The sequence below is a fragment of the Schistocerca piceifrons genome, chromosome 5 (assembly GCF_021461385.2).
Source record: "Schistocerca piceifrons isolate TAMUIC-IGC-003096 chromosome 5, iqSchPice1.1, whole genome shotgun sequence".
In the NCBI taxonomy this organism is placed as follows: domain Eukaryota; kingdom Metazoa; phylum Arthropoda; class Insecta; order Orthoptera; family Acrididae; genus Schistocerca; species Schistocerca piceifrons.
The window spans coordinates 207283677-207549622 of record NC_060142.1 but is presented as its reverse complement, the minus strand read 5'-3'; the positions used below and the strand labels follow the sequence as shown (position 1 = coordinate 207549622).

Genomic DNA, 265946 nt, shown 5'->3' with positions numbered 1-265946 from the left:
ACTGCATGAAGAGTTTGACAGAACACTGAAAGACCTGAGTCGAAACAAGGCCCCCGGAGTAGACAACATTCCATTGGAACTACTGACGGCCTTGGGAGAGCCAGTCCTGGCAAAACTCTACCATCTGGTGAGCAAGATGTATGAAACAGGCGAAATACCCTCAAACTTCAAGAAGAATATAATAATCCCAATCCCAAAGAAAGCAGGTGTTGACAGATGTGAAAATTACCGAACTATCAGTTTAATACGTCACAGCTGCAAAATACTAACACGAATTCTTTACAGACGAATGGAAAAACTAGTAGAAGCCAACCTCGGGGAAGATCAGTTTGGATTCCGTAAAAACACTGGAACACGTGAGGCAATACTGACTCTACGACTTATCTTAGAAGAAAGATTAAGGAAAGGCAAACCTACGTTTCTAGCATTTGTAGACTTAGAGAAAGCTTTTGACAATGTTGACTGGAATACTCTCTTTCAAATTCTAAAGGTGGCAGGGGTAAAATACAGAGAGTGAAAGGCTATTTACAATTTGTACAGAAACCAGATGGCAGTTATAAGAGTCGAGGGACATGAAAGGGAAGCAGTGGTTGGGAAGGGAGTAAGACAGGGTTGTAGCCTCTCCCCAATGTTGTTCAATCTGTATATTGAGCAAGCAGTAAAGGAAACAAAAGAAAAATTCAGAGTAGGTATTAAAATTCATGGAGAAGAAATAAAAGCTATGAGGTTCGCCGATGACATTGTAATTCTGTGAGAGACAGCAAAGGACTTGGAAGAGCAGTTGAATGGAATGGATAGTGTCTTGAAAGGAGGATATAAGATGAACATCAACAAAAGCAAAACAAGGATAATGGAATGTAGTCTAATTAAGTTGGGTGATGCTGAGGGAATTAGATTAGGAAATGAGGCACTTAAAGTAATAAAGGAGTTTTGCTATTTGGGGAGCAAAATAACTGATGGTGGTCGAAGTAGAGAGGATATAAAATGTAGGCTGGCAATGGCAAGGAAAGCGTTTCTGAAGAAGAGAAATTTGTTAACATCCAGTATTGATTTAAGTGTCAGGAAGTCATTTCTGAAAGTATTCATATGGAGTGTAGCCATGTATGGAAGTGAAACATGGACGATAAATAGTTTGGACAAGAAGAGAATAGAAGCTTTCGAAATGTGGTGCTACAGAAGAATGCTGAAGATTAGGTGGGCAGATCACATAACTAATGAGGAAGGATTGAATAGGATTGGGGAGAAGAGAAGTTTGTGGCACGACTTGACCAGAAGAAGGGATCGGTTGGTAGGACATGTTCTGAGGCATCAAGGGATCACCAATTTAGTATTGGAGGGCAGCGTGGAGGGTAAAAATCGTAGAGGGAGACCAAGAGATGAATACACTAAGCAGATTCAGAAGGATGTAGGTTGCAGTAGGTACTGGGAGATGAAAAAGCTTGCACAGGATAGAGCAGCATGGAGAGCTGCATCAAACCAGTCTCAGGACTGAAGACCACAACAACAACAACAACAACAACATATTTATTAACGCCACATTATACTCAGCTTTCTTGAACTGTATTAATGTCAATATCATAACACTGATTGGTATGCTACACAAACTAGGAGGGGTTTCACAAAGTTCACAAGCGGCAATGACTGACTTAGAACCGCACATTGTGCTTTCTGAATGCAGACTTGATAATACTGTGCACACTCATTAAGGAAGTATAAATTTTGACTGCTGTCTGATAACAATTCTCAGCAACAATGGTGAGTGATATGTTACCTCACAAGATCATCACCAGAGAGTGACTGCCTGCTGCTTTTGTATGATACCAATTTACAGATGCACATATTACAGAATTACAGGAATGCTACATATGCTACATATGCTACATATGCTACATATGCTAAATATTTAAAATTATGAAAGATACAAAAATACAACAGGCAGTGAAGTAAATTCATTTAATGTATAATTAGAAAATGACAAAATGATAGGTACAGTACTATCTTATGAAGCAGAAGTTTTAATGTGCACAGGGACTTCCAAAGTGACAAGAATTTTCTCAAAAGTGAAAATTTCTAATTTTAATAATTAACAAGCTAACATTTTATTTTTATGAACGTATACAGTTTTGGAAACATAAAAATGAGGCATACAAAACTAACACTGGATTTTGGAAAGAATTAAATATTAAGATAAGAACATTCCAGAACACAATGTGTTTCATATGAACAACTTTTGAAATAACAAGTTTATGGAGAAAGTAAAATGTTTGTTTGGAAGTGGAAAATGAAGGCCATTGAACAAGCTATGTCAATCTTAAAACCAACAGTTTGTAGTGGGTTGAATTTTGACATGCACATGAATTACAGGTATTGCAAAATATGTGTATTTCTTGAAATAAAACGTTTTCATATGATGTAAATATAGTACTGTTATCAGCAGTTGATAAGCTATACTGTGAATAATGAAATTTAGTGAAATACTGCCTGAATAAGATTTTGGGTGATTTTGAATGGGCTAGGGTATATTCCTACAGTCATATTTAAAGCTGGCTGTTGAAACTTTGTAAGAAGGTTTTCTCAGGATAATTTATTTTCAACAGTCTACCATTTCAGTTCCTTCAATATCTCTATGAGACACTCCCACAGGTCAAACAAACCTGCGACCATTCGTGTTGCCTTTCTCTGTACACATTCAACATCCCCTGTTAGTTCTATTTGGTATGCATCCCACTTACTTGAGCAATATTCTAGAACGGGTCGTATGAGTGATTTGTTGTAAGCAATCTCCCTTGTAAACTGATTGCATTTCCCTAGCATTGTACCAATAAGCTGAAGTCTGCCACATGCTTTACCCATGACTGAATCTATTTGATCATTCCATTTCACATCCCTACAAAGTGTTACACCCAGGTACTTGTATGAGTTATCCAATTCCAACTGTGATTCATCGATTTATAGTAGTAAGATATTAAGTTTTCTTTTCATTTTGTGACATGTACAATTTTACACTTCTGAACACTGAGAGCAAGTTTTCAATTTTGAAGTCTTATTAAGATCTGACTGAACATTTATGCAGCTTCTTTCAGAGAGTACTTCAATATAGATAACTGTGTCATATGCAAAAAGTCTGAGGTTATAATTAATATTGTCCACAAGATTATTAACAGACAATATGTACAGCAAAGGTCACAACACAATTCCCTAAGGCACAACCAAAGTCACTTTTATATCTGACAATGTCTCTTAATCCAAGATAACATGTTGCCTCCTCACTACCAAAAAATCATTAATCCACTCACAAATTTCAGTAGATATCCCATATGATCACACTTTTGACAATAAGTGTAGATGTAGTAAGGAGTCAGATGCTTAATGCTTTTTGGAAATTAAGAAATACTGCAGCTACCTGAGTGCTTGATCCAAAGTGTTCAGTATGTCATGTGAGACAGTATAAGTTGGGTTTCACATGATCTATGTTTTCAGAATCCATGCTGGTGGGCATGGAGGAGATCCTTTTGTTCAAGATGCCTTATTATGTTTCAGCTCAGAATATGTCCAAAAATTCTTCTACAAATCAATGTTAAGGGTACCTGATGGTAATTCTGTGGATCACTTCTACTATTTTTCTACTAAATGGTTGTGTTCTGTGCTTTTTTCTAGCTACGGGGCATTGTTTTTGTTTGAGGGCTCTATGACAGGTTGTAGATAAAAGAGTGTCTAACTCAGCTGACAGTTCAGTATGTAACCTGATGGGGTTTCTGTTGGACCTTGGAGTCTTTGTCATCTTCAACTTCTTCATGACCTCCTTTGAAATAAATACCACTTGAGCTGACGCAGACTACAAAAATCTTCATAGTGATTATCTTGATTACCAAAATAGTTGTTTGACATCACTTTGTATACTGCACAGAGGAGAATTCATCATTGCAACCCCTGACTGTGGATGAAAGACAACAGTTTGAATGTCAAAACATACAATGGTTGTGGGAAAATAAAGTGATGTAGGTGAAGACTTTGCTCCCTGTTGGTTATAAATCCTGAAAGGTAAGTCAAGTCAGAAGTATTAAGTGTTGTGAGATCTTAAACTTTCTTGTCATGCGGATTCTACACGAAATTTTGGATGAACTGTCATGTGTTGGTAACTTAGTGGCAGCAAGTTACCAACATCTGGCTATTTGTCTAAAATTTCATGGAATCATTGGATTATTACCCTGAGAGTAAGATGGCGGCTAGTGTAAAAATTCGTTGTGCGTGTCCGAGAAAAAGTGTGAATTTTGCCGTGAAAAAGAAAAATTGTGACAGTTGTAAGGATGAAATTACAAAGCTCAGCGAACGGGTGTCTAGTTTACAATTTATTATCAGTTCCTTGAAGATGGATATCAAGAAACTTAAAGAAGAAAAAAGTGAACGGAACATGAAAAACTCGCGCCATGAAAGTACGAATATGTCGGAGAATTGGACGGAAGTGAAGTACAAAAGACGCAAACAGATAATACAAGATACAGAAAACGGCGAAAGAAACAGAAATATAGTGAACGAAAATTACTTTCAAGCTCTTTCGACTACGGATTGTGAAAGTGAAGTTAACAATGCGAGTGTACCATGTGGAAAATCAAACGACTTTGTGAATAAGGTAAAACATGGAATATTTCAGCAGCAGTTAAGTAAAAGATCATATGCGAAAGTGCTCACGAAAAATCTTCCACCGCTAAGCTGCTCTACTGAGACAATATCGACATGTGTTAGCAAGAAAGACATAATAAATAGTGCCAAACAAGACTTCGCTTACTGCAAAGATAGGCAGAAAACAGGCAATCTCGGAACAGCAAGTACCGGTAAAATTGAACTGTATGCCGACAGCCAAGGACGAAATACAGCCGCTGAATTTCGGCATACAAGTAGTCAGAATTTTAGTTTTAACTGTACAATAAAACCAGGAGCAAAATTCAGTGCTGCTACGTCAATGAGTCAAGAAAAAATTTCCTCATTGAGCAAAAAGGACTTTTCCATCTTCCTGGCGGGATCAAATGATATAGCTAGGAACGAAAAAAACGATCTCTTAATCTCGCTAAAAAGAAAACTGTATGAGCTGAGAGGAACAAATGTTATTGTTTTTTCAGTGCCACACCGTTACGACTTGATAGAATGGTCTTGTGTAAATAAAGAAATTGAAACTGCAAATAAAGAGATGCAAAATATTTGCAAGCGGTTTGAAAATGTGACATTTGTGAACATCAGCAACTTAGGAAAAAGATTTCACACAACACATGGTTCCCATCTAAATGTACTGGGAAAAAACGTAATAGTAACCAAAATTTTAGAACTTGTAAATAAAATCTCAAATGTGCAGTGTGATGATAGAAAAGTCATACCTCTCATGGACAGGAAGTGTGTGTATCCTGTAGAATCCAATGTGAAATCTGCTATCAGTGAAGCTACACCTCTCCAAGACAAATGTGAAATTATATTAATGCAAGTGAACACTCCAAATGTTAATAATTCACAGAAAGGCACAGTAGTTATGGAACAACAAACACCAGAAATAAGTGAAACAGCAGCAGCACCATCATTATCAGCAGAAGCAGCAGCAGTAACAGAACCAACAACGACTGGAGCAGCAACACAGCAATGCTTAAGGAGGAGCCAAAGGAAAAATACATCTGTGTCATTCAGTGATAATTTTTTATGGTTTCAAGCCAAGAAGAAAATAAAAATGTGAAAAACCAGCCTGCTAACTCACAGATAAGTCACAACAACATCCTATTTTTAAACATTCAGGGTCTTGAAAATAAAGTTGAAATTCTGGATGAGTCATTGCCACAGAATAAGTATTCTTTCTTATGTATATCAGAACATTGGCTTAAACCAGAACAAATACAATACTATGTACCAGAAGGTTATAAATATGGAAACAGTTTTTGCAGATCTCAGTACCGTAATGGTGGTACTGTTATCTATGTTTCAAATGAAATAGAGTGTAGAGAACTAGATCTTGGTTGGGCATGTGTAGAGAAACACTTTGAAATTACCGGGATCATATGTGATATAATGAAACTTATCATAGTATGTATCTACCATTCCCCTGACTCAGATGATAAAACTTTTTTAGATAATTTAGACAGTGTACTCTGCTACATAACGAAATGGAAACAGTATGTAACTGTAATTGGGGGAGACTTTAATTCAAGCTTTGATGTAACATGTAACAAACCCAGTGTAAATAAGTTACTGAATATGCTGAGGCAGCACAACTTCCATCATGTAAATTCAGAACCAACAAGACTACAAGCGTGCTTGGATAATGCTTTTGTCAACTGTGCTCGTGATATGTACTCCACCAAGGTAAAGGAGTTTGTTTTCTCAGACCACTCCATGTTAACAGTAAAGTTAAGACATTTTATAAAAGGAGATGAGAGCAAGGCTGGACAAAAGTTAACAAAATCTAATACCTTAATATTAACAAAACACAATCTCATAAAACTAACAAACCAGTTGAGCATAACAAACTGGGACAAATTATTTCAAAACTGTGATTCCAGTGCCCAAACAGTTTATGAAACATTCCACAATTACTTAACAGGTATTTTAAAAGCCCATCTTGTTCAAAAGAAATACCATAAAACAAGAAAAGGTAAATTTTGGTACACCAAAGAACTGGAGAATCTAAAAAATAAGCTACTGCTGTTGAAGCGCCTTGCCAAAGTAAACAATTCTAATGAAATTAAGGATCTTGAAAAATCACTAAGAAACTGTATAAGAAAGAGTTGCAATTAGCGAAACTAAGATACAACACAAATTTCATAAAAAATAGTAAAAACCAATGCAAAACAGCCTGGTCAGTAATTAATACTGTTAAAGGTGAAGTCAGAAACTTCGACAAGACAGTCCCAATACCAGCAGATACATTCAATAAATATTTTGTAAGCTGTGCTGATGATATCAAAAAGCTGATCAGTAAACCGAATGTAACATATATAGATTATCTGAAGAGAGCAAACCCAAATCATAATAGGGCCGGATCATCATTGAAACACTTCAGAGAGGTATGCCAACATGAAGTTCTTAAAATAGTCAAAGAAATGAAAAATTCATACAGTACAGATATTTTTAATATGTCAAACAATCTATTGAAAGAAATCATACATTACATTGCAGCACCATTAACGTATTCTATAAACCTGTGTCTCATAGAAGGGTTTTTTCCTGATCCTCTCAAACTATCCAAGGTAACTCCAGTCTTTAAGAAGGGTGTCAAATCAGATCCTGCAAACTACAGACCAATTTCACTAATTCCAGTACTAGGAAAAGTCTTTGAAGGCATAATATATAAGCAGATGTATGAGTACCTAGAACTAAATGGTATGTTAAGTGCATCACAGTTTGGTTACAGAAAAGGAAGGTCAGCTATACATGCCATAGAGCTCTTAGTCAGAGACATTCTAGCAGCATTTGAGGACCATGTGCACGCACAGGTAACCTTATGTGATCTCAGCAAAGCTTTTGACTGTGTTGACCACTCACTTCTGCTCTCTAAACTTGAGTACTATGGAATATGTGATAAAAGTTTAAAACTCATCAAATCATACCTCAATAAAAGGAACCACGTGGTGAGTTCAGGAAGTCATCTGTCAAACATACTCGAGGTTCAACATGGAGTGCCACAGGGATCTAAATTGGGACCACTTCTTTTCCTTGTACACATAAATGACTTACCAGGAAATATAGATGTAAAGACATATATGTATGCAGATGACACAACTTTTCTATCTGTAAACCATGTACTTGATAACCTTGTAAGTGATATGAAATTGGCAAAAGAAAATGCAACATCATGGTTTAATGCCAATGGTCTGCTATTAAATGAGGAAAAGACCCAGAATATGTGGTTCAGTCTATCAAAGTCTACAAAAATAGAAAAACAAAAGGCAAAGTTTTTAGGTATTGTACTTGACAACAGTCTAACATGGAACTCTCATGTAGATCACATAGTGGTTAGGTTGTCAAGAGTTATATATTTGTTGAAGAGACTGATGTGTTGTGTGACATTTGAGTATGTAAGGACAGCATACTTTGCCTTTTTTCAATCTGTTTTAAGGTATGGGTTAATACTCTGGGGAAACAGCAGAAAAATAAATGCAATTATGGTGATCCAGAAGAAAGCAATCAGAGTAATGGCTAAGGTAGATAATAGAACACATTGTAAACCATTGTTCACTAAATATAGAATTTTAACAGTAATTAATTTATATATTCTTGACAGTGTTAACTACATACTTGCTGAACTACCTAATTTAAGTGTAACAAATGAAAGACATGGCTACTATACAAGAACGTGTACTTCTCTGCTGTTGCCACAAAATAGATTAGCCAAAACTAACAATAGTCATAAGTATATGGCAATTAAAATATATAACAAATTGTCTAAAAATGGGTCAATCAAACCTGACAAATTATTTAAAGACAATGTTCATAACTTCTTGTTAACCAATCCATTCTATTCATTAGAAGAATTTTTAGAAATGCCTAATATCAACTTAAATGTGTAAAAAATTTTTTTTTTTTTGTAAAATTAATAAGTTAAGTGAACTGACGAAGTCTATTGCATGTAACAATGCTGAATGACTAATAAAGAATCTGAATCTGAATCTGAATCAGAATTATCAACAGTTTATCAGGAACTCTTATCAACTTGAGTAAATAGTTCAAAACAAACTGCTAGTAATTACCAAAAAAGTCACAAATGGCATTCTCTCAAGCATGTATATAAAGCCTTATCTTTTTCATGTTTAAGAAAGTAATAACTGGCAAATGCACAATAACTGCAGGGACACAAACGAAACATGTGATAAAAAACAAGAGAAAGACATGACAAAATGTAATGTGGAAGCATATTATATCTACCACATAATATGTTTATTGTATGTAAAAGAGGAAACATGTATTACAGGCCACTGACAATGCTTCCCAAATAAATGAAGCAAAATGTGTATGGCAACAAACAAACTGCATTCAATTGGTTGCATAGACGGACGGTACATACCTCCAAGAACTCCAAGAATATGATAAATTCTTAAGCCCTTCCAGTATTGTTTTGAGCTATGCTTCCCACTCAGAAAAAGGAAAATCATGAAGAAAAAAATATAAAAAGTAGTTGGATCAATCAAGATTTAAAAGAGTCACTGAATAAAAAATGATTTCTCTATTCCATAGCCAAGCGAACCACAACATCTCCAGAATTTGATGCTTATTTTAAATCATACCATCAGATCTCAAACAAAGTTACCAGAAGGTCAAAGAAACTAACAAATGACAACTGAATGGAAAAAACTGCAAATAGAATGAAAGCAATGTGGTCATCGTCAGGAGAGGAACCGGGAAAGCACTAGAAAAACTTTTAACATTGATCTGGTTGAAAATGGAGACAAAATTACAGACCCACAGAGAGTAGTTGATGTATTTAATGAATATTTCAGAAAAATAGCAAATAATTTGACAGGAAAAAAACAAAAAAAGAACTTCTGCAAACATACAGAAGCAAAAAATCTATTTAAATGAAAAAACAGTCTCTTTGTATCAAAGAGATGAAATGGAAATACTGAACATTTTCAAGGAATTAAAACCAAAATTTTCTTCACACATAAACAATGTTCCTTATTACAGTATTGACTAAGCCCCTAACTTATCTTCATTGAGTAGTGGTGTTTTTTCAGAAAAACTTAAAAAACTAAAAATGGCCCAGGTAAGGCCTCTATTCAAGAAGGAAGATAAGAAAAATTAAAAAAACTGCAGACCAATATCTTTGCTGTCTGGGTTTTCTAAAATACTGGAAAAAGTATTTTACAATGACTTATTTCATTCATAGAACAAAATAATTTTGCATCAGCCACCCAACATGGATTCAGAAAACTCAAGTTGACAGAAACTGCCATTTTTGATTTTGGTAATGAAGCCTTGGCTGCAATAGTCCAGAAAGAACATGTTATCGGCAATATTCTGGACCTCACAGGAGATTTTTATGTGATAGGTCACAACTTACTGCTTCAAAAATTGGGATACGTAAGACTTAGGGGCTTGGCACATGAATGAGTGAATCATACCTGAAAAGAATAGAGCAGATGGTAGAAATTGTGCATCAGGAAGAAAACATTGTATACATCAACCAATCTAAAAGAAAAGAAAGTAAGTATCGTGCACCCCAAGGTCCTATCTTGGGCCCAGTGCTGTTCTTGATATTTATCAATGACCTAAAGTCATCCAGTAACTCCCAAAAACATATAAAATTTGCAGATGACACAAATATATTGATAAAAGGCAAAACTGCTGCAGAGCTTCAATATGAGTCACAGAACTGTACCACACACATTGCAAAATGGTTCACCACTAACAATCTTGTTGTTGACACACAGAAACCTGTTGCAATGAACCTTCATATCCCACAAAATAAACTTCCTTTAACCACCACCATAAATCTATTTAATAAACAATTATATTATGAGAAGGAAAGTTTCTACTCACTATATTGCGCAGATGCTGAGTTGTAGATAGACACAACAAAAAGGCTCTCACAATTAAGGCTTTCAGCCATTGGCATTCATCAACAATAGACACACATACGCATACATACACAAACTCACTCAAATGCAACTCACACACATGACAGCAGTCTCAGGCAACTGCAACCACACGGGCAGTGTGGTTTCAGTTGCCTGAGACTGCAGTTGCGTGTGTGAGTTGCGTCTGTGTGAGTGCATCTCTGCTATATGGTGATTAGCAACTTTCCTTCTCATACTATTGTTACATTCCATCCTGGATTTTCCATTGTTTAATAAACAATTAGAAACTGTAAACTCAACAAAATTTCTCAGAATATGGATTCAGGACAACATGAAGTGCTACTACATCAGCAAGAAGCTCTGCATGATATGCTATGGCGTAAAAATACTTGCTAGGTGAAAACAAAAGAAACATAAAAAATGTGTATTATGCCCAAGTAGAATCACTACTGTGATATGGGATAATTTTTTGGCAAACTCACCAAGAAGCAAAAGCTGTTTTATAGCACAGAAGGGGATCATTAGGGTAACTGAAAGTACCACACATGGAAACTCTTGCAAACTCCTTTATAAAGCATTCCAGATGCTACCACTGCCATTCCCACAAATTCTTGACATAATTACCAACATAAAAAAAATTTCAGAGACTAAAAACAATGGAGTATGTACAAATCAAGCACTCCACACACATAACACCAGGCAAATTTGGAAATTTGTGGTAGTGTCTTATGGGACCAAACTGCTAAGGTCATTGGTCCCTAAGCCTACACACTACCTAATCTAGCTTAAACTAACTTACAATATGGACAACACACACACCCATGCCTCAGCGAGGACTCAAACCTCCGACGGGGGGGAGCCGCACGGGCCATGACAAGGCTCCTCAGACTGCGCAGCACATCAGGCAAGAATCGGACCTTCACACTGAGTATGCATGCACAACTCTCAGGCAAAATCGACCACAGTAAACTGACAAAACACCTTACAATAAATTTCCCCATCCAATCAAGATAATAAAAGAAATACAAAAATTCAAAGTGGCTCTAAAAACATATTTGCAAGACATGTGTTATCACACTGTAGATGAATTTAAACTATTTTTAATGTACCATGTTTCAATGATTTACTGTACTGTATTATGTGCTTAAACTTATTTGTGTTATTGATCAGTGTTACTTTTATGTAACATGTATTTACAACTGTGTACTAATGCACAAAGTAAGCTATATCCTACAATACTATGTACAGAAAGCTAACTAAAACCCAAAATTAACAGCAGTGAGATGTTTGGGCTAGGTCTAAGTGTATACCAGAAGTATAGGGTAATGAGAAGATGGACACATTTGTCAAAGGGTACAGGGATTTAAATTAAGGCTGTGTGTAAGATTATCTGGACAAGAAACAGTATCAAGGCTGGTCATAAACTTATAATTTTATCCTTTTATCAACCACTAGATTCACCTCAAGATGCAGTCAAAAAACATTAGAGGAAACCTCAGCTCGCTAACATATATTTTCCTCCAACCATACTGTCATCATTGGATGAGACATTAAATCATCCAACAATTGCTTGAGGTAGTTACAGTTTTGTAAGTGTAATGTGAAATAAAACTTCATGAAAAAATATATTAAACTCTTTCTCAGAGAACCACATGGAATAAATAGCATGTAGGCTAGTTCATGATGAAATATGATACATCCAATGGCAACAAACAGTTCAGACCTGTTTGGAGATGTCCATTTTGAAACTAGTATCAGTGACTAAGAGGTAGCATTAACAAGAACAACAGAAAACTAAAGCAAGCAGAAAGATTTGCACATTCATTAAGCTAGATAAAGAGGCATTCACATATTGGAGTTCTCATTTGTCCTGATTTTTCCAGGACGGTCATGATTTTTAACAAAATGTTCCTGTGTCTTCAAACCCTCTTTAGGGACAGCAAAATGTCACAGATATTTGTCTTGGATAACATGATATTTTCTTCTTTCTAAACTAATTACATGTCCTGATACAGTGCTTTGTATGCCTGAAGTTTTGGAATATTGGCATTATACTTTATTTCTACAAAAAAACTAAACTGTACTGGATTTCAAGTTCAAAATATAGTGATTCTTTATGAAACTCAACAGTACCACAATTTTGTAAACAACTGCATTTGTTCATTTGTAAATATGTAAAGGCCGTTGGTGGCATGAAAAATTAGTGTCTGGACTCTCTTAGATCAGACAGAAGCTGAAATTGATGGTAGCAAAGCAAAAGCAGAAATGTTTACTTCATTTTCAAATGTTTATTTAAAAAGCAAAATCCCAGAATATTGTCCAAATTTAATTCTCATGCCATTACAAATATGGGTGATATAAATATTTGTCTCAGTGCTGCTGAGAAACAGCTGAAATAAGTAAAACTGGAAAAAGCTCAAGGCCTAGTGGAGTCTCTGTCAGATGCTATACCAAATTTGTGGCCTGGTTAACACCTCTTTAAACCATAATCTACTGTAGATCTTCTGAACAAAAAAATTTCACATCCTTGATGTCCATTTGTTGTAGAATCTTAGAGTGCATTCTGAGTTCAATTGTAGTGAGGTGTCTCATACAGAATGACATCCTCCATGCCAACTAACATGGATTCTGAAAACATTGATCATGTGAAACCCAACTCACGCGTGCCTCAAATGGCATCCTAAAAGCCATGGATTAAGTCAGTCAGGTACATGCAGTATTTCTTGATTTGTGAAAAGCATTTACTCACTATCACACCTATGCTTTTTATGAAAGTATGATCATCTGGGGTATGAAGCAAAATTTGGGACTCAGTTGGGAGTCTCGTGTTATGGAGGATGCAGCATGTTATGTTGAATGGAGAGCCACAACAGACATAGAAGTAACATGGAGGTGTGTAGGGACTCCTGCTGTTCATAATGTATATTAATGACCTTGCAGACAATATTAATAGTAACCTCAGAATTTTTGCAGATGATGCAGTTATCTATAATGCATTACTGTCTGAAAATAATCAGCACAAACATTTAGTCAGTTCTTGATAATATTTCAAAGTGGTGCAAAGACCAGAAACTTAAATGTTCAGAAATATAAAACTGTGCACTTCTCAAAATGAAAAAACATCTAGGTAGGTGGCTTGTTGGGTTGAGTAGGACCAGGAGGAGAAGCTGTTGAATTTCTGGAGGAATGTGGATAGAGTGTCCTCAGCCTAGGCCCAGATCGTAAAGATGTCATCAATGAGTCTGAACCAGGTGAGGGGTTTAACATTCTGGGTGTTTAGGAATCGTTACTCTAGATGTCTATGAATAGGTTGGCATTGTATGGTGCCACGCAAGTGCCCACAGCATAACCCAGATTTGTTTGTAGGTAATGCCTTCAAAGGAGAAGTAAATGTGTGTGAAGATATAGCTGGTCACAGTAACTAGGAAGGAAATTGTTGTTTTGGAATCCATTGGGCTTGGGAAAGGTAGTGGTCACTAGCATTAAGGCCTTGGGCATTAGAGATGTTAGTGTAAAGGGAACTGGCACCAATAGCGACGAGCAGGGCACCGTGTGGTAAAGGGGCGGAACTGTGGAGAGTCAGTGGAGGAAATTACATTTAATTACATGAAAAGTATGTTTAATTTTCTTTTTTAATAAAAAGCAATTTACATTGAGAATGCAATTTTGCTTTAATATACTTTATGTAAAATATTTGCTCAATTGTAATGTAACATGAACAACTAAAATGCAAGAGAAAATGATTGGGATGATAGTTGAAATATGTGTACACCTACAAATGTAAGGTGTTCTATGGAACAGTGGATTCCGGGCAGTGGGAGCTATACCGAGAGCTTGTGGACAATGGTAGTTGGAACTTCTGAAGACAGGTATAGTGAGTGAAAAATAAATAAAGGATGCATTGTCTTTTCTCGTGACAGATAGGGACTGTATAATACTGGTTTAAATTTCTCAATGAAAGGCGTTTCAGGATCAAAAGTAAATCTCTCTTATTATTAAAATGGTTTAAAAATTTAAATTTCTTTCTACAACTAAATAACATGTATTTTTAATTACTTTTTAAGTTCTGTCTTGTAGAATGAAGATCAGCTTGACCCTGTATTATGTGTTAAAGTGTAATATGGGAAACAACTACTGGTTAGAATTCTAAATTGCTACACTATATGGTTCAAAATTGAATATCTTTTCCAAGAAACTTACAGATCATGTAAAGATTGTATGTTATGTAATTCTCACAGCTACAATTTTCAAAACAGCAACTTCCCTTCTAACTGATGTTAGATGCACAGTCTAGTCACATTAAAGTGGTCTGCTGTCAAAAGCCTGAATAATGACCTTTCGCAATGTGGAGAGGCAGGAAGAGAGCCAGTGAGGTTATGGAAAGCACCGACAGGAATGTGGGGCCATGCTGACTCCAGTGCCGTGGCCTGCTGTGCTAGGTTTCTTGGCTGAGATCCAAGGCATGAACAGCCTGATCGAGGTGGCCCCACAGATTCTCAGTTGGGTTTAAATTGAGGGAGTATAGAGGCCAAAGCAGTGCAGCAAACTCTTCAAACCATGCACATGCATTGTGAACTGTGTCACATATTGTATGGTACTGCAGGAAGATGCCACTATGCCAAGGAAAAACAGAATTCATATAGGCTAATATAACTGGCAACATGCAATATCCTGTTGCAGAGCACGCTCTACAATTGAGACTTCAGCACCTGTTTCACCACACGTGCCATCTGGATTCTTCCTACAGACACCAGTTTCTCAGCACTCTGCAGGTGGGAACTACCGTTACAGCATGTCCTCGGCTCTCGCCACCCACACGACCTTACTTTATATCTCAGCATTTCTTCACAGTAACTACTCTTTTCTTCACTCTGTTTTAGTTTTCTATACCTTTCATAGTCTTACCAAGCTATTTTTCACCGCCCCCCTCCCACCTCTGTTATGTATAATGCACTTAGCTTTTCACTCTTATTAACACATGCATGATAATCTCTGTCCTGAATGTTACCCTGTCTTCCACCTCCAAGCTCTCAGCTTTTCAAAGCTCATTCAATACAGTCCCCAACAATCAGTCTCGCCTTCTCATTCCATGTGGTAAGACCCCCGACCCGCAGTTCTGGGTGACTTTCCCGAAATCAGCCCCTTTTTCTAAACCTCTTCAGTACTTTTCCTTCACCCCTCTTCCTTCCCCTTCAACCCTTCTGCCTGAAGAAGCCACTGGCTCCGAAAGCTTGCCTAATTAGGAACATCTTTTATGTGTGTGTTCTGTCGTTGCTTGGTGAGTAGATTTTTCATCTATCCAATTAAAATAAACTACATGCAAGAGTGGACATGGTTGCCAAGGACAAATGCATCCTTGTGTTGATCCACTGTGCCTTCCAGAACGATGACAACACCCAGGAAATGTCACAAAAATAGTCCCCAGACCACAATGCTCCCTTGTCTGGTGTGGACACTTCCAACAGTTGATAGGGGGTGTGAAGGCCAACAGCCATCAGTCTGAGGGAGCATAAAATGTGATTCATCTCAAAAGGCTACATTTTGCCACTTGGTGCTTGTACAGTAGTGGTATTGGCATGCAAATAACAGCCTTCATCGTTGAACAACAGTCAACATGGGTGCATGAACCACGTGCCTGCTGTGGAGGTGCATATGCAGCAACGTCCACCGAACAATCACTGATGAGATAATGTTGGTAGCCCCTTGGTTCATTTGTGTGGTCAATTGCTCAACAGTTGCACATCTAATCACCTGTAAACCGCTCCATAGCTGTCATTAACCGCTGTCATCTATGGCCCATGGTGCACCACACTTGCCTTGACGCTGGTTTTGGATATCGTGATTTTGCCATGCACTGTATACTTTAACCATGGTCACACACAAACAGTTTACAAACTTAGTCATTTCAGAAATGCTTCCATCCTTAACCCAAAAGCCAGTGAAGATCTTTCGGACATCAGATAAATCACTCCATTTCTGCATTACAACAACTACTTCACTGTTTTCTGCACCCCTCCTGAATGCTTTATATATCCTCCATGTTAGTGCTGCCATGTGTGACTTGTTATTCCACATGTCCCCAGACCGTGCACTGTCTTTTTTTTTCCCACTAGTATATCCAGCTACCTACTGGTAATAGTTATCTGTGTAGTCCGAAGGAGGGTGATGAGATGTACCAAGGTGGGATGGCTCCATTTGCTACAATTCTACTCCTTAAAGATAATTTTCCTCTTTATTTCTATTATGTATGTAATACATACTGTATACTAAGAGTCATGTAAAATGACTAGTTTCTTATTCAAGCAAGTATTCATAAAATTATTATTATTCACAGGGTAATTTCCTGATTTACGACAACAGTCTAGATTGCTTGAAAACAATTTTCATAAAAAAAAATTTCATACTTCAAGGTTCATCAAGAACACATGGAAGTGAAACATGCACAGAGCTATTACGTATTTGTGTCTATGAGGATGGTTTGAAAAGTTCTCGGAATCACCATGAGAGATCAGCGCTAGCGCAATGAGTTGTTCATATGATATTCATTGGACTGTTGCCTGTAAACATGTGTTACATCAGAGCTCTTGAAAGAGAGCTGTAGCGGTGACATGTCTCTGTTGTTGTTCCTGTGTAGTGATTTGCAAAGATGGAAAAAAAAAAAATTGAGATTCGAGCAGTGATTAATTACTTTGTAAAGAAAGGTATGAAATCAAAGGCCATTCATGCTAATTTCCAGAATACACTGGGGGACTCTGCTCCTTCATATTCAACTGTTGCCCAGTGCACAAATGAATTTAAATTTGGTCAAGCTTATCATTGCAAAAGTGCACAAAATGGTCATGGAGGATCACCAACTGAAAGTGCATGAAATTGCTCATGCTTGCCAGATGTCATCTGAAAGGGTATATCACATTTTAATTGAAGAACTAGAAATGAAAAAAATTATCTGCAAGATGGGTGCCACGACTCTTGGCACTGGATCAGTAACGCATGAGAATGGACATATTGGGACAATGTTTGGCCCATTTTAGGAGAAATGAACAAGATTTATTGTGCCGGTTTGTGACCACAGATGAAACTTGGGTGTAATGTACGAAGAAAGACCAGGTTTAGCAAGAAAGAAAGTCATTTTCCATCAAGACAATGTGTGCCTGCACACAAGTGCCATCCCCATGGCAAAATTACATGAACTTAGGTATGAATTGTTGCCACACCCACCTTAATCACCTGATATGGCTCCGTCAGACTTCCATCTCTTCCCAAAACTGAAAATTTTCCTTGGTGGACGAAGATTCACTTCAAATGAAGAATTGATAGTCGGAGTTGACAACTATTTTGCAGGGCTGGAGGAAACTAATTTTTGAGGTGGGATCAAGGCACTGGAACATCGTTGGACCAAGTGCCGTAAGTAAGTGATGTAAGTACTTTTTTTTTCTATTCCATTCCGAGAACTTTTCAAACCACCCTCATAAATCAAAACTGTTTGTTTAAAAGTCCTCATTCTCCTCTTCTCCATAAGAATCTTATCTTTTTCCAATAACTTCCTGTTAAAAAATTATTTGTAATCAAAGTTCTTATATTCGAGAATGTTCTGGTCTTAACTTGTCATTGTTCCCAAAATTCAATCCATTAGTTTTCTAATCCTGATTTTTTTCTGGTACCAAAAATACCCACTTCTAAGAGAAGAATCTGTTAGTTTCCTAATCATTCAATTTGAAAAATTTCAATTTTTAACAAGTTTTGGTGGACTATGTGAAACCCCAGTGAAGTAGAAATTGGTTTCACAAGATACTTCCTATAGTTTTGTCAATTTTCTTGTTATCCAGCTCATACTTATAACATAGCTTTCTCTTTTGTCCATTATAATTTTTGTACTCTTGATTATGGTATCCTTTGTGTTAATAATTAAAATATAATGACAAATGTTATGTAAATACATAAAACTGCAACCAGTCATTTTTTTTTAAATAGTTGTTTATTCCACGAACCAGTTTTCAGACCTTTTCAAGCTCATCTTCAGATAGTGCATGGGTAGTTACATAGCTGTTTCAAATCGTGATTCTGGGAGCTGGCTTTGAGGCAAGAAGATGAAACAAGGAGATGGAACATGTTCCATCTTCTTGTCACAGAGTCAGCACCCAGCATTACACTCTGAAATAGCTAAGCGACATCCTGCACACCGTTGAAGATGATCCCGAAAAGGTTCAACAACTGGTTCACGAAATAAATAACTATTTCAAAAAAGTAACTTGTTGTAGTTTTATGTATTTATCTTGAATAAAGAGTCACGGGTTAATAAACATCCGTAATGGGCAAGCTTAACAAATTTTATTGTATATTCTTACATGTTTACAAAGGTGTGTGATGCACAATCCCAAAAGCAGTCCTTGGTCAGTTGTCAAAAAGTACATGTTATAAGTTTGCAGTAGCCATTAATAAAATTAATATTTGCTTGTTGTTATCAGGCAGTCAGCTGGTCATCCAAAAAGTGAACATCTCTGTGTCATTTATTTCATTTACATTATATAATCAGTCCATAACACAAATTTAAAAAATTACTATACACAGTGACTATGTAAACAAAATCAACATCGTGTTATTTGTCAGGTAAAACTCAATAGCGAAAGTGTAATGCAAATATGTTGCCACTCTGTCAAATCACAGTATAAAAGATATGCTGATCTGTGACCTATAAACTACATAAATCCATGAATACAATCTGATCATAATAATATTATTAGTGACAATAAATGTGAACAGGTATCCAGCTGACTAATATTGTATTGTATTCATTATATAAACAGTTGTGACTTGATCATTTTATAGCAAGCAGCCAGACACTGTGTGCATCACTGCATAGTTTACGGTTAAAATTCCAAGAATGTATGTTCTTAGAAGAGTCAACTAACATCCTTCTTCCTCCTATATAATTTTGGAAAAAGACCATGTAGGCAAGATTGGAGGGGAGTCAAATTCACTCAAAGACTTACCGACAATTGTTATTCGTTGAACTATTCATGACTGGAACACGAAAGGGAGAAGTGATTGTGGTACACACGTACTCTCCAGCACACACCTAAATCAACTTGCAGAGTGTAGCAATAAATGCCTACTATATAAAATGTGAGAAAAAATTTGATTTGGTAAAAAATTAATGCTAATGACTTTAGATATTCCTGAAATTTACTGACATCCTTGTTCTCTCATTTCAGTGAGACAATATCTCACTCTTTTATGTCTGCTTGAAAAGGGATACACTATGCCCAATACTACTTTGAATCTGTTTTGAGAATTATGTTCCCTATTGGCATACATAATTATCTTTCTTCATCTAAGAATATTTTGTACAGTCTTACAGTATTGTCTGTAATGAGAAACTTTGGGCAGCTCTTTACTGAAGCACAATCTTTGATATTCAAAATGCGTCCTCTCAAACCTGCAAATGAAGACTCCAGGATACATTGCTTTGTGAACATTCTGCAAGAACAGTTTGCAGGCAGATAAAATTACTGTCAGAAAATCAAAACAATGCATGTGGATAATTTGTTTCACAAATCACATCTCAGCTGGGAGGTAGATATATTTTGCTTCAAGATAAGGACACTAGTAGCTTGACTGTTCTGTGGCTGCAACTGTTATCCTGACGAAACAAGATCCCATACACACCTAACTTCAATCAATTTCCTTTAGTTTTTTTAAGAATTTTATGGAAGCCTGTACCAATTTGTGATAACCACTCTTCCTTCTTCATGTGCAATTACTCACTTGTAATTAAGAGGAAAAACATCTTTCTTTGGACCATTAATTCTTCTCTTCACCTCTGATGAAGGTGCAACAGTGAGAAAGACCAAATCCTAAGATTTCTAATTAGTCTCCCAGTCGAATTAGTAGGACCATGCTTTGCCAGCAGTTTCAGTTCCAAATGTCAATTTTAAACAGCAAACATCAAACTCGATGGCTGATTTTGGCGACTCTGCAGGAATGAGCATTAACAAACTTACAAGGCCAATGTGTATATGGGTAGGTGCATGTGCATCATTGTTATCTATCTGCCTTCCCTTCTACTCACTAGGTGTTCCTTAGTGATTCAACACAGACTGGAGAGGAGGCAGGGGCTGAAATTTTGCTGTTTTTCCTCTTCTGTGGGATGCTCTTGGAGGCCTCCACTCTCCTAACTAATCTCTTGGTAGTTCTGGATGAAATATCAGTTATATAAAAGTCAACACATCTTGCATATGTTCTGTGTGGCCCACCATTGTGAATTGTAACATACCACAATCAGTTGGTGTGTTTCTCTGTGGCATGGATACATGAAAAATTGGCTTCACAAGGAGGATAAGGGACTGGGGAGATGGGCAGGGGTGTACGACTGCGAAGAGCTTGGTCTTACATCACCACTTTACCCACCTAACTGTGTCTTCACTTACTGCTGCCAACTCCTCATCTGCTTTACTTCTTTCCTCAATAGCGACTTTTTCACCCATTACACCACTTGCATCCTCCTCACTCTAACACCTGGCTATGAGTGTACTGAGATACATTATCTTCTCTCTTTGCTGAAGTGCTTCTTCACTAACATACATACAAGCATGGATCTAGGGTTTGTTACTATCTCACTGTCTCTGCACTCCCCTGCTCCCCCTCCCCCCCCCCTCCCCTCCCCTCCTCCTCCTGAAATATAGCTAGGCATCTTCTAATTTTAATGTGTCACATCTGTGATGAAACATTTAAAAAATAATAAGTCAAAAATGTAAAAAATTAATATAATAATAATAAATTTTACACTGTAATATACAAGATGTTGTAATATAATTTGTACATTGCTTTAGCATGACTTAAAATGAAATGCATTTCAGAGAAATACACCATTTGAAAAGTATTTGTCCAATAATTTGAACACAGATATGCATACTACAGCTATGCAATTGTGTGAATTAGGGGAATGCTGCATCATACAGCCTACTTCTACAGTAACAGAACAGCAGTGGTCAAGCAAGCACTGTTTCAATTTCACATTAAACATGTGTAACTTTGGCATCTCTTTCAAGTACAATGTGTTGTTACAATTCATGAGGCCAGTATGATATAAAACAAAGCAGGGGAAATATACTGAGACTTTTAAATATTAATCCACGTTAGTCTCTATACTTAAGCTTAATAGTTTCCAGAAAAAAAAGGATTTGTTGATCAGCTTTTTTCCTGCTTCTATAATTCAAAAACTCATGCAAAATATGATAAGAAAACCAGAAGGTAAAGTGCTATTGGAAGACGAAGCAAAACGTTTAAAATTAAATTATCCACATCAGCTAAACTCACTAACACAGTGAGCTTCACATAATATTTAATAACTACAGTATTTAATTATTACAAACTATCTTTATCCAATATTTATTTACTGTTTCTACATGTATTGTGGTTAAAAGTCAATTCTCCAATATTATATTCAAGTTTTAGTGGTACATCAGCTTCAATTTGTTATCTTTGAGAAGGGAGTTTTGCTTCGTCAGTTGTGATTTGATATAAAATTAACTTCGTTACAGGAGGCAGTCATCGCCATCAGTGTCTAGTGTGTGCCGTCGTGTTTAGTGTTCAGTGTTCCCCGTCACACTCCCTCGTTCACCAGTGCCATCGTCATCTTCAGTGTTTGTGCGTCGTCTCATCAGTTAGCAGTGTGGATTATCGACGAGTGTGAACGGCTCCGTGTTTGTCTCTGTGTGTCTCCTGTTTTATTGCCCACATTCTGTAACTTATGTGTCTTCTCCTGTTTTTTTCTGCTTGTATATTCTATGGCTGAAGAGCAGCGTAGTGTGCTGCTGACAGCCTGCCTGTTGTACAGGCTTTAAAATAACAATAAAGTAAAAAAAAAAAAAAAAAAAAAGGGAGGCAGTATGTTACTGGCTAGGGTATGGTATCGGCCGCCTCCTTGAAATCTTAGTTACAGTGGCAGACTGATATGTGCTGTAGCACGAGGTCTGGGTTAATACACCTACAACATGCGCTTCACAATGGTCTGCTGAGTGTAGAATGTGGATGCAGATGTATATGGTGATAGTCTTGGTGTGAGTTGAAAAAACAAACAAATGTGAATGACAAATTAATGTTGTGGTAAACGATTGACCAGTAGCGCTGCCTATGTTTACGTTCATTCTTCATAAAAAGTAAAATTGCAACGGAAATTCTACACAAACATCTTGGAAAGTACTTTGATGAATATTATTTACATATATCGTACACAAAACAGCGGTTCGAAAAAAAATCAGAGGGGTAAACTATGCAACTGTCATCCTATGTTACGACTTCGGTGTCATTATTCCCTATCTTAACCTAAAAATTACTAACGTTACACCGTTGTAATAATTAATAACATCCCTAATTGAAATACAGTAATAATCATTATGATCACGATTTTACTTGGAAGTAGTGTTTTCTAGAAGCAAATGCGTCCGTTTTACTTTATATGAATCCATGCCGATTTACGTCTGCTATCAATAACATATTATGCAAATTGCAAACTAATCGGCTGGTCGAGTGTGGGGGTGAGGCACGAGACACAATAAGCAACAAGCATGCACATAAAATCGTTTTTTCTTTGCTTAGTAGATACCAAAAAACCACCTGTTAATTAAAAACCAACTCTCTTTTTAATTTTTGTTATCTCAAAGCGTAAACAAGACACTCTCGCGCGCACGATTGGTATTTCTCCCTCCACTAGACCTTTGACGTAGTAGTTGCAACGTCGGCTGCACGTCTGCTTCTCGTGGTTGTGCTTGTGTAGACCCCTTCAACACGGGGCTAACAAATGTCGTGTGAAGGAATTATTCAGTCTCAGAAAGACAGCGGGCAAATTGAAGACGTCAATGCAAAGACAGAAGACAGTGAAGCATACTTTCAAATAAACTTGAATTACAAGTGTGCAGATATTTGCCAGGACGTTGATTTTAATAACCAAGATGTCTCGTCTCCACTCATCAATATACAGAATGTGCGTTTAATTCCGACAAATTCGCCTGAGCAGGAAAATTCTGATTGTAAAACCGCCGAATTACTGGTTCAGGATACCGGTAGTTGTTCTGGCGATGTATGGTTGAAATCGAACGTGGCGAATGATATTGACTGTCTTCTGAGGAGTGAATCTACAAAAACCGCCTGTAGATTAAGCGCAGAGAGTAATAATGCTGTTCATGCAGACCTTACTCGTAAAAAGTATGTTGTCACGACCTCATCAGATGGACTTTTGTCATTCGACCTGCTTGCAGATTTACCAGAAAATACAGAAACTCCTAGCAATAGTCAAAACAACAGTGATAGAATTTTGACTTCACCTGAAGATGATGCAGGCTCGGTTACGACATTATTGGAAAGAGGCGATGACTTGGAGCAGGGAAGACTGACAGTACCGGACAGAAAAAAGCGTAGAAGCGACTTAGATAATTCATCTGTGCAGATTGTTGCCCTTTCATTATCCGACACAGGAAGCGAATGTTCAGAGGAATCTTATGCGAAAGAGAAAAGCATAGTTAAAGACTTGACTTGTAAAATTGCCTTCCAGGACGTGTTGAAGGACAAACTCGAATGCCAAAATGGCCCTGTTTGCAGGAAATACGGAACAGAATTTGATACTTCTAAAGATATAGAAGATTTGTCGGAATTTAATTTGTTTACGTTTCCTGTCGATTCAGTATTTCAGATTGATGCTAATGATGACGTTAACAATTTGCACGTTTCATCTGATCACGAGGAAGATGAAAACATAACATTAGAGAAAGTCGAAACAGAAGTAACTAAAACGTGTGAGGCACAACCGATTACAATACTCACATCCTCATTGTCAAGTAATGAAATTTCCAATACGCGGGAAAAGCATGCGAAGAATTCGGACACCGTCGAAGGTGAAGAGAACTTTGTTGCCTTTAGTACGACAGGTCAAGCGTCTCGGGAGCGAAAATCGCATAAGCAAGCCACTATTTCATCACAGAGAATGCTATCAGAAAATGTACGTTTTCCCAGGAAGAAGACAGTAGTTACAATTTCTACAGATAACACCAAAAATACTGCAGACATTCCGGTAGTTATTGACACTTCTTGTGAGGGACAAGTTTTTACAGGAAAATCAGCGAAGTTATTAGACGTTGTCTCACTGTGGAATACCGAAAAAGCAAATAGTTCTGTACCGTTCAAAGGAAGTAATACAGGACACGCTCCAAATGACGAATATCCTGTACAGCTTCCCACAGAAGTAGAAAGTAGTAGTAGAAGTGGTGTGTTGAAGACCTACAGCAAATCTGCACATAGTGAAGATTCAAAACCTGGTAAGTCTTAAAAACTTATTTTTCATTGTTATGGGACAGCAGCTGACACTACAGAAACACTTTGTACGGAAATATTATTCCAAAGGTATACTACCTTTGAAGTTCCAATGGGAAAGCTGAATTAAGAGGAATAGGTGGGATTTGGGAGGGGAGGGGGCTGATTGTCACTACAGTGTCCTGCAGGGTTGTGTCAACAAAGGAACCATTTTAAACTGAAATGGTTAGAAGATCATTGATAAACTTTCTTTAGTAGATATTATTATGTTAGTTAATTTAGAATTAATTTTGAAAAAAAATCAAGTATGGGAGACCAGGGCCAACGTTTTATGATCGATTACAAAAAATAGACAGTGTAATACTTCACAGTGGTTTTTCTGTACAGATTTAAAAATTTTTACTTAACTAAAATGTCTCTTTTAAAAAAAGTCGCCCATTTCCTTGCATGTAGCCCTAGGTTCAAGGTGGATTGTACCAAGGGCCTTACATATTTGTACCTAAGGCCACAACCCTGTACCTAGAACCATAGTTCAATTTTTGCTTTAATTATTATTTTTATACGTTTAGGCAAAGGCAAAATGTAATTAAGTTACTACTCAAACAAACTTTATTTATAACAAAAATTTTAAAGATCACTTGTTAGTGCAGCTTCTGAAAGTTATCTTAGCACAATTGAACCACAAAAAAAGAAAAGAACTGAGACATCATTAATTCTGTGTTATACCTTATGGGTATAAATTTAAAATCTGCACCTCGTACTGTAGTGAAGTTGATTCGGTGAAGTCCAGTAATCAATTTTACATTATATTTAATATTAAAATTTGATAGATTTACTCCAAATGTTAAGCATAAACACTGGAAAATATATTTATATCATGTATGTTTGCAGGTGGGGACATTCAGGTGCCAAATAATTGTTAAAATTCGAGGTGAACATTCAGCTTTGCTACTAGTTTTGGTCAAATGACCATTATCAAGCATATGCTGGCATAAACAGTTGGGAATGATGCAGGCTTCGCTCTCATACACAGTAATTATTGTAAAAAACTTTTTACTGCTGTGATAGGCTCAAAAGAGCAGATTACTCTTTGTTGTTGTTGTGGTCTTCAGTCCTGAGACTGGTTTGATGCCGCTCTCCATGCTACTCTATCCTGTGCAAGCTTTTTCATCTCCCAGTACCTACTGCAACCTACATCCTTCTGAATCTGCTTAGTGTATTCATCTCTTGGTCTCCCTCTACGATTTTTACCCTCCACGCTGCCCTCCAATACTAAATTGGTGATCCCTTGATGCCTCAGAACATGTCCTACCAACCGATCCCTTCTTCTGGTCAAGTTGTGCCACAAACTTCTCTTCTCCCCAATCCTATTCAATACTTCCTCATTAGTTATGTGATCTACCCATCTAATCTTCTGCATTCTTCTGTAGCACCACATTTCGAAAGCTTCTATTCTCTTCTTGTCCAAACTATTTATCGTCCATGTTTCACTTCCATACATGGCTACACTCCATACGAATACTTTCAGAAATGACTTCCTAACACTTAAATCAATACTGGATGTTAACAAATTTCTCTTCTTCAGAAACGCTTTCCTTGCCATTGCCAGCCTACATTTTATATCCTCTCTACTTCGACCATCATCAGTTATTTTGCTCCCCAAATAGCAAAACTCCTTTACTACTTTAAGTGCCTCATTTCCTAATCTAATTCCCTCAGCATCACCTGACTTAATTAGACTACATTCCATTATCCTTGTTTTGCTTTTGTTGATGTTCATCTTATATCCTCCTTTCAAGACACTGTCCATTCCTTTCAACTGCTCTTCCAAGTCCTTTGCTGTCTCTCACAGAATTACAATGTCATCGGCGAACCTCAAAGTTTTTATTTCTTCTCCATGAATTTTAATACCTACTCTTTCTTTTGTTTCCTTTACTGCTTGCTCAATATACAGATTGAACAACATTGGGGAGAGGCTACAATCCTGTCTTACTCCCTTCCCAACCACTGCTTCCCTTTCATGTTCCTCGACTCTTATAACTGCTATCTGGTTTCTGTACAAATTGTAAATAGCCTTTCGCTCCCTGTATTTTACCCCTGCCACCTTTAGAATTTGAAAGAGAGTATTCCAGTCAACATTGTCAAAAGCTTTCTCTAAGTCTACAAATGCTAGAAACGTAGGTTTGCCTTTTCTTAATCTTTCTTCTAAGATAAGTCGTAGAGTCAGTATTGCCTCACGTGTTCCAGTGTTTCTACGGAATCCAAACTGATCTTCCCCGAGGTTGGCTTCTACTAGTTTTTCGATTCGTCTGTAAAGAATTCGTGTTAGTATTTTGCAGCTGTGACTTATTAAACTGATAGTTCGGTAATTTTCACATCTGTCAACACCTGCTTTCTTTGGGATTGGAATTATTATATTCTTCTTGAAGTCTGAGGGTATTTCGCCTGTTTCATACATCTTGCTCACCAGATGGTAGAGTTTTGTCAGGACTGGCTCTCCCACGGCCGTCAGTAGTTCCAATGGAATATTGTCTACTCCGGGGGCCTTGTTTCGACTCAGGTCTTTCAGTGCTCTGTCAAACTCTTCACGCAGTATCGTATCTCCCATTTCATCTTCATCTACATCCTCTTCCATTTCCATAATATTGTCCTCAAGTACATCGCCCTTGTATAGACCCTCTATATACTCCTTCCACCTTTCTGCTTTCCCTTCTTTGCTTAGAACTGGGTTGCCATCTGAGCTCTTGATATTCATACAAGTCGTTCTCTTATCTCCAAAGGTCTCTTTAATTTTCCTGTAGGCAGTACCTATCTTACCCCTAGTGAGATAGGCCTCTACATCCTTACATTTGTCCTCTAGCCATCCCTGCTTAGCCATTTTGCACTTCCTGTCGATCTCATTTTTGAGACGTTTGTATTCCTTTTTGCCTGTTTCACTTACTGCATTTTTATATTTTCTCCTTTCATCAATTAAATTCAATATTTCTTCTGTTACCCAAGGATTTCTACTAGCCCTCGTCTTTTTACCTACTTGATCCTCTGCTGCCTTCACTACTTCATCCCTCAAAGCTACCCATTCTTCTTCTACTGTATTTATTTCCCCCATTCCAGTCAATTGCTCCCTTATGCTCTCCCTGAATCTCTGTACAACCTCTGGTTCTTTTAGATTATCCAGGTCCCATCTCCTTAAATTCCCACCTTTTTGCAGTTTCTTCAGTTTTAATCTGCAGTTCATAACCAATAGATTGTGGTCAGAGTCCACATCTGCCCCTGGAAATGTCTTACAATTTAAAACCTGGTTCCTAAATCTCTGTCTTACAATTATATAATCTATCTGATACCTTTTAGTATCTCCAGGGTTCTTCCATGTATACAACCTTCTTTCATGATTCTTAAACCAAGTGTTAGTTATGATTATATTGTGCTCTGTGCAAAATTCTACCAGGCGGCTTCCTCTTTCATTTCTGTCCCCCAATCCATATTCACCTACTATGTTTCCTTCTCTTCCTTTTCCTACACTCGAATTCCAGTCACCCATGACTATTAAATTTTCGTCTCCCTTCACAATCTGAATAATTTCTTTTATTTCATCATACATTTCTTCAATTTCTTCGTCATCTGCAGAGCCAGTTGGCATATAAACTTGTACTACTGTAGTAGGTGTGGGCTTCGTATCTATCTTGGCCACAATAATGCGTTCACTATGCTGTTTGTAGTTGCTTACCCGCATTCCTATTTTCCTATTCATTATTAAACCTACTCCTGCATTACCCCTATTTGATTTTGTGTTTATAACCCTGTAGTCACCTGACCAGAAATCTTGTTCTTCCTGCCACCGAACTTCACTAATTCCCACTATATCCAACTTCAACCTATCCATTTCCCTTTTTAAATTTTCTAACCTACCTGCCCGATTAAGGGATCTGACATTCCACGCTCCGATCCGTAGAACGCCAGTTTTCTTTCTCCTGATAACGACATCCTCTTGAGTAGTCCCCGCCCGGAGATCCGAATGGGGGACTATTTTACCTCCGGAATATTTTACCCAAGAGGACGCCATCATCATGTAATCATACAGTAAAGCTGCATGCCCTCGGGAAAAATTACGGCTGTAGTTTCCCCTTGCTTTCAGCCGTTCGCAGTACCAGCACAGCAAGGCCGTTTTGGTTATTGTTACAAGGCCAGATCAATCAATCATCCAGACTGTTGCCCTTGCAACTACTGAAAAGGCTGCTGCCCCTCTTCAGGAACCACACGTTTGTCTGGCCTCTCAACAGATACCCCTCCGTTATGGTTGCACCTACGGTACGGCTATCTGTATCGCTGAGGCACGCAAGCCTCCCCACCTACGGCAAGGTCCATGGTTCATGGTATAACTTTCCAGCTGTTTATATCAGCTTATGCTTGATAATGGTCATTTGAAAGAAACTAGAAGTGAGGAGAATTGTGCAAAATAAAGGAGAGCGGAAGGTTCACCATAAAATTTAACGATATATCATCAATTGGCCAGATGCTGGTTGATTTATTGATTCAATAAATCTTTCCAGAATGTGGGATACAGAACATACATACACATACACACAGATACATGAAGGTTTTTGCAGTAGCCGCACTGTCTTGTTTCAAGTCTTTTGTATCTTAAATGATCTAGAAATTCTGCTACTGAATAGAAGGAATGATCCAATAAGAATCTCTCTAGGTTTTCAAAAGAGTAAGAATGATGATATGTCTTTTACGTTTTACGGAAGACTGGTAAATTTGTATAGCGCTGTTTACTGTGGAGGTTTTATAGGTTGATTTCCTTATTGACTGGATGTGAAACTTTTCCTTTTGTCTTGTATCATTTTCATGGACATTAAAATTTTCATTTACTGCTTTTAAATTCTTTTTAATATGTTTACAGATTTCTAGTATATACATACAGGGAAGAGGGAGAATTGATGACTTTTGAAAGAGGGGTTTGCAAGAATCTGTTTGTCAAGCATGTTGCATTGCTGTTACAGTTCTTTTTTGAGTTAAGATGATGACTGAACTAGGTGGTGTATTACCCCAGAATATAATTCTGTACAGTAGGATGCTGTGGAATTGGGCACAGTAGGCAGTTCGGACAGAGCTATAACTTGCTTTTACAGAGTGTAAACACAGACTGTAACACATTTTATTTAGTGTTCGTTTAATTTTGTTCATATGTATGTGCATTTTGAAGCATTAAGCCTAAAAACTTTGTTTCTAGAAAAGATGAAATTTTATCGGAGTTTCTTGTCAAACTGGTGCAGCATGCATCACCTTTTAAAAGAAATTTAGAAATGTTGTTTTTTGGCTGTTTATCATAAGTTTATTCTCTTCAAACCATCGATTTAGCTGTTCTGTAGTCTTATTAACAGCTGTTTGAAGCTGACTTGAGGTATTTCCTGTCATTAGGATGCTTATCTCATCTGCAAAAAATAATGTTTGTTTGTGACTCAATGTTCAGGTCTAGATCATTTATATACAGGGGAAAGAGGATTGGCCCAAGAATGGATCCCGGAAGGACTCCTTTATTTAGAACTTCTGCATCTGAGACTCATATCCTGGTGTTTTCCTTTAGATCATGTTTTATTTGTATTTTTTGTTTCCTGTTCGTCAAGTATGAAGTGAACCATTTTAGTGCAGTGCCTCTAACGCCATATACTTGGAGATTCTCCAACAGTATGTTGTTGTCCAGTATGTCAAAGGCTTTACTTGAGTCTAAAAAAATGCCAGTGGCTCTTTATTTTTTATCTATTGCTTGCAGGGCATTTTCTACAAAATCATAGATTGCAGTCGTTGTTGATTTATTTTTCCTGAATCCATGCTGAGAATCAGCAAGAATTTTGTCTTTCTGTAAGAATTTCATTAACCTATTATACATTATTTTTTCTATGATTTTACTAAAGCCTGATAATAATGAAACTGGTCTATAGTTTTCTATATTTGTTTCGTCTCCTTTCTTACGGATGGGGACCACTTTAGCAATTTTTAAACTGTCTGGAAATGTGGCTGTCAGAAAAGATGAATTTACTATGTCTGTAAGAGGAAGTGAAATGTTTTTAATACATTGCTTTATGATGTAATCAGGAATACCATCAATCCCTGATGACATTTTCGCATGAGCTGATGCCACACTGATGATTTCATCTGGGGTTGTTCCATCAATGTAGATTGAAGAGGAACATAAGTGCACTTTGTTTTTCTGTTTCTTTCTAGTATCTTTTATCAATGACTATTAAATTATTTGTGATCTCTGCAAAGCAACATTTAAAAAGATTGGTGATGTGTTGGGAATCAGTTATATGCTTGTTCTCATGGTTGAGAGTGAAATTTGCCATTTTATGGGACACTTTATTTGCTTCTGTCTTTATGACTGTCCATACTGCTTGGCTTTTATTTGCTGATTCTGTTATGAACTTATCATTGGCCATTTTTTGCCTGTTGTATCACTCTTCGGAAATACAGAAGCGTCCGATCTTACCCATCGGCTTTGACCCATGACGTCACAAATATGGCGGAAACGACCATAAACAACAATTCCAATATGGCGGATATAAAAACATCGCATACGTATCATAAACACTGAAATACACAGGTTTCACAAAAAGCCTAATGACTCTAACGGGACAAGCGTGGGAAATTGGGGGTTTTTGGGTGGGGAGAAACTAAATATACACAAATGTAGCCACCGACCGCCATACAAAACCACGCAAAACGACGAAAAAAATCAACATCACGAAACTGACCAAATACCAAAAAACACATTCTTATCCAGAATCAGACACTTCCCTTGACCTACATAGATCTACAGTAACTCCCGATCCCATAAATTAGGATCGAACACTTCCCTTGACCTATATAGCTCAACAGAACCTCCCGATCACATCCCCCGATACAAAACTCAAAAAACACTTCCCTTAAACCTACATACATCTACAACAGCTCCCGATCCCATAAATTAGGATCGAACACTTCCCTTGACCTATATAGCTCAACAGAATCTCCCGATCCCATCCACCAATACAAAAATCAAACCGAATACACTCAATAACAAACTCACCCGACGTACAGCAATTACCATTGCATTAACCATCACACAAAACCGTTAACTCACTAATACAAATTCCGCTTCAAAACCACGAACACAGCACTCACCACTGAGCAACAGCAAACTGACCCCAACAAACCAAACAAACGTAAACCATGAACACACCACCAGAGGGCACGACAAACACCCCCACGACATCTACAAACACGCCACAATCACAAACCAAACTCCGCGCCGTAATGACGTCACACACCACAACACGCTTACATCACGGGTCAAAGCCGACGAGTAAGATCGGAGGTTTCTGTTGACCCCACTCTTCTGTAGATTTGGATGTACTCCTGTATGTAACTGTTTAGAAGAGGGGGTATGTTAGTGTTTTTCCTGTATTTGAGTAATTCTCTTTTCCTCACGCTTGATATTTTGATCCCTGTTGTTATCCATAACTTTGCTTTTTTAGTTGTGCCTCTCATTTCTTGTGTTTTGAGAGGGAATGCAATTTCAATGTAATCAATGAAGATGGTAGAGAATTTCTCAAACTTTTTGTTGGTGTCATCTATTTGCAAAACATCTTCCCACCTTTCTTCTGATAACAGGGAGTTGAATGTTTCTTATTGTTTGTACAAAACTGTCTTGCTGTTATAGTTCTTTTATAATTCTGGTTGGGGTTGACAGAAGCGTCCGATCCCACGCGTCTGCTTTGACCCGTGACATAAGGGTGTTGTCGTGTGTGACGTCATGACGGCGCGGAGTTGGGTTTGTGAGTGTGGCGTGTTTGTAGATGTCGTCGTGTTGTGGTTTGTTGTGCTCTGGTGGTATGTTCAGGGTTTTCGTTTGTGTGGTGTAATGGGCTCAGTTTGCTTTTGCTCATTATCCAGAATTGTTCGAGTGTCGGCTGTGTTTGTAGTGTAATTCATTTCAGTGAGTTAACGACTTTGTGTGAAGGTTAATTTAGTGTTGTTCGCTGTACATTGTGTGGTAATTTTAGTGAAATTAATCTGTTGTTGTTTACGTTCACGAATGGATATGACGGATAAAATTAACAGTGTGCAGGTCAAGGGAAGTGTTCGATCCCAATGTGTGGCTGTGTATGTTGATATTGGTATCGAGAGATGCTTTTGAGATATATAGGCCAAGGGAAGTGTTTGATCCTAACTTATGGGATCGGGAGCTGCTGTTGAGCTATATAGGTCAAGGGAAGTGTCTGATTCCAGATGATAATGTGTTTAGTGGTATTTGTGGAGTTTTGTGATGATGGTGTTTTTGTCATTTTGTGTGGTTTGTATGGGGATGGGTGTCTAAATTTGTTTATATTTAGTTTGCCCCCCACCCAAAACCACCCCATTTCCTGCGCTTGTCCCATTAGTGTCATTAGGCTTTTTGTGGAAAGTGTGTGTGTTTGTTTTTCGATGTATTTTTGTTCTCATAATGTGTACGTACCGTCTTTATATGCGCCATATTGGGATCGTGGTTTATGGTCGTTTCCGCAATATTTGTGACGTCATGGGTCAAAGCAGACGGGCGGGATCGGACGCTTCCATATTTCCTTCTGGTTGGGAAGTACGTGACTTTGGATGGTGATAACTTGAGCTTCGTAATCACTAAGGCTTGTATTACATGTGAAAACAAAGTTGACACTTGGCACTGTGGCTGCTGGGAGCGACTGTAAAGGCATTTCCCATTTACAGTCGCAGCCATCGGCCACTGCGCCGAGTGTCAACTTTGTTTGCATGAGTAATACTTATACATTTTGCAGTACAATTTGTATTCACAAATATGTGATCCAAGGCAGTAGCAGTAGTTATTTTATTCTTGTTGGGATTGTTATAGTCTGTTTTAAGTTGGAAGTGTCTGTGAGGTTGAGTAATAGTTCTTTCCTTTTGCTGGTTCCAAGAAAATCAATGTTGAAGCCCCCACAAAGCACTATTGACTTTTTATCTAGATGAAACCTGTTTAGCACATATTCAAGCTTATTTAGAAATGAGTCAAAATTTCCATTTGGGGAGCCATAAATACATGCTACAACTGTATTTGCCTCACTGACTTCAGTGAGTGCCAGGTCAAAGTCTCTTTCTGCACTGAGATGTTAAAACTTATTGATTGATTTATATTTTAACTCATGCTTGATGAAAATTGTGGTACCTCCATTTTTATAGCTGTTTCTACAGAAATAATTTTCTAGCGTGTATCCTGGTATAGCAAAAGAGTCAATTTGGTCATTATTTAGCCAGTATTCTGTAATGCACAGAGCATTAATACAGTTAAGTTCTGTATTTAGTAAGCTCTCTATATCTAAAACTTTGTTTGTTATTGACTGAATATTTTGATGGCAAACAGAAAGATGTTTGTTGCTGTAATTTATTTGATTACCAGTTCTGGGATTTACATTAATATAATTGAGATTCGTAAGGGCATTTTTACTATATCACTGACCTCATTCTTACTTGGTAAGGATCTGTCTATAAAAATTATCTGTGTGGGAGCCTGGAGTCTTCTTCTACATTGATGGAGTCTGCTTCTTTTCTTCGAATGTGCTGTGCACCACTTCTGCATAACAGAGAAATGATTGCTGTTTTGGCACACGGAGAAGATGTGATGATGTATCCGTTTTCTTTGATACTGTATGTCTTATCTCCGATTTCTTGACAACACATATGTTTATTTTTCCCACAACAAGCTGCTTCCCTAGCTCATTTAGGTGTAGTCCATGTCTAGTGTAGAATCTACACCCTATACCACTCAGATCAATGGCTTCTGTGTTTTCATATCGTGTGCATATTTTCAAGAGTAACAAGCTTGCAACACTTATCTCCCTGTTTGCACATGACCACGGCGGTAGGTTGTATCGGTATAGAATAGTCATTAACATGACATTTGTATGAGTAAAGTGTCCTAAACACTTCTTTAATTCATCAGTAGCTGTTGGAGTTTCATTTTTAAATACATCACTTGCTCCTCCAAACAACACAATAAAAACGTTAATTTGCCGACTTCAGACTGGTGGACGAGATTTCATATTTCAGACATGGGAGCACAGTCTCTGTGGAGATGCCTGGTATGGAAATAACTGCAGGCCACCTCACGATCAACTGCTATGAGTAAAGAGAGGTGACTGTCCGAGTAGGGTAATGACCCGACAATGTCAACATGTACATGTGAAAATCTTGTTGTGGGTGCTGGGAATTTTACCATTGGAGGGAAAGCATGTCGGCTGACTGTGCTGTGCTGACATTCCAGACAAGAGCATGCCACTGTTTACAGTCCTTCTGTGTTCATGGCTACACCAGCTTGTTTGCTACTAATTTGGCCATTGCCCTGACACTTGCATGAGCCAGGATTATGTAACACTTGAAATACTAAATGTTGATATTCTCAGAGTATGTGCGGGTATTGCTTGTTATGTGCTGTTGCATGTCAACCAACCATCATACAGTATGACACTGGAAGCTGATTCATTTGCAAAGCTGTGTGTTCACACCTGAGCTGGTCTTGTAGTGTTGTGTTCTCCTGTTGTTTTGCTGCTAGTCATTGCATGGCACTCACTGCCTGTGGACTGGCACAATTTCACAAGAAGCCCTCTGTGACAACATTATAACTGCCTTGTAAATTGTGCTTGTCTTCACTGATGCAGTGATCCATGATCTGTTTTACATTGGAAGAAACTAGTAAAAGATTTGCGATCGGTATTGACTGTAAAATGTCTGCCTTCCACTGATGACCAAAAATGCTTGACTGTTTCTTAAATCACCAGCAACTCTCGATCAGTAGCACTCAAGTTTCATTTTAGTGGCATAAGATTTTGTGAATAAAACAAGATTGTTGCCGATGACCATCTACCTTCTGTCTCAATGCTGCTCCAATTGTGGATTGGTCTGCTCTCACCACTGAGAGATAGTGGTGCATTAATTTGTGGATGAGCCAACCATGCCGCTTGGGCTAAACCTTGTTTGACTTTGTGAAACACCTCTTCACTAGTCAGGATACAAGTCACTTTCTTTGCCTGGAAGCAGTACCATAAGCAGTAGTCTAGGAATGTATCACCAGTAGTAACTGCAATAATATCTATACCATACTCTTATAGGTGCTGAAAAGGTTGCCTTCAGTGTGAGACATGTTCTTCCACAATAAAGGAAATAGGAGTGTGGTTATCTACATAAGAAAACAGAAATGTCAAACTGTGCTCCACATGCACTGTTTGTTATGTGACCGTAAAGCGGGAACAACCACAGCTACAATAAGACCAGGCAGACCACATGTTGTATTCAAAAAGGCCAAAAGTTGTTATTACCTTGGTTTCCTGTGCACCTTCTGGCGCTACTGGAAATTGTAATTAAGGCTTTTTACAGACAACTGCACTAAATACCTGAGCTCGAGCAATGATGTAGTTAAAATCTGTCAAGAGAAGTATGGGGTAGTAATCAGCAATTGTAAGGGCATTAAGTGTCCTGTAATCTCTGCAAAATTGCCAAGATCCTTATTTTTTGCACACCATGTGGATTGGAGGTGCCCATGAACTATTAGATCTGTTTACAATACCTGCATTCAGCATCTCATTGAAAGCTGCTTGTGTTGCCTGGAGCTCATATGGCAGAAGCCTCCTTGGCTGAGCAACCATGGGTTGTCCCAGTGTAGTGTGAATGTGGTGCACTGTCATGTGGTAGCTCTTCTTGTCAATGGTGGCCTGATGGGTAAATGAAGGAAACTCTCATAGCTGCCAATCGAAGAAATGCTATACCAAATTGCTGTGACTGTTTCTGTTGACTGGAAGATGTTCTTGTCACACCAACTTTGGCAGTATTAAATGTCCATGACATTTCGTGAGTAAGTCCTAGATCCATTGTCATTGTTTTTTGTCACCATAAGTGTCAATGTGGCTCCTACCCCGCCTGAGTGTAAACCCAATTGACAGCTTTCTAAGGCCAACTGGAGGCTTAACTCCTCCCTGGTAACCTTAGACAAACAACGTTTCCCCAGTTGTGATGACCAGGTGGAGTACCTTACAAACATTATCCTTGCCACCATGAAATGTTCCATACCTTGCACTTCATCTTTACCACTTCGTGTCCTTGTCCACTGGTGGACTGAGGCATGCCATAATGTGACTGAGACGTGGAGATGCTATCTGCATTTTTAACTGTCATCTTATGATGGGGGACTATATTTGTTATAAACAGTTGCATGCACAGTGTCGTCACATTCTTCGGGATAGCAGAAAAGCTATCTGGATTTCATTTATTAGTTCTTTTAACAATTTCACTCCCTCTTCTGTTGTGTGAGGCAGCCTCCGTTTGCTCTCTGGGATCAAGATCAATTCCCCAATTTCCAGCCTGACTGTAACAGATGATGTCATTGTGGACACTATTTCTATCTCCAACACTTGTGCTACTATTTTCTGAGATTTTGAGCTCCACCCTCTATCACCCTACCTCCCTCCTTAGGAAAGGAGTGGAGACAGCCCAGGGGATATCCCCCTCCTTTCAGAATCGTGAATATAACAATGTCACCTTCCTCATTTCGCCTTTTTGTTTCTAATGTCTACACCCCTGCATCATTCACGGTCACCAGAACAGGCTTACTTGATCATGCTCTCTCTTCATCCTGATTTCTGTCCCATGGTCAGACGATGCTCACATTCAGATGTTGCAGCACCTTTCTCTTGTGGGCAAGCACTTTCTCCATTATATGCAGAGTTGCATATTTCCTATATGTTCCCATATGTTGGTGTGAAGTCCCAGTCACATCCATACCTAAGCCCGGTAAGCACAAACATCTTCCTTCTAGCTACTGCCCCATTTCTCTCACCACTGTGTTTGCAATGTGATGGAACTTACTGTGTTTGCAAGATGATGAAACTTTTGATTCATGGCCAGCTGGTATGCTGGCTTGAGTCTTGTAGACTACAAACCACTGCACAATGTGAATTTGGAGCACACCATTCAGCAGTTGACCATTTCGTCACTTTGTCAAACCATTTTATGAATGATACCAATATTTGGAGAAAGCCAGGACACCTAATGGAGGACTGGTATCCTCCGTACTCTGTACGTATGGGACTTCTGGCTGCCCCATTTCCTTCAGGAATTTTTAAAAAACAAGAGTTTTCAAGCCTTGTTGGACACCTTTATCCTTGAGAACAGCATTTCAAGCCTCTGTCCTGGTCGTCATTCTCTTTCCTATAGCCATTAACACTATTATGGACTGTTTCCCACCAGGTATCTCTGGCTCCCTTTCCATAGATGGCTTTGAAATATGTTGCAGTTCTCGGAGGACTTGTGTCTTTGAGTGGTGTCCTCAACAATGTCTTGATTGCCTTAACTCGTGGAACATTGATAATGGCTTTCACTTTTCCATTGACAAAACTTTGCATGAATTTCTGGCAGCACAATGGCTTTCTTCCACTGTCTTTACATCTTGGGTCTTTTGCTCTCCTGTTCACTGAAACTATGAAATTCCTGGGGATCATGCTTGTTAGGAAACTTTCTTGGTCCTCCCATGTGTGCTGCACGCTGTACCCGGTCCGTTAATTTTCTACGTGTCCTAAGTGGTACATCCGGGGGAGTGGATCGGACCACCCTCCTCTCTTGTCCCTTCAAAATTGGACTGTGTGTGTTTCATATATTCCTCTGAACGTCCGTCCACCTTACACAATCTACCATTGTGGAATACATTTGGCTGCTGGTGCCTTTTACACTAGCCCCATTGAGAGTCTCTCTGCAGAAGCTGCTGAACTGCTGCTGTATACCAGGATGATGTCCTCCTCAGCGGATACACATGCCATTTGTCTGCCATGCCTGGCCACTCGTGCTATGCCCTCTTTTTCGATGACTCCCTTGACCGCTGGTATGGAGCAAGACTTTCTTCTCTGCTAACTCCCAGAGTTTGCATTCGGCTACTGCTCCAGTGGATGAAGTTCATGCTACTTGCCACTTTCCCAATGTGTGTAAATCCTTCACCACCTTGGCTTTGTGTGGTGGCCCGTTTTCATCTTGGACTTCATTTGTTCCATAGGGCACTACTCCGGATTTGATCTATCACAGTAAGTTTCTCGTACTCAGCACACAACTTAGTGATAGCATTTTCATGTACACTGATGGCCCTAAGACTGACCGTGATGTTGGGTGTGCTTTTGTCATTGGAACTGACTATTTTTGGTATTGGTTTCCAGCACAATGATCAGTTTTTACAGCAGAGCTGTCTGCCCTCTGTCAGGCCACCCAGTAAATCTGATGGCACAGGCTTTGTAATTGTGTCATATGCTCCGATTCTATCATTGCCCCTTCAGAACCTCTGTGTGCTGTGCATAGTCCATCCCTTAGTGCAACAGGTCCACTTGCTCGCTGTTGAGGGAGCAACCTTGATGTTTTTGTGGGTTCCTTATCAAATCGGTCTGATGGGAAATGAGGCTACTGACACTGTTGCCAAGGCTGCAGCCATCCTACCTAAGCCTGCTAGCTCTTCCATTCTTTCAGATGATCTCCATGTTGCCGCCTGTCAGCCTCTGGTGTCTTCTTGGCATCACCACTGGTCTTTTCTTCGTGGGAACAAACTCTGGGGAATTAAACCTTTCCCAGTAGCCTATTTGACCTCCTCTCAGCCCTCTCATAATGAGGAGATCATTCAGTTTGGTTACGTATTGGACACTGTCTTTCTAACCATTGCCATTTTTTAAGTGGTCATCCCCCACGACTTTATGCTCATTGTCATCAGCCTTTGATAGTTCACCTTTTCCTGACCAGATGCCCTTTTTTAGCCACTTACATTCCAATGTGTTTGCCATCTGAATTATCGACTGTTTTAGTGAATGACGCGTAGGCTGTCAACCACATTTTACTTTTTGTCCATTGTAGAAATATGGCAAAGGGCATTTAATCATTGGTTTGGGACCTCTGCTGTCTCCATGATGTATTTTGTGGTCGTTTCTCCAAGGGGAAGTCCTTGTCGTTATGTCTCTTTCCTTCTGTCGATTGGGCTAAACGTTTAGTTGGCTTTTAACTTCTTCTATTTATTAATGTTGCAAGGTTATGACATAGTCAATTGTGACCTTAGCCGTTTTTGCACACACACACCTCCCTCCCAAATAAATAAATAATGGTCTGATACTGCAATGTATATAACTTGTAGATTCACTATATTGTGTATTATGTTTGAAAATGTTTGTAATAATATTATCAACCAACGACTTGGAAATGTTCCTGAATCTTGTAGAGCTGTTTACCTTTTTGTATTAAGTTGAGGCTGCTGAATTGGATCACACATTGCATTGTATAAGAATTTTCCTTTAAAACGTTAATGTCACATACCACTATAATGTATGGAATATCTCTCATGACATTTGTGACAAATACAGGGTGTATCAAAAAGAATCGTCTGGTGTGGCACATTTGTATCTGAAACTAATAAATGTATAAAATTAATTTTGTTTTTTGATGAATGGGAAACTCAAGAAGTTTTTTTGATACCTTTTCATAGGTGTTCAGTATGCCCCCATTGAGATGCACAGCATATGTCAATGCTGTGCGCCACTGTGTGACGCAGCAGTGGAATGTTGTGTGTTTCAGAGAATGGGAGCCTTGGTTTCACCACCTGAACTGTGAGAAAGCTACACACCTCCATAAAAACCTCAACCTCAAGGTGTGCCATGTGCTGATGAGATGAATGGCAGTTGAGGTAAAACAGTTTCTAGTGGGCAACCTCTGGGGCACCTGCCACCCCAAATTGTATGAGGCTTGCTCAGGTATGCAGAGCTCTGCCTGCATTGATAGTTGTTTCCCTAGCGTCTCGTGGGATCCCTATGGAACGGTCAGGTAGTACCTGCACCCACTCATCAAACAGAGCTTGGTTGGTTTAATCCTCCCAAAAAGGAGTCTCAGGATCATAGGAACAGGGCATTAGTGTGCCATAATACTTTCATTGTAATCGAGAGAACATGAGGGACTTTTGATAAGGTCCCCCTTTCTGTATTCACAAGGCATAGGAAGGTACTGCTGGGTTCCTAAAAAGGATCAAATGACTTTGTAATGGAACACTTCTAGTTGAAACTGCTAATTCAAACCAAGTATCCAAGCTTCTGTGATGTAAGGCACTAGGTGACTACCCCGTCGAGACTGAGTTGCCTAACACCATTATCTTTAGTAAGGGCTTGATTACCTGCCACGATGTAATGGAGGTGGATCCCATGGATTTACGTGACGAGTGGAAAAATATGGATGTCACGTAAGTGCAGAACTATATGAGGAGAGTCAATGGCAAATTGGAAAAATCTGCAACATTTCTTCTAACATTTAGTTCTCCGGAATTACCTGAACATATCCTTGCAGACTATATCCATCTTAAGTTTTGCCTGTTTGTTCATAACCCAATGCAAAGCTTCAAATGTCAAAGATTTGGCCATAACACTATGCGCTGTAATGGGAGGGCTACATGTGGCAATTGTGTAGGCTAAGCTCACGAATCGGGAGATTCTTGTACACTTCCTCCGAAATGTGTAAACTGCTCTGGGAATCACTCAGTGTGGAGCAGAAAGCATGAGGTTTACAACAAGGAAAGGAAAATTCAGAAGTTGGAAGTCAAGAGATGCATACCCTACGGTGAAGCTAAAAAAGATTTCAAAGCTATGCAACCTCCTGTTTTTGCTACTTCTTTTGCATCAGCCAATCGCCAAGTGTGATGCCTCTGCACAAACCCAGACCACAGGTTCAAGTATGAGCACATGCACTTGTAAGTTTACCTGTGGGGAAAATCTACACTAGAAACAGAATCATTCGGAAGTTGTTGGTGCTGGCCTTCCCACCTAAGCCACATACCACTGTCCACCATCAAAAGCCGTTCCCTCAACCCAAGCAACCAAATCTTCACATAAGTAAGGAAAAACATCCTTCAAAAAGTAGTTCCAAGTCAAAGAAAGTGGCAGTTAAACCTTTGGATCAACAAGCTGTCTCCCTCTCAGATGGGGACTATGCTCTTCAGGATATGGACTTCCATTCGGAGGAACCTCAGAGCCAGGAATTGCCTAACGTTTCCTCTGACCCCCCTGGTAAATCACTGCCTCCGAGAGAGAAAGAAAAGACCAACCATAGCTACACAATGGCTCCCACAGGGACTTCTGTGTTCCAGTGGAATGTAAATGGATACCGCTCACATTTGAAAGAATTACAGCTCCTGGTCTAAGAAAAACCATTCTGCATCTGCTTACAAGAAACTAATCTTAGTCATCAACACAGCTGCATTATGGGGTTACCACCTCTACAGGTACAGGAAGGACAATATTACCAGAGACAGTGCTAAAGGTGAAGCGGCTATTTTCATTGATGACAGATGCCACTCTTCTCCTGTCCCTCTTACCATGACCAGACGAGCAATTGCTGTGAAAGTTCTAGCACCCTTTAACATCACAGTGTGTTCTTTCTTTCTTCTGCCTAATGGTGCTTGGATGCAGATGCATGACAGAACCCTTATGGGCACTCCCACACCAATTCCTCTGTGTGGGGGACTTCAGTGCCCACAATGTGCTGTGGGGCTTGGCTGCCACTTGCTCCAGGATTTGGATGATCAAGCGACTCGTCCATTCTGAGAATATCTGCCTTTTAAACTCAGGTCAGATGACACACTTATCCACAGCTATAGGGTCTTTTATTGGTCGCTCACCTTTGATTTTGTTCTGCAGCTGTACAGAGGGAAGTGGCTACAGATTTGCATTCTAGTTACCACCTCCCTGTATGGATCCATCTGGATTGGATGGTGGCTGACAGGAGGCCATGAAGATGGGTGATACAATGGGCAAATTGGTTGCTGCAGTGCAGTTGAAAGGCTGTTTTTGACAGAAGAATTGTGCACAGGAGACAGTGGTCCATATTACTTGTGAGATCCAATGGGCTGCCACAGAGTCCATCCCCTGGTCTAGTAACCACCTCAGATGATGGTGTGTACCTCGGTGGAATGATGATTGTTGATTGGTAATCAGGCCCAGACGAACAGCTTGCACAACCTGAAACACCATTCGACTACAGAAAACCTCCATGCCTTCAGGTCTGCGAGAAAACGTGTGAGATTTGTGAGGAAAGAATGGAAGAGGGCTTCCAGGAATTCAAGACTTCCATTAATTGGTCCATTTCCACTGTGCAAGTTTGGGACTCAATAAGGCAGATATTAGGCAAGGGCAGCAACATCCTCTTATGACCTTGTCAAGTAATGGGGTCTTGGTGGACATGGCTCAGGTTTTATTTGAACAGTTTTTTTACTGTCACTACATCATCCAGACAAGCTCCTGCATTTCACTTTTTCCATAAGACTGTGGAGATGAGGAAGCTCCATTTCTTCTCACATGATAAGGAAGCCTACAACTTTCCGTTCTTCATGTGGAACTGGAATCAGCTCCGTCTGTGGCCAGAGACACTGCTCCAGGACCTGATGAGATCCATTATGCTATGCTTCATTACCTGTACCCAGAAGCAAAAATACAGCTCCTCTCTTATTTCAGTCAGATCTGGTTTGATGGACAGTACTCCACAACTTGGAAGGAGGCAATATTAATTCCATTCTAAAAACCAGGTAAGGACCGTAGTGCCCCAGCAGATCTCTGAGTGTAGCTCTTACCAGTTGTGTGGGTAAGACTCTTGAATGCATTGTCATCCATCGCCTCGTCTGGCTGCTTGAATCCTGAGGTCAGCTGAGCCGCTCCCAGTGCGATTTCAGGTGCTACTATTCCACCCTTGACAACTTAATTGTACTGGAGATGACGATCCAGGAGCCCCTCTTATGCCAAAACCATTTGGTTTTTGTGTTTTCTGACCTCGGAGACACTATTTGGAGGTACAACACCCTTTGCGAACTTCATGAAGTGGGGACTATATGGACAGCTGCCACTTCTTATCCACCCTTTCTTGAGGACTGGCATTTTCAATATCACATTGGTGATGCCTTGTCTGACTGCTATGTTCAAGAGAATGGGGTCCCCAAGATAGCGTACTGAGTGTCACATTGTTTGCCATCGCTATCAATGGCATTCCCTCTGTAGTCAGGAGTCCTATCGAACGCTCTGTGTTTGTGGATGACTTTGCAATCTTCTACTCTTCCTCTGACGATGCAACTACAGCTGGCCATTAGGAGGCTGGAAACCTGGGCCAGGACAACTGGTTTTCAGTTCTCACTGGAGAAGACTGCATGTGTAAGTTTTAACCTTGCTCGTTGAAGTTTTAACCAACCAGTGCTCACAAGGGGAAAATATTTTACGTTTCCAAGAAACTGTGCATTTTGTGAAATTATTGTTTGGCTCAAAATTAACTTGGCTCCCACACCTGAAAGACCTACGAACAAAGGACTTCCCAGTCATTCAATATTTTGAAATTTTTTAGCAGAAAAACATGGGGACCTACAGGTTCCGCATTCTGCAGTTTTATAGGGCATCTATCTGTTCAATCAGTTTAGATTATGGCAACATGGTCTATGGATCAGCCTGTACTTCCTACCTCGAGATGTTAGAAGCTGTCCACCACGAGGACATTCGGATATCGACTGGAGCTTTTAGCATCAGTCCAGTTCAGAGACTGGTGAACCACAACTCTGGATTTGGTGCTGTATCCTGTTGGCTCCAGGCACTGAATATCTCAGCGTCACCTCAGTCATTGGCATTTAGTGCAGTGGTCTGCCCCACCTTTGAATGGATGTTCACGAATAGGCCCCATGTGACCAAGCCATTTGGGGTACATGCTACTGACTGTCTCAAAGATCTGTATGTATTGGATCTCCAAATACACAGCCAGGGACTGAACGCATTGCCGCATTGGTGTCTTCAGAGACCCAAAGTGATTTTAAGCTTGACACAGTACAAGAAAATGTGTACTTCCAATTATGTTTTTGCAACTTTGTTTTTGTCCATTTTAAGTATATTCCACAGTTTTATAGTTGTTTATACAGATGGACCCCAGCAGGAGAATTCCCTTGGTTGTTTTGCTGTTTTCTTTTTGCACTGGAGAGGATTCAGACATCATCATACAAGGTTTCTTGTCTGTTCTGACTGACTTAGTGCACTACAAGCACTTGACCAAATGTATCCAGTAGACCATTTGACTCAGCTCATCCATAACTACTGGTATTTACTATCAAAAACAGTCTTGATCACAATTTATTTATTACGGTGACCAGTTTCGACCACTACTGTGGTCATCTTCAGACCTACAAGTCGTATACAAAGCTTTATTAGAGGGCTACATACATTGAAGAAAATACATAAAGTTATCAAGCTATAAAACGGTGAATTACCAACGAGTAAGAACCTCCTCCTGCTGGAGAATCACTACTGGAAAAACCAGTGCACGTCTTACTATATAGTAATGGAGGCTCCACCTACTTCTGACTGAATGATGTTATTACTGACGAATAGGTTATAGGTCATATAACAATGTAAAATTTCTTAGATAACAGAAGATTGTCAAGAAAGGAAAATAAACACACACTAAACTTAGCTTATTTAACAGCTCTTGTCAATTAACAGGTGTTAAAAATATTTGAACATGTAGGATAAATGAACTTCATTTTAACAGTACATGGGTTGCCCTCTCAAGGCCTGTTAGTGAACCATTTGGAACCACTGGTTGCCACGGCGAAGTTGGACGCCGTTCCAAAGATGCAGCAGGCTTCTTTCCACTGAAGTTGTTGTAAAGTCGATAGACAAACTAGTGGTTGCCATGGTGAGGATAAACACCAGTGCAAAGATGTGACAGCAGGCTTCTTTCTAACGAAGTTGTTGCAAAAGTGGAATGGCAAAGACTGTCACATCAGACAATATAATGTTGAGCAGCAACATGTCTTTTATTGAAACGATTTTCAATGAGTGGGCTGCAATAATCATTAACTGACATGTATAGTACATGCTGCACAGATACAGGAATGGAAAACATAATATTTCTATCATCAACTGACGTAATAATAAATGCTACATCATGCCATCCATTAAGATACAAAATGGCATTTCTTAAAACAATGATACATAGGATATTGAAATTACCTCTTCAACCTGATGCAATCCAGAAGGAAATTGATACCTTAAAACAGATAGCAGTTGCTAACCATTATAATTCCCTTCAGGTTGATCTGTTATATCAAAAATTACAAGAAACAAATGATGCTGATATAAATTCCAAGAAGAGATTTACAAAAATGGCATGCGTGGGACCTATTTCTGATAAAATAAATAAATTTTTTAAGAATACAAGTGTGACAATAGCATTCAAAACCAATAACCCACTACAGATGAAACTGAAACCCACAGTTGGGGAATCAAATATATACCAAATTCAGGCGTTTACAAAATACTGCGTAATGACTGTGAGAAACAGTATATTGGCCAAACTGGCTGTAACTTTCTAACACGGTTTAAGGAACATACTACTGGTACTGCATGTACCAAATCAATATTTGGTCAACATCTTGATGGATACAATCATTTTGAGAGTTGCATTTCTAACAATTTGAAAATATTACATACTGCTCCAAAAGGACTACTGCTAAATACTTTAGAAGAAATTCAAATTTATTCACTTCACAAAAGTAATCCATTATCTGCTTTAAACGAACGATTTGAATTCAAAGACAAACATTTCTTTGAGCTTTTCGACGATCTGCTTTAGAATGTTCACTCTTCTGTCCTTCGTTTTTAAAGTTATTAAGACCTTTTGGAAATATTTTATCTTTACTTTGAAATTTTATTTCGCCAAACATTTTTTATGACTATCTGTTTTTAGAATGTTCGCTTATATGCTTTAAGACTGCATATTGCTAATTCACGTCCCTTTATTTTTGACTCTACGGCTCATAGTATTATAATTTTAAATTCCTTCCAGTTTTATTATTTTTATTTGTTTATAAGACTGGCATGCAACATAAGACATAGCAATGCCTTTTGAATTTGTCACATATAAAAAAAATATAAGAAAAAAATGGAATCTACATATGAACTTCATAGACAATATTTCATTAATATGCACAACTACTGTGCCCTCTTGATTTTTTTTTTCTCTTAGTATTGATCTATAAGAATTATGTAATCTATGTAAATGGAAATCTCTTATTACACCAGTAAATCGTATCTGTACAGCATATATTATACATGTCAGTTAACGATTATTGCAGCCTACTCATTGAAAATCGTTTCAATAAAGACATGTTGCTGCTCAATAGTATATTGTTTGACGGAGAGTATTTGCCATTCCACTTTTGCGACAACTTCGTTAGAAAGAAGTCTGCTACCACATCTTTGCACTGGCGTTTATCCTCACCATGGCAACCACTAGTTTGCCTATCGACTTTACAACAACTTCAGTGGAAAGACGTCTGCTGCATCTTTGGAACAGTGTCCAACTTCACCATGGCAACCAGTGGCTCCAAATGGTTCACTAACAGTCCTTGAGAGTGCAACCCATGTACTGCTAAAACGAAGTTAATTTATCCTACATGTTTAAATATTTTTAACACTTGTTAATTGACAATAGCTGTTAAAGAAGCTAAGTTTAGTGTGTGTTTATTTTCCTTTCTTGACAATGTTCTTTTAACTAAGAAATTTTACATTTTTATCCGACCTATAACCTATTGGTTAGTAATGACATCATTCTGTCAGAAGTAAGTGGAGCCTCCATTATATATAGTAAGACGTGCACTGGTTTCTCCATCAGGAGGAGGTTCTTACTCGTTGGTAATTCATTGTTTTATAGCTTTATAACGTTATGTATTTTCTTTAATGTATGTAGCCCTCTAATTAAAGCTTTGTATACGACTTGTAGGTCTGAAGTTGACCACAGTAGTGGTCGAAACCGGTCACCGTAATAAATAAATTGTGATCAAGACTGTTTTTGATAGCAAATATTTGTAACACATTGATCACTGTTCACTCCTACAATGTATTCAAAAGTAATTCATCCATAAGTCCTTTCAGCAGCTCAAACACCATGGTGAGGAGGTGATCTTTTGCTGGGTTCCTGGCCACACCGGAATATAGGGAAACAACATGACCGACAAAGCTGCCAAGGAAACATGTTGGGATGGTGCTGTCTGTCAATGTCCCATCTGTTGCATGCCATCATTTCATTTTCTGATAGATGCATCACGCATCAGTCGGAGACTGAAAGGTTGCAGGTTACAGAAAACAAACTGCAGTTGCTGAAGTCGACCACAGAGGCGCAGTGGACTTCATGTCAGCCTCAGTACTGGAAGGAGTTTGTGCTTACCAGACTGTGTATTGGACGTAGCCCACTAAACACATGGCTTCCTCCTCCGGTGGTAGGATCCACCACTCTGTGAAGTTTGTAGTGTGCCATTTTCAGTTCAGCACATTTTGGCAATGTGTGTCCTATATACTGATATTAGGGAAGCTCTCAGTCTCGATGGAGATCAGCCCACCATTGTTGCCGATACTGCTTCCAGTGTTAAGAGTGGTGAAACTTTGTGAACTATTAGGCCTTATCCCTAAATAGGTGGCAAAGGGAGGCAGACTTGAAAACGTTATAAACTGCTTCGCGTGTAGGGACAGCCTTTGTTCCCACCCATGAGATTGGCATGCTGACTTTTTGTCAGGATGCTGATGACCACGAAGTTGAGCACTCCTCACCTCAAATCATCATCAAATTAATTTGCAATATGAATGTAAAATGACTTGTTCCACATCATTATGATTTATCATGCAAAATGACCTATGAACATGAACCTAACTAATTAAACACGAAAGAAATAAAAATATTGACTTAAATGAAACTGTGCCCCCAGAAAATGTCTGACAGGAATAGGGACATTTTTAAATTATTGGCCACCAAAGTCAATGATTATTTATGCACAGTGACAGAAAACATTGCTTGCATCACCAGCAGACATTAGTTTCTAAAATACAACTCCTAAGGAGCTTACAAAATTCCTCAGGTCACTAAAAAGTAATACGTCTGCTGGTTATGATAGTTTCTAGCAGAATATTAAAATCTTGTACTGACTTTATAGCATTACCCCTATGCTATCTTTGTGATAAATCAATAACTAATATATACCCGGGCAGCTGCAAATATGCTGCGATAACACCCATTTATGGAACTGAAGATAAGCAAACCACTTCTAATTACAGACCCATTCACTCCTTCTCATAATTATTTGCAAGGGGGACTATATACTGTTTATTCATTAATAACTTCTCAAGCATTTTTACCAGTGATTATTTGTGATTCTTTGAAACTGCAGATCTACAATTGCCAAGTACAACAGAAAATACTGTGGCTTTAGCAGTTACTACCTAACTGGAATTTGCTTGGTTGTCATGCTGTCGAAGAGACATTATACCGTTTCAGTGATGTGCCAATAGTTTCACTGCTTTCCTGCAATTGAGATGAATCTGAACCTTTATAAAATAGAACTGAAGTAGTCAGTCAGTCCTCATACAGCCCTTATTAAGGTACAGAAAAGGACCAGCCCAACACCCTGGCATGCAGGTCATGGTGAAAATTCCCAACATAGTATAAATCAGACAATGGAACATCCAGGATGAAATGCAACAATATTACGAAAAGGCCTCAACCTTTATTAGTTGCTGTCCTCATCCACCCAGCCCCTTCCCTGCTCCCATTCCAGCACTGCACAGGCATCATTCCACCACCACACCCAGTCCCTTTTTTTATTTTTTATTTATTATTTTTCTCTATTTCTCTCTATGTTTCTCCTTTTCCACTACTCCCCCCCCCCCTGCCGCCACCTCTCCACTGTCCGCCATCCCCACCATACTATCCCTCCCCCTCCCCACCCCAGCCGCCTCCTTTTCCCCATCCAGTCACCACTCCCATCATGCACTGGTGCTGCTGCTCGCAGTGTGGTTTTGGTTGCTAGGACTGCAGTCGTGTGTGTGTGTGTGTGTGTGTGTGTGTGTGTGTGTGTGTGTGTGTGTGTGTGTGTGTCTATTGTTGACAAATGTCACTGGCCGAAAGCTTTAAGTGCAAAAATAGTTTTGTTGTGCCTATCTGTGACTCATCATTTCTGCTATATGGTGAGTAGCAACTTTCCTTCTCATAATATTGCAACATGGTATAAGCATGGCTGCAGTGTACCTATCCTATATCTGTCTCCAGTTCCCACAAGGTGACATCTTCCTCTTGGTGCACAACTTAGTCACAACTTTAATAGACTGTTGAACACAGTCTTAAAGTGCTATATATGTGCTCATCGGTACATCTGTGGAACCATATGCATCTGTCAAGAAGAGGAGAAAAAAGTAAAAATGTGAAATTTCAAGATAAAAAAAGTCCTCTCCATGAATTGGAGAGTTTCCAAGACTTTGGTGAGCAACATAGGGCAACATAAAGTCACAGAGTTATGAATTCAGCAGTTCAGTTGGCATGGTTGCCCTATACTGTGTTGATCTGATAGACCAGGATTGCCTCGGTTCAATAATAAACTGTTTAGAGTCTATTCCACCAGCCAGTTTCCAGGTAGTTTTGGGAAATTTGACTTGCTTGTACTGTTGAATGCTAGTCCTGGGTTACGGTTTACCTAAACAACACAAAATGTGTAGATTTGCAGACAGATTTTAGTAATCTAATTACGCTAGTCATCAATACATATTGGGTTAGTGCACATGTTCATAATGTTTTTCCATAAGTTTAATAAACAAAACAGTTACATGTAACAGAGACTTTTAGCCATCAATAACATATTCTCCTTCGCTATTTACAACAGTCTGCCAACACTGAGGTAACCTTTTGATTCTATGACTGTAGAAATAAAGTGGTTTTGAGGCAAAGAATTCACTGAGCCATGTTCAGGTTCATATGGAAAGAAGTTCCTTGAAGATTGTTTGATAGAGGGTGGCAAAGGTGGAAATATGAGGGTGCAAGTTCAGTTGAAGGAGGTGGGTGCGGGATGACTTCCCAAATAAACTACTGTGTAGTATTTTTTGTCACTCTAGCAGAATGTGAGTGGGTGTTATCGTGGAGTAGCAGTACTTCACACAGTCTTTCTGGTTTGCTGTTCTTGGATGGTGTCTCCAAGACATCTTAATCGTTGACAATAAATGTCAACAGCGATAATTACACCTTGGGGAACCAATTCATAGTACACCGCATTGTTGCTGTTCCAACAGGTAGATAACATTATCTCTTGTGGATGCTTGCAGGTCTTTATATGGGAAGTTGCTACTTTGTTTGGGCTCAACCATTCAGAAGTTTCACAATGATGGAATGATCACAGTTCATGACACCTGCAGTACACTGATATGGATCATTGTGGCTTAATGCGTTTAAATAATCTACATCAACCCCCAAGGTTGCTCTGAATGTGGAGAGTCATTAATGTCTCATTAAAATGAGAAAAACATTTTCTTGCTGTGCTCTGTCCAATGGCACTATCCCCATATAGGGTACAAATGTTTCTCGCTCTCTCCACTTCTGCAACTCCTCTGTCAAATTCAAACAGAAGAATATGTCAGAAATGTTCCAATTCCTCCACTTGGCACTCCATTTTCTAGCATCCACAGCTCCACTCACTGCCTCCAAATGACAAAGTGACATTATGTAAACTCAAATAGCAGCAGGGAGCTACAAATAAAATATGACAGTTGATAAATATACCCACAGCAATCAGAATACCAACATAAACATACAAAACAAAAATGCCACAAACTTGTGCACCAACCCAATAACATGAGGTCATTGCAATAATGCAAAAAGTCCTTTAACTTGGTCAAATATGAAGTTTTGTCAGAAAATTGCTTTAGATGGTGCCACAGTTGAATGAAGTTTATATGGGAATGCAGCCTTTCTCAACAAATTTCATTGATGAAATTCCCTCAGGCTATCAACTAAGTCATGGCGTTACATTGTCATAACATTTCAACAAGTTTCACTGTTGATGGGACGTCAAATTCTAATCTTCCTTCCTTCCTTTCTTCTTCCTTTGATGAGTTTCCTACATGTCATCTTCAGGCAAAGTGCTAGGTTCATGTCCAATTCATTCCTTATAATTCCTGGACCACAGACTCCTCTGTGGGGCCCAATGGGTGAATCAGACATATGTTTGTGTATGTCACAGACACTATTGAGGGCAGTGGCATGGAAGGGGTCTGGACATTGAGTCCTGGTGCTGCCTGTCTATTCCACCTGCTATTGTCCCACTTTCACATCAGAATGTTCCTGGCGTATCTGTACTAATTCCATATTCTATGCAGAAGTCAGTTGGAAACTGCTGTCCCAGTTGACAGGACTGTCATGTATTCCTGAAAATACATGAGAGGAAATTCTGTTATGTCTGACAGTGTACATTGTAAATTGTGGGTCACTGTCCACACCATACCAACAAGTCGACAGAGTTTGTGAAAGTGTGTCAAGAGATACATCTGGGTGAGGGTAGTCTCATAGTCAACTTCAACATCACATCTCTCTTCACACAGGTACTACTAAAAGATTCCATGTTATTACTAGAGAGCCACTTCGACAGCAACCTGGTGAAACTGTTTAGATGTGTGCTCCCCACCATCTACTTCCACTTTTGTGGGAAGTCCTATGAACAGATAGTGCGTTGCCATGGGTTCCAGTCTAATGCCAGGCATTACTAACCTGTATAAGGAACACTTCGAGGAGGCAGATCTCAAAACTGTGTGCACAAACCAAAGACATTGTACAGACATGTGGACAACATACTTGTGGTTTGGCCACATGGTCAAGAAACCCTTAACAGCATACCCAACAATGGCAGGTTCATCATGGAGGTGAAAGAAAACAGATGCCTACTATTTGTAGACATCCTGGTAGAGAAGAACCCTAATGCAATGCTGGAACATTGTGTGTACAGAAAAAAGACACACAAATGTATCTAAATACCAATACCTGCCACTATTTAATGCAATGCAAATCTGTGGTTGCCATCCTGGTACACAGACAGCAAGCCACATGCAACAAGGAAAGTCTGCTACTGAGTTACATCATCTGTGCAAAACCTTTTGCAAGAACTGCTACTCAGAGAGACAAATAAAATGGCTCTGCAGTGAAAAAAGAAGAAGAAAGAAAATAATTTATAAGAAGAACCCAAGAGTCTGGCATTCCTTCCTTATGCACGGCCACCAACAACCAAGATTCATAATGGAGAAGCATTTTTGGCTCAGTGGTTAAAATTAAGAATATGCTTGGATCAGTCAAAGACCAACTAGAGTTTTGGCATCTGACACCTACAGCATCAGTTGCAAGTGTGGCAGACAGTACATTGGCCAGATGCAATGATGTATCTAGCAGCTCTGTCCTGAACATGTGAGGAGCATTGCCCTTGGTCAAAATGACAAGTCTGCAGTGGCTGACCACAGCATCATTGAAGGACTCATTTGTTTTTTGAATAGATGAAGATGATGTCTCGTGCCAATGGTTTCTGGTACTAGGTGATCTAAGAGGCAGTGGAAACAGGGTACATGATGATACTGTCAACTGGGAAAGTGGTTTCAGCTCAGCTCTGCGTGGGATGTGGCGTTATCAAAACTATGTCAGGAAGTTCTGATGTGAAAGCAGTGGAGGCAGAGGGCAGAATAGGCAGTCTAACACTCTGGACAACTTAAAGTGGTGAAGTATGTGTGTAAACTCCCACTTCTTCAACAATACGACTTACTCAAGATTGTTAGCTGACTTTCCTTGCTGGTTAGCTTGCTGCTGCAACCTCCTTTTCTCTTCTTCTCCGAAGTATATTTGCTAGGAACAGGAATTTCTCAAGGCTCTTTCTACTTATAAAATTAAGCAGACATACGCAATTTCTTTTGCTTCACTTCACGGTGTATATTTGAACATCAAACTTTTAAAAATATCATTCTTCACATAAACAAATACTATCAAGTAAGTCTCTTCGCATGTCCAAAGGTTAGAAATGGAGTTCATTTACACAGAAGAAAAGGTTGGCTTAAAACCCAAGTCCATTCCCATTCTGAATCTGAACACACGTCTTATCCTCTCCAAGTCCAAAGCGAACATTAATTAAAAGGCTTTTTCCAACTCCGTTGTTCTTTTGTCACTACAATTGTCAAAGTTACAGAACAGCACTGAACTCATAAACATTTCTTGTTCTTCCACTATGGCGTCCATGACACGATCAGCAAACACTTGTCGGTGTCATTCGACCACCATGTCTACAGTTTTCTCACAATAAACTTCAAACCTGCACACACAGACAGGTGATGCACAGTAAATAGGCTCTCTCACACTTATATTTAAAATATCATGTGTTCAATACGGTAGAAGGCTGAGTGATTCTAGAATTTATGCAGAAATTCTTGAAACACTACATATCCCCTCCTCAGATCGAACATGCGGTATTTTATATATAATCATTATGTACGTTAATATCATACACAATAACAATTCACATTTTAAAAGTACTCATTTATCACATAGATTTATATACTTTTTTTTTCACCCATAAATCTTTGTACTCTATAGAGCAAGCTTCCGCTTGTTGTCTTTCTACTGATTCCTTACTCTACCTTGTTTTTTAGGACATAAGCATTTATTTGTGATTTAATTCCACATTAATATTACTTAGGAATTGCGAGGAGTCTTTCTTTAAATCCATTGGAAAACTTGAGATGTTCATGACACTTGAGTTCTTTATTCTAAATCTTTATACTACTTCTTTAGTGTGTAATAGTCTCATAATTTATAGACTGTAGTTTGGAGGAACTCTAGGCAAAATGAAAGTGTTCCTTTTGACACTTTTAAACTTAACTAAAACATGAAAATGTTAGTGTTACATAGAATTCAAACTTACCAGAATAATTCTATAAAACATGTGATTTCTGTCACAATATTGTCCCCTCCTGCTAGGCTCAGTACCTATACCTTACTTGTGGGTTGACCATATGAGTGCACTTCCTCTTTCCATTCTGGTAAGTACACCCCTTTATAAAACATCCCTATTTTTCAGGCCACAGGTCGTCCTATCTCCATATAGATACGCCTGCCCTATATATGTAGCAAATGCTGGGTACGCCCCCTTATTCTTTCTGAGTAGGCCTCATGGTTCTTTACCCCCAGTACACATTCCTGTGTATACTATAATTAAATATTTTCTGGTAAAAATAGAAAATCTATTCTACACTTTGTATTTATTTCTTAATACTTCATCTAATACCTGGAGTCCTCCTCTACTTTTCAGCTTCTGTACTCTTAATAGTTTCCATGTCTATATACTATTCAGTAGATAACATGCTTACTTAGGCTACACAAGTCCCACTATCCTACAATTCTCTGGCTTATGTTCTCTTTCATTACTCATGCCTCTTTCTTATGTACGCTCTATGTAGAATCATCATAGTTCTTATATGTTTATATGTATGTGATAGTCTTTATATAAATAGGTGATGTAGATCCGTCATAATAAAAAAAATGATGTGGTAGTCTTTATATGTTGACAAGAAGAAGGGACCGGTTGGTAGGACATGTTCTGAGGCATCAAGGGATCACAAATTTAGCATTGGAGGGCAGTGTGGAGGGTAAAAATCATAGAGGGAGACCAAGAGATGAATACACTAAGCAGATTCAGGACGACGTAGGTTGCAGTAAGTACTGGGAGATGAAGCAGCTTGCACAGGATAGAGTAGCATGGAGAGCTGCATCAAACCACTCTCAGGACTGAAGACCACAACAACAAACAGTCTTTATATAAATAGGTGAAGTAGAACCATAATAATAAAAAAACGATGTGTGCATATTTCACGATGTACACATATCTTTCCCCCTACAACACTTGGTGGTTGTCACGTCTTTCTAATCTGTTACCTCACTGTTTGTGTATCCGTCTTTCCGTGCGTATATGCGGATGTGTGTTCGTGTAGTCTGATTCTTCGGCCTTCTTATCTGAAGATAAGTTGTAAGTTATTGGAAACCACGGAACTAGGAAGGACTTCTGTGATAGAAGTAGATGAATATGGAAAGAGGGAAAAAGTAGATAGGTGCTCAAATGAGAAATGAGAAAGGAAATAAATAGAAATGGTTGCTAATATCAAAGAAGGGAAAGAAGATAGCCCCAAAGACAGGAAACCCTTCCCACCCCCCCTTCCCCAGGATCCCTACCTCGCAGGTTCTTGTGCGAGAAACCGAAGGAGGTTTGGTGTTAAAGCATCTCCTACAGAATGGACATTCCCAGCTTCACCCTTGAGGTCCCTGAAGGAAATATTAACAACCCTATGGAAATGGCAAGTGATGAAGAATCAGTCACACTTGTTCATGTGGGTTGTTTGAAAGGTATGATGTTGTGTCCATTTTGTGTTACTCATGATTATCTGTTGGTGTAAATTGTGCTTTTATCTAAAATACCCACCCCTTTCAAAACTGATACAAACCCTCCCATCTACATCGCATCTCATAAAAGATACAAAGTAGAAAATTATTTGCTATAGTATCATCATTATTTAATTAGTCAGCCAATATTATGTGTTCTGCTAACATAATATTCACTTCCGTTCATTAAGACAAATATGAATTAGCAAATATAAATTTGAACTCTGGCCCGACTATGATGGTACATCTGTCAAAGAATAACACATTTGTCCTAAGGCCAGCTAAGCGAGGACGTAAACCTTGTGAAGAGCAAAAAATGCAAAAGCTGGCTTGACTGCATTACACTCAGTCTGAGAATAGTATTCGCAAGACTCACGGAGATAAGAACTGACCAGGCACCTAATATTCCCTGTCCCAAGGCTGTGCCAAATGGCTGAGATCAGAGACAACATGTGTACAAATTTCCGCCTCGTGCTGCAGCCGAGCAAAATCGGGACACCTAACTGACTAGAACAAGAAATTCTCTTACCAGGAGCAATTTTGGATGATGTAATCACAAATTCTCACTGGTATAGTTTTTCCAGTACCTCTAAGTGTGGGATGATTGAATAGTTTGAGTTTGGGGGAATTCGTTGCAGGAAAATTATTACAGAAGAAACACCGAAAACAATTCGGGACCCGATGGTCATCACTCTGCCCGTTAACTAAGAATGTTAACATCCCTGGGGGATATATGACTCCGCCCGGATCCCATGGATCTGATATTAACTTCACTTGAGCAAGTGCAGACCAATACTTCTCTTTCCATTTCTTTGGACATTTTTCCCATTGCAAAACAATCACCACTTCACTAGGTAACACCACATTAGGTAAAATTATTCTATGTTCTACTCTATCCTGGGTAAGTTTGAATCCTTTCCACAAGTTGCTGTAACCTTGCTAGTAGCACTAAGTTTGGAAGAAGCCATAGTCGAAACATTTCCGGAGGTTATACTCTCGGTAATTTTCGATCTATAATTTGTTCACATGGTTCCGCCAAACTACACACATTTATAGTATCAAAGCTGGATATATTCTCTTTGAAATTCTGTCCTACATTATCTACTCATGGAGTGACAACTCAAGTACTAGTGCCTGTAATTTGCGATTGGATTATTGGCATTAACTTATCTTCCTTGTCGACACACTCTTTTAAAGTATGCAACCCCTGCTTTACAGCATCAAACTTAACATTACATACATTTTCAAATGAGCCTAACTTTACATTAATTTCAGATTCAACCATATTACATTTTTCCTTAATATCAAATTCTAATTTCTTTATCAAACCCTGAATTTGATCATTCTGTTTCTAACTAAAGTCGGTCAACAGTTGATTTACTTGGAGGTTTAAATAGTTAGTTACTTTATTCTTTAATTCTAATTTCAAATCCTCTACTTTGATATTTAAATCATCAAATTCAGCCTTTAAAGCCTCCATGCTTTCGCATAAACAACTAAATTCTTTTCTTTGTGATTCTACTTTGGCATTTAGCAAATTTAATCGAGAATTTACTGAGCGTAGCTCTTTCTTCAGAGTTTCATTCTGTGCATTAGAAGCTTCATTTAGTTCCTTTCTTAAAGCCGCTGACTCTGCACTCTGTGCATCTAATTTAACATTTTGAGCTTTGATTAGGTTTACTAACTCGGACCAGTCTGGCATTTCTCTACTGACTCTCATGCCTTAGCTAGTTATTGAGTTTTTTCGCATTTGTCCTAAGTTATCCATATTCTTATTAACTTTAGACCTAGTAATCATTAAAAAAATTCAACTCTTGATTATAATAACTACATTCAAGTGCTGATACCACGTTGTATTAATACAATAAAGTTCTGTTTTACGCTCACCCGGCATAGAATTTTTGTTGTGTCGATGAGCGGACGTGTAATCAGCACCAGTGAACAGCAACTGGTGCCGGTGTCATCGGTTGTTGGTTTTCACGTAGGCATCGGTGAGTGAGTGAATTAGATCAGTACCAGTGAACAGCAACTGGTGCCAGCAGCATCGGATGCTGGTTTCTGTGTCTGCATACCCACAATGTGTGAGAGCTGTATACTCCCCAGACCAGATCTTCTTAGTCGAATTGTTCTTGGATGATTTCTTCTTAGTCTACTACGTCAAGATCTTCTCTCCATCCCTTTAATGTTATGACTTTCTTATGTCTTCCCTTTTGTTGCATTTACTAATTATGTCCATCAGGTATTAGAGGCAGAATCCAATTCCATGTAATGGTTCTTTTGTCTTTTTATGCTCGGTTGCTGTGGCAACACACACTATCTTCTTATCCCATTTCCATCTCAAAATTCCTGTTTTCTTCCATCCTTTCACACAGGTCGCCATGTTCTAACGCTTTGCGACATGGGAGGCAAAAAAATATTTTCTTATTTCCGTAATCTGATTATGCATACAAAAACTATACTGTCAACTTCCTTGCCGATTAACGATGTAGTTGATCTGAATTCTTCATGTTCACTTAAATATATAACTTCCAGAGACCAATTAAATAACATTTATGAGAGAGTTAGTTTAATAATCATTCCTCTTCTCACTTTGAATCTGAACTCATATCTTATCCTCTCCAAGTCCAAAGCGAACATTAATAAAAAGTCTTTTTCCAACTCCATTGTTCTTTTGTCACTACAATCATCAAAGTTACAGAATAGCACTGAATACATAAACATTCCTTGTTCTTTCACTAAGGCTTCCATGACGCGAACGGCAAACACTTGTCGGTGCCATTCAACTGCCAAGTTTTCTCACGATAAACTCTAAACCTGCACACACAGAAAGGTGATGTGCAGTAAACAGGCTCTCTTATATTTAAAATATCGTGTTTGAGATGGTAGAAGGCTGAGTGGTTCTAGAATTTACGTGGGAATTCTCGAAACACTACAGCAGGCAGTGCCAGGACTTGGCACTCAGACCCCTCTCCATCCCAGGAGGGTCTGCACCATCACAAGGCACATCATCTCTTGTGGAGGCTTTTGATTGGACCATCCATTGGGCCCTCAGCAGAGGAGACTGTGATCCAGCAGCTATGTCTGCAGCTCGTGGTCTAGTGGCTATCGTTGCTGCCTCTGGATCACGGGGTCCCGGGTTCGATTCCCGGCCGGGTTGGGGATTTTCTCAGCCTGAGGACTGGGTGTTTGTGTTGTCCTCATGTTATCATCATCATCATCATTCATGATAGTGGCTAGATTTGAATGTGAAAAAAAATTGGGCTGTGTAAAAATTGGAATTTGTATGGGTGCTGATAACCACGCAGTTGAGTGCCCCACAAACCAATCATCATCATCCAGCAGCTATAAAGGAATGAGCAGGACATGAATCTGACACTTCCCCTGAAGATGATTAGGAAACATGTCAAAACATTGTATCACCATCACCTCAACTCAGCTGATAACCCAAGAAGATTTCATCAGTGAATAACGTTTGTATCCTGTTTGTACAATTTGAGGAGGATAAATGTACGACTTTTTTTTCCTGGTTACATTTGTTGCTGTGTTGCAGGATTTTCTTAACATTCCAGTTTGTTTCTGTATTAGATTTTAATTTTAAGTGTAAACCCCAATGTTATTGGTTTCAGATTAAAAATAATTTTTGTAAATAACGAATTGGAATACCTTAGATTTTATCATCAGAATGTTTTCTCAGTTCATCAGCTAAAAAAGGTGGCATTCCTATAAATATTAATCATATAGAAATATGAACTTAGTATATAATAAACATGCTTGCCATTTAGGTACCAAAGTAATTCTCCTGTAAGGAAATATTTATTATATGCATATTAATCATTTGAGATACAAGAAGTGAAATTTATGTCAAATTTAATTCTTGAGATCAAATCATACTCATTGAATCAGTTACTGTCTTATAATTTTGACCCATATCTTGTTGGTTACATTTCTACAGCTACATATACATGGATACTTTGCAAATCAGGCTTAAGTGACTGGCAGAGTGTTCATTGAACCACCTTCAAAATAATTCTGTTATTCCATTCTCGAACAGCGTGTGGAAAAAATAAACACCTATGTCTTTCTGTGTGAGCTCTGATTCCCTTATTTTATTGTGTTCATCGTTTCTCCCTGTGTAGGTTGGTATCAACAAAAAATATTTGCATTTATAGGAGAAAGTTGGCGATTGAAAGTCAGAGACTGAAATTTCATGAGAAGATCCCACTGCAATGAGAAATGCCTTTGTTTTAATGATGTCCACCCCAAATCATGTATCATATCCATGACACACTCTCCACTGTTTCTTGATAATGCAAAACATGCTGCATTTCTTTGAACTGTCTTGAAGTACTCTGTTAATCCTATCTGGTAAGGATCCCACACCGTACTGCAGTAAATCAAAAGATGACAGACAAGCATGGTGTAGGCAGTAGATCTGTTACAGCTTCTAAATGTTCTGTCAATAAAACACAGTTGTTGTTTCACCTTCCCCACAATGTTTCCAATTTAAGTTGTTTTTAATTGTAATTCATAGGTATTTAGTTGAATTTATGGCATTTAGATTTGATTGATTTATCATGTAACTGAAGTTTAATGGATTTCCTTTAGCACGCATGTGGATGACCTCATACTTTTCATTGTTTAGGGTCAATTGCCAGTTTTCACACCATTTGGATAGCTTTTCTAAATATTTTTGCAATTTGTTTTGATCTTCTGATGACTTTACTGGACAGTAAATGACAGTATCATCTGCAAACAACCTAAGATCAATGCTCAGACTGTCTCCTAAACCATTAATATAGATCGGGATCAGCAGAGGGCCTATAACTCTACCTTGGGGAACACCAGAAATCACTTCTGTTTTATTCCACAACTTTGTCAGTTACTACAAACGGCAACCTCTCTGACAGAAAATCACAAATCCAGTCACATAACGTAGAGAATATTCCATAAGCATGAAATTTGTTCAAGCTGCTTGTGAGATATAGTGTCAAAAGCCATCTGTAAATCAAGAAATACGGAATCAATTTGAAATCCCTTGTTGATAGCACTCAACTCTGTGTGTGAGTAAAGAGCTAGTTGTATTTCACAAGAATGATGTTTTCCAAATCTGTGTTGACTGTGTGTCAAGAGACCATTCTCTTTTTGGAAATTCATGTTCCAAAATACTGCTGCATATCAACATTCATGATATGGACCTTTCATTTAGTGAATTACTCCTATTGCCGTTCTTGAATGCTGGTGTGACCTGTGCAATCTTCCAGTCTTTGGGTATGGATCTCTTGTTGAGCCAGTGGTTGTATACAGTTATTAAGTATGGAGCTATTGCACCAGCATACTCTGAAAGGAACCATTTGGTATACAGTATCTGGACTGGAACACTTGCCTTTATTAAGTGATTTAAACTGTTTAACTACTACAAAGATATCTTCTTCTAAGTTACTCATGTTGGCAGCTGTTCTTGATTCAAAGTCTGGAGTATTTACTTAGCCTTCTTTGGTGCACAGGCTTCCATCCAGTCTTTCCAAAAGATACTGAGAAACTGGCCTGTTATGGAATGCTGACTTACTTAAAAGTGTTTGTTAACTGCCTCTCAGTTTGGCTTTTGTAAAGGACTATTGAGAGAAAGTAATACAAGAACTGACATATAAAGTTGTGGGAGGCTCAACAAGAAAATGTATCATTTTGGTATATTTTTTGATGTTGCCAAATCCTATGATTTGTGTGGATTATAAAATTCCAATCAGGAAACTAAAGTGCTGCAGCATTAGTGTCATCCCTCTTGCATGGATGGAATCTTACCTTCATAAAGAAATAAGTGTGTGTCACAAGCATGAAATTAATCTCAGAGTGGGGAAACATAAGGTGTAGTTTACCATAACATCTGGTATGGGTTCAACTGTTGTTCTTAACCAGGCCTAGCATTGTTCAGAGCTAGTAGTGTTTTGAATCACAAAGACTCATATTACACTGAGGTGACAAAAGTCATGGGATACTTCATAATAGTGTGTCGGACCTCCTTTTGCTCTGTGTACTGCAGCAATTGAAGTAACATGTACTCAATAAGTTGCTGGAAGTCCTGTGCAAAAATTTTGAACCATGTTGACTGTATAACCATCTATAATTGTGAAAGTGGTGCAGGATTTTGTGTATGAAATGATTTCTTGATGATGTCCCATATAAATGTTTGATGAGATTCATGTCGGGCTATCTGGATGGCCAGATCATTCGCTTGCATATAAATGTTTGATGAGATTCATGTCGGGCGATCTGGATGGCCAGATCATTCGCTTCAACTATCCAGAATGTTCTTCAAACCAGTTGTGAACAATTGTGGCCTGGTGACAATTCCCTCATTGTTTTTATGGGAACATGAAGTCCATGAATGGCTGTAGATGGTCTTTTCAAGTAGCCAAACATGACCATTTCCAATCAGTGATTGGTTCAGTTAGCCCAGAGAACCCAGCCCATTCCGTGTAAACACAGCCCACGCCATTATGGAGCCACCACCAACTTGCACAGTGTCTTGTTCACAACTTGGGTCCCTGGCTTCATGTAATCTGTGCCACATTCAAATGCCACATTCAAATGCCACATTCAAACCCTGCCATCAGCTCTTGCCAACTGAAATCAGGACTCATGTGACCAGGATATCGTTTTTCAGTCATCAGGGGTCTACTGATACAGCCACGAATCCAGGACAGGTGCTGCAGGTGATATGCTGTTAACAAAGACACTTGCATTGGCTATCTGCTGCCACATTCCAGTAACACCAGATTTCGCCGCACTGTCTTAATGTATATGTTTGTCCTACTTCCCACATTCATTTCTGCACCTACGTCATGCAGTGTTGCATGTCTGTCAGCACTGACAACTCTATGCTAATGCCACTACTCTCGGTCGTTGAATGAAGGCCGTCAGCTACTGCATTGTCCATGGTGAGAGGTAATGCCTGAAATCTGGTATTTTTGACACACTCTTGACACTTTAGGCCTCTGAATATTGAATTCCCTAATGATTGCCAAAATGGGGTGTCCCATGTGTCTAGTAGCAACTACTATTCCGCATCCAAAGTCTGTTAATTCCCAGTGTGCAGCCATAATCTCATTGGAAACTGTTTCACAAGAACCATCCGAGTACAAATGACAGTTCCAGCGATGCACTGTTCTTTTATACCTTGTGAAAGCCATACTATTGCCATCCGGATATGTACATATCGCTGTCCCATGACTTTTGCCACCTCAGATTTCAAACAAAAATTAATGACTTTTTAGCATGACAAGTGGACATTTAAATGATCCTACACTAAATGAAACACCCTTTGTAAAATTCCAAGCGGGTTCAGATGGATAATAAAGTGCTGACCTAAAGACAAGTGTGTCAGCTTGTTTAGGATATGTTTTGCTCCTTGTTGTCTTACATTATTATCTTCCAGGGAAGTGCACCCAAAATAAATAAACTGTTTATTGAACAAAAATATGCAATAAGCATACTGTATGAAGTAGATAACCATGTATCTTGCAGAAGCCTTTTTAAAGATCACTTCCCAATACAGGAGCACCTTCATGATTTCTATTGTTGACAATAAAATTCAGTTTCAGACAAACAGTTATTTATAGTCACAATACAGGATAGAAAAATAATTTTCATGTAGTTTTTGCTGCCACCTCTATGGTTCTGAGTAGATTTATTTACACCAACAGACATTCAACAAGCTCCTTACTAATATAAAGCAAGAAATTGGAACTCCATACATATTCAAAACTCATTCTTTCTGCAAATTAAATAAATATCTAGAACGACTTTGTTTCCGTTAAGCTTGTTACTTGGAATTAGCACTATTAGCTAGTCACGAGTGTGTGCTCATCCTAAAGTGTGCAATAGAAGTGAATACACAAGCCCCCTAAGTAGTATAAAGCCTGTATCACATGGCATGCACATAACTACCAATGCTAAATAAAGTTGTAACTAAAAATGATGATGATCTTAAAAATTCTCATTGCTTTGGTGCCCATCCAAAAGGAATCGTGTAGATTTAAGAATGGAAAACTGCTGTCAGCTATATGGCAAGTAACAGTATTCATTGGGAAGTTGCATGACTAATAGTAATATACTGTAAACAGGAACCATGATTAACAATTTTTTCTTTAAAAACTGACAGTGTTATCAAGTAAATATTCAACTTTCAATAGCAGATAAACAGCAGCTATTTAGTATTACTAAACAGACAACAGCTTTTCTCAAAGTAGCAGCTTTCTTTCTAAATTACCTCATTAGATATAGACAAAAGTATATCGTGAAAAGGATAGATTGCTACTCACCTTACTGTGTAGTGGAGTTGTTGAGTCACAGACGGGCACAACAAAAGAACCACTGAACAAGTAAGCTTCAAAAGGCTTTCTTCTGAATTACACACACACACACACACACACACACACACACACACACACACAGTCTCTGGCTGCCTAGGCCAGACTGGCATGATAAGAGAAGCGGTTTGGATGGGGTGGGGGCTGTGGCAGAGGGGGAGGGATAGCATGGTAGGGGTGAGGGATGATAAAGTGCTGCTTGTGGAAGCATACGGGGATGAGCTGGGGAGAGGGTAGGACAACTAGGTGCAGTTGTGAAGTTAGACTGTTCTGTGTTCTACATGGGCATGAAACCAACAAACACTCTCTCCACAGGAATGATCTCTGACAAACTGTAGCCAAGAAACAGCTGGACCACCTAGTTGCTGAGCCCACTGCCCAAAACGTTCTTCATTTCAGTGAGTTCTTCACAGCATGTGCCATCTGGATCCTTCCTGAAACACCAGTTTTCTTTACTGCATGGGTGAGAACTCTCCCCGCAGTATATCCTACATTCTTGTAACCCTCTTGGCCTCAACCTTCATTAGTCACCGTCCTCCGTTCACCTGCCCCCTTCCCTGTTCCTACTCAATCACTACAGAGCCTTCTGTTTCACCAACACACCTACGGTCTTTTTACTCCTCTCCTTTTCTGCCCCTCCCCCCATCATCTAACCTCACGAATGCAGCTAGCTGCCCTACTCTCTTTTCACCTCGTCCCTGTATGCTCCCGAAAGCAGCACTGTACTGTCCCCCACCCCTATCCTGCTATCACTTCCCGTCCCTGCCCCAGCTTCCTCCTTACCCCAACCACCCAGATTGCTTTTCCCATCATATGCTGCTGCTCGCAGTATGGTCTTGGCAGGCAGCGACAGTAGTCGTGTGTATGAGTTGTGTTTGCATGAGTGTGTTTTTGTTTGTTTGTGTTTGTGTGGTTGGTGGGAAGGGGGGCGGGGGCGGCAGGTCTAATTCAGAAGACCACCTTTTGTCCGAATGCATACTTGCTTAGTAGTCTTTTTGTTGTGCCTGTCTGCAGCTCAACATCTTCACTATGTTGTGAGTAGCAATCTGTCCTTTTCATAGTCCTTATTCCATCCTGGATTTTCCATTGTCTTATTAAATTGAGCTAACATAAGCATAACTGGACCATCTACCATTAACCATGGACCTTACCATCAAGGGGGGGGGGGGGGGGGGGATGGCTTGCATGCCTCAGTGATACAGGTAGCCGTATTGTAGGTGCAACTACCGTGGAGGGTCATCTGTCGAGAGGCCAGACAAACTTGTGGTTCCTGAAGAGGAGCAGCAGCCTTTTTATTAGTTTCAGGGGCAATAGTCGTGACTGATCTGGCCTTGTAACATCAACCAGAATGGCCTTGCTGTGCTGGTACTGCGAACAGCAGAAATTAGGTGGAAACTGAAAACATATTTTTTCCCTGAGGGCATGTGCTCTACTGTATGGCCAAATGACGTTGGATTGCCATTGGGTAAAATATTTAGGATGTAAAATAGCCCTTCCATTCAGATCTCTGGGTGGGGACTACTCAGAGGGGTGTCATCAGGAGAAACAAAACTGGCTTTCACCAGATCAGAGTGTAAAATGCTAGACCCATTAATTAGGCTGTTAGGTTATAAAATTTAAAAAGCAAAATGAATGGGCTGAAGTTAGATATAATGGGAATTAGTGAAGTTTGGTGGCAGGAGCAGCAGGACTTCTGGTTGCGTGATTACAGGGTTATCAATGCAAAGTAGAATAGGGATGTAGGGGTGGGTTTAAAAAATGAATAAGAAAGTAGGAATGCTTAGGGAACACGTTATCATAGCCAAGATACACAAAGCCCATGCCTACCACAATAGTAAAAGTTTATATGCCAACTAGCTCCACAGATGGGAAGAGATTGACGAAATGCCTGAGATGAAGGAAATCATTCAGATAGTTAAAGGAGATGGGAATTTAATTGTCATAGGGAACTGGAATTCAGCAGTAGGAAAAGGAAAAGAAGGGAAAATAATAAGTGAATGTGAACTGGGGCAAACGGATGAAAGAGGAAGCCACCTGGTACAATTTTGCACAAAGCACAATTTAATCCTTGCTAACACTTGATTTAAGAATTGTAAAAGAAGGCTACATATGTGGAGGAGACCATTAGATACCGGAAGGTTTCAGATTGATTAAATAATGGTTAGACAGAGATATAGGAACCAGATTTTAATTTTGAAGACATTTTCAAGGGTAGATGTGGATTCTGAACTTCAGGGGTAGATGTGGATTCTGAACACAAGTTATTGGGTATGAACTGTAGATTAAAACTGAAGAAACTGCAAAAAGCTAGGGAATTAAGGATAGGGGACCTGGATAAGTTGAAAGAGCCAAAGGTTGTTGAGAGTTTTAGAGGGAGCATAAGGCAACGACTGACTAAAACAGGGGAAAGGAGTACAGTAGATGATGATTGGGTAGCTTAAAGAGATGAAATAGTGAATGCAGCAGAGGATCAAATAGGTAAAAAGACAAGGCCTAGTAGAAATCCTTGGATAAGACAAGAGATATTGAATTTAACTGGTGAAAGCAGAAAATTTAAAACCACAGTAAATGAAGCAGGTGAAAGGGAATACAAATGTCAAAAAATGAGATTGACAGGAAGTGCAAAATGGCTAAGGAGGAATAGCTAGAGGACAAATGTAAGGATTTAGAAGCATATTTCTGTTGGAGAAAGATACACCACCTACAGGAAGATTAAAAGAGGCCCCTGGGGAGAAGAGAAACAAGCTGTATGAATATCAAGAGCTCAAATGAAAAGCAGTCCTATGCAAAGAAGGGAAAGCTGAAAGGTGGAAGGAGTGTGTGAAGAGCCTACACAAGGGAGATAAACTTGAAGACAGGATTATAGAAAAGGAAGAGGACGTAGATGAAGATGAGATGGGAGGAATGATACTGCAAAAAGAATTTGACAGAGCCCTGAAAGATCTAAGCCACAACAAGGCCCCAGGAGTAGATGACATTCTGTCAGAACTACTAATAGTCTTGGGAGAGCCAGCCATGACAAAACTCTTCCATCTGGTGTGCAAGATGTACGAGTCAGGCGAAATGCCCTCAGACTTCAAGCTGAATGTAGCAATTCCAATTCCAAAGAAAGTAGTTGTTGATAGATGTGAAAATTACTGAACTGTCAGTTTAATAAGTCATGGCTGCAAAATACTAACAAGAATTCTTTACAGAAGAATGGAAAAACTGGTAGAAGCTGACCTCGGGGAAGACCAGCTTGGATTTATGAGAAATGTAGGAACATGCGAAGCAATACTGACCCTATGACTTACTCTGGAGGATAGGTTAAAGAAAGGCAAACCTGTGTTTAAAGCATTTGTAGACTTAAAGAAAGATTTTTTCAATGGTGACTGGAATATTCTCTTTGAAATTGTGAAGCCAGCAGAGGTAAAATATAGGGAGCAAAAGGCTATTTACAACTTGTACAGAAACCAGACACAGTTAGGAGTCAAGGGGCATAAAGGGAGGCTGTGGTTGAAAATGGAGTGAGAGGTTTTTCAATTTGTACACTGAACAAGCAGTAAAGGAAACCAAAGAAAAATTTGGAGTAGGAATTAAAGTTAAGGGAAAAGAAATAAAAACCAAAGAAAAATTTGGAGTAGGAATTAAAGTTAAGGGAAAAGAAATAAAAACCTTGAGGTTTGCCAGTCACATTGTAACTCTGTCACACAGCAAAGGACTTGGAAGAGCAGTTGAATGGAGGACATAAGATGAACATCAAGAAGAGCAAAACAAGGATAATGAAATGTAGTCTAATTAAATCACATAATGTTAAGAGAATTAGACCAGGGAACAAGACACTTAAAGTAATAGATGAGTTTTGCTATTTGGGTAGTAAAATGACTGAGTATGGTTGAAGTAGAGATGATATAAAATGTACTGGTAATGGCAAGAAAAGTATCTCTGAAGAGGAGAAATTTGTTAATATCAAATATAGATTGAAATGTTTTGAAGTCTTTTGTGAAGGTATTTGTCTGTAGTGTAACTATGCATGAAAATGAAATGTAGTGTAGTGTATGGAAATGAAATGTGGATGGTAAACAGTTTACACAAAAAGAGAATACAAGCTTCTGAAATGTGGTGCTACAGAAGATTAGAAGGGTCAGTCATGTGACTAATGAGGAGGTACTGAAAACAATTGGGGAGACAAGAAATTTGTGGCACAACTTGACCAAAAGAAGGACTCTGTTGGTAGGACATATTCTGAGACATAAAGGGATCACCAATGTAATATTGGAGGGAAGTGTGGGGGGTAAAAATCATAGAGGGAGACCAAGAGATAAATACAGTTAGCAGCTTCAGAAGGATGTAAGTTGCATTAGTTATTCATGGATGAAGAGGCTTGCACAGGATAGTCATGGAGAGCTGAGTGAAACGAGTTTTTGGACTGAAGACAACAAGAAGCATAACAACCCTAAGTGGTACAGCAATACTCCATTATTTCATGAAAAAAACAGTTTAGTTTGACCAAGTGCCACATTTATGGTAGTTACTGTTAACACAGAATATAGATTAAGATTTTGCAGCATGTTTGTCCTTTGTTAATGTATACTTTGGCTCATTTCACATCTCTGATAGTTCTCCTTCTTGATGGCATTCATAGAACACAGCAAATTAATTAATTAATGTAAGTTAATTCTTACAAAGAATTAACCTACATTAATTGTACGCACCATGTCAATTTTAGACAAAATAGAATTAATTAATTAATTAATGTTAAATTACCTGTAGAATTGTTAATATTCATCAAGAAGCTTTGTTTGACTATTGTAACCCTTATTTAGGGTCAAGAAACATTAAATTGTCCATTAGTCAACAAAAACCAATAATAGTTCCTGATTTAAATTAATGTAAGTCCAAGCACAACTGCACACAGTTTAAAATTAGTCTTATGATATTGGAAATCTCACACTCATCAAATAGAAGCACTGTATGCAAATTTTACATCAGCCCTTGTAATACAGATGATAGACCTGTCTCTCTAGTCAGTCAGTCAGTCAGTCAGTCAGTCAAAAAGCACGGCAGCCACTATCCAAACACAAGTTTAGTCCTGATTAACAACAACAGTGGCTGCAGTTCGCTTCTTAGAGGCAGAGTTGGATAACAGCAGCTAGCGGAGGAAAACTGGGAGCAACCCAACCGCTGGATGGCCTTGTATTGGGCCACTATGGAATTTCAGCAACCAGCTTGTGATATAGGTGGCTTCCCTACTGGAGGCAGCCTCACTGGATTTGCGTGGTACGACTGTATCTTCCATTTGCATATCCGATGGGGCTACAGAACTGACATAAAGAGTGCTTTAAATTCTAAATTACAGGGGTTGGAAAAACTATTGAAACACTGTGGGGAAACACATGTTTGAACATAAATGCAGATGCTAAACAAACATGTGGGTTGCGCTATTGTATTTAACCACAAAGGCCACCCACACAGTGTCCTTAACACATTGCAGGTGTCAATCTTGGTGAGAACAGAGTTCTTCGTAACTGAAAGTGCATTATGTCAGAGCTAAGTGAATTCAAACATGGGTAAGGTGTTGGTGGTTATATGGTGGATGCTTCCATAACCAAGGGATCCAAACTATTTGGTGTTTCAAGAGGCACTATATCAAAGATTTATAGCACATACAGGGAAAGTGGAAAAACATTGTCACTAAGTCAAACAGGGACAAAAGTGTGGGTTGAGTGATTGTCACAGACTGTCATTGAATAGTATTGCGACAGAAAATAAGACGACAGTAGCTGCAAAAGTACCTGCAGATCTGAACGCTGCATTTCAATCCCTGTGAACACCAATACAACACACAGGGAGTTCCATAAGCAGGGAACCACAGAGTGAACTGGAATTTTGAAGCCATTCATCAGTGATACAAATGTCCATAACAGGAAAAGATGCATCTGAAGGTATAGACCTGGACTGTGGAGCAGTAGAAGAAAGTCATTTGGTCAGATGAGTATTGCGTTACACTGTTCCCAAGTTCTGGCCGTGTTGCATCCTGAGAGTGAAACACGGTGTGGGTTCGGTGATGATATGGGCAGTCATATCATGATATTCCAGAGGCCGCTATGGTAGTCTGCAAGGTCACATTATTGCCAAGGATTATGTGACCATTTTGTCTGATGAGATCCATCCCATGGTACAGTGTTTGCTCCCTGGTCGTCATTTTGTGTTGTCTGATGAGATCCATCCCATGGTATAGTGTTTGCTCCCTGATGGTCATTATGTGTTCCAAGATGACAGGGCTATTCACATAGCTCACATAATCCATAATGGGTTTTGTCAGCACAAGGATGAGTTGTCACCTCTCTCTTGGCCACCACAGTCACCAGATCTCAATATTAGCCTTCAGATCTTTATTTATCCTTACTGGTATGACTGGAAGCTGCTTTTAATGTCAGCATGTTTTGTACACCATATTAGCCATGGTAGTGCGTTATGCTTTTGCTGTTTCCATATTTTTCCCAGATCATGTATGTCTGATACATGTTACTGAAATAATTTATCTTTACATTACTTATCTAAAAGAAATTTCTGAATTTTGCTTGAATTAGTTACGCTTTTATTCGTGATTCATGTAACACAGTATTGACAGTTAATCTGTACTTAAAAGTTAGAGAACATTGAGTTTTTGTGCTCTTTCAGGCGACCATGTAGTTGAGCAAGCTTTGGCAGAAATTGGGATTTCAGCAGAGGATTTGTCTCCTATCACTACGGAGAACGATCAAAAGTTATGGGTATGTCCTGTCAAATCATGCAACAAGATATTTCCCAGATTGTGTATGCTCCGCATCCACATACTCTGCCATTATGGAATAAGGCCATACAAGGTAAAATCCATCTGAATAAGGCAGATAGCACTGCTGATTCAATCAAATTATTTTGTCCACTGTTATTGCCACTATTATTTATGAAACATTATTTTTCAGTGTGACTATCAGGGGTGTGAATGGTCATTTTACACTTATTTCAAATTAAAGAGACATAAAGAAACTCACTTAAAGAAAAAGGACTACATGGTAAGTTACAATGAATAAAATCTGCATATTTAAAAGAAAATCCAGCTTTCCCGTTTGACATTTATTAGATGTAATATATAACATAAATTGCTTATTGGAGTTCTTAAATTTAGCTACTTGTCTGAGTACTGAAGAAACTCTTGTGAAGATTTACCTCACTGGTAAAATAATCTACCTTAAGGTAGCAGAATTCATAGTTTGAGCATTAAAAAGCTGTCAGACCCTGAGTTTTGGAGCTGGAAGTTGTTTCTTCCAACAGAACTGGAAACAATAATATGAATCTCTTGTTTTGTTAATAAGCCAGCTTTAATCTTCATACAATAAGAACAAAATGGTATAGAAATAATTGTGTTAATGTGACCACTAGGTTATGGGGACAAAGGTCTGATCATAAAAGTGAATACATTACAACAGCAAAAAGGCTCAGTTTACTGAAGTGCTATGGATAATTTATTTTACGTGCAAGTTTTCAGGACTTGTTCCACAGTCTTTTGAAATTTCCTGAAGACAACATTATTTCTATGGTTTCTGTACAGATCCAGTTAATAAAGTACTCAGCCAATTAGTTGCCATAAATTTATTTATTTTTAGACTTCCCTCAGATTTTGATACTGCTGAGAGTACCTTCTAAAGAACAACAATGATTTACCTAAAAAATGTTTGACAACAGGAACTGGTATCTGGCTACCAGTTATGAATATAAAGCAAGTAAAATTCCTAATCTGTAAATAAATCTGTTACTTACTTGAGTTACATTACGTAAAACATTGCATAATACATATTACACCCACTAAGAGCTGAGGTCACAGGCAGACAATGTGAATGAAATGCCCATAAAAATGTAAAATTAAAATGTGTATAGCTACTGAACAGGCAAATGTCAGACTAGCTGCAGGGCTTATGTAGACTAGCATACGGCACACCACACATTGCGGGCTGATTCCAGAAACATATACTCAGCTATATAATATTTAACTTTTCCTGCAGTGACATGCCATTGTAACATATAAATTAGTAATCTAAGTTGCTACCAATACGAAATAGTATAATAGCAACTGAGTAAAAACAGATAAAATTACAAGGAATAAAAAAGTACTACATAATCTCAGATTGGACTAACTACTACATTTTTCCACAGTGTAAACGCAGAAAAAACTGTATTAACATGGAGACATAAGTAGCACATTTCTATAGTGAAAAATGCAGAAGAAAATTTTTAAGCTTTGAGAACTATGTTGCAGGAAGTGTCCCCTTATAATAAACTAGCTCATCAGAGAAACAATGCCATTTCGTGAAACTAAAGGAAAGCATCATGAGATGTATGTGAGGGGAAAAAATGCTTGTGAATAGGAGGTGATGTTGATAAACAAGGTACCATAGCAATGGCTTGAAACGATTAAAGAAGACTGTCACTGTGGGTAATGCTGCGGCTGACTGGCTTCACTTAATGACTGAGAACAGCAGTGTTTGCTTAGAGTTTCAGTGCTAACAGACAAGCAACACTGTTTAAAATGACCACAGAAATCAGTGGGGGATGTGTGACAGATGTATCCATCAGAATAGTGCAGTGAAATTTGGTGTTAATGGGCTATGGCAGCAGACAGCCAATGTGAGCACTTTTGCTAACAGTATGACATCGCCTGCTCCTCTCCTCTCCTGGCCTCATGACCCTATTGGTTTGGCCCTACATAGCTGGAAAACCATGGCATGGTCATATGAGTCCTGATTCTAGTTGGTAAGAGCTGACAGTAAGGGTTGGAGTGTGTTGCAGACTCCTTGGACGAATGGACCCAAGTTATTGATAAGGCACTGTGCCAGCTGGTAGTGGCTCCATAATAGTATGGGCTTTGTTTACACAGAATAGAGTGGATCCTCTGGTCCAACTGAACTGATCATTGACTGGAAATGGTTTTGTTCGGCTACTTGAAGACCATTTGCAGTCAGTCATGGACTTCATGTTCCCAAAATATGATGGAATTTTTATGGATGTCAATGTACCATGTCACCGGCCAAAGTTGTTTGCAATTGGTTTGAAAAACATTCTGGAGAATTTGAGTAAATAATTTTGCCGCCAAGATTGCCTGACATGAATCCCATCGAACATTTATGGGATGTAATCGAGATGTCAGTTCATGCAAAAGAGCTCTACACTGGCAACACTTTCACAATTATGGATGACTATAGGGGGCAGTATGGCTCCATGTTTGTGCAGAGAATTTCCAACAATTTATGGAGTCCCCTACATAGAGTTGCTGCAAACCAATTAGTACAGAATAGATTATACCTTCTGACTCAACACACCCTCAATCACATAAGATGGCCTTTTTCACTCAGACATAAGCCATGCAATAGTAAACAGAGAAGAAATAGAGAAAGAGTTGAATTTAATTAAAACTGTAGCTTATGATAATAGATATGATCCATCTGTAGTACACAAAATTTTTGAGAAAGAAGCAAGAAATAGAATTATTACCTTAGGTGACTGTAAAAATGAGAAAAGTGAAAATAAAAGGTATATTTCAGTTTCTTTCATAGGCAATATGTCGTACAGTGTTATCTGTTTGTTGACTTAAAAAATAAGGTTGCAAAGTAGCTTTCTCCACTGATAACAACCTACAGAAAAATTTTAATCCATAATATTAAAACTGCTAATGAACCCTTATGCAGTTCAAGTGTCTACAAGATGACATGTGATTCATGTCCAGTATTTTCTATTGGACAAACAGCATGTTTTTAATGTTAGATACAAAGAATAATATTTAGGTAAAAAAGATTCCAAGTCCATAGTGCTGTGTTCACAGAACACTTCTTAACATTGGGCCACAATCTGAAAAAGAGTAGAAGAAATTGAGATTGTGCATAAACAAAAGAAAGGGTGGAGGTTGGATATGTTGAAAGAATTAGAATTTCTTAGACGCGCAATAAGGAAAGATGGCCTTCTTTTAAATGATCAGTTGCAATCAAGAAACAGAGGCTTCTACAATAGTTTCAAGCTATTGCTTGTAACCAAGTAATATCCTGCTGCAGTACATTGTTTATCAACATCACCAGCTCTTCAGAAACATTTTTTCTCTCACATCCTTCTCGTGATACTTTCCTTTAGTTTCACGAGATGGCATTGCTCCTCTGATGAGCTACTTTATCATGAAAGGGCACTTCTTTAACATTGTTCTCAAAGTTTAAAAATTTTCTTCTACATTTTTCACTTGAGAAATATGCTACTTCTGTCTTCAAGTTAGTTCAGTTTTCTTACTGTCTTTATATTGAGGAAAATGTAGTAGTTAGTCCAGTTTGAGATTATTTCTTTTAATTTTATCCATTTTTACTCACCTGTTCTTACAGTACTTCATATTGGTAGCAATGTACAGGGAGAGGTCCCCAGTGATGGGACTGACTTTTTGAAATTGTGTATACTGTGATGTAGATTAATATCCCCCCTATCACACTATGCAGCCATTCATCCTGGTAAGTGATCATAGGTGAGTTACTGATGGAAAAAAAATTGGGAATTTTCCATGACAGTCAATATCATTAATTTAGTACCTTCATATTGGCTGGTTGCTTGGAGTAATGGATAGGATAAAGCCCTGACATGGTCAAGGTCATGGGTTCAAATCTTGTCAGATGCTTTAATTTTTTATTTTTAAAGTTTTATCAATATTACTTTGATCATTATTTTTATTCAATTAATTGGTTTAAATTATGGTACTTTTGTTTGTGTTCCTTTATCACATCGTTTTCATCATCATTTCAGCTTCTTAATTTCTCTCAATTTTTTCCTATCATTCTTTTTCCACTTGAATCTTTGTTCACGTAATTTTAATTAATTTTATGTATTAATTTTGATTTAATTTCTTTCATCGTCCTATTTTTCATTCATGTTATTGCAGTCATTATATCTGTTCCTCAATTTTCATTTAAATCTTCATCTCCATTATTTTCTTCATAGTGCCATAGGAATTTAGGCTATGTGTTTTAAATGTTTGTACAATGATTACCATCCAAAAAAGTAATCTTGTAATGAAAAATACATTTTTGACATTATTTCACAGTCAAAATAACTAGATTATTTTGTATTTTGTTTTTTAACTGATATATTGGCATTCACAAATATTTAAATAGTATAACAGATAAATATAATTAAATTCAAATTCACAAAAATTCCAAGTGGAAAAAGAATGATGTAAAGAAAAAATGAGAACAAGTGAAAAAATTTAATACTGTAATTTGTATGTGACAAAGGAATACAAATAAAAAATTACAATTAAATCATTTAATTGGATAAAATTGATGATCAAAATCATTTTGGTAAAGACTTAAATATAAAAAAATTAAAACATTTGATGAAATTCGAGCCCATGACCTTCAGCATGTGAAGGTCTTAGTGTAACCATTACACCATATAACCAGTCTACATAAATATTCTCTTTTAAAGCTATTAAGTTTACATAAAACTCCAATTTTTTACTCATCAATTACTTGCAAATGAGGGCTCACCAGAGAGAGTAGCTGGAATCTTGACCTACATCTCTATATAGATGGTTTCAAAATGTTAAGTCAGTCATAGTGCACTCATGTTGTAGAACAACATTAGGTTTTCATTGTAGATCAGGTAATTCTGCCGCTGAACTTGCTATTTACTGCAATTTCTTCTGTAAACAGTCACTTCTCTAGCTACTAAAATCAACTTTCTCTCACAATTTTCTTAACCTGTCTTCTGTTGATATTCGTAAACTTTCCATTTGCATGTTACATTCACTTTTTTCTTGTTATTATTACAGTACAAGCAAACAATTGGAAATTGGAAATTTTATACTTGACTTATATAGAGACAGTGTTCAAAGAACTAATAGGCCAGACAGATTTCCATGGTGGTTGACAGCAAATCTTATGGATGCAGTTCAGTGATAACCAAACTATAGCTTGTCATTGTTTTTTACCTTGCAACCAGCGCCTTCTCCAAATTACATATCAGTGCCATCCACTATCAAGAACCCTCTGGAAAAAAACTTAGTAGTATTGGATACCAACTGTCACAAACAACATACAGGTTGTTCGGAAATTCCCATTACAAACTTCTAGGACTTGTAGTGGAAGTGAGTACATAACATTTTGAACAGAGATCCATGTCAGGGAACATGCTGTTTTTGTGCTACAGCTGTTTGAAAACATGTTTGCTAGGTAGGTATGCAACAGGGTAGTCGTGGTGTGGGTGGCCACATTGGATTGGCTGATGTCGTTTGACACCTATCGCACCTCTCTGACATGGTTGGAGCCTCGTCTGAGTGTGTGTGTGTGGGGGGGGGGGGGGGGGGGGGGCAACGTGATTGGGTACACATTTGCAGGGTACACCAACATGACCTTTGTGAATGGTGAAGCTCACAGTAATGGAAGAGCTGCTCATTGCCTTTATCAAGATTGTTCTGCACAACATACGACTCCATCGCATAACATTTTTGCCACAATTACGCAACTGCTTCAAGAAAGGGTACCTTCACCATCAGCAGGCAAGACTGTGGTGCTCCAAGGAGACGCTGCACACCTGAATTGAAAGAGGCATTACTGCATCACATTGAAGAGAACCTGTTAACGAGTACAAGAGTAATGAGTGAAATTGTAAGAGATGTTATGTACTGGGTCATGCCTAATCAGTTATGCATTTATAACGTGTTTTAAATGCTTGTAGCACAGAAATGGTACATTTCCAAACATGAGTTCCAATTCATTTATCTACTCACTCTCCTCGAGAAGTCCTAGAAGTTTGTAACTGGAATTTCCAAACGCCCTGTATACACACCTATAATGACACATTTGCCCTCATGTAGGAAGAGTCTTCACTCAATTATGCTCACTTGCAGAAGTTGTTAGTGCATTTGTGACAAAATTTTAATATGCAAATTTTTGTACTGTTTCCACAAAGTGGGCAGGACATGTAGCCTTACTCCTTTGCTGCTGGTATTGTAATAGATAGATGATATTAGAAAATGTGGAAAAGTATCACGTGTGCATATATCTGAAGGCTGAATGAAAGGTAAAGTGTAGATGAGGTCTTTATCCAGAAGCGAATGTTAAATGGCTTAAGATGATAAATGTTTTGGTTATAATTTTGTGTAATCTGTAGACTCCTACATAATATGTCACTCTTTGAAAAAAAATGTATGGTTCATGGAGGTTTGTTTGTCCTTTATTATGTTTAAAGCTTCTCTTGAAATTTATTGGAATATATTTTACAGATTAAAAAAAAAATTGCTTTTGTATGATAAATATAACCTTTAGGGAAAAAAACAGCAAACACGAAATTATAACCATAAAGTCAATGTAACTATATCTTAAACATCAAAATACTATCCATGTATATTTATTGAAGAGGATACTATTTATTATTAATTTCCACCACTTCACTCTGAAAACGTGGCATTCCACATTCTATTGCAAAATTACATTCTGTCCATGTCACATTAGTTTTTGATACAGTATAACTACTTATATATTTGATGTACTGAAGATCTGATGCAAAATATATATTGGAACATGATTGTGTTAAATTCTTTTCAGTGTCCAGTGGATGGTTGTGGACGATGTTTTACTACTATTTACAACTTGAATACACATGTAAAATTACATGAGCGTCCCGCAGTAATGGTTTGTCCTGTTGAATCCTGTGGTGCAAGATTTCAAACAAAAAGAAGCATGGAAGTTCATATGAGAACTCATGATAGTCTTCATGCTCCATACAAGTAAGTGCCCAGAGTAATAACACTGAAATTGCATGATGAGAGTTATGTAGGTAGATTACCTTCATGTCTGTGAATTCAAGGGCACAATGCACTCTGACACTTCACTGTTAGCAATGAAGAATGCCTTTATTAAAGTCATTGGACGAGAACAACAGGTAAAATGGACATATGTCCACAAAAGAAAATCAGAGCCACTGCTTGATGACAGGTCACCATGTGAGTGAGAGCAGGAAAAATAGTGGTGCCACCTGAGGTGAATTTGGTGCCTCAGTGCTTTGCAGAGATTCCTGTAAACCCGATGCTAAATGTCAGCAGTATATATATATATATATATATATATATATATATATATTATATATATATATATATATATATATATATATATATATATATATATATATACACACACATATATATATATATATATATATATATATATATATATATGCAAACGCAACTTGCACACACGTCTGCAGTCTCAGAGAGCTGAAACTACACTGCGAGCCGCAGCACCAAAGCATATGATGGGAGTGGTGACTAGGTGGGGGTTAGGAGGAAGCTGGGGTGGGGAGGGGGCGGGGGGGGGGGGGGGGGGGGATAGTATGATGGGAGTGGCGGACAGTAAAGTGTTGCAGTTTAGACGGAGGGCAGGAGAGAAGGTGCGGAGGGGGGACGGGGGTAAGTAACGGAAAGGAGAGAAATAAAAATAAAAAGAACCTACACAATATACTTGTCAATCCTTACACAACCTCTGCTCCCAATCCCTTACCTCATGGCGCATACACCTGTAATAGACCTAGATGCAAGACCTGTCCCATACATCCTCCTACCACCACCTACTCCAGTCCAGTCACTAACATCACCTATCCCATCCAAGGCAGGGCTACCTGTGAAACCAGTCATTTGATTTACAAGCTAAGCTGCAACCACTGTGCTGCATTCTATGTAGGCATGACAACCAACAAGCTGTCTGCATGAATGGCCACCGACAAACCGTGGCCAAAAAACAAGTGGACCACCCTGTTGCTGCCAAAGATGATATCCCTCATCTCAATGACAGCTCCACAACCTGTGCCATATGGATCCTTTCCACCAACACCAGCTTTTCTGAATTGCGCAGGTGGGAACTTTCCCTGCAATATATCCTACATTCCTGTAACCCTCCTGGCCTCAACCTTCGTTAGTCACTGTCCCCACCCTCCAGCCCCCTCCCTGTTCACATTCCAGAACTACACAGCCGTCATTCCACCGCCACACCCAGTCTTTTAATTTCTTTTTATTTCTATCCCCCCTCCGCACCTTCTCTCCTGCCCTCCGTCTAAACTGTAACACTTCATTGTCCAACACTCCCACCATACTATCCCTCCCCCTCTCTGCCCCAGCCTCCTCCTTACCCCCACCAAGTCGCCACTCCCATCATGCACTGGTGCTGCTGCTCGCAGTGTGGTTTTAGCTCTCTAAGACTGCAGACGTGTGTGTGTGTGTGTGTGTGTGTGTGTGTGTGTGTGTGTGTGTGTGTGTGTTTGTGTCTACTGCTGACAAAGGCCTTAATGACCGAAAGCTATAATTGTGTGAATCTTTTTGTTGTGCCTATCGCGACTCAGCATCTCTGCTATATGGCGAGTAGCATCCTGGATTTTCCATTGTTCAATTTTTGTCTGTTGCTAAATGTGTTTGTTTATCAGCAGTGGACGCTATGTGGAGTCTTCCACTGCTCAGTTGTTTATTAGTGGCAGTTGCTTTGTGACAAGAATGTTGCCGTCAATCTAATTGTATAATGATACAGCCAAGTTTCCAGGAACATACTGCATATAGATACAGTACGTCTCCCCTCTTTAGGAAGAGATGGTGGAGCCGTCTAAAGATTTTGAACATTGGGGGTGAGGGGCGCACCCCAAAGGCAAGGTCTATGACATGACTCTGATGCAGATAAGATGATGAGCCATAAGTGGCATTGGTGCCTGATGAGAGATGCCGCTCAACCAGTGGCGGCTGTCCAGACACGATGTTTCTGATAGCCCATTGAAGTGTGATGGGCCATGCAAATAATAGCTGCAGGGTCCCCCTGAGAGGGCAACTATGTAGAAGTGTTGCTGGATGGAGATAAGTGGATGGTGGTCTGCATCATATGAAGTCCTCTCCCTGAAAACACTTCCTGTAAATGAGACATGAGATGTAAATGCTTGGCCAACACTGCACTCCCTACAGGAGACAGAGGTGTGAGGATGGAAAGCTGGGACCCCAGGAAATGGCCCAGATAGTGTTTGGTGAGAGCCCAACATGACCTACAGACAACAGTGCCTGCAGGGTGTTGGGCATCAGCAGCTGATGAGAACAGGGCTCAACCAATGTCGGCTGCTGGTGGGTCAATGTGAGGTGCCTAGCAAGCCGAACAATGATGGTGTAACTGCGAGGTTGATGATGCCTGTGGGGTGATGGGGGTAAGCAATTGATGAGAGCAAGTCCAGCAAATTAGGCAGCTGGAACAAATCTGCCAATGGAAGCTCTGAGAATTGAGCCACAGGAATGGCCAGCATAAGCCTTGAACTGAATGGTAAACACAGTGAGCTATGAGTGTGTTCACGAGGCCAAAGGACTGACATAGAGGTTGGGAATTTCAGCAGTAATAAAGGACAAAGTAGAGGAATGCTGAGAAAAGTATGAAAAAGACAAGAGTCAGAAAAGCGGGGCTGTGACTTGGGAAGTGGCCAGGACGGGGGCGGGAGGTTGCCAGGTCGGAGGCTGGGGTGGCCGGGCCAGCTGTGGGAGTTGGTCATTGGTGAGTGGAGACAGTGGACTGACAGGTTCGGCCAGCTTAATTCCAGCAGCTCTTCCAAAACAAGCAAAAAGACCATGTTGTCAGGACTCCCAACACCATCAACACCACCACCAACAACAACAACAACCACCCTCATTCTTCTGGCCCCATCCTATCTGCAAGAATCCTAATGCCACATGTAAATAGTGCTGTTACATACTGGGAAGTCAAATGAAAATGAGACAGGTGGGAAAAAAAGAAGAAAAGTAAGTTAACTGTTGATTACTATTAGTACATTGATAACTATTAATACATTTATCCCATGGAGAGAAAAAACAGATAGTCACTGCCATCATGTAAAGATGTTTGCAGTTGCTTGTGTAACCATGATTATACCCATCTTTGCTTAATCTGAAGCAAATCGACGGCCACAAATGTCTTTGTTCAGGGCTCCAAAACTCTGGAAATAGCTTGAGGAGAAATCAGGACTGTGGAGGACGTATAAGGGCTTCCCAGTGAAACTTCTTCAGCATATCTAAACAACCTACTGTGCTATTTGTTAGGCATGCTCGATGCAAGGACAGTGAGTTGTATTTGTGTGTTACTTTTTACTATGGAAACTAGAAAAGAGGAACAGCAAGATGTAATGCGTTTTTTGACTCTGGAAGGATGTCAGGAAGTGAAATTCATGTAGGAGTGTCTGCTGTGTATGGTGAACATACTATGTCATCGGCATGTATGTTTATGTGCGAGAAATGATTTCTAGAATGTCAGATGTCATTGAAAGACAGAAGTTGGCCAGGACAGATTCATTATGTCATTACCCCTTCTGTCATTGCTGCAGTGAATGCTGCCATCAGAAATTACCGACAATAGATGTTGGAAACATTCACCTCATGTTGGGCGTCACACCATCATGACAGAGCAGCTGGAGCTCTTGAAAATCTATGTACATTTGATTCCGAAAGCCTGATGGAGCAGCAGAAGTTGAACATAATGCAAACATCACTGCAGCACCTGGAACGGTATTGAAATGAAGAATATTGTTTCCTGTCCCATAGAGGGAGATGAAACTAGGAGTCATCATTTTGAGCTGAAGAGCAAGTATCACAGTCGGCGGTGGGCTTCACCTCCAACCAAAGAAGTCCAAAGCCGAGGATGTGCCAGCTCTGGGAAAGTCATGACGACCTCCTCCTCCTCCTCCTCCTCCTCCTCCTCCTCCTCCTCCTCCCCCCCCCCTTTTTTTTTACACTGCACGTCCCCGCTGCTCATTGATTTCCTGGAACACAGTGCCACAATTAACGTACAGCAGAACATGGACACTTTGCAAAAGTTGGAGTGTGTCATCAAATCCAAACACCCAGGAATGTTAACAGATTTCATCATTCTGTTGGAGGATAATGCCAGCCCACATGTTACCAAGAATGTTTTCACTATGCTGCAGAAATTTCGCTGGGAAGCCCTTACACATGCTCCCTACAGTCACAGTCTCTCCCTATGCAATATCCAGATTTGTGAAGTTGTGATGAAAGACATTCATGGCCACCGATTTGTTTCAGATAAGAGGTGCATGCCTGGGTACAATTATGATTCTGTAGACAACTGCAAACTTTTTTCCATCAAGGCATTGACTTGACTTTCTTGTCTCACAATGGGCTAACTGTATTAACAGTTACTGTTATTACTTTCAAAATAATAAATAGTTTATTTACTTTTTTCCATCCGTCTCGTTTTCATGCAACTACCCCTTATAAAACCTTGTGGACATACTCAGCATGTACAATTTGATGCCACATGGATGCCTTTTATTTTGTGTATATTGTCTAAACAGCATCCACCTCCTCCCTCCCAGATAATTGATACATATAATGATACATCTCTTCACACATACCACAGTGGATATAATCTATTCTGCTGTTGAAATAATTTATCATAGGTCATTTCTTGTATAACTCATCATCTGATTTCACATATCTGGGTGTGGTTTATTAGCAAAATTTAACAAGTGTAAGATGATCACATATTTGTCTCTGGTCATGTATCTTTATTTCCAAACAACAACAAGGTTGTCTTGTTGTTAGAAGATTTTATATTGCTCACATGTAATGAAATTCGTAAGAAGACAAGTTTTCCAGTCACAAATCATAGATGTGTCCATCACATTTTCACTCAGATATGTACCCCTGCATTGACATTCATTTCATCAACTGCAAACTGTAGTATGTCATTGGTAAGCTGTAGCCTAAGAAAATCCATTTGCCTACATCTACATACATACTCCACAAGCCATTGTATGGCATATGACGGTGGATACCATGTACCACCACTAGGCATTTCCTTTCCTGTTCCACTCATAAGGGGAAAAAAGATTGTCTATAAGCCTCAGTAATAGCCCTAATTCCTCTCATCTTATCTTTCTCGTCTTTACATAAAATATATTTTGGTGACAGTAGTATCATTCTGCAGTAGCCTGAAATGCTGATTCTCTAAATTTCCTCCGTAGTGTCTCATGAAAAGAATATTGTCTTGCCTCTAGGGATTCCTATTTGACTTCACAAAGCATCTCCATAATACCTTCGTGCTACTCAAACCTACCGGTAGTAAATCTAGCAACCTGCCTCTAAATTTCTTTGATGTCTTCCTTTAATATGGCCTACGGGGGATGCCAGACACTAGAACAGTACTCAAGAATGGGTCACGCTACTGTTCTATGCAGCATCTCATTCATAAATGAGCTACACTTTTCCAGAATCATTCCAATAATATAGAGTCGACCATTCGCCTTCCCTTCTACCAACCAGATGTGCTCATTCCATTTCGTATACAGTGTCAACTTTGTAACATTATGCCTAGATGTTTAGTTGATATGACTGTGTGAAGCAGCATGCTACTAATGGTGTATTCAAACATTACAGGATTGTTTTTCCTACTCATCCATATTAACTTACATTTTTCTACATTTAGAGAAAGCTGAAGCTGCCACTCATTGCACCAAACAAATTCTCTCTGTCATCCTGTATCCTCGTACAGTCAGTCAAGGATGACAGCTTCCCTTACACCATAGTGTCATCAGCAAACAGGTGCAAATTGCTGCTCATTCTGTCCATAAGATCATTTATTTATAAGGGGGATAAAGTACCCAGTTGTGAGATGGTGCACACAGAAAATGAACTGCTCAGGTAGCACTGAGCCATTGAAATTTATTTCTATAAAAAGAAAAAATATTGAAAAACAGATTCTCAGTGAAATGAGTGTAAGAGATTTTCCTGATCAATTAAAGAAATGTCACTCATTGAATATAGTTTTACAAAGGTGCAAAAGAAATCACACAATCTGTCACCTGGGTTATCCTGCAAATTGGAATCGATCACGGTAATAATTGGTGGTTGCACTGGTGTTGTCTGGCCCTATAGTGCTGTATTGGAGACTTACTGTTTTACTTGGAATCAGACTCAGCATCAGACTGCCTGCCTGCCGTCTTTCACCTCTCAGAGTGCAAGGAGTCACCAGAAACAATGCATGGTTCAGATTCAATGTTAACATTAAGTCCCCTTTCACCAGTTGGATAACTGGGATAGGTTAAGGACATACAAGCTGTCAAAGTGAAGATGGTGCACCAGGCCATTGAACCACATGAAAAAAATGATGATGGTGATGGTGGTGATGGTGATGGTGATGAGGAGGAGGAGGAGGAGCTGCTATATGCGTATCACAACAACGTAAGTCCTACTCGCACTTTTGTTAAATCCCTGATTAGCCTACTAAATTAAGCACGTCTTCTTTGTTTTTTCACTCTTGGCATTTAGTTTTTTGCAATTCTCATCTTATTGGTTCTTTTGTTGTAAATCCTTTCTTGGACAGTTCCTTTCATCGTGAAATGTAGTAATAATTAACACTTTGATAATTATGTTACTGTTTCATTTAACAATGCTTTCATGTAAGATAGAAGATTTATACAATAAGTGTGCAGTAGTAAATGAATGTGTGTGCTTCCCACTAAAAGCTGTGTGTCAGAAACGTAAGTTACTGTGAGCTCTATTAGTTGTATTTATGACTTGTTGTATACTGTGAAAAGTGACACACATTTTTAATGCAGTTCTGTTTATCTTATTCTGTGCTTAGTGTCTCCATTTACAATTTCTGATATTCAACTGAGATTGACTTTCACATTTTAGGTGCCCATTTGAAGGTTGTGGCAAGCTATATTATTCATCAAATTGCCTTCACTCTCATTCTCGTGTTCATCTGCATAAAGAAGAAGAACTGCGCTGCCCATGGGAAGGTTGTGGAAAGCTATTTGATCAACCTTGTAGACTAAAAGCTCACATGAGGATACACACTGGTGTCAAGCCATATAAATGCACATTTAAGGTAACCAGTTCCACAGAATCTTTTGTATCTTACCATACCTCCCTACTGGTCCTGCAATGTTATCACTGGTATGTCACAATTTGCTACTTGTGTGAATTAAATTTTGATTTCTTCTATGAACTATATAGTTCAGTGTGAGTGATACTGAGAGAAAAGTCTGTGCAAAGCAAAAACCTTCTGTGATTCTGGGGCATTACAGTCACCTGTATGTTTTATCACATTTATTTCAGTATGTAGGGTGATAGTTGTAGTGATCTTGGTTTGTAAGAGTTGCAAATATAATGTTTCTGGACAATGTGGATTAGTCACACTCCTCTTCAGGTAAACTGTCAAAAAAAGTTTCCTAGCTGATGCAAGGTGACCCCTTGTGGCATGCTGTGCCAGAGTGTCTCAAAAATAAATCATACTCCCACACTACAAGAAACAATAATGATGTTATATGTTATCAAAATAGATTTTATCATGCTCTTAGCAGTTTCCTCTGTCTAAGTTTGCACAAGGTCCAACAGAATATGTTCTTCAGTGACAACTTTTCTTGCTATACAGGTCATAAAGTCACAGCTTTCACACTATTTAATGTAATTAGATAGATAAAAAATCTGCTTACCAAATGGTGGCAGGAGAACACACGTATAGAGAAGCTGTTATGTGTGCATGCTTTCAGAGCCACTGGTTCAGAGAGCTTGCACATGTAAAATCTTTTTCATATACATAGCTTAAGTAATGCAAACGAGTTGCACAATTCTCGTATTAACCTAACATTTTTTTCTTCAAAGTAATTCATGGGAATGTGGCTGTTCAAAACTCAAGACAACCACCAATATTTTGACCGGCATGAATGATGCAAGAGATTGCAGCTAAATCTTCTGACAAACTTTCAGAATATGGAATGACATGGGCCATGTGAACTAAGGTCAAAGTATCACTTCACACTGAGCTGGTTGGTGACAACTGTCAGCCTAAGATACAAATCAGTACGAGTTGCTTCCCATAAATAGCACATCCAAACAAACCACAATACTTCCTCCTGACCAATACATCAAGGAAGGGGGAGGCAGCCATCCTTTTCCACCTCCATAGTGAAACAAATATTTTCTAAAAAAAAACTGTGCAAATTCTCTCTTCCATGAAGCCAAATAACAATAGTGTCATCTACGTATGTAAAAAAGAATGGAAGTTTCAGTGCTGATGACTCCAGGGCACATACATGAAATCTTATCTCAAAAAATTGGCAAAATAGTTAATAAAGTACCCCCTGACACACTCCCATCCATCTGCCCATAGAACTGTCACTCAGTAGAAAACAGAAAGAAACATAAGTGATATCTGGCATTCCCCAAAGAAGTGTTGCATGCCCTCTGCTGTTCCTAATCTATATACATTATTTAGGTAACAATCTGAGCAGCCCTCTTAGATTGTTTGCAGGTGAGACTATCGTCAAAATCAACTGCAAAATGATTCAAACAAAATGCCTGTATGGTGTGAAAAATGGCAATTGACCCTAAATAATGAAAAGTGTGAGGTCATCCACATGAGTACTAAAAGGAATCAGTTAAATTTCGGTTACACAGTAAATCACACAAATCTAATGGGTGTCAATTCAACTAAATACCTCGGGATAACAATTATGAGCAACTTAAATGTAACAGTCACATAGATAATACTGTGGGGAAGCCAAATAGAGATGGTGTTCTATTCACAGTTAGAAGATGCAATAAATCTGCTAAAGAGATTGTCTAGCCTACGCTTGTCTGTCCTCTGCTAGAGTATTGCTGTATGGTATGAAATCCTTACCAAATAGGATTGTTGGAGGACATCGAAAAAGTTCAAAAGAGGACAGTTCTTTTTGTATTATCGCAAAATAGGTGAGAGATTGTCACAGATGACATGAGTCGGAGGCATTCTTCATTGTGGCAAGATCTTTTCACAAAACTTTAACTTTCTTCTTCAAATGCGAAAATATTTTGTTGATGCCCACATACATAGGGAGAAAGATTATTGTAATAAAATAAGAGAAATCAGAGCCCACCAGGAAAGATTTAAGTGTTAATTTTTCCTATGCTCTGTCTGAGAGTGAAACGTTAGAGAAATAGTGTGAAAATGGTTCAGTGAACCCTCTGCCATGCACTGAACTGTGAATTATGGAGTGGTCATGTAGATGTAGGTGTAGCAGGGGAAGTCAAACATGTGTCAAAACAGGTTGGTTATCTAACATGAAATCTAGCCTTAATGAATTAAACAGAAGAACACAAGTTAGGAGAGAGACAATATTAAAACTTACTAAAATACCAGTCATTCAGATACAAACTGTCTAATTGATGTGTGAAATGTGCCAAATTCCTAACATGACATATTCAACAGAATAGCTAAGTGTTTAGCTATACATTACATTGGAGGACCTGTGTTATTGAGAATAGGCCATAGATGAATCCCTTCCTTCTTTGTAAGACTGTGTAATGTAGGGGTGACAGCACTGTCAGAGTGAAGTCATTTGAAGGTATCTTGCATCAAGGAAATTTACTCACAAACCTTTTTGTTGGGTCAGTACTAAATCTGCTATAAATAGGATCAGATAGTAAAAGTAAAATCAAATAGTAAAAGTAAAAGGTAGTTTAAAAACATCCTGTTTGACAGATGTATAAACTCATCATCAGAATCATGGAGACCAGAGTATAAAGCATAAGCATCACGCAGACTTGTAACAGCCGTGCAATAATGGGTCAGCGTTTGTGATACTTACTCATCAATTGTTGATTAATATTTCACCGTCGCTAATATTTGGCATTGGTCACCTTTGTTTGTGTGGTGACACTACTTGTTTATGGTCTCCTTTTAGTTTACTGGTTAGTGTGCCCTTGCCGACCAAAGGTTTAAAGTGCCATGTTCAGGATTCTTTCATTTCATTTATGCCGTGAGAATGATGGGCTGTTCACTTGCCAAAAATAGATGCAGTTGTTGCCTGACCACATTCCCACAAGTTATTTGAATATTCTATACTGTAAGAAGCACAACTTACATACAATAATTTTTTTATCAAAAGGAGAATGCACTGGAGAAAACTCTAAAATTATACGAGTCAAAATGCCTGGCCAATACTTACCTTGAGATGATACAGTCAGTACCCACATTTAAAAGTAGAAAAAACTATTCTTAGCCTTCTTCTCCTTTCTTTCTCACATCAGGTAGGCTTCTGTCAGCCTGGGGTTTGACTGCCTATCCCTCATTTCCAGCCTTCTAAAACCTATATATCTTTCATCCTTGAAGAAGTAACTCACAGTTCTTGAAAGCAAGGAATAGTTTTCTTTACCTTTAATCTGCCCATTGTCAGTACTCTAATTTCACTTCCTGAAAAGTTATTTTTGTACTGTTGTATAAACTTGTGTGTAAACAATTAGATTGTGACCATATTTAAATACAAATCCCATTAGGGCAGTCTCGTCTCAAATCGTACAGAACATGTCAATTCATGATCTCTGAAAAAAATACACATTTTACCTGTACATCATGTGTGTTAGGAAATAAAATATTTTAATTTCATCTTCATTTTTATAACTGGAACAATGCATATTTTGAAAACAACTATTTATTACTGAAAATTTAAAAAAAAACACATTTTTATGAATTTTTATGAATTATTTACTCAAAAATCCCCTCACAAAATTTATGGAAATGGACAATATATTGTTTGATCAATGTATTAGTAGTTACTGCAATCAAATTGTGCAATATTTTTCTGTGTAAAGTATGAGAAATTGTCCAACATTCTGCATATTTTGCATCATTGAATTTCTAGTGTAAAATGTGCATGTTGGCAACTCTATTTCCTGTTGACAACTCTGTTTCCAGCTCTCTTCTGTTTTTGAGAAACAAGTGAGAACTTGCGCATGAATCATCCTACATAGAGTTTTGTGTTTGATCTCAACTTTTAGTTAGATACAATGTTTGTGAGGAAATACAGACTATGGAAACAACACGAGATGGCGAGGTTTAAGAAATGTGAAGTCAGGAGGTTAGACATTGGGTATAGGGGGAGGGGGTAGTGGAAAAGGATAGAGGTTAAAAGACTGTGGGTGAATTGGTCGAATAGAGGGATGTCTAGTTTGAAATTAGAACAGGAAAGGGGCTAGGTGGGTAAGGACAATGACTAATTAAGACTGAGGCCAGTAGGGTTATGGGAATGTAGGATACATTGCAGGGGGAGTTCCCACCTGTGCAGTTGAGAAAAGCTGGTGTTCATGTGAAGGATCCAGGTGGCATAGGTTGTGAAGCAGTTATTGGAATGATGAATGCCATGTTGGGTAGTGTGCTCAGCAACTGAGTGGTCAGCTGTTTCTTGACCACAGTTTGTCAGTGGCCATTCATGTAGACAGACAGCTTGTTGGTTGATACCACAAAGAATGCAGCAGAGTGGTTGCAGCTTAGCTTGTAGATCACATGACTGGTTTCACAGGTAGTCCTAACTTTGGTTGGTTAGGTGATGCTTGTGACTGGACTGGAGTAGGTGGTGATGGGAGAATGTATGGGACAGGTCCTGCATCTAGGACTATTACAGGGATAGGAGTCATGAGGCAAGGAATGGGAGCAGGGGCTGTGTAGGCATGGACAAGGATATTATGTGGGTTCAGTGGGCAGCAGAATACCACTTGGGAGGGATGGGACTATGAGAGGTAGTCGAAACACTGACACAGAACATGATTCAGTTGCTCCAGTCAGTGGTACTGAATCACAAGGGGAATGCTCCTCTGTGGCCAGATGGTGGGACTTTGGGAGGTGGTGGGTGACTGGAGACATATGGCACAGGACATCTGTTTTTGTACAGGCTTGGGAGGGTAATTACAGTCTGTGAAGGCCTCAGTGAGACCCTAGGTATATTTCAAGAGGGACTCCTCATCACTACAGATGCAATGGCCATCGGTGGCTAGGTTGTATGGAAGGGATTTCTTTGTATGCAGTAGGTGGCAGCTGTTGAAGTCCAGGTATTACTGGAGGTTGGTTGGTTTGGTATGGATGGTGGTACTGATGTAACCATCTTTGAGGTGGAGGTCACTATCGAGGAAAGTGCCTTGTTGAGCTGAGAAGGATCTTTCCTCACCGTGATCCAGATCATGAAGATATCATCAATGAATTTGAATCAGGTGAGGAATTTGGAATTCTGGGTATTTGGAAGGATTCCTGTACATAACCCATGAATAGGTTGGCACAGGTTGGTGCCATGCTGGTGTCCATAGCCGTAACTCGGATTGGTTTGTAGGTGATGCCTTCAAAGGAGAAGTAATTTTCAGTGAGGATATAGTTGGTCATGGTGACCAAGAAGGAGCTTGTGGGTTTGGAGGTCATTGAGCATTTGGAAAGGTAGTGTTCAATAGCAGTAAAGCCATGGGAATTAGGAATGTCTGTGTAAGGAAAGGGAGGTAGCATCAATAGTGGTGGCAGGGCACCATATGGTAAAGGAAAAGAAACTGTGGAAAGTTGGTGGAGGAAATGATTAGTATCTTTTATACAGGAGATAAGGTTGTGGATAATAGGCTGAAGGTGTTGGTGTACGAGAGCAGAGTGTCTTTCAGTGGGGGCACAGTAACCAGCCACAATGAGGTGTCCCAGGTGGGTGGATTTATGGACTTCAGGAAGCATGTGAAGGGTAGGAGTGAGGGGAATGGTAGGGGTGAGGAAAGAGATGGACTCTGGGGAGAGGTTCTGGGATGGGCCTAATGGTCTAAAGATTCATATGGCTATAGTTGGCACCAACTTACGCCAACATATTCATGGGCTATCTAGAGCAATCCTTCCAAACACCCAGAATCCCAAATTCAGATTCATTGATGACATCTTTGTGATCTGGATTGACGGTAAGGACACCCTATCAACATTCCTCCAGAATCTCAGCACCTTTTCCCCAATATGCTTCACTGGTCCTCCTCAACCCAACAAGCCAACTTCCTCAGTGTTGACCTCCACCTTACAGATGGCTACATCAGTACCTACCAACCACCAGTAATACCTCCACTTTGACAGCTGCCACCCATTCAATACCAAGAAGTCCGTTCCATACAGTGTCACCGTCGCACCTGTCACCGTCGCATCTGTAGTGACAAGCAGTCCCTCTTGAAAAATACCAAGGGTCTCACTGAACCCTTCACATACTGTAATTACCCTCATAACCGTGTACAAAAACAGATCTCCTGTGGCTTATGTCTCCAGTCACCCACAACTTCCCAAAGACCCACTGTCTGGCCACAGAGGAGCATTTCCCTCATGACTCAGTAGCTCCCAGGGCTGGAGCAAGTGAATCACACTCTCCATCATGCCCTGAAATGAGGAATGTCCTACCTACTAACCCATCAACCCCTCCACATTGGTACTCCGCCACCCACCAAATCAACACAATTTCTTCGTCCATCCCTACACAACCCTGCTCCCAACCCCTTTTCTCATGACTCATATACCTGTAATAGACCTTGATGGAAGACCTGTCCCTTACATCCTCCCACCACCACCTACTTCAGTCCAGTCACAAGTGTAACCTATCCAATCAAAGGAAGGCTACCTGTGAAACCAACCATGTAATCTACAAGCTACTAAGCTGCAACCACTCTGCTGCATTCTTTGTGGTGGCAACCAACAAGCTGTCTGTCCTTATGAATGGCCACTGACAAATTGCGGCCAGGCAACAGCTGACCAACCAGTTGCTGAGCATGCTGCCCAACAACGCATTATTCATTTCAATGAGTGCTTCACAGCCTGTGCCATCTGGATCCTTTCCACTAACACTGGATTTTCTCAATTGCACAGGTGGGAACTCTCCCTGCAGTATATCCTACATTCACATACCCTTAATGGACTCAACCTTCGTTAGTTTTTGTCCTTACCCACCTAGCCCTTTCCTGTTCCCATTTCAGACTAGACAGCCCTCTCTTAAATCAACACACCCATAATCTTTCTTCTTCTCTCCTGTTCTGCTGGCCCCTCCCCCCCTCTGCCCTAACTTAACCTCTATTACATCAACACACCCACAGTATTTCTTCTTCTCTCCTTTTCTGCTGCCCCCCCCCCTCCCCCCTGTCCTGATCTAACCTCCCCACTGCACCCAGCTGCCCTATGCTTTCCCCAACTTATCCCTATATGCTCCCACAACAATACTTCATCTCCAATCTCTACCCTGCCATCCCTCCCTATCCTTGCCCCAGCTTCCCCTCCCTCCCCCCCCTCCCTCCCCCCTCGCTCCCCCCTCGCTCCCCCCTCGCTCCCCCTCCCTCGCCCCTCCCCCCTCCCCCCCCTCCCGCTCGGTGAAGATTAGTTTGGATTCCGTAGAAACACTGGAACACGTGAGGCAATACTGACTCTACGACTTATCTTAGAAGAAAGATTAAGGAAAGGCAAACCTACGTTTCTAGCATTTGTAGACTTAGAGAAAGCTTTTGACAATGTTGACTGGAATACTCTCTTTCAAATTCTAAAGGTGGCAGGGGTAAAATACAGGGAGCGAAAGGCTATTTACAATTTGTACAGAAACCAGATGGCAGTTATAAGAGTCGAGGGACATGAAAGGGAAGCAGTGGTTGGGAAGGGAGTAAGACAGGGTTGTAGCCTCTCCCCAATGTTGTTCAATCTGTATATTGAGCAAGCAGTAAAGGAAACAAAAGAAAAATTCGGAGTAGGTATTAAAATTCATGGAGAAGAAATAAAAACTTTGAGGTTCGCCGATGACATTGTAATTCTGTCAGAGACAGCAAAGGACTTGGAAGAGCAGTTGAACGGAATGGATAGTGTCTTGAAAGGAGGATATAAGATGAACATCAACAAAAGCAAAACGAGCATAATGGAATGTAGTCGAATTAAGTCGGGTGATGCTGAGGGAATTAGATTAGGAAATGAGGCACTTAAAGTAGTAAAGGAGTTTTGCTATTTGGGGAGCAAAATAACTGATGATGGTCGAAGTAGAGAGGATATAAAATGTAGGCTGGCAATAGCAAGGAAAGCGTTTCTGAAGAAGAGAAATTTGTTAACATCTAGTATTGATATAAGTGTCAGGAAGTCATTTCTGAAAGTATTCGTATGGAGTGTAGCCATGTATGGAAGTGAAACATGGACGATAAATAGTTTGGACAAGAAGAGAATAGAAGCTTTCGAAATGTGGTGCTACAGAAGAATGCTGAAGATTAGATGGGTAGATCACATAACTAATGAGGAAGTATTGAATAGGATTGGGGAGAAGAGAAGTTTGTGGCACAACTTGACCAGAAGAAGGGATCGGTTGGTAGGACATGTTCTGAGGCATCAAGGGATCACCAATTTAGTATTGGAGGGCAGCGTGGAGGGTAAAAATCGTAGAGGGAGACAAAGAGATGAATACACTAAGCAGATTCAGAAGGATGTAGGTTGCAGTAGGTACTGGGAGATGAAAAAGCTTGCACAGGATAGAGTAGCATGGAGAGCTGCATCAAACCAGTCTCAGGACTGAAGACCACAACAACAACATGTAACTTTTTACAAAATATTTGAACAAAATGAACGGTTGTTTCCCCACTCATTTAAATAGTTTTGAGTGAGATATGCTAGTTTTGCATTACATTTACTCGAGTTCAGCACTCAGTTTAAATTTTTAAGTGTCTAGATTTTTTTTTATCTTGAGAGTAGCTAGCTCTAAAATAAAAATTTTGCACTGTAAAATATTGCCTGCCCTCATTGTACATTCCATAAGTACAATGAACAACTAACATACATGCAATTTTTAGAATATTCAGAGTGGGTATTTTAGATAGAAGAATTTATAAAGATTCAAAAAATTTCAGATTCTCTTGTCTTTATGTTGAAATATTTTCATAGTTTAAGAATTTCAGGCATTAATGTCATAGCTGATAGTTAGCAGTCTTTCCACTTTATCATTTCTCAAGGCAGTTAACATCTTGTGTCTGTTAGTATTTTCAAAACATAATTTTGAAGTTTGCTACAAGTTACAAGTTTTCATAGTGTATTTTTCCAAATTAAAACTGAAAAAAGCTCAGAAGTATGTATGTGTTAATCATGTCTAATAGTATTGTGAACAAGATTTGTATTAAAAATAATTTCAGATATCTATCACTTGTAGTTTTTATTTGCAATTTTTTGTCTTTTTTCTTTCATTACGACATTTTCACAGATACTCTCATTTAAAGAGGTTTATAATGTTTAACCAAATCATCAGAAAATCAAAATATTTTAGTTTTTGACAGGTGTCTTGTCGAACTTCAACCTTTATTTCTTTCAGAAAACTTTGAAATAGTGATGTGACACATTCAGTCTTGACCTGTATGATTTGAAATGAAATCACCCATTAAACAGTATGTAAAAACTTGTTCTGTATCATTAGAGTGACCAAGGCTTTAGCCAGGATTTTGTCATCAAAAAGGGGGGGGGGGGGGGGGGGTCCGATATGTTAAAGAGGACCTAAAAAGGCTCATGTTTTTCGTGTATTATGAAACATTTATATAAATACCCAAAAGCACAATTAAATATTTCTATATTTGGCAATATGATAAATTCACTCTCCTGCCAAATGAATTGTAGTACAATGTATTGGCCCTTTGCTAACAAAACACAGATCTATCTTCTAATTTAAGGTTCACTCCTGCAGAGCAAAAGAATCTTAATGTTGGGTTGAATAACTTATAAAGTTAAATGGACTCAAATCTATTTTGACAATAGCTATTTTCTCCTACTAGAATATTGTAGTTAGATCTGAAACTAAACTTATCTGAAGCCAGGTTCGGACTCCTTCAGCATATCAAAGCATCCCAAGTTCCTAAATTCAGTTTCGGAATTTTTTTTTAAATCTTTAATTTACAGAATGAAATTTTCACTCCGTAGCAGAGTGTGTGCTGATATGAAGCTTCCTGGCAGATTATAACTGTGTGCCAGACCGAGACTAGAACTCGGGATCTTTGCCATTTGGTCTGGCACACAGTTTTAATCTTCTAGGAAGTTTCATAACTTTAATGTACTCAAAATGCTTCAATTTCCTGAAGTGATGAAGAACTTTCTCAAAATTACTATTTCAACAGTCAGCTTGAAACTATAGCAGCCAGATTTATTTGAAAACAAAACGGAACACAAAAATACAATGAGCTAAAATTTTGTGATCTTAACACTGATTCACACATTGATTTCAACTAGACTTTTAACATACGTGACCTCATATATGAGTTTGTATTTATCCATAATAATATGATTATAAAGTCTTTGATGCTAATAAGCTCTACTGTGATGTACAACATACTTTGTTGTTAATATGATGTTTATTTACAAATACATTAGAGTTGTGATGGTTGGACTTAGTGTTCTAAGGATATTACGAATAAGGTATTTCGCAGTAGAATATCATTCTTCTAGTAAAACTTAAAGACATGGCATATCGCCATTCCAGAAGTGAACCATCTTTATGCACAGGCACATAGTACAAAAAGACAATTAATAGCTGCCTCCCAATGTAAATATTGCAGAAATATGCATATTGTTGAAGTGTTACATAAACCACCATTAAAATTAAATACTGTCTGCCAGAGAAATAAGTTAGTATTCTCCAAATCGAGATAAGTATTGTTACAAAAATAATGAAAAAAATATTTTTTGCATCATTTTTCCTACAACTTGTAAACATTACAGTCTGAAGGTAATGACAGAACATCTGAAAAAATAAAAACTACAAAACAAAAGAATGTGAGTAAAAACAATTAATTTGAATAAATCGATTAAAGCAATATTTAATCCATAGTTCAATCACACAAATCATTACGTGAATTTTTTGTGTATGAACTATTTTTAGATGACAGCAACAGCCAAGTTATAATCTGAGTTAACCATTTTGACTAAAAATATTTTAATGTAGTACAACAAAATGAAAGTGTTGTTTCCTTACACTATCCATGCTATATAAAGTCAGAATCTTGATTGAAGGTTAGATAGGTCTGTCAAATAAAAAAAAATTGTTTTATGTTAATGATATACTTCTTAGACACTTAATTATTTAAAAATATGTTCAATGTAGTTGAAATTTGTTACAAATTTTCTTAAGTTACATTAAATTTGTTTATATGCTCTTAGAAGTACCACAGAACTGGACTTGATAACTATAGTAAAAATCTTTGTTTCCTTTCTCTTGCCATGACATTTAAAACATCACAAGCTGTAAAAGTAAGAGACTGCTGTATTGAAATTAAGACTACTCAGCTCAAATAAGGCCCTCAATGTACAGTACTTCATCTTGGCTAAAATATGGATGTGTAGCAGCTGATAATGCTGTCGATATAGCAATAGTTTGAATCTATCTATGGCCTTGTTGACTGTTGGTAGTATGTATCTCTTTTTGCCATATTATTGAAAATCAAAATATCTTTCAGTTTCACTATATGGCAGCTAGGTCACACATAACTTCACACTGGACTCGCATTCGGAAGGACGACGGTTCAATCCCGCGTCCGGCCATCCTGATTTAGGTTTTCCGTGATTTCCCTATATCACCTCAGGCAAATGCCGGGATGGTTCCTTTGAAAGGGCACGGCCGATTTTCTTCCCCATCCTTCCCTAACCCGAGCTTATGCTCCGTCTCTAATGACCTCGTTGTCAATGGGACGTTAATCTCCTCCTCCTCCTCAGGACCCACTCATAGGCTATGTCCTTGCAGTAACCAGTCAAAAACACAATTAAATTAACTAAACTAAACTACATTAGATTTGTTTTTACCCAATGTTCTCTCTTCCCACCAGGACTGCACCTGGGCATTTGAAAGTGCAAGCAAACTGAAGCGCCATCAATATAAGCATACTAATGAAAGGAAATACCACTGTATGATGGATGGATGTGGCAAGTCTTTCTTACGATCAGAACACTTAAAGGAACACACACTAACACACATGCCAGAAAGAACTTTCAAATGCCCTGTTGAAAGTAAGTATTTCACAAAGACAAATAAGTGTTATTAGATGAGACATCTCACGGACATAGCTTTAAAAAAACTACTCACGGTATTTATAGTGGCAGAGAAGTAGCAAATTACTTGTCACCAAATGAGAAGTAACTAGAGTAGAGCTGACATATATTTCTAAAATACAGTACTTTCACCCTTTCGGATTTTTTTAAAATTCCTCCATAGCATAGAGGTACCTAGCAAAAATAGAAAGAGTGCTGCAGATGTTTTCAAAATGATGAGGCATTCCAAACTCTGAATTTAGGAGACAAGCAGCAAAATACTTAAAAGTAAAAGTGTACAAATACTCATGCTGTACAGTACTGTAGTAAGCTGTACTAGTCAGTAAAACATGAAAACAGTTGCCAAAGTTTACTTGAGGACACTGTCCCTCAGTGAGCTTCCAGTCTTGTCCAAAGACTTTACCTGCTAAAATACTCTTCTGTTCAATTGTTTTGACTTTGTTAATAATATTTGGTTTTGAAAATTATATGTTAATATAAATTTTTTCATACACGTACACAATATGAACCAAAATAGGGTACACAATTGTGTTATGAACAATTTTATCCACCATCGAAGTGTGAGTCTCGGAACTATACTGTGACAAACTTCGGTAGCTCCACATGTGCCAGTCCTTTCTTTCTCAGCTTCTATCCTAATTTGAATTCAAGTTTTGCTGAAAGCTGGGCTACAAAAAAGAAATATAGTTCCACCAAAAAGCTGCATTGTGACTTAATGTATTCAATGACTAGATTTGACAGCATTTTCATCCTTTGGACAAGCCCACTAACTCAGCTACTTGATCGAAAAAGTGTACCAAAATCATGCATTTGACAATATTTAAAGGCACATAGAAATTAGATAGTAGAATTTACAGTCAGTCATATTAGGTGGCTAGGACAAGCTGCTGTTGTCAAATGCCCTGAAGCATTAAGCATTGAAGAAGTGTTTATAAATGTTCCTACATACATAAACAATGCAGCTTAATAATGTAGCATATGAAAGACATCTTTATATTAGTACATGAAATGTATAAATAATACCATGTGCTCCACATTTTCTTTTGTTATTTACATAGACCACTGATAACATGAAGTTTATGAAATCCACAATAAGAAAGTTCTTCATTAAAAGATGAAGATAGATTTTTATAAACACACATACAACTGCCATATGGTGCAAAGTGAATGTTGTTCAACCTGCCAACATGGCAGAGGCCAAAGAACATGGTAAAAACCATCGGTGGATGTGTAAATGATTAAGCCTTCCAATTCCCTGAAAACAGTAAAATTGCCACCATAGTGTGTTAGAGTTGATCATCTTTAGTGTTGTTACCAGGCCTGGTAGGGTGTATAGGGAGCATGAATAGTATCAAATGTTGAGTGATCACTTTGAAGGACGTAGTGATGCTGCTACGTATGCGTTTGAAGTGGCATTATCAGCATCTGACAATTTGAAAGGGGCCTATCCATTTGGCTGGATGGTCAAATTGTGCAGTGTTCAGATCTGTGGCGTGCTTATGTGACACTGGACTGACAATGGACTGCATGGGAAGGGCAAGCGTACTCATGGTCAAGCTTCCATTTAAGACTGACCACTACAAGGCAGGCTCACCATATTGTGCATCAAGCACACCGTAAACCTTCCAGTCTGCACCTTCCATCTGAGAATGTAAAAGATTGCAACATTCAGCATCATCCCACACCATTGCTCACTGGCTAGCACCAGCTAGACTAGGGAATTATCATCCTACATGTAGGCTGCTGTTAATACCGCAACACAAACTGCTGTGTTTGGAGTGGTGCCAAGACTGGGAAACACGGACTGCTGATGACTGGCATTATGTGTTCAGCTGTGAATTGTGGTTATGCACTACCATGGATGACCATTATGGGTGAGTATGGCTGTAACCTGAGGAGATATACTATTATTCCAATGTTTTTCTGGCGTCATGGTGTGGGAAGCCAATGAGTATGACTTCAGATCACGGCTGGTAGGGATTGAGGGAACTGTAATCGCACAACAATATGTCACAGCTATCCTGTGTCCTCATGAGTTACCTATCATGTCATGTATTCTTCAACAGAACAGTGCTCATCCACACACATAGTTTGTGTGTCTATGAACATGTGGCTTTGAAGTACTCCCAAGAGTAGCAAGAACCTCACACCTCTCCTTGATAGAACATGTGGGATCAGCTTGGATGTCAGCTCCATTTCACATCCAGTATATCAAGGACCAGTTACAACATACATGGGAAAACTTGCCTTGGGATAGGATACAAGGACCTTATGACAACCTTCCCAACCAGTCAGGGCACGCATCCATGCCAGAGAGGGGGGGGGGGGGGGGGGGTGCAAAATCATATCATACTGACAAGTGGGCTTATAATGCCAGTTCTTTTGTAAATTTAACTGAATTTTGTGATAACTGAAATAAATTATGTACCCTCTCAACCTACCCAAAAAATTTAATTTCGTTTCCTCCTCCACTTCTGTATTGTATGCCTCACTGTCTTTGTCATTCACAGAGGGGGGAGCAGTGACAGTGCTTCTTTTGTTTGTGTGTGTGTGTGTGTGTGTGTGTGTGTGTGTGATTTCCGAAAAGTTGTATATACAGGGTGATTCAAAAAGAATACCACAACTTTAGGAATTTAAAACTCTGCAACGACAAAAGGCAGAGCTAAGCACTATGTGTCGGCGAATTAAGGGAGCTATAAAGTTTCATTTAGTATGAACGTGACTCGCCTAAGGCGAACGTTTTCTGTGCCATTTCAGCCAATAAAGTTTTTGGTCCCTTTTTCTTCGAAGGTGCTACTGTAACTGGACTACAGTATCTGGAGATGTTAGAGAATTGGCTGTTCCCTCAGCTCGAACAAGAAGCACAACAATTCATATTTCAACAGGATGGAGCGCCACCACATTGGCACTTATCTGTCCGTAACTACCTGAACGTCAACTACCCGAGGCGATGGATCGGCCGCCAGGCAGCCCGTGACAGAGCACTTCATCACTGGCCTCCAAGAAGCCCTGATCTTACCCCCTGCGATTTTTTCTTATGGGGGTATGTTAAGGATATGGTGTTTCGGCCACCTCTCCCAGCCACCATTGATGATTTGAAACGAGAAATAACAGCAGCTATCCAAACTGTTACGCCTGATATGCTACAGAGAGTGTGGAACGAGTTGGAGTATCGGGTTGATATTGCTCGAGTGTCTGGAGGGGGCCATATTGAACATCTCTGAACTTGTTTTTGAGTGAAAAAAAAACCTTTTTAAATACTCTTTGTAATGATGTATAACAGAAGGTTATATTATGTTTCTTTCATTAAATACGCATTTTTAAAGTTGTGGTATTCTTTTTGAATCACCCTGTATATCGTTTCTATTATAACTGAACAAAATGTCAAAAGGTAAAAGGGAATATTTGCTGAATAAATTACCCTGAGTAGCAATATTTCTACACTGTCACTTGACATTGGTCATATACAGCAAAAGATTTAAATGTAATCTAAGGACAAATGAAGATATAATCCAATGCTGCATTTGTATATATACTCTCAGTACATAATGAGGCACATGTTGAGGAACAAAATAGGAGGAGGAGGAGGAGGAGGGAGAAGGGGAGTTTGATGTGGGGTCAAGAAGGAATGGCAATGAGTGTTGAATGGGGGCACGAGACTTGTTGCAAAGAGTAATTGGAGGACATGTGGAAGAAGGAATGAAGATTTAGGAGAGAGGAGGTAAAAACACAATACAAAGACATCTACCCAGTTGTTAAATATATTGTCCTCTACACTTGTGACCAAGAAAAACAGATATCAGTTGTATCATCAGTGAATCTTTTCTTGGGTCTTTATCCCACAATGGTGCAGGGTCAGCATGGTTAATTTAAGGGGTGGCTGGATGCCCTTCCTGTTGCCACTATGTTACCACCCAGACAGAATGTGTGTACCCCAACTGTCTGCATGTCGTGTTATTCATGTGAAAGTGAGTGAAGGTTTTCTAAATGTTTGCCAATATTGTAACTGAGGCAGTACTTTGGTACCACCCCAGTATTCACCTAGTTGGATGTGGAAACTGCCTAAAAAACACATTCAGGCTGGCCAGCGTGTCGACTCTCACCATTAATCCACTGGACAGATTCAATCTGGGGCCTGCACACTACCCTAACTCGGAAGCAGTGTTGTAACATGCATGGCCATCCGGATCAGTGTGTAGCATTAGTGACTTAATAAACTATGTTTACATAAATATTTTAAGAGTGAAGGCACAGTATATTGTTATAGATACATAGTAAACTATTCTCAAAAAAGGAGAATTTCTCATGAAAAATATCAGAAATGGAAGCTAGACTGTATGTTAATGATGATATACTTAACTGGGTACATGTCATCCAACAGTATAACTTTGTTAATAATATCCATATTGTTTTTTGTAAGGATGGGAAGTGCACTCAGAGATAATTGTTGTTTTAGCACAGGTTTACCATACATATAATCCACCTCCGGTAGCTGAGTGGTCAGCACGACAGACTGTCAATCCTAAGGGCCCGGGTTCGATTCCTGGCTGGGTTGGAGATTTTCTCTGCTCAGGGACTGGGTGTTGTGTTGTCCTAATCATCATCATTTCATCCTCATCGATGCGCAAATCACCGAAGTGGCGTCAAATCAAAAGACTTGCACCCGGCAAACAGTCTACCTCACGGGAGGTCCTCGGCACATGACATTATATTATTACCATACATATATATTTCCAGTACTATATATATCTAAGAAGAATGTTTGCAGAATTATTCTTTCTGTTTCAGTGCAGCTCTTGATCATACATGTAGATAATATATCGTATATTACTGGTTACTCATGTAATTGAGTTTTTCCTCCTCCTCGTCCCCTCTTCTCAATCCTTATTGTATTAGTTTCTGTTAGTTAAGTGATCCATTCATAGACCCATTTTATTACAGTAACATTAATTTCACCTACTCCTCCTCCTCCTCAGCTCAGCAGGCCACTTTCCTTGATGTCAGTGTCTCCTCAAGGTTTGACTGTAACAATATTACAAAAGAGGATAGTTGCTACTCACCATATAGCAGAGATGCTGAGTCATAGGCACAACAAAAAGACTGTCGGAAAGTGAGCTTTCAGCCAACAAGAACATGACCTTCGACACACACACACACACACACACACACACACACACACACACACACACACACAAATGCAGCTCACACACACATGACAATTGTCTCTGGCAGCTGAAGCCAGTCTTTTTGTTGTTCCTGTCTACTACTCAGCATCTCCGCTATACGGTGATACACTACTGTCATTTTCATAATACTGCTACATTCCATCCTGGATTTTCCATTGTTTGATTTCCTCCCAAGGTTGGGTACATCGGTACCTTCATACCCTTCAAACCTACCACCCACTGTTAATACCTCGACTTCAACAGCTGGCATCCATTCCACACCCAGACATCCCTTCATTATAGCATAGTGATCTGTGGTCATCACGTTGATAACAGCGAGCAGAGTAGACCCATCTCCAAATATACCAAGGGTCTCATTGAATCTATCACAGACCAAAATTATCCTTCCTACACGATTTATATGCCCTGGGACAACTGGGAGGTATGAGAAAATTTGGGAATTTTTTCATCTGGAAAAAACAGGAATTTTTTTAGAACACCTTGACTTTTTCATTGTTTTAGTTTTCAGTTAAATTTTTGCAATTTGGCTGGTAAGAGCTGATACTCTAACAAAGAATATTACTTAGCCCGCTACTGCAGAAAAAAAAGATAACAAGAGAATAACACCAAAATAAAACTTGACTTGCAAAGAAAATGTGCCTTTTACAACAACAAAACATAGCACACACAAGCGTCTACTGACAGCGTTAGGATGAAGATTATGCAATACAACAAACTGCTTTCGATGACATTACAACTGTCTACATTTCTAAGAGGTCAAAGGGAAATATTGTGAACGGTGGTTTGAGAAGTGTTACTTTCAAAGTAAATTTCCTTTTATGCAAAATGAACTATGTTAAATGTGAGAATGTGCGATAAATTTCTTAAATCGCATAGCATTTGACTCTCATTCAAAATTAACACTTTTAGGACCACCCACTTTGAGTCCAGAAGAACATACATACATGCCATTATTTAAAATTTTACTTTTATATTTGTGTTTGATACATGTTAAACGGTAACACAAACTAAAACAGACCAATATTATACATGAAAGCTTAGCTTTTCTTGTAGCTACACTGTATGTATATCAATTTAAACCATTAACTTTTCCTGTTCATGTGTTTGCACTACTTGACCCATGTTACTGTTAGCTGACTATATCACATGTTCTGTGTTATGAATATCTTGTGCTCCGAGTACCTACTGTCATTGGCTGGTGAGACCACGTAAGATGAGCTATGACTGGCTGACAAAAGCACATCGCAATTTCAATGTGAGTAATTTGGAAGCTACCATGCTGTATATGATGGAATTTGTATTTATACTTTCATAAAATATGCAGTGTACATGTTTACATGTTGCATTGCATGAAAGACTGTTCTAAAAACACTTTTTTTTTTGGCCGAGTTTTGTTTCCTGAAGTGATAGGAAGCTCTATGCTATTGTGTAAAACCTTCAAAATTCAAGGAACTGATAAGTTTTACAGGTCCAAGGAAATTTCTAATTTATTTTGACTATTACTGGTTAGTATCTTTTGTTATAGGGTGAAATTAGTAATTAAATTCTATTGTTGACATGTAAACAAATATAAATTCTGTACTAATTATAAACGTTCGGAGAAACAACTAATAGTTATCTTAAAGGATGTATTTGGCTCTATTAGAAAACATGTTAGCAATGCCAGCCCTTAATTAATTCCAAAGTAATTAACAGTTTTGTCTAAAGTATTGTTTGCCTACTTATATTTGTTAATTTCATGATTTAAACAAATAATACGGCTTAACCCTCGTAATAGAAGAAACTGTTAAAAAGATGCAATTTTTTGATGTATTCAGTGAATTTAATGAGTTAAGTTTTAACTGTAATTTCTGTAAATTTAACTTCGAAAAATGTTTAGTTTCAGCACCTATTTTGTGATGGTACATAAGGGCCCAATTTTTGGTCACGAGTTTGACAAGTAACCTGTGCTGGTTAGAACAACAACAATGCTTCAAATTAACTGTGGAATAACACCAATAGGCCGCCGTGTGTTAAAACACTGACAGTGTCTGCTCCATACATACCTTTTTATTCTTCAAGAATTGTGAACTTTGTGGTTAGGCTTTTTCTGCTCGTAGATGTCCAACAGTAAACTATTGTAGCAGTGTGTGAATGTTCGCCTGCAAACTATTAATGAGGCTTATGGAAAGTTTAAACAATAGTGCACTGGCCATACACATATAACTGTGTATTAGTGGAGTGTTGTGAAAAAGTGAAATTAAAGTACTGTGAAACGCAACTGTGCATCTGTCGGCTACATTATTTGCTGAAGTCAGTGTCCAAATTACAAACCCCATTTTTCAGCCAGTGTAGCAACGCAGTACATCGACACCAAGGACAACAAACAAAGAGATAAATAAAACACGTGGAATCGCTATGCACCAACTGTTAACTATCCAGAATTTCTTAACCTTGAACCTTGCCACCCCATAATTTCCCACATCCCTCAACATGTAAACTAATTTTACATCTGCAGAAAGAACTGCAGTCCACCGTCCATAAACTTATCCTGACCTTATAATCCTACCTCTGGACAAAGGCTCCACCACAGTTTTGAACTGCAAGGGCACCACACAATGCCCTCTTCATCATTATTGATGCCACCTCCCTGTACACTTAACATTCCTAATGCCCATGGCCTTACTGCTATTTCCCGACACCCGAAGGATTCCAAACCAACAACCTCCTTCCTAGTCGCCATGACCAAGTATATCCTCACCCACAATTACTTCTCATTTGAAGGCATTACCTACAAACAAATTCGTGGTATGGCCATGGGCACCCATATGACACCATCATATGCCAACCCATTCATGGGCCATCTAGAGGAATCCTTCTAAAAACCCTGAATCCTAAACCACTCACCTGGTTCAGATTCATTGGTGACATCTTTGCTATCTGGAACGAAGGTGAGGATATCCTATCCACATTCCTCCAGACCCTCAACTTCTCTCTCATTTTCTCCACCTGGTCCTACTCACCCCAACAAGCCACCTTCCTAGGTGTTAACCTCCACTTCAAAGATGGCTACATCAGTACCTCTGTCATATCAAACCTACTAACTACCAGCAATACCTCCACTTCGACAGCTGCCATCCGTTGCATACCAAGAAGTCCCCTCTGTACAGCCTAGCCACCCGTAATCGTCATATCTACAGTGACGAGCAGTCCCTCTTGAAATATACCAAGGGTCTCACTGAAGCCTTCACTGACTGTAATTATCATCCCAACCTTGTACAGAAACAAATCTCCCATGCCTTATCTTTCTAGTCTCCCACCACCTTCCAAAGTACCACCGTCTGGCAACAGATGAGCATTACCCTCATAACTTGGTACCACCCAGGACTGGAGCAACTGAATTACATTCTCAGCCAGGGTGTCGATTACCTCTCGTAGTGCCCTGAAATGAGAAATGTTCTGCCCACTATTCTTACCACTCCTCCCACAGTGGTAATCCGCCATCCACTGAACCCACACAATATACTTGTCCATCCTTACACAACCCCTGCTCCCAATCCTTTGCCTAATTGCTCATACCTCTGTAATAGACAAAGACGCAAGACCTGCCCCATACATCCTCCCACCACCAGCTACTCCATTCCAGTTACTAACATCACCTATCCCATCAAAGGCAGGACTGCCTGTGAAACAAGTCATGTCATCTACAAGCTAAGCTGCATCCACTGTGCTGCATTCTACGTAGACTTGACAACCAACAAGCTGTCTATTCGCTTGCATGGCCACCGACAAACTATGACCAAGAAACAAGTGGACCACCCTGTTGCTGAACACCCTGCCAAACATGATATCCTTCATTTCAATGACTGCTTCACAACCTGTGCTATATAGATCCTTCCTAGCAACACCAGCTTTTCTGATTTGCGCAGGTGGGAACTTTCACTGCAATACATCCTACTCTTCCCGTCTTCTCTGTTCCCATTCTAGCAATACACAGCCATCATCCACCATCACACCCAGTCTTTTTATTTATCTCCTTTTCCACTACTTCTACCCCCCCCCCCCTTCCCTGCAGCTATTCACTGTCTGCCATCCCCACCATACTATCCCTCGTCCTCCCTGCCCCAGCCTCCTCCTTACCCCAAACCAGTCGCCATTCCCATCATGCAGTGGTGCTGCTGCTTGCGGTGTGGTTTCAGTTGCCTGAGACTGCACAGGTGTGTGTGTGTGTGTGTGCGTGTGAGTATCCATTGTTGACGAGGGCCTTAACGGTCAAAAACTTTAATTGTGAGAATCTTTTTGTTGTGCCTGTCTGTGACTAGAGATAGGATGTTCTTATTCATTAGTATGTTCTGCAGAAATGATTAACTTTTGAACCATTTCTGTTTGTGTGTTCAGGACCAATATCGATGTTGTGGCGCAACACCATGTACCGGTAATATGTGCCTGCGACTCTCTTTGTCGCCATAAACTTAAGGTAACAGATCAGTGTGACTTGAACAGACGTGCAAGACGCCTCACATAGATATGCGACAACCATACCATCAGATCAGTTAGTTTTAAAGAGGGCACATTATTGGCATGAGAGAATGTAATGCTTCTGTCCAGGAAATTGCTGATTGTGTGGGACAAATTGTTTTGACAGGTCAATGAGTGTGTGCAGAATGGTTCGTGGATGGCCATAGAACATGAGAAAATGGGTCAGGTTACACCACCCCACCTATGTGAATGACATTGTAGGACAGATCTGCATCATCCTCAGCTCTGGTGCAACAGTGGAATACATCCTATACTATCAGGCGTGACAGTCCATTGCCTTTTATTGAGGCATGGGTTATGTGCGCGTGATCCTCTTCTCTGCCTACCTCTTCAATGGTGTATCGAATGACTTCTCTACAGATAGGAATGGCATCAGATAGTGTGTTTGGACATATCAAGGTACTGTTTGTTTGAAAATGATGGCCGACTGCATTCGCACAAGACATACATACCAACTCAAGGAGTACAGGCAGGCACAATTTCTCTAATAGTGGTAATAGTGGTTCGTTATCATGAACAACAAGATCCTCAATACAGTTTGTTAATTAAAGTTCCTGAAGTATTTTAACAGATCAAAGAACAGCTCTCAGAATCAATTTACAACACATAAAACTCAAAATCCCTTTTTAAGCAGAGGAAAAAAATACAAATTGCGTAATGCAAGGTTAAATAAAGATTCTAACGCAACATGGCAATACCAAAATATACGTAGATATGGCCTGTGACCTCTAAAGGCAATAAAATATTGATCACAAAATTTTTAATTCAAACAACTTAAATGAAATAAAATCTGATTACTATCAACGTACTCTCAAACTCCGTAGCCTCTAAGATGTGCACCGTACCACAAAATACACTACTGGCCATTAAAATTGCTATATCAAGAAGAAATGCAGATGGTAAAGGGGTATTCATTGGACAAATATATTATACTAGAACTGACATGTGATTACATTTTCACTCTATTTGGGTGCATAGATCCTGAGAAATCAGTACCCAGAACAACCACCTCTGGCCGTAATAACAGCCTTGATACGCCTAGGCATTGAGTCAAACAGAGCTTGGATGGCGTGTACAGGTACAGCTGCCCATGCAGCTTCGACACGATACCACAGTTCATAAAGAGTAGTGACTGGCATATTGTGACAAGCCAGTTGCTTGGCCACCATTGACCAGACGTTTTCAATTGGTGAGAGATCTGGAGAATGGGCTGGCCAGGGCAGCAGTCGAATATTTTCTGTATCCAGAAAGGCCCGTATAGGACCTGCAACATGCGGTCGTGCATTGTCCTGCTGAAATGTAGGGTTTCACAGGGATCGAATGAAGGGTAGAGCCACAGGTTGTAACACATCTGAAATGTAACGTCCACTGTTCAAAGTGCTGTCAATGCGAACGAGATGTGACCAAGATGTGTAACCAATGGCACCCCATACCATCATGCCTGGTGATACGTCAGTATGGCGATGACGAATACACGCTTCCATTGTGTGTTCACCACAATGTCGCCAAACACGGATGCGACCATCATGACGCTGTAAACCGAACCTAGATTCATCCGAAAAAATGACGTTTTGCCATTCATGCACCCAGGTTCGTGGCTGAGTACACCATCACAGGCGCTCCTGTCTGTGATGCGGCATCAAGGGTAACCACAGCCATGGTCTCAGAGCTGATAGTCCATGCTGCTGCAAACATCGTCAAACTGTTCATGCAAATGGTTGTTGTCTTGCAAACGTCCCCATCTGTTGACTCAGGGATTGAGACGTGGCTACACGATCCATTACAGCCATGCGGATAAGAAGCCTTTCATCTCGACTACTAGTGATACGAGGCCATTGGGATCCAGCACGGCATTCTGTATTACCCTCCTGCCCTCACCGATTCCATATTCTGCTAACAGTCATTGGATCTCGACCAACGCGAGCAGCATTGTTGCGATACAATAAACCGCAATCACGATAGGCTACAACCTTTATCAAAGTCGGAAACAAGATGGTACGCATTTCTCCTTACTCGAGGCATCACAACAATGTTTCACCAGGTAACACCGGTCAACTGCTGTTTGTGTATGAGAAATTGGTTGGAAGCTTTCCTCATGTCAGCACGTTGTAGGTGTTGCCACCGGCGCCAACCTTGTGTGAATACTCTTAAAAGCTAATCATTTGCGTATCACAGCATCTTCTTCTTGTCGATTTAATTTCGCATCTGAAGCATGTCATCTTCGTGGTGTAGTGATTTTAGTGGCCAGTAGTATATTTTCCTTCCTTTTAAACACTTTACCTCATAAACATCCTTACATGTGATGCATACCACTGCCAACTAATTATGACAAATAACAAATGTTATAATTACCCAGGCATGGAAAACTGTTCCTTTCAAAATCAGAAAACACAAATCATCTCTTAAGTTCAGTGGTTACATCCGTTAAAAAAATATACAATACATATCTTTTCATTTCATCGTGGTCATGCACTGTTGTGCGCTGTGCTGTCCTTTAGAATCACATGCGGCACGGGAAAGATTTTCCATGATGGATAAAATGTAAACAGGGCACAACCAAATTGCACAACTTGCATACTAAGATTATATGTTGATGCGGATGCAGCTCGCAAATCTTAAAACGGGCGAGGGAGTAGATGCGGTACTACTGAACATTCCGACTATACCGCATCACACCAAACAGCAGTACGGTGGGGTAGACAAGAGACAAATGAACAACTGTTGCAAAACAACCGCAGAAAAGTCAGTAAGAAAATATTTGGGGCTTTAAACTCTAGGGAGGGCCACACCAAACCACAGAATGATGTCCCAAGCTAAGTTATGAAAATACTATCAGTGATTTCACCATGACAAGTAGAACCGTAAAATACCACAAGAAGTGAACTGTAATTAACATGATTCACAAGCATCTGACTGAAAAGCTCCACAGTCAACCTTTCCCTTACTACAAACAGGTAACATTAACTCCAAGGTTCACTTGTGGACACTATGAGAGTGTCAAATTACTTGTTATAACTGTATATAACAGTTGAACTTACTGGGGCTGACTTAGGGTTCTTAATAAGACAAGCAATAATTCGGTGCCTCACTTGGATCCACCTTCGATCCACAACACTCATTTACTTTAAAGCAGCTAAATAGATGACAATGCTGATATCAATGCTCTCCTCCCAAGCAGTGCTCTACCTGGAGACGGTAGTACCAAAGTAAAGCTTACACTATTCGCAAGTCTGGTATACGCATCACCAACATGCACCTTTTTAGAATTCTTGTGTTCACCTCATGCACCAAACTTGCCGTAATTCTTCGTCGGAATCCAAGGACAGAACCAAGAAGTCACTTCTCAGCTCGTAAATGACCATACAATGATCATCCTTGGGACAATACCGGCCCTACACACTAGGATCTTCGAGCGCACCAACTACTTCTGCAGGGCCCACCGACCAAGTGGACTTGACCTCCGACACCGACATTGCTCCTCACCCACAGTCCAGCACTAATTCCCAACAAGCCCCTTCTTCCTCATTTTGTCTGCCTCACAGTGCACGGAAAGCCAACTCGCCAAAGCTATGCGGTGACCAGACTCCAATCCGATCTCGATATTGACATCGCGGCGAGTACTGAGAAGACGGGTGGCTTTGAAAGACAAAAAAAATTTTAATAGCGAGCCGTACCAGCTCAATTCCCTCATAACAACAAAAATTATCAATGTTTGACAATATGTAGTAATTGGATAGATAAAAAAAATCTACTCACCAAGCAGCAGCAGGAGAACATACACGTGAAAGAAGGTTTTACTTTGCAAGCCTTCAGAGTCAGTGGCTCGTTCTTCTGGCAGAAGGGTTCCTCCTTCCCAATCAACCCTTCTGCCGGAAGGAGGAGTCACTGGCCCCAAAACCTTCCAAAGTAAAACCTTTGTGTGTGTGTGTGTGTGTGTGTGTGTGTGTGTGTGTGTGTGTGTGTGTGTGTGTGTGTGTGTGTGTGTGTGTGTCTGTCTGTGTGTGTGTCTGTGTGTTCTCCTGACACCACTTGGTGAGCAGATCTTTTTATCTATCCAGTTACATTAGAATGACCTAGTCTGAAAAATGATAATACCTATCAGTTGTTCTCCAACACGCCTGGCTTCCAATCTTTACTGCCTCTATGTGATAAGGAGGAGTGGACCAATTTCATACTGTCCAGCACACATTTTCATTGCTATATTTTCTGTCAACATATTTGAGTTTTGCTTTGCTTTCTTAATGACCAGAATTAGTTTCTTTGTTGTTTTTTTTTCTTTATTATTCTCGTAAATGTGATTATATTTGTTTCCTGAATTGGGTCCCAGATACTATTTTTACTTCAATTTTACTGTTTTTTTGGAGCTCTTTTATTATTTTCAAAGGTTTTATTGTTTTGGGGAAATGGGGATACTTGTTCCTAGATGTCGTTTGTTTTTAGATGCCTGTGAAATTGGGCTTTTGAGACGTACAGCTTCAATGGTGAATTCATTGTTAAAACTGTTGTTATGGTCTAGAACAGTCAAAGGCTGGAAATTTTCTTTGGTGAATATGTGATGATATGTTGGATAAAAGTCCTGCCGCAAGAACTCCTTGCCAACCTTGCGTACAGTATGGGAGCACATTGCAGAGCATGCAGTGTGAAGTCATCACACATCCTATTACAAACCAATGTTCCCTTTTGTTGTGTTGAAGGAACCATCAGGAATCATGGTGAGTTAAGTGCAATTATTGTCTTTGAATAAAAGTGTCCTTTCTGTACATCCTTTTGTATTTCTTTCTGTTACCTTCTGTATTATACTGTAGTAGATCTGCGTAGGTGTGTCCAAGTATAGGGAGGTGAGCTACTTGGCAGTGACACATCACACAAAAGTTACTTTTGTTCTCAAGTGTAGTTATTAAATAAATAACATCATATTGCAGCTTTTTGATAGGCATGTTTATCTTTTTCAAATACTTAGAAACTGTAGAGCACCAAGGGCACAAAATTTGTTGTCTCGGACCGTTTGTGCACAGAAAAGTGTTCACTCCATTATTACCCTGTCATCTGACAGAAGCCACACCAGTGCTGAATTGTAATGAGAATGGCACAGAAAGCCTGTGCAACTATATTGAGGTATCAAATAAAAAAAAAAAAGCCCTCGCAATCCTATTCCAGCAATCCATATCAAATTCATAGCCCTTCTAAACCAGTTACAGTTATCACTAGATGACTTTCCTGACTTCATTTAACCTAGGCATCATACTCTACTTTCTGCTTACTCATTTCTTTTATCCCCAGCCCTTGTTCCAGCAGCTTAACTTCATGCTACTTGCCACTTTCCCGGTGGGTGTGAACCCTTCACCACCTTGGCTTTGTGCAGCAACCCATGTTCACTTTGGTCTTCATTCGCTTCCTAAGGGCGCTATTCTAACCTCGCTCTATCACTGTAAGTTTCATGACCTTCGTGATAGTACCTTTGTGTACACTGATGGCTCTCAGGCTGGCCGTGGTGTTGGGTGTGCCTTCATCATCGGCTTCCGGAACACTACTCAGTATTTACAGCAGAGCTCTTTGCCCCTGTATCAGGCCACGCAGTACATCCAGAGACACATGCTTTTCCATTGCATCATCTGCTCTGACTCTCTCAGTGCCCTTCAGAGCTTCTGTGTACTGTACGCCATCCCTCCCTTAGTGCAACGGGTCCATGAAAATTGTCACTTGCTCACTCTTAATGGAGTCACTGTGATGTTTATGTGGGTTCCTGCTTGTGTCGATCGGGAAACGAGACAGCTGCTGCTGCTGCCAAGGCTGCAATCCCTGTATCTCAGCCCACTAGTTCCACCATTCCCTCTGATGATCTTTGTGTTGCTGTTTGTCAGCAGGTGATGCCACTTTGGCATCACCACTGGTTCTCCCTTCATAGGAACAAGCTCCAGGAAACTAAACCTCTCCCAGCAGCCTGAACGACCTCCTCTCAGCCCTCTCGCCATGAGGAGATCATTATAGCTAGGTTGTGTTTTGGGCACTGTCTTTTTAGCCATTGCCATTTGTTAAGTGGTGCTCCCCACCACTTTGTAGTCATTGCACACAACCTTTGATGGTTGACCACACACACACACACACACACACACACACACACACACACACACACACACACACAACTAATTGGAGAGATTCTCCTACCTCCACCTCCAAGTGGTGGTAGGAGAACACACATATAAAAAGTTATTACAGTTTGCAAGCTTTTGGAGTCAATTGCTCCTTCTTCTGGCAGAGGGGATGAAGTGGAAGGAAGAAGGGTGAAGGAAAAGGACTGGTGAGCCCAGGTATTTAATTTTGTTTGATTTAGTTTGTAAGCACACTCCTTTCCACATTTTTTCTGTTTGTTTATTTTTATGATACTTTTTGCCCCTATATACATATTAAACTCCCTTCGACTAAGTACTTTATTTTGGATTGCACTTTGTTATCTTAATATTTATTGGAGCTCACTGTAATATTCTCTTTATCCAGATAATTGGCTTTGTATATGCACAAGAAAAAGCGAGAAAGAATTGCTATGAAAATTGGCCAGATGCGAGTAGGACTTGCACCCTGAAGGTTCCGTACAAACTTAATTATGTATTTAGATAGTTCATTCATTCTGGGAATCAATCATGATGATTTTTACCTGTTATGAACATTGATACCGTCAAGTCGTCAGTCCCACAGATTCCAAGACTTTCAAGAATGTTTTAATTTTAAGTTTGAAGTGCAATAATACATGAAAAAAGAAATATTTTTTTCATGTGATAAAATTAACTATTTTCTGACTTTTCCTTTACTTGTGCTGTGAAACCTTTCTTCTTGCCAAATTTCATGATTCTATGTCAAGGGGAAATATCTCATACATTTTAATGAGTGAGTTTGCAGGTATCAAAATACGTGACATATATGATAGTATGTTTTGATTGCACTTACTTAGAAGCTTCACATTTTTACACCACCAAAGGACTAGAGACCTCAGTATGTGACATGAATTTCAACTTGATGTGTCTACCTGTTCCTGAGAAAAAGGAGACTTAACAGATTAACAGATGGACTGACAGACAATATCCGCTAACAATTTTTTTTCTGTGTGTTATAATTATAAATTAACACTTTCATGGTTTCTTTCCTTTGGTTGCAGTATGAAACCTCACTTATTGCCAAATTTTATGATATTAGGTCAACAAGAAGTACCCTGTAGGTTTTGATGAGTTTGCAAGTATCAAAATATGTGATATAAATAGCTGTGTCTTTTGATTGCATTGACTTAGATGCTTCACTTTTTTGCATTGACAAGAAACCGTACTCGTTAATATTTGACATAAATTTCAACTGGACACATCCCCCATTCCTGGGATACAGGGTTTCAGACAGTCGGACAACAGAGTAATCCTATATGTGTGCTGATTTTACCAATTGAGGTACATAACCCTCAAAACACTACTTCTTCATTTCACTTCCACTGTTATGGTACTGTTAATATATTACTGTTTATATATGGCTCTCTCATAGGAGAGATTTGCAGACCCAGAATCCAAATATTTAGGTAACTGATAGGAGCAGCAGTCAGACTGTATGCCTTTAATTTGGTTAAAGTTTTTTTTGGAGCAGGTTTGGCCACAGCATGCAAAGCTGCACACGTGCATGATGTGCTGCAAGCATGTGATCTGATGCTAAGACTTTCTTGGCACTATTTGGTACATTTTGGCTTTGCTCGGTCCTTCTTGGAAGTACTTGGTGCAACACGACGTTTCATTTAGCAGTGCAGTGCAGCATTTTTCAGTGGGCACGACTTTCTTAAGTTCTGCAGAATCATTGTGTTAGTGCTGTTTATCCTTCATTATTTGTTAATGGTACAAAGGAAGGTCATAGATCCAGTGGCTATTTGCACAGAAAGAGGCAACTCACAATCTATCGCCACAAGTCTTTAAAAATGAATGGGAATGACATACGAGAAGGGTGAGAAGTCTACAGGATGGTGATTCTTCTGGAAAACCTGGAACTCTCAGAGAATTACATTTTACCTGAAAAAATCAGAGAAATCTCAGGGAATTTCAGGAATTTCATAAAATTTCAGTGAAGTCTGCACTTTTAACCTAGCATTGTAATTGAATTTTATTGAGTTTTATAAATCACAAATTTTAAAATACTTAGTATTTCAAAGGGTGTTAATTATACAAATATTGTTGCAGAAGAAGCTGAGTAGCGCCTTGGTATAGTGGTTATGATACTTAACTGTTGCATGGAGGGTCATGAGCTCAAAACTCACCTGGACTCTACAATTTTAATTTCTTTATTTGGGTTGAGTACATTCCAGAAGTATCCACAAATGTCAAGAATCATTGTACTGGAATGTTCTGTAGCTGTATATATACTGTATGTGTTCTGGCTGGAGGCAGTTCACTCTGCGCTCTTGTATGTGCAATTGCTGAATAAACCTTCATTAAGTGAAGTTAGTGTTCGTCATTCATCTACTCACACCTTCTTCTACACGACAGTATTATACCATCATTGTGACACAATCTTCCTCCTCACACCTGGAATTCTCAGGGAATTTTTTTCCAACTTTGAGTAGGCACCCTGATTCTTGACCTATTACACAGTTGCACAGTCAAAGGGTACCACAAATCTGCTGTGAAGCAACATTACAACACCATGGAGAAAGAATCTGAAGATTAAGTTAATGATGAAAGAATAAAAAATTACAACTTTCAACAAAGGATTTATATGGGATTCATTGTTTTATACACCAAGAAGCATTTTGTGCTAAATTCCCAGGCTTGGAGCACGTGATGAATTTGGTGGTACAAATAGTGAATTTGCTGAAGTCACATGTAGTATTACATTATCAGTTGCAACTGTTTTCAATAGAATTGAGCAAAGAGTGTGGAGAATTTATATATTACTGCAAAGTACATTGGTTAAGTCACCATGCACTGTACTTTCACTGTGTTGAGGAGTCTTACTACTTTTTGAGCTTTCATCACACCCAGTCTTTCTCTTTGACTGTGTGAAACAAGTATATGTGGCATAAAAGAACTCCAGTTGCACTGAGGGTGGCGGTGCGAATGGAATAACAAGATTTCCAATGTGAAGAAACAGCACACCAGTTGCATGTTGCAGGAATGATTTTTCGATTTAAAACTTGCTATTTTTGAATTGTTGTTGTTGTTGTTGTTGTTGTTGTTGTTGTTGTGGTCTTCAGTCCTGAGACTGGTTTGATGCAGCTCTCCATGCTACTCTATCCTGTGCAAGCTTCTTCATCTCCCAGTACGTACTGCAACCTACATCCTTCTGAATCTGCTTAGTGTATTGATCTCTTGGTCTCCCTCTACGATTTTTACCCTCCACGCTGCCCTCCAATACTAAATTGGTGATCCCTTGATGCCTCAAAACATGTCCTACCAACCGACCCCTTCTTCTAGTCAAGTTGTGCCACAAACTTCTCTTCTCCCCAATCCTATTCAATACCTCCTCATTAGTTACGTGATCTACCCACCTTATCTTCAGCATTCTTCTGTAGCACCACATTTCGAAAGCTTCTATTCTCTTCTTGTCCAAACTGGTTATCGTCCATGTTTCACTTCCATACATGGCTACACTCCATACAAATACTTTCAGAAACGACTTCCTGACACTTAAATCTATACTCGATGTTAACAAATTTTTCTTCTTCAGAAATGCTTTCCTTGCCATTGCCAGTCTACATTTGATATCCTCTCTACTTCGACCATCATCAGTTATTTTACTCCCTAAATAGCAAAACTCCTTTACTACTTTAAGTGTCTCATTTCCTAATCTAATCCCCTCAGCATCACCCGATTTAATTTGACTACATTCCATTATCCTCGTTTTGCTTTTGTTGTTCATCTTATATCCTCCTTTCAAGACACTGTCCATTCTGTTCAACTGCTCTTCCAAGTCCTTTGCTGTCTCTGACAGAATTACAATGTCATCGGCGAACCTTAGAGTTTTTATTTCTACTCCATGGATTTTAATACCTACACCGAATCTTTCTTTTGTTTCCTTTACTGCTTGCTCAATATACAGATTGAATAACATCGGGGAGAGGCTACAACCCTGTCTCACTCCTTTCCCAACCACTGCTTCCCTTTCATGCCCCTCGACTCTTATAACTGCCATCTGGTTTCTGTACAAGTTGCAAATAGCCTTTCGCTCCTTGTATTTTATCCCTGCCACCTTCAGAATTTGAAAGAGAGTATTCCAGTTAACGTTATCAAAAGCTTTCTCTAAGTCTACAAATGCTAGAAATGTAGGTTTGCCTTTTCTTAACCTTTCTTCTAAGATAAGTCATAAGGTTAGTACTGCCTCACGTGTTCCAACATTTCTACGGAATCCAAACTGATCTTCCCCGAGGTCCGCTTCTACCAGTTTTTCCATTCGTCTGTAAAGAATTCACGTTAGTATTTTGCAGCTGTGACTTATTAAACTGATAGTTCGGCAATTTTCACATCTGTCAACACCTGCTTTCTTTGGGATTGGAATTATTATATTCTTCTTGAAGTCTGTGGGTATTTCGCCTGTCTCATACATCTTGCTCACCAGATAGTAGAGTTTTGTCATGACTGGCTCTCCCAAGGCCATCAGTAGTTCTAATGGAATGTTGTCTACTCCCGGGGCCTTGTTTCGACTCAGGTCTTTCAGTGCTCTGTCAAACTCTTCACGCAGTATCTTATCTCCCATTTCATCTTCATCTACATCCTCTTCCATTTCCAGAATATTGTCCTCAAGTACATCGCCCTTGTATTTTTGAATTACTGAACAAAAAAAGGAAAGCAGAAATGAAAATTAGAACATCCAGAATGGCTTGCAGACATTAAATTTTATGTGGACTAGATGGCACACTGCCCGTAGTAATACAGTGCAAGGTGAGAAAGAACTTATTTCTGATTTGATGGGGATGCATTTCAAAGGGAAATTGCACTGTGGAAAGGACAAATTTTGCCAAAAAACGCTCTCCACTTCCCAAAGCTCAGTGGAATTAGAGAAAATGTAAGTTTTGAGAAATTCATTGTGGTTTTCATAGAATGTCAAGGTTAGTTTTCTTAATGTCTTGAGAACTCTGGCAATCTTACGTTTGTTTTTGGGACTGTTTGCCATTGCAGTTGACAGCATCTCTGTCTGGATGGAACTGTTCTATCTGCAGTGTAATTCTCCTTTAACAGACAAATTCTTTAATGTTAAAACCATCCAGAAGTTCTAAGTTGTTTTCCTCAGGAAGAGTTTACATTTCTCCATAATGCGATTGAAAATATGATACGATATTTGAATTGACATGTATCAGGAAAAAATGCAAAAAAAAAAAATTTGTTTTGTTTGTGAGATATATATATATATATATATATATATATATATATATATATATATATATATATATATATATATATATATATATATATATATATATATATATACTTTTATTTATTTATTTATTTATTTTTTTTTTTTCATCCCGGTATATCGATATCAAAACAGCTATGTCGAGTGCCAATATTTTTATTTTATATTATATTTTTTTCGTAATTTTCAGAAAATATTTGAAGTTATTGTTTTGAAAATGTAGTAGGATTTAATTCATCACATCCAGTCTTTCTCTTTGACTGTGTGAAGCAAGTATATGTGGCATAAAAGAACAACTCCAGTTGCACTGAGGGTGGCGGTGCGTATGGAATAACAAGATTTCCAATGTGAAGAAACAGCACACCAGTTGCATGTAAAAAAAAAAAAAAAAATTTAACATACCTAGTGCACCATTTCTTCACATCGGCATTCTTCAAAAACATTTGTTGAAAGTGCTGAAGAAAAATGTAAATGACAAGATTGGTCGTTGCAGTAGGCAGAGACATGTGAGGGACAATTCTGACGTAATTGGCACTCGGTGCTACCAACAGAAACTGTAACGCTTAGTTACACCATGCAATTTTGACTCTACAGCTGCTAGATCGCTGACGTTTGCAGAAATAAAACCACAGAGAAATCGATATGTAGTGTTCCAGACAAATCCGAAATGTGACGAAACTGAATGACGGACCCATAAGACGCCTTTTATTGTGCTACTTTCCTGCAGTTAACATTGTTAGCAAAGTGGTTATTGCCAAGTGTGAATGCACACATCATTTTCATTTCAATTCTTGCTCTAAGGTGGACAGGCAGGCTGCTAGCTTGTTGATTTGCAGAAATCAATATTTAAATGTACAGCTCTGAAACCAGCAGTAAAATTTATTGATATTTTTTTTTGGATATATCGAGAGCCAATAATTATATTTTTTTTAAATATCAATGTATCGGATTGCCGATATTTTTAAAAATATTAACAGTCTTATTGTTGAGACATGTAAAATATGACACCAGTTGTTCATTGTTTCCTGTGTGACTGCAATGGGCAGAAAACATACAGCAGATAAAATAATGAAATTGCTCCATATGCTAAAGCATCCCAAAGAATTTATTTAACAATTGTCAGCAAACCTCGAAATGTAAACTATTTATAGCATGAAGAATATCGAGTCTGTATTCAGTTTCTTGCCATGTTATTTGTAAAATGTCATCTGTCACTGTTGCAATCACATCAGTGATATGATGTCTTGAGAAAGGAATATCATACACTTTGGTCGCATACATGTGATCCTTCACGAACCCGCACAAGAAGAAATCGAGCAAGGTAATATTGGGGAAAGGTGGTGACCAGGTAGTATGTCCTCCATGCCCAATGTGCTGACCCATTCACTGTGTTTTCTGCAAAGGATGGTCCAAGAATCCTGTCATGCATTGCCCACACCAAACATTCAGTTAGACTTATCATGAACATGTTCATTGATAGCAAGCGGATATTGCAAGGCCCAAATCTGAACATTATGCTGATTAACAATTTCTGGTACGTAAAAGGTTGCCTCACCTGAAAATAAACATCTTTCCAGGAAGCTGGCTGCAGCATATCCATAGCAAATTTTTGCCAGCACAGTTTGTTCTTCAGCATCAGGTGTTGCAGAAACTGCACTTTGTAAGCATACAAATAAAGATGCTGGTATACTACATGATGCAGTGTTGCTCATGGTACATTAAGTTGCCTAGATGCCTGCAGAATTGAGTTACACAGGCTTCTGAGAAACACTTGTATTGTGTCGTCCACTGTCTCTTCCGAAACACTAAGACATGCACCGCCAGAATGTTCCAGAACACTTCCAATTGCCAGAAACTTAACAATAGCATTCCTTAATCATTTTCACATCAGACGAATCACATCCTTACTACCTACATATGGCAATTTCTTTGTACAGCAGTTGGCGATTTTGTGTCAGCTAACTACACCAACCATACCACTGCTTGTGCACACTGCTGTGGAATTGCCATTTTCACGTGTGCTGCATTTTGGGAGCAACAGTTGGCATGCCTGGCATTCGAGTATAGATTCTTTGAAATGATCTAGTAAATGGTGCGATTTCATCATATCTACTACTTTTTTTTTCCTGTGGGCCTTCAAAATGTGGGAGGTCTGAAAGGGTCAGCCTATATTTTAGTAATATTTGTTATCTCATTGGGCAATTTATTTTACAGTCATCTTCCCTGATAGAAAAAGTTTTGAGATTTTTGTTTTTTGTTTTTCCTTGGTAAATGTAAATCAAAACTGGCTCTTCTTCCTCGATTACATTTAGAACTAGTAGTGAAATACTTAGTAGTTACTTGTCCGGCATTTGGAACATCTTGGTGACAGTTCCACAACTGTGGTAACTGTTTTGGAGAAAATTTTGCCACCAGTTGCACTTTCATTTTTAATTAAAGCCATGACTGATTTCTGTGGTATCAGCAATGCCTACACCATGGTGCAAGCTGCCTCACGACCACAGGTCACAGGTCACATCATACAATCCAAGTCCATCTGTTCGTAGTGCAGGTGCAGTACTGGCCACTTGCACAGGCGGGCACAGCCCATACACATAGCTGTCTCCACAGTAACATAGCAGTTCCTGGCTATTGTACCTACATGAAATAGCTGTAAGAGTGTACTGCACCTATCACGCTGTACTGTGCTGCAGTCAACTCCTCGACGTCACATATTTCCCTATGTTACCTGGGGCATCGTAAGTGTATGCAGCATCTCACTCCAGTAGTCTCACATTGGACTGCAATACTGCTAATAAAGCAATGCTACACCATTTGGCACTCTGGTACCGTACTATTCAGGGATTCTGCTTTACAGCACTCCAGCTTGGTGTCATACACGGATTCTGCCGACTTGTCATACACGGACTGTGCCGACTGCAATCCCAAGGGTTGCTCTAGCTCAGTCTTTGTAGTATTGTATTATTCAGCTTTCAGCTTTTCCCTTGTTGCGGAATAAACTTGTTGTCAACTAATGCCTGCTGTTATTTGTTGTTCCCCATTCGCAGACACAATTTTGGCCCACAACACCATTATCTAGTGGCATACTTCAGGCATCCTGACATATGTATGTCTACATCTAGATAATGGTCTTTAAACTACAAAGAAAAGTACAAGTGGTGCAGTCTTATTTTTACAACAAAAAAAACTTAATTAGGTTTTCCATGAAGGAACCAAAGATTGGTAGATGAACTCACTTGGTGCAGCACTGATGCCAGTTTTTTAAAGAGTTCTTCACAGTGAACCTGATTACTACTACTAGTTATTATTCTTACAGCCCATTACTCCAGTTTAAAAACTGTCCATGTTTTGTGCCTTCGATCCCCAGAAATGAATCCCATAGTTAAGAACTGATTGTACGTAGGAATAGAATGCCAACACAAGACATTCACTGTTATAAACTGATGATAAAACCCGAGACTACCGTATTTACTCGAATCTAAGCCGCACTTTTTTTCCGGTTTTTGTAATCCAAAAAACCGCCTGCGGCTTAGAATCGAGTGCAAAACAAGCGGAAGTTCTGAAAAATGTTGGTAGGTGCCACCACAACTAACTTCTGCCGTTGAATATATGTAGCGCTACACAGGCATGCTTTTTAGGCACAAAGATAAATACTGGCGCCAAAACCAATGCGTCAGTAAATAAATTAAAAAAAAAAAGATGGAAGCCGAGCCTTTTTTTCTCCGCCCCGAGTTTCGACCACTGCATTTTCATACATTATCCAATGAAGTAAATACAAATTCCGAATTGTTCATCTTCGAATGTAGCAGAATTTCAATGTACTATGAAAATCTGACTGGCAAGACTGTTTGAGATGTTTGTCAATATGGCCAACTCTAAGTTCTGAATTTTTTCCTACCTGTGAGAAGAGATGGTTGCTAATAGGAACCTGATGAAATGTGAATCACATGCAGTATTCTCTTCACCATAAGAGTAATACGAATATAAACATTTTACCATGTATTCTTTCGTGTTTCCTGCTATCTCATTTAAATCCTGTCTGCCTAATTAACTACGAAATTACAGACAACAGCAAACGCGGAAGAATATACGTATCGTGTCATATTTATATATTATTCTTATGCCTAATAGTGATACAGTCAGAAATGAAGCACGGCAACTGACTAGATTTTTAAATCTAAGACGACTAATTTCTGTGCAGAATTTGACGTACTAAAGAAGCGGCCGCAAAGATTTTCAAACGGGGAAAAATTTTCGCCCAACTCTCGTTCTGAACATGTTCTATCATACGCAGTCTATTATTTGGTTCTTGTTGATCATTATCAAAGAAAGCAGCAATGTAAGTAACAACAAATAGCAGTCTCTTGCCATTGTTTCGCTAATGAGACGATTCTTCTCTCTTGTTTTTTAATTGTAAGCGGCAGTAGCGCGCACAAAAGCAAGCCATGCCGCGAGCGGCGACAGGCTGTAAACGCTCACTATCAGAATGCGACAAACAATGTATGACACAGCACAGTAACGCATTTTCAGCTTAGAGTGACGTAAACACCTATAACAAAGAAAACGGCACTTATCAGATCAAAGCAAAATAAGCAATCGATCCAAACCAGACGAAGCACGTGAAAAAGGAAGGGTACCCGTATAAATACGGACGGAGCGCCTGATGCATAGCAATGGCTACGTGGTAAAGTTTAACTGCTAAGCTTACAACTCGAACCAAACTACTGTAGCTGTATCGTCATTCATTATACCTAAATTGTGTCTCATATTGGAATGGACCAACTTTGTTTCGATTTGGAGGTGCGGCCTAAAACTTTTCTCTCCTCTTGAATTTCGAGTCTCAGATTTCAGGTGCGGCTTAGATTCGGGAAATTTTTTTTTCCTTTATTTCGAGTCTCATTTTTCAGGTGCGGCTTAGATTCGAGTAAATACGGTACCCATAACATGCTTTTCCCCAATGTCTTTGTGCGATCATTCCATGTTAATTGACAATCATTACCTCCCATTAAAACTTCATGTTTGTTACACAGTCTGAAGATGTGTTATCTATGCTTAATGTAACAGAATTGTTTTCACTCTTTATCCTAAAGTGCATACTAGTTGGTTACTTTTTCTTCATTGATTATTTACTGTATAGTGTCCATTCATAAAGATGCTTGAGGATTTCATTTGCTTTCTCTAATAGGAGCTCTGCTGTCTTATCAGTGACTGAAGTTTCTGTTGTCAGCAAAGTAAACTTTTTCTACATATCTTACACTGCCTGGAAAGTCATTGGCATACTTAGAGAACAGAACTGGAACAAATACACTACCCTGAATAACACCTGTGTTTGTTTCTTGTCTGAAGCTTGTCTTTCTAAACATTTATCATTAGCAGTCAAGCCATATGCAAATTATTTTTGCATATCTTTTATTATAACCATTTGTATCACATGTATTTTAAAGTGGATGTTTATTTTTTTTACCATACACAGCATTACAATATCTCCATTTCACCAGAGGATTATCCATAAAAGGACGCAACATACGGAAAATGTGCTATCATTTTTGTCCAAGGGTCAAAAGGATTAATGGGATAAAATGGTCCATTTAATCCATTCCCGTCTGGTATGTCTCTTATAATTTGGGGGCATTTACAGTATCAGAAAGCCTTAGCAGTCTCCTATACTCCAGTTTTTTCCTCCCTTTTGTCAGAAGCAGGAATGCCAAACAATTTTCCTTCTACCTTGATAGATTTTCTCTATCCATATTATAAATACACTACTGGCCATTAAAATTGCTACACCATGACGATGACATGCTACAGATGCAAAATTTAACTGACAGGAAGAAGATGCTGTGATATGCAAATGATTAGCTTTTCAGAGCATTCACACAAGGTTGGCACCGGTTCACACAAGGTTGGCGCCGGTGGCGACACCTACAACGTGCTGACATGAGGAAAGCTTCCAACTGATTCCTCATACACAAACAGCAGAACAGCAGTTGACCGATGTTGCCTGGTAAAACGTTGTTGTGATGCCTCGTGTATGGAGGAGAAATGCGTACCATCACGTTTCCGACTTTGATAAAGGTCGGATTGTAGCCTATCACGATTGCGGTTTATCGTAATGCAACATTGCTGCTCCCTTTGGTCGAGATCCAATGACTGTTAGCAGAATATGGAATCGGTGGGGGCAGGAGGGTAATACAGAATGCCGTGCTGGATCCCAAATGCCTTGTATCACTAGCAGTCGAGATGACAGGCTTCTTATCCGCATGGCTTTAACGGATCGTGCAGCCACGTATCGATCCCTGAGTCAACTGATGAGGATGTTTGCAAGACAACAACCATCTGCACGAAGAGTTTGATGACTTTTGCAGCAGCATGGACTATCAGCTCGGAGACCATGGCTGCAGTTACCCTTGAAGCTACATCACAGATAGGAGTGCCTGCGATGGTGTACTCAACGACGAACCTGGGTGCACGAATGGCAAAATGTCATTTTTTTGGATGAATCCAGGTTCTGTTTACAGCATCATGATGCTTGCATCCATGTTTGGTGACATCGCAGTGAACGCACGTTGGAAACATATATTTGTCATCGCCATATCCGTGGCTCTAACCTTCATTCGATCCCTGCAAAACCCTACATTTCAGCAGGACAATGCACGACCGCATGTTGCAGGTGCTGTACGGGGCTTTCTGGATACAGAAAATGTTCAACTGCTGCCCTGGCCAGCACATTCTCAGATCTCTCACCAATTGAAAACGTCTGGTCAATGGTGGCCGAGCAACTGGCTCGTCACAATACGCCAGTCACTACTCTTGATGAACTGTGATATCGTGTTGAAGCTGCATGGGCAGCTGTACCTGTACACGCCATCCAAGCTCTGTTTGACTCAATGCCCAGGTGTATCAAGGCCCTTATTACGGCCAGAGGTGGTTGTTCTGGGTACTGAATTCTCAGGATCTATGCACCCAAATTGCGCGAAAATGTAATCGCACGTCAGTTCTTGTATAATATATTTGTCCAATGAATACCCGTTTATCATCTGCATTTCTTCTTGGTGTAGCAATTTTAATGGCCAGTAGTGTATTAATATTAGTTTGACAGTATTATGAAAAGGATAGATTGTTACTCACCATGTAGCGAATATGTCGAATTGCCAATAGGCACAACAGAAAGACTGTCAAACAACTAAGCTTTTAGCCAGATATCCTTCTTCCAAGTTAGGCAACATAAACACACACACATATAACCACTATCTTCTGGCCGCCGAAACCAGACCCTGTTGTTGTGCCTATTTGCGACTCGACATTTCCACTATATGTTGAGTAGCAATCTATCCTTTTCATAATATTATCATTATTCCATTCTGGATTCTCCATTATTAGTTTAGAATAGGCTAGAACACAGTTTTGTAAAATTAAGACTAACACTGCTGGTAATGAACCAATTGTAAGTTATTGTATGACAGAAATAAAAATCTTGTCCCATGCACCAACCAAATGCAGTCCTGTCGTCATACAAGCCAGTGAGCTCACTTTGTTCGACAGTAACTGAAACAGCAGAGCAGTTATAACCTTGGTGGTGCATGAGGATGGATTTTAACATTAACAAACAACAGAAATTTGTTCCTAGTGAATTAACTGGTAAATTTATTTACAAATTTAATGCATTTTTTATCATGCATTTTAATACATTGCTTTTTAGTAAAAGCTGACCTCTGCAATTAAATGTCAACATTACACAACATCATGATGCATATACATTTTTTTTAAAAAAAACTTTGTGATTTATGCAGTTCATTTATTCATGTACAGAATTTACTGCTTCCAGATTGTGGCCAGAAATTTTCAGCAAAGAGTAGTTTGTATGTTCATGCTAAAAAACATAATGCTTCAAAAGGTGACCAGCAAGCAAAAGCAACTTTTTGTTGCCCCATTGAAAAGTGTAATCGCAGTTATTCAATGAAATCTAGTTTAAGGCAACATATGCTGAAAATCCATACACCAGTTTTAGGTAAGTATATATGGCTATTATTAAGTAATTTTAACTGCATGTTCAGTATGAACATAACTGAAAGTATCATTTTTTCATGTATATGACAGCAGAAGATACCACCCAGCTAGAGTACATAACGTTATTAACATCAAATGATGACAGTGGCTCATTAGAAGGTCTCGAAATGCTCTCTGAAGATGGACAGCTTACGTCACCTGGTAATTTAATTAAATTACTTTTTATTTATGTTATTTATAAGGTACTGGACAGGACACTTGTTACAGCTGTGGGAGTGATTAATCATCTTATAAATGAAATGATTAATACATAAAATATACATGGTAGAACGTGTTTTTTTCAAAAACTGTGTTCCTTAACCATGGAGAAATATGTGGAGGATTCAGCATTAACATGAACCAAGTCTATGTTTATTTTTATTTATTTTTTATTTACATGTCTGCTTCCTTAGGATCAAATTGAGGAGCAAATCTCAAAGGTCATAGAACATGTCAGTGCATGAATTGCAACATAAAAGTAATAACCAATAAAAAATAAAATGTTTATGAACCCAAAAAAAGTCAAATCATAAGTTTAAGTAAACACAATCAACAGTATAACATAAGAATCAGATTGATTTTTCAAGGAACTCCTCAACAGAATAGAATGAGTGACCCGTGAGCAAATTCTTCAGTTTAGATTTGAAAGCGCTTGGCTTACTGCCAAGATTTTTGAATTCTTCTGGTAGCTTATTGAAAATGGAAGCAGCAGTATACTGCACATCTCTCAGCACAGAAGTTAAGGAAGTGCAATCCAAATGCAGATTGGATTTCTGCTGTGTATTAACTGAGTGAAAGCTGCTAATTCTTGGGAATAAGCTAATATTGTTAACAAGAAACGACAGTAAAGAATACATATATTGAGAGGCCAATGTCAAAATAGTGAGACTAGTCAAAAGGGGTCGACAAGAGGTTCGTGAACTTACACAACTTATTGCCCGAACTGCCCATTCCTGAGCCAGAAATGTCCTTTTAGAATGGGCAAAGTTACCCCAAAATATAATACTGTATGACATAAGTGAATGAAAATAAGCAAAGTAGACTAATTTTCATGTCGAACGATCACTTACTTCAGATACCGTTCGAATACTAAAAATGGCAACATTAAGTCTTTGAACAAGCTGAACTGTTCAGTTTCACTAATCATTCTGTGAAATTAACATCGGGTTCTGTTGAATTGTGTGTTGTTGTTGTTGTTGTCTTCAGTCCTGAGATTGGTTTGATGCAGCTCTCCATGCTACTCTATCCTGTGCAAACTTCTTCATCTCCCAGTACCTACTGCAGCCTACATCCTTCTGAATCTGCTCAGTGTATTCATCTCTTGGTCTCCCTCTACGATTTTTACCCTCCACGCTGCCCTCCAATACTAAATTGGTGATCCCTTGATGCCTCAGAACATGTCCTACCAACCAATCCCTTCTTCTAGTCAAGTTGTGCCACAAGCTCCTCTTCTCCCCAAGTCTATTCAATACCTCCTCATTAGTTATGTGATCAACCCATCTAATCTTCAGCATTCTTCTGTAGCACCACATTTCAAAAGCTTCTTGTCTAAGCTATTTATCGTCCATGTTTCACTTCCATACATGGCCACACTCCATACAAATACTTTCAGAAACGACTTCGTGACATTTAAATCTATACTCGATGTTAACAAATTTTTCTTCTTCAGAAACACTTTCCTTGCCATTGCCAGTCTACATTTTATATCGTCTCTACTTCGACCATCATCAGTTATTTTGCTCCCCAAATAGCAAAACTCCTTTACTACTTTAAGTGTGTCATTTCCTAATCTAATTCCCTGAGCATCACCCGACTTAATTCGACTAAATTCCATTGTGTGTTAGAAACTGTAAAAACTGAATCTTACTGAGATTTAGCGTTAGTTTATTTTCTACAGCCCATGAACTTTTGTCATGAACTGCAGTATTTGAAATCGAGCCAATGTCGCACGCAACGTCCTTTACTACCAAGCTAGTGTCATCAGCAAACAGAAATAGTTTACAATTACATGTAATAGTAGAGGGCATATCATTCATATAGATAAGAAACAGGAGTGGCCCCACCAGGCCCCACCACCAATCCCTGGGCACCCCCAATTGACAGTACCCCACTCAGACCCCACATCACAGCCATTCTCAACACTGAGAATAATGACCTTTTGCTGTCTGTTGTTGAAGTAGGAGGTGATTTGGGCTGCTCCCCATATTTTGTAATTCTTCAACTTCTGGAGCATTATATCATGATCAACACAATCAAAGCCCTTAGTTAAATAAAAAAATATGCCTAGCATTTGAAACCTTTTGTTTAATCCATCCAGTACCTCACAAAGAAAAGAGAATATAGTATTTTCAGTTGTTAAATGACTTCTAAAGCCGAACTGTACATTCAGTAGCAAATTATGTGATATAAAATGATCAGTTATCCTTGCACACACAGCCTTTTCAATAACTTTAGCAAACACTGATGGCATAGAAATAGTTCTAAAATTGTCTACTTTATCCCTTTCTCCCTTTTTTTTAAAGCAGCTTCACAACTGAGTACTTTAATCGTTCAGGAAACTGACCATCCTAAAGGAAAAATTACAAATATACGAGGGCGGTTCAGAAAGTAACCTCCGATTGGTCACAGTGCGGGTTGTGGGGGGGAGTAGCGGCGCCATCTGTGCGTTCACGCACTCAACAGGTCAGTCGACATCAAGCCGTGGTCGAGTGAACGTCGTACCTGCGCTAGTTTAGTTTTTGTGGCAGTTTCAAATGTGTGCTGCAATAGAAAACCCCGCCAAATGTGAAGTGCGTGCTGTCATAAGGTTTTTTACAGCCAAAGGATATTCTGCAGCAGCTATTCATCGTGAGCTTTGTGCCGTGTACGGACCAAGAGTTATGAGTGAAGGAGTTGTCCGTGAATGGGTACGTTTATTTAAAAGTGGACGAGAAAACGTTCATGATGAAGAGAGGAGTGGTAGACCATCATTGGTGACTGACGAACTCGTTCAGACAGTTGATGCAAAAGTTCGTGAAAATCGACGTTTCTCAATGTCTGAGTTGTCTACTGGTTTTCCACAGATTTCTAAGACACTCTTGTACGAGATAGTGACAGCAAGATTGGGTTACCGTAAGTTCTGTGCACGATGGGTGCCCAAAATTCTTACCGACCACCACAAAACTCAAAGAATGGCCTCTGCATTAGACTTTCTGTCACGTTATGAGGACGAAGGAGAACCATTGTTAAACAGAATCGTGACCGGTGACGAAACCTGGATTAAGTACGTGAACCCTGAGACAAAAGAACAATCAAAGATGTGGGCACATTCAAATTCGCCTACCAAACCAAGAAAAGCCTCGCAAGATTTTTCTGCCAGAAAACTGATGGCAACGGTGTTTTGGGACGCCAAAGGGGTGTTGTTGGTTGAATTCATGGAACGTGGTACGACCATTAATCAAGACGTGTACTGTGAAACAATAAAAAAGTTACGACGGGCTATACAGAACAAACGCCGTGGTATGCTGACTTCCGGTATCGTTTTTTTGCACGATAACGCCCGTCCTCACTCTGCTCGCAGAACAACGGCCCTTCTTGAGTCCTTCAAGTGGGACGTTATCAACCATCCACCTTACAGCCCAGACCTGGCGCCAAGTGATTATCACCTCTTCATGCATTTGAAGAAATGGCTCGGATCACAGCGGTTTGATGATGACGAAGAGCTCAAAGATGCGGTCACAGGCTGGCTCCAGGCACAAGCGGGTGATTTTTATGCAGAAGGAATTTCAAAGCTTGTGAAGAGATACGATAAGTGCCTCAATCGCTATGGAGACTATGTAGAAAAATAGTGCAAAGATGTAGTTGTAAGATGTATATATTAAAATATTTTTATTTAACTTGGTGTATTTTTTTAAATCAACCGGAGGTTATTTTCTGAACGGCCCTCGTAGCTAAATACAGGGCTAACATGTGCAGCACAGTACTTCAATAATCTGCTAGGCACTCCATCATATCCATGAGAGTCCTGTCTTCAGTGATTTAATTATTGACTCAGTGTCCCCCTTGTCAGAATCACAGACAAGTATTTCGGACATCAATCTCGGAATGGCATTTGCCAAGAGAGTTATTTGATTCCTTGTAGAAACTAATTTTTTATTTAATTCACCAGCAGTGCTCAGAAAATGATTGTTAAATACTTTACATATATCTGACTTATCAGTAACAGAAATATTTTTACTGAAAACTGACTTAATATCGTCGACCTTGTGCTGCTGACCAGACACTTCCCTCACAACTGACCATACGGTTTTAATTTTATCCTGTGAATTAGCTATTCTACTTGCATACCACATACTCTTTGCTTTCCTAATAAAATTTTTAAGCACCTTATAGTAATGTTTGTAATGGGCTACTGTAGCTCAATTGTGACTAGCCTACTTCTAATATTTTGATATAATTCCCGCTTTGTTCTACATGATATCCTTATCCCACTAGTCAGCGACCCAGGCTGTGTTTTACTGCTAGTACCCCATTTAGAATGTTCTAATGGAAAGCAACCCTCAAAGAGCATGAGAAATATGTCAAGGAAAGCATTATATTTGTCATCTATGTTATCGGCACTATAAACGTCCTGCCACTCTTGTTCCTTAATAAAGTTCAAAAAACTCTCTATTGCTGTTGGATTAGCTTTCCTACATAGCCTGTAATTATATGTGACATTTGTTTCAGTACAAAAGCCTTTTAGTGTTAAAATTTGTGCATCATGGACTGAAAGGCCATTCACCCTTTTACTATCAGAATGCCCATCTAGTAATGAAGAAAGAATAAAAATATTGTTTATGGCTGTGCTACTGTTCCCCTGCACCATAGTTGGAAAAAACAGTCTGCATCAGATCACAAGAGTTTAGGAGATCTACCAACATCCTTTTTCGTGCACAATCATATAAAAAATTAATATTGAAGTCACCACATGTAACTAATTTTTGAAAGTTCCTATAATGTGAACCAAGACCCCTCTCTAGCTTGAGCAGAAATGCTCTGAAGTCACAGTTGGGGGATCTAGAAACAACAACAATTAGAAGTTTAGTTTCCATAAATTCAACTGCCCCTGCATAACATTCAAATATCTGTTCAGTGCTGTGCCGTGATACATCTCAAATGGAGTACTGTTTTTTACATACATAGCCACTCCCCCACCCCACAAGGAACTCCTTGAAAAACAGCCTGCTAATCTGTATCCTGGTAAAGGAAACCTCTTTATTGTCAAATTATTTAAGTGGTGCTCCGATATACCAATAATTTCAGAGTCAACATCTGTAAGCAATTCACTAAATTTATCTGTAGTACCTCTTATATTTGGATGAAATCTGCTGATTCCTTCTCTACTTGGGAACCTGACATCCACTTAAGGTGATTCCTTAGTTAGTTATACATATCAGCTGACTTCAATCTAAAAAAGGTGCAGCTCTAACACCAACTACTACAGGAATTTTTCCATGAGTGATCCCACCACCACCCACTACACTGTCACCTATAAGCTTTGCCAGCCTCCCCTTCCTATACCTATTGAGGTGCAGGCCATGCCTAGTGAAACCCAGTCAACTGATAGTCTCAACTGACACCACTGCAATGTGACCCATGCCTCTGCCATCAGTGTCTTCTCCAGTCCCATGTTAACAAGCCTAACAGCTGCATTAAGATGAGGCTGATCATGACACTGAAACAGTTTAGTCGCACCAGTTTGAGTTGCTATCTTTACCACATCATCGCCAACATCATATTCCCAGTCCCTATCAAGACTATTCCCCACTCCACCCACAGCCACTACCTGATCCTCTGTTGTAAAATTCCTACATAACTCCCCTATTCTGTCAGTCACCTGCAATAGGCTTCACAATGCTGATGACCTGGTACTCACTCTCCAACACTTCCTCCAACTGCTGGCTCTACCGTGCGAACTACCTAGCAGCAGAGCCTTCTTCTTTCTGTTAGACTTTGCAACTGACTTAGACCTCCTAACTGCTGAGGACTGCTGCATGTTTCCTACACCTACATCTACACCTACTACTTCAAGAGGCTCCTCTCCACTCATCTCTGACAGTTGGCCAAACCTATTGCATAAATGCAAAATACAACTGTCTGAATACCACCACTTCCACGTCCTCCTCCTAACTGCGTTCTTGCCAACTGCCAGTTCCCATTACCCAGCACCCTTCAGTTTCCTCAACCTACCTAGTCCCTCCTTTGCGTATTGTAACTGCACCTGAAGAGGCACAGATCTTACACTCCTGCTCCTCTTTCAGTTTAATTCTACTTCAGATTCTGCATTCCCAGGAGAGAATCTCACTAGAATGCCAACTAGCTTTCCCACTGCATTTCCCCCAATGAAAATACTTTGAACAAATCCCAAACCATAACCCACTACTCACAAACCTACGACAAAGCCCACACTTCTCACTTGTGATAAAATTTTACAGTTACTAAAAAAAAAAAACTAAACATCTACATTACTTAAGTTAAATTACACCAGTAGAACTATTTACAGAACTAACAATAGTGATCTTGAAATTCTCTGTCTAATAAGAAAGCAACAACTTTTATCAATACTAATAAACAACTACTAATACCAAACCAACAAAACTTCACGAAATTTATTAGCTAAAACCAAAAATTCAAGTGGCCACTGGAACACTCAACTAACTTAAAACAGCGAATGAAAATTTTACTGAAATATTTCACTAGAAACAATTAAGAAATGTCAGCTGAAAACTATTGCACAAAATTTACTAAATAACTTTGATGCACAGAAAACTCTTGTAAAAACACTGCTAATATTTGGATGAACAATTGAAAACTACTAAGTTTAATTTTCTAATACAGTGCACAAACAACTTTGACAGTACTTAGCTTTATAACCGCTACAGATGCAACCGCATGCCACGAAATTTAAACACACTACTGAGGTGTGACACTTGGATGAGCTATGTAAGCACACCCGTGAATAACAGACCACTAGAGTTAATAACACAGAAGCAAAGCCTGAGATGAACGAAAACTCACTAATAAGTTACTTTTACAGCAAATATTAACACAAATAAACCTTAAAATAAGAAACTGAAGACTAAAACTTTATACAATGATGAGCAGTTTCAACAGCAGTGCAGCATGTCTGGCTTTTTCTCAATAGAACCTACCTACATCTGCATCTATACTCTGCAAGCCAACATAGGGTGTTTGGCAGGGAGTATTTATCATTTTCCTTCTTCCAGTCACAAATGGTCAGTGGGAAGAGCGACTGCTGGGAAGCCTTCAAGTGGGTTTTAATCTCTGATTTTGCCTTCATGGTTATTTCACAAGATGTACGTAGAAGAAAGCAATAAATTGTTTGCCTCTTCTAAGAACGTATGCTCTCAGAATTTTAAAAGTAAAGTAGACCTTGATGCAGAAGCCTCTCTTGAAGCATCTGCCACTAGAGTCGCTGAGTATCTTCATGATGCTTTTGTGTGTACTAAGTGAGTAAGCGCTTAAATCAACTGTTATGCAATATTACATCCTCTGCCTCGTTACAGTTAGTGTTTCAGAGGATGAAATTTAACTATGTACTGAACTTAGTTCACTTCTACTAGGAAGCTGTAAAGAAAGTGTGTCTCATAAGATTTATTATCAATATTGGTTTTATATCACAAAATTTACAAATGTGTTTCTTATAATGTTAACACACAGAACTTCCTCTTTCATTTTTCATAGAAGTGATACAAATTGTCACAATTGCATATTAAAATATTCTTAACATTCTAGTCATAAACAACAGCACTGTGAGAAAGCTGTAAAAGTAATTAGAGCATTATGTTGTGTGTCGTAGGGCACCCTAGAATATTGCTCAACATCTATAGAGCACTTGTAAGAAACAAAAATCTACTATGGCTCTTTTATATCTAACAATGTAAAACAAATTGTGAAAGCAAGCTCACAAGTAGTTGTCCACCTGTGCTAAATGTCCTTCCTTCACAACTAGTTGAGCAGATGCATAATGTGGGCTGTATGTGGAACAAACAGAGAAAAATAATTCACCTTTCCCAAAAAAGCTTGCAGCTCCTGAGAGTTTTTGGGATAGGGTAGAGTGTCAATGGCAGGAAGTTGTGGTCAGTGGACTGGCCCCCTTGTTTATTGACCAAGTGTCCACTTGCTCCTGGAAAAACTGCCGTGTGTGCGTGCGACACTTGAGGCCTGCATCATGTAATGTAGTAAAGAGGGTAGAAAGATTGCCCACATGGTTGTGACACATAGTGCCTTGACAATTAAGTCACTGAGATAGTACAAGCAGAGATGGACATGGTTAACTGTTCCAGATATGTCTGGAAGATTACCGGCGTGGAAGAGATCAATGGGGCAAGTGCTTGTATTTGTATAAGCCAAAGCGACAGCTGATGACCATAATACATAGCGATTCCTCATCTAGTGAGATCAGCGAATATACATCAGCAAGATCTATCTTGAGAAAGACAGTCACTTCCACAAAGCTTTGTGAAGAGGAACTCTTTCTATGGTAAGGGGCAGGCTTCCAAGTGTGTGTGGTCACTGATTGTGCTCTTTAAAGCCAGAAGCAAAATAGCTCCACAGTCAGTTGTGATGTCTCTGTGTTATTGTATGGCTTGGTTCTGAATTTGCTATGTCTTGGATTTTTGGTCTGGACTTAAGGACTTGTTATTCTGCAATGCTCTTTCTGTTTATCTTCTGTTCATTGGAGTTGATGTCATTGCTTCTAGCATATTCTGATGTATCTTGTAATCTCCCCCCTCCTCCCTTCTTCCATCTATTGTCCACATTAAACAATGCCCAGCCCAAGTAATTAATAACCAAAATATTTTATGAAGATTTGAGAGGAGTGGAGATTACAATAAACTTTCAAGTTTACTTAGCTTGTCATGTTGAGACATCTCCAGTTCTTCTTGGTTAAGGATCTGATTCTTAAAGCTGAAAATCTAACATAAGGTCCTCATGGGTGGTTTGTATTACATAAATTGGAAGATTGTTGTTGCAGAAGTTTTTTATGTGAATGTATTTTCCACTGATTTTCTCCCATTTCAGTATATCACACAGTATTTCAATTTTTTACATTAACAAATCCGAAATTACGTTGTTCACACCTACTACACAAAAATACATCCAATAACATCAGAGGCAAGCTTACAACTCCCTCATTCTGTGGAAGTAACAGTATGCCCAAGGGTTTACAATTTTTCTTAACAAATGAATTCCTACAAGTTTTTGGCACATTATCAATTTCAATTATTATTTCATAAATGGATACAGAAATAAACATAGTAAAGAGTACAGGATTGCGTAATTAATAATAGAAATTTTGACGCTCGAGCGAGTGTGCCTGTGTACAAAGTATGCCAACCAAAAATAAAATGATTTTGTGTGGTTCCATTTTTGTTTCACAAATGCAAGCCTATACCTGTTCCTTCAGTATTTCTTCAGGTAACACAGCGATAAATTGTGTTGTCATATGACCAAGTGAGCAGCAGTAATATAAAACACAAAGCGTGCTTGGCGAGAAAAAATTTACCATCAGTTCAAAAAAATGACTCTAGTTATGAACTAGGAACATAATCCCACATCGAGGCAGTTATCTATGAGATAATTAGTGACTGAATAAGCAGATGACAGAGATCTGATGCAACTTCATTGCTTAATGCTTTGAATGCGTCAGTACTGTCCATGGCAACATAGAGTTATAGTGAAAATTTATTATGTTATTTTTTAATAAAACAGTAGTTTAGCTCATATTATGGAAGTTTATTTTCTCCTTGTTTAAATAAACTAAGATTAAACTGTGATTTTGATCATACTTGACTTACCTTGGTAACATAAGAAAACCTATTCTTTTAATGTGTACAAAGTGTGCTGCACGCCCGCTCATGTTATGAAAAATGGCGCACGGCATGCCTGCTCGATTGTTAAGTGTGCAAATAATTCATAATTTCAAATGTTTAAAAAAAAAAAAAAAACTGTACATTCAGAACAAGTATTTATCGATTATAACATCGAAAGTAAAATATTTTATAAAGTAATTCCTTTTCATAAATTTTTGGTTGAAATATAACATAATGTGTATAAAATTATATGAAGGTTTTCAAAAAAGCAACTGAGATGATATTGACCTGTCCTAAATTCGGAAAATAATAATAATAATAATAAAAATAATATTGATATCGTCAACTACTGTTGAGGTAAAGTAATGCTAGAGGAGGATGTCCCATTACAATTTGTACTGCAGTTTATATGAGCTGCCTTATCATCTTGATGTATTCTTTCTTCTTAGGGCTGTACATTTCTCAGTCTCCTTGGCTACTTACTACATTTTTATGAAAAGCATAGTTGCTACGCACCCTATAGTGGAGATGCTCAGCCACAGAGAGGCACAACAAAAAGACTGTCAGAAAGTGAGCTTTCCACTTGTGGGGGTGAGGAGGAGGGTGGGGTGGGGAGGGGGAGAGATAGTAGGGTGGGGGTGGGGGATGGTAAAGTGCTGCTTCTGGAAGCATACAGGGATGAGGTGGAGAGAGGATAGAGCAGCTAGGTGCAGTCGGGAGGTTAGGTGGAGAGAAAGGGGGAGGGGAGGTAGTGGAAGAAAAGAGAAGTAGAAAGACTGTGGGTGCATTGATGGAACAGAGGGCTGTGTAGTGCTGGAATGGGACCAGGGAAGGAGCTAGACAGGTAGGCAATGACTAACGAGGGTTGAGGTCAGGAGGATTATGGGAAGGTAGAATATATTGCAGGAAGAGTTCCCACCTTGTTGGTTATCAAGCCCATGTAGAATGCAGTAAAGTGGTTGCAGATTAGCTTGTACATCACATGACTGGTTTCACATGTAGACTTGTCCTTGACAAGATAGGTGATGCTTTTAACCAGAATGGAATAGGTGGTGGTGGAAGGATGTATGGGATTGGTCTTGCTGAATCTAGGTGTATTAAAGGGATACGAGCCAAGAAGCAAGGGGTTGGGAGCAGTGGTTGTGCAAGAATTGATGAGGATATTGTGTAAGTTCAGTGGGCAGTGGGAGGAATGTCCTACCCACTATCCTTCCCACCCCTCACACAGTGGTATTCTGACATCCACCAAACTTTCGCAATATCCTCATCCATCCCTATACAACCTCTGCTGCAAACCCCTTTTTTCAAGACTCATGACCTGTAATAGACCTAGATGCAAGACCTGTCCATTACGTCCTCCCACCACCACCACCACCACCACCTTCTTCAGTCCAGTCACCAGCATCACCTATACCATCAAAGCCAGGGCTGCCTGTGAAACTGGGCATGTGATCTACAGGCTAAGCTGCAACCACTGTGCTACATTCTATGTGGGCATGACAAACAACAAGATATCTGTCTGCATGAATGGCCCCTGACAAACTGTGGCCAAGAAACAGCTGGACCACCCCATTGCTGACCATGCCATCCAATATGACATTCTTCATTTCAGTGACTGCTTGATAGCCTGTGCCATCTGGATCCATCCCACCAACACCAGCTTTTCTGAATTGTGCAGGTGGGAACTCTCTCTGCAACTCTCCCTACATTCTCGTAACCCTCCTGACCTCACCCTTTGTTAGTGAGTGTATTGTTACATTCCATCCTGGGTTTTCCATTGTTTGATTTTGGCTGTTTCCTATACCTTTCATGTGAATCTTTTAGATTTGCTCTAGCATTCATGATATATCCTGTGATCCATTTCCGTATGATCTGAGTAACATTTCCAATATTTTAAGATTTCCAGCACTTGTCAGCCAACACTCTAGAACTACTTTTACAGGTTCAGTATTCTTATTCTGTAGCTCAATCAATTGCCCCCTCCCTTATATACTGTGTTTTAACTGCTTCCGGTGATTGTTCTGCAATCCTGATTTTCTTCAAAAATAGGTCTTTCTTTCTTTCTTCTTCTTCTTCTTCTTCTTCTTCTTCTTCTTTTTCTTTCGAATAACCCTTTTGGCAGGTACGATGAATCAACTTTGGCTGCTCTTCATTGTATTAGATTTCCTTAGTTTCTGAATTTCCTTCATCCTTTTAGAGTGGTGTCCCCTTTCTTCTTGAGTCCACTTTTGTCTAATTGTTTTCTTTCTCTCCTGAAATTCTGCATTTTGAACTGCCTTTCTGAAATGTGTTCTGTTTTCTATTGTGTCTATTTTAATTCCAGCGTTTTCCATGTCGTTTTCATCCTCTGTGAACCATGCTGGCTTGGATTTGTAGCTATTGAGTAATGTGAGTATCTGTTTGGTTAGTCTGTTGTTATCCATTCTGAATATATGTCCAAAAAGCTGCAGTCTTCTCTTCCTCATTACATCAGTTAGTTTTTCAGTTTACAAGTATAGCTCTCTGTTTGGTCTTATCCTGTATTCAGCATTATCGTTTCTCAAGCTCCCAGTATTTTCCTTAAAATTCTTCTTTTGACCTTCTCTAGTCTCTCAAGATCTCCATTTCTTGTTAGTTTAAGTGTTTCTGCCGCATACAGAGCTTCAGGTCTGGCCACTGTTTGATAGTGTCTTAATTTCGTGTTCCAGGACAAGGATTTTTTGTTATAAACATTTTTGGTCATATGAAACACTCTTTCAATTTTGTGCACTCTAGTTTATATAGCTGTCTTTTCTTTTGCATTGTATGTAATCCACTCTCCTAGGTATTTATAGGAATATGTTTTGTGTATTGTATTGTTGTCAACTGAAATATTTTGAGGAGAATCACTGATGTTTGTCATGAACTTTTTTTTTTCTTCAAAGGATATTTGTAGTCCTACTTTGGCTGCTTGTTTTTGCAGTTCTCTTATTTGTTCTTGGGCAATATCTAGCAAATCTGTAATCAATGCCATGTCACCTGCAAAGGCTAAGCAGTCGACAGTGATCTTGTTTAGATTTCTTTCTAGTTGAATCCCTTTAGTATTGATAGCCTTCCTCAATTCTCGAACTACCTTCTCTAACACACAATTGAAAAGTGGAGATGACAAACCATCTCCCTGTCAGACACCTGACTTTATGTCAAACGATTTTGAGAGCTTTCCCTTAAATTTTACTTTCAGTTCTGTATGTGTCAAAGTTGCTTTAATTATTTCAGTTGCTTTGGTATCGAGTCCCAATTCTTGTAAGATATCAAGCAGTGTATTTCTGTCAATTGAATCTTGGGCTTTTTCAAAATCCACAAAAGTAATTACATATTTTAAGTTCCTGATATTCCTCATTTCTATTATGTTCATTAAGTTTAATATTTGTTCTGCACATGACCTTCCCTTCATAAATCCAGCCTGATACTCTCCTAGTTGCTTGTCAAGTATTTCTACTGCTCTTTTCTAAAAGCTCCTTTCTATTTACTTGTGTGCAGTACCTCTTACCTTTCTCTCAAAATTTCCTTTGATGGAACGGGTTCACTTCAAATCTGAACACTGTATACATATATCTTATTTTGCTATTTGAATTTGGTTTGAGGAATGCAGAAATTGAACTATAGAGCTACTTTGTTTAATTTGTGAATAAACTTATGCAAAAACAGAGTTAATGAACAGTTCTAAATTACCTAGGGTGTAAGTAATGTGCCAGTCATTTCTAACCTTCCAAACTCTCCTCTCCACCCTGAGGATGAGGCTATTTGGAATGCTAGGATAGACTTTTTCCTTTCTACTTCTATGTGTGTGTACTATTAGTACTTGGAATTTCAACTCCTGAATGTAAGTACTATTCAATATTTCTTTTTCCATGTTTGTCATTCTTTTCAATTTCGGTTTTATTGTAATTCGCATTCATATGGAACTTCACTTGCAGGTGGAAACACATCAGCAAAAGGAATGAACATTTTACCACCTCCATCATCCCTTATAACTGCTGAAGGACGGTCGGACATAAATGATCTCATGAACAAAGGTAGAAATTTTACTTTGTAAAAAATAGGTTGCATGTAAATAAAATGATAAAATAGTCTGGGACTGTAGTGATTGTAGTAAAACAATTTCTAAGTTCGTAAAACTATTTACTTTTCAAACAACAATGGAAATTCCAGGATGGAATAATACATAAAATGAAGGAAAGGCAGTCATTCACCTATAACTGACTTATGTGTGGCACTTAGAAACATTCAACAGAATACATTATTTTCACTAGCTTTTGAGCTCTTGCTCTTTCTCTAGCAAAAGTTTTGTGTCACCTCATTGTCACTGTAGGCTTGCACCATGAGAAGCAAGGAGAGGATGTTGTTGATGGCCAGTATCCTCTTTCTATAACACAACTGCATTCTTATATTAACAGGGTTCTTTATTAACCAGAACAAGAAGTTACTTACCTTAAGATAGTCCAAGTGTGCTGGTACAAGCTCACCTGTAGTAGTCCACGTTAGCCTCACTGCTGGTGAAGTAAAAGTCCCGCTAAGTACCGTACATACTCAAATAATCCACTCCCTCGAATAATCCGCGCACCCCAATTTTGAGGAAGGGGAAAAAATTATTTTTTAAAATTTGTTTTATTTACAAAAATAAATTGTTTCAATGTTATGATGTGTTCAAAAGTATGTATAATAACTACTGGTTTGAAGCATCGCGGCTGTACATGTTGATACATCATTAAAACGCAGTCGATTCAGCGGCATGCAGCTGGCCAGCTGGAAGGCGGTTGGCCAGCGGCATGCAGCTGGCCAGCTGGCCCATTAGACAGGCAGGCGGCTGGGGAATATTATCACTGCCAGCTGGGACTCTACGCGTACCTACAATAGCAAAACAAGAAATGTGAATTATCTTGTTCAAGAATTTGTTAATACGGTATGTGCAATAAAATATTTTAGTCAATACTGGTACGTTTCCTCTCTTACCGCTCTATTCATCACTTTTGTCGTCATCACTAGCGGGAGAATCATTGTCGTCTTCACCATCTTCCCATAGAGCGTCATCCTCAGTTCCATCCAGTGAATTTGTGGGATTCCACATTTTTTAAAGGATTTCTCCACCAGTGGTTGCGGAATGGAGTTCCATGAACTTTTCACCCGTTCACAAATCTGGGACAAATCCAGCCATTTGATTTTTCCACTAGGTGTGAACTTATAGTTTTCATCAGCCATCCATTGCATATATCGCTGTTTAAGTGCAGCTTTGAATGGCTGATTTATACACACATCTAGTGGTTGTAGGATGGATGTTAGGTCTCCAGGGATAGTGACCAAGTCAGTTTTCCCTTTTTGTAGTTTGTCTTTCACTCCCTTAGTTGTATGTCCACAGAAGCTGTCCAGGGCCAGCATGTTGCGTAAATTCAGTAATGCACCAAGACGACGTTCCAAACATGTGTCACCCAGTCAATTATAAGTTCATTGTCCATCCACCCTTTCGGATTCACTCTCATTAATACCGGTATGCCTTGTAATGATATTTTCGGAATAGCTTTCCTGTTCAATATCACGTAAGGTGGTAGCTTTTGTCCATTGCCAGTTACACACAACATTACTGTACATCTTTGTTTCTCACTGCCACCAGTCCGTATCATGATGCTGGATTCTCCTTTCCTGTTCATTGTGTTGTTGAGCGGCGTCTCAAAATGACTCGTTTTTATCCGCATTACCAATTGGCGATAATATATACGACTGTTTATGGCACAGATTTATCACATAATGATGAAAATTCACTATTTTTTCCTCGTAATTGCCTGGAAGCCACTAAGCGATAATAGTTTTCCTCTGGAATCCTAAACCATTTCAGTTGAAAAATCTTGATAGTTAGCCCCAGCTAGCTTTGAAACTGGTAATGCCTATTTCTTTGGCTGAAGACAATGCTTTAAGTTGGCACATTTCACTCGTCACTGCGCATCCGTATTGTCGCTTCTCATCTACATAATCACAGAGCCTTTTCTCGAGGTCCGGATGCTTCATTTTTTGGCCGCGAAATGCCTGACAGTTACTATTAGTTTCTTGAAGCTGCGTTTTATTTTTTCACCAGTCGCGAATACAACTCTCACTCACGTCGTACTTTCTTCCTGCTGCACGGTTTCCAATATTCTCGGCTTCTTCAATAATTTTCACTTTTTCTTTAGCAGTGTACAAGCGATAACGAGAACTTATAGCCATAATTAACAAGTCTGAAGATGTTAATACTTCACTCCTAACGTGCTACTGATGCGTTGCAGACTGAGACCGCAACAATGCAATAGTATAATGGGATGTATTGTTTGAGACAGAGCAGTACCAACAATATTTCGAATAATCTGTGCACCAAAGTTTTTCGTCCTAAAATTCGGGAATAAACATGCGCGGATTATTCGAGTATATACGATATACTGTTCTGGTCACTAGTGACTGACTGACTCTCTCTGCGACCGATGCCTAGACTTGGTGACTCACCGGATGACTGACTGGGTGTAACTAGACTGAGGCTTCCAGTAAGTGGCGGACTGACAGTCGAGAGGATGTTTGTGGCATGTTGCCTGCGACTCTGTATTTTGTCCTCGCTCCTGATAGGTGCATTGTTTGTGCCTGCTATCGATTTTCTCGCAACGTCTCTGCCACCTGCTGTGCTGGCGACAGCTTACACCAGCATATTCTCCCCCCCCCCCCCCCACCCCCACCCCCTCCCACCCCAAAATGCCACACTGTTGTTGTGTAGTGAGGCTGCGAAGGACAATGGGAAGGGAGCCACATGACGTTGGGCGTAGCTGTGGAGGACGGTGTACTCCTGACCCTACCCCGCCATCTGGCTTGTGAGGCAAGAGGAATACACTGCCATTTGACTGTGCATTTCTGAAAATTTCCTGTGTGCAATCTAGATTTCAGCTTTCACAGTATTATCGAGTACAATGATCTTAGACCATTAATGTTGGGGGTTGGGTTGTTTTTGGGGGACAAGACCAGACAGCGAGGTCATAGGTCTCATCAGATTAGGGAAGGATGGGGAAGGAACCATTGCGGTATTTACCTGGAGCGATTTAGGGAAATCATAGAAAACCTAAACAGGATGGCCAGACACGGGACTGAACCGTCATCCTCCTGAATGTGAGTCCAGTGTGCTAACCAGTGCGCCACCTTGCTCGCTAATTAATGTATTTTGCTTTGTACTGTGCTAGATGGCATATTATTACATGCTATTATTGAATACAATGTTCTTGTACACAGGTAACATACAGTCAGATACAACTGTATTCTTTCAGAAAATTATAAGAATAATTTTTAGTATCAGTTTTAGTAAGTACTTTACAATAACTTTTAAAAAGGTATTTAGGAATCTTTTGTTGACATGTAACAGGGATGGTGCTCTAAGTAAAATGCATAAATAATTTTAATTAAGAAGTACATGATATACTAGTGACACTTTATCAGTGCTAGCTGTCAATTTTCCTGCCAGTCTACCGGTGCCATGACTACAATGAATTACACGGTAGTGTGTGGTATTAGACATGAGCATTTGGTGAATTATTCTATAAATTTTGCTTTTGACCGTGATTTGCTGCATCGTTCATCTTGTCCCTTACACACCTGGCAAAGAGCACTTGCACAGCTGGTATAGGAGACATGCAATAACCTTTTTGCTGTTAAAATGCACCTCCTATTTTTATGTCTGCATTTTATGACTGCATATTTTCATGTTGTATGAATGTACTCACAGATCTGAAGGTGGTAATCATGCTTACTGAAATCGATAATCGATCATAAAGATTATTTACAGGCAATCTTGGCTAAGGAGATCACCTTCTCTCAAGTAATTATTACAGGTCTTCCCTTACAACTCACGATGAGTTAACTAATAAGTTTATTGTGATCTCGGAGTAATAATCCCAACATTATTAAATAGTACCTACCTTAAATTTGTGAATTAAAACCACAGAACAGAACACATTATTTTGTTGTGTCTATATTGTATTTTGAAATGTATTTTGTGCTGACAGACTGATCTGTAGCATATCCGGAGATATAGTTTAGACTCAAAGGCGACAGTTTGGATGAGAGTTAGCAAAGCCAACAAATGTAAATACAAAATCTTAGCATAGCCAGAGGTCTAAGTTATGTTGAAAGTTGACATTTTAATTGTAGGTTAATGAAGTAAGATTGAATAAATCTTTGTACATAAAACTGCCAGACATCCACCAAACCACTAAAATGTGAATCTTGTAAAACTTCAGGATTTTTATAAATGAATCATACTGTAAAATATGCAATATAGTGTAGCTGTAGGGAACAAAACTGTGCTTATAAAAGTAATTACAGAATAGCTGATGTCAGCTGCACTGTAAGGTTACATGGAATCAGCGGCGACAAGTAAAAATGGGTACCAGATTGGGATTTGAACCTGGAATGTCTGGCAGGTGCATTAATCACTGCGCCATACAGGACACAGCATTAGCGCATCCACGTGAACTAGCTTGGCATGCCTCATGGCATTCCCATGACATTCCCAAAAAGTGTCATCTATCCGCACACCGTGTCCATTTCCTCCACTGTTGCTACTCTGAGATTCCTGCAGAAGGGCGAACATATTTGAGCACCTGCACTGAAGAAGATGGTTCCATTGCCGATCTAGGTGAATCAGTTATATGAATGTGCAGTGTCTGTTCAGCAGATCCTGGGTTCAAATCCCAGCCCAGTACACATTTTCACTCGTCGCCACTGATTCCGCATAACATCCTGATGCAGCTGACATCAGTAATCCCTTTCCTTTCTTTTCTTTTCCTTTTCTTTCTCTTCCTTTCTCCCTTCTCCAACTTCAATTTACATATAATGTATCAAAGCTGCGGATCCTGCTTGGTGGCCATTCTTACGGACATGTCTGAAAGAACAGACATCACGCTTTCATATAATTGACAAATTATTTGCAAGAGAGATTATCTTCAATCTACTCTCTGGTTTATGATGTGACTTAACTTTTGACACTACTTCCAAAAATCAATGCTTTAAATGCCCTAGTACATATATGTAATTGCTGGGTATAATTCTTTTTTGCTCCTGATTCACTGGTGTGAATGTTTACCAACCCTAATTCATTGTATGCTTAGAAACTCATAATAAATTGGGCAGGTGTAGTCATTACTATTCCCAAAGAGTAGATGGTGACATGTATTTTATTATTATACTGGAAATAACCTTTCATTACTTCAATGGTTAATTGTTGAGAGCAAACAATGATAGAAAGTATGTTTGTGCTGCAATCTCTCATCATTTTGGGAGACATTACATGACTGCTGGCCAGTATTGCCTGACCTCCGCTAATACTTACAAACAGACGTGAGAACACAACTGAAATATTTGCAGGTGTGTTAGGTCTGTCAGACCATCAGTGACAAAACAACTAGTATAGCTGGATGGATATAAAACAAGTGTAATATTATGAACCTGTTGAAAGAAAAGGGGAAACGTTTGTATGTACAAAAAATTATAGTACCAAGCCATAGAGATTAATAAGTATTGAGTTGAAAATGCATTTCATTTTAGTACCATAATAGAGCAATTGGGAAAATGAGACCTAGCTTTATATATGCAAACACGTCTCCTTTGCTATTTTTAGGGTTAGTGTGGGGAATGGTGAATGGTGGAAGCTGCAAGAGCACAAGGAAATGGCTGCAGTGCGAGATAGTAAGCGGGGATAGTGCGAGGCATGGTGAAAGGTGGAAGCTGCAAGAGCACAAGGAAATGGCTGCAGTGCGAGATAGTAGGCTCATTCTCGCTTCTGTAATGTTGGCTGCCCAAGACAGAAACAGTACCCAATTTTTTATGCTTCATACGATATACGTATTATCTGACATGGACAATTGTTGTCCAAGCCAGAATGGCAGTACCATATGCTTAGCCCCAAGAAACAGTTACTAATTGAGATATGATAATTTTCTGATGCCTTCTGACCTTTGCTTACTGAGCGTAAGAAGTGAAACCAAAAGAAATAAGGTATGTAGTGTACTTACATTTTACAGATCACCAGTTAACAGTTTTTTTTAACAAGAATTTAGAATGAATGAAGAATTAACTGTAGACTCAATGCTTGTGAAGACACACACCATGAACACATCGTAACCATCAATTATTTGTGAAGAGGAGTAATACAAAATCAGAACTGGAAGTTACTGAATCTCAAGCTGTGAAACTATGGAGTTATTTTCTTGGAAACAAAACTCTATTTAAAGGAAGACAAAGAGGAGGGAAAAGTCACTTAAAACTCATAGCCACCCCCCCCCCCCTCCCCCACCCCACAGTAGGTCAATGTTCAATAAGTTTTGCATTTGCATTTCTGGCATGCTTCAGCTGCCAAATTTGAATTGGTTTTGTGGTGTCACCGCCAGATACCACACTTGCTAGGTGGTAGCCTTTAAATCGGCCGCGGTCCATTAGTATACGTCGGACCCCCGTGCCGCCACTATCAGTGATTGCAGACCGAGCGCTGCCACACGGCAGGTCTAGTCTAGAGAGACTCCCTAGCACTCGCTCCAGTTGTACAGCCGACTTTGCTAGCGATGGTTCACTGTCTACATACGCTCTCATTTGCCGAGACGACAGTTTAGCATAGCCTTCAGCTATGTCATTTGCTATTACCTAACAAGGCGCCATATTCAATTACTATAATCTGAACAGATAATATTGTGAATCATGTACCGTCAAGAGCAACATTCATCATTAATGGATTAAAGGTAAGTATGAAACTAATTACGTCCGCTTTCTGAATACTCATTCCTTGTCATGTTCCAGACCTCACGTCAGTATAGTTCATCCCTCCTCACGCCAGCCAGTGTGAGCTAAAACGCGTGCATTTCAGCCTCCTCTAGTAACACAGTGTTGGCTCTTCTGCCAACACAACAGGTTTCCAACTTACTTTCTTAATTTTAGTTTTTATCCACAGTTCTTTAATATGCTGATGACATTTTTTTCTTATTTCAATATAGATTTTGGGTCCAAAGCAGGGGAAACCATGACACAATTTTTACTGGCACCAACAGAAACGGAGGCAAGTATGACTTTTCATTTAGAATAGGCTGAATATGTTTTACAATGGCAGAACTAATTTTACAATAAAATATTAAACTGAATTCACTTTCCATCCATTTCGTACGATTTGAATACTGAAATCATTCTTTAAGTTACTCTGATAACAATTTTAATGAAGTTGGAAGCCCCAAACACCTTCATTTCTGGTGAAGGGGCATAAAAATCAATTCTGGTGATGTTCAGTCTGTGACCCCTTTCCTTGTTTTATACTGCTACCTACTTTTTCCCTCCTCAGACAATGTGGGTTAAGAGTGGCTTCTGTGTGACTTATCTTTCCTGTTACACCCCAATATTTCATCTATTTTACCTTGAAAAAGGAAGCTAGAATTCTGAAAGCTAGAAATAGACAGTATTTGAATTTCTATCTGTGGTTCTGAGATTTTCACCTCCTGGCAGTATGTTTGCACTGGCCAAATGCGACAGTTGTGCTGTGTGGATTGTGGCACAGAAAATCCTTTAACGATGATTGTTTAGGCGTCAGTAACACTGAAGCCCATGTTGTGATGTATTAAAGAGAGAATTAAGTTTCATTGTAAAGCCTGTGAGAAGAGATTAGTCGTTGAACGTTTTGGAGAAAAAGGAAGACAGGAACCTAAAACATTAGGAAATGGTGTTAACAAGTGGGCCAACTTATTGCAGTTCGTTCACTTGTTAATTCGACAAGATTTCGTACTATCAAACGATAACTCAATAAATGCAAAGCTAGTCACAATTTTCAATTCAAATGCAAGATTAGAAAAATATTTATCGTGATCATCTAAGTACTTTGAAAAATGAAGTTAAGAAACCCCTGAAAACAGCATGCGGTGTGTGGGTAGTGATTCTAGTGTGGTATGATTCCACGCAAGATAATGACATGAACTCTTGTAGAACCAAAGTGTAAACAGTAAATATATAAAGTGTTGTGCATCAGGTCAGAGCTCTCAAGATTTCAACAAACTGCAGAAAACAGTTTGTTATGTATTGCATATGATTTCCCCAAACATTTAGCTGAGAGCCAGCAATGCAACACTACAGAAGGATGTGGTTCACATGTAAGTAGAAAACAATCCAACAAAATTAATAAACAAAAGCACGCTGTTAAGTCACACACACTCCAAATGTAAAAAGAAAACAATCAAATGAAACTGAAACAAATCAGTTTTATGATCTAAATAGTCCCAACAATCTTACAAATTCCACAGACAGAAATTCTGCAAAAATGAAGATGCACGTTTCCAGGAAGTACACAGGAAAAAGAGAAGAAATGTATATTTTGACAATGAATGCAGCAAAAATCTTTGTGGGTACTGAAGGGAAAAAGTGTGTTGAGACTGTGACTGAAGAACACAATCATTCATACAAAAATGCACTATCAAGCACCAAACAAAATGTGGACTCACTACCCCAGAATTCCTTTGCATCTAAAAATGATGAATCTAAACCAGTATCAAGACAACAGTTGGCACGGGAGATGAACAAGAAATGCTGTATGGTGAGAAAAAGAGCATGGCTACACCTGAGCCGTGTCAAAAGAGGTACAACTCCTGAAAATATCATTAGCTTCCTGCAAAAGACTGTTCTTAAAAGCTTTAAAACAAAAGGGCTTAATAACAGTTTCAAAGTTAATGTTGACTTTGAGCTCAGAGAGAAAGTAATAGATAACACTATATGGCTCAGAAATATTGTGATAAAGTGTTTTTTGTTCCAGACCCTTCTTTGACAAAGTCACCAAGGGCATTTAAGTTTAAAGGGAGTGAGCTGCACTACTGAAAGACCAGGAATTCTGATATCCACAGTTAAAACAAAACAAAATAGAACATAGAAAAGAAATTTAAACTAATTATTCACTATGAATATTCCATCAAAATGTTCAATGTGCTATTAAAAAAGCAGAGAAGGTACAAGTTCTGCTTGTTGCAGAGGTACCAAATATCTTCATAACAGTTGAGCATGGACTGACTTAAAATGAAATAAAAATGTACCATTTACAGGGTTATAAATAGTGTGTCATCCTTTGGCAGTAGCATTGTATGTGCAGAGGAGTATGAGCAAATGTGTTCCATGGCCAGTTACAAACTGTAGGAATGTGTTTTGAAGCAGCTGCAATTCAAACAAATTTTCACGGCGACAAATGTCTAATATTAGATATAATTTGTTCTCCAAACTCAATGATAAAATATTTCCTAATAGAACTTGAAGTACTACTTGGCAGTGCTACTAAAGAATTCCCATACTTAATAGTAACTGGTGACCTAAATATAAGTACATTGAAACAGAACAGCTGTATAAAATCTTTTCATGATGTTGTAAGTACATATAATATGAATCTGCATGTAAATAGCCCAACAAGGAGCACTAAATCATCAGAAATAATAATAGATCATGCTTTTATAAATGCACCTTTAAATAAACTGAAATTACGAGGGAAGATTGGAAAGTAACACACATAGCAGCAGCACAACATTTCCTGGGATGCAGTGTACGATACTGTCCATAACACGCTGAAATTTAACAAAATTAATGCTCGCTGCTGGGTGCCCAAAAACTTGACAGACAACCACAAGGGTCAGTGAATAAGGACAAGTTTGGATCACTTAATGCACTACGCTTCAAAAGAGCATGATTTTCTGAAAGAAATCATTACTGGTGATGAGTTGTGGGCAATGCAATCTTCATTCTGTATGCAAGGAAATATTATGTTGCAGGTTTCACATTCAGAAATCACATTTGTATTTTGGTTGTTTGTGAAGAAATTGTTAAGCTTTGAGTAACATATATCTGAATTCAACAGCAGCAGGACTGTGGACTATGAAGATAATGGTCAATCATTATGCAATATTGCCGCTCTCATTGATTGTGATTCCACAACTGTTAGTGAATGTGGAATCGATGGGTTCCTATTGAATATGGAAGCAATTGGTTCACGAACAACATATTTAATCTCATGCAGGACCTCAGAGGCCTCACACGACTAGCACCGAAGAGGACAGACTGTTCGCTTGGTCTTGTGGAACTGTTATAGCCACTACATGTATCTTGAGCCTCTGAGGAGAACCAACATTGCCAGATTGCATTCATCATCATCGTGGCCCAACACCTCACTTGGTGTTAAGGGATGGTACTGTGGGAAGATTTCTCTAGTAGTTTACTAAACTGAATACAAAGTAGTGAAACGAGCCATGATAGAACATGTATAAAGAACAGTGTCTAAACATGATTAGAAGAAATTAATACTTTTCTAGATGCTGAACTGATACAAGGAACATGAATTAGTCTCAAAGATTCTTGTAGAGGGGCACTTGCTAATTTTTACAGTGCTAAGCAGCTGTCAGAGGAAGGCTGAGGGCTAACAATGTCCATGTGAATGTGATTGAAGCAATGCTGGATGTCTGGGAATGCAGTGACAGGAGCATTTACCAACCTTGGTGCGCTGACAGGCAAGACATGTGCAGACCAAGATCCTGAAGTCCCTCTGAACACCCAGCCACAGGAAATGCTGCATCATCAGAGCAGTAGACATACCCGTACTGGTGTGTGCCATGTTGGGCAACCAGCCGAGAGTGGCCTTCCAGAAGGCAGTAAGCAGGAATGAGCATATATCAAATACTGCTTTTTGAGTCGAGATCTGACGTATGTTGAAGGCAGAGTCTGGAAGCAGCATCCAGGTGTGGCTGGGAGAGTTCTGTGTCATCCTTCTGCATGGTCCTAAGTGACTGACAATCCAGGGAAGAGGCAACAGTGCAGATGTGGCTGAGGCAATCAGCAATGACGTCAGTTTCAGTGGCTTGATGTATGTCAGTAGTAAATTCGGAGATGAAGGACAGCTGCCGGAATTGATGGGGAACACTGGTCAAATCAATTTTGCAAAGATGTTACAAGCATGTGATTGGTGAAGACCGTGATGTGATTACGTGCTGAGCCTCCACCAATGGCTGAAAGTATTTGATTACCTTGTAGATGATATGGAGCTCTCTGTCATATGTGCTCCAGTGCCAGTGAGTGCTGAGAGCTTGCTAGTGAAGAAAGAAGTTGCTGCCAGGTGTTTCTAGTATGCTGCTACAGGGCAGCACCAATGGCTGTCTCACTGGTGTCAACCCCAATGGCAAGCTGGGGTGGTAGGATGAAGGTTGGCAAGCAGGGTAGCAGCCAAGTCATGCTTTGTGGCAGAGAAGTTGTCTTTTATTTTTGGCATCCACAGTACCGGCTTGTTGCCCTTTGTTTTCAGGGCCATGAATGTACATTATGAATGGCTTCTGTTTAGCAGTGGTTCCTCAGATAGTGATGGAAGAAGTTTAACATGCTGAGGGAGCTGCAGAGGTCCTTGAATGTCTCTGGGGACAGGAATTCGAAGACAGCCTCCACCTTGTTGGGCAGGGTACATGAACGAGCAGCAGAGATGATGTGACCCAGGATCCATCTCACTGGCACCAAGAATGCACTTTGCCATATTGATGATGATGCCGGCATCATGGAGGCATTAAAAAATACTGTATAGGTGCTCACGGAGGCATTAAAAAATACTGCATAAGCACTCACGGTGTTCCTTGGGCATCATGGAAGAAAGAGCATGTTGTCCAAGTAGGCAAAACAGCAGGGCAAGTCTCGCAAGATGCCGTCCAAGGATCACTGCCACATTTGGGCATCATTACGGAGGCCAAATGTAGTGAAGGAACTCTTGTGGAGCCCATATGGGGTGATGATGGCAATCTTTTGGATATTCTTGGGTGTGACCGGAGTCTGGGTGAAAGCTTTGATGCAGTCGATTGTGCTGAAAATTGTAGCTTCAACCAACACATAGCTCTGTGTGAGCAACACCAAGTACTGTTCCAGGAAGGTATGTGCTTTCAGCTTCTGGTAATTTCCACTTGGGCACCAGAAGCCATCCTTCTTCTTGGCAGCTGGAAGGGTGGATGCCAACAGGCTCTTTGAAGGATGTAGCATGCTGACAACGAACAGCTCATCAAACTTGCCCTTGGCAATCTTGAGTTTGTGTGGTCATAGGGGCTGTGGCTAGCAGACCACCTGAAGTGCACTCAGTGGATGTGTGAGAGCAAGATTTTTGGTCACGAGGTTGGTATATGGGCCGAAATGTGCCACCTGCTTTAAATCAAAGAAAACAGTGAAACAAGTTGTGCACTTCATTGATTTTCCAGTACTGATATCAATGAGGTGCTGGTTGGCAACTTCAGGAAACAGGTGGTAATAGCCGACAAAGTCTGCTCTGATAATGAGGTCAGTAACATCAGCGATGGTGAATGTTCGGGAATGGTCCATTGCAGGCTGAGGTCAAGGACACGATAATGTATGCCATAGCTAGTGATGGTAGACTTATTCACTGCCATCAGGATCATGGCTGAGGTGATGCAAGGGTCTCCTACAAGATGCCTTGGAAAGATACACAACTCGTAGCCATGTTGCTCAGGAAAGGTGTGGCGGAGTGAGCATGTCAGACGAACAGGTGCTGCGAGACTGATGAGCAGCTGGGTGTGTCTAATCCTGCTAGTTGTTTGTGTTTGGGTGACAAGAGCATAGCTGCTTGAAGTTCGACGTGTCCAGGCTGAGAGACAGTTAGAGCTGCGGCGGGAAAGGTGGCAACTGGAATCACGGCGGCCCACAGTTGCCTGCAGCATTGCCGTGTTGGCTAGGCCAGAGGATGGGGTAGTGGCTGGTGATGTCATTAGCAGCAAACTGAGCAGTGAGGCGAATGAGTTCATGGCAGGGAGGGTGGCATGATGGTCAGCTGAATGCACCAGGGGGGGGGGGGGGGTTAGCCCATGGCAATGATTCAGATGGTTCAAATGGCTCTGTGCACTATGGGACTTAACGTCTGAGGTCATCAGTCCCCAAGAACTTAGAACTACTTAAACCTAGCTAACCTAAGGACATCACACACACCCATGCCCGAGACAGGATTAGAACCTGTTACTGTAGCAGTCGCGCGGTTCCAGACTGAAGCGCGTAGTACCGCTCGTCCACAGCAGCCAGCATGGCAATGGTGGTGGCAGCCAGGGAGACCAGCACCTGTCAGTGAGGCTGGCAGTGTCAGTGAGGGAGAGGTTGGTGTGAAGCCACATCTGTCTGTATCGGGACCGAGAGGTGAGCCAGCAAGATGCTGTACAGGGGACCATTAGAAACCACATGTGGCTCCATCTGACTTTCAAGGTAATGCAGGAATTACAAGAGTTGCCAGTCTCCACACCGCTCAGTGGAAAGGAGGACCCAGACATGCTGCATCTACAACCATGTGAGTTGTAATAGGTGGTGACGCTGGAGTCTCTCATAGCAGTCGGTGGCAGGGTGTGATAAGTTGATGTTGCCGATCTCCATTACATACGTTGGCTCAATCACCATAGCAAACTTGGTGGCATCTTAGGTGATTCCACAGCCGGCAAAGATGGTGTCCACAGAGAGAAACCACAGTCACAGGTCTTGGGGATTGAAGAGTGGTGTGCAGGCTGCTGCACTAGCAGATGGAGTGGCACCAGCAGGCAGGGGATTGGACATCAACGCGTCGGGGCCAATAGGAACAGTGGTGGCGGCGGCAGATGCTGAGGCTGGCACCAGGATTTGGGCTGCTGGTGGACATGTCACCACAAGATCTGCATGCAGCTCAGTGTTGCAGCATTCCAGCTCTGCAAGGTGCATGGTCAGGTTGATGATGATATTGTGAGACGATGGAGCGGGAGCATGCTAACAGAAGTTGTTGGTGTGGTTTACAAGTTGGTGGGAGTGGGTCTGCATGCCTAATGAGGCGAGCCAACAACATACCAAATTTGAAAATTAAGTCGTCAAATTTTATCATCAGGTCACCAGTGTGGGAAGTTTTCCATACCTAATTTGCTATATTGAATACAAGGTAGTGAAATGGGACTTGATGGATGATGTATAAAGAACAGTATCTACACATGGTTAGAAGGGGGCATGAGTTAGTCTCAAAGATCAACAGTTTCTTGGGGGATTAATTGTCTCTTGCAGGAAATATTGATGGGGCAGATCAGGAGTGAAGGTTACATGGCATGATGGGCAGACTCAGATGGTATGCATGTGGGTGCAGAACACAGGCTGGTCGGAATGTTTATGGCACAAACTTTTAATTACTCACTGGTCTCCATAGTTGGTGTGGTGCAGGCATATCTTTAAATTCAACAGTGAGGTTTCGACACCAAACTTGTCACCAAATGGTGTGTCGATCATGCTGCGAGCATGGAGCTGAACATATGGTGATACCACAAGGAGAAGAGCCAGACTGGGAGCAAAGCCGGGTTGGTGGAAGCATTGCTAGTAGCCTGAGCTACCTTCTTTGAACTGACAACCAGCGACTATAGTATCCTGGTATCCAGTCGTCCAAAGGAAAAAATGCTGCCTATCTTAGCAGATGGCCGTCGTGATCTAGGAATGTGTGGGTCTGCTAGACTCAGAAACATTCACTTGTGTTTTGCACAGCCAGTAATTTGGACAGCCGATTTTACATTTACGGGTTGTTGAGGTTGGCAGCTGTGCCATATATTCAAGATTCTTGTGGCATTCTCTTACAACAACATAATGCAAGGCTGCATGTTGCCTTTGCTGTTCTGACCTACTTTGATAAAAAGGGTGTTTGCCTTGCCCTAGCCAGCACATTCGTCAGATCTATCACCCATTGATAACATCTAGACATGGGTTGCCAAGGGACTGGCACACCACCACTAGCTGGCACTGTGACTCATTAACTGTGATGTAGACTTGAAAAGAAGGAAGGAAGTAGGTTATTGTTTAATGTCACATCAACTACCAGATCATTAGAGATGGAGCACAAGCTCAGATTGTTTCAAGGATGGAGAAGGAAATCAGCAATGCCTTTTCACAAGAACCATCCCAGCAGTTGCCTGGAGTGATTTAGGGAAATCACAGAAAACAACATAAATCAGGATATAGGATATTTGGATGCAGATTTCAACTGTCATATTCCTGAATGCAAGTCCAGTGTGCTGGCCGCTGTGCCACCTCACTTGCTGCCACAGATTGAAAGCAGCTCGGAATCATTTAAATATATCTGTCACCGTGATACCCAGCCAAGTTAAAACCAATATTGCTGCCAGAGCTGGCAGCACTCTGTACTAAATTTCACACCCTATACATCCACAAATCACCTGAAAATTTAATCGTCTATTCTTCCTAGTTTGCTGCACATGTACAATAATTACACTTCTGTTATTTGCTATCCTTGCTTAGTTTTAATGCCAGCAGCACCCTCTGAAAAGAATATGTATCTATATTAATCAGTGCAATATAAAAACCTCACTGAAGCCTTAGTACCATCTTTAACGTGTTTTTGCTCCAACAGATAACAGCTACCAATATTCAGGGTGTGCAAGATGATTCCGGAACAGAGGTCATATCAGATACTTGCTTTATAGTAACAGCAGCCAGCATGCCTGTGCCACTGACAGAGGAAACAGTAGTAACATCAGAATTCCATGAGGAAGAATCCTGCAAAGGATCTGCACGAACTGATTTTACATATGAAGATATATGTACATGGAAGAAGCAGAGCATGAATCTAGAGGAAGATGCAGCTTCCAGCTCCAATGACAGTCCACTGAAGCAGGCACTAAACCCAGAGGTGTGTGCCTCTGATCCAGAACTGTCTCAAATTGTTCTTCAGGTAATTGCTAACAAATGGACCTATGTTAGCTTAATTTTATTTAAATATGGGTTAAGAAATATGTTTCACTAAAAGTCAAAATTGAGTAAATGATAATATACTGGAAAATCCATCTCCATGAATTGTTCAGCAGGAATAACAGCCAGCACCAAATTGTGAGATTGACCATACAGTGGAAACACGTGCAGCTGAACAAAATGTGCGTGACACCAATGGCTGCTGCACTCTTGCTATCTGTATCCTGACATGCAGCAGTAACTTGAATGAAATAGATTGGAATTCTTCTTACTGAACATCATTTGGTCAAGCATCTCTGTGGCCTCAATCTTTGCTAGCTCTCCTCTTTCTCACCTCAATCAGCTCTGAAGCTCTGCTAGCACACCTCTCCCCACCTCCAGCTCTGTCCTCATGCCTCCTACTTCACTTAATCTATTGACAACTACGGTACACACTCTACAGTCTCTGCCTTCCACCCCACTCCCCTCCTTCTCCTTCTCACCCAAATCGCTCCACCACTTCATTGTGTGATTCATGTAGCTTCCCTTGCTCTCACCAGGCTGGGTTCCTAGGTGCCATATCCCATTCCTTTGCTCCCTCTCCCTCTCAACTATCAGTCTTTCCTTCCCTCAACACACCCCTCCCTCCCTTCCCTCTTCATCACATTCATTACACCTTACACACCCAATCACTCCAGTTGGGCTACAGTGCTAGGATGAAGTAGTCAGCTAAAACTGTGTACATGTACATGTGTTTTTGTTAATTAACTTTAAAAGGGAACATTGTCTAAAAGCTGAGCAATGATTTCAGTTTTGTTAATGTGACTCTCAACTGGCTTTGTATTCTTTTCATTATTTGTATTTAATTCCATCACCTGAGAGCCCTAACTGGTAACGTCTCCAACTATGTGCTGTTCATGTTGTAGCACTCAGCTAAGTTGTAAAAAATCATATACCACTCATTTATCATTCAGAAAAGATATCATTCTAGTTTTTTAATTAGTGGGCACAAAAGCAAACTCATTGTGATGTTTTGGTTATAACCAAAGAGCTAAAAAGAAAACTAAAATATCTTCTTTATTAGTCAGGATGTAAGTAGAGAATTCTCGCAAAAATTAAAACAGCAAATGACACATTTTGTATAATTACCCACAACAGAAACATAGCTCCAAGTACCACTTTGGGTACATTACTTTTACAGGGTGTGGCAGAAAACTAGGCCAATTTTGATACAGCAAAACAAGCTGAGGTAACATTTTCAATCACAATGACAAAACCCATACACATTGCCATTTCATGCACTGTTCATGTTATGAAAACAATATCCTGTAGATGGCCATCATTCTTACATTGAGACTCAAAGGCAATATGCAGTTTACATCGTTCACAGCACATTCAATCATCTGTATAGGAATGCTTCTGATTTATGAATCAATTGTGTCTTTCAGTGTCACAATTTCTGTAGACACCCCCAAGGGAAGTAATCACAGACTGATAAATTTTGAGATCTGGGGAGGTCATAAAATGCCCCATTCCTTGAAATGATGTGGATACCAAACACACTGTGCACTGTTGCCACTGAAATTTGAGTACAATGAGATTGTACCACCATCTTGCATAAATCAATACTCATTTGCAGGAAACTGTTAAATTGAGATGTGAGGAAAGTATCAACCATGGCTGTATATTGCTTAGATGTGACTGTGGTCTCTTGACCATGTTCATCCCCAAAGAAAGAAAGGACCGATTATGCCCACTGAAGAGAAAATGCATCACACTGTGATTTTCTGTCTGCGTAAGACACATTGATGGACTTCGTGAGGATTTTCCTCACCCTGTTGATGGTAGTTTTGTTTGCTGACATAACCACTGTGATGAAAATGTGCCTTGTCACTCATCCATAGCAATGTTAAGAGCCTTCACTGTTCTTAATTTTAGTCAACAATCATTTGGTTTTCATAATCACATACTTCATTTAACTGTTGCAAAATTTGTGTCTTGTACAGTTGCGACTTTAAATCAGTCCATAAAACTTTGTGCACACTACGACTGGACAGTCCCAGTACAGCTGCAATTTGTCTCACAGAATGCTTCTGATGGTTGGTTATAACATTTTGCACCTCCTCTTTTTGTTTCTGTGAGCAACTTGTGGGCCTTCATGGTGATTTCAGCTTAAGTGCACGTCCTGTTTCTCACCCATAATATGACTGCATGTGCCGATAGTATAGAACCATTTTGTCTAAGGGTAAATGGCAATGGGATTCCTGTTCAGCAACACAGTCACTATTTTTGTAAAAGGTTTTGTACAATGCTTACAACTTTCCTCCATCCTCTTAAATTTTCTATTTTCAAAGCTTTGTATGCAGATTTGCTGAACTGTATTGTGTGCAAATGCAGATCCAAACAACTTTTCCATATTTTGTAATAGAGAGATTAGTGTTAAATGTTTTGTAATTGAAGTATTAGAATGTTGTTACCATATCTGATATGTTCTTCATTCTGAATTATACTTACAAGTTTGTTTTTACCATTTTTCATGCAGTTAATAATCTGTATATAAAAAACAACAAGGGCCGATTGTATAAACATTTGACTGTACATTAACACAGAAAATGGCTTCAAACCAAACTTAACTCAGAAGTCTGTATTGTATAAATGTTATCCTAGATTATATCAGTGTGAAGTACAACAAACTTTGACGCGAAAATTCGATGATCAAATTTGGGTTCAAATGTAACTGTCAGTTCAAAATGTAGTGACATAACAGAACAATACTTTTGTTTTGTGCAGATACAAATTGCAAGAATAAAAGAGTTGTTATTAACATGTAAATGTATGACTATGCCACTCCCATACTGCAGCTCAAAACATCACTGAACCTTCTTCAGTGAATCCAAGTTTAGAGTTGTACAGTAGAGTCCTGAATAGAGTTCAATTTCTGCACTACAGTCAAAACTGACTTCCAGTCAGTGATGTTTATACAATCAGTCCTATGTGTTGCTGTCCCTCAGTAAGAAAAACATTTCCAAATATATAATTACAGTTTTCTATTTTATGCAGGATGAAACACTGAATATCCAAGTTGACACACAAGAAGATAATCTAATGACAATAAGTGATACATACGGTGAATATCAAGTACTAATTCTTGAGCAACAAAGAAATGTGAAACAATTTTCAGAATCAACAATTAATTTGAGAGATCTTCAATAATTAATAGTAATTAAGAAACTACAGCTGCAAAGAAGTTTAAGAAGAAATCAATTCGTACTGAATACAACCAAAAAGGGACCAATGTGTTTACCAAAACAAACACAATGTGTTACTAGTTTCCTAACATATTCACATGATAATGGACATTCTCTTTAATTAAACACAATTTCCACTGAATACTCATGTGTTTATTCTATGTATTAGTGATATTGAAATGATTGATTGTTTTTCCACCTTTGTATACATGCATGTGAAGCGACTGTTCTATGTACTTTGACAACTACAATGTTTGCAAAATGGGCTTAAAATATAATTATAAAATAAATATCAATTGAAGAGTTTTTCAACATTGCTTACAAAGTCTATTAGACACTATGAAGTCCTTTATGTAGTTGGACAACACTTCCATATCAGCGCGATCAGTGAACTTCAATCCAAGGAATAATGAAGCCAAGTTTTCACACCTGAAAATTATGACAGAGAAAAAGAGTCACGTTACATTTTTTAAATGATGACGTTACCCCATGCATCATAAACTTTTATGGCATGGTAGAGAAAAATAGGAAGAAAAGTGAGGCATCATTGTAAATGGATGTCATATTCTTACAAGCTACAATTGTGTTACCTGTAGGAAAGAAGTACAGCCTGCATAGAATGACATGATTGAAAAATAATGAATAGCAGTAAATGAAGTAAGAATGAAAGTATTTGTACTCAGGGCATACCATGGGTTACCAATATCTATAGAGTAAGCATTCAGATGTACAGAACAAATTATTTGTTGCCAACACTCATTGCCTCCGAAGTCCCATGACCTTGGCATCGTGTAACGGTTTGCCCAAAAGCACTCAGCAAATTCTGAATGTCATAACACTGCTATTATAGACAGATCCTGATCAAGAGCGCCATGGATTTTGCATTCATGTTTGATAGTCACCTTAACAAATAGCATTTTATACCTGGAATTAAATTGGTTTAAAGCTTTGAAGAGATAAATGCAAGGGCATTTCACTTGTTTACAACAAGTATCACAGCACATGTCACTATTTTTTTTCTTATGGGAATAGAAGAGAAGAGCCGCCTGTTATCTTTAGGTTTAGTACTGCAATTGCTCATATTGTAGAGTCTCTCTCTTAATAAATTATGCAGTGTGGCATTATGAAACGGTTTCCTATGAAGCTAAAGTAAGTGTCCTGAAAAACACACTGAATTTGGATTAACAATTTACATCAGTCCATTGTCCTTTATTGACTTTCCTTTGTATATTTTTCTCTTTACAACAAGCAAGCTTTAAAAAAAAGCATTTGACCATATTTCTTTAGCACTTTGTATTTATGAGTATCCACTATGCTATGGAATTAATTTTATGCAAAAAAAGAAAACTAAAGTATTATTTATACATAATCATTCTCCACACCATATTAGTATCTTAGATTCTGATTCTGATTATGATTACATTAAAATAAGTACATTGATTTGGAAACCTATATAATACAGAAGTAATTACTCAGACAGTTCTACATAAATCTTCGTTCCATATGATCGTTTTCTTGGTTACATAGTACACACTAATGAATTTATGTAATGCTTGTCTTGCAAATATGTGTCGAGGCATTCACACAAATTACCCGTTATGGTATTAATTCTTGATTTTCAACATATAAAGTGCCTTTTACTTGCACAGTAACTTTAATTATGTCTTTGTAGAACTTTCCAATGAAAAGTGACATATCCTCCTTTGATTTTTCATCCATAGCATCAACAATTATACAGCACTGCAGTTACAAATAAATAAATGTATAAAAACTGAGTAAATATGTCTCATATTAAAGCGATAGAGGGGCTGGCCAGTACTTACCTCAGCTCAGTGCAGCCGATAGATACACAAAACAGAACAGAACATTTATGTTCCTAGCTTTCGGAACTTCACTTTGTTCCTTCGTCAGGGAGGGGAGGGGGGGGGGGGGGGGGGGCAAGAAGGGAAAGTGGATTCAGTTACTCACAACCCAGGTTATAAAGCAACACGGAAAGGTAAACAGGGATGGTAGCAAGGATGGAGGCATGGTTGTCAGAGGGAAGACAAAGATATTCTACTGTAAGTACTGTGCCAGCTTCAAACCAAAGAGGATGCATACAGAAGTAAAGAGGTATCTAGTATAAAGATAAACACAACTATGTAGGATGAAAAGATGCGTGAACGGCTAAAGAGCAAAGGGAAGGAGGAGAAGACTGAGTAAATGGGAGTGAGGTTGGTTAACGTAGGTTCAGTCCAGGGGGATGGCGAGATGAAAGGATGTGTCGGAGTGCAAGTTCCCATCTCCACAGTTCCGAGGGACTGGTGTTGGGTGGGAGAAGCCAAATGGCACGTATGGTGTAGCAGGTTCCTAGGTCCCTAGAATTATGCTGGAGGGCATGCTCTGCTACTGGGTATTGGACATATCCTAGGCGGACAGTTCGTCTGCATCCGTTCATGCGCCTCAGTCAGTTTAGTTGTCATCATACCGATGTAAAAGGCTGTGCAGTGCAGGCATGTCAGCTGATAAATGACATGTGTTGTTTTCACATGTGGCCCTGCCTTGAATTGTGTATGTTTTACCAGTAGCGGGGCTGGAGTAGGTGGTTGTGGGGGGGATGCATGGTGCAAGGTTTTGCATCAGGGTCGGTTACAGGGTAGGAACCACTGGGTAGAGAAGGTAGTCTGGGAATATTGTAGGATTTGACAAGGGTGTTACGGAGGTTAGGGGGGTGACTAGATACTGTGGCAGAGAAAGATAGCCAGTGGCACAAAAAGATCGCCAGCAACACAGAATCGATGGAAATGTATTGATACCGGTAGGTGCGGAAAAGATTGTTGGTAGTGATTGTTGGCTGGAAAACAGCTGATAACAAACGTTAAAACTATGGAATGTTAAAATAAATAAATCAATAAATAAATAAAGAGAAGTGGACTATAAACGGAAGAAGATAATAGGAGGGAAATGAAACTAGCACAATTGGTGACTAGATACTGTGGCAGAGAAAGATAGCCAATGGCACAAAAAGATCACCAGCAACACGGAATCGACGGAAATGGATGATACTGGTAGGTGCGGAAAAGATTGTTGGTAGTGATTGTTGGCAACACAGAATCAATGCTAACAACACATGTCATTTATCAGCTGACATGCCTGCACTGCACAGCCTTTTATATCGGTATGACAACTAAACTGGCTGAGCGCATGAACGGATGCAGACGAACTGTCCGCCTAGGATATGTCCAATACCCATAGCAGGGCATGCTCTCCAGCATAATTCTAGGGACCCAGGAACCTGCTACACCGTACATGCCATTTGGCTTCTCCCACCCAACACCAGTCCCTCGGAACTGTGGAGATGAGAACTTGCACTCCGACACATCCTTTCATCCCGCCATCCCCCTGGACTGAACCTACGTTAACCAACCTCACTCCCATTTACTCAGTCTTCTCCTCCTTCCCTTTGCTCTTTAGCCTTTCACACATCTTTTCATCCTACATAGTTGCGTTTATCTTTATACTGTATACCTCTTTACTTCTGTATGCATCCTCTTTGGTTTGAAGCTGGCACAGTACTTACAGTAGAATATCTTTGTCTTCCCTCTGATAACAATGCCTCCATCCTTGCTACCCCTCCCTCTTTACCTTTCCGTGTTGCTTCATAACCTGGGTTGTGAGTAACTGAATCCACTTTCCCTTCTTCCCCCCCCCCCCCCCCCCCCCCCCCTCCCTGACGAAGGAACAAAGTAAAGTTCTGAAAGCTAGGAACGTAAATTTTCTGTTCTGTTTTGTGTATCTATCGGCTGTACTGAGCTGAGGTAAGTACTGGCCAGCCCCTCTATCTCTTTGTTAGTATTTGTTTCACATCTTTATATGAGATTTTCCATTAATCATTTAGATCTCAGATTAAAGCTTCAGTCTTACAAGGAGAGGTCCCCAGCATTAGAATTGACTTTCTGAAACCATTTATATAGTGATGTAGGTTAACGTCACAGGTATCACACTCATCCCAGTGGGCCCTTGTTTGATAGTAAAAAACACGGAATCACGGAATTTCATGTGATGCTCTACAGCTTTAAAAAAGGAATTTCAAACAGACTTGTTGCATAGTGTAATGGTTGAGACACAGTCCTCACATGCAAAGGATTGTCATTTCAAATCTTGTCAATTGCTTTAACAATTTTTATTTTTAAATCTTAATAAAATGATGGTGATCACTATTTTTATTCAATTAAAAGGTCTAAATGTAATTTTATTTCTACTGCTTTCAAAAATCATTTTAATCATCATTTTAACTTTTTTAATTGATCTGATTTTTTTCTTGCTGACATTCATTCTTCATTTGGAATGTGAATTAATTATTTTTATTTATCTATCATAATATTTAAACATCTGCAAATGGTCTATCCATTAAAAAACAAAAGATGAAATAATCTATTGGGGCAATGGTATAGAAAATGTATTTTTCATTACAATACGTAAATTTTTGGATGGTGATCATCGTAGACACATTTAAAATGTAAATTCTTAATGCGCTACGGACAAAATGATGCAGATCAAGAGCTTAACAAAAGAAGGGGCTATAAGTAAAACAAAATTCAAGCTAAATGTAAAACAGAAATGCAATAACATGGACAAAAATATAGGATGATAAAATGGAAGAAACTAAATCAACATAAATAGATGAAAATAATTAAATTCACATGAACAAAAATTCCAAGTGAAAAAATAATAATAGGAAGAAAAATGAAAGCAAATGAAAAAGTTGCTTTGATGATTAAAATAAGATGTCAAAGGAATAGAAATAAAAAAGTTACATTCAAACTAATTACCTGAATAAAAATAATGACATTGTCATGTAGAGGAGGGTGTAAGTATATGAATGACGAACACTAACTTCACTTAACGAAGCTTTATTCAGCACTTGCACATACAAGAGCCAGGAGCAAACTTCCTCCAGCCAGATCACATACAGTATATATACAGCTACAGAACATTCCAGTAAAATGCTTCTTGACATTTGTGGATACTTCTTGAATGTACTCAAACTGAATAAAGAAATTAAAATTGTACAGTCCAGGTGCGTTTTGAACTCATGGCCCTCAATGCAACAGTTTAGTATCATACCCACTACACCATGGTGCCACTCAGATTTTTCTGCAACATTGCTCCCTCCTTAAGTGAACAGCGTCTCAGTGTTACATCGTCCTAGTCCGAGAACGAGTCATTGGTCCTGCATACTCCCGACTCCCAATGACTGATGTTCGCCCTGGCGGTGATCGTCTTAGAACTTGGAACTTCCTTTGCTGCTAAGCTCTTTGTTACCTTTCCGCTTGTTGCCTGTCGCTGGAGCTTCAAATTTACCCTGGGTTGCAGGATCCTTATAGGGCTTCATTCGAGGGACATGGACCGTATCTCTGATCTTTTGTTGTCTTGTGTCACGGCCGAAATCTTCAACTTCATAAGTAACATCAGACAACTGTTTTACAACATCATAAGGTCCAGAGTAGTGCCTGAGGAGCTTCTCAGAGAGACCAACCTTCCGAACAGGAGTGAAGATCCAGACAAGGTCACCAGGCTGGTAGACAACGGGTGGTGGCTCGCATCATACCTTTGGCGATCATTTTCCTGAGTCTGCAGCGTGGGGAGTCAAGTTAACTGCCGAGCTTCCTCAGCTCTGGTTAACACCTGGCCGATGAAGTCGTCGTCCACATCATCAGGATGTAAACACAGTGTCCATCGTCGTAGCTGCCTCACGCTCATGCACCAGGAAAAATAGCGTAAATCCTGTGGTGTCTTGTTTCGCAGTGTTTCAGGCAAACATCACAAAAGGTAGCACCTCATCCCCGTTGCTCTGCTCAACATTGATGAACATTGATAGCGTGTTGGCCAAGGCCTTATTACGGTGTTCAGTAAGCCCGTTAGCTTGCGGATGGCAGGCAGTCGTCATGTAATGAGTAATGTTGCACCAACGGTTTATCTCTGTCATAAGATTTGATTGAAAAACTTTCCCTCGATCTGTAATTAACGACCTTGGGGCACCGTGTTTTAATACAATGTCTTATATGATGAATTTGGCTATCTTGAATGCTTCCTCTGTTTTCACGGCTTTTGTAATGACATAGCGTGTCAGATAATCAGTGCAAACAATAATCCATCTATTGCCACTAGCAGACATTGGAAATCATCCAAGGAGGTCAATCCCAACATACCCGAAAGGTGTTTCGGCTGGTGGAATTGGTATGAGTCGGCCAGGTGGTTTCTGAGGAACCGCCTTTCTCCTCTGGCACTCTCGACAGTGCAGCACGTAGCGATGGACACTCCTAAATAAACGTGGCCAGAAAAATCTCTTGCAGATCCTATCGTATGTCTTAATAAATCCTAAATGTCCGGCCTCAGGTGTGTCATGGAATTTCTGTAGACCATCTAAGCGCAAGTGTTTAGGGATCACTGATAGCCACCTCTTTCCAAATGGATTAAAGTTTTTCTTTCAAAATAATCCATTGACTACCTTAATTGTCCTTTCACATCCTCTGACCGATTTAAGGCAAGCATAATTCGAGATATCTTGGCACTCTTCTTCTGCTCAGCATAGAGATACTGGAGTGCAGCGAGATAGTCACTATCTTCATCAAAGTCTTGATGGTCTTGCACAGGATTTCTTGAGAGACAGTTGGCATCTTGGTGTTTTGTTCCACTTTTGTACACTATGGTAATGTCATTTTCTTGAAGACGTAGTGCCCAACTTGCGAGTTGTCCTGTTGGATCCTTAAGACCTGTCAACCAACAAAGTGAATGATGATGGTCTGTAACAACTGTGAATGGCCTTCCATAGAGATACTGCCAAAATTTGCACATGGCTCAGATCACAGCAAGACATTCTCTTTCTGTAGTTGAGTAGTTTCTCTCAGTTTCTGTAAGTGTCCTAGAAGCATAGGCTATAACTTTCTCTTTTCCATCCGAAATCCGCACCAGAACAGCACCGATCCCATACCCACTGGCATCTGTGTGTAGTTCTGTAGGTGCTCCCTCATAATACAGACAAAGTACAGGGTCAGTCATCAGAGCTTTTCGCAGCACATCGAAAGAATCTTGTTGAGCACCACCCCAGATAAATTCTAGCATCAGCTTTTAACAACTCTTCGTTTGGCCTGGCTTTGATACAAAAGTCTTCGATAAAACGAAGGTAATAAGAACATAATCCGAGGAAGCTTCTCACATCTCTAATACTTTTAGGAATAGGAAATTCCGTTATAGATCTCACCTTTTCTGGGTCTGACCGCACACCTTCATTTGACACAAGGTGTCCAAAGATACACTTTCTTGTATTAAGTTTCAGTCCGGCTTGTTGGAGACACTTAAGAACGGCCCCCAGTCTTTTTTACGTGTTCATCAAATGCCTCTGAGAACAATATAATGTCATCTAAATAACAGTCCGCCCCGGTAGCTGAGTGGTCAGCGTGACAGACTGTCAATCCTAAGGGCCCGGGTTCGATTCCCGGCTGGGTCGGAAATTTTCTCCGCTCAGGGACTGGGTGTTGTGTTGTCCTAATCATTATCATTTCATCCCCATCGACGCGCAGGTCGCCGAAGTGGCGTCAAATCGAAAGACCTGCACCAGGCGAACGGTCTACCCGACGGGAGGCCCTAGCCACACGACATTTCCATTTTTTATCTAAATAACAAAGACACATTGTCCACTTCAGGTGACTTAGAAGATTATCCATCATCCATTCAAAAGTTGCTGGTTTACACAAACCAAATGGCATTGCCTTAAACTCATACAGGCCCTCAGGGGTGATGAATGCAGTTTTCTCACAATCAGCCTCATCTACTTCAATTTGCCAGTATCCCGAGTACATGTCTATGGTTAAGAGAAACTTAGCCCCCTTCAGACAATCTAGTGTATTGTCAATTCGTGGAAGAGGGTAAACGTCCTTCTAGTTATCTTATTAAGCTTCCTGTAATCAACACAAAAACACCAACTGCCACCCTTCTTCCTGACAAGAACCACTGGTGACGACCGTGGGCTCTGCGAAGGGTGAATGATGTCATTCTTCATCATTTTCTCTACATCGTCGCAAATTATTCGACATTCTGTTGCTGACACACAGTATGCTCTCTGGCTTATAGGGTGATGGTCTCCAGAGCTAATCCTGTGCTTCACTGTTTATTTGTATAATTTGCTCTTCACCTGTGGATTGAAACATTCAGAAAAATCTTGAAGAATGGCAAGAAGCTTCTTCTGTTGATCCTTAGTGAGGTCTGGTGATAGTCGAGCTAGAAGATCTCATAGTGGTAGCGCTAATTTCGTCCACAGACTCGGCATGGGAGGTTTCTATGATGCTCAGCTGTTCTGCAATTAACGGCTCAGCGTTTGCTATGCACATGCGTCTTGGAAGGATCTACGGTTCTCGGTGACAGTTAACTATCCACAATTCACTGAATCCATTCTTAAACGGGATGACAGAGACTGGGATGACAAAAGTTATTCTTCAGTGGTATGCTTCTCTGACATTCCACTACAAGATCCATGGGTTAACGCATGGCATTGGGCTGGGCCATCCATGAGGATATCAACGTAGTTTCCTATCATTTTTGTAGTGATCGACGGCGGAGGGTTTTTCTCTTCGGCAGCCTCACCCCAAGGAAGGTCACACCCTTTAGTTTTCCAGGTTGTGGCGACTAGGTGATCAGCTGAACCTTCTAAACAGTGATGGAGACGTTGATCAGTGTGTTGGGGAGCGTCCTCTCCAGCAGCTAGCTTGCGGCGATGGTGACCTACGTCATTCTGCACCCACATCTTCTTGTTCATCTTCGTCATCCCAGAGCTGGCATTGGCTAAGATCGGTCTGCTGTCTTCTGGCACGGGCGTCATCAAATATCCGCTGCCTCTCTCGACAACAGTGCACCACATGTCCCGGTCAACTGCAATGGAAACATACTGGTTGGTTATCCTGGGTTCTCCAGACGTCAATCTTCCTTGGTGCCCGACCAGGTTCCTCATGCGGCATTGTAGGAACGTCACTTCGCCTGGGTCTCGACTTTATCGTTTTAAAGGGAAATGAAGGACGAGAGATTGAGTTCAATGTCTGTTCCACTTCCTCCCTTATGACCCCTTGAATTGTGTCGGTTTTTTGCTGGTGCAATCCAAGTGCCTTCTGAACTTCTTCTCACTATCTGACGAAGAACACTTGTGAAATCAGTTTCTTCCTCCATCACAGACATTGATACGTTTGGAAGCTGTTCAAACTTCTTGCATGTAATTATTTTGTGATGCAGTGTCTCAATATACAGGCACCATTTTATTTGCTGTCAAAATCTCCTTCAGGAGTAGGGCTTGAGACATGTCCTCTGCAACACCCTTCATGAGATGTGCAACCTTATCTTCCTCCTTCATTCTAGGATCCACTATTTTACACAGCTCCAAGACATCTTGATTGTAAGATGCTGCCGTTTCTCTTGGACTCTGTGCCCTGCACTTTAATTTATCTTCAGCCTTGCACTTCTGTTGTTGTGTGTCGCCGAAATACTTTCGCAGTTCCGCCTGGAATACTTGCCAGCTTGTGAACTTCTCCTCATTGTTCTCATACCATGGCCTGGCAGTGCCCTCCTAGTAGAAAAATACGTTAGCCAAACATACAGTGTCATCCCATTTGTTAAATTTGGCCATACGCTCATATACCTTCAGCCACTTGTTTGGATCTTGGCCATCCTCACCAGAGAACCCGGAAGGATGTCTTACGTGGTGGCACACAGTTGCTGTCATCATGACATCCTCTTCTTCTTCTTCTGTCTCCGATAGACTGCGATCTGTTGAATATGGCTCAAACTCAGGTTTCTCGTCACATAAACGGCGGCTCTGTCATGGCCTGATGGAAGCCACTGTGTTCTCAATAATGTGCGGTATCACAAGTGCCAATACCCAGCGCCTCCACCAGCATAATGTAACATAGAAGAAGGTGTAAGTAGATGAGTGACGAACACTAACTTCACTTAACGAAGGTTTATTCAGCACTTGCACATACAAGAGCGCGGAGCGAACTGCCTCCGGCCAGAACACATACAGTATATATACAGCTACAGAACACATACAGTATATATACAGCTACAGAACATTCCAGTACAATGCTTCTTGACATTTGTGGATACTTCTAGAATGTACTCGAACTGAATATAGAAATTAAAATTGTACAGTCCAGGTGAACTTTGAACTCACAACCCTCCATGTAACAGTTTAGTATCATACCCACTACACCATGATGCTACTCAGATTCTTCTGCGACAATACAAGTCATTTTGATAAAGATCAAAAATAAAAAACTTCAAAGCACCTGATGATATTTGAACCAACAACCCTTTTTATGTGAGGGATGTACCATGACCATTATGCTATCCAACCAGTCTGCACAACATTCACTGTTTAAAGCTGTAGAGCATCATGAGAAATTACTAAATTTTGCATTATCGATTACTTGCAAATGAGGGCCTACCAAGGTGAATGGTTGCAGCGTGTGATACCTAGAACCTTGATGCACCACCATATGGATGGTATGAAGAAGTCAAACCCACTGCTGGGAACTTCTCCTTGTTAGTGCAAAATATTATACCACAGTCATGTGACAATCCCAAATTTGATATAGGCGACATGCACAGGATACTAACCTCACTCTATAAGTATGCAGATAGTTGAACATACCAGTGAAGTCTATATGGCAATGCCACAAAGCTACAGTTCTAACTTCATTATACAGGATAGACATGGATGCCTTGAAACGGGGCAGCCACTGATTGACTGTGCCACAAGTATCATTTCAAGGCTTTGGTGATTGTTACGGGACACAGGGAGCTGGATGGTGGAAGCTGGAAGAGGTAAGGTTGGCAACACTGCGCCAACGCGGACTCTTCGAGTATTTGCTGCACTAAATAATTATAAAAAGCGTTGTTATTAAGCTATTTTTAAACATGTACAGGTGTTATAAATATAATACAAGTGTTGTAGAATTAGTGGAAGTGTTAGTGAAGTTTAAAATAAGATTAAACGGGGTAAGAAGCGTATTTTTCTTCTCGCGCCTGTAGCACGAATCCTAGGCCTAATTTCACGCGCGCGGATCGTAAGTAAGCAGTGAATCAAACGTATAGATAAACGTTTCCAGTTGGTATAAATATAATATAGGTGTTGTTACATTAGTGGAAGTGTTAGTGAAGTGTTAAAGAAGATTAAACGGGGTAGAAGTTTATTTTCCTTCTCGCGCCTATAGCACGGATTTTAGGCTTAATTTCACGCGTGCGTATCGTAAGTAAACAGTGAGTTATATGTAATCACCAGTTTTTTTTTATTCAGTACTCTTTCAATTTATTTATATCTGCCTGAATAGTTTCTAGGGTCCTTTGTTTACGTTTTAGTCACTATTTAAATCAGCTTATACGATTTCTGTTTTTACCATGAGTGAGAAGTGTGTGACATACCGTAGGATCGTTAGTTCCGGGGTATGGTGTGATGGGTGCTGTAGTTTCTTTCATTGGGACGAATGTAGTGGCGTGGGAAATGGGGACATAAATGAGGCTCACCAGTGGTATTGTAGGATCTGCAGTAGAGATAGGAAAATACTGGAACAGGAAGGGAAAATTGCAGCTCTTCAAGCTGACCTAGACAAGGCAATGGAGGATCTGGACAGGCTAAAGAGGGAGAAGGGTGAACAGAGGTGGGAAGTGGCAACAGGTAATAGGGGGAACAGGCAAAGGAGAGCATCAGACAGCTTTGTCATAAATCTTGAAAATAGATTTGACTTGTTGCCTCAGTCAGAATAGAATGAGCCTCATGTAGCTGAAGCTGTAGAAAGGGCACAACAAGCTTTCAAGGACTTGAAAAAGGTAGGGAAATTTGTAAAGAGAAAGAAAGTTCTGTTGTTAGGTAGTTCCCATGGTAGAGGTGTTGGCCAACTACTGCAGGAAAATCTAGGTCCAGAGTACCAGGTCACAAACTTTTTCAAGCCTAGTGCAGATCTGTGTCAGGTAACAGAGGATGTAGGTGCTTTATGCAAGGATTTCACAAAGGAGGATGCCGTGGTTATAGTGGGTGGTCCGGGAAATAACATTGACAGAGACTCTGAATATTCCATAGAGAGTGACCTGGTGAAGATAGCATCAGCAACGAAGCATACGAGTGTGGGATTTGTGTCTGTGTTGAGACGCCATGATCAGCCTCATTTGAACTCTTCTGTAGGGAGGGTGAACTTGGAGTTGGAGTGGCTGCTTAGGACGGATATAGGGTCCCATATTAGTTTGATTCCTGTGGATGCTATCGTAGGTGGGACTACACTAGGCATGGCCTTCACCTCAATAGGAAAGGGAAGGGAAAACTGTCTGGGTTGATTGCAGAAAACTTAAGGGGGGACACTGTCACAAGAGGTAAAATACCAGTGGTCACAGGTGTCAGAGGGATGCCTTTTTTAGGATAGGGAAGGGGGAAAGAAAACGAGTTTTAAGAGAGATTGGCAGACACACTCAGTTTGAGAAAACAGATGAACAGGAGTCAGATTTTATGATACAGTCTCCATTTAAACAGTGTTTAACAGAAAGTAATCAGAAACCGCCAGTTCATCTTCGCCAAAGCAGTTACAATCCCATTAGTACCGTATTTACTCGAATCTAAGCCGCACCTGAAAAATGAGACTCGAAATCAAGGAAAAAAAATTTTCCCGAATCTAAGCCGCACTTGAAATTTGAGACTCGAAATTCAAGGGGAGAGAAAAGTTTTAGGTCGCATCTCCAAATCGAAGCAAAGTTCGTCTAGTTGTAATATGAGACACAATTTAGGTCGAATGAATGACGATACAGCTGCAGTAGTTTGGTTCGAGTCGTAAGCTTAGCAGTTAAGCTTTACCAGGTAGCCATTGCTACGCGTCACGCGCTCCGTCCGTATTTATACGGATATCCTTCCTTTTCCACGTGCTTTGTCTGGTTTGAATTGATTGCTTATTTTTCTTTGATCTCATAAGTGCCGTTCTCTTTGTTATAGGTGTTTACGTCACTCCAAGCTGAAAATGCATTACTGCACTGTGTCATGCATTGTTTGTCGCATTCTGATAGTGCGTGTTTACGGCCTGTCGCCGCTCGCGGCGTGGCTTGCTTTTGTGCGCGCTACCGCCGCTTACAAATCAAAATTAGAGAGGAGTTGTCTTACTAGCGAAACATTTGTTGTTACTTACACTACTGCTTTCTTTGATAATGATCAACAAGAATCAAATAACAGACTGCATATGATAGATGATGTTCTGAACGAAATTTTAGCGAAAATTTTTCTCCGTTCCAAAATCTTTGCAGGCGCCTCTTTAGTTCATTACATTCTGCACAGAAATTAGAGCCATCTTAGATTTAAAAATCTAGTCAGTTGCCGTGCTTCATTTCTGACTGTATCACTATCAGGCATAAGAATAATACGAATATAAACATGACATGATATGTATATTCTTCCCCGTTTGCTGTTGTCTCACTCTAGTTTCGTAGTTTATTAGGCAGACAGGATTTAAATGAGATAGTAGCAAACACGAAACAATACATGGCAAAATGTTTATATTCATATTAATCTTATGGCGAAGAGAATACTACATGTGATTCACAATTCATAAAAGCTCCTATTAGCAACCATCTCTTCTCACAGGTAGGAAAAAATTCAGAACGTAGAGTTGGCCATATTGACAAACATCCCAAACAGTCTTGCCAGTCGGATTTTCGTAGTACATTGAAATGCTGCTACATTCGAAGATCAACAATACAGAATTTGTATTTACTTCGTTGGATAATGTACCAAAATGCAGTGGTCGAAACTCTGGGCGGAGGAAAAAGGCTCGTCTTCCACTTTTTTTTTAAATTTATTTACTGACGCAGAGATTTTGGTGCCAGTATGTATCTTTGTGCCTACAAAGCATGCCTGTGTGGCGCTACATATATTCGACGGCAGAAGTTGTGGCGGCACCCACCAACATTTTTCAGAACTCCCGCTTGCTTTGCACTCGATTCTAAGCCGCAGGCGGTTTTTAGGATTACAAAAACCGGAAAAAAAGTGCGGCTTAGATTCGAGTAAATACGGTATACAGTATTAGTTATCTTTATTACACCAGAACATTCCGGGACTTAGAAATAAAGTTGATGAACTACTCATTTGTATCAATGAACTGAATTCATCTAACCAAATTGACATAATCTGCCTCTCTGAACATCACGTGACCACTGATATAGATATGTTAGACATTTCAGGATTTAAGCTACCTTTCTACTTCTGCAGTGTAGATATGGATGGAGGAGGAGTTGCCACATTTATCAAAAACTACCATAAATTCAAGAACATTGACATTAATAAATTCTATTTAGAGCAGCATCTAGAACCATGTGCAACAGAAGTAGAGTTCCATAACAGATCCTATATAATAATAACTATTTACCGAGCACCTGCAGGAAATTATAATCTATTCTTAGATCATCTAGAAGCTCTTTTGGGTTATTTAACAGGAAGAAACAAAGAAATTTTGATTGCTGGTGACTTGAATACAGATTTTCTAATGCAATCTTCCAGTAAACATTCACTGCAGTTAGTAATGTTGTCTTTCAATCCAACTCACACTGTAAACTTTCCAACTAGGATCACTAAATCCTCAAGGGCAGCCATTGATAACATTTTTATAGACAAATCAAAGGAACAAAATCATATCATAAAACCTGTTATAAATGGACTATCAGATCATGACATGCAGCTCCTTGTTTTAGATGTAAATTCTAAGCAGATTATCAAGACTGCTAAATCTGAGTACAGGAGAGTAGTCAATCAACCAAAAATTGAGTGTTTCAGAAAACTGCTCAAAGATATGAACTGGAAAGATGTTTATAGTGCTCATGACATGAATGAAAAATATAGCACATTCATGAACAATGTCAGTACCATGTTTGAAAACTGTTTTCCTCTAAAAGTTACTCAAATTAAACAGAAGTCTATAATAAAACCATGGATTACACAAGGAATAAAGATTTCCTGTAAGACAAAAAGGAAAATTATCTGTCGACCAAGAATAGCTCCAATGCTGATGATTTAGCTAAATACAAGGAATACTGTAAAACATTAAAAAAAGTAATTCAGACATCTAAACAAATGCACTACAAGAAGAAGATAGCAATATCAGGGAACAAAATAAAAACAATATGGGATATAGTGAAAGAGCAGACTGGTAGAACCAGAAAGGAACAGGAGCAAATAGCACTAAGGGTAGATGACACATTAGTAACTGATGAGCATAGTGTGGCAAATCTATTTAACAAGTACTTTATATCCGTTACTGATAGAATGGGACTTTCAGGATCAGTAAATAATGCCCTTGAATATCTGAAACTAGCCTTCACATATAGCTTCAAGTACGTGAATATATCACTCACTTCACCAAAAGAAATAACTTCCATAATAAAATCTTTAAAAACAAAGCATTCGAGTGGGTACGATGAAATATCAACAATGTTAATTAAGGCATGTTCTTGTGAGTTTAGTACAATTCTAAGTTACTTGTGTAACCAGTCAATTATAACTGGGCCATTTCCTGACTGGCTAAAATATGCAGATGTTAAGCCTCTATTCAAGATAGGGGGTAAAGAGATACCATCAAACTACAGACCGATTTCACTTTTGCCAGCATTCTCAAAAATTTTAGAAAAAGTAATGTACAGGAAGCTGCTCAACCATCTGACCACAAATAACATATTATCAAGAACACAGTTTGGATTTCTGAAGGGTTCTGATATCGAGAAGGCTATTTACACCTACAGTGAAAATGTACTTAATTCATTAAATAACAAATTACAAGCGGCAGGTATTTTCTGTGATTTGTCAAAGGCATTTGATTGTGTGAACCACGACATCCTTTTAAGTAAATTAGAATTCTATGGTGTCACGGGCAGTGCTGCAAAATGGTTCAAGTCATACCTCACTAACAGGAAGCAAAGGGTGTCAGTGCAAGGGACTAGTGAATTAAGTCATCAGTCATCATCAGAATGGGAAGAAATTACATGTGGTGTCCCACAAGGATCCATCTTAGGGCCATTGGTTTTTCTTGTGTACATTAATAATCTCTCATCAGTTACACTGCCAGAAGCAGAGTTCGTTTTGTTTGCAGATGACACAAGTATTGCAATAAATAGTATGTCAAGTGTAGTTCTAGAAAGATCTGCTAATGATATTTCCATGGATATTAATAAATGGTTTAAAGCCAACTCACTGACATTAAACTTCAAAAAGACTCACTATATGCAATTCAGAACCTGTAAGAGGTTTGCACCCAGCATATGCATAAAATACGAAGAAGAGCAGATAGAAGAGGTTGACAGTCTTAAATTCCTGGGATTACAACTTGATAATAAATTCAGTTGGGAAGAGCACACCACAGAACTGCAGAAACGCCTTAACAAATCTGTATTTGCAATTCGAGTGTTAGCCGACATAGGCGACATAAAAATGAAAAAGCTTGCATACTTTGCCTACTTTCATTCCATAATGTCATATGGTATAATATTTTGGGGTAACTCTTCAAGTCAAACAAAAGTTTTCAGAGTCCAAAAGCATGTAATACGTATTATTTGTGGAGTAAATTCACGGACGTCCTGTAGAAACCTCTTCAAAGAACTGGGTATACTAACTACTGCCTCTCAGTATATTTACTCATTAATGAAATTTGTCCTAAATAATATATCTCTTTTTCCAACAAACAGCTCAGTTCATACATACAATTCCAGGAACAAAAATGATCTGCACAAGGACTTAAAAGCACTTACTTTAGTTCAAAAAGGGGTCCACTACTCAGGAACACACATCTTCAATAATTTGCCAGTAAACATAAAAAATTTAGTTACAAATAAAGATAAGTTTAAAAGGAGCCTGAAAGACTTGCTAGTGGCCAACTCCTTCTACTCCACTGACGAATTTTTTAATAGAAACAAATGATGTATTGTATATATTCATATTATTAGTATTGTTATTTCAGCTTAAAAAATAAATAAATAAATTGACATGTTCCACATCCACGAGGATCTCCTCGGCACGGATCTATGGAATGAAAAACTAATCTAATCTATGTTACAGACCTAAAGTAACCAAGTAATCACTCCACACTTGAGCTATGCCCTTAAGTAAATAACAGAACCAAACAATGTTTTCAAAGCAGTTTTTAGCACAGCTTATAGTAATATCAGGAGTTGAAGATCATTTGTACATGATATGTCAACAGAGAGAGAGAGAGAGAGAGAGAGAGAGAGAGAGTGTGTGTGTGTGTGTGTGTGTGTGTGTGTGTGTGTGTGTGTGTGTGGAGGTACACTACATAGACTAGCTGAATTCCCAGATATGGATGTGACAGATTATACACTCCTGGAAATTGAAATAAGAACACCGTGAATTCATTGTCCCAGGAAGGGGAAACTTTATTGACACATTCCTGGGGTCAGATACATCACATGATCACACTGACAGAACCACAGGCACATAGACACAGGCAACAGAGCATGCACAATGTCGGCACTAGTACAGTGTATATCCACCTTTCGCAGCAATGCAGGCTGCTATTCTCCCATGGAGACGATCGTAGAGATGCTGGATGTAGTCCTGTGGAACGGCTTGCCATGCCATTTCCACCTGGCGCCTCAGTTGGACCAGCGTTCGTGCTGGACGTGCAGACCGCGTGAGACGACGCTTCATCCAGTCCCAAACATGCTCAATGGGGGACAGATCCGGAGATCTTGCTGGCCAGGGTAGTTGACTTACACCTTCTAGAACACATTGGGTGGCACGGGATACATGCGGACGTGCATTGTCCTGTTGGAACAGCAAGTTCCCTTGCCGGTCTAGGAATGGTAGAACGATGGGTTCGATGACGGTTTGGATGTACCGTGCACTATTCAGTGTCCCCTCGACGATCACCAGTGGTGTACGGCCAGTGTAGGAGATCGCTCCCCACACCATGATGCCGGGTGTTGGCCCTGTGTGCCTCGGTCGTATGCAGTCCTGATTGTGGTGCTCACCTGCACGGCGCCAAACACGCATACGACCATCATTGGCACCAAGGCAGAAGCGACTCTCATCGCTGAAGACGACACGTCTCCATTCGTCCCTCCATTCACGCCTGTCGCGACACCACTGGAGGCGGGCTGCACGATTTTGGGGCGTGAGCGGAAGACGGCCTAACGGTGTGCGGGACCGTAGCCCAGCTTCATGGAGACGGTTGCGAATGGTCCTCGCCGATACCCCAGGAGCAACAGTGTCCCTAATTTGCTGGGAAGTGGCGGTGCGGTCCCCTACGGCACTGCGTAGGATCCTACGGTCTTAGCGTGCATCCGTGCGTCGCTGCGGTCCGGTCCCAGGTCGACGGGCACGTGCACCTTCCGCTGACCACTGGCGACAACATCGATGTACTGTGGAGACCTCACGCCCCACGTGTTGAGCAATTCGGCGGTACGTCCACCCGGCCTCCCGCATGCCCACTATACGCCCTTGCTCAAAGTCCGTCAGCTGCACATACGGTTCATGTCCACGCTGTCGCGGCATGCTACCAGTGTTAAAGACTGCGATGGAGCTCCGTATGCCACGGCAAACTGGCTGACACTGACGGCGGCGGTGCACAAATGCTGCGCAGCTAGCGCCATTCGACGGTCAACACCGCGGTTCCTGGTGTGTCCGCTGTGCCGTGCGTGTGATCATTGCTTGTACAGCCCTCTCGCAGTGTCCAGAGCAAGTATGGTGGGTCTGACACACTGGTGTCAATGTGTTCTTTTTTCCATTTCCAGGAGTGTATATTGAGTGTGTAGAGAGATGAATTTCAACCAGTCAGTTACCATCAAAGACTGTAACAAACCTCAACACAATTGCTTTTGAGAAATGGAGTTAATAGCTGTTTCTGAATGACAACTCCTTCTACTCAGTAGATGAATTCTTAGATAAGAAGTTAAAAAAAGAAATGTTAAAGTGACACATTCCACGTCATTACGAAATGTCGTATTCATGATCTTTGGAGCAAGGATTAATGTATGTATGTAATCACCTTACAGATTGCACTGTGTGTCACTGTTAACAATCTGTGGCAACTATTTTAGCTACTTCTATTAAATGTTTTGTTATTGTGAAAAGAATGTTCTTGATTTGCTTCTTTTATAAATATGTGTCTTTGGTTTAAGACCTTTTTTAATTACATATTTTTGGACACTCCTGTATGTCAAAATTCTTGTGATTATGGTTCATCCCAACAACTTCCAACCATTTTCAGTAAATATGTTGGAAAACAAACATTTTGTTCGACTAGCTTTCAGGGTACTAGTCTGTCTTCAGGTATTTGAAAACCGGTTTGTAATAAACAAATACAGGGTGTACATAAGGTCCGGGAACATTTTCAATTATTTATTGCACAAGAACCAAACATTGTACAGATAGCATACATATATCATTTTGAAGAGAAACCCTGAAAGCTTTTTTTTCATGTATACCGCCACAGTGTTTCGTAATTTGCCGATAGTCAGCGCTAGTCGCAAACATGGCGAGTCCAGGTGCGGAGCAAGCTTTCTGTGTGTTGGAGTTTGACAAAAACAAGTGTGTTATAGCTGTTCAGCGGATGTTTAGTACCAAGTACGGTACAAAGCCACCAACAAGGAAGGTTGGTTACCACTGGCACAACAAATCCATTAAGATGGACTGCTTGTGCCCAGCAAAGAGAAGCGGATGTCCCTGTGTGAGTGAAGTGAATGTGGAGCATGTACAAGAGACATGGTAAGAATCTAATTACCGTATTGACGTCTGCCAGGTTATTCAAAACTTGCATATCGAAGATACATGCAATATGTATGACATCTGTACAATGATTAGTTCTTGTGCAATAAATAATTGTAAGTGTTCCCAGACTTTATGTACACCCTGTAATGGAATGGATATGAAGCCCCATGCATCTTGACACAGCGTAGGGGAACGTTGCGGGAGACCTGCACCACCATCCTAGGCAAGGCCCTAATGAGGTGGTTTGCCATTGCCTTCCTTCGACCGTAATGAGGATGAATGATGATGGCACAACAACACCCAGTCATCTCGGGGCAGGTGAAACTCCCTGATCCCACCAGGAATTGAACCCGAGACCCCATGCTCGGGAATTGAAAATGCTACCGCAAGACCACAAGCGGCAGGCACATCCTGTATTAGTGCGACAAAATTCAGAAGAAGAAATGATGGGAGGCATGTCCCTGATTGTGCTTCGCTTTGGATTTTTCACGAATGTCTCTTGTAGCTGTCTACGAAAATAATAGGTACGTTTATACTCTAAGACAAGAAAAATGATGCACCACAAAGGAGTTATGCAAACAAATCACAAATTGATATCCATACATGTATCAATGGAAAATTCGAGATTGTGAACTTTGGCAGCTTAATATTTGACACTGTAGTGCAATTTCACCTGGTAGCTGGCAAGGGTAGTAAACAGGGGACATGTCGATACCACAGCATAAAGTATTAGCGAATTTCATTCTGTTTGCTCAGTTGGACAGTAACTATCAGAAATGAGCTCTATATACTTGCTTTAAACTCGCCAGTGAGTCACGATCATGATTTTGGCTTTATAGCTATTCTCAAGCGCAAGTTGAAACATTACAAAATGTCCAACCAGCCTAAGTGACTGAATCAGTATCTGTACCAATATAATGACTGATCAGTTAGCAGTGAATATTGTCCTGTTTAAACATACATTTAAAAAGATAAAAAAAATTCAAAGGCTACTGTAAATTTATTTTGATATTTAATGTGTTTATCAGAGAATGTCTAACAATTACACTAATATGTACACTCTTAGGCACCTAGTGCTTAATGACAGTACCGGAAAACATGACATGAGGGTGAAGTGCATTCTCTAAACGGTGATCAATTATTAAAAAAATAAATTTGAGAAATGAATGATAAGCTACACAACTCACTGTTAGCCCATAAACACAAGTTGCCATGACCAAATGAAAGCAGACATAGCACACTTTTTTGTCTCAGGGATATAAAAGAGACATAGCTCTGTGTCCAGATTTTATTTGACGCAGCACATAAGTTTTCTTTTGGTGGAGAGGGAATAAACAAAAATACAACCGTTTGGTACTCATTGGATGAAATTTATATGTTTTGTGTCTGAAGTAAGGATTATAGCACGCAACTTACTCCAGATATCATTTGTCCTCTAAGGGAACACACAATTGTGAACTTTCATGAGTTAATTTTCATCTTACCACCTGTACAGTCTCACAAAAAATCAGCTCCATTAAAGGCTATCTGAACAAGAAAATCGGTCATTTCTCACTGCCAGTGTTATTTTACAGAGGCGAGATCGTACTCATTTTCCATGCTAACAGTAAGTCATAACTCCTGCACAATTCAGTAAGAGAGAATGAGTCGATGAGTACGAAGCAATTGCAGTGCCACAGTTCTCACACTTACCACATTTGCGGAACTACAGTGGGAATGAGGGAAGCACATTCGCATTGTAACAGCAGTGTCTTGATTTGTAAAGTGTACAACCCGAACATTAGACTCATACTCACTCTGCTTCTGATCTATAGTAACTATGCCTTGCAGACAGGTGCGTGAACAATATATGCAGATGATGGGCTTTAAAGAAGCTGATTGGAGTAATTGGCATATCACTTGACATTTGAATAAGAGTGACACCACTATTCGACAATGTTGGCAGTGGAGTGGGTTAGAGTTTAGTGACTCTAGATATTTTTTTTTTTTTTTTTTTTCCGGGGATAGCGGGAAGGAAGCATCACTTTGTGGACGGTGGAGTGGGCTCTTTCCTTGGCTCAGTGGGTGAGTTGTGAGTGAAACATTGGTGGTTCCACTAACAGTCATTTATTGAGACATAATACCCTTTAAACAAGCGGTCTTATACCTTGTGTTTTATCTTGCTCAATTCCTCATGGCGATAAAGTCATAGCATGCAGATTCCAATGACAGCTGATGCGGCGGTGGCTCATGTTGCAGCAGCATGCCTGCCTGTACCTCACTGTGGCAGCGGCCGGCCTTCTCCTTGTGGATTCGCTCGTTGCGGGGTGCAGTGGAGTGCTCCATCCCGGAATTGAACCAGCAGCCCTCAGGCTTGGTGTCTTCTGGCAGAGTTCATCAGCCCCTAAGTTCACAGGTGACCAATTTGGTGAGGCCCCAGTCCCTTCATCCTCACCAGCCACCTAGGAAAGTACCACACAAACTTCTTTCTGGTAACATCTGGGACGGCATCTTCTGTGTTGACCTACTGGCGCGGTACCACATCATCTTCTATCCAGCAGCGTAGCAGCTAATTCACTGTAGCAAAGTATGATGTTTGCTGACTAACCATCAGTCCATCCGAGGTTTCTTCATGCCTTCTTTCTCCCCTTGAAGGACCTCTTCAAAGGTCCACCTCGTGCCCCTTTGTTGGTGGTTTTTTCTTATGCCAATGTTGCAAAGTTTCTATGGGGGGGGGGGGGGGCTGTGACTGACTCTTCAGTCATTGATATATGCTTTTCACATTAGGCAGAAACATGACCAATGTCAACACTGCCGACTTCCCTTGTTTGACTGCTGCCGCTTCCCAATATTGTGGCGTAACATGTCAAAGTCTCTAAAATGATCACTTAATCTATAATAAGTCTTTCTGCTCTGAACAACCATAATAACATAATTATTATACATCCTACATTCTCCCCCATTCTGAAAAATTTGTCCTCGTATTTTCTCTTTTGTCCACCTACAAATGACTAACAAACAAGAAACAAAAACACAGTGGTGACCTTAGTCTGTCAGGAAAATTATTTACACTCCTTCTGTAATAACTTGAAATACACCAGGATTAAGAAAACTTTTGAAAGTAATGTTAGAAATATGGTAGAATGATGATCAGTAACAATACAATGAAGTAGCAAGCAACAATTATCTCTACATATATTTTAGCAGTACATGTACATGCTCAGGATTTTTGTAGCCATTCAGCTGGAATTTGATGTAGTTATTTGTTATTCTTTGTCTTGGGTTTTCATCTGATACACAGGAAAGCAGTACAAAGTATAATTATGAACAAGAAGGTTTCAGAGATACCTGTGCCCAATATCATTTCACATTTTATGTTGACCTTTCAATTGTACAATGTGCTGCAAAATACTGTTGGCATCAATCTTGCCTTCTTGTACAGTGATAAGACCATCTAATGACTGCAGTCTGGGAGAAGCTAGGGAGTTGTTTAAGTAAGACAAATTTTGAGGAGCCAATTGATGCATAGGTGTTTCTGGCCAGTAAATTAGTGGGTAAGTGAAATTTCATGCCTGAGAAAGAACATAACGTGCCTGTAATATGAAAAGTAGTATTGCTAAGCACATCTTCCACAATTGTGACTTTATGGTGAACAAAAAATGATTTTGCACTTTGTATGACATAGATGCCCTTATCAGTACATTCTACTGAAGGACTCATACTTATTTAAGCACATTGTGTCTAATCACATGTCGGTACTTCCTATTATTTAGAATTCAGAATTCCCCTTATATATTTTGCTAATTCCCTTTTCTGTACCTGATTCCCTGTTAGTACATTATCACTAGAATCTGTAGTGTACAAAGCTTATTTACATTTGCTTTATAATGGTAGATTTTGTGTTGTGGATAGGTAATTGACTGCGCATGGCCGAAGGTTATATGGAGCCGAGTGCATGTTCTGCATTGGAGGATCAGTGGTCTTCTGTTTTCACGGTTCAGCATGCTTCGGAACAGTATTTGCTACCATCAGTGATATCACATCTGTTACTCCCTTAAAAGGTTTCAACTGGCATGCATGAACAACAGTTGTTTTTGTGGGTGCATGAAATAGTTGTTTTTGTGGGTAACTGTAACTTGACGTTAACTGGTGACGTGATTCCGACAACTTGGTAAGGACCCTGGTAATTTGTGACAAATTTTTTCGTCTTTTCTATAGCAACATAGGGAGTGGATAAGAAAATACATTATCCAATTTTGAATTCCAGATACCTAGTGTGTGTGATGTCTAATTTCTTTTGCCACTCTAATGATCTGGTATTTGCTTTCTGTATCTTTTTCAACACATCCTTAATGATTTGAGCAAATTCCCTAACTGCTTCTCCATTATTTCTTTCTTTAGGCTTAATAAAATCAAATGTCAATGGCATCTTTCTTCCATAAATAACTTCATAAGGCAACATGCCCATTCCTTTCTGTGTTGGTGTTGTATGCGCTTACACAGTATGGAATGACGATATCCCGATTGTTGTGTTGGCCACTGAAAAAATATCTAAACGTTTTCCCAATAGTGCAGTGGACCTTTTCTGTCTGCCCATTTGCCTGTGGGTGTAATGGGGTGGTGGGTAATTTACATACTTTCAGCAAACGGCAAAGTTGTTTCATGAGGTCAGACACAAAGTTACTACCTTGGTTGATTATAAGTGCTTCTGGTGCTGAATTTTAAAATCTAGTGATTGACCATAGGCTGTGCAATGGTATTTGCTTGTTGATCAGGGAGACTTACCATGGTCAGATATCTTGAAAAATGATCTATAATCGTTAGTACGTAGCTATTCCCAGCCAGTGTTTTATTAAAAGGACCATATATGTCCATTCCTGCAACTTGAAATGGACGTGATGCTTCCAAGAGTCTTTGTAACGGTATGTGTTGATGACAATAGTGTGCTCGCTGGGTGCACGATATGCAATTTTGCACGTATTGTGCTACATCGTGCTTTCTTACCTCCCATCAGAAATGCTCAGCAATGTGTCTTTCAGTAGTTCTTTGACCACTGTGACCTGAAAGAATGTGGTTATTGGCCTTTAGCATGACTCTCAGTCCGAGTCTAGTTGTTTGACAAAAGACCTCATCCTGTAGGCAAAACTGCCATTGTGTCCAATATCTTTTGCAATCTGCATCTGAAGCCTGTGTCTTTTGCCATTCTTCTGCATCGTGACCTACTGCTTCTAATACTGCTACCTTTCTACTAAGACAATCTGTGTTGGCATGTTTCTTCCCCAGTTGAGTAATTCTTTTCTGCCATATTTAACTGTTTGGATGTGTAGGTGAGTGGAAGTTCTGCACCATTAATTTTTTGATCCAAAACTGCTCCGATAGTATGTTCAGACACATCACAGGACAGGATGAATTCTTTTCTGTAATCTGGATAGGTTAATACATGACTATGTGTTAATTTGTATTTCAGTGTTTCAAATGCTGTGTCGCATTCTGTTGTCCAGTGAAATTTAATACCTTTTTTCAGTAACTTAGTGAGAGGTCATGTTATTTCTGCATGGTCTTTTAAAAACTTTCGATAATAATTTGAGAGACCTAGAAATCGCTGCACTTCTTTGGTAGAGTGTGGTATTGGAAAGTCTGTAACTGTGGTTATTAGCTGTGGATCGGTTTTGATTCTGTATTCATGATAACGTGGTCTAAATATGTTGCTTCCTTTAATCCAAAGTGACAGTTTTTCAAATTTAATGTTAATTTAGCATCCCTGAGACGCTTGAAAACTTCTTGTAAGCAAATCACACGCTGATTGATGTTTACTCAGGAAATCTAAGCCTAGGATAGCATCATATTCATCTCTTACCCTTGATACGACTTCCACTTCCAGTCTTACAGATCAGTGACGTACAGCCACCCTACTGAACGTATGTCACCTCTGCTTATACCACTTAACTTGAGGGGGGGGGGGGGGGGGGGGGTCATACCTCCTGACCTCAGTACACTGTCTACTCATGACTGACACATGAGCCCCAGTGTTGACTAATAATTTATGTGTTTTACCATTAATAGGGCCTGGTAACCAGCACTCTGCCTTTGCATGTATTCTAATAGCATGGAATTTTAATGGGAATGCCTGGCGGCGATTCCGGTGTTCCCGTTCCTGTTTAATGGACCCCTGTTAGCAAATTTCCCAGTACTGCTACACTCAAGATATGTATGGCCCACCCTTTGACAATTTGTACACTGTGGTTGGTTACAGTTTTTCGCTATGTGTCCCTGCCAATCGCATCTGAAGCAACGAACCTGTGTGGAAATTACATTTTTTCTTTCTTTGCACCTCATCACAGCGTCTATTTGCTCAAATGCTGTAGCAAGGTTCGCTGCATCAATTACATTCTTTGGAAATTCTGCCCTAATACGGCATGATGTTTCGGGTGCCAGTCCTCGCGAAAAGCCATCTAAGGCCCTATTCTCAGCTTCTTGTAGAATGTACTTACTGGCTCCAACACTGGCTGACAATTGGTAAGTGCTGCTATTAACTTTCCGTATTCTGTCCACAAAATTTTCTAATGTTTCGTTGTGCCTTTGAAACATGGTGTCCAATTGCTCCCTATAGAAATGACAACTGTTCTGCTTTTTAAACCTTTCGAGCAAACCTTGTTTCAATTCTTCAAAAGTTAGTGCATTTTGTAACTCCTCATGATATAGTACGTGGGCCTTAGCTTCCCCGATTAACTGTAACTTTGTTACTTGCAACATCTGTTCAACTCACCAAAAACCAAGTTTAGCAGATGCTAACAAATCGGCAAAAAATGCTTCTATATCCTCCCTTAGCTTGCCAGAGAAGGGAGTCACAAGGGTGGCTGCTGATGAAGCTAGTATGTGAGGGGTTGCACCAGATGTCAGCCTACACTTGGATAATCAATTCATTACCGTCGGTCCTCGGTTGGGCTACCTGAATAACTAGGCTCTGAATTACCTTGAGGGGGGAAACTCCTTGTGTGTTGCTGTCTGTCATTGCAATGCTTTCCTCTTTAACAAATAGTTATTCCCACAAATATACTTCCTATGACCACAAGAACATAGAATCAGCTGTATAACAAGTAACATTTGAAACCTGATTACAATTTTGAAAGGATAAGAGCCTTACATGGTTTGTTTTTACACTGCAAAAGCGTTACTTGAAAAGGAAAAACATCTGGATCCAATTTGCACTCACCAATGTACTGAAATACTGTCCGCTGGCTGCAGATTGTCATCTGCTCTCTACGGGTTGGTCACGGCCTGACACTGGTGATGCGTCATGAATTTCTTGTACCACAAATTCCCTACCACGTACACCTCTAAACAGAGCCAAGGTTATCTGTCATCAAATGTAGCTGATCGGGGTTTAGCGACGTTGAGCAACAGTGACAGAGGGGAGCAAATATCATTATTTTATCAGGGATGGCAGGAAGGAAGCGACACTTTGTGGGCGGTGGAGTGGGCTTCTTTGGCTTTAAACAAACTGACTGATGCATGGTGTTTTAACTCACTCAAATCCTCGTGGCAGCGGAGTCTTAGCATGCACATTCCGGTGACAGCTGATGTGGTGACGACTCGTGTTGCAGCTGCATGCTGATGGCGTATTCTTCCACTCAGTACTGTGCCCATGACCCACTGCAGTGGCGGTGCGGCCTTCTCCTAGTGAATTCACTCGTTGCTTTATTAACAAGCGGCTATGGGGTGGTGCAGAGTGCTCCATCCTGGAATCGAACCAATGACCCCCAGGTTCGGCGATTTCTGGTGGAGTTCATCAGCCTCTAAGTTCACAGGTGACCGATTTGGTGAGGCCGAAGTCCCTTCGTAACATCTGGGATGGCATTTTCTGCGTTGACCTATTGGCGTGGTTCCGACATCACCTTCTGTTGAGCAGCACAGCAGCGAAGTCATTGTAGTGAATGATGTTCACTGACTAACCATCAGTCCATACGACATTTCTTTGTGTCTTATTTCTCCCCTTGAAGGACCTCTTCAACGATCTATCTCATGCCCATTTGTCGGAGGTTTTTTTTTTTTTTTTTTTTTTTTTTTTTTTTTTTTTTTTCCTCTCTCTCTCTCTCTCTCTCTCTCTCTCTCTCTCTCTCTCTCTCTCTCTGATGTTGCAAACATTCTAGGGGGGATGACTGACTCTTCAGTCATTGATCTATACTTGTGACATTGGGCAGAAACATGACCAATGTCAACATACGTGCCGACTTTGCTTGTTCGACTGCTGCCGTTTCCGAATATTGTGGCTTAACGTGTCAAAATCTCAAAATGTTCACTTACTTTACAATAAGTCAATGTGCTTTGAACAGACATAAGTAACACATAATTATTATACACCGTACAGCAGGAATGGGTGAACACTGGCTGAACACAGTCATGATGGAAGCAGTTGACCTAGAGAGATGACAGAACGTGAGGACCAAGCAATCACCAGTGAACCACTCTGAGCTCTGGATTCATCACTATCATAAATCTGACAAGTAACTGGTGTTTGAATGACCACAAGAGCCATTAATATGCGGCTCACAGAAAGGGGTCTGAGCTCACGGCACCCCTTGTGCTGACTATCATCCAGCACTGTCACTACCACTTCCACAGTCGTGTCTCTAATGTTGCCCAGACAAAAAAAAATTAAGTCAAAGCCAAAGAGTCACCCATTATGGAGACGGGCAGTACACAGTCCAATGATATTGATGTTATACTGTCTGACACCTCTCTCGAATCTTCTTCAGAGGGGATGGACTTCGATATCAGACTGAGGCAATTATCTTGCCACAAGACTGAGCCTCCACCACCTATGTGCTCACTCTACAGGAGAAAGTCAGGATGAAAATGCTACCCCTTGATAGATGGCTGCTGTTTTTATCAATAACACATGCTACTCCTCTGCTCTCTTTGTTACTGACTTACAAGCAGTAGTCATTACCTTTCATGTGGGGGCAGACTGCTCACTGTAACTTGCCTCCACAGGATGTGATGTACTCTGAGGCTCTTACACGCCTTATGGAACAACTCCCATGCCCATTTCTCCAACTGAGTGATTTCAGTGCTTATAATGTATTATTGGGTTTGATCTATACTTGCCCTAGGGGTCGATTCTTGGAGAACCTCATGATGTCCTACGAACTGTGCATTTTCATTAAAGGCAGTCCCACTCATTTTTTGGGTGCTACTGGGTCACCCTCACCATCAGCCTCTCTTTCTTCTCTCCTGCACTTGCAGACTCAGCTCAGTGATATGCGCCCAATGACCTTCATTCCAATGACCACTTCCCCACTGTGGATCCACATACTGGATGGAGGTTCACTTGAAGAGAAGCCGCCGAAATGGATGGTCAGAGGGCTATGTGGATACTGTTCAGCCAGCTGGCTGTGTTTGAACACTGCAACAGCGTCCAGGAATGGCTGGACCACATCACACAAGCAGTGCATCATATGGCTAACTTGTCCATCCCAAAGCCCTCACGTCATCTTAGGAGGCAACCTGTTCCTTGGTGGACTGGTGAGTGTCCTCACCAATCTGAGACAGATGTGCAGTCCTTCAACAGTTTAAATTCCGGCTAATGGCAGACAACCTCACAACATTTCAGATCACGAGAGCCAGGCCTCAGCGTGTGATTAATGGGAGCAAGAAGGTCACGACAAGCATTCCACTTGTCCTACAGAAGTATGGAAAGCCATCCAGAGGATTTCTTGTAAACACAGTTGTTTACCGATAGTAGCAGTACTGAAACAGGGTTGTCTTCAAACAACACCCAGAGTCACTCTGGCGATGGCAGAGCATTTTGCAGTGACTACTGCCGACACCAGCCAGGATCCAGTGTTTTGTCACTATTGTGCGACTGCAGAGAGGGCCAAGTTGGACTTCTGGTACCACAAATCTAGGCCTACCATTGCCCTTTCTCCATGTGGGAGCTAGAATCAGCACTGTCTGGGACTCTTGATGCTGCATCTGGTCACGACCAAAACCAGTACTGCATGCTTCAACATTTACCAGCAGCATAAAAGGAAGTCCTCCTTGAATGTTTTAATTTGATATGGCAGACAGGCCAGTTTCCCAACTTGTATGGAGAGGCTATTCTGATACCTCTCCTCAAACCAGGAAAGAATCACACGTTTCCCAACAATTACCAGAGCATGGCCTTAATAAGCTGTGTAGGAAAGGCCCTGGAGCGAATGGTTAACCATCATCTGGTCTGGCTGTTAGAGAGCAGCAACTCCTTAGCTGCTCCCAGTATGGATCCTGGAGATTTTGGTCCACTGTATCAACAACCTGACTCTGCTATGAGGGTAATCCCAAAAGTAAGATCTCTTTTTTTTAATATAAGTACAGCTTGAACATTTAGCTATTTTTCGACATAATCACCATTTCTCTTGATGCATTTTTGTAGACACTGTGGCAGTTTTTGTATGCCCATATCATAGCAGCTTTCTGCCATGCTGTTCAGAAAGTTATGAACCTCTTCTTTCACATCGTCATTGGAGCTGAATCGCTGGGACCACAATTAACGCTGACAGGTACTTTGAGACTCTGAAAAAACTCAAACGGACAATTTGGAACAGGAGAAGGGCAATATTGAGCAAGGGCGTACACATTCTCCATGACAACACTCGCCCACACATCGTTCGGCAAACCGTTGCTCTCCTGCAACAGTTTCAGTGGAACATAATGACCCACCCACCCACCCTGCAGTCCTGACTTGGCGCCCAGTGACTATTGCCTGTTCCCTAGCTTAAAAGAACATTTGGCCGGAAAGCAATTCAGCTCTGACGACGAGGTGAAAGGACAGATTCATAGCTTTCTGAACAGCGTAGCGGCGAGCTGGTATGACATGGGCATACAAAAACTGCCACAGCATCTACAAAAATGCAGTGAGAGAAATGGTGATTATGTCGAAAAATAGCTAAATGTTCAAGCTGTAAACTGATGTAAACCATTGTAGAAATAAACGGGTCTATGTACTTATACAAAAATAAGAGGCCTTACTTTTGAGATTACCCTCATAGAACTAACTATTCAGCAGGCTTTCTTAATTGTTCACTACATTCTTTGACTCCAGCGAGGTGTACTGCAGTATTTGGAGACACAGTATTCTCGAGCAAATCCATCAGTCCTTCCCGTCTAAGTGCTTTTTTAAGTTCCGAGTTGTTGATGTGCTGTTGGATCATTTTGAGCAGGAGAATTGTATTCCTCAGGGCAGTGTTTTAAGTGTTACTGTCTTTGTCATAAACTTACACATTATCACGTCCATGGTATGGAATCCTGTAAGTGCTCCTTATTTGTGGACGGTTTTGCTGTTTTCTGTTCCTCCTCGAGTGTTGCAACAGCAACCTGTCAGTTGCAAGTTACAGTGTGGAGTTTAGAGAAGAGTGCTGCATGGAGGGGTTTTCAGTTTTCTGCAGGTAATTGTGTGTGTGTGTGTGTGTGTGTGTAATCATTTTGATCATTCTCACAGTATTTTTTAAGTTACATGATTTGCATATGAGGGACACCATTCTACATTTTAGAGACTCAGTGAGGTTTCTGGGCCTCATTTTTTACTCCAGATTTCCGTGGTTGCCACACCTGCAAGGTCTGAAAGCCAGAATCCTGATGGCACTTAACATTATAAAATGCCTTAGCCACAGATCTTGGGACGCGGACAGAGCACATCTGCTTCAGTTTTATAGAGCTTTCATGCATTCGTGGCTGGACTACGGATGCTCAGTTTATGGATCACTGAGGCCTTCTTATATGAGGCGAGTAAGCTGACTCTTGGTGCTTATAGGACCAGCCCCATACCCAGTCTCTGTACTGCAGCTGGTGAACCGCCACTTACAGTCCAACAGCAATTCCTCATTGTCAGGTGTGCAAGTTCCTCTCAGATCTGAATTCACCTGTGCATCTTATTGTTGCTCCTCTGCCTCTGGGATGCATTTTCTCCAAAGAGAGAAAGGGCACTTGGGATCTGCATGTGGCATGTGCTGGAGTCATGGAGTGGAGCAAGTACAAACCAAAATCCGGGGTTTTAACCACCTGCCGCCCTGGGTACTGCAGAGGTCCAGGACAATTCTAGATCTGATGCAGTACAGGAGAAATTGCAATCGTGCATAAGTTTTAAATGAGCACCACAACTCCATAGATGTCTTTACATCTGGTTTGAAACAGGGAGACTCTGTTGGTTGCTTTGTTGTTTTCCCAGGTTGTGTCCTCAAGATTTGATAGCCTCCTGAGTTCACTGTATTTAAGGCCAAACTATCTGTGATCTCGAGGGCGGTGGAGAGCATGAGATGTGCCATGCCTGCTAAATTCCTCATCTGTTCTGACTTCCTCGAGTGCCCTTCGGTCTATGCAATGCTAGTACCAGACTGATAAAATAGGATATCCAGGATGCCCTTCTCTGTCTTCAATGGCTGTGAAAGGAGGTGTCCTTCCGCTAGGTGCCACAGCAAATGGGTATTCCAGGGAATGAAAAAGCAGGTGCAGAAGCCAAGGAGCTGTGTTTTGATCCTTGGTTAGTTCAACATGCCCTCCTGGACGCAGTCTTCTGCTCCTGAGGTACACAGTTATGTGCCAATGGGAAGACAAGTGGCTGAAAGCAACTGATAGTCAGCTGCATCTAGTAAAGCCCACTATGTGACTGTGGCATGCCTCCTTTCAGCCAAAGTCAGGATGAGGTCTTACTTCCTTGTCTCCATCTAGGCTACAGTCCTATGATGCATGGCTTCTTGCTCTGGTGAGAGGATCCTCCAATGTTTGGTGCTTGTGGCATATAGATCAAACAAATGTGGTCAGAGTTTTTAAGATTTTGTGATGGCTCCAACTTATCTCCAAATTTTTAGGGAGTTGCTCTTATTGTGTTAACAGGGTGACTGGTTCACCAATGTTTTTTTGTAATTGTTCAGCCAGTCACATTTCTCTGGGCTTTTCTTTTAGCGCTTCTGTGGTTTTACTTCTATCTAATCACAGGCATAGCACCTTTCACCCTTCTCTGTTGTATTAAGACCTGTGAGATAGAGCGATTATATGGATCAAAGTGAGTGGGATGGGAGTGAGTGAATGACTGTCATTTTATAGGTTTCCTTCTCACTGTGTAACAGAAATTTTAGACATTTTATCCATTCGTTTCTTTTAATGTCTGTAAGGGCACTGATATGATAACATTGGCACAAAACACACACACTCACATGCACTGAATAGTCAAGCTGACCTAGTTCATCTTGCTTTTTACAGTACATTGACAACACCCTCCTGATATATCTTCATGCTGCGAATGCTCTGTAGCAGTTCATTGGCCACAAGAATGGTGTCCACCTCAACATTATATTTACTGTAAAGATATAGAGTGATGGCAGGCTTCCATTCTCAGATGCTTGAGTGGAAAACAGGAAGCAGCCTCATCATTCAGTACATAAGAAACCTACACACTGACCGTTACTGGAATACCAATAGTTTTCACAACCCTGTACACAAGATTGTGCTCTGAGCAGTAGGCTCCCACATTTTCCTGCAGAGGATGTTAACACGTACAGGCCATGATGAGTCGGTCTCTGTAGGAAATTCACTGTGACTAAGGTGGTACCGCTATGTGACAAGAATATGATCATAATAGCAGTGAAGGACACACAAAGTGGATAGTGGATTGTAGTAAGCATATATCTCAGTATTCTCATCCCTTCGGACCTCTTGCAGAAATCAGATAAATTGCTCTGTTTGCGCATTACAATGACAACTGCACCATATTCCACATCCTTCTGAAACACTTTACACACCCTCCATTGCTAATGCTGCCACTTGCTGTTTGTCAGTAATTACTGCATGTTGATGTTGAACACAGGTGGTGGTCACATCAATGCAACAACTACTATCTATGAGGTTCTTTCAAATGAAACTTGGTCAGTGCGTCTACCTTTGCCTTACACGTAAACTGGCACCACGTAACTGTGGGTATGGTAGCGCCATCTATCGGTAGAGAGACTAACGCGTGCACACCGTTTGATGTTGCATATTGCCAGCATGGTTTTACGCCGAAGAGAAGGTGGCAGGGTGTACATGCGGACAAGGGAAAAAATCCTGGGTTTTTCCCGGTTAAAAATACACTTTCTCCCGAATGAAAATACACTTTTTCCATGCTAAGTAACAGTATACTTTTCCCCGGAACTGTAAAACTTACCAGTCCTTTAATCATTATGGTTTTATAAACCGGCGTAGAATTTCCTGACACTTTCGGAAACGAAACTCGTGGAGGGGGGTATAGATTCGAATTCCTCCAAACACCGCACGTTACTTTCCGAAGCACTGAAATCGAGATTTTGATGTGCTTCTGTAAGCAAGCCATAGCTCAAGTCACGTGATCTCACCAGCCGATATTCAGAGCATTGGACACCTGATGTACAGCCAATAGCAACATCACTGTTGAGTAGTGCGAACACACAAAGAGGGAAAGTTAACAGTTTAAATTAGTATACAAAAGTGTTGCTTCAAGAAAAGCAAAGCTTTCACATATAATATTGGTCTCTAAGATTAAAAAGCTGCAAGATAATCTAAGCTTTCACGTATAATGTTGATCTTTTTTGTGTATGTTACACTTTAAGATACATAACTCAAATGTGCCAGTAAAATTTTTAATAACAATATAAGTGTCTTATCCGGGTTCGAAATTCTTCTGAATGGTTGTCCTCGAACAGTTGATTGTTAGATGAGAGTCAAGCACTCTGTGATTTAAGAAATCCATCGTACATTCTCGCGCATACTTCATCTTGCGTAAAAGGAAATTTGCTTTGAAAGTAACACTCCTCAAACCACCATTCACAATATTGCCCTGCGAACTGTGGAAACAGGTACTTGTCAGCAGTTGCCAGAGAGCGCCAGATAACAGGCGTCACCACGCTTGCGCAGCTACGATGACGCAGGAAGCCTGTATGTTTGTAGATGTAAAACACTAAAATATCTTACATTATATCATAAAAGAAACAAAATATCAGAGGATACTCCAACAGCATCGGAATTTTGTGAACCACACTAAAATCCACAATTCGTCTTAAAGTACACAGTCGTATGTCCAGATTCGGATGTAAATTTTCTTGGAATACCAATACTGTATTATCTCATGTTTGGTTCTGCATTATTGCATAATGCCATACGTGCTAGAAGATGAAAACATGCACTTCAAATGCAGTGAACAGCTGAAACTATCCAATAGTGTAAAATTAAACACTTCGTTTCAAATAAATTGACTACCTCAGCGGAAAAGATCAATAAAAGCCAAATTTCTTTAGCAAATCAACAGAAATAACTTCATTGTCCTGCAAGGCAATTAATGCTCAACTATCAGAAAAGTGGCAATAAAATAAAATCTGAAACTAATAAAATATTTTAGCCTTCCATAATTATGTGAATGTATTTTAATTCACTTGATAGCTCCCTGCCACACAAATCCGTTTTCCTTTTTTTTGGAAAAAGAAAGTAAGAGGAAACAGCAGAAGCACTACACATAAACACAGGTCCCATTACAACTCAGACTGCTCTGTGTACCAGTCCAGGATCTACGATATTTCCGAACCTGGGCAATACTAGATAGAGATGTTATTTGGTCGTGCCTAAGTACAGTGCCATGCCTTTTCACGCGCATTCTTCTATCACACGTCACTGTATTTCGCTCTGTGGAATTCAAACGTGTATATTTTATAATGGATGCCATCAAACTATATTCAGAACAATGGCAATTAAAATGTCCCGTGGTGCCTCTCCTGCTCCCAGTCGGTCGGTTTGACATCCTGCCCCTCTTAATAAAATAAAATAAACTTGCAATTAATACTGGATGGGATTATTTGTAACCAGGAGAACAAGAACTCTTCAGAAAATTTCCATTCTTTACTGCCTATCAGCTAATAACTTGGTGTTTTGTCTGACATAAAATTAAATATACGATACATAAAACCAGCAAAGACAAAGAGACAAGCAAGATAGTATACATTTCTTCAGTCCTTAAGTCTTAGCATTTTTTTCTCCCTAATCTTGCTATAGGTTTACCTGGCGTGCTTTCCTTTCTGCGAAAGAATCTATTACTATCAAATGTTTTGCTACATGGAAAAAAAAAGAAATGTCGCTGTCTAATACTGAAAAAGCTAATACAAATAGTACCCAAGACTGGTGTGGCTTCTCGATCTGGTTATGTGTATTTGGCCACTGCCTGCTGGATAAAACGAAATAGACTTGTCTAATATTACAGCAATTGCAACACACACCAAAGAAACGAGACTATTTTGGCACAAATGGTCATTTTTATAACATGACAGAATATCACTCATAAAGACCCAATATCAAATGCCTATTAGGCCTACTACAAGCAAAAATCTTTGTTAGGAAATATTTTCACATTTTATTCATACGCTCCAGCATGATATCGAAAAGTATTAGTATGAAATTTTTATATAAATTTGGAATTGTTATATTCTTCCATAATTTGTGTGATGTCCACATTTCTTCTCCTTCCTCGTTCTAACAATCTCGTCATCACTAATTCTGTAACTATTCCTCCCGGTGTCAAAACCTATTCTCCAGTTCCCTTCACTAACCCCACCACAATCACCAGTTTAGAAATTCCGCATTTATTCTCTGGTTAGACGTTACTACGTGTTCGTACAACGCGTTTTCCGCGCTACTCCCAGAACAGAACTGAAGCAGCTGCTTGCCGTGGACTGTACAACTGGCCCTTACTAGTGTAGCGGTCTAGCCAAAAATTCAGTCAAAATTTCATTTTCTTGGATACACCGAGAAGATACAAGTAATATCTCTTACCTGTTAGTCATTTATTTCCACTCTGGCACTCTGAATCTATGGATTTCGCGAGCAATTATAACAAAGCTGATCGTTCCCAATCCCAGTCAGCCACATAAAACAAACAGCGATTGGCATTCACCTGTTCGGCTTTATTCCACTCAGCTCCTATTGCCCAATCCCCTTTTGTCTGCAGGGAAGTTTATTTCTAGATGCGCTGGGGATTCCCTGACAGAAACATCACGTACACTATGCACGCATTCAAAAATCAACTTACGATTCATTCAGAAATCAACTTAGAATGTGTTGAAAATGTTCAAAAACCAACAGGGATGCATTTCAAAATCATATGAATAATTTGTGAAACAAGGCTTTTTTCCTCAAGAATATGAATTTGGCGCTTCCCCTGAAATTACCGCCCGGAGCAGATACACCAGTTTCTCCCGTCCGCTAAATCCGGGCCGGGCCGAACTGCACGATAACCCTGGGTTCAGTGTGGGGCAGTGGTGGGGTGGATGGACTGCTGTGGGGTTGTGCACAACTGGGGCCTATGGTGGTACCAAGCCTCTCTGTCGTTTCTAGGTCCCCAGTTTAATACATACATAACCCAATAATGGAGGTGGAGGCTTTACTTTTCAGTCAACCCTCATACATACATATAAGCTTATGATTGGAATACTGCTATGGCATCTGAACTGTCCGTCACTTTGTATCCTACCTGTTAACAGGTTAAATCTATGCATAATACAGTGACTGAAGCTACTATCCCCACAAACCAGGCAGCTAAAGAGGTGTTTCTCATACCCCTACACCAATGATCCCAACCAATTTACTCATTCATTTTAATCGAGTATAATTCACAATCAATATTTTGTTTGCATTAACAATAAATAAGGTTCAAGGTCAGAGGGAGGGGGAAAGAAATGACGGACAGCAGGGAGGAAATGAACATAAGAGTGAGGGAAGGCTGAAATGGACAAAGGGCAAGTGAGAAAGAAGAAACGGACAAAGACAGAGGGGGAAGGAGGAGGTGGGCAGAGGAAAGGCGGGGGAAGAGTTGATGGGTGTAGAGAAAGAGGGAGGTGGAGGGGAAGATTAGGGCATACATGCAGTTCCAAAACATATTAGGCAATCTCTCAAGAGAAAGTTTGTATCTGATGTGTCACAAAAATAGAGAGATTAAATTCTATTGACAAAATCTTTATTTATTATTGAAATATACAGTATAAGAATTTGTTTCTTAACAATAAAGTCATTTAAATGTAATTGGAGCATGCCTACAGCACTCATTTAAATGATGAACAAAATTTTGCATGACGGCTCAGTATGTAGACACTGGGATGGCTGCCACTTTGCTACAGATATTGACATACACTTTCGATATGACATATCCCCATAAGAATAAAATCCATGGGGCTAAAATCTGTACTGATTATGGGAAAATATATGTCACCTCTCCTCACGATCAGTTTACCAGGGAGAATTTTACGCCTCACAGTATACAAGGGGGTACCCAAAAAAACTGGAATAACATTGCCACTGGTAGAGCTTTTGCAGTGCGCGTTTCTGACACTAGGTGTATAGTGCCACTCATTGCCAGTTCAATGCTGCCTGCATGTCAGCCTGGCTTCTGTTCATCTGCAGTGATTGTTTATGCTAGTGTTGTTTTGTTCTCGTTTCGTTTTTGATATTGGCAAATTTAAATGAAGAACGTGATGCAGTGGAATTTCGTTTTCTACTCCATAAAAATGCTGCTGAAACTGTTTTATGTTGTAAACAGTTTACCAAGATGATGCTATGGGAAAAACTCAAGTGTACGAGTGGTTTGCTTGATTTAAAGATGGCGACATGTCGATTGATGACAAATCTTGTTCTGGACATCCATCAACTGCTTGAATCGATGAAAATATTGAAAAAATCTGAGAGTTTGTGCTCACAGACTGTCAACAGACAACTTATCAACTGTCAGAGATTAGTGGGTTTTCTTGGAGCTCGGTTGAGTTAATTTTAACAGAAGATTTGTGACAGACAGGAGACTGATTGTTCCACCATGACAATGCACCTACACACACAGCCATCTCTGTTAGACAGATTTTGGCTAAAAATGGCATGGTTCTGCTGTCCAACACACCTTACTCACCTGACCTGACTCTGTACGACTTTTTCTTATTTCTATGCAACGACTTTTTCGTATTTCTATGCATGCAAAGGGGTATGAAAGGGCACCGATTTGACAACACTGAATAAGTCCTGAAAGAAAATGATGGAGGATCTGTCAGCTTTTTCTAAAGATGACTACAAAAAAAGAGTCAAACAGTGGAAGCACCAGTGGGACAAATGTATTAGTTGTAATGGAGGGTATTTTGAAGGGGATAAGGTCGTTTTATAAACAATTTGAAAACATATAGCTTTCAAAAAATAATTCCGTTTTTTATTTGATTTTTTTTACCTCCTTGTAGATGAATCGGACGTGTGTGCTATGGCTACGTCTTGCTGAAATCATGTTCTTTGTGTACAACCAGGCACCAAAAAGTCTTTGAACATAATCACATAACGTTTTGAATTCACTATAACTGCATGATCGCTGTCATCCTCGAAAAAGAACTGGCCAGTTACTCCTCAAGCCGGCATTGCAGCCCATAAAGTAACTTTTCGTGAAAGAACGGTATCTCATGCTTCTGTTTAGGATTTGTTGCTCTCCAGTAATGGCAAATTTGTTTATTGATGTGACTGTTCAGGCGAAAATAATGAGCCTTGTCAGAAAACAAGATATTAAATAAAAGTCATTCAGGCACATAATTAATGAACTGCAGCCTATGTCTGGCACCCTGAGACATTACTTCTTCCACCAACTAGATCTTGTAAGACTGCAGTTTAATGTCTTTTTGCAGAACTTGTCTATGATTATCTATGAACACTTAAAGAAGTACACTTATGAATGAAGAGGTCAGGATTGTCACGAACAAACCGATTTACAGTCTCCAGGGATTTGCCTGTTCTTGATCACTTTGGTCACCTGGATTTGAGTTTGCCCAGTGTTGAACTGGTCTCTTCAAACATTTTGAAAGATGTTACGCAAAACAACTTACTTAACTAACTGCAATCATTTTGTTACCTTTTAACTTTTGTTAAATTGTTATCAATGTTACACTTAAGGTCTCCTAAGTCTGAACTCCTTTCCCTTAACACAATAAAAAACATTTCTAAGCATACTTCTTATCTCAGTTCTTTCAATTAATGATTATTTAGTTTACCAATAGTAAATACAACAGTATGCGTTTCCATTTTAGATAAGTATTATCACTTCCTTGAGAAAAAGTATCACTCTTTTTTAATATCCACATTTCTTTCTCATCATTACTTGTTCAAATTGCTACCAAATACTGATTTAAGCTGAGGTTGTTTCTTGTACCGGTACCTTAAAAACCCTTCAGAGATATTTATCCTGTTTGATCAGCCTGTATGATGATTACAGTATTCTTACTCAAAGGTAAACTCATTTGAAAAGCTTGCAACAGTGTGATTATCAAATTTATTGAGATGTAAAAACTTTGTCTTTATTTACCATTAGGAGTTACATGTTGACATTTTAATCTACTATACTTTCTATGGTTTCACATCTCTGACCTGTGTTTAGTCAAACAGGTACAGAAGCAAAGATTCAAAGATGCATCATTGCCAGATAAGTCTATTTGCTTTTAACTATTTTGGAGAATACTTCATTAGTTTGACTCATAGTCAATTTCTATCTTCCTGTCTCTGTGAGAGCCATGCTTATACCTTATCCTCCAGACAAAGACCGTGTAAATACATTGTTGCCGTTGCAGTGTGAGTGTCCTTTTTTAAAATTTTTCTATAGAAAAACAGTTCAAGTCATTCCTTCTATAGAGTCACCTATCCACGGATTAGACTATCCCTTGCTTGGCTTCACCCACCCTTCCTCTCTCTGATACAAAATTTAACTGTGTGCCCAGCATCTGTATTTTAACGTTATATCTTCCAATGACATATTTTCTCTGTAGTATATCAACTTTACCCAGTTATTTTAAATGTATGTTTCCTGACTCCTTCTTTTGTGCTCCTTTTCCCATGCTTCTCACAATGTACATAGCTCACGTATATTCTTTCAGTTGCAGACAGTTTTTAACTGCCCATTGCTCTTTCCAGATCTACTCTTATTCCATCTATTCCTACTAGAAGGCCTAAAAAACCTATGTTTTTCTCTTCCAAAATGTGGTTTTCATAACATCATGGTAATTTTCCATAAAACTTGTGTAATGTTTTAGTTTACAATATGCAATGTTCTTCCAATGTCTATGACACTAGCAAAAGATCATCTACAAAAGTAATTATCTCTTGCAATAAAACTTTACCTAAGGCTTCATCCAGTGCTCATATGAACACTGAGATATTCAATCAAAATGGTAATACCCTAAACTGATATGACTTTCCACTGAACAAAAATGCAGTATATTTTCGCAAATTCTCATGCAGTTTTACCTGCCAGTACCATGCAGTCAAATATATTGCACTAAAATATCTCCCTTGTTCAAACTTTGCTAGCAACTTGTCAATAGATATGGGTCTATCTCTCTCTGTTTTTATATTTTTACCGAGTATTCATGCATCTGATGCCAAGCACCTTCCCCACCCCCTTTGTATCCCACCTTGCTACTAGTAAAGGATGATATAGACACTAGCAGTATACTTTCTACAATTTTATTTACCTCTTCATTTACTGCAGGTTGTAAACTTAGTGGAAAAGGATACTGTTTACAAAAGAATGGTACATCATCTTTTATTTTAAACTAACAGACATACTTGCCAGTCACACTAGGTTTATTGGAGAATACACTACTATACTTTTGCAATGTATTATGTAAATCATTCCTTTGTTCTTCAGTTAAATGGTTAGATTTGTGAGCTTTAGTCGATATCTGTTCATTTAATTTCTTACCTTAGCAATAGCAACTAAACACATTTTATCTAGTAATATACTTGATCTGTTTGCTATATTATTTATCTTAAATGGTTCTACATAACATAAATCTCCACTGTTCCACAACAATACTTTAGCATCAAAGTCTAATTTCACTTTATTTGCCACTAACCAATCAATACCTAGTAGTATTTGCAAATTTATATTTGAGATTACTAATAATGTTCACATGAACTTAAAATTATTTATGTCTATGGGTAATCTTGTTTCTTCTTTAACTTTCCTTTACTTCCTATTACTCTAACAGTGTAATTTACAGTCACTGGTAGCATAGGACAAGCACTCTTACTTCCAATTGTCTCCAAAAAATCCTGGAATATAAGACATCTCACCATCTTAGTCAATGTAAATATCTAAACGCTTTAATGCTGGATACATGTTCCAGCATGTTTCCCATTTCCTGTAATAATGGGGTAGTTACTATTTCTCCTGACTTGGTTAGTAAAAGACATACTACATCACCCTGTAACATTGACAGCATTCATGTTAATGGGTACAAATACCAATGAGTTATTATTCTTTTGAACATTTCCAGTTTTGTTTCCACTATTGTTGTGCCTTTTACCTACATGACGGAAGTTATTTTCTTTTCTCTTCTGCAGTTTTGATGTCCAACAATTGAATTCAGTGTTCTCTGTGTTGCGGTTTTCTCCCTGTGTGTAGCCCTGTCTTTCTTTATTAAACATATCCAGGTATTCTATAGAGATTAGCACACTGTCAACAGTAATCCACCTCCTTTACCATATTTCCTCTCTTACATAGTAAGGCGATATAACAATGACCTTCATTAAACGTGTTTTCTTTACCGGGTTATGAAAATGTTTCGATCTGGTTGAGAGCCACTCAATGTATTTCTTGAAACTATCCCATGTATTGTTACAGTATTTCGGATTTAGTCATTCTAGAGTTAATTTCTGATGTGTACTAGGTGATCAGTATTTTCTTTTGAATTTTTCCTGGAAATTATCCAAAAATTTTAATTCTTCTAAAGAAGCAGTTCTCCATTCCACTGCAGCAGCTGCTAGTTAACAAAGTGTAAGTGTAGAATCTTCCCTCCTCTTTGGTAAACACTGAGAGAGCACACTTAAAAGTCGTATGTATACATCACCATTTGATTCAAATTTAGGAAACTTCTTTGACAAATTCATTTTATTTCCAATTTGAAATTCCTCTACTAAACTACCTGACACACCAGAACTAATTATAGTCATTTTATTTTGTAGTTATTGTTGGGTACTTTCTAAGACATGCCGTAACCTCTGAAATTTATGAAGGTGTTTGACTATATTGTTCAAAGAATTAGCAACAGCGCCAGTAAATTCCACTGTCTCTTCTACCTTTTGTTCAGCTGATGCCTGTAGATGTCTCCCCAAATTAGCCAAAGCATTTGGGTCACTAGTTAATCAACCAAATCTTTATTGTGTTCTAATGCTTCTATTCGGCCTCAACTGTCCTAGATTTGATTATTAATAGTTTCGCAATTACTAGTTGAAGATTCTTCTGTTTGTTTCATCTTAACATTTACACCTCTAAACTTATCTTCAACTTCTTTCCAGATCAAGTCACAATGCTTAAGTATTTCTGTTTGTAACTTCTTAGATAAGTTTGCTAAGGTTTCTTCTATGTTAGAAATTGCATCCAATTTTGTAGAAACCTTATTTTCTTGTTCTCTCTATCTGAAACGCTACTTTTTAATTTCTTCCTTTGGATTTTAAATGTAGGAATATTTTTAGACATTTCAACTTAATTTCTGCACTTAAGCTTTACTACTTTTAATACTTCTGACAAAAGATTTACTACTGTTAATACTTCTGACATACTGCTATCCACTTTTTGGGTAGTAACTGGCATGAAAAATAGAAAAAATAATTTACACTTAATAGCATTTCAGTAATATGGCTCGTTTGAACACCACTGTCCCCAACTAGTGAAATATCTTTCAATAACATTTTACATACTATACCACTAAAAAAATTAAGTTCTGGGCTATTTACAACTCATCTAATAGGTCACACTGCTAAATGCTCCAGACTGCTGATGTGTCATGCATGGGTAAAGTGAAGAGTTACTGTGCAATTGTTGTACAGACAGCTTACCAGCTGCTTGGTTGACTGAGACCAAGATTCTGTTGAATGTTGTTGCTGCACTTGTAGCCTTGGAATCAGCACTTGGAATTCATTTATATTGTCAACTTAATGCTTGTTGAGTCAGATGCCAGAAGTTTTTAATCCTGCATGTAAATACATCTTGTTGTTGACCTCATTCCTGCTGTCAGCTATTTTCCTCTATTGAATTCCTTGTAGGAATTCAAAATTCTTTGGCTTCCACTAATTAAAATCACTTCTTCTCACACTTTTTAACTACATTGAGCAACAGCACAGTGTGTACTCGCGTATATCTTCTTCACTGTTTGTTAGGTTACTGGGAAACATCATATTTTCTTGCGTTATTTCTTAAACATGCTTCTATTTTTGATAAAGCTCTCTTCATTCTCTCATTCAAGTCCTGCACTTAAGGGCAACAAAATGGAGTGTGACAGCAAAGTTCTGTAGCTGGAGTAACATATTTTTACAGCTTTTTTTATGTAGTGGTGCTGCTGTGCAGTGCCACAAAATCTTGCCTTTTTACTTTTTCACCTTCCACAAAGGGTCAAGGGCTGTAAGAGAGCTCCAAACTACACAAGCTACTAAATGATGTAAATGTCTTTCAATAACTCTACTGTATTTTATATCCAGTGTATAAGATCATTTAAAACTGTGGATGGATAGATCCATTTTCAATTCGGAACTTGTGTAAATTGTTACATATAATAATTTCCAAACAATCTCGAAACATCTTTGATAAGCTTTCTTCAACTGTTCCCAGCAATCATCATTATCAGCAACATCTTTTGCTCTGTGCCTTCCAAGACACCGTCAATCCACGGTGCCAAAGTATAAGTGATCCCACCACCAAAGGTGGAGATGCTCCACCGCCGTTGTGCCACGACAATGTTCTGTGCACACGCTTCTCTCACCATGTCAGCACATAGAACAAACCACATTGTCCACACTGGAAATTTCTCTACTGAAATACTATATAAACAAAATTTTTACAAGCACATCTTTCATCAGCTTGAGTGGAAAAAGTGTAACTTGTTGTTTTGAATGGACAACATGTCACACCACACTAGAAAATGGGCAAAAGATGGAATTTAAAAAGGTGAGACTCTTAGCTCATGCATTATCATATTGGGATTCTGTCTTAAAGGAGGCAGCCAAAATTAGAATAAACAGCAACCATTTTAACTTTTAACAGAGGCTAGATTACATACTTAGAAGGGGACGAGGGCATCTTTGGATATCAGGCAAAAGCAAACATGGATACTTGACACTTGTAGGGATGTGGGAGCGACAGTTTCGAACACGGGGCTGGCCACTCGTACCACCTGATGTTGTTCAGTCCCATAGTGGGACAGAGGTGCTATGAGCTGCCCACCTGCCTTCCATGCGTAAATCACTTCAGCTGCAATCACACTTATATAAGTGGAACAGTGAGCGAGTAACTTCTGATAACAATGCGGAGACAGCTAGTGAAAGCGTCAGTAGTTTATTTGAAGCAATGCAGTTTGTAAATCAAGAAGATTTTATTGAAGCATGTCACTGAGAAGTTTCAGAGGACAAATGTTCACTCCTGTTGGCACCTGCCTTCTTTGGTGGAATTATTAGATTGAAGTCTAAGGCTGTTTTGCTTGTCCCATACATCTTGCACACCAAATGGAAAAGTGGTCCAAATGCCAAAAGGAAGAAAGCTGCTATTTACTTGAATGTGCGGAGCTGGAAGAAATCACAAAGAACTGGTCTGATGTCTTCCAACAACCAAATATGTGACATTACATGAAATAGCCTATATTTCTTCCCATTTGGTGGGACAATTGATGGGTTTGATAAGTGGTAATGTGTGTTTTACTTAACTGTTTGTGGTGAAAAAAATAGATTAAACACAGAAACTGTGGATGGTACAGATGTATATTAAAAGAAATTATGCACCAATATGAGCCTAAAGACACCTTACATATCAATGAAATTGGTCTTTTTTTCAGTGTCCTCCCAAATAAGACCCTTGTCTTTAAAGGACAAAATTGCTAGAAGAGAAACACATTAAATTCACCTCAAAGTATTCTTACTCAGAAATGCTACTGGGTGTGAAAGGATTAAAATCTTTGTTAGTAACAAATCAAAGGAACCATATTTAAAAAAAATGTAAAAACACTTTCTGGTAACTACAATACTAATCACAAACAATGGATGACATTAACAAAAAATCACTGTTTAATGTCAAAATGGGAGCCCATAACAGGAAAATTCTCCTGTCTGTACATAGTTCTGCAATTCCATAAAATATAAATTTACAAAATCTGCAGCCACCAAAATACACAATGAAGTTATACCTTTGATTTAGGCAATATCCATGCTGTTGAGACATACACAAGAAAAGTATTGTCCAGAAGGCATTCAATTGATGAAGATGTAAGGACCCAGTGTACTTTGAAGTACAATTTATTTATGCTCTGCATTATACAGTGACAGCACGGATGGAGGTTAAGGAGTCTACCAGAGAAGGAGTGTTGGGACACTGAAATATGGCACACTTTCAGTCCCTACCACAAGTGTTTCTTCACAGCTGACAACATCACGGAAGTAGCTGGTTGCCTGTACCATGGCAGCCTTGCGGCACCATGACGTGTAGTGTGACGTCAAATCAGCACTGCATCAGTGTCTCTATATGATGCTATCATTGGTGACAGCCAAACAAGCTATTGCTGAGATACTACTTACACACACCCATTCAGCCACAGGGGCTTTAACCTGACTGCTGCCATGCTGCTGGACCCTGCAGCATCTGCTGGACAGACATCTTTTATCATCTACCTGTCACTTGTATGCAAAGTTCTTGAGTTAGGGGCTGTCCCACTGCTGCCAAGTACTGCAGCTGGAACCTACAAGTGTCAGCCAAGCTAACTCAGCACCCACCTATCCCAAGTCACTATGCTCTTGCCCAACCCACACATTGTAGTGTTGTACACTTCACGTAACCCAGAAGTTGATGCCTGACCACAACAGGAAGTTGGAAGTGCACACCTCTCAACAAATGACCTCAAACTCAGCCTGTTACACTTACTAAAATCTTAAAAGCTTGGTTTCTCAGTTCTTACTTGAAATGTTGGCTGCTATTCCTAATATCTTGAATGAGTATAGGAAAATATGGTTCTCCTTCCAATAGTTCCCACTATTTTTCTTAGAGTTAAAAAGAGTTATTCAAGGTTCTGAGAAGTCACATGTGCTGTAGGTATTTTTTCTTTACCTGATTTAGCAAATGAACTTTGCACCATTATGCAGAACCAGCAGTCATTCAATGTTAGGGCCAATAAGAACAGTACTGTGTTTATATGAAGTTTTGTTTCGGGTCAAAAGTAGCTTCAGACTTAGAAGGAACACACAAATAAATTTTCTATTTACACTTTATCATAATTTTTGCACTTAATTAATTGAGAAAAAATTTAATATCATTTTACTGAAATCAAAATGCTTTTATAATATAGCTTCTGGAAAACTGGATTCTTCCAAACAGAAGAAGGAAGAGGATTTGCACACCCAATTCTGGTAATGACAGAGGTAAGTGTGAAAATGGGAAAGGTGCACAATTTCCTGCACAGTGACGACAATATTGTATTTGTGGAGCATAAGGCGGAGTTTCATTTTCAGGAAAAATATTACAACATAGGAAGTGATAGTGATTATAATAGTAGTGGGTGTTGCATCACAACTTTAAATGCAGCAATATACAGAAATAAATTTTTCCTGCAGACAGAAACATCAAATTTGAAAACCAAACTGAAAAAAATCACCCATGAAATTGAAATAAACCAGTATTCTGTAACTGTTGGTAAAAAATAAGAACTACCAACTGAGTTCTGTTTTTCAAAGATAATGATTGTTCTAGTAGACAGCTATCTGTCAGGGTTTCATGACTATGTGAAATTAATCACCCAATTGGAACACTATCAAACATTGGAAGTGGTGTGAAAGTAGAGAATCTGTTGCACATTATTAAATTATGGAACCATGGATTGCATAGTAATTGGTAATTTATTTCATGAGTGCCATTAATGGGTGACTGCGTCCACCAAAAATATCTTTTGTGGCTACCAACCTGGTGCTAGTCTTTATACACATCTATTAATAAACAGTAGGTTGACATGGTGTAACACCGTATAAAACACATTCTGTGTTTGTATTATTTTCACAATTACCTAAACACTGACAATGTAAAACAAAAACTTGACGTTTAGTACAATAAATCAAATAAGCATACTGTTCAGAACCCAAAACTGTACAACTCCTAACATACATCCTAAACTCGCACCCCCTCCCTGCCCCTCTCCTTTGTCTTTCTGTGCATCATCTCCTCCCTCCTTCCTCTCTACATCTTCTCCTCCCCCTCTCTCTATCTCCATTTTCTTCCTCCTTTTTCTTCTCTCTCGCGTAAACCTTGTTTATTATTATTACAAAAGAAACCTTCATTGGGAACTGAAGTCACTTAAAATGAATTGGTAAATCAGCTGGGATCAGTTGTAGATGGGCATGAGAGAGACCTCTCCAGCTGCAGGACATGTGAGCATAGTAGCTTCAATGACACTACCCTACATAGTTTTAAGATACAAATGGATAGGATAACAAAAATTTCAGACAATTCAGATTCTATAGCAGTATTCTAATAATAAACCAATCTTCCCCCTTATTTATAACTTCAAACAAAAATTGTATACACAAGAATGTACTGTTTTTTCCTCTTCCTTGCCTTTGGCTTTGTAATTTATATACAAAATTGTATACACAAGAATGTACTGTTTTTTCCTCTTCCTTGCGCTGGCAGGTTGATAGACACACAAACATACACACAAAATTCAAGCTTTCGCAACAAACTGTTGCCTCATCAGGAAAGAGGGAAGGAGAGGGGAAGAGGGAAGGAAGTGGGTTTTAAGGGAGAGGGTAAGGAGTCATTCCAATCCCGGGAGCGGAAAGACTTACCTTAGGGGGAAAAAAGGACAGGTATACACTCGCACACACGCACATATCCATCCACACATACAGACACAAGCAGACATATTTAAAGGCAAAGAGTTTGGGCAGAGATGTCAGTCGAGGCAGAAGTGTAGAGGCAAAGAAGTTGTTGAAAGACAGGTGAGGTATGGGTGGCGGCAACTTGAAATTAGCGGAGATTGAGGCCTGGCGGATGACGAGAAGAGAGGATATACTGAAGGGCAAGTTCCCATCTCCGGAGTTCGGATAGGTTGGTGTTGGTGGGAAGTATCCAGATAACTCGGACTGTGTAACACTGTGCCAAGATGTGCTGGCTGTGCACCAAGGCATGTTTGGCCACAGGGTGATCCTCATTACCAACAAACACTGTCTGCCTGTGTCCATTCATGCGAATGGACAGTTTGTTGCTGGTCATTCCCACATAGAATGCATCACAGTGTAGGCAGGTCAGTTGATAAATCACGTGGGTGCTTTCACACGTGGCTCTGCCTTTGATCGTGTACACCTTCCGGGTTACAGGACTGGAGTAGGTGGTGGTGGGAGGGTGCATGGGACAGGTTTTGCATCGGGGGTGGTTACAAGGATAGGAGCCAGAGGGTAGGGAAGGTGGTTTGGGGATTTCATAGGGATGAACTAACAGGTTACGAAGGTTAGGTGGACGGCGGAAAGACACTCTTGGCGGAGTGGGGAGGATTTCATGAAGGATGGATCTCATTTCAGGGCAGGATTTGAGGAAGTCGTATCCCTGCTGGAGAGCCACATTCAGAGTCTGGTCCAGTCCCGGAAAGTATCCTGTCACAAGTGGGGTACTTTTGTGGTTCTTCTGTGGGGGATTCTGGGTTTGAGGGGACGAGGAAGTGGCTTTATAAATTACAAAGCCAAAGGCAAGGAAGAGGAAAAAAACAGTACATTCTTGTGTATACAATTTTTGTTTGAAGTTATAAATAAGGGGGAAGATGACATATCTGAGATACAATTTATATAATGGTTTACATGCATTGCTATTTCAAACTGATTGCAAGAAAGAAAATGAAACCACATGTTTTCATGGCACAACGTAACATTTTCTGTCTCGCAGTTGGTTTTAACAAAAAACCTGTACATTATTGTTCAAAAATATATAGATAGTGTATGTCCATTTGTGTGTTTATTAGTGCAGTGTGTAAAAATTTGAGGTAAATTGGGAAAGAACTTCTTGATGGTTTTATTAAGACCATCTACCTCTCTTATATTGAAAATATATATCCTGCTTCTCCAAATATTCATTATGGTACCATGTAAAAATTTGAAGTAAATCAGTTGTTATCTTTTTGAGATTTCTGGTAACAGTGTTTCTCTCTTATACATTACCTGTATATTTAAAGTAGCATATTTAAGGAAGGGGGTGGGGCTTAAGCGACCCCCTCCCCTCCCCCCAAAATGCGAAATTATATACATGTTTTTCTTACAAACCTGCACCCAATACCATATGAGTAGAAAACAAGGGTTAACAACATCACTGCTTCAATATGCCAAGAAGAAGGCTGTACGGTGCTATGATAGGAAAACAATAGACTATTTCCGAACAAATCGTGGCACAAAAGAGAGTTGCTGAAAACTGAGATGGCTGTATGTTGTGATTCGTTAACAGCAAATACAAGTTTTCTAAAGCATTATGCTAATCTCCTTAAGCAACATGCTCCATTACATAGTAGCATTGCATTTTTTCAGTTTTATTTTAGTAACACATATCAATTGTGAATTAAAGACATAATTTATGGGCTCCTTCTCAGCATACTACAGTGCCCATAAATGAGTGTTAATGAATACAGAAACAATGTGCATTATAGTCCCCCCATGAACCAAGGACCTTGCCATTGGTGTGGAGGCTTGCATGCCTCAGCGATACAAATAGCCATACTGTAGGTGCAACCACAACGGAGGGGTATCTGTTGAGAGACCAGACAAACGTGTGGTTCCTGAAGAGGGGCAGCAGCCTTTTCAGTAGTTGCAGCGGCAACAGTCAGGATGATTGACTGATATGGCCTTGTTAACACTAACCAAAACGGCCTTGCTGTGCTGGTACTGCGAATGGCTGAAAGCAAGGGGAAACTGCAGCCATAATTTTTCCTGAGGGCATGCAGCTTTACTGTACGGTTAAATGATGATGGCGTTCTCTTGGGTAAAATATTCCGGAGGTAAAATAGTCAACCATTCGGATCTCCAGGCGGGGGCTACTCAAGAGGACGTCGTTATCAGGAGAAAGAAAACTGGCGTTCTACAGATCGGAGTGTAGAATATAAGATCCCTTAATCGGGCAGGTAGGTTAGAAAATTTAAAAAGGGAAATGGATAGGTTAAAGTTAGATATAGTGGGAATTAGTGAAGTTCGGTGGCAGGAGGAACAAGACTTTTGGTCAGGCGAATACAGGATATAAATACAAAATCAAATAGGGGTAATGCAGGAGTAGGTTTAATAATGAATAAAAAAATAGGAGTCACGGTAAGCTACTACAAACAGCATAGTGAATGCATTATTGTGGCCAAGATAGACACGAAGCCCATGCCTACTACAGTAGTACAAGTTTATATGCCAACTAGCTCTGCAGATGATGAAGAAATTTATGATGAAATAAAAGAAATTATCCAGATAGTGAAGGGAGACGAAAATTTAATAGTCATGGGTGACTGGAATTCGGTAGTAGGAAAAGGGAGAGAAGGAAACATAATAGGTGAATATGAATTGGGGGTAAGAAATGAATGTAGAAGTTGCCTGGTAGAATTGCCGCCTGGTAGAATTTTGCACAGAGCACAACTTAATCATAGCTAACGCTTGGTTCAAGAATCATAAAAGAAGGTTGTATACACGGAAGAAGCGTGGAGATACTGACAGGTTTCAGATAGATTAGATAATGGTAAGACAGAGATTTAGGAACCAGGTTTTAAATTATAAGGCATTTCCAGGGGCAGATGTGGACTCTGACCACAATCTATTGGTTATTAACTGTAGATTAAAACTGAAGAAACTGCAAAAAGGTAGCAATTTAAGGAGATGGGACCTGGATAAACTGAAAGAACCAGAGGTTATAGAGAGCTTCATGGAGAGCATTTGGGAATGGTTCACAGGAATGGGGGAAAGAAGAAGAATGGGTAGCTTTGAGGGATGAAGTAGTGAAGGCACCAGAGGATCAAGTAGGTAAAAAGACAAGGGCTAGTAGAAATCCTTGGGTAACAGAAGAAATATTGAATTTGATTGATGAAAGTAGAAAATATAAAAATGCAGTAAATGAAACAGGCAAAAAGGAATACAAACGTCTCAAAAATGAAATCAACAGGAAGTGCAAAATGGCTAAGGACAAATGTAAGGATGTAAAGGCTTATCTCACTAGGGGTAAGATAGATACTGCCTACAGGAAAATTAAAGAGACCTTTGAAGAAAAGAGAACCACTTGTATGAATATCAAGAGCTCGGATGGAAACCCAGTTTTAAGCAAAGAAGGGAAAGCAGAAACGTGGAAGGAGTATATAGAGGGTCTATACAAGGGCGATGTACTTGAGGACAATATTATGGAAATGAAAGAGGGTGTAGATGAAGATGAAATGGGAGATACGATACTGCGTGAAGAGTTTGACAGAGCACAGAAAGACCTGAGTCAAAACAAGGCCCCGGGAGTAGACAACATTCCATTAGAACTACTGACAGCCTTGGGAGAGCCAGTCCTGACAACACTCTACCATCTGGTGGGCAAGATGTATGAGACAGGCGAAATACCCTCAGACTTCAAGAAGAATATAATAATTCCAATCCCAAAGAAAGCAGGTGCTGCCAGATGTGAAAATTACCGAACTATCAGTTTAATAAGTCATGGCTGCAAAATACTAACGCGAATTCTTTACAGACGAATGGAAAAACTAGTAGAAGCCGACCTCGGGGAAGATCAGTTTGGATTCCATAGAAATATTGGATCACGTGAGGCAATACTGACCCATGACTTATTTTAGAAGCTAGATTAAGGAAAGGCAAACCTACGTTTCTAGCATTTGTAGACTTAGAGAAAGCTTTTAACAATGTTGACTGGAATACTCTCTTTCAAATTCTAAAGGTGGCAGGGGTAAAATACAGGGAGCGAAAGGCTATTTACAATTTGTACCGAAACCAGATGGCAGTTATAAGAGTTGAGGGACATGAAAGGAAAGCAGTGGTTGGAAAGGGAATGAGACACGGTTGTAGCCTCTCCCCGATATTATTCAATCTGTATATTGAGCAAGCAGTAAAGGAAACAAAAGAAAAATTCGGAGTAGGTATTAAAATCCATGGAGAAGAAATAAAAACTTTGAGGTTCGCCGATGACATTGTAATTCTGTCAGAGACAGCAAAGGACTTGGAAGAGCAGTTGAATGGAATGGATAGTGTCTTGAAAGGAGGATATAAGATGAACATCAACAAAAGCAAAACGAGGATAATGGAATGTAGTCAAATTAAGTCGGGTGATGCCGAGGGAATTAGATTAGGAAACGAGACACTTAAAGTAGTAAAGGAGTTTTTCTATTTGGGGAGCAAAATAACTGATGATGGTCGAAGTAGAGAGGATATAAAATGTAGACTGGCAATGGCAAGGAAAGCGTTTCATAAGAAGAGAAATTTGTTAGCATCAAGTATAGATTTAAGTGCCAGGAAGTCGTTTCTGAAAGTATTTGTATGGAGTGTAGCCATGTATGAAAGTGAAACATGGACAATAAATAGTTTTGACAAGAAGAGAATAGAAGATTTCAAAATGTGGTGCTACAGAAGAATGCTGAAGATTAGATGGGTAGATCACATAACTAATGAGGAGGTATTGAATAGGATTGGGGAGAAGAGAAGTTTGTAGCAGAACTTGATTAGAAGAAGGGATCGGTTGGTAGGACGAACATCAAGGGATCACAAATTTAGTATTGGAGGGCAGTGTGGAGGGTAAAAATCGTAGAGGGAGACCAAGAGATGAATACACTGAGCAGATTCAGAAGGATGTAGGTTGCAGTAGGTACTGGGAGATGAAGAAGCTTGCACAGGATAGAGTAGCATGGAGATCTGCATCAAACCAGTCTCAGGACTCAATACCACAACAACAACAACAACAACGTGCATTATAGAGGCGGTGGACACATTGTCGAAGAATTGCTTGACCAGGAAGTGTTCAATTTTTTTATTGTGTATGATTCTCTGAATTACCAGTTATTGAATTGTTGATACAACAGTGTTGCGAAAACCAATGTTACTGATGCTGATTGTGAAATCATAATTTCCAGAGCTAAGACAACCCATAAGAAACTCTGTCATCTTAAGAGTGGGAAAATGGATGGTCCACCACAGTCTCTCCTACTGCTGTTTTTAAAAAACAGAAGCACTTTTTCTAATTGAGAATCACGTCTGTTGGGTCCTGAAGCAAAATCAGCACCTTTCATTGACATATTAAGTTCTGATAATCCACCACTGGACTGTATGTACGACATACACTACGTGATCAAAAGTATCTGGATACCTGGCTGAAATTGACTTAAAAGTTCGTGGCGCCCTCCATTGGTAATGCTGGAATTCAGTATGGTGTTGGCCCACCCTTATCCCTGATGACAGCTTCCACACTCGCAGGGTTAGGTTCAGTCAAGTACTGAAAGGATTCTTGGCGAATGGCAGCCCATTCTTCAGGGAGTGCTGCACTGAGGAGAGGTATTGATGTCGGTCAGTGAGGTCTGGCATGAAGTTGGCATCCCAAAATATCCCAAAGGTGTGCTATATGATTCAGGTCAGGGCTCTGTGCAGGCCAGTCCATTACAGGGATGTTATTGTCGTGTAACCACAGGCCATACATTATGAACAGGTGCTTGATCGTGTTGAAAGGTGCAATCACCATCCCCGAATTGCTCTTCAACAGTGGGATGCAAGAAGGTGCTTAAAACATCGATGTAGGCCTATGCTGTGATAGTGCCACGCAAACAACAAGGGGTGCAAGCCTCCTCCATTAAAAACACGACCACACCACAACACCACCACCTCTGAATTTTACTGTTGGCACTACACACGCTGGCAGATGGCACTCAACGGGCATTCGCCATACTCACACCCTGCCATCGGATCGTCACACTGTGTACTGTGATTCATCACTCCACACAACGCATTTCCACTCTTCAATCATCCAATGTTTACACTTTTTACACTAAGCGAGCCATCATTTGGCTTTTACCGGCATGATGTGTGCTTTATGAGCAGCCGCTCGACCACGATATCCAAGTTTTCCCACCTCTCGCCTAACTGTTATAGTACTTGCAGTGGATCCTGATGCAGTTTGGAATTCCTGTGTGATGGTCTGGACAGATGTCTGCCTATTACACATTATGACCCTCTTCAAGAGTCAGCAGTCTCTGTTAGTCAACAGACGAGGTTGGCCTGTAAGCTTTTGTGCTGTATGTGTCCCTTCATGTTTCCCCTTCACTACCACATCGGAAACAGTGGACCTAGGGATGTTTAGGAGAGTGGAAACCTCGCGTACATACTTATGACATAAGTGACACCCAATCACCTGACCATTTTCGAAGTCTGTGAGTTCTGCGGAGCACCCCATTCTGCTCTCTCGCGATGTCTAATGACTACTGAGGTCACTGTTATGGTGAATCTGGCAGTAGGTGGCAGCGCAATGCACCTAATATGAAAAAGGTATGTTTTTGGGGTGTCCAGATACTTTCGATCACATAGTGTAAGTAATTGCTTGCCTCAAATAACACAAGAGTTGACAACCACATGATGTTACAACATTTCAAACACTTTTTTTGTGTTCGACACAACTTACAAATTCTCCGTCACTTTGCAAAGTGGCCCATATCACAAGTTTAGCATAAGTCAGAGCGAGAAATATTTTTGGTTAGTATATTCTCCCAAAGAGGACAGAGCCTTTTGATTTCTGTAAGTACAGTGCATTTTTTGCTAAGACAAGTTTGGTTATAGGTAGTTATGAAAATGTAGGGGCCATGGTAACCTTAACCTTGAAGTTTTCAAAGTGAAAGCATGCTTCTGAACATTTAAGCATCCATGGAAGCAACACATAACGTAAGACTGCTGCAATTGATGGTTACAATTTTGTTCACATGATGATGAACAAGACAAAAGGCAAAAAACATTGTCTGAACCAAGGCTTATGGAGCATGTAGAAAAAACAGAAAATGCATAGTCCCTATCATCAAGGCGGTGATTCTCTGTGGACATCAGGAGATTGCATTAAGGACACATGGGGACTTCGGGCTTATTTAAGTTGACAAACGGGACGACAAGGACATGGAAATTTTCATACTATTGTAAAATAATGTGCAATAGTTGATGAAAACCTACGAGCAAGTTTGGAAGGAGCTGGTAAATGCAACAAGTACATTAGTGCCCCAATTCAAAATCCACCAGTTGCGTGAATAACCAACTCTTGCACAGAATAGTATAGCGCATTAATGATGCCAATGGTTTCCTGGTTCTTACGGATGAAACTGCTAACAGTGCTAAATAGGGCGACTCTCTTTTTGTGCCCAGTATGTTTCCCCAGATCTCAAGATTTGTGAAGATTTCATGCAGTTTGTTCCAGTTTTTTATATGATTGATTGGCAAAGGATTAGCTGAATCTGTAATAGAAAACGTGGTAAAATTTTATCTTGATTTGTCATTTTTATGAGGACAAGGCTATGACAGTGCTATATCGATGTCGGGAAAAGCCTCTGGGGCTCATGCATTCATACAACAGGACTACCCTTTAGCTTTATGTTCTTATTATGCAGCTCATAATTTCAATTTGGTAGTCACCGACACATGCAATATTCCACCTATCAGTAATTCACAGGTAACACTGGAAATTGTACGTAACTTCTTAGGGTCACCAAAGCGAAGCAAATTTTAAATGATGCCCTTGGATCATTAACCAGTGTTCGAGTCAGGAGTTTGAAACCTATCATACTCATTACATGGATTGACCATCTTTGCAGCGCACAAGATTTCAAGGGAATATGTGGCTGTGTTGGTTCAGCTCTAGGGAAGATTCAAGAATTTGACAACAAGACCACATTGCACGGTGCCAGGTTCTGTTAGCAGCCATCACCATGGGAGATTTTGTCGCTTGCTCGGTTATACTTTCTGAACTGTTTGTGCTGGGTGAGTCCATCTGCCGTCAACTCCAGTACCAAGATACAGATTTTGCTGTGTTAATCAAAACTGCCTCAGATCTCATTAGGAAACTGCTGGCAATGAGAGAAAATGTTGATGATAATTTCAGCCAGCTTTCCTTGGAAGCCAAGGAATTAGTTTCAGCCAATGGTGTTGAAATAAAGCCACCACACATTCCTAACAAGCAAGCACGCTGCACAAATGAGAATATTGATGATGTTGAGGGTCACTACAAAGTATCTGTGTTAATACCCTTCCTGGATGCCTTCATTGGTTCATTGCAGGATCGGTTCTTGACACACTGCAAACTCTTTAACTGCTCTGAATGTCTTCTATCACAAAAAACTGAAGACATAGGTATAATTAATGGAGTTATGATACTCCATTCATTTAATGTTTCAGATCCATTAGTCACTGATTTAACAATGACAATGGCTGAGTAGAAACTCTTTCATCAATGTCTGAGTCGACTGAAGCAGTTGCCTCAAAATGCAATGGTTGCTTTGTCTGTCTGCAACCGTCAGATCTGTCCTTATGTAGCTCAGTTGCTACTGCTCTTGGCAACTCTACCAGTGACAACTGCCGTGGAAGAGCACAGTTTCTCCACCCTTAAGAGAGTCCAGAAATATCTACACAATACACCTAGCAAGGCATGTGTGAAGGGGCTCACAATGATGACATTTCATCGAGAAGAAAGGATTAATGTCCAAACTGTGATAAGTTATATGGCAAAACAAGACTGCCATCTTCCTTTGCACTTTAAAATTCTAGTAAATGGTTTATTCATTTGTTCTATTTGTGTGTATTAAAGTATCAGACAGAAGTAGTTTCTATTCACTTCAGAATACATTAACATGGACCTACACTAAAAAAATAAGCAATTAATACAATCGGTGGTGAAAATCCTGTTAGCAACTGGTTTGTGTTTTATTAATATTATTCAGACTTCGTAACTCAATAAAACTGATTTCATGATATAATTCATAACCTCAATAAATTGTTTCCATAATGTCATAAAGGTTGGAATTAAACAAATGTAAACCAATGACACACTTTATTTTTATAATTTTGGACATTAAATTAGTATGGATCAATAAAATTAATCTCCAATTTGAGCTATTGTAAACGTAAGTCATAGCCTCCCCCTTCCCCTCCAAACAAATATGTAAATACCTCAGGTAAAAATCTGAAGTAAATTGGTCGCATACTTTCTGAGATTTTTGGTAACAACATTAAATGATGATTTGCCTTTAGATATAGATGACCTGTTGTGGTAGTGACACTTGTAGTAGTCACAGCATAAAGTTTGTGTCTTTGTAAGATGTAGATATAGAATTTATCATGCAGGATGCATTAAAGATAATTACTGAAACTCAGTGACATCACTGTTTTATTTGGCAGTGGTAGTGAATTATCAGCAATATCTAAGATGTGACATGAACTGGTAAGCAAGCTGGTTAGGTTCCTCATGTTCACAGTGAATAGCTTCTATTGTGTCCATGACATTCTCTCCCCTATTTCTCATTAATACAAAACATGCTGTTCATCTCTGAAGTTTCTTGATATACTTCTTTAATCCTATCTAGTAAGGATCCCAAACTGTGGAGCAATACTTCAAAAGAACACCGACAAGTGTAGTGCAGGCAGTCTCATTAGTAGAACTTTTGCATCTTCTGTCAATAACACACATCTTCTGTTCGCCTCTCACACACTTCCTATGCATTCTCTCCAATTTAAGTTGTCCGTAACTGTAATCTCTAGTTATTTATGGCCTTCAGATATATTGTGTCATCAAAGTTTTAACGGATTTCTTTTAGCACTCATGAGGATGACCCCAAACTTTTCATTATTTAGGGTCAACTGCCAATTTTTGCATCATACATATATCATATCTCAATCATTTTGAAATTGGTTTTGATCTTCTGATGACTTTACTAGATGACAAATGACAGCATCATCTGGAAACATCCTAAGATGGCCGCTCAGATTGTCTCCTAACTCGACTGTATAGGTAAGGAACAGCAGAGGGTCTATAATACTATCTTGGGAATGCCAGGAATCACTTCTGTTTTATTCCACGCCTTTCAGTCAGTTACTATGAACTGTGACCTCTTTGACAGGAAATCAAGAATCCAGACACATAACTGAGACAATATTCCATAAGTACGAAATTTGATTAGAAGCTGCTTTTGAGGTGCAGTGTCAAAAGGCTCGTGGAAATCTAGAAATATGGAATCAATTTGAAATCCCTTGTTGATAGCACTCAACAATTTGTGTGAGTAAAGAGCTATTTGTGTTTCACGAGAATGATATTTTTTAAACATGTAAAGACATTGTGTCAGTAGACCATTCTCTTCAAGATAATTCATAATGTTCGAACACAGGATATGCTCAAAATCCTGCTGCATTTTAAAGTTAATGACATGGGCTTGTAGTTTAGTGGATTACTTCTATTGCCTTTCTTGAATATTGGTGTGACCTGGGCAACTTTCCAGTCTTTGGGTACAGATCTTTTGTTAACCAAGCTGTTTTAGATGATTGTGAAGTATCTAGGTATTGCATCAGCATACTCTGATAGGAACCTAACTGGTATATGATCTGGACCAGAAGTATTGCTCTTATTAAGTGATTTAAGTTCCTTTGCTACTCCGAGGATATCTACTTTTAAGTTGCTCATGTTGGCAGCTGTCCCTGATTCAAATTCTGGAATATTCACTTTGTCTTCTTTGGTGAAGAAATTTCTGAAGGCTGTGCTTAATAATTCTGCTTTAACAGCGTTGACACCGATATAGTACAGTGTTTCAAAATGAACATACCGGTTGTAAGGTGTTGTGGCATAAGTTCAACTTACAATTGTAAATAATACACCAAATGAAAGAGCACTCAAACAGTTTCAAATGGTTCAAATGGCTCTGAGCACTACGGGACTTAACAGCTGTGATCATCAGTCCCCTAGAACTTAGAACTACTTAAACCTAACTAACCTAAGGACATCACACACATCCATGCCTGAGGCAGGATTCGAACCTGCGACCGGAGCATGAGTGTGAGTCTCTCTTGTTTAGCCCCAAGAAATAACCCCATGGAAAATTTATGGCCTTTCTTTTTCGGTGAATCAACTGTAACTGATGTTTCTTATCTTGGTGTGCTACAGCTATGGCCCATGCCTCAATAGGAAGAAGTTGAACAACACATCTTTATTTGGGAGCAAGATGGCACTCCGTCTCACTGGCATAACTCAGTACACAACTGGTTAATTGACGTTGTATCTGACAGATGGATTGGGCGCAAGGGGCTGGTTGACACAGCATTATGCATGACCTCCACATTCACACACAATCTGACATGATCAAATGTATGTGCCTCTGATACCAGCTGATTTATCCAACTCTAGAAACAGTATTATTGCAACAGTTACTCCTGACACATTGATCAAGGTACTGGAACAACTCGCCTATTGACTCAATATGTGATCGGTGTCCTACCCTAGCATACTCTACATACAACCAGAATCTTCGTGGATTTTTCTCCAGGTTTTGAGACAAAGTTTCATTTTAGAAACTGTTATAAGCATCTCACATTGAAGTCCGTGCTAAATTTTGAGTTTCTGTAAAAGAGTGCCAATCTTGGGGATTTTGCTTTCATTTAAATTTGGCATGCTTTTTCATTGTTTCTGCAACAGTGTTGTGACCTTTTTAGTGTAGCATGGAAGATCAGCTCCATCTTTTGTTAATTTGTTTGGTATAAATCTCTCAATTGCTCTTGATACTATTTCTTTGAATTCCAGCCACATCTCGTTTACACTTACATTGTTAATTTGGCAAGCATGGAGATTGTCTCTCAGGGAGATGTCAAGCGAATTTTTATATGATTTTTTGAATAGATGTATTTTTCATTTATTTTTAGTAGATTTGGGAGTTATGGCATTCAGTTTTGCTATGATCACCCTTTGGTCACTAATCCCCGTATCTCGTTATTAGCTCCGGATTATTTGTTATGAAGTGGTCAAGTGTGTTTTCACAACTGTTTACTATTCTACTGGGCTCATGAACTAATTACTCAAAATAATTTTCAGGTAATGTTTTTAGCACAATTTTGGAACATGATTTATGTGTACCTCTGGATTTAAACATGTATTTTTGCTAACATACTGAGGGTAAATTGAAGTCACCACCAACTATAACTGCACGAGTCGAGTACATATTTGAAATCAGACTCAAGTTTTCTTTGAAACCTTCAGCAATTCTTTCATGTGAGTTGGGAGGTTCGTAAAAAGATCCAATTATTATTTTATTCCAGTTGGCAAGAATGACCTCTACCCATACTAACTCACAGGAACTATCTACTTCAATTTTGCTACAAGGTAAACTATTTCTAACAGTAGCAAACATGCCACAGCTCACTGTATTTAGCCTACCTTCCCTTAACACCATTAGGTCCTTCCCAAAAATATTTGCTGAACTTATCTCCAGCTTTAGCCAGCCTTCAGTGCCTACACTGATTTGAGCATCAGTGCTTTCTATTAGTGTTTGGAGCTCTAGTACTTTCCCAACACAGCTATAACAATTTACACCCGTTTCACTGATGACTCCTAAATCTACAGTCTTTCTATGTTTGACTTGCACCTTTGAGACTGAAGCCCTTTTTGTGTTTCCCCAAGACCTTCTAATATAAAATATTGACCAGTCTATGCCACATAGTCCTCGCTACCCATGTAGCTGCTTCCTGCACGTAATGAACTCCTGACCTATTTAGCGAAAGCCAAAACCCCACCACCCTATGGCACATGCCAAGTGATCTGCTACCTAAACAGCTGCAGAGTCATCTGAGCCTCTGTTTCAGACCCTCCACTGAGCTCTGTGCCAGAGGTCCGCTATCAGTCCTGTTGACTATGCTGCAAATGGTGAGCTCTGCTTTCATCTCACAAGCATGACTGGCAGACTTTACCACTTCAAATAGTCACTCAAAAGTAGGGAGAATCTCTTCTGATTAAAAGTGACATACGTCATTGGTACTGATGTGAGCGACCACCTATGGTTGACTGCGCCCTGTGCTCTTCATGGCATCCAGAAGGACCCATTCCACGTCAGGATTGGCTCCACTTAGTATGCACAGAGTACACACTGGCTTCCTTCCCCTCCTTGGCAGCCATGTCCTTAAGGGACCCTATAACGTGCCTAATATTGAAGCTCCCAACTATCAATAGTCTCACCCTCTCTGACTGCCTGGATCTTGTACAATGAGCTAAAAAAGAGTAAGCAACTGCACTATTGGCCATTAAAATTGCTACACAATGAAGATGACGTGCTACAGATGCGAAATTTAACTGACAGGAAGAAGATGCTGTGATGTGCAAATGATTAGCTTTTCAGAGCATTCGCACAAGGTTGGCACCGGTGGCGACACCTACAACGTGCTGACATGAGGAAAGTTTCCAACCGATTTCTCATACACAAACAGCAGTTGACCGGCATTGCCTGGTGAAATGTTGTGATGCCTCGTGTAAGGAATAGAAATGTGTACCATCACGTTTCCAACTTTGATAAGGGTCAGATTGTAGCCTATCGCGATTGTGGATTATCGTATCGCGGCATTGCCGCTTGCGTTGGCCAAGATCCAATGACTGTTAGCAGAATATGGAATCGGTGGGTTCAGGAGGGTAATACGGAGTGCTGTGCTGAATCCCAACGGCCTCGTATCACTAGCAGTTGAGATGACAGGCATCTTATCCACATGGCTGTAACAGATCGTGCAGCCACGTCTCGATCCCTGAGTCAACAGATGGGGATGTTTGCAAGACAACAACCATCTGCACGAACAGTTTGACGACGTTTGCAGCAGCATGGACTATCAGCTCGGAGACCATGGCTGCGGTTACCCTTGAAGCTGCATCACACACAGGAGTGCCTGTGATGGTGTACTCAACGACGAATCTGGGTGCACGAATGGCAAAATGTCATTTTTTCAGATGAATCCAGGTTCTGCATACAGCATCATGATGGTCGCATCCGTGTTTGGCGACATCACAGTAAATGCACGTTGTAAGCGTGTATTCGTCATCGCCATACTGTCGTATCACCTGGCGTGATGGTATGGGGTGCCATTGGTTACACGTCTCGATCACCTCTTGTTCGCATTTATGGCACTTTGAACTGTGGATGTTACATTTCAGATGTGTTACGGCCCATGGCTCTACCCTTCATTAGATTCCTGCGAAACCCTACATTTCAGCAGGATAGTGCACGACCGCATGTTGCAGGTCCTGTACGGGCCTGTCTGGATACGGAAAATGTTCGACTGCTGCCCTGGCCAGCACATTCTCCAGATCTCTCACCAATTGAAAACGTCTGGTCAATGGTGGCCGAGCAACTGGCTCGTCACAATATGCCAGTCACTACTCTTGATGAACTGTGGTATCGTGTTGAAGCTGCATGGGCAGCTGTGCCTGTACACGCCATCCAAGCTCTGTTTGACTCAATGCCTAGACATATCAAGGCTATTATTACGGCCAGAGGTGGTTGTTCTGGGTACTGATTTCTCAGGATCTATGCACCCAAATAGAGTGAAAATGTAATCACATGTCAGTTCTAGTATAATATATTTGTCCAATGAATACTCGTTTATCATCTGCATTTCTTCTTGGTGTAGCAATTTTAGTGGCCAGTAGTGTGTACCTGGCTGAGGGACATTGTCAGCAACAGATAGCATCTGGAACCTGTTTGTCAGACTAACTGGGAAAGCCTTATGTTCAGCCCCACAGGAAGTCTTTTGCAGCCTGCCATGCCCCAAGGTGATATCCCACTCGACCACAGGTGAGGGGTCAAACTCGATGCGAGCAGTAACTGGTCTGGCCACCAATGCGGACCAATTGGTGGATTTGTTGGTCATGCTGGATGTCTGGTGCCACAGCTGGTCCCACTAGTGATGGCCATCCACTGCAGCCTCAAGTTGTGTAACTGAAACCAACACAGTCTGGAGCTGAGAGCGAAGTGTCATCAACTCAAAAAAAAGATGGTGGGAAACTACACAACACAAACAACCAAATGACTATCGACGCATGCTCTGGAAATTTACTGTAGGCACTAATGAAAGTTCAAGAAATGTAGCTAGTACATTAGATTAACAAGCAGAGATTCAAAAACTAAACCATCAAAGACAGAGGTGAAACTAAATAATTTGCTCCTAGTTAGGAATTTGTAAAACATCACAAAATTGGTTACTTTAAATGAAAATGCAAGAACTGTGTGTAGTAAATATTAAATAATCACAAAGAAATTCAAAAACGTAACTACCAAAGCACACAGATGAAACTATATAATTCGCTCCTGGTTATGAACTCGAAAAATGTCACAAAATCCATTACTACCCTGTTGCTGGAGTTGCTCTGCTGGTGGCTGCTGCCTGACTGACTATTTATTTATTTTGTGTTCTTGTGATCCATGCTGTGAATATACTGCAGGACATGGAACGTGTCAGTTTTACAAGTTGGTTGTGATTACGTTCTATGGTGTTATGTAAATGGTACTAAACAATTTCATATTAAATAACTTTAAGTTGTATGCAAGAAAGTAAATATTAGAGAAATTAATCTATCACATAAAAATAAACATTTACAATAATAAAAAGACATTCACACAAATAAGTACCTGGGGATGTATCTGAGTGTTACAAGTACATGGATACTATAAATTGTGGTTTAGGAGCTCTTCAGTAATGTAAACTAATGCTTGCTGTAGAAAGTGCCTCATCAACCACTAAACACTTTATTTGTGAAGAGAGGGTATTAAAAAGCTTACAGCCATTGAAATGGACCCCCTCCTGTACCATGCTCACATTTGTATGCCTATGGTGTATATAGTCTTTTCTTCTAGTACCATGACTATGATACACACTATTAGGATTAAGAAGGAATTTTTTTCTCTTTGAAACAACCAAAAATATACTGTGCAGTGGATGTGAGGATTTCAAGTTCCTTAAAAAGATTTCTGTATGTGGCTCTAAGCATGGACTCCACTCGCAATTCTTATGGCTCTTTCCTGGTCATATATGATTTTTCTAACAAGTGGCTGATTTTCCCAAAATATGATTCCAGAGGCTATAATGGCTTGAAAATACCCATAATAAACTGTTTCAGCCATTCCCATATCCGCCTGTTGCACAAATCCAGGGTATGGATTGACCAGTTTAGTTTTCCATCAAATTTCTCAACCTTTAGAGGTTGTGCGCAACTGAATGAAGTTTGTTTTATTGTAAAGACCACTGATGTCAAACCAGTCCATAGTGCCCCTTAAACTTGTTAACTGGCACCTCAAGTCTGTTTAACGAATATGATCAATAGGTATCATAGTGTCATCAGCAAAGACGACAAATCGGGGTGTATTTGTGGACAAGTAAAAAAAAAAGATTTCCTGGATTTTTCCCCAGATTTCCCGGTTAAAATTCCACTTTATCCCAGGTGAAAATACACTTTTTCCATGTTAAGTGTCAGTATATTTTCCCTCGGAACTGTAAAACTCAGTTCATTGAATAGTTAAGGTTTTATACACTGGTGTACAACTTCCCAGCACTTTTGAAAACAAACCAAATGCGCTTTGGAAAGATCTTTGATGTACAGCAACACGTGCACTGCAAATTTTTGTACAACGATACACTGCATATTTTCATATTACAAAAGTATATATTCAAATTACACCAAACACAGCACATTAGCTTGCAAAGCGCTTTTGTAAGCCAATCATAGCTCATGTCATAGACAGAAATGATAATTCATAGTAAAATAAAGAAAGAAGTCATGATTCCTTGCTTCCTTCTCCACTGTTGCAGCAAACTTACTAATAAGCCACTGTTTCATGTAATAAATGCTTCATTTTCAGATGCAGTATTACCAAGAAAACTTAAAATAGCAAATGCCATACCCATACATAAAAACAAATACAAAGAAGATCCTAGCAACTATTGTCCAGATACAGTGCTGTCTGCATTCAGCAAAATATTTGAATATGCAATGGTTGCCAGATTAAAATCATTTACTAGGAAAAAATTCTTTCTTCTGCTCACTATGGTTTCCACGAAAATAAAACCACTACTGATGCAATACACACATTTCTTGATGCTACTCTACATCTTGTTGACAAGAAATACCAAGCTATAGGTGTCTTTATTGACCTCACAAAGGCTTTTGACAGGGTAAATGACAACACACTGTTGCAAAAATTGGATTCTTATGAGACAAGGGGCACTACACATGGCTGCATAAGCAGCTATGTCAAAGACTGTGCACAGTACATTCATATAAATAAAGTCAATCAATTAAGAATGCTAAATGGGGCTCACTCACCTACACAAGTCATGGTGTGCCACAGGGCTCTGTTCTAGGTCCCTTGTTATTTCTATTTTATATAAATGACTTCCCTTCCATCCCACCCATCAGTAAGGCATTTCTCTTTGTTGATGATACTAATATCTTTATATCGATTACATCACTTACAGATGAATCTCCTCAATCAGCAGTTAAGAGAAATACAGCCCAACTAGACTCATGGCTTGCAACACACAATTACTCCTAAATGCAAAAAAGTTAGTATAACTAACCTTCCACACCATTCAGAACAGAACCAACTAGGTTCAAACAGAAACACTAAGTGGTACCAATGTAGATTTGTAAATGAAACAAAATTCTTAGGGATTGACATCACTGTTACATTCAGATGGAAAAACCACATTGAAATGGTTAGTTCCAGGCTAAGCAAAGTTTTTTTTGTCCTCCAGTCAGTGAGGTATGAGCTACATGCCAGCACAAGCACATTGAAATGTGTATATTATGTCCCCCCACCCATGAACCATGTACCTTGCCGCTGGTGGAGAGGCTTGCGTGCCTCAGTGATACAGATGGCCGTACCGTCGGTACAACCACAATGGAGGGGTATCTGTTGAGAGGCCAGACAAATGTGTGGTTCCTGAAGAGGGGCAGCAGCCTTTTCAGTAGTTGCAGGGGCAACAGTTTGGATGATTGACTGATCTGGCCTTGTAACAATAACCAAAACGGCCTTGCTGTGCTGGTACTGCGAACGGCTGAAAGCAAGGGGAAAACTACAGCCATAATTTTTCCTGAGGGCATGCAGCTTTACTGTATGGTTAAATGATGGTGGCATCCTCTTGGGTACAATATTCTGGAGGTAAAATAGTCCCCCATTCGGATCTCCGGGCAGGGACTACTCAAGAGGGCGTTGTTATCGGGAGAAAGAAAACTGGCGTTCTACGGATCGGAGCATGGAATGTCAGATCCCTTAATTGAGCAGGTAGGTTAGAAAATTTAAAAAGGGAAATGAATAGGTTAAAGTTAGATATAGTGGGAATTAGTGAAGTTCGGTGGCAGGAGGAACAAGGCTTCTGGTCAGGTGAATACAGGGTTATAAATACAAAATAAAATGGGGGTAATGCAGGAGTAGGTTTAACAGTGAATAAAAAAATAGGAGTGCGAGTAAGCTACTACAAACATCATAGTGAACGCATTATTGTGGCCAAGATAGACACAAAGCCCACGCCTACTACAGCAGTACAAGTTTATATGCCAACTAGCTCTGCAGATGATGAAGAAATTGATGAAATGTTTGATGAGATAAAAGAAATTATTCAGATAGTGAAGGGAGACGAAAATTTAATAGTCATGGGTGACTGGAATTCGAGTGTAGGAAAAGGGAGAGACGGAAACATAGTAGGTGAATATGGATTGGGGGTAAGAAATGAAAGAGGAAGCCATCTGTTAGAATTTTGCACAGAGCATAACTTAATCATAGCTAACACTTGGTTCAAGACTCATAAAAGAAGGTTATATACATGGAAGAATCCTGGAGATACGAAAAGGTATCAGATAGATTATATAATGGTAAGACAGAGATTTAGGAACCAGGTTTTAAATTGTAAGACATTTCCAGGGGCAGATGTGGACTCTGACCACAATCTATTGGTTATGAACTGCAGATTAAAACTGAAGAAACTGCAAAAAGGTGGGAACTTAAGGAGATGGGACCTGGAAAAACTAACTAAACCAGAGGTTGTGAAGAGTTTCAGGGAGAGCATAAGGCAACAATTGACAGGAATGGGGGAAATAAATACAGTAGAAGAAGAATGGGCAGCTTTGAGGAATGAAATAGTAAAGGCAGCAGAGGATCAAGTAGGTAAAAAAGACGAGGGCTAGTAGAAATCCTTGGGTAACAGAAGAGATACTGAATTTATTTGATAAAAGGAGAAAATACAAAAATGCAGTAAGTGAAGCAAGCAAAAAGGAATACAAACGTCTCAAAAATGAGATCGACAGGAAGTGCAAAATGGCTAAGCAGGGATGGCTAGAGGACAAATGTAAGGATGTAAAGGCTTATTTCACTAGGGGTAAGATAGATACTGCCTACAGATACTGCCTTTGGGGAGAAGAGAACCACTTGTATAAATATCAAGAGCTCAGATGGAAACCCAGTCCTAACGAAAGAAGGGAAAGCAGAAAGGTGGAAGGAGTATATAGAGGCTCTATGCAAGGGCCATGTACTTGAGGACAATATTATAGAAATGGAAGAGAATGTAGATGAAGATGAAATGCGAGATACAATACTGCGTGAAGAGTTTGACAGAACACAGAAAGACCTGAGCCGAAACAAGGCCCTGGGAGTAGAAAACATTCCATTAGAACTACTGATGGCCTTGGGAGAGCCAGTCCTGACAAAACTCTACCATCTGGTGAGCAAGATGTATGAGACAGGCGAAGTACCCTCAGACTTCAAGTAGAATATAATAATTCCAATCCCAAAGAAAGCAGGTGTTGACAGATGTGAAAATTACCGAACTATCAGTTTAATAAGTCACAGCTGCAAAATACTAACGCGAATTCTTTACAGACGAATGGAAAAACTGGTAGAAGCCGACCTCGGGGAAGATCAGTTTGGATTCCGTAGAAATATTGGAACACGTGAGGCAATACTGACCTTACGAGGTATCTTAGAAGAAAGATTAAGGAAAGGCAAACCTACGTTTCTGCATTTGTAGACTTAGAGAAAGCTTTTGACAATGTTGACTGGAATACTCTCTTTCAAATGCTAAAGGTGGCAGGGGAAAAATACAGGGAGCGAAAAACTATTTACAATTTGTACAGAAACCAGATGGCAGTTATAAGAGTCGAGGGGCATGAAAGGGAAGCAGTGGCTGGGAAGGGAGTGAGACACGGTTGTAGCCTCTCCCCAATGTTATTCAATCTGTATATTGAGCAAGCAGTAAAGGAAACGAAAGAAAAATTAGGAGTAGGTATTAAAATTCATGGAGAAGAAATAAAAACTTTGAGGTTCACCGATGACATTGTAATTCTGTCAGAGACAGCAAAGGACTTAGAAGAGCAGTTGAACGGAATGGACAGTGTCTTGAAAGGAGGATATAAGATGAACATCAACAAAAGCAAAACGAGGATAATGGAATGTAGTCGAACTAAGTCGGGTGATGCTGAGGGAATTAGATTAGGAAATGAGACACTTAAAGTAGTAAAGGAGTTTTGCGATTTGGGGAGCAAAATAACTGATGATGGTCGAAGTAGAGAGGATATAAAATGTAGGCTGGCAATGGCAAGGAAAGCGTTTCTGAAGAAGAGAAATTTGTTAACATCGAGTATAGATTTAAGTGTCAGGAAGTCGTTTCTGAAAGTATTTGTATGGAGTGTAGCCATGTATGGAAGTGAAACATGGACAATAAATAGTTTGGACAGGAAGAGAATAGAAGCTTTCAAAATGTGGTGCTACAGAAGAATGCTGAAGATTAGTTGGGTAGATCACATAACTAATGAGGAAGTATTGAATAGAAATGGGGAGAAGACGAGTTTGTGGCAGAACTTGACGAGAAGAAGGAACCGGTTAGTAGGACATATTCTGAGGCATCAAGGGATCACAAATTTAGCATTGGAGGGCAGTGTGGAGGGTAAAAATCGTAGAGGGAGACCAAGAGATGAATACACTAAGCAGATTCAGAAGGATGTAGGTTGCAGTAGGTACTAGGAGATGAAGAAACTTACACAGGATAGGGTAGTATGGAGAGCTGCATCAAACCAGTCTCAGGACTGAAGACCACAACAACAACAACATATTACGCTCTTTTCCATTCAGTACTACACTATGGAATTATATTTTGGGATCATAGTACTGAATAAAGGGAATTATTTGCACTACAAAAAGACAATCAGAATTTTCACGAACTAAAAACAAAGAGAAATGTGCAAACATACTGCCTCTCCCTAGCCAATATATATGTGGACTTATCTGTTTTATTTAACGAAACCTCAATAGGTTGCACTTGAAACTAGACAGTCACCAACATGACACAAGGTCAAAAAATTGTTAAGACTAGTTCCCCTTTCTATTAAACTGTATAGCAATACAGAAGCATCCGATTCCACTCGTCTACTTTGACCCATGACATCATCAATACGGCAGAAACAGCTAGTTCCAGCGAATACAATATGGCGACAATGATGTCACTACTTACACACACCAACAAACTTGAAGAAAAATAAAAGTTACATAATAACAACTCACTCCAAAAATAAAATGAAACTAATGGAATAACCATGGAAAATTGTGGGTTAATGACGGGGCCAAGCTATCCTCTCTTCCCGTTACCCACCAGGCCTCAACCTCCGCAATTTCAAGTTGCCGCCACTCATACCTCACCTGTCATTCAACAACATCTTTGCCTCTGTACTTCCACCTCGACTGACATCTCTGCCCAAACTCTTTTCCTTTACTTATGTCTGCTTGTGTCTGTATATGTGCGGATGGATATGTGTGTGTGTGTGTGTGTGTGTGTGTGTGTGTGTGTGTGTGTGTGTGTGTATACCTGTCCCTTTTTCCCCCTAAGGTAAGTCTTTCCGCACCCGGGATTGGAATGACTCCTTACCCTCTCCCTTAAAACCCACATCTTTTCGTCTTTCCCTCTCCTTCCCTCTTTCCTGATGAACCAACTGAGGGTTGCGAAAGGCTGAATTTTGTCTGTGTGTGTTTGTGTTTGTTAGTGTCTCTATCAACATACCAACACTTTCGTTGGGTAAGTTACATCATCTTTGTTTATATATGCACCATCCTTGAACAAACAATATCCAAAAAAATTTAAATTACAGCAATCCACTACACCAACAAAACCACAGAAATCGGACATTTCCCTTGACCTAATAAGTTCAACCACAGCTATCACTACAAAAAAACCAACACCTTCAACTCCGAGATGTAGAACCAAAACCTCAACAACTCAAAAACCTAAATATTCCATATTCACTACATGAATTAACACACAACCGACCTACCATAAATATACAACAAACAAAATATCACAATTACTGTAGAATAAAACCAACACAAAAATTGCTTACCAACAAAAGCCTCTGGCAAGACCACCAAGGTTGGTCACCACACACACACACACACACACACACACACACCAAAAATCACCCACTTGAGAACTTAGAACAAAAAAATCTCCTGAAACGCACGCTCATGAACTTCACTGTCACATCCATACCAAACTAAAAAGCAACTCAAATGAACCCAATAACACACGTTAAACTCAGCACGTCCATATCCTCCACCAGAGGGCACCATCAAATACAATAACACGACATCTCTACAAACACTACCAACTCAAAAATACCATGCTGTAGTGGTGTCAACCACCACAACACCGTTATGTCACAGGTCAAAGCAGACGAATGGAATCGGATGCTTCCACTGACTCACATTAGATGTACTGGAATCAAACTCTACAACCATCTCCTGAAAGAAGTAAAAAGTATCCAAGAATCAATAAAATAAAAAAAGGCTTAAATGCACTCCTAACAAAGCACCGCTTTTACAGCAGACAAGACTTCCTCGAATGTGATCTATTATAAATTAAATTATATATTTTTATTACGTTTCAAAATCAAACTGTTTCATAACATATTGTCCCCAACCTGATATTAAGCTTTTCAGTGTGGTTTTCGGGATGCAAATTTTCTTGGAGTACCAGTACCATATTATCTCATGTTTGGTTCTTTATTATGGCGTAATGACATGCATGCCAGAAGATAAAACTGTGCACTTTGAATTCAGCAAATAGATGACGTTAGCCAATAGTGTTTCAAATAAACTGACTGCCTCTGTGGAAAAGATTAATATAAGCCAATTTCTTTGGCAAACTTACAAAAATAACTTCACTGTTCTGCACGGAAATTAAAGCCTGACTGCCAAAAGCCTGGAAATAAAATAAAATCAGCAAACTGAAACTAATAACATAATTATGTGAATGCATTTTAATTCACTTGATAGCTCCCAGCCACAGAAGTCTGTTTTGTTTTCATTAGACGTGAGAGCTGTAAAAGAAGAGAAAACAGCAAAACACTAAATGTAAACAAGGGTCACATGGAGACTACCCCCATTCCCCCACTACAACTCAGACTGCTCTGGGCACGCATGAATCTGGCAGTTTAGGCACGGCAGAAAAATTTTTCCGGGTAGCATCTGGCTGCTTGTTGCTACTGCTGATACAGCTAACAGCCGCACTTCTAGTAGCAAGAAGTGAGAGAACGTACTGCTCATATGCGACTCAACTGTGCATGCGCAAGAACCCACTGGCAACTGCTCAAACAAACCTAATGTAAAATGTTGTGACGTCATGCTCATCAGAAGCAGTTTGCTGTTATAAAGCATTCATGGTCTTTGTCCTAAGCCTTTGACACATTTTACTGTTGGCAGAAGCTTGTGTGTGTGTGTGTGTGTGTGTGTGTGTGTGTGTGTGTGTTGTATTTTGTTGTAGTAAATAGTACATTTCCTTTATTACTGAAGTTTTATTCTGGTTTTCTTTCCCTTGTTTATTTTTCACTGCTGCAGTATTATTCTCTGTAGCAGGGTACAGTAAAATTCTGTATCAGTTCTTACTGGTCAAAAGTACAAAATAACTGAAAACTAAAACAATGAAAACTTCCTGAAATTTTAAAAAAATCCTGAGTTTTTCCCAGTTTTCTCCTGGATGGAAAAATTTCTGGTTTTTTCGTGGATGTCCCAGGGCGTATACACCCTGCAAATGCACAATATTTTGTATCAAAGAGGTAAATTATTAATGAATATAATACAACTTTCTGTTTTCTACTAGAGAAGCTATCTTCACTTTATCAGTGGGCTGCACTATTTAGTTTTAGCTCCTCAAGAGTAGTGTTATGGTTTAGTCATGCAGGAAGTCTGATGTGTATCAGAACTGCAGACATGTGCCTGCAAATGAATAAAAAATTAATTATATCACCCTGTAAATACTTTTAGGACTAAAGGAGACCATTTGCTGACTATCAGAAGTGTCGTGTCATTGACAGGGGCCAAAAAGAATGGAAACTTTGCTAGCTTTCAGAAGAAAGCCACTGAGCTCAGGCATTTTGTGCTCAGCAGCATTTTGTGCCACTGGATGTTCAACTCTGTTCTTGCTTGGCAGTCACCATTCATTCTGTGGACAGCTCGTTGGTGATCATTTCCACAAAAAAGCTGTAGAGAACTTGCAGCAGAGCTGGAATATGACATGGCTGCACACGGCCCTGCCTTTGAAGGGATAGGATAATCCTCTGACATGACTGGAGTGGGATGTGTGGGAGGGAGGAAGAGGAGGTCAGGGGTGAATTGGGTCTTGCACATGGGTATTTCAAAGGGATAGGGTATTTGTGGGCAGGGAGTGGCTGTGGCATAGGGATGGCAATGATGTTGTGTAGGTTGGGTGGGCAATTACCGTATTTACTCGAATCTAAGCCGCACCTTTTTTCCGGTTTTTGTAATCCAAGAAACCGCCTGCGGTTTAGAATCGAGTGCAAAGTAAGCAGAAGTTCTGAAAAATGTTGGTAGGTACTGCCACAACTAACTTATGTCGTTGAATATATGTAGCGCTACGCAGGCATGCTTCGCAGGCACAAAGATAAATACTGGCACCAAAACCTCTGCATCAGAAAATAAATAAAAAAAAAGGTGGAAGACGAGCTTTTTTTCTCCGCCCCATGTTTCAACCACTGCATTTTCATACATTATCCAACGAAGTAAATACAAATTCCGTATTGTTCATCTTCGAATGTAGCAGCATTTCAATGTACTACGAAAATCCGACTGGCAAGACTGTTTGGGATGTTTGTCAATATGGCCAACTCTACGTTCTGAATTTTTTCCTACCTGTGAGAAGAAATGGTTGCTAATAGGAACTTTTATGAATTGTGAATCGCATGCAGTATTCTCTTCACCATAAGAATAATACATATATAAACATTTTGCCATGTATTCTTTCGTGTTTGCTGCTATCTCATTTAAATCCTGTCCGCCTAATAAACTACGAAACTAGAGTGAGACAACAGCAGACGCGGAAGAATATACATATCATGTCTTGTATATATTCATATTATTCTTATGCCTAATAGTGATACAGTTAGAAATGAAGCACGGCAATTGACTAGATTTTTAAATCTAAGATGACTCTAATTTCTGTGCAGAATGTAATGTACTAAAGAGGCGTCTGCAAAGATTTTCAAACGGAAAAAATTTTCGCTAAACTCTCGTTCAGAACATCTTCTATCATACGCAGTCTATTATTTGGTTCTTGTTGATCACTATCAAAGAAAGCAGCAGTGTAAGTAACAACGGATAGCAGTCTCTTGCCATTGTTTCGCTAATGAGATGATTCCTCCCTTTGTTTTTTTAATTGTAAGCGGCGGTAGCATGCACAAAAGCAAGCCATGCCGCGAGCGGCAACAGGCCGTAAACCCTCATTATCAGAATGAGACAAACAATGCATGACACAGTACAGTAATGCATTTTCAGCTTTGAGTGACGGAAACACCTATAACAAAGAGAACGGCACTTATCAGATCAAAGAAAAATAAGCAATCAATTCAAACCAGACGAAGCACATGAAAAAGGAAGGGTACCCGTATAAATACTGACGGAGCGCCTGACGCATAGCAATGGCTACCTGGTAAAGCTTAACTGCTAAACTTATGACTCGAACCAAACTACTACAGCTGTATCGTCATTCATTCGACCTAAATTGTGTCTCATATTACAATGGACCAACTTGTTTCGATTTGGAGGTGCGGCCTAAAACTTTTCTCTCCCCTTGGGTTTCGAGTCTCAGATTTCAGGTGCGGCTTAGATTCGGGAAAATATTTTTTTCTCGATTTCGAGTCTCATTTTTCAGGTGCGGCTTAGATTCGAGTGTGGCTTAAATTTGAGTAAATACGGTAAATACCACTTTAGCAGGGATGGAAAGGATTGTCAATAGGATGTCCCTCATTTCCAGGCATGAGAAAAGATAATCAAAGCTCTGGCAAAAGAATGTGGCTCAGTTGCTCCTGTTTGATGCAATATTGGGAGATGAAGGAACTGCTCCTTTTCAACTGATTCTTGGGTGATGTGGGAGGATAAAGAATGTGTGAGGATATGGCATGGGAAATTGTTTGCAGACTAGGTTTGGGGGATAGTGCCTGTCTGTGAAGGCCTTTGCAACACCTTCAGCATACTGGGCAAGGGAATCTGCATCAATGCAGATACACTATGTGATTAAAAGTATCTGGACACCCCCAAAAACATACATTTTTCATATTAGGTGCATTGAGCTGCCAACTATTGCCAGGTACTCCATATCAGCAACCTCAGTGGTCATTATACATTGTGAGAGAACAGAATGGTGTGCTCCGTGGAACTCATGGACTACGAAAATGGTCATGTGATTCGGTCTCACTTGCGTCACATGTCTGTATGCGAGATTTCCACACTCCTAAACATCCCTAGGTCCACTATCTCCAATGTGATAATAAAGTGGAAAAATGAAGGGACACGTACAGCACAAAAGCATACATGCCAACCCCATTTGTTGACTGACAGAAACCGCCGACAGTCGAAGAGGGTCACCATGTGTAATAGGCACACATCTATCCAGATCATCACACAGGAATTCCAAACTGCATCAGGATCCATTGCAAGTATTATGACAGTTAGGCGGGAGGTGAGAATACTTGGGTTTCATAGTCGAGCGGCTGCTCGTAAGCCACCCATCACACCGTTAAATGCCAAACAAAGGCTCGCTTGGTGTAAGGAGCCTAAACATTGGACTATTGAACAGTGGAAAAAACTTTGTGTGGAGTGACGAATCACGGTACACAATGTGGCAATCCGATGGCAGGATGTGGGTATGGCAAGTGCCTGGTGAACGTCATCGGCCAGCATGTGTAGAACAGTAAAATTTAGATTCAGTGGTGTTATGGTGTGATCGTGTTTTTCATGGAGGTAGCTTGCAGCCCTTGTTATTTTGCATGGCACTATCACAGCACAGGCCTACACTGATGTTTTAAGCATCTTCTTGATTCCCATTGTTGAAGGGCAATTCGAGGATGGCGATTGCATCTTTCACATGATCGAGCACTTGTTCATAATGCACGGCCTGTGGCGGAGTGGTTACACAACAATAACATCCCTTTAATGAACTGGCCTGCACAGAATCCTTTAAAACATTTTGGGTATGTTTTGGAACGTCGACTTCGTACCAGGCCTCACCGACCAACATCGATACCTCTCCTTAGTGCAGCACTCCATGAAGAATGGGCTGCCATTCCCAAAGAAACCTTCCAGCACCTGACTGAGCATATGCCTGCAAGAGTGGAAGCTGTCATCAAGGCTAAGGGTGGGCCAACAGCATACTGAATTCCAGCATTACCAATGGAGGGCACCATGAACCTGTAAGTCATTTTTAGCTAAGTGTCTGGATACTTTTGACCACTTATGTCATCCATAGGTAGCCTGACTATAGGGGTGTGATTTTTTGGTGTGGAAGAGGTGACAGCCGTCAAAATGTAAGTGCTGTTGATGGTTTGTGGGCTTAATGTGGACAGAGGCATGGACAGAATCATCAGAGAGCTGGACGTGACATCTGGGCAGGAAGGTAGCACATTGTGTTGAGAGTCAGAAAGTCTTTGTAAGAGGAAATGTTTGATAGTGGCAAGGCCATCGGCATGAGGGAAAACATCAATTATTTTTAATTCCTGAAAAATTATGAAATTGAGCTATACGAATTTCTTTGAGGAATGTCTTCAAGTTATAAGTATTGTTTTGACTATTCTGCCTGGCAGAAAAATTTGCCTTAAACCTTAGCCAAAACCCCAGAAAACCAAGAAAGTGAAAGTCATTAGCTGATCCAAGATAATATGCTAGTGATCTGACATTAGCTGACTGTGAAGTTAAATAAAAGTAAAGTTTCCTTTGTTGATAATAACAAAAAAGAACAACATGATAACCATTATCCTGGAAGTGTATGTCATATCAACACATTTAATTAAATCTTTGAATAAAAATAATTAATTAAGTGCTCTCCACAGCATCCTTTCACTGAATTAGACTACTTTCTAGAATTGCTACCATGAGTGTACATTACATGTCTGTATTATTTAGGTGCTTACTTTTTAATAAAGTTATTTCTTGCAATGAGACCAGCTTTTGGCGAACCTGTTGCCTTCAGTGTATTTAGTACCTGGAAAACACAAACATTGAAATTGTTATTACGATAATGAATGAAAGTCTTAGCTGCCATCAGTCTTAGCAGTTGTATTAGGCTACATGAAAAGGATGTCACATTTTAAGCTTCATTTTTTTTGTCTTCATTAACTGACACAAGATGGAGATAATAAAACAGTCATGCCTGTTCATTGTAAGGTTTTTGTTCACTAGTGATGTAAGCATAACAATAAAATGATGAAACCTAAAAAGATTTGTAAGAAACAATGCTCTGTACTCTACCCTTTGATCTATCTGATTTAAGTGTTAGTTTTTAAATAGATTATATGATACTGAGAGAAAATTATTTAATGCAGAGGTCTAGCTCTAATCAAGATGTAAGAACACTACACATAGCCTTTCACAATTCCAGTAACAAAGCAAAGGGAATGTGTACCACAAAACAAATAAACTTGCCATACAAGTGATATTCAACATCCTGATGACAGCAGCAGCAATGCAGATTATGTTAAACTCAAATCAACCCTCATTAAATTCAATGAATTCTTTCAAACAGTAACTGAAAACACAGATACAAAAAATTTACTATTGAAAGCAAATCCATAAGATTTACTTAAAACAGACTTCTCATACTCCACCACCAAAAATATCACTTGTTAATGAAGTCACAAAAATCATTAGGCCACTGACAAGTTTTTGGTTATGAAGTTATTTCAGTCAGACGACTAAGATCTTGCTCTGACTTGGCAACAGCCCCTTTGAGTTACTTTTACAATCATTTGGTAAGTCTAAACGTATTTTCTGGACGATTAAATATGAAATAGTTATGTTTTTTTATAAAAATGTAGGCAAGCAATAGCCTCTAATTAAAGCCCCACCTCCCTCCTTCCAAAACAATTTGAGAATGTAGCTTACAACGGAACATTGGGCAACCTCTCTGACAGAAACCTTTTAAAACAGAACAGTTTGACTTCTGTAAAGTCTGCCCTACAGAAGAATGACCTCATAATTTCAGTTCTGGTAGAATCAGACAAGAAAAGTTTCCCTGTTGCCCTTTTCTGTGAATTTACCTATGATTCTGATTGCATAGAACACAAAATTCTTCTACAGAAACTAAAATGTATGGTGTTAAACTTACTTCCCTTGCATGGATAATCACACCTTAGCATTAGGAAACAGAAGGTCATATTAGCAAATGATACTACAGAAATAAATCCAGGGCATTGGAGAACTCATGAAAAGCTGTGATGCATAATAAATTGATGTGACACCAGCATTTGGATAAGTTAACCAGAAAGTTCAGCTCTGCCTACTTTGAACTTGGTCTGCGGGGAAAATGTGAAACCATTAACTGTTACGTTTCACTATCACCTATGAAATTCGATAGACTCTTTACATAACTGATTAATGCTCATGAAGTTTCACCCCCACCCCACCCTGTAAGTGTATGATGTCCAAAATGTGTCTTTACTGGAAAGTTTTTGGAATTCTCTGATGCTGCTGATGAAGAAATGTGTGGTACTGGTCTCTTCACAGGATCAAGCACAAGTTGTACGTCACAATGTCTTATCTGTTCTCCTTAATCTCATTTCTGTGCTTCCTCTTAATTAAATGTTGGTTTTTACCTATTGATCAAGACCAGAAGGTACACTATGCATATCATTAGTGTGAGGACTTTGAAGGGGCCATCATATGGTGGCTACTAAGACTTTTGGGTTGCATCATGAAACACAGAGACATATTTAATAGATCACATGTATTGGTAAGTGAGTGGATACTGCTATCATGTTTTAGGTATTGCAAGTTGGAAGCTGCAGGCTTGTGTGAAACAGTTGGACAACGTAACATGCTTCAATATCACTACTACGAATGGTATCAATTAATTCTCCTCACTGCCATTTGTCCATGCACTAGCTCAGCACGATACATTCTGGTCATGTTTGAAGGGTCCACCCCCGGTAGCAGACTGGTCAGCGCGATAGAATGTCAATCCTAAGGACCCACGTTCGATTTCCAGCTGGGACTGTGGATGGAAGGGCAGGGTGAAAATGTGGCATTGCAGGAGGCAAAACACAAACTGAGGGCCATTATCAGAGGCGTTGAAGAAGTCCTTCACAGGAAAAATTTTTTGACAGGGCTGCCGTGGTGGCACAGGCTGAAGTTGATGGCCAACAAATAACATATGAGAACGAAGACAATGCATCAATTACTATTAGCCAGTATGCATTAAGGAAAGGGCTGCTAAAATCAATATGGAGAGAGTCCCAGGCCTGTAAAGATTGTGGCCATGGAGACAATGTTGCCTGTGGGGCAGCTTGCTGCGATGTGCACTGAGAACATACCATAACCAAACAAGTGATGTTGCCATCCAAACCAGGCCAAAAAACATTATGGTGAGCTAACACTTTGATGCGTGACACCCCCATTCCCTCCCCCGATCAGCATGCAGTAATTGCAGGATCTCCAAATGGAGAGCAGAGGGAACCACTACACGAGGAGCTGAATAGTCTGTACCAAGGAGTAGAACACCATTAATGATAGAAATGGTGCTGAAACACATAGTTGTTACAGAGGGTGCCAGATGCCTTTCATGAAGGTGCCCCAGGCCAGTCACGTTGTACACAATGTATCACTTTTCATAAAATTGAATCAGTAGCACAAGCCTGTGCGACCCAAGTGCTAGGGATTGGAAAACCATCGACAGTTTGTTGAGTGCATTCATCAACGTGGAAGCAAAGTAATTCCTCCTGATCAAAAACTAGGTCCAGTCCAGTCAGAAGATGGGACAGAGCATCAGCATTTGCACATTTAGTCATTGGGCCAAACTGAATCTCGTAGTTATACCGAGAGAGGAACAGTGCCCAATGCTGAGGGGTTAAGCAGTGAAACTACTGACTCGTGATCAGTGATAAAATGGAGTTTTACATCTTAAAGGAAAACATGAAACTTCTTTACAGCATAAATAATGGTGATGGCTTCTTTCCATTTTTGTGAATATCTAGTCTCAGTCAAATTAAGCATCTTCAATGCATATGCAAAAAGCTGCTCAGAGCCATCAGAATATTTATGTGCTAAATCAGCCCCCAGCACATGTTGGGATGCTGACACTAAATTTTGACATGGTCAGTAGATTATGAGGCAAGAATGGAAAACGCCATTTCACGTGCCTGTGGCCAGTGGAAAGATGACCCCTTATGCAGCAAGGCATGTAGCACCACCAGCAAAAACTGATTATAAACGGCTGGCCTCGGTGGCCGAGCGGTTCTAGTCGCTTCAGTCCGGAACCACATGACTGCTACGGTCGCAGGTTCGAATACTGTGTGTGATGTCCTTAGGTTAGTTACGTTTAAGTAGTTCTAAGTTCTAGGGGGCTGATGACCTCAGATGTTAAGTCCCATAGTGCTCAGAGTCATTTGATGATAACTGACAGCCTGTAACAATGAACAGTTGTTGAGATGCTCAGCAGTGGGGGAGCAGGAGACCACAATACCATCATGATAGTTGCCACAGCCAGGCACAGAGTTGTTTGAGAAACTACTTAAAAATCACTTGGACAATGACCACACCAAATGGTAACTGAAAGCATTGGTACAAGCCAAAAGGCGTGTTAATGACCACGAGCCGCTGAGAGTCAGCATCAATGGGTAGTTGCAAATATGCATCGTAAAGGTCGATGTTGGAAAAATATGGACCGCCAGAAAGCTTAGAAAAAAATTTGTCACGACATGATAAGAAATATGTGTCAGTGAGAGGCTGAGCATTGACAGAAACTTTGAAATCACTGCAAAGACGTAACCGTCCTGGCAGCTTCTTGACAATGGCTAAGGGGGTAGCCAATTTGATGGATGCAATCAGTTGGATGGTGCCGGAAGCCGTGAGACTGTTGAGCTCCACCCTGACAGTCACAGAGCACCATCAGCACCACATGAGCCAGAAAGAAATGGGTTCTGGCCAAAGGTCTCATGGCGATGTGGGCTCTGATATAATTGAAACGATCCAAACCCGCAGGAAACAGGGTGGAAAATTCCGGCACAAAGGGTGGAAAATTCCGGCACAAAGAGTTGAGTTGTGTATAAGGCACTTGATTAGAGGCGAGATTAGCTTCATTGGAAATAGTACACCCGAGAAGGTTAAAGACATCCACACCACAGAAATTTTCGGTGTGTGCATTGATCACCACCAGAAGTCAGCAGCGAACCATATATTTATATATGACTGGGGCCAAGAAATTATCTAATATTGGAATGCTTTGTTTATTGTGGGCGACTTATGTACATGACCCTGGCACTAAAGGGGGAGAACCCAAGTCCATGTATGTTTGCAAGTTGAGTAATGATATGGTAGCACCAGTGTCCTGACTTGCATGTACAAAACCTTCTGATAAACCTTGACATCAATAAAAATGGTTACTAGGTGCAACAAATATTGCTGAAAAACAACTGGCATCCGTGTCAGTGTCTGCAATAGGCTGTTGGAATTTTACGTTACACATAGGAGCAATGAGGCCCATTTTGTGGCACTGACAGCAAACAGCCCATTGCTTATGATGATCTGGCCTATCACGAGTGACAAAACATGATTGAGAAGAGGGAAGCATGGAGTACTTGCGTTGTCACTGAGTCCTACATTTGCCGGCCACTGTGGTATTTTGCTCATGCGCAGACTGCTGCCACCATATCGTCCTCCTGTGAAATGTCTGACAAGCTGTGGATGGAAGCAGAGTGAACTTCTGCAACCTCACACCAAATTGGATTTGAGTACCCACAGCCCTTGAAACCTCAAACAATTGTGCAATAGTCAGAACACCGAAGAGGGAGGGGTTTGGTTTTCACATTGACAGCTGAACCTCATGACTGAGGGCCAAAACCATTTGGTCAGCATATGGCACCTTACATACATCAGTCACAAAGTGAAAACGATGGCTCAAACTGTGAAGCTCAGCTGCCCAAGTCGTTTAGGAATGTTGCAGTTTCTTGCAACACCAATAGAACTCAACTCAAGCAGCAATGACGTGCATCTTTTTACAGCAGTATTTCGAAAGAAGGTCGCAAATGTTATCAAAAGAGAGTGAAGACAGATCCTGCAGGGGGGCCTGTTGGCAAAGGACTGATGCATGCAAGGCGATAACCACAACAAAAAGAAAGCACAGTAAAATCAGTCAATCCAAATGCGTGAAAATAATGCTAATGCCATGTTTTGTAGGCTTCCCAATCTTTGACAGACTCATCGTAAGGCAGAAACTGTGGGGGATAAATGACCGGGGTAGTGGCAGACAAAACAGGAAGTGCAATGTTTATCGTTTTATATACCGATGTAGAATTTACCGGCACTTCAGAAAACGAAACTCCCGGGAGGGGGTATTATTTTCGTATTATGAAGGTATAAATTTGAATTCCACCAAACACCGCATGCCACTTTCCGAAGCATTGAAATCAAGATTGTGATTCGCTTTTGTAAGCAAGTCATAGCTCATGTGACTTGATCTCGCCCGTTGATGACAGCATAGGACACATGATGTAGTCAGCCAATAGCAAGATCACTTTTAAGTAGCGCGAACACACAAATAAGAAAAGTTCATGGTTTAAATTAAGATACATCACACAAATGTGCCAGTAAAATTTTTAATAACGATATAAATGTCTGATCTGGGCTCGAAATTCTTCTAAATGGTCGTCCTCAAAGATTTCATTTTTAAATGAGAGTCAAACGCTTTGTGATTTAAGAAATTCATCGTACATTCTCGCACACAGTTCATCTTGCGCAAAAGGAAATTTGCTTTGAATGTAATGCTTTTCAAACCACCATTCACTATATTTTCCCGCGACCTGTTAGAAATAGGTTCGTTTCAGCAGTTGCAAGAGAGCGCCAGATAACAGGCGTCACAGCGCTTGCGCAACTATGATGACGCAGGAAGCCCATATGTTCATACGTGTAAAACATTACCATAAAAGATCTTGTATTATGTCATAAAAGAAACAAGACATCATAGGATACTTCAAGAGCATCAGAATTTCGTGAACCACACTAAAATGCATATTTTGGCTTAAAGTGCATATTCGTATGTCCATACTCGGATGTAAATTTTCTTGGAGTACCAGTGCTGTATTATCACATGTTTGGTTCTTTACTATGGTATAATGCCATTATGCACTTGAAATGCAGCGAACAGTTGAAACCAGCCAAGAGTGTGAAATTAAACTCTTCGTTTCAAATAAGTTGACTGCCTCAGCAGAACAGATTAATAAAAGTCAAATCACTTTAGCAAACTGACAAAAATTACTTCATTGTTCTGCAAGGCGATTAATGCTTGACTGTCAGAAAATTGCAAATAAAATCTGAAAGTAATAACATATTTTTGCCTTCCGTTACCAAGCGAACGTATTTTAAATCATTTGATAGCTTCCGGCCGCAAAAATCTGTTTCACCATCATTTAACGTGAGAGCAATAAACGAAGACGAAACAACAAAGTCACTGAACGTAAAAGAGGGGTCACGTGTAGACGACCCACCTCCCCACCACAACTCTGACTGCTCTGTGCATCAGCCCCAGATTTACTATATTCCCGAACCGGGGCAATATTAGGTAGTGGCGCCCAGCCACACTTCAGTAACCAGAAGCGGGTGAAGGTACTACGCATACGCGACTAAACTGTGCAAGAGCCCGCCCACAACTGTTCAAACGACTCTAATTTAAACAGTTGTCACGTCATCGCAGGCAATTTGTTGTTATGAAGCATTGCATAGTCTTCCTAAGCCTTCGACACACTGTGCTGTTGGCAGACACTTGTATGAGCACTGTGTTTTGTTGTTGTATACAGTGCATTTCCTTTGCAACTAAAGTCTTATTTTCGCCCCCCCCCCCCCCCCCCCCCCCCCCCTGTTGCTGCAGTATTATTCTGCAGTCGCGGGATGAAGTAATATCCTTATTTAGAGTATTGGTTCTTACCAGTCAAAAATCACACAAATTTAACTGAAAACCAAAACAATGAAAAATTCCCAGAATTCTAAACAATTCCCGGGTTTTTTCCGGTTTTCTCCCGGATATATTTTCATTGTGTCATTGCTTTGAAACAGCACACACACACACACACACACACACACACACACACACACACACACACACACTACAAAAGAAATAAATAATCGAAATTCACACAGTGGTCCTTCGTACACGCTCGCAAAAATTGATAGTTGAAAGGCCACTAGTGATGTCACGACTGCAAAAAGTAGTGCAACAGTTGAACATGGAACATTTCAACATTAAATATATCACTGACATCATTAGATTTATGTCACTTGTGACAAGGACACTGAGAAATTTTGTTGAGAAACTGCCAAATTCACGTTACTTCCTTAAAAATTGCTGAATTCGGGTTATTTCCTTAAAAACAACCAAATTCGCATTATTCGTAACATTATCATTTAAACGAATTTTTCCTCTCCCTAATTACAGTACATTACAATAACTGGTTTCCCAGTGCTTCATCTACTGTTTCGTCATTATGCATCAAAGGTAACATTAAAACTGCTTTGTTCTTCTCTGGAATAAAGGAGACCAAAGTGATATGTTTTTGGTACCCAATGAGAGATGATGATATACCTTGAGACTTGGCAGGTAGAAATTCTTGGAGAACCAAATTTTTGTTTTTTCTCAGTGTCTATGCATGTCAATCGCTGTTTCATTAGTAAGAAAGCTAAAGGGTAGATTGTGTATCAATTGCCGAAGGACATATTTCTTTTGGAACCCTCGATCCAAGTAACTGATCTCTTGACAGTTTCTGTTGGCACACCGGAATATTATTTGGGCCTGAAGGTTGCTTTCCACAGTATGTTACTAGTATGGAAGATTTTGGAATCAGCTAAAATGAATTTTTTGATGTATTTTTCCAGCTTGTTAGGTATGTTGTTGTTGTTGTTGTTGTGGTCTTCAGTCCTGAGACTGGTTTGATGCAGCTCTCCATGCTACTCTATCCTGTGCAAGCTTTTTCATCTCCCAGTACCCACTGCAACCCACATCCTTCTGAATCTGCTTAGTGTATTCATCTCTTGGTCTCCCTCTACGATTTTTACCCTCCACGCTGCCCTCCAATACTAAATTGGTGATCCCTTGATGCCTCAGAACATGTCCTACCAACCGATCCCTTCTTCTGGTCAAGTTGTGCCACAAACTTATCTTCTCCCCAATCCTATTCAATACTTCCTCATTAGTTACGTGATCTACCCATCTAATCTTCAGCATTCTTCTGTAGCACCACATTTCGAAAGCTTCTATTCTCTTCTTGTCCAAACTATTTATCGTCCATGTTTCACTTCCATACATGGCTACACTCCATACGAATACTTTCAGAAATGACTTCCTGACACTTAAATCAATACTGGATGTTAACAAATTTCTCTTCTTCAGAAACGCTTTCCTTGCCATTGCCAGCCTACATTTTATATCCTCTCTACTTCGACCATCATCAGTTATTTTGCTCCCCAAATAGCAAAACTCCTTTACTACTTTAAGTGCCTCATTTCCTAATCTAATTCCCTCAGCATCACCCGACTTAATTAGACTACATTCCATTATCCTTGTTTTGCTTTTGTTGATGTTCATCTTATATCCTCCTTTCAAGACACTGTCCATTCCATTCAACTGCTCTTCCAAGTCCTTTGCTGTCTCTGACAGAATTACAATGTCATCGGCGAACCTCAAAGTTTTTATTTCTTCTCCATGAATTTTAATACCTACTCCGAATTTTTCTTTTGTTTCCTTTACTGCTTGCTCAAAATACAGATTGAACAACATCGGGGAGAGGCTACAACCCTGTCTTACTCCCTTCCCAACCACTGCTTCCCTTTCATGTCCCTCGACTCTTATAACTGCCATTTGGTTTCTGTACAAATTGTAAATAGCCTTTCGCTCCCTGTATTTTACCCCTGCCACCTTTAGAATTTGAAAGAGAGTATTCCAGTCAACATTGTCAAAAGCTTTCTCTAAGTCTACAAATGCTAGAAACGTAGGTTTGCCTTTCCTTAATCTTTCTTCTAAGATAAGTCGTAAGGTCAGTATTGCCTCACGTGTTCCAGTGTTTCTACGGAATCCAAACTGATCTTCCCCGAGGTTGGCTTCACTAGTTTTTCCATTCGTCTGTAAAGAATTCGTGTTAGTATTTTGCAGCTGTGACTTATTAAGCTGATAGTTCGGTAATTTTCACATCTGTCAACACCTGCTTTCTTTGGGATTGGAATTATTATATTCTTCTTAAAGTCTGAGGGTATTTCGCCTGTTTCATACATCTTGCTCACCAGATGGTAGAGTTTTGTCAGGACTGGCTCTCCCACGGCCGTCAGTAGTTCCAATGGAATATTGTCTACTCCGGGGGCCTTGTTTCGACTCAGGTCTTTCAGTGCTCTGTCAAACTCTTCACACAGTATCATATCTCCCATTTCATCTTCATCTACATCCTCTTCCATTTCCATAATATTGTCCTCAAGTACATCGCCCTTGTATAGACCCTCTATATACTCCTTCCACCTTTCTGCTTTCCCTTCTTTGCTTAGAACTGGGTTGCCATCTGAGCTCTTGATATTCATACAAGTCGTTCTCTTATCTCCAAAGGTCTCTTTAATTTTCCTGTAGGCAGTACCTATCTTACCCCTAGTGAGATAGGCCTCTACATCCTTACATTTGTCCTCTAGCCATCCCTGCTTAGCCATTTTGCACTTCCTGTCGATCTCATTTTTGAGACGTTTGTATTCCTTTTTGCCTGTTTCATTTACTGCATTTTTATATTTTCTCCTTTCATCAATTAAATTCAATATTTCTTCTGTTACCCAAGGATTTCTACTAGCCCTCGTCTTTTTACCTACTTGATCCTCTGCTGCCTTCACTACTTCATCCCTCAAAGCTACCCATTCTTCTTCTACTGTATTTATTTCCCCCATTCCTGTCAATTGCTCCCTTATGCTCTCCCTGAATCTCTGTACAACCTCTGGTTCTTTTAGTTTATCCAGGTCCCATCTCCTTAAATTCCCACCTTTTTGCAGTTTCTTCAGTTTTAATCTACAGGTCATAACCAATAGATTGTGGTCAGAGTCCACATCTGCCCCTGGAAATGTCTTACAATTTAAAACCTGGTTCCTAAATCTCTGTCTTACCATTATATAATCTATCTGATACCTTTTAGTATCTCCAGGTTTCTTCCATGTATACAACCTTCTTTCATGATTCTTAAACCAAGTGTTAGTTATGATTATGTTGTGCTCTGTGCAAAATTCGACCAGGCGGCTTCCTCTTTCATTTCTGTCCCCCAATCCATATTCACCTACTATGTTTCCTTCTCTCCCTTTTCCTACACTCGAATTCCAGTCACCCATGACTATTAAATTTTCGTCTCCCTTCACAATCTGAATAATTTCTTTTATTTCATCATACATTTCTTCAATTTCTTCGTCATCTGCAGAGCTAGTTGGCATATAAACTTGTACTACTGTAGTAGGCGTGGGCTTCGTATCTATCTTGGCCACAATAATGCGTTCACTATGCTGTTTGTAGTAGCTTACCCGCATTCCTATTTTCCTATTCATTATTAAACCTACTCCTGCATTACCCCTATTTGATTTTGTGTTTATAACCCTGTAGTCACCTGACCAGAAGTCTTGTTCCTCCTGCCACCGAACTTCACTAATTCCCACTATATCTAACTTCAACCTATCCATTTCCCTTTTTAAATTTTCTAACCTACCTGCCCGATTAAGGGATCTGACATTCCACGCTCCGATCCGTAGAACGCCAGTTTTCTTTCTCCTGATAACGACATCCTCTTGAGTAGTCCCCGCCCGGAGATCCGAATGGGGGACTATTTTACCTCCGGAATATTTTACCCAAGAGGACGCCATCATCATGTAATCATACAGTAAAGCTGCATGCCCTCGGGAAAAATTACGGCTGTAGTTTCCCCTTGCTTTCAGCCGTTCGCAGTACCAGCACAGCAAGGCCGTTTTGGTTATTGTTACAAGGCCAGATCAATCAATCATCCAGACTGTTGCCCTTGCAACTACTGAAAAGGCTGCTGCCCCTCTTCAGGAATCACACGTTTGTCTGGCCTCTCAACAGATACCCCTCCGTTGTGGTTGCACCTACGGTACGGCTATCTGTATCGCTGAGGCACGCAAGCCTCCCCACCAACGGCAAGGTCCATGGTTCATGGGGGGCTTGTTAGGTATATACTGAATAAAACTGCAATGCCCACAGAAAGCTGACAGTTCTTCATCTATGGTGACAATTTCACAGAGAGTGTTGCCTTTTTCTTTTTTTTTTTTTTTTTTTTTTTTTTTTTCAATTAACCACAATTCATCCAGAACTAAACAGAAGGGTGTTAATATGTCATTTGCTTTTCTTTGATCCCTAGTGTTCATGTAATTAAATTGTAAACACTTAAGCAGAAAGAGACAACTCTGAATGACATTTGTATGGTTTTCTTTCTTGACATCTATGAAGTAAAGTAATCCTAGAAATGTCATTTCTCAGTTCTGGAGATCAGATGAATGTCTCTTTCTCTCAAATACTACACAGTTTCCTTTTCATATTCAATATAAATACTTGTATATTTCATTACAGTATCAAAGACATCCAAAGACACAATGCATGTGAGAGCAGATAATTCAATAGTAATACATTTGGTGACAGATTTTTGCCCAGCAAATATTTTCACAATTTTTTTGGCTTCAACAGAAATTGCAAATTTTCTTTCATTTAATCTATTTGCCCCTTCCTGTGAAATACATCTCATTTGCAAGCCTACTACACCTTCACTACAATTGTATTTTGGATCATACTCCTGCTCACTTCGTGATTCACACTCGTTATATTCAATGACTTCCTCTTCTTCATCAGAACTGTCATCATGCCCATCTGAATACTTTATTTCATCATCTGAATTCATAATGGATAGCTCATAGAGTACTGTCAAGTGTGACTTTCTATGTGACCTGAACAACAAAAATGTCTTTTGTACTTTGTAGACCACTTGCATACAAAACCAGACACAAAACAACAACTATATTAGAGTAGGAGAAAACAAAGAGGAGAAATTTTACTCACATGAGTAAGCGTGCAGCGTATTTTGCATGCCAAACATGATGCACTCACTTTTTAACTTCCCACAGATGTACAACAAGTGTTCAGCAATGGACACAACCTTATCAGCAACATGGCTGAAGCAGCAGTGAAGGAACAGCTGTTTTCCCAGGCCCAACAATCAATCTAAACTTGCAAAAATTAAATTTATTTTGTGCTTGATGTACTTTATATGCCAGCCCGCCTGCTGGTGGGTTAATTATTGAATGTCCCTTGCATTATTAAGAATATAAACTGCAAATCACATGTTACAGGTCATCTTAACCATCTTAGCTCTGCAAGTTTTGCATAGGGGATAATATCAGATTTTAACTTACTTTTCCTTTTTCATCCACTAATGTCTTGAGACATCATATTATGGGGTAACTCATAGTTGTTGCACAGAAGGGTGTAATAATATGTGGTGTTCACTCTACGACATCAAGTAGACAGCTCTTCAAACAGTTAGGGATACTGACAATAACCTCATAGCCTGTTTACTCCCTCATACAGTTTACTGTCGGTGATCAACTAGAGTTTGAAATTATTAGTTACATTCATAAATATGACACTAGAAACAGAAATGATTTACACTAACCATCACTCAGCTTTAGTGTGTGAGGTAGTCAGACACAAAAACCTTTCTCTCACCTACCCAGTTATATCAGAATTTAATAGATAATAAAAATAACTTCAAACACAAACTGAAACCATAACTGCTTGACAACTCCTTCTACTCTAGAAGAATTTCTGAATATACAGTAGTATGATTTTGTGTGTTCATGTTTCAGAGAGTCTTGATCTGTAATTATGTGCAGTGGGTCACTAAATCAAGTGATCTATCCATGATTTAATGATTTGGCTGTTGGTCTGACCTGTACCATCTTATATTGGAATACCTTCTGGCCAATGTGAAGAATGGTTGACTACTATTAGGTAGTATGTGCAGCCTTCTGAAAGTGTAAGTAGTCTGACAATGCCTATGTGGATTTGCTCAAATCGCTGGAATGGCACGATGCAGGTGCCACATGGGCAGGTGGGGATGATAAGGGAACTGATTTTATTCTGCTGAACATAACTTACAGTCTCTATCTTTAGGCCAAACAGATGCTCTGTTCACAAAAGATATTAATGCTTGAACTTCTGGAGAGACACTATGAAGTGAGATGACAGCCTAAAGTCAGAAATCAGATGTAACAAATGAGTGGGCAGTTAGTGTTGAGACTTGGCAGTATGGCTGTGCAGTTATGTTTGGTAGGCTGATGCATAAATTTGCAACATGAGTGAACAAGCAAGGAGCAACTTTAATTCTTCTTCCTCCTCCTGTCTATGGCAACATCTTTGAAATCTTATTATTTCACAGTAATCTCAATACACTGCACAGTACTAATACCTCTGATACAAACTGCGTGATATGGTCCAAATATCATAGCTGGGTGGCAATGCTTTCTCCAGTTTTTGCCAGAAAGCATGTGATGGTGGTTTATAGTCTGTGTAAAGCATGAACTGTTGATCTTCAATCGTGTGATGAATTTTTTTCACAGCAGCATATGCAGATTAATTTCCTCTGTGAAATTATGACCAACTTGCTTGTGAAGATGATTTTTTTAACTGAGAAAATGTGAGAGGTTACAACAGACTATTGCACTGCAAGACTATGTCTGGTGATGATTCATCTGCTGTGATCTAGAGATGCATGTGATGATGACTGAGATAAAGAATGCTGAATCTCTGAACTTGAGATCAGTAAAGCCCACATGAACTGCCACCACACACAGTAATGTATCACTGACTTCACAAAACCATTAAAAATTTATTAAATGGAACAGAGAAGTTGGCTATGCCTGAGAATCACCTTAGCTCACACATTACAAAAGGCACTGCAAATGTAATAGTGGTGTAAGGATTAATAACCAATGTTGTGGTCTTCAGTCCTGAGACTGGTTTGATGCAGCTCTCCATGCTACTCTATCCTGTGCAAGCTTCTTCATCTCCCAGTACCTACTGCAACCTACATCCTTCTGAATCTGCTTAGTGTATTCATCTCTTGGTCTCCCTCTACGATTTTTACCCTCCATGCTGCCCTCCAATGCTAAATTTGTGATCCCTTGAAGCCTCAAAACATATCCTACCAACCGATCCCTTCTTCTAGTCAAGTTGTGCCACAAACTTCTCTTCTCCCCAATCCTATTCAATACCTCCTCATTAGTTACGTGATCTATCCACCTTATCTTCAATAACCAATATAAGTATTATATTATATGTCAATATAAGTATTATACAAGTCTACTGAGGGTGTTCAAGATGTTCTGCCTTGTTGTGTGGCATGCTAAGAATACTGTCAATGCACTCTAGCACAATCTCATATCATGTGTTATCTCATCTATGAGACAATAATAGTTCTGTGCTACATTATAGAGTTGAAATTGGCAATCAAATACTCAGGATGGTGTGAAAACTATGAATTTGAAATATTATGTGGAATGATTGATGTATGGCACAATGTGCAGACAAGAAGGATCACTGAAAATAAAGTGATGAGCCACAACATTATGACCATCTGCTTGACAGTGTGTTTGTCTACCCTTGGAAAGTAATTCAGCACTGATTCTACATGGCATGGATTCAACAAGTACTTTGTTAAGTTTCCAGGGTATGTGGCATGAGATGCCTACACACAAGTCTCAAGCAATTCCAATAAATTATGGGCCAGTGGTTGGTTAGGGCAGAGCTGACACCTAACAGCATCCTAGACGTGTTTCCTCTGGTTCAGATAATGTGAACTTGGTGGCCTAGACATCAACCTGAGTTTGCCACAATGCTCATCAAACCTCTACAGCTTGATTCTGGCTGTGTGACATGAACAGTTATCCTGCTGGAAGATGCCACTGCCACTGGGAGAGACATCAACCATGAAGGCGTGCAGGTGGTTCACAATACTGTTCATGCAGACTGCAGCTGTCATGGTGCCTTTGAGAACTACCACAGGTCCAATGGAAGCTCATGTGAATGTCTCCCATGGTATAACATTGCCACCCATGAGCTTGTGTCCGTAACATGGTGCATGCTTCGAGCAGCAATTAGCCTGTGTGATGGTGTATATGAACACAATCATCAACATGTTATAAGAAAAAAACATGAGTCATCCAACCAGCAACCCATTTCCACTGACCTACAGTCTGATCTCAATGACCTTGTGTCGACAGCAATTGTAAATGAAAATGTTGTTTGGCCAACAGGGGAATATGTTTGCTGTGGAGCCCTATGCTGAACAATGTATACTAACTTGTGTTTTCTGAAACACTTGCACCTGCACCAGCATTGTACTCTGTCATCACATCTACCACAGATTCCAATCAATCCTCATTTACCAAATGGTCTAGGCTCTGACCGCTTTGTTCTGCATTGAGAGGCATGGATGCATAACACCCTGTCACCTACTCATGATTTCACCATCCTACAAACATTTTCCATAGATGCTCATGACAGTAGCATGCAAACAGCTTTATAGCTTTATCATTTGGGACATAGCAATCTGCCCTTTTTCAAAGTTGATTATGCCAATACATTTTACCACTTACAGCTTGTATTGTCACTAGAATGATTGTTCATTCGTCTCTGCTCTGCTTATATACTTTCTTTACCACATCATATGCCTGAAACACAAACAAGCAGCATTCAATCTCATGGTATGCAGTGGTAATAGTGTTGTGACTTTAGTGTACCTGACTGCTGTGGACAGTCTTGAATGTGCTGGATGATCTGGGACTGTCCAAGTGCTAAATTGTCTCTAATCATCACATGGGCACCAACTGAACTCCTTTACAGATACAACAAGCAGTGGTTAGGACCAACTGCTGTCTGAGGAGCAACAGAATCCCCAAGCAAGCAGCAGGGGGAATTCTTGGTTTGCTAACTTCAGCTTTTCAAGTGTCAGTCTGTGTAATCTCTGAAGAATGGGAAGTCAAGGCATTGTGATAATGTGTTGTACAGTCAAATACAGTTGACTGGCTTATAGGTACTGAGGTAAGTGATGTCTGGAGAAGTAAAACTTCGCAAAAATACAAAAACCAGAGAGGAAAATCAAATCAAGCACATGAAGAAATTTTGTTAAGCAGTAGCTATAAGACAAAAACAGCCTACAAATGGTTCAGACTTTTAATTTTTTTCTGTGAGTAGTAAATAATTTATGATTGAAGAATTCTATGGTGAGTAAGTTACTGTTTGCAAGAAAAGGTGTTCAGAACAAGATTGACATAATTTAATTATAATTCTTATCTTCAACAAGTATCAACATTGCCAGGTTACTTAAATGTTACAGTGGTTACAATGAAATTGGCAGTAAAATCACCAAATGTTGTTTGAACCAGCTTTGTAATAGGATCAGTTTCTGATGTAATGAATCTTTTCATTGTAGTATTTTCTTGACATCATTCACTGAATTATTGTCAAGGACTACATAAGAAGGAGATAAAATGGCAGTAGAAAAAAAAAAGATCCATGTCATTGCCAAAATTCTGCAAATTTCTAAGAATGCCAGGTTTCATATTCTGGGGGAAATACCAGTAATCTTGAAAATTTCTCAAGTGTTCTGGATACCTTCCAGGTTGGATTAAAGGAGGATATGGGATCTATTCTGAAGGGTATGCACTGATATCATTTCATATCATTGCACCTTCACTGATTTCATACAAATCAATCCATTCATTTCATTATATATCTAAAAACAAAGATGATGTGACTTACCAAACGAAAGTGCTGGCAGGTCGATAGACACACAAACAAACACAAACATACACACAAAATTCAAGCTTTCGCAACAAACGGTTGCTTCATCAGGAAAGAGGGAAGGAGAGGGAAAGACAAAAGGATGTGGGTTTTAAGGGAGAGGGTAAGGAGTCATTCCAATCCCGGCAGCGGAAAGACTTACCTTAAGGGGAAAAAAGGACAGGTATACACTCGCACACACACACATATCTGCTTGTGTCTGTGTATGTGCGGATGGATATGTGTGTGTGTGTGTGTGTGTGTGTGTGTGTGTGTGTGTGTGTGTGTGTGTGTGTGTGTGTGTGTGTGTGTGTGTGCGCGAGTGTATACCTGTCCTTTTTCCCCCCTAAGGTAAGTCTTTCCACTCCCGGGATTGGAATGACTCCTTACCCTCTCCCTTAAAACCCACATCCTTTCGTCTTTCCCTCTCCTTCCCTCTTTCCTGATAAAGCAACCGTTTGTTGCGAAAGCTTGAATTTTGTGTGTATGTTTGTGTGTCTATCGACCTGCCAGCACTTTCGTTTGGTAAGTCACATCACCTTTGTTTTTAGATATATTTTTCCCACGTGGAATGTTTCCCTCTATTATATTCATTCATTTCATTAAGCGCACTTAACGAAGTTCATTCTACTGTGTGTCTGAGAAGCTAATAGCAAATATGGGATGGTGTAATAAAAGGTATCACAGTCAAAATAAAATACACAACTCATTTGCATAGTGTAATTTTTATACAAAACACAGAAGAAAGGGGAACAAAAACTAAACTGGAATTGTTCATTTCTTTTAATCTAAGGAAACAAATATTAAGCTGAATACCTGATTACATATTAACAAACCTTTTGTGCCCTTTTTACAGTAGTTTCTTTCACTCCAAGAGAAAGTGCAACTCGTAGTGTAAAACTTGATTCTGTGCTTCCTTCTTTCAATTTATATAAATAAATAATATTGTCATCTCTATCAATAGTGTACTCCAGCACCTGAAATTTAGATGCCAAAAGTTTAAAATAACACAATGAGTTTATCACATATAGTTATGGACATGAATATGGCTTAAAGAACTAAAAAAGTAAATCCTTGGTTGGAAAATTTGTTCAATAAAAAGATTTTCTTGAAGTTTCAAGGTCCTTACCAGCTGAAATTTCAAAATATTCCCAAACTAATATTTGTCTTATGTGAGAGCATGTTTTACTTTACTAGTTTAATGGCCACAAATTAAAGTTTTTGAGCTCCTGAGTCACTCATTAGTGCAAGTTCAACTAGGATTTACAGTTTTATTAACAGTTCTGTAAGCTTTTCTGCATTACTTTCATCCAACAATATTCTCTGCCATGTTGTCTCATTGTGAATCCTTGAAAGGATCACGCTCACAACTGTTGTTTTTGGAACGTTAGATCAGCAGACTTTGACAACAACAACACATAATATTTCGCACTGACATCATTGGATGGGATGCTGTTCACACTATGTCCATCACTGACTGAAAACAAGACACTGCAAGGAAGTTGGTAAATTGCTACTCTGTATTGAAATTAGTAAAAAAGAACTTAACTGTGAATATTCAGTTCTGATATACAAACAAGCATGTTCTGATAAAGGCCATATTTATCTATTTTTTTTTTATAAAGTTAAAAATTCCCCTTTGGTTTGAGGTGAGTGACAAATTCGCAGCTACGTGAAAAATTCTCATGTGCACATTATACTCTGTACTTCTAAAAAGCCTGATGTGGGAAACAGACCTGGAGACTGAGAACCAAGGGGCAATAAGGAAGACGAAACTTCTTTGCAGATTAAAGCTGTGTGATGGACTAAGACTTGAACTCGGGCACATGCTCTACTGACTGAGATACCCAAGCACAATTCATGACCCGCCCTCACAGCTTTACTTCTGCTAGGACCCCATCTCCTACCTTCCAAACTTCACAGAAGCTCTCCTGCGAAACCTGCACTCCTGGAAGAAAGGTTACTGCAGAAACATGGATTTACCAAAGCCTGGAGATAGTTTTCAAATGAAATCTTCACTCTGCAGCAGAGTCTGCCCTTATATGAAACTTCTTGGCAGATTAAAACTGTATGTCGGACTGAGACTTGAACTTGGGACCTTTGCCTTTCGCAGACAGGTGGTCTAACAACTGAGCTACCCAAGTACAACTCATGCCCCGCCCTCACAGTTTTAATCTGCCACGAAGTTTCATATAAGCCCACACTCCACTGCAGAGGGAGAATTTCATTCTGCAAAAACATCCCCCAGGTTGTGGCTAAGCTATGTCTCCACAATATCCTTTCTTCCAGCAGTGCTAGTCTTGCAAGTTTCACAGAACTTTTGTGGAGTTTGGAAGGCACAAGATCAGGTACTGGTGAAAGTAAAGTTGTGAGGATGGGTCATAGTTGTACTTGGGTAGCTCAGTCAGTAGAGCACTTGCCTGCAAAAAACAGAGCTCCCGAGTTCAAGTCTCGATCTAGCACACAGTTCTGATCTGGCAGGAAGTTTCAAATCAGCACAAACTCTGCTGCAGAGTGAAAATTTCATTCTGGAATAAGATAGATTCTTAACATCAGCGAGAGGTAACCAAACCCCCTTCTTCACCTTACATTATGCGACTCCACAAACAATGTTTCAAATCAGAATCTTGCAGTGATTTGTAAACATATACTGTTCAGTATCTCATAATTCCATGCTTTTCAAAATTCCCTAACTCTCCCAGTACACTTAATTTCCCTGAGAATTCTCGCTTTTCCAGACAGTTCGTTACCCTGAAAGCCTATGCAAAGACGTGTTTGTAATTAATTAAGTGTGAAACTAGATATCAATGTCACAGGAAGGGAAGATGTATTAATCACATATATAAGAGACTTACAGTTTTAAAAGAAATTGTTCCACTCCACAGACACAATTGACAAAACATTTTGTACACAGTCAGTCTCATATTTATAGTGATGAGAAAGTTTAGAATGCTACCAAATATACAAACTGATAAATATTGATTTCTACCCCAATAATAGATACAAGCCCAGGAGAAGGATTGCTATCAGAAAGATTTAACTGAAGGGTCATTGTGTACCACGTGGACCAGTGATCCCATCCTGACCATCTCCAATTCAATGAAATTTTGCAAAGATGATCCTCAACAGTAAAACTAAACCATGCAAAATTTGAGCTCATGAGCAAAATAACCAAAGATTTAACAAGCATTTCTGAAGTGGCTGCAAAATTTTATGACAGCTCTGCAAAAGTTTTAACCAAATTTAAGATGATGTGAAACCAGAACTAGTAGTAATCCATAGAACGTACTTTAGGAATGAAAAAAACCACACAATATTGATGTAATATACCACAATATTTATTATTTTACAAACTGGTTTTCGGCAGTTACACCTTCATTAAAACTGTAAAATTTTTGTGGTATCAAAGATTTTATACCTGTTGCATATACAGAAAATCTCAGCTGGTTTTTAAAGATGATAATTGTTAAGGTTTGACTTATGACTAAAGTAAGATGAATGCGTGAAACTACTTAGCTGCTGTGTGAAACTATTTAGCTTATGTAAAATATGTGACACATTAAATAATGAACTATACAACAATTTAAAACAATTGTCCTGGGAAGGAAATAAGTTGAACAACATGTAGTAAACTTTGGGTGATTGAACAAGATAAACTCAACAGGCCGAATATTACAAACAGGTAAAATATTACAAGTGTGACTAAGAAGGCAGTGAAACATCTACAATCATCCAAAATGATTCTTTTAATAGTAAATGTACATACAGTAACTAAAATAAAGGAAAATGGGGCATATGAGTAGGAGGGTCAATTTACACTATGGTCAGGATGTGATTGTTAGCAGTCTCTGCAATTAGAAGTGGCAAGTAAGGTACCTGTGATCATTCAGTGCTATGTTTGTGAAAGCAGATATATGTTCTTCAGTTTCCATTATTTCAAGGCAGTTCATCTTCCTCCCTTAGTGGATGTTATGGAAGAATTCATGTCGCACATTGTAAATGTGGCATTCTTTAGGTAGAAGAAAAGTAGAGTCTCCTTTTCCCTCTCCTTCTTCAATGGTGTTTTTTCAAGTGGGTGGATATTGCCATGCCAGACTGCCCCTTATACAGGTTTTCATAATTATCAGTGATTCTGTATATTCCACTCTTTTGCAAACCTGATGTGCTGTCTTCACCATTGAGCAACAAGTGGCCAATAGTTTGTCCACACAAAATGAAGTTTTGAAGTTCTTGGATCCAAACTTTCTGGCCACATACAGAGAGACTTTTCCTAAATATGGAATTATGCACCTTTTAGTAAGATCTTTAGGCAGTGGGTTGAGCATAGGATAAAGAAGACAGTAGACTTTTTGTTTTTTATACATTACGGAGTACATCGTGGCAGCAGTGTAAAAATACTATCAATTAAATATAATATTATTGAAACTCTACTGCAAGACCAATTAAATGATCTCTTTGTGTGTTACAATTTACTTAAGAGGTCTCAATATGGTTACCAAAATGCACAATCAACAACTGACAAGAAGCTGTATTATCAGTTCTACAGGATTTTGAGAATAGGGAGCACACTTATACCAGTCTAACACTTCTAACCATACCATCTGGCACTGTCTCACACAATGTTTTAATTAAGAAACTTGAAAGATATGGAAGAACTGAAATAAGACTATCACTACTGAAATTGTATCTGACTAACAGAAACCAAATGATTGTTGTAAAAAAAAAAAAAAAAAAAAAACAATCTGACATTCCCAAGGTAAAATATTGAGTCCCACAAGAATCTGTGTTGGAATCTTTCTTATTTATTGTTTATGAGAATGACCTGCCCAACTTATTATCATATAAATCCATTATGTACACTGATGACACAACTTTTATCACATCACATAATGATGTGAATGTTGTCAAACAGATGAACAACTCCATGATGGAAAAGGAAGCTCAGTAGTTCCATGAAAATGAGTTGACATTAAGTAACACGTCCTCTTTTCCATTAGAAACATTAATAATGGATCAAATGAATTAAAGAACCCTGTAAAATTGTTAGACATGTACCTCAATAGTAAATTATGCTGGAACTTTCAAACAGAAATGCTCTGTGCTTAAGTTGGCATCTCCTTGGGTAACTGAAAAATTGTGTGAGTACAGAATTCATCCTCATGGCATTCTATGCTTTTCTTCATACACACTTGCATTACGCAACACTTCTTTATGGAAACTAAGATGGAGCAAAAGAGGTTTCTGCTAGCAGAAAAAGTCATTAGATGCAGTTTTGGTTTCAGCAACTAAACTTCCTGCAGACAGTAATTTATTGAGCAAAAATACTTACAGTATGCAGTCTATACATACTCAAAGTACTTAGGCATGCCAAACAGAACATCCACATGTATGAAAGTAAATTAGATTTGCATCCATATGAAACCAGAAACAGGAACTTACTGGATATTCCGCAGACTTGTTCATGTGGAATCCAAACAGGTTTGCCACAAGTTCCCCCAAATGAAATTCCCTGATATTTCCCTTATTTCCAGAAAACTTTTAGCATTTTTTCCTGACAAATTTTGAGATTTCAAATGTAAATAAAGGTATAAGTTGACAAAAAAATGTGAACAAAAATCTTAAGTACTAACATCAACATCTTTTGTAATGGACTGCTTTTAGATGGAGAAAGCAACCCAAATGGTATTATGTTTCATTAAGACCACTGTTGTTATTTTATTTCAATAATACAAAACACACCTAGTGTCATAAATACGCATTTACTTGGAGCCGCAAGCCAGATTTAAAATACATTCACTCATTTTACAAATAATGTCAGAAAAAGGTAGGCCTCTTGAAAGAAGTGTATAAGGCAGGAAGAGTTGTGTAAACCAAAGCTACAGGTGACTGACAACAAAATGTTGTTTCTACTATGTTCATTATTGTCAGTTATTACCCACTGTGTTATGTCTATTATTTTACAGGTATTGTGTGATTTTTCTTTGGAGAAATATATGAGTATGTAGCGTACAAACTGACAGCAACTGCCACAATTTTCTTCTTATTGTCCATACTTTCTCATATATAAACTACTTCTGAAGTGCCAAAATGTACTGCAATAAATAAAATGTCTATAAAACGTCGCACTGTACAATGTACATGAGGTGAGAGAGTCACAATTCCTGAAATCCACCAACCTTGGCCTCTGGCCTGCCGAGGAGCACCTCGGTCCTGGGTCATGGATAAATCACGAAAAGCCACTGCATTATGCCACATGCAAAAAGACCCAGCCTGTGGGCAGATCAGTGGGACTAGATCCGATGGCCTGCGCATTTAGTGAGAAATGATGGGCTTCAGATGCAGAAATGGCCTGTAGCTTCATCGTGGTAATCCACTCATGTGGCCAGATATTCACGTGTCACAGATACACACCATGTTGATGAAATGAGACCATGGTGATCAATCCATGCAACAGACAGCTTGTGCAAATACTCTGAGAATCAATATTAATGAGGACAGGTAGCAATTCACTATAAAGATGATCACAGAGCCACAAACAGGCATGTAGAAAAGACAATCACACTCTCACAACTAAATTTTCGGCCATAGCCTTTGTCAGAAAATGAGAACACACATACACTAACACAATCACTCAGACACAACTCACGCACATTGTCAGCAGCTACTAGTTTAGCAGCAAGAAGTGGTGGCAACACCCAGCCACAGACAATGCATGACATCTCAGTAAACAATCCATTTCATCTACTGAGACAAAACCAAGCTTTTTCTGGAGCTTTTTTTTTATTTCCTTGATATTTCCCTGACAGGTTTGAAATTTCCTGAAAAAATAATTTTCTACACGCTCGCAAAATATTTTTCAATAATATACCACATAGCACAAGGGCATTACATGAAAATAAACTCAAAAAAATGGTAGAGGTATGGTTGAAAAAAAAAGGCATTTTTAACATAAAGGAATTTATATAAAATGAAAAAAGGTGATTCTCTATTTTTTAATTATGGGTACAGGGTAAGCAGTATCTATGTACAATATTTATGTAATAATATTTATATATGTCTACCATTTGCATAATTTTGTATGCACTGATGATGCCTTATACAGCAGTTGTGTATGAACGCATGGCCTCAAGGTGAAATGAATTAATAAAATCTTCTCGGGCTTCCAGCTACATCAGGTGCTCAAAATCTCACAAGCTTTTGACAGAGCTCTCTTCGGACATTGTGAAGAGATAAACCACTGCTATGTCGCTGGTACATAGCCGTGCTGGGAAAATGTCTGGCCAGCCTGGATCGTTGTGTGTGTCGCATCAAGAACACTAATGATTTTATCAACCAAATTAAACATCTGTGTTTTGGGTGAAGTGATATGATGGTCAGGAGTGATGTGGTCTCCCTATTTACATGTGTTGCTGCTAAAGACTGCACTGATCTCCTCTCCCAGTTAGTCGATAGTACAACTTGGGATTGTTTAAGCACACACTGACATAATCGTATTTCCACCAGCTGGACGACCTGGCAATGAGAAGTCCATTAGCTCAATCCATAGCCAACCTCATTATGGTGAAATTTAAACACTGCTTTGGTCATGGCTCCAGATAAGCAAAGTTACTTTTATCATTACATTGATGACACTTTTATCATCTGGCCCCTTGGATCTGAAAAACTGGGAGAGTTCTTAGACCACCTGCACACCATTCATGACCACACTAGGTTTACAGTGGAAGTGGATATAGATGGTGCATTGCCCTTCCTTGATGTCCTCATTCACTGGAAAACCAATGGATACCTCAGCCACAGTATGTACAGGAAACCTACACACACGAATCAGTATCTGCACGCTCTTAGCCACCACCATCCAGCACAAAAATGTGGTGTTAACATCCTCGTCCACTGTGACAAAGTCATCTCAGATGTTGAAAATCTATGACTAGAACTAATCCACCACTGAAAAGTCTTCTAGGAAAATGGCTACAATCACTGCCAGGTATCAGAGGCTGTTTCTGGTGAGACATGCAGGAAAAACACCACTGAAAAAGAGAACAAGAGACTTGCATTTTTGCGTTTCCATGGCACAGTGTTGGGAAAGTTTAGCCAGCTCCTGAAGCGACATGACATCTCAACACTGTTCAGGCCACCAACAAAAATACAACAGCTTAAGAGGCTCGTGAAGGATGATCTTGGGCTTAGAATGCCTGGAGTGTACAAAATACCATGTCAGTGCGGCTGCTGCTACAGTGGACAAACAGTACAAACTGTGAATCAATGCCAGAAAGAACATCAGAAGTCTTTAAGCCTCTGGAGAACATGCCTGACAAGAGCTGGAAAATAGTGATCGATAAAGATCATCTGCTGATTGGGCAGCACATGCTACAATGAACTGGCCATGGCCATGGTCATGGGCGCTGACGCCACCACCCCAAGGGACATCGTTCTGCGCAAGCATGATGACTCTGTCACCAGGATCGCAGACATGCACTGCTATTATGATGCTCTAGAGCATCCCATTATGTTTTGGAAAGGGGAAGAAAGATATCATTTTAGTACTCCTCAAACAAACTTGGTGACTGAAGCTGAACAAAAAAGTGACAGGCATGGATTTCTATGCCTTTCACCCGATGGTCATGAACACAACTTCATCTTGCCATTGTGGTGCAGGACACTTCTGTCACAATTTTTGGTAGACATGTACACTGAGATCAAGAGTGAGTATATAAGATTCATGGCACTAAATCAAATTAAGCTGCCGCCAGATAATTATGTCCACTTGCAAGACGCAATTGCGAAATATGGCATTGTAAATCCAAATTACTTAGGTCAGATGGCCATCCTCCCATGCGTTCTCCTTTATCTGGAACTATGGTCAGCCAGATTTATTTATCACCTTCATGTGCAACCCAACCTGGACCGAAGTCAGGGAAGAACTGATGGTCAGGCAGAAACTGACAGACTACCATGACACTGTTGCATGCCTTTTTAAGGTTACAGAGCAAAAGCTAGTGGCCCACCTTACAAAAGGGCAAGTTTTTCGTGAAGCACAGTGCTTCATGTACTCTACTGAGTGCCAAAGATGGCTTGCTCCATGAGCACTTGCTGCTGTGGTTAAAACAGAAATTGCGGCCTAACCAAAACGATGAAGTGATATCAGCAGAGTTGCCTGACTCCAACGCAGAAAAACAGCCTTTGGTTTGGAGCCGAGTGGAGGCTCTCAACCAGAGGCTTCATCGACTCTGTGATGGTCATGCCCGCAGATTTCTAGACTTGCGCTATTGGGTGGGGAATTGTAGGACACCCCTAGATAGGTCAGGGGTTCACTACACAAAGGAAGCGGCTACTCGGGTAGCAGAGTACTTGTGGCGTGCACATGGGTTTTTTTTTAGGCTGGGCAGTAGTGCGAGGTGTCCTGATGAGCACTCACCAGTCGACATGCAGGCAGGGAAATCAGGATGTGCTCAGTATAAAGACACTTCAGCTATCAAGATATTAGCAGTAAATTTTCAGTGTTCAGAATAAAGTTCCTGAATTTACTGCCCAAACACTGAGATAGGACGTTCTGAAATATTTAGTGAGGGTTGGAACGTGTATCGGAGAGACAGCTTTGACACCTTAGGAGTTGGTCTCTTCATTGGAGTTGACAAAAATATTGTGTCTACTGAGGTCGAAGTAGAGTGTGATTGTGAAGTTATCTGGACACGTTTAACAGGGCTAGGATAAATAAAGGTAATTGTTGGGTGTTATTACCGGCCACCAGGTTCCACCGTGATAGTTCTAGAATCATTCAAAGGGAGTCTACACTCTGTATCGCAGAAGTACCCAGATCGTGCTATATTAGTCGGAGGCGACTTCAACCTACCTAGTATAGACTGGGATGTCTATGGATTCATTACAGGTGGTACAGACAAGCCATCGTGTGAATTACTTTTGAACACATTGTCCGAAAACTGTCTTGAGCAGCTCAATTGACAGCCAATGCGTAATGGAAATATTTTAGATCTGGTAGCCACGAACAGACCAGACCTCATCGACGGTGTCAGTGTTGAGACAGGGATTAGAGACCATGATGTTGTCATTATGACTATGTTTATGAAAGTTAAAAAGTCGGTCAAGAAGGCTAGGAGAGTATTCTTACTAGAAAGAGCAGATAAGCAGTTGTTAGCATCCCACTTAGTAAATGAATCGACTTCATTTACTTCCGGTATGATGGACGTGGAAGAATTATGGGCAAATTTTAAACACATTGTAAATCACACATTGGAGAAGTATGTGCTGGAAAAGTGGGTTATGGACATAAAAGACCCACCGTGGTTTAACAGTGCAACTCGGAGACTGCTCAGAAAGCAAAGACAGTTGCACTCGTGGTACAAGAAAGATCGGGAGAATGAGGACAGGCAAAAGTTAGTAGAGATTCATGCTGCTGTAAGAATAGCGATGCACAAAGCATACAAGCACTACCACCGTCATACCTTAGCAAAAGATCTTGCTGAAAACCCAAGGAAATTCTGGTCTTACGTAAAATCGGTAAGTGGGTCGAAGGCTTCCATCCAGTTACTCACTGATCAGTCTGGCCTGGCAACAGAAGGCAGCTAAACGAAAGCTGAAATTTTAAATTTAGCTTTTGAGAAATCTTTCACGCAGGAAGATTGTACAAACATACCGCCGTTTGAGTCTCGTGCAGATTCCTGTATGGAGGGCATAGTGATAGACATCTCTGGGGTTGTGAAGCAGCTGAAATAAATTGCCAGGTCCTGATGGGATTCCAATTCAGTTTTACAGAGAGTACTCTACTGCATTGGCTCCTTACTTAGCTTGCATTTATCACGAATCTCTTGCCCGAGCGACTGGAAAAAAGCACAGGTGACACCTGTATATAAGAAAGGTAGAAGGACAGATCCTCAAAATTACAGACCAATATCCTTAACATCAGTTTGTTGCAGGATTCTCGAACATATTCTTAGTTCGAATATAATGAATTTCCTTGAGACATAGAAGTTGCTGTCCATGCATCAGCACGGCTTTAGAAAGCATCGCTCCTGCGAAACGCAACTCGCCCTTTTTTTACGATATCTTGCGAACCATGGATGAAGGGTATCAGACGTATGCCATATTCCTTGACTTTCGGAAAGCGTTTGACTCAGTACCCCACTGCAGATTCCTAGCTAAGGTATGAGCATATGGGAGTGGTTCCCAAATATGTGAGTGGCTTGAAGAGTTCTTAAGCAATAGAACCCAGTACGTTGTCCTCAATGGTGAGTGTTCATCGGAGGTGAGGGTATCATCTGGAGTGCTCCAGGGAAGTGTGGTAGGTCCACTCTTGTTTTCTATCTACATAAATGATCTTTTGGATAGGGTGGATAGCAATGTGCGGCTGTTTGCTGATGATACTGTGGTTTATGGGAAGGTGTCGTAGTTGAGTGACTATTAGGAGGATACAATATGACTTGGACAGGATTTGTGATTGGTGTAAAGAATGGCAGCTAACTCTAAATATAGATAAATGTAAATTAATGCAGATGAATAGGAAAAAGAATCCCGTAGTGTTTGAATACTCCATTAGTAGTGTAGCGCTTGACACAGTTACGTCGATTAAATATTTGGGCGTAACATTGCAGAGCGATATGAAGTGGGAGAAGCATGTAATGGCAGTTGTGGGGGAGGCGGATGGTTGTCTTCGGTTCATTGGTAGAATTTTGGGAAAATGTGGTTCATCTGTAAAGGAGACCACTTATAAAACACTAATACGACCTATTCTTGAGTACTGCTCGAGCGTTTGGGATCCCTATCAGGTCGGATTGAGGGAGGACATAGAAGCAATTCAGAGGCGGGCTGCTAGATTTATTACTGATAGGTTTGATCATCACGCGAGTGTTACGGAAATGCTTCAGGAACTCAAGTGGGAGAGTCTGGAGGAAAGGAGGCGTTCTTTTCGTAAATTGCTACTGAGGAAATTTAGAGAACCAGCATTTGAGGCTGACTGCAGTACAATTTTACTGTCGCCAACTTATATTTCGCGGAAAGACCACAAGATAAGAGAGATTAAAGCTCGTACAGAGGCATATAGGCAGTCATTTTTCCCTCGTTCTGTTTGGTAGTGAAACAGGGAGGGCAGATGCTAGTTGTGGTACGAGGTACCCTCCGCCATGCACCGTATTGGCATTCAAGCTTCCTTTTTCTTCAGATGCAACTTATGAAATAAACACTTGAGGTTCCAGAACAGAAATATTACTGGCACTGCAAGAAAAGTCTGTCCCAGATACTTGTTTAGAAAGCTGTTGTGTCAACCATTTAAAAAGCATAAATTTAAAAGTGATACGATTAAAAAAATTGCAACCCAACTTAGTGGTCAACACAAGAGCAGAAACAAAGCAATGTAGAATCTAACCTCTGAGATATCCAGGCTGAAATTATCTGAACTCATTTGTTTTACCCTACATGT

The 265946-nt window shown here is 39.7% G+C and overlaps 1 protein-coding gene across 3 annotated transcripts; it reads left to right on the top strand.

Annotated features, from left to right (window-relative positions):
* The first annotated feature begins 23260 nt into the window (after positions 1 to 23260).
* On the top strand, positions 23261 to 159618 carry LOC124798398. 3 transcript variants are annotated; one of them, XM_047261782.1, is made up of 12 exons: positions 23263 to 24859; positions 71207 to 71391; positions 71491 to 71580; positions 78136 to 78317; positions 85251 to 85446; positions 97185 to 97365; positions 126304 to 126486; positions 126579 to 126686; positions 140317 to 140415; positions 147385 to 147446; positions 155793 to 156113; positions 159170 to 159618. In XM_047261782.1, the coding sequence occupies exons 1-12, from the start codon at positions 23350 to 23352 to the stop codon at positions 159320 to 159322; spliced, it is 3270 nt and encodes a 1089-aa protein (XP_047117738.1). In that variant the 5' UTR covers positions 23263 to 23349; the 3' UTR covers positions 159323 to 159618. The 3 variants fall into 3 exon arrangements, with proteins under 3 accessions (XP_047117739.1, XP_047117738.1, XP_047117737.1); XM_047261781.1 differs by having other exon boundaries at positions 23266 to 24859; positions 126576 to 126686; XM_047261783.1 differs by lacking the exon at positions 155793 to 156113 and having other exon boundaries at positions 23261 to 24859; positions 126576 to 126686.
* Positions 159619 to 265946: the final 106328 nt, after the last annotated feature.

What these genes read in the sequence shown, in the direction of transcription:
- LOC124798398 (XM_047261781.1), top strand. Translation starts at nt 23,350, where the DNA reads ATGTCGTGTGAAGGAATTATTCAGTCTCAGAAAGACAGCGGGCAAATT. An exon ending in TGGACAGCTTACGTCACCTG is followed by an intron (nt 126,687 to 140,316) that starts GTAATTTAATTA and finishes CTTCACTTGCAG; the next exon opens with GTGGAAACACATCAGCAAAA. An exon ending in AAATGATCTCATGAACAAAG is followed by an intron (nt 140,416 to 147,384) that starts GTAGAAATTTTA and finishes ATTTCAATATAG; the next exon opens with ATTTTGGGTCCAAAGCAGGG.